The sequence below is a fragment of the Lonchura striata genome, chromosome 1A (assembly GCF_050655825.1).
Source record: "Lonchura striata isolate lonStrDom1 chromosome 1A, ASM5065582v1, whole genome shotgun sequence".
NCBI classification, from domain to species: domain Eukaryota; kingdom Metazoa; phylum Chordata; class Aves; order Passeriformes; family Estrildidae; genus Lonchura; species Lonchura striata.
In genome coordinates, this window is record NC_140741.1 from 41,343,096 (window position 1) to 41,592,472 (window position 249,377).

The following is a 249,377-nucleotide window of genomic DNA, read 5'->3' on the forward strand; positions in this document are numbered from 1 at the left end:
TATTTAATCTAAAGGTTATTTAGCTAAATGGACAATCAAATAAGTCACACTCTCCATTTAGAAATGCAGTTCATTGTTAATGGACCTAATATCTGGGTGCACAGTTTTTATGTCATCCAGCTGCATTTGGAGCCTCACGCTGCATTAAAACCTCTGAGCTGAGAAAACACCGCTTTATGTTTTGGATAGTCAAACCACAAGTGGCAGACTACAGGCATGAATGTTATCAGCTTCAAAATTAGTAACTTCCTGTGGGTAATAACCTTAAGGGTAAATTGAAATTTATATGGTAGTGAAGATAATGGAAATAAGATCAGATTTTCATTGTTCATACCATAGACTTTTCCAGTGGGTTCAGCTTGCTGTTGAGCTGCCCTGACCACCATGTGCCCTTCTGGTAGTGAAAGAGAACAGAGTTGCTCCTCAGTCCTGCTCCCACTGAGTAGGACTGAACAGGCTGGAAACAGACAGGTTTTTCTTTATGAAAATTAAAAACTGGAACTGTCAGAATTCAGGCAGCATGGAACAGAGATCTCAATTAATTAAGTCTCTTTTTTCTACTCTTATGTCTGTGATTTTCCTCCATGAGATCAGATCCATCACCAGAAGGAATCACTTATGGTTGTTATTACTTATGTTACAAAAGCACAGTGAAGCTTTTAGAGATCCCAATATGTTAAGTGATACTAAAAATGTGGTTGGGCCCTTTGTATCCAATTTAAGTTGCTTAAAAAAACAAATTAACTTTTGACTTTAAATTCATCTTTATCCTTTCACAAGATACACTGATAAGATACTCCTCTATTTTGCAAATTCTCTTAAATAGCAGCCAATTTAAGTCTCAAGCCCATGTCTTAAATCTTACTGCTAGGAGTAAAAATGCACATTATGGACTGGGAGAGAAAATGGAGACACAGCAGGACACTCGGGATTTGCCATTATCCACTTCTCTAAGATGTTTATTTGGATCAGTCCCTCCTAGCAGAAGGAACCAACTTAACTTTTTTCTTCCCCAAGAACTGAAAGGGTGTTGCTTAAGGGAATGATTGTTATAAAAAAATATTCTCACCTCCTGCTAAAAGCAGAAGTTTAAGTACACAGATTTATTCAGTAATATTGTTTAGAGATTCCTGAGCAAGCTGACATACAATGTAGTTGTCACTGCAGGAACTGTGTGAGGGCTGGTGGAGAAGGGGAATGATGGGGGTGGGGGGTAGACTGGTGGTTAAGGGAAAGGCTCCTGCTTTCTTCTGTCACCATCCTCAGATCTATTCTCCTTCCCAAAACCCAGGGGAGCCCTGTTGTAGGCATTCCATTCGATGTGAAAGCTGAAAGCTTTTTGAATAGAAGTTCATTGTTGCAGATTTTCTGCCTAAACTCAATGGAATTCAATTTGTTAATTTAGAAATGGGAGTGTCCCTTCAATGTATCTTGAGGATACAACCACAGCATTACCTTGGTGAAGGCTGGGTATGATATGGATTTTTCCTGTGACTGCTCATAAGGTCTTAGCCCTAGACCTTACTCTGTACAATCAATAAAGTTTGGGAATCTGAATATTAGATTTAAAAGTAAGCAGATGATTTAGCAATTCAGGTTAGCAAACTAAAATGTTACAGTCTGGAAAATTAATGCAGGAAAACAGGAACAACAAATTCTGGGTAATTCACATTTTGAATAGGGACAGAAATAATGGAACTTACAGGTTGTAAATCTTTATAGAGTCTTGCTGTAGGTGCAATTAATTATCAATTTGGAATCAGAAAACTCAAAATATGGATAAGTTCATTAAAACAGGAGGATAAATGGGGAACTGTGCAAAAAAACCACTTAAATCACAGATTCTATAGGAAATCAAATCTCTGCCCTTGAAGAGATATTTCAGTCTGTTAAATCCTGGCATGGGTGATTTGAATCCATCATGTCAGAAGTATAGTCCTCCTGCTGGAAGAACTCCAGAAATGAGATTAGCAGTTGTTCAAGCAGGAAGTAATAAAAGCAATTCAGCCTCCTCTGGGGAAAGGTAATACCACAACAAAGTGATTTTCCTTGGATAATGCAGCATTAGGCCAGTGAATGAGTTGGTGTCATTGATAAAAGGTAGATTGGAAACCATGATTACTCCAGTGAAAAAAAGTTTCACTCTAAGAGAAAGGGCATAAATCATGATATGTACCTGAAAAATAGTCTGACATAATGCCCAAGAAGATAAAATAGCTACAAAAACACATGGGTATCATACAAAAACTTTTGAGATTATACTGATGGCAATAATCCGTCACCCAGCATTTTAGTTATCAAGTGTGAATGTCTAGATGCCATCCAAAACCCAAAAATGTACAAAATAATACTTCATGAAGCTTCTAGTTTTGCCTACACAGATGCAGAAAGAAAAGCTGAGCCCTGATTGTTTGGAGCCCTTGGAGCCCAGTTCTGTTTTGAATTGACATGGCCAAGAGGTGAGGTCCCACAGCCCTCTCCTGTGGTGGGTTCACAGCTATCAGTGAGGTGATTTCACAGTTCTGTACTGCGGTGAATGGCTGTAGGAGGTGTGCAAGCCAGAACCCTAGCCTGCAGCTGGAGAAAATACCTTTTCTCAGCTGCTGAGAAAAGGTATTATTTCAAACAAATGCATGGTATCTTTTTAAATTATCATTCCTGAAAGAACACAGAACACAAAAAGAAGCTGAGCCAGTGGGACAGGAAGATACATACAAACTAAAAGCACTGATGGCAATTTGGCAGCCTTAGTACTACTAGAGGGATGATAATGAATAGGAACTGTTTTTTCAGGCACTGAATACAGCTACTGTGATTCAGATTTGGAAGCTGCATAAAGGTCTGTAAAGAGTAGGAAAAAATCATTATTGAGACTCCAGTTCTGAGCTGATCCTATGTAACCCCAGGGGTCAGAGCTTGGTGCTATGATAACACATCTGACTGCTTAACTGGAATGTTTTCATAGCTATATAAAAAATGGTTTCTGGGAAGACAGACCTGCAGCTGAACCATTTATCATTGTTTATGGGCTGGCTGGCTTCAGACCATGTCTCAGGAGCAAAGATGCTTCCTGTGGCTCTACCTTAAGTGTACATATCAGAGTAGACATCCTTTACTCCATGACTGGCACTCCTTCTCCACATTGGAAACTAAACAAATCTGGACTCTGCAGTGTCAAAGGAGCCCTTAAACGCTTTTACTGGTCCAAAATAATCCCTTTCCCATTTCATGAGCTGTACATTACCAAGTGCAGAAAATGTGTGGGCCTCAAAAAGACTCCCTTTCTACTGTAACAAAGACCACTTTCCAAGAGACAATGAGATGGACAGAGATTTGACAGAACCACTTATATTTGGAGAGAGAAAAAAAATAGGAGGCAGATAAGTGCAGTGTTACTCTGACTCAGACAAGGAAACAAGATGAGACCCAAGTCTGAACAGAAACAAGCATAAAAACTCACATAGGATGGGATACCAAGAAAATATATAACGGTTGATGTGCTGAAAGCAAAGAGAAATTGAGTTGGATGACACAATATTTCTTCTTCCATAAATGGTATAAAATCTCTGTGCGGAGAAGTTTCACAAAGCAAGCCCCTCTGTGGGCAGGGGGGCTTTTAGAAGCAGTCACAGGCAACTGACTTGGTAGAAATGCAGAGGTAAGGATGAAAAGGGGAGCTACATGGAACAAGCTGAGAACTCTCTTTTGGAAAGGAGACATTAGATACCAAAATGGTAAGTTGACCTTGATATTTCCATTGCATACATACACAATGAAAATTTTTTATGAGTTTATGTGATAAGACTGGTAAAACCCCATTTATTTCTGAATTATTCACTTATTAGGAGTTTCTGCATTTTGCCAGTATGAAAATGGCAATGTAATTAAATGGGTGTATAAACTGAGCTATCATGGTCAAGCAGACATAATCTATTGCAGGGAAATGCCATTGAACTTGCCCCATATAATTAACAAACAATCATCAGCTTGATCAGGCCCTGCAGAGATGTGCTTTCGTTAGCCTGAGCTGGCTATTGATAGCTTCATGCATTTCTATCACCCCCTGGAGCATGAGCCAGCACTTCACATGTATCTGTATTCAGGACTGGTTGGTCAGACATGGGGAAAGACTGCTTGGGGCCAGCTGGGATAATGATTTTTAACAGCTGAACTACAAAATCCTAGGCAATTATATAAAGTTAATTCAGTTTGTAAATCCCATTAAAAATAAGTTTTAGCACCATGAAAAGCAAAGATTTTTACTGTAATTATAGAAGTATGTCTACCGTAATTATTTTTTTTACCAGAATGCAAAATAATGTTTGATGAATATATTTCTGTATTATCAGCAGTTTACAAATATCACAGAAATTGTGCAGGTTTGAAAGCTCGGCTCTGGTTAAGAGACAAATGAAGCAAATCTAAGCAAGTTCCCACACAGAATCAGGAATTGTGTCAGGCTTTTGATTTAGTGGCATTAGAAGTTTCCGAAGGTCTGCAGCCAGCGAGATTCTCACAACTGAAGAAGCAGCTCCTTGTTTGATAATTTTAGGCTGCCCAAGTACACTGGCTCACAGCCACAAGTTTTAAAGTAAATGAGTGCAGCTTTTGTGGGAGTGCAGGAGTAGCTCCTAGTGACTGTATGATTACTAAGTTTTGGCATTCATCTGATATACATGATCATGTATTCTAATGAGCATGTTAATGTTATAAAAATGCGATAAAATAAGCCTTTAGTAGGCCACCAGTGTAATAACTGTTTCTGTTATTGTATGTGATAGTGCATATCTTTCAGTTTATTAACATGGCAGCAAAAATAAAATAAATTAAAAATCTTTAAAATATTATAATACAAAAGTGCTATGGAACATCCCATTTCCTAAATTCTACAAGAATAAATACAAATTTATCATCCAAATCCACAGAAAATCTTGGCAATCTCAGTTTAGAGATCTTTTTCTTCAAGTGTAAGGTTAAGGATTTCAAAAAGAGGGATTTTCCTGAAATAGGATATATTTTATTTTCAGGTAGCATGAGCAATATGCACTGACACTCTCCTGCCTTTCTTGAGGTTAACAGTGATCTCTCTACCTAGATAGAAAAGTTATAATAAATTAATTACAAATGTGAACTTTTCAGTGTTGTGACTACATGATAAATACATTTAAAATACATTGAAAAGATCCAGGTACTCTCTCTGGCATTTAATTCCCCATCTTTATTCATCTGGGGAGATTTATGGCTCATTCTGCCTTACTCAACATGGCCACAGTTGCTATACTCAAGACACCAGTCAGGTGGAAGACCCCAATAGCCTTGGCTCCTCATCTTCACTGACTTTTTTCTTCTTTTAGATGTCTTTTTATTATTGGCCTTTCCCACAATCACTAAAAATTTTGTATAACTTCCCATTATCTTGCAAGTGTTTTTCACTCTGTCTTCACAGTCCTTACTAACCTTCACAGCCTTGTCCCAGTACTTAACCTACAAGACTCAGCTGCTTCTAACCAAGCAAATACAGGAATTGTTTGACAATACAGAAAAATTGTTGCCAACCACTTGGCCACTGAAAAACTGTAAGGACTCATAGGAGGGTTTGAGGAATGAGATACCTCTTGGGAGGATCATTGCATAGGTTTTGTGCTAATTCTGAAAACTGAAGTAGTCAAACCCATGTTATTTTTTTATGGAGCTGTCTAAAATGGAATTTGAGGTCAGCAGAGGGACATATTTTTCTCTTGAGTGTTTTCAGAGCTCATTGTTCCCTCTTGTGCCAGGAACCATTTGGGACTTTTGCCTCTGGGACTCCTGGAGGGACAGAGTCAATGGAAAGACTCTAACATCTGCACGTGGGCTGCCTTCAGCGTTCTTAAGATTTGCTGAAAATGGTGGTGGCATCTCAACCTTTCCAGATCTGGCCAATTTGAGCCCTACTCTTCTTTCAGTGTGCTGCAGTAATTATCGGATGATGAGAAACTCTCCCCAGCCTGCCTCCCCTGGCAGCAAGGCTGCCAGCTTCAGACAAGTCTTGGCTGTCTCCCAGTGCAGGGCTGTGAGCCCAGACACCAATGAATGACCCTCTTCTGCCATATAGACACAGGACACACATTCCTTTTGAAGGAAACTGCTGTGAGGTGAGTTGTTCAGCTGTCCTTGCATTTAGTATGCTAAAATAATGCCCTTGTGTTTTAAGGAGGATGTGTTACAGAGATAGTAGGCTTGTTCAAGATAGGTTCAAAGAAGCCAGGCATTTTGGGAACTCAAGGAAAGCAGGGCTGTGTATCTTTCTCATCTAAAGTGAGCTGATAAAAACCCCAAAACTTGCAGTTGTTTCACTTTTCTACCTATTTACTGTTAAAAACACTTTGCAGCTCCTTGACAGGCATTGTGTAAATGAGAACAAGGTGTCTATGAAGCATAAGAGATGCCCGAATAGTTCTGAAATATCTCCTTCCAAATTGTGGACAATATTCTTGTTACTCCATTAATTTAAATCACACTGAACTCACAGTAGAGGTAACTGAGGGAAAGATAATTGTATGCAAAGAAATAATTTGCTTGGTTTGCATTTTCTAACCCTCTTCCCTCTAAATGGAATACATATGTATATTGATATATGTTTGAAATATTAAACATATAGCCATCCATGGCTTTTACTTTTGTTGACAGAGGGGGAAGTGCCAATTTCTTTTAATCTTGGTATGGAGCCTTACTCATGTTTGGATGGTACTTTGTGAGCATCCAATACTGTCAGTTCTGACTCTGGATCCTGGCATCTAAGGACTGTAGCTCTGCTTGCCACTGTGTCCTCCTCTGACTTTATTAAATGTAAGGCTAGGACTAGGTCAGCCTGCTGAGATGAGGGAATACCTAGTTTTATGTATCACTGACATTTATGGGTTACTGAGATGGCAAAGAAGCTCATTTATGTAATACAGCCTGCACATTTCTATGTGCCCCAAGGGGAGATATTTGCTGCAAAGCACTGCCAAAAATACATGCTTAAAAATTAGTAGCTTTGAGGGATAAAAATTGAACTTGAGCACTATAAGGATGATTAGCTCCTTAAATCTCTTCTGTGAATCCCATTAAATTCAGCTTCTACTGCCTGAAGAGCTTTTGTCCTCCCCCCCTGCCAGCTCCCTAGATAAAGGGAATATGTAATGCTGGACAAAATAGTATTGTAATAGAAGGCTTCCCTTATAATTAAAAATTAAGAAACACTCACCAGTTCCCAAATTACATGGGATTTATCTCTATGTAGAGACACCATTTCTGACCATTTCTGACCAGTTTTGTGTTCTCTTTACTGACCTGCAGAGTTGTTCATGAGTACGTGAAAGCTATAAACTTCCTAAACAACCTCAGAAGCAACCAAGGAGAATATTTAGAACCACTGCATTTCCAGTGAGTGCTTTGTTGTTGTCTTCTGTAGAAACAAGGAAAAGTAGAGACTAAAATTATTCCCTTTTATGGGCTTTTGCAGTACTGTATAATGGTGCAGCAGGTGAGAAAAAGGGCCTGCTGCTGAGAATCTCTGCTCCCTTTCATAAAAGTTTGAATTCACTGTGACCTCATTATCCCTTCTATGTTTAGCTGAGCTATCTGGAACCTGGACAGAACCTGGAATCTGGACTGCCTCCAAGGTGCTCCCATGCACACTCAGCTTGTCCTTGTACACAACCTGAAATCTAAGATGCAGTTTCTCCCCATGTCATTCACAACCCTGAACACACAGTGAATATCAACACTCTGACCTCCCACTGGCACCTGTGGAGGCTTTCCACTTTCATTTTGATAAAAAGAATAGACACCTAAGTGTTTAAAGCCCAGATTTTAAGAGGAACAGAAATCCTTTCTGATGCACATAAATAGCTGTGTGGGGTTCAGACTGTATATAAGATGACAAGAAGTTGGGATACAAAGCTGGTAAAAAGGACCTGGATAAGAGCCTTGTGGAGTTGAAAAATGATTCCTGGGGAAAAAAAAGGCAAACACATGAGAAAAAAGAAAGCTCTAGTTTTAATGTGGGACAGATATTTTGAAAAAAATGTTTGAATGGCTATCAGTTGTATTGCTAATCTCTGGTATTTATTGGGAGCATTTCTCACAAATACAGTCCTGCAAAACCATGCAGTTTGTCTAATTGCTCCCTTCATGAGCATGTGGTCAAAATTAATTTGAATTTTAATCTTTACTGTGACCATTTTTTCCCAGACTTGAATCCAGTGTGCTTCCCCAAGCCCTGTACTGGCACTGCATGTACCTCAGGAACACAGGCTGTTTGACTGCCAGCCAAACCCTCATTAACCCGCTGACTATTCCAATCACATACGGACCAACGTGTCCAAAAGGGTCAAGGAAAATAAAGGTCAGGAGAGGGTGGTGATGTCTGTTGGTGATGTAAACCTGTGTCTTCACAGTGGTGCTGCAATTTCATCACTGCACCTGATTCAAAAATACACCAACAGGTATGTGGAATCTTGGAGAATCTACAGTGTGTTCCTGGGAGATAAGGGAACATTTTTTAATATGAGGAGAGAGTCTGGTTTGCCTCATGTTATGTGTATAGATAATCCATTTCTTATGGAATTGGTCTCTTGCATTGTAAGACACTGAAATAATCACCAAATGCCAGATGTGACAAAAAATGTAATCACCCTGTTTTGACCCCATTTTTAATCTTGTGATAGCTTTTTGTTTCATACACACACTTACAAATGAGCCCAAACAATAAGGATGTGTTATGCCATCGTGACAGAATGAGCACATATTGTGCCTCCAAATCTCATAATTCCAATAAGGGATGAATAAATCAAAGTTAATGTAAGCTCTGTATTAAAAGGTTGCCTTCTTTTAAGTCTCTTTCTCTGACCTATTATCTCAATTATATTCTATGTTGCTACTGCAAAGCAAAGGCTCGATTATATTCATTAGTTTATAGAGCATCTGATGTAATATTTTAAAGCAATCCAAATCTCATTTGTATTTTCTTAGGTCATAACTTTTATTTCCATGTCTAAAGCTCAGTGAAGTTTCAAAATAGTTTGACACAGCTTCCCTATGAGAAAGCAGGAAAGGCTGCGGGACCATGGTCTTTGTGGATAAAACCAACACTGAATTCCTCAGGTTTGATTTTGCACAGATCCTGGTACAAAACACAAGAGTTCAACTAGTCTATCTGAAGGCAATTCTATACAACTCTAAGCACCCCAGAGAGTAAATGATTTCTTAATTTTACCATCAGACAGACAGTGGTCAAATTCCTTGACTATGTCTTGTACCAAATATTGAATATCTGCACTCATTACTACTGAAGAAGTAGTAATGTACATGTGAGTATTGAGTGTGTTTGTAATTAACTACAGACTTTGTTCTAAACTCATTTTTCCAATATTAAAGCAAGATGCTCTACAGCAACTTATTACTACAGCTTTAAGTTGGTAATATTTGCAGGGACAAGCAGAACACTGCAACTATACCTGTGCCATCCTTCCTGAGTTCAGCCTGAAGGATGGCTTATTTTGTTTGAAACAAACCAGTAAAAATACTTAAAAGTATTTAAACAAAAATATTGTTACCTATATTTTCAATTTCTAATTGCATTTCCTAGGGTGTTTTGACTTAGCTATAGTACCAGGATGTTCATAGCATCTCTGTAGAAAAAAGATGAATACATATTCATGCTTTTATCTTAAATGTTAAGTCAGAAAATATGTTTTAAAATCACATTATTGAACTTGGAAAGACAAACATTAAAAAGATACAAAGTGCTAAAAAACATTTTCTGCTCAAGCTTAATTTGATTTTTTAATGCATGGATTATAGTAATTTTTTTACAAAATAGGTATAGACTATTTTCTCCACCAAAATGTTGTCTCAGTGAGCATATGCTAAGTAGTATGCAAAGTAGTACTGTGAATATACCCTGGAAATGGCTTGGCATTATTTAACAGGAAATGTTACTCACAGAGCTTCAACCACCAAGTTTTGTCCACCTGATGCTGTTTCCCCTGTCCAGACATTCCTTGTTTCTCCAGTAGCTCTAACTGATAGCTCTCTAATGCTCCCCTTTGACCTGTCTGGTCCAGTACTACTTTGGTCAGCACATCAAACCTAGTAGGTATTGAGTCAGGCTATTTCTAGCACAATACCAGAACGCCAAAGAGAGGAAAAGGGTGTCCTAAAGTTAGGCAAAAAAAACAGTTTTAAGGAAAGTTTGGCTTACTACAGGTAATTCTGAGCAAGCACAGATTCCCTCTGTTCCTCATGCAACTCAAGCTTGTTACAGAACAGGGAGTATGAAGCATGTTTGTATGTGAGGAGGACACATAGGAGCTCTGAGTCCTAGTAAATTAAACAGTCTTGGGGTACTGACACCCACCTGTCTGCACTCTTAAGTGATGGCACAGTTGTGATCTGGACCAACGAGCTCTCTGACAGTTTACTGGCACCATTTGGAAAATAGCACAGCCAGGGACCTTTCCCAGCAGGCAGCTGCAACGAGGCCCCCCTGCTGCACAGAGAGAGATTATAATGATGCCATAGGCAGTGTCAGGCCAGCTGGTCTCTGTACCCAACATGGCACATTTAACTTTTTTGCCTGAATATATTTTGACTCAGTTGTGCTTATTGTGCCCTGACACATTACACCTTTCACCTGTAAAACAGAAGCAGTCTTTACTCACTTAGGCAGACGTTTGCCTGAGTTTGACCAAAATTACAGAAGTAACAGCACAAAAACTACACCCCATCTAATGACAAGACCATTTCCAAAGGATAAAGTTCTAGGATTTCCTGAAGAGAAACATCAGCATTTTAGGGATTTGTTAAAGACTGTATTTGGGCATGGAAAATTATAAAAACATCCTAGTTTGGCAATAACAAAGGTAAGTTGAACAAAATTTCCTAATGCAAATATAAGCTGATAGTACAGTTACTCCAATAATGACACCTGTAGAAAGTCTTTAGCAATAGGAACAGTAGGGCTGTAGAGATTACACTTATCTTACTTTCACCAGAACAGCAGCAGAGAACTTATCAGCCTCAGGAGTGTTGAACCTGTAGTGTGGTGTGAGCAGCCCCTCTGTTCTTGTCAGCACACTGCTGGCTAGTAATTTATATCTGGGATACATTAAATCCTTAATTTTCAGTAACTTTACCTTCCTTTTGGTCAGGTAGAAAACACTGTATTCCTTCCCAGAATCTCTCTAAAAGTTTAGCTCACCAAGGGGGGCCTTTGGAAAGCTGCAGGAATAGCATGTGGACTGCCACATAAGGCGCATGCAGCTGGTGTTCAGCAGCTGTGAACTGAAAACCAGCATAGAGCTCCAAAAAGACAGGCTGCTATTTTCTTGGATTTTGTGTTTGGAATTTCTTTTTTTTTTATTTTGCTACCTAACAGTAACTTTCTTGCCTTGACTTTTTGCTTTCTGTATACATGCTTTAAAATTCTTGTTTGCTATGGGATCATTACTGGCAATTCCATCTTTTATGATTTACGGATGTCAGATTTGTACACAGAAGGAGCCTTTCTGGCATGTGGCTGCAGCATTTTGTGGAGATGACTGGGTCTGTTGGAAAGTATCACCTAACAGCATGATAGCATCACTGCTGATGCCTGAAATGTGCCCTCACATTTCTAAAAGTCCTTAATGCAGCTGGACTTAACTGGACTCAGCTGATTTTCAGATTCTGCTTTAAAAACATAAATGGATTAGAAAAATAACATATGATTTCCTACCACACATGACCCAGGATCCATGGGTGCTTTGGGGCCCATTTCATGGAGTCTCAGCACTCTCCACCACTGGCACTGCAGACTAAGACCAGATCACAAGCAGCCTGGCCACAGCCCAAGTGTTCATCTGCATTTGCTTCCAAGGCAGTCCTTGCTTACCCACACAGGAACATTCTGCATCTTGCTTCAACCTAAGCCAAACACCAGGGGAATAAGCAGACACTTTTGCACTCCCTTCTGATTTTGCACTCAGTCTGTTCTCTTATCTTTTGTTTGTTTTGTATTCCTATGGAATATCTCACAGTTATTTGGGTATCTTGCTTGGAGCACCTGCTTCTTTTGAGGACACAATTTAAATCACAGTAAGGGAATATATTGTTCTCAGTGTTAACTCCAGAGAGCAATAACCCTGTGGCATTCTGGGATCTGCTCATTTACCTGCCTGTGCATTTGGCTTTTTGTGTCTATATTGTTTATTTATAAAAAAATTTCAGTGACTGCAGGCTGGAACATGTCAGTTACTTGGAGGTCACTGGAAAATAAGTAAATATGCACATTAAATATTGATGAATTATTTTTCCTACTGTATTTAAATGCTAAACTGGAAATTAGGATCTTGATCCAGCAAATTTCACCATGTAGGTTGTTTCATTAACCTCATCAAAAGTGGGAAGCCTTTGTGTGTAAGGGTCTTTTCAATCTTTGCATGAGACAGTGACAAGAAAGTCAATAAATTTCTCTAACAATGTCTGAATTTCAGTGCTTAGCAGTTTAGAGGAATACAACAGCTTTATCTGTGATACATTTTAGCAAAGCCAAATTCAGTGTATTACTTTTTAAAAATATGCTGACATTTAGGAAATACAGGTATGTGCTGGCTGAGTAGTTAAAATGCAAGTGTGCTGCACACCAAATTTACAAATACTCCACACTTCAAAAATGTTGAATATTTTTACAAGGTATCTTTATTTTCCCCCCCTTTAGAAAGGTTATGGGGTTTTGCCTTGGAAAATCCATGGAAATTTGTTGGGGAGTCAAAATTTCATAGTAAAAACAGGAAAGCAATGTAGCTGTTACCAAAGGAGTGGAATTAACTAGTATCTCTTTAGACACATAGTCTTTTTACATCTCAACATGAGTTCCAAGTAGCTATCTAAAAATATGTTTATAATGAAGCTCCAGGGACTGCTGCATAACACCTTCTTGTACAGAGAAAGGCTCTTCAACCTGCTATTTCAGAACTCTAATGCATCTGGGTAATATATATTGTACTCTCAGAAATCTACAGATCCCTAGTTATTCCATTAACTGGACTTATTCTGTGTTATATACAAAATAATTATTTCCTGTCAAACTTGATTATGTTTTCAAAATGGCAAAAAGAAATACAGTCTGATGCTGCGTATATATTCAGGGGTCTGTGTGTAGGGCAAATTTCTCTAGGATGATCTTTGTTCTTCTTGACTGTCTTCTGTATTCCAGATCCGCAAGCAATATAAAAACTCAAAAATGTATGCACTTGAGGAAATATTGTCTCTAGTAGCCCCAGAGCTAAGAGTTTTCTTCTGTTTTTCTCCTGCAAGTAACTGACTGAGAATGATTCCAGCACTGTGCAAGGTAGTATTCAGAGCAGAACCTGGTAAACTAAATGCTTCTGCTAAGTGGGTACATATACTGCAACCATTAGCATGGAATCTGGCTGTCACAGGCAATCCCAGAACAGAACATTGTAATAAAAAGAGAGAAATATACTGGGGGGAAATGCTGAAGAAGGAGAAGGTGAGAAGAACAAAGAAGGATGAGATGGAACAACCAGGAATCATGAAACCAGTCAAGATGCCTGACCTTCAAGAGAAGTTCTGGTAAAAACCTGTATATCTGTAAAGTTTCAATGCTATATTGTTTAATTTAACACAGTTGTTGAGTCCAGAGCAAAAGAAAACTATGTGATCTTGTAGGAAGAAATTTGATTTTGTAGACGAAGGCAGGGTTAAATATTCAAACACTGAGGCTAAAGCGTGCAATCTATTCTTTTCTCAATTAAAAGTAGTGTTGTATGGAAAATTCTAACATAGGAAAGAGAGACATTTTCAAGAAAAGAAAAAAATCTTAGGCTAGAAGTGACATTCTATTTCCTTTTAGATTATTTTTAATGAATGAAAATACCATAATCTGATAATGAATATGTAACTCTAGACATAGCATGAACCTAACCTTCACACTTCATCTGGAGAGCCCAAGTGAAGGAATATTATGCTTTTCAATCTACACAATCATTCTAATTCAAAATAAACATCAGTACACGGCAGTTTGAATCAACAGGCTCGCAAGCTGAAAGATATTTGCCCTGATTTTACATATTAATTCGCTGGTTTTAGCATCTTTTACATGATACTTCCTTCTTACAGGGTCAGTCATTTCAACTTCATAATATCTACCTCCTAGTTTTACCTGCAGCTGACTGTAAGAGTTAATTGACAGCTGGAGTGAGGTCTCCCTTCTCTTTCAAACAGCTGCTGGTCATTAGAGTCATTTATCTAATACTGCTAGGAGACTCTGAATACAGACACACCAGATACATTTTTTTTCTTAGAGAATGAGGATATTTACCATGGAGAATTCACCATCTGAGCTATATGTCAAGTCTCCCTCTAGTCAATGGAGAATAATAAGCATTTCTGTTCATCACACCCTGATATGGACATCTACAATAAGTTAAATGAATTACATCATAAAATTGCCTAGTTTCTCTGTTCACCATGAACAGAGATCAGCATGATTTGTGTGGTTGTAGGCAGTTATACAGTAGACACAGAAAGGTAGGTGAGATTAATCCAGGCACTGCCTTGGCATTTCCAGCAGATTCTCTCTTTTGAAATTGACAGGTTATGGTATGCCTGAGCAGGTTTCAGACAAGGTAATAAATGAAGTAACCACTGTTTGTGTTACACTATCTTCTTATAGAAAGTAGCAGGTGTTTCCATCATCATTCAGTTAATGCAAAGTAATACAGGCAAAATGAACTTTTACAGCTTCAGAATACAATATTGCTATGGTGTGGATAAACTCAAATTGGCACTGAAGATACCCAGGAATTGGTTTTGCTATTGTCTGTGGCTCTAGAGACACAAAAACAGTCTAGTTGAGATTTAGACATCAATAAGACAATCAATCACAAGGCTGAAGGAGCTTTAAAGAGATCACCTGCTACAAACAAACTCCTGAGGCAAGGTCATCTTTGGTGAGATTATTTTTGTCTTTACAAAGCTCCCAAATTGGAGACTTCAAACCACTAGTATTTAAACTGATGCTTCCTAGTTTTAATTTATAGCCACTACTTCTTCTCTTCTATGGGCTTGAACAACAGTTGAACCTTTTCCACCTTTTCTGTAACAGACCGCTGTCATGTCACCAGCTAGTTCTCTGTTCTCTAAGCTAAATAATCCCATTCTGTCTGATTTTCTCATACAACATAGTGACTCATCCCAGCTCTGTCCAACTGCTTCACACCCATTTGTTGTCATGTCCAAAAATAAACATGGTACTGGTATAAAACCTTGCCAGACCTGTGGTGGGTGGAAGGACTGCCTTACAAATTGTGTACGTTGCTGTTTCTAAGTCCAAGTACAATGTGTGATTTTTTCTTGCAGCACTATGACATTGTTTGCCTCTGCTTGGGAATAATCTCAGATAACCCATGGATCCTCTCCCACAGTACACTTGTTTTCCGCAGATGGACTCTCCATTTGCCCACTCTACTTTGAAGTAACCTGTCCCCTGTGAGGCTAAGTCACTGCCATGTTTGAATTTAGTAAGTGTGATGGGTCTTTTCATGCATTGTTCTCCTGGCCCCCCACTCCTCTTCATTTCTGAAGGCCAATGTGGTTTGTCCAAAGAATGAAAACACCAGGTGGGAATTGCAGGAGGAATCATCTAGGTTCTTGCATAATTAATGTGCTCCAGTGATGGGGGAGATGAAGAGTTTGCCATTTGCTTTGGAGCTCATCAGCCTGCATATATAAATAAATGCTGCTGGAGATTGGGCCAGTTGGGCAAACTGGTCTCCTAAGGTTACAGGCAGCTTCTATGTGGACTGCTACCTCTACACACATCCCAGCAGGGACTCCTGTAGGGTGTGTTCAGCCCAAAGACAGGAAGCATTCCCTGTTGTATGCATGAAAAGCACTAAGATCCAGTCAATCAGGGAGATAAAATCCTAAAGTAGCTACATAGATGTTTTGTGGCTTTTAATTGTTAATTCTAAAAGGCCAAAGACTTTGAATCTGTATGTTTCTAGCTGAACCAGCTTATATTATAACCCTTTGGAAACAAACTGTTGAGCAAATTTGAGCCTAAGTGGACTGAGCCACAGCTGGAAGTTTAGAAAGCAACTGGAAAGCAACTAGAAAGCAACTTGCTGAAGTGCTTCACTCAAAAGGAAGGATCACAACCTGAGTGCACTATGATCCATGTAATAGATGATGGAATTGTTATTTACATGCTGCACTGGCAATATTTACATACTGTATTAGCAATAAATCTAATCACAATCATCCATATAATCACTGTGGCCTACTTCTTGTGTCTGGCCAAGAACTGTTCAGCCACTGTAAGCCATGCTGTATTCTCTATTGCTCAACAATGCAAGTATACGATTCCATGGCAAGCCCTTGTCACATCTCTCAGACACCTTCCCATTTTGCCTATCAGTTATTGCTAATTACTCTCAGTATTCTTTTCCGACTGCTTTTGTAGGCAGGCAACGGCATTTTTATCTAAATAATCCTCCCCAGTTTTCTCAGTATCTATTATGAGAAACCTTAAAAAACTCCAGTATTTAACATCAGTTGCCTTTTATCTTTCCTCAATAGAGATTAGGCTGCTGTATGAGGTTAGACCAGTCTGTTACAACTTGGTCTTGACATATCTGCAGAGCAGCAGACAGGCAAGTTAACAAAAGGACCTAAGTGCCACCTAACTGTCATTTCAGAGCTCTAAGACTTGTATCATACAAACTTATAGCTTCTAATAACTTAAATTCCCTGGATATTATGTTTTCTTGTAGGAAGTGTGTATTTTCTCAAATATAGTCTGCACCCCAGTAACACTTAGCTCCTAAATCCCAGCAGGATTAAGAGTGTCCAACTGAAGCTTTGTGGAAAATAAATGAAGATTTAATGTGAGAGACATGAAGAAGAAGAAATTATTGCATTTATCCAGGATAGAGACCTTCAAGTTCCGATTGCTGTTCAGAACAGTTTCTACATGTTCCATTAGAATGTCACTGGATGAAAAAAACCCAAAACAGATGGATAATAGGCTGAATTAAAAATTTTCTTTCCTAAGTACCCTTTGAACAGAGGAATTGTGTGCATTGCAGTGTAAGGATGCAGTTTGTTGTGATTAGTCACAAAAATGTTAGGAACTAGAGAGGCATTAATTGTCAACTGTGATTGTGGGGAGTTTTTGTCCCCTGAAGTATTTTAACTGCTAAGCACAAATCTGACCAAACCACCAAGGAACTTCACTGGAGCCTTTTATTACCTCTCCGCTTATTTCTCTACTTTTGTGTCCTTTTAGAAGAAAAATACCTTGCTTGAAAAAACATGAGTGAAAAAAGTATAATCTTTTGACGTGGAAGTTTCTGGTTGAGTTTAAAGATTAGTCTTTTATTAGAATATCTCAACTACTGAGCAACCAATTTGCATCAGTCCCATGAGAATTCTTTACATTAAGTTTAGTCATTTTTAGTTGAGAAGATTAAAGACTTTTTTGGAGTTCAAAAAAAAAGATTTTATTGGATGAAAATTAGGACATAGTCCTTTTTATTATTTTCTTCCAGGTGAAAATTGTTCTAAATCCATTTGTACACAGGAACATGCATACATGCCTCTATCTATCTCAATATCATCTCTCTCTATATCATCTATCTGTATCTGTATCTGTATCTGTATCTGTATCTGTATCTGTATCTGTATCTGTATCTGTATCTATCTGTATCTGTATCTGTTTCAGGTTGTAGCCTTTTCATTAGCACTAGCAGGCATGTGACAGATTTCTGTGTCCCTCATGTTGTAGCTGTAGGGCTAAAGCATTCTTTTCAGCATCTACATTGTCACATAAAGGCTCACCATGGCATCCACACAATGCCTAATCTTATCAGGACACAAGGAAAGAACAGCTGTAGTACAACTTTTGAAGCCAATAAAGATGAGGTTAGGCTACCTAAAACAGGATATTAAGAAAACAAAGATACAGAGAAAATGTGATATTTAAGCAGGGCTGTTCTGCTTAATAAGAATTAAAACTAAGTGAAGATGGTGGTAGTCTTTGGTGATAAATTTTGATGCTGTTCCAATACATCATTTTGATACACCTTATCTCCTGTACTGGTGATCAACGGGCAAATGTGTCAGCAAGCAGTAAGCTTGGCTGTGTCTTTATTGCTGAGCTAATATATTGGTTATTTTAGACACTTGAACAGCAAGATCTTCTCAGAATAGTTTTCCAAGCACTGCAGCATTCCAGCCTTGACACAGACATGCCGATATGCCCCAGCTGAAGACAATGGCAGTGACAAAGAAGCCACCCGCTACTAACCTTGATGGTAACTAACAGCAGAGATAACAGTGGACATACAATTTTTAGCACTAATCTTTCTCCTGTTTCCTCCCACAATCAGGCAGGGCTGTATCGGCTTCTGTATCTTGTCCTGTCAGGCAGATTTCAGATAAGATTTAGGAAAAGGAGGTTAAATCCCACATTGCTAATAAGCAATGACTAGCAGGCTAGTGCAAATACAATTGTACTAGAAGTCCAAGGCATCTGCCACACCTTAGGGGAAAGCATCTGGTATTAGTGCTAAGTATATAATACACAGGCACCTCCTTTGACTAAGTCTTCCATCAGAAATTCTCCTTCTAGAAGAGCTTCTTAAAATATCATCAAAGAATTGTTTAATACTGTTCAGAAAACTGGAGCATGCTGTAGCCTCTAAGATATTCTGAACCCTGCTGTAAAGAAATTCCTTTTCTTTGAAGTAAATTATTTCTTTATTTTTGTATGGCTGATGAATATTTTATTTTAAAAAGCAAATAAAAAGTGACATAGAAATATGCATTATATATAACCCACACTAAATGATGCTGAAAGAACACAAAAAATTGAGTCCAAAGTAAAGATGTTATGTTTGTATTGTTACTGAATTTTGAATGAAGTGACTTTCTTTGAAATAGGTGTATTTTCTTTTGAAAACCTTACACTGCAGCATGATTTCAATAGCAGAAAGTGCTTAAAAGAAGTTATCAAGACAGATACTAAGCTTCATATCTCTCACAGTCCATGTGTAACTGTGCAAGCCACGTCAGTCATTTTTATTTTCAACAACAGTAGATGTGCTCTTTATTCTCCATTCAACCAGCTTGAAGTGCCAGTTTCAGGCCTGACTTTAGGTAATCTTATCTACCTTCTCCCTTGCCTATAAATAATATGGAAAATGTTTAGCATTTCTGAAAAAAACAGGGCATCTAGCCTCTGAGATATTTGCAATTTATTTAGTAATTTCCCTATGTCATTTTGTATCTTAAATGCATATACTGAAATGAAGATACTAAAATCTTGTCATACCTGTATTTTTGGAAGAAAGGTTTTGAAGATGGGAACCTTGGAGAACATCAGGAAATGCACTCATGGTCACAATGAAAAAAGAAGAGGAATTCTAACTTAGCACCACTTAGCTGCAAATTATTCCTGAATCAGTTGATTGTTTCAGACACAAAGAAGTATTACAGAGATGCTGTATTACATATATTCACTTTTTATAGTGAATGAGACATGAATTCTTAGAAGAAAACCACCAAAGCCCTTGCAAAATTCTAATGCATAAGATTAGGGTGAGAAAAAAGATTAGGTTGAGAAAATGATGGTAACACAATACCTCTTAAAGACTTGTAACAGCAATAAGTACTAGTACTCTTTTTCCATAATATTTATGCAAATATTCACATATAAAACTGAAATATCTCCCCTGTATATGAAACGGTCAGTAAAGTGCAGAATTTTATGCTCATGAGATGATGGTCTATCACCTGGGTTAAGTGCACAACTATGGGCATCAACAGTAATCAATAGAATCAACATCATGTGTGAGAAATGGCTGATACAGGGCCACAAAATCTACTTTGTAAAAATGTTTGGTTTGGTTTTGTCCTTTGCTTTGCAGTGAGAAGCCTGTGTCTATGCATCTTGCTATATGCATCCATGGAATATGGACTGGACTGGTGAGAGATTGTACTTTTGACTCTGCAGAGAATCTGAGCAATTTCTGCTTCTCTGAAGTTGCGCATGAGTTGCCTGTGCTGTGGTATCCTGGTAATAGCTCATAAAGAAAAGTATTTAAAGCAAAAGCTAATATTTTCATTTGTGGGTAGATTGACAGATCTGCCTGCTGAGAGGAAAATCTAATTTTATATTCACCCAACCCATGACACAGGTGACTGCTTCTTAAACAAACTCCAGTGCATCTTACAACAGCAACCTAATGACCAAAGTTGGACTGGTATTCAGAGCATATGGTACCAGTCAGTGATCAACAGATTGTAAATATATTATCACGATGTCATCCTCTTAATTTCTCTCCTGCTCCAGTTCTTTGTCAGATATTAATGTTTTTGTTTGTACAGAAAAACCTGTCTGAGCTCTAAGCTACTTTTTTTTTTTTGCCAGACCTCAAGTTCTTAATCTCTTCTGAGAAGGGATATAGGGACAGTATTCCCATTACAAGAATGGCTAAAAAAGTTGTTTCCCATTTCAAGTATTGAATTTTATCCTTTAGCATCCTCGAAAATGTCTGAATCATTTTCCAGACACATTTGATTCATGAAAGAGATCAGGCATAGGAAATAATAGCCTCAATGATTAAACTTCAAGGTATTGAGAATAAACTCATATGATACAGAATCTAATTTCAACCTTAAGTCTTTGCCGTATGTTCTATTTTAAGCTCTATAATTAAAATTACCTTCCTGATATGTTTCATTCACTCTGAAAAGCTTTGAATTCAACAAAAATAGTGTTCAGCTCAGTTAAGTCTGACTCTAAAACTTCCTTTCATGTGAAAATATTTAATATCATGGGAAATATTTTGCAACATTTGGAAGCAATGAAAAGGAACTTGCATGTGTCAATTTCATGGATGACAGGCTTGGGTATAGCCAGAGTTCAAATTATCTCTTCAAATATACATGTGGAATTCAAATAACCATGGATTTTAAAGTGGATTGTTAGCCTTCTTTCAGCAGCATAAGCTACAGCAAGATTCTTCAAAGGAATAGTCTTAATCTATTTTAATACATTGCCCTCAACCAGGTAAGACTCCATAGACAAAGAGTTGAAGAGCAAATTAATTGTTTTTTGTAAAATTTGCAGTTGGAACATGATATTCATTCTCTTTTTTTTTTTTTTAGTAGTATCCCAAGGCAGCACTGGAGTATGGAGTAACATATGGCCATTCCTGTATGTTTACAAGAAAAGTAATTTTTCAAATAAACAGCCATTAGCAAAAGAATAGAGGCTTCTAATCTCATTAATCCTCTGAAAGATTGCTGGGACTGGGTAGGGGTATATAAAGCTTATGCTGGCCTCTGTCTCCATTTTATTACAATAACAGAAAGCTGTTGTCCCTGTTTCATTTTCCCTTCCCCCTCCCTCTTCCTCCCATGGTGGATGCTAGGAGTGTTGTAAAAATATTAAGTGAGGTCAGTGGTTGCTGTCCCTCCATAAGTGCTGCAGGCTGAAGCTATGTCTATTTCATCCTTATGTTTGGATCCAAATGACTTTTGACTCTTTCTAGGGAGCAAATTCCTCACTGGAATCAAGTACCCAGGGATGTAGGTATGTATATGAACTAAAATATACATTGATTGTAGGGAAAGTGTTACGGAATAACGAGCAGCTGATGATTATAAATGCACAGGGTGATGAAAGCACTCTGTTTCTGCTTTTAGCATGTCTTCTGTTCCTGTTTTGCTTTACTGACTCCCTGACTCTGGCAAAGGACATTTGAATCAAGCAAAGGGAGAGACAGAGATGTTCTGTGCAGTGCAGAGACACCCACTGGTATATTTAAGTAAAAAAATACCCTGCTTCAAAATGTGTGAGACAGCCATCTTAACTTCTGGCAATAAAATCATTAACTGAAATTACTGAATATTAGGGAGGAACATCCTTCAGAGAGTACTGCAAGTGTTAAATGCACAGTGGCAGATATATAGCAGCCCGTGCTGTACATCAGAGGGGACAGGCCACAGCACTTCTTCACCAACTCGTCCTAGAGCTTTGTGTTTTACAGCTTCTAGCAGCAAATGCAGCCTGAGGCAATGAACAACCAACGCTATTCAGAGCAGTTGTAAGGCTGCTCTAAATCCTAGCAAGGGCTGAAACTATTTTATAGTCCTCACCACAAGAAAGCAGTTAAGGTCTAAAAACTGACGTTTGTGTGAGGTCTGTGCCAGAGATTCAAAGCTCACTAATACTTCAAATGCCTTCTGTTTCATGACTATATACTGTGCCAATATGCATAATCTATCCTGTTTAGCTAAATACACTGTCCAGTCTTTAGTTCCCATTTTTTTCCTGCAGTTTTCCTACCACCCAATTTTCTTGCATATTATCTCTGTCCCTGTTTCTTAGAGAGCACACCAACAGTGCCAGCTCTTCTCCTCTTCTGAATGTTTGTGTATACACACAATTGTCAGTATTGGATTAAGACACAGGAATTAAAGACCCATATCTAAACCTCCAATTCTGGAATGATTAAATGAAAATCTATTGGGTTGGGGTTTTTATGAACCATCTTTCTTATTCTTGAGCAAGCTTCTGATCCATACAGTTGTGAGAGGATGAGCTCACTGAAATTGACATAACCGTATTTGGTGCAATCAGCAAACAGTAAAGCTGCAAAGTCAGTGCTCTCTTGCGTTTTAGAGTTCAAATCCTCTCAGACATGTGAGAACTACCCAAGATGACAGCTGTAAGTGAAGCAGTCCTCCCCTCCTTATTTCACGTGTTGGGGGAAGAAAGGAACTGCAGAAACCTGATTTTTCAATAGGGGGAAATGCATGTTGCTTTGGTGTTACTCCATAAGGATTGATCATGAAGAATCAAGGAGTCTCAAGGTCTTGGACTTGCTGAAGTTTTTCACTCTCTGGTCGTTACTGTCATGCAGGTAGTGCAACCTAGTCATGTGTTATTTCTGCTGTGCCTGCTAGTAACTGTCTGATCTGTCACTCTCTGTAAATATAAAGTGTCATGGTTGCAGCTCCTGCTGCCATCAAAAATTGCATTTCATATACAGGGTGAACTCGTGTCTCAAAATATTTAGGTTCCATCTTCTGTCCCTCATGAGCCCTTCCTGCAGCAGTCTTCACAAATTTGGCAGCTCATGAATCTTCTATCCACCGTCGTGTCTCCACTTTTCTGGACCTGTTTGCTTTCTACAAGGGGGTATGCAGCAAGCCCCAGATTTATCCTTTTTTTTCCCTCTGGGAGTTTTGATTTCTGCAACTTATAATGTGGAAAACACCATAAGACTTGGGCTCAAGGGACAAATAGATGCTTCAAAAATAAACAGCTAGTCTTTGTGGTAATGAAAAAGAATTAAGAAATACGTTCCTACATAGAAGATGAAAAGTTCAGAAAATAAATTGAGGCTGAAGACAAATCGTGTCATTTCAAAATCATTCTCCTAGTTTGTGAGGGGGGTATGGATTGAAAGCACATCCCTCGGGGGTTCCGAGCATCACGACTCCTGCCCAGCTGCACCCTTGCGGTCTATCCCGCCTCTTTGACGGGGTCCGTGGATGCTGGCGGTTGAGAGCCACGCTCGGGAGTAGGGGCAGCAGCTTAACTCGGGCTTCACCGCCCTTTGGGCATGTGCAGCGCGCACGCGGGTGCCCGCGCGGCTGTGCCTGCATCAGTCGGCGCCTGTGTCTGGGTGTCTGTGAGTCCGTGTGTCTCTGCGAGCGCAGCAGCCGGTGCCGCGCAGGCTGCCTGGACAGCGCGGGCAGCCGTTCCACCTGCAGGCACGTGTCACGGCCCGCGGGACGGGCGCGGACGGAGGGATGCCGAGCCCCCTTCGCCCCCGGCCCATCACCTCCGCGCCTCCCGCTCTGCAGGGGTCCCTCTCATCCCGGCTGCCGGCCGGGGCGCGCCCCGGCCGCGGGGCACCCCTCGCGCCGCTGTCGCCGCGCGGTTCCACCGCGCTCTCCGCCCGCGCCCCGGGGACGGGGCTCACGAGCACCCGCTCCCGCTCGCGCCCGCTCCGCCTCACCGCCCCGCTCGCGCGCGCTCCCGCCCGCTCGCGCGCGCACGAGTGACATCACCCCCGTCCAATCAGCCGCCGCCGCTCCCGCGCCCCGCTCGGCCCCGCTCGGCCCCGGCGGCCCCGCGCGCGGCCGGGGCGGGGGCGCGCGGGCGGCTGTCAGCGCTGCCGAGCCGGGCAAGGACGCGCCGAGCCGAGCCGAGCCAGCCGCGCCGGCCGGGCAGCGCCGGCCCAGACGTGCCCGGTGCGCGGCGGAGGTGCGGACGGCGCGGGGTGACAGCCCGGCCGTGCGGCAGGTAGGGCAGGGATCGCTCGGCCCGCGCAGCGCAGCGCGGTCCCGCGTTCGAGCGGCACGGACGCAGCGGCGCGCGGCCACCGGCACCGCGCGGTCCTAGGGACGGGGACCGCCCGGGAGGGTCCCCTCAGCGGCGGGGGTCGCTACTCCGGCGGTGCGGCCCGGGGAACGCGGGGAGCTGGGGCAGGTGCGGGGCGGCGGGGCAGCCCAGAGCCCGCCACGGCCCCGGGTGGGAGCGCTGCTTTGCGGCGGCCGGGGGCGGCGGCCCTTTCCCGGCCCGGGAAGCGGGGCGGGCACGGGGAAGCCGCCCTCTCCCGGGGCGCCTGCCCGCTGGCAGGGGATTACTCGGCACCCCGGGCTGCCGAAAGCGGGCCGCCCGCCCCGGGTAATCCCCGGCGAGTGCTGTCCCCGCCGGTCGTGGGCTCGGGGGGGGATGCTGGCTGGCGAGGGAGCGGGATGCTGCCGCAGGGGAAGCCTCGTGCGCGGTTTCCCCTCCGTTTCCTACGGCACACGTATGGATTTTGGCAGCGCGTGTGAAAACGCGTCCCTGCCGTGGTCTTCCAGCGCATCATTTCAGCACCACGGTCTGTGTGCCGGAGCAGCCGCAGCCTTTCGCCGTACGCCGATTTATCTGCGTGTTGGGTGTGTTTAGTGGTGTCGGCCTGAAAAGGGTGTTGGTTTTTGGTTTGGCTTTTTTTTTTTTTCCTCTTTTCAGTGCACCTTCTTGCAGTAAAAATGATAGCGTTTCACTTTGTTGTCTCCTTGTAAAATGCTAATAATGCCTTTTTTTCAGTGCGGCGTTTCCGTAAATGTCAGTAATTCGGAGCGGCTGCAGTAACCTGCTGGCGAGGGCAGAGATGCCATTGCTGGGCTCCGCTAAAGGCACCTGGAAGGGCTGAGCCTGCCCCGGGGTGCCGCGCCCGAGCTGCACCTCGGCTCTTTCGGAATTGCAGCTGCTCTATGAAGCGCTGTTTAATTCTGTTTATGAAATCTACGGGAGATTATCTATTAAATTAATCAACTATGCTCCATTTAGTAATGAAAGTAAAGTGTGACCTCTGAGCTGGGAATGTTTTCGAGTGTTACATTCTAGCATAGTCATAGTTACATAACAGTATTATAATACAGTTATGTTAAAGCACATTAAAAAGGGTTTGTTAACGTTTAAAAAATAAGCCATTATGTAATTATTAGGCTGCACAATTTAGGGAAAAATACGCCTTTAAAATTCAGCCACCTGTGCAGCGGTAGCTGTATCAAAGAAGTTACTAACAAATATATTACTTAGTTTCACTCTTTTATATAGTATTACTTGTAAACCACTAAAAGTCATGAGCACAGGCCTTGAAATTACGTAAAACAGGGGAAGCTTTCTGAAATAACTTGAAGTTATAAAAATTCGCAGTTTTTTTTAATCTATGATTAGTTACTTCTGAATGTCCTTGTAGTGCAAATACTGTAAAGATCTCTGTGAAAGGATGATCTTTGGTCCATGTTCTTCTATAAATGATGATGCACCAAAATTTCTTTAATAAGAACTCACCTTAATGTTTCTGAAAACTGTTGGTAGTATTAATCTTTTGTTTGGTCGTTTGCATTCAAATGTATGTTATATGCTATCAGTTGCTTAGTTTTTGTCTTTAGCAATAGTTAACATTATAAAAAAATAGATCTTTACTATCTCTAAATTTTGCAAAAAGTAAAAATAGCCTAGGTAAAACACTTCTGTCCTGGTCTATATTTGTACTATCCACAATGCTGTTCTAAACCAGCAAGAGATTTCCAGTTTCACTTTTAAGTGGTGCTAAAAAGTAATGCAACCTCAACACAACTTCATGGTAAAGCAAGAACCTACTTGAATTTATAGAATTTTAAATTGAGTGTCTGTCTTAAACACCTTTTGTAGAGAAATCCCATGTTATTAAGGTTATGGAAAAGAGGTTTTAAAGTGCCTTTTGAGCATGTACTTCTTATACAGTCTTAATTACATGATCACATACTATTTTTTTTTCCACTGGAATCCTGTCTTTCACTGCATGGGATAGGTGGAGCTCACTTAAGAGAATTCAGTATTTTTCATTGATCATTGTGTGAGCCCATGATTTATTTATTCAGTGTTACTCAGCTCTGCTTTGAAGACAGAACTGATAACATCTGTGTGATCTTTGCTAAAGGGCTTATCAGTATGTGATCAGAATGCCCTACAAAGTACTAGTAGTTTATCAAACACTACCTAAGGTGAGAGGACACTTCTACAGATGGTGAAGAAAAGCACAAAGAGGGTTAGGTGAAAAATATTCACTCATTTTTGGTGTCCAGTTTGAAATTTCTATAATTATTTTAAATATGTTTCCTGAAGTTATACCTGCTACTGCTTTTTGTAACAGTCCTGACTGCTCCACTTCTGTGAGTGTATCTGCACAGTAAATGGGGAAAAAGAGGAATTTACAGTTAATTACAAACTATGGAAGTTTTAGGTTAAATGGTTTGCTGGGTGACAGTAAGGGGAACGAGTAAAACTATGATCGAGAGAATGTTAGCCATTAAAGTCTTTGTGGCATATTATACAGCCCCTGTCCCTTTTTCTTTCTGCAAGCTCAGTTCTTCAGTAGATAAAACAAGAGATCCTACCTGCTTTAAGTTCTGTATCATCTTCAGTGGCAAGGTAACTTTGAATAAGAGGCACATGCCTATTTAAGTATATTGTAAAAAACCAAACAAACTCAAGGGAAGTTAATTATGGTTGCACAGACAACAATTTGTCATTTTACACCTTTTGAGTGCTTGATTTAGTAACCATAATAATGTTCTTTTGTGTTGTTTGTGAAGTAAAATATGCATACATGTCCCATAAATGTTCTTAAAACCTAGAAAATTAAATTATAGGGAATTAAAAAAAACGCAAAACAAAGAAGCCTACAAACAACAAATCAAGAAAAAGATGAAACATTTCAATTTTTTAAGTAAATTTCTTATTTTTTTACTGTATTGGACCTACAGTGGTTACAAAAAGAATCAGAAAAGTTTAATCCTTTGCAAAAAACTCCTGAACTTTTACCATCATGAGTGATATTATAAGAGTGCAGTCCCTTTTATTTACAGCAGTGATAAAACAGAATAGTGTAACTTGTAGTGCATTTGCTTGGGTAGTGGGAAAGTGGTGCAAGACTGAAGTCCTTTGCACTGTAGGCACCACTGTGTTGTGGTGCATGAGGGCTCTTTTGCTAGACTTCTGCAAGCACAGTCCTTTTCACTTCATCATTTATATGTATCCTAATGACAGCACCTTTGTCATCTTGTAGCTGGTCTCAGTGTTTTAAGTATCTCTGGTCTTGACCATTCCAGATTTTGGTTTCATATCTCATCCAGTCCTGTATCCTTGCTTTTTTCCTGTCAGGTTTCCTTCCATTACCTTTCCCTTATTCCTTGGAGCCTCCTCATCCTGATTTGCTATGTCAGCCCAGTCTAGTCTCTTTTCAGCAGTCTCCAGTCATTTTTTCTGTGCTTTTAGCAGACATTGGTCTCAATTTTTATTCTTCAGAGACTGTAAGGTGGCTTTTGTTCTTTTCCACTGAAACAACACAGTACTTCTTCTTAAAAGTTTGTTGGTCTTTGTTATATTTTCAGAGAAAATGAAAGAGTATAGCATTAACTCAAAGCCTGTCTATGTTGATGGCTTCAAGCCATTGCAGTTTGTGACTACAAACATTTTTTGAAGAAAAATTTTTTGGCTTTTCTTCATTGTTTCTTTTTAAAAATTGAAATCTTAAATTTTTCTATGTGGCTCATGTGTGTTTGATATGCATTGGCAGAAAGCAAGGACACACAGGACACTTTGACAAAGTTGCAAGTAGTAGTAAACTACAGAAATACCAAGCAACCTCAGTAATCCTATTTATGCAGAGAAATCAGCAAATCTGACTGTAGCATCCTGTGTTTTTGCTTAACTCAGCTAAGTTTTGAAGGGCTCTGTGCTGGCAAATAAAATAGCAGATTATTTTGGTTTTGTTTGTATTCATACTAATTTCTTTCATTTTTTCTCAAGGATTTGCTACAACCTCTTGAGACAAATACTTACAAAAGGATGATGTAAACATCTCACTGAATTGAGATCTGGATAAAACTGGTGGAGTTTCCACTGCACCATAGTAGTTTTGTTTACATAAGGTAGTATTTTGGATGTGGTAAAATCATATTTGCAATAACTTAGTAGCTCTTGTGTCTGAAATATGGGATGATCGAGCTATGGTTAGTGCTACAGACAGAATAATTAATGTGATAGAGTGTTTTAAAATGAAGATATAGAAAGATACATATTTGACAAGTCCTGTGCTTTTATTTATGTAATGTTTTTATAATTGACACATAGCAGATAGATTATATGTTGGTCCCATGCAAATGAGTTAGCTTGGAGACAGAGATCAGGATTAGTCATCAGATAAGTGATCTTTTTATAGCTTTATTGGAAACATCCTATTTTACTATAGACAGTTAAATTTTCTCCAGTTCATCAAGAGCTGAACAGAAGTGTTACTATTAGTCATTCCTAGTTAAGCCAGTAGTCGAGTTGTTAGACATGGACTTGAATTTACTGCTGCATTAGAGTCACATGAAATTGGTTTTCTTTTCCATAAAATATAAGTAATGCACTTCAGCTTACCAGGTGCTAAATTAAATTTGTTTGTAAAAATCAAAGAGGGATGTTTATATGTTCAGTCAAGCATTGGAACTGGTTACTTAGAGAAGTTGTGCACTTTCTCTCCTTGAAATCTTTAAAGACTGAAAAAATAAAGCCCCCAGTAACCTGACCAAATGTCTTAGCTTACAGCAGGAGGTTGGGCTGTAAACCTCCTGATATCCCTTACAATATGAATTATCCTGTGACATCCCTTATTCTGACTTCTCTTACAGCATGAAATATCCTACGAGGTTATTCTGTAATTCTCAGGGAGTGGTGGGAGAAAGTCAAAATACAGTCTGAACAGTACTTTTTGCAAGGGAAAGGAAAGTTGTGCCAAAAGACAAAATACTCAATGTGTGAACAAAATAATGCTACAGACTGAATTCCCTTTATAGTTTTTATTGGTAATTGTATTTAAATGCACTACTAGATTTGCTGTAGATTAGTTAGGCTTGGTGTTTCATTATAGGTCTGTTTTCAGGGAGATTATAATAGGATTCAGTAGCTTTGTCAATTAACACTTATGTTAGCAAGTTGTAGTTCTTCATCTTTAAATTCATAGGAAAAACGAATCGGGTCTATTAATACAATTGTTCTTTATGAAAATTATATTTTTCATACAAATCTCATACTCAAAATCTGAATGTAAATATTTAAAACAAACACTGATGCGGCTAAGTGGAACAGGCTGTTCATGTTGTATCAATGTTGTTCCTAGTTACAGTGCTAATCTTTCTGGGAAGGATGGGTGCTTACTGATTGGGGAGATAACTAGGTGTCTTGTCTTAACCACAGGGACGGGACAGCAGAAGAGTGACTGGTTCTAACACATCATCTTCTGTGAGATGAGAAATTTTGTGTTTTCCACCATCAGGACAGAAATCCATGTAACTTTAAATTTTTGTGTACTGTAAAAATACTGGTTTTTTTTCTTTTTTAGGGCCTACTTATAGTTCAATTAATATGTGATGCAGTGATGAATATGAAACTTTTTGAAAGCTGTCGTTATTTTATGAATACCACAAATTAACCTTTCACATATCGTTTTGTTTTTCACTGTGTCTTTTCTTGAGATTTTCATGTTTAAGATTCATCAGATCTTAGGATAAATACGCCAAGTTTTTTTTTCTTCTGTGAGAAGAGAGAAGCAGTCATATACCTCAGATATTTCTTGATAAAGACTTCCTTCTAGATATCTGTATTTCCAAGTAGAATGCTTTCTTTGAAACTCGGAATAAAGCTGACTTTGTTTTGATAAAGACAATCAGGTGTCCTGATAAGATCTTAAAGTTAAAAATAGATTAAATGTGTCTATGTTGTAGAGCAAGACTATTTTCCTGTACCATGTATTATTAGCAAACTTGTAAAAGTGCCTAGAAGTATAACGTACCTGTTGATAAGGCTTCCTTTGTCAGAAGTGTGAACTCTCTGCTGTTACTGGTAGTATTTTAGAGAAAGCATTGCATTTTTTCACTAGGATTGTTTTTGAGCAAAGCAAAAAGAAAATAATTAAAATAAATGAGAAAGAGCAGCTAGAAATAATACTTTTTTTTTTTGTTTTCTGAATGTCTTTTTCTGAAGATTAAGGTCATCTCTCTTTTGTATATTGCCAGAAGCCCAGCTTCCCTTTCATCAGCAGTTTACAGTTTACTTATTTTATAAAAATGAACTTTGGAATATTGAACAGTTTCCACTTCAGATTTTCATTATAAAAAAGCTCCCAGGGAGACCAGCTGCTGTTGAAATAGATCTTGGGAAGCCAGGCATTCTGAAATGCTCCTTTTTTTGCCTTCTTGTCACTTCCTAAACTCTCTTTGCTCTGTACTTTTATTATATGTTGTCCTTCTGACTTTTTCTAACCCTGAAATTTTTCAAAAATTTTTAACATGTTTTGAAGAAGTCTCAGTTCTGCCACTTAGACTAGGTGCAGCCATGATATCCCTGAAAAATGCATAAACAGGCCATCACAATGGCAGAATTAGTCTACAACTTGACTGTAATAGGTTGTTTTTGAAATAAAGGTGAAAGTTCAGCACTTAGTGCACTTAAAAATTATGCATGATTTTTGTTTTGATTGCTTTAATTTCTTTCTTGACATAAGTACTCTGCAAGTATTCTAAAACAAGCATACAAAACCCAGACAAAACCATTGAAGGATAATTATTGGAAGGGTGCCAATGCTGACTTCCATTCTAAACATCTGGGGTGATATTTACACTGTGTTGTTTAAACATTTTCTGTTTCAGTTTTGCATTAGGCCTTGTTAGGTGGATTCTTTGGCTCCTTTGGTTCTTTATTTAGTTGGGGTTTCTTTCTAGTCAGTGTAAGAGTAAAGGTTTATTGTCAGTGTTTTAAGAGAATACTGAATAAGATCTTAATTCCTTTGCCTCATCATAATAGTTTATTGCCTGTTTCATTTCTTGGTGTTGATCTGCCCCATTCAAAAGTAGAGTTTTCCAAACTTTATTAATGCATTAGCTGAAAAATGCATGTATGGGGGAATTTCTGTAACAACCAATTTACCTTATAATTCTTGTCTTTTTATGAAGAGATTATATGTGTGAGCACATAGGTGTTTAGATAAAGAATGAATTTCCTTCTAAGTATCTGGTATTTATAAAATAAGAGTCTAGAACACACTGGCAAAACCTAATTAAAATAATTTAAAAAATATTAATGGAAAAATACTTAACTGTCTTATTTGACACATTGACCTCATCCAGTCCCTATTACATTAATTTATATTCATATACTCAAACATTCTGTATACAAGGTCTTTCCCCTCATGCACTTGAAGATAGTGAACTGAAGAAGAAAGTTAAATACTCTAATATTAATATATTATTAAAGACAAAAAAAACCAAAAGGGAAGAGAAGTGGATAATCTCAAGTAGGGTGATTTTGAAGAACTGAGTTTAGAAATTACTAATTCCATTATTAAAATGTCAGTGTAAAACTACTTTGACTTAATTTTATTGTATTACTGAAATGAACAAATACATTTACTTGCTAGAGGATACTTTTTATTCTTTTGGGGATCTTCTTTCAATATGTGCAAAAAATTAGTCATTACTTCAGGAATTTCTTGGACTGAAGTATTTCTCCCTGTTTCTTCTCGGAAATTTCGTATTGACTGTGAAACAGGAGCAAGAGCAATATAAATTCTCCCTCTGGGACAGTAGAGTGGATAATTGTTTTAAAATATTAAGTAGCTTTTTGTTTTTAATGTGATGATCTGTGTTTCATTAGCTAAGAATACTTGAGGTAACTAAAGGGGTTTGAGTGAAAAAGACATGATTGCATATTTATTACCAGCAATTTTTGGGTTCGTTTATTATTAGGCTAGGTGATTCCAAAATATGATTTTGGGGCATAAAGAAAAGTGGTAAATATGAGAAATAGGGTTAATTTACACTTAACTGTGTAGGTGAAACACAGAAAAAGGCATATTTGATTAAACCAAGTAAAAATGGGAGTTTACTTGTAGATAAGTAATCTACTGCTCAGAATGGCAGAGAATGCTACAGAAACCTAAAGGCATAAAGAAAGTTTTGTAGCTAAAACAGCCTCAGGTTTGTAATAAAGCACAGCTGTTGCCACTTCCGCTCACATTCTTTTATAGAAATACATTCTGTGGATTCTCTACAGACCAGCTGACCCAGTCTTAAATGTGGCTGAACCATAAAACCTGTTTTGTCTCATTTCTATGAGATCTTATTTGAAGCATTCAAAAGAGAAAAAGGCACCTTTTTTTTTTTTTTTTTTTTTTTTTTCCCCTGGAAGGTTTAACTGCAGTCAAATATGATGTTTGCATCTGAAGTTACAGCATCTTCATATAATCCAGACTTTGCCTATGCATGTACTGGAAGGAAGCACTGAGTAGCTGCATAGGATTTAATTTTTAATTCTTTTTTTTTTTAACTAGGACAACTCTGAGAGAAATATACTTCAGTGCATTACTATATACTTACGTATCACCTCAGTCTTATTTACATTCATGTAGAAGGCTTTTGTGACCTACTAAATATTTTTAGCTGATCTTATCCTTGACAGTGTTGCTAACATAGTATTTAAACTGACAGTGATTAGATAAAGCCTGCAAAGAGTCACTAAGGTTTCCCATGTGTGTGTTGTGTGTTTTTTTGTTTTTAAAAAGCATCAATAAGCCAGTCCCCCCAGACCCAACAATTATAAAGCCCTCTGGTATGGTACAAGTGCCAAGAGAAGAAAGGAGAGTGTGGGAGGAATGTATGTGGTTTTTTGGCCACTGTCAAAAAAATTCTAGTATACCACATAAACCAGTGAAAACAGAATTTACTGTTCTGTGAATATGTAATACTACCAAAGCACCTACATATTTTATGTAACAGAACTAATCAGCTTTCAGATAATCTTTCCAGACCAGCTTGAAGGAAAACTGAAGTTTTCCTTCAAGTGAAGGCTATAGAGTCCTTTGCAATGCAATTTCTATTCCACCAGTTTAGTACCTGTCTCTAGACAGCCATTGTTAAGGTTAGCAGGCTTCTGGGTAGAACAGTTTTCATTGTTTGTGACTGTCTAAACTAAAGCACTCCAAACATTTGGGATATTATTGACCTATGTTTCAAGGACTGTCATGTTTACTAAGGTATTAAACTTTTCTATAAGTACTAAGTGCCATTCTAAAACACACTTATTTATCTAAAAGCACTTATTTATTGTGTGGGTACTGGCTAGATACTGTGCTATTTAATGGGGTGTGCAAGCAGCCAAAGGGCAGTTACTTGGCATTTGTCTTGGATTGATTGTAATCTAAGATAATAAGATAATTAAAAAGGGTATATGGTTATATGTGTAGCTACTAAATTACATTTTTGAAATTTTGGTGTAACAGCAAGGAGATTTCAATTCAGCTTCATTAAACATGGGCAATCATTCCACAGAGTCCAGGGGCTTATTCTTGCCTGTTCTAGGAGAACCAGTTGTTAAATACACTTTTTCAGTATTTTTTTGCTTTCAGTTGATCTTTCTCACCTGAAAGTTTTGTCAGAATACAAAATTCAGAGTTAAAAATAGGTGAATTTAAATGAGAGGACTTTTTGTTAGCTGGTAACATTAGTCTGTTAACCTTTATCATCCAGATGCAAGTTTGGGATTGGATTGAACTCTCTGTTGAAGATGTTTACCATAGTATAGAATATCAATATTTAGGTGTTGGGAGTAACTTCACAGAACAAAGACACTTGTGCTGCTTCTAAGCAATCCTTCAGGATGTTGCTAAGCACTTACGTAAAAAAATGTATTTATTTTTGTGGGTTTATGCTCTTAATCTACAGGGTAATTATATTGATTGTGACTTCATTATTCATTATCTCTCAGGGATCTTTACCTGGGAGTTTGTTTAGAACATATGAAAAAATGCCAGTGTGTGCATTTGGGTGACATTTTAAAACTCGCTCTTCCTGAAAAATAACAATTTTCTGTTGCTGGATATATAAATTTGATGCATTGTTTGTACTCATGCTTGTCTTCAAATTCGAAGCTCATTAAAACTTGAAAACCAGGCTTTCATCCTGGATAGTTCTTTCATCTTCCCTGGGAGTTCTCTTGATGGCCTGAAACTTTGGTAGCTGTAATTCATGTATCAGGATAGGGAGTAGATAGAAGCTGGGTCAGAGGAAGCAGTAGCTAACAAGGGAAAACACACATTTCTTAATTTGCCTAGCTTGTTCTGTTCTTCAGTCTGAGGTTGTTTGCATGAGTTTAAATTCGCATCAACAGTTTAAAACAAATAGTCTGATTTTGCCCTATTCTGGATTAGGACTGCTCATTAATTTGCTGACTGTGTTTTCTCAGTGAGATATAAAAGCAGAAATATTTGTTGCAGACTTTTAGAAATACTCTCTTACCTTTTTACAGACATTTGCAAGTACTGTTTTGGTTAGATTTTTAAACATTATTTTATTTTGTTAATTCTGACTGCAGAAGTGTGTGAAAATATTACTGTGTCTCTTTTGGTCTAGTGACAGTTGGCTCTCACTGGCTGGCTCCCAGTGAGAGCTGTAATTTGCACAGTTTGGTAACTGGCATTGAATTTGAGTAAGGAAATTGCCTCCTTCTCTTATGCTGCAATACAGGCTTTCTAAGACGAGTTCTTTCTCTTTTCCTTTTCCTGAGAAAATCAGCCATTATTAAATTTTCTCAAAGGAAAAGGACAGCATGAGGAAGAAGTACTTGCTCTCTGAATGACTTGTGTCACTAAGAGCCAGCAGTTCAGTCTCACCTGTATCTCTGAAAACCAGTCTAAGAATGTTTGGAAATTGAAGAAGATGCTGGTTGGGAAAAACTTCAGGGGTACTTGTGTGAAATGATTGGCAAAAGATATTGCTGTACAAGGAAGAAAGAAGTCAGTCTGCAGTTACACAAAAATGTCTCCTTTCCCTTTGTGTAAAAATCAGGTTTCTATACTGTGCATGTGAAAATATGATTATTTTTTTTTGTTTGGATTTTGTTTTCTTTGTGTTACTTTATTTTTTTAATGGAGCAACAGTGAGGTTAACAGTGAGTTGTTTTGTGGGATATTACTGTTGAGAAATACTTAAAAGTGTATTTTGCCTTGAACAATTATTGGAGATTTTGGCAATATGTATGGGTACAAATCACAGTATACTTAAAGCTAGAATTTCAGAATTGAGAGAATTCTGTCCTTCTGTGGGGCTAGTGGAGTCTCTTCATGCATCAGATGTGACATCTGAGCTGATTATGTCTTGGAGCTTGTAGTACCTTTTCTTCGTAATGAAAGTGTAAAAAACCCATTTATTTGAGTACATTTTCAGAGACAAGTTGTATAAAGAACAGAATTACATGTTGACAAAATACTCTGTTCTTCAGGTGTTGCAATGCATGTCAGGGTATGCAGGGGATTAAGTACAGATCTCATTTAGAGCATACAAACATGCTTGTAAATTCTCTTTTCCCTGATAAGGGAGTGAGTCAGAGAGAGACAAATTCCAGTGAAAGTATATTGGAACAACTTTTATCAATTAGGCTTTTTCTATGGTTAGAGTAAGGCTATTATTAAAAACAGATATGCGCATGGTACATTTGTTTGTCTTGTGCTGCTGCTCCCACCCCTGCAGGTGCACCTTGTCACACACACATTGTCACACAGATGCTGTCACGCACAGATGCATTCACACACATACACAGAGCCACACACACATTGTCACACAGACACTGTTACACACACACAGGCTGTCACACACACCCCGTCACACACACATGCTGTGTCACACACACAGGCTGTCACACACCCCGTCACACACACGCTGTGTCACACACTGTCACACAGGCCGTCCCTCCCGGTGACCCGTGTGCAGCCCAGCCGTGTCGGCTGCCAGGGGAGCTGTGCTGGTGTGACAGTGGCCCTGGGCAGGCGTGCACAGGGTCCCTCAGTCCCCGGCAGCACACTCAGAGCTGTGCTGGTGTGACAGTGGCTCTGTGCAGGCGTGCACAGGGTCCCTCAGTCCCCGGCAGCACACCCAGAGCTGTGCTGGTGTGACAGTGGCTCTGTGCAGGCGTGCACAGGGTCCCTCAGTCCCCGGCAGCACACCCAGAGCTGTGCTGGTGTGACAGTGGCTCTGTGCAGGCGTGCACAGGGTCCCTCAGTCCCCGGCAGCACACCCAGAGCTGTGCTGGTGTGACAGTGGCCCTGGGCAGGTGTGCACAGGGTCCCTCAGTCCCCGGCAGCACACTCAGAGCTGTGCTGGTGTGACAGTGGCTCTGTGCAGGTGTGCACAGGGTCCCTCAGTCCCTGGCAGCACACTCAGAGCTGTGCTGGTGTGACAGTGGCCCTGGGCAGGCGTGCACAGGGTCCCTCAGTCCCCGGCAGCACATCCAGAGCCGGTGTCTCTGCGGGTGCGCAGCCGCCACGGGCCCCTGGGATGGGGACTGAGCGGCAGAGCCCTCGCTGGCACTGCCACGGCCTGGGGGCCTTACACCTGCCACAGGCTCTGGGACTTCTTTCATGTCTTGAGGAGGCAACAGGACAACAAATCTCCATAGCCTGTTAGTGTTTGGTAGACACCTTCTCAGCACATACAGTTCTCTTTCTGGTTTGCTCTTTTCTACTGAGTCAATTCAGAGACATTCCCAGCAATGGGATTTTTATGAAGACACAATCCTTGTACAACTGCTACTGAATTGAAAAACTGCAACAGGATGTCTCTGACCTGTGAAAGACTTTTCTCAATTTTCTTTCAATCTTCTTATTATATTTGGAATTCAACTGGAACCAGTTTGAATTTTTAATTTCCCTTTTGTATTCTAATTTACTTCTGTGGAGGTTTTGTTATTTGTTCCACTGAAACCAAGTTCGGTTCCATTTTCCAATTGTTATAAAAATACTAACAAAAAATGTGTAATGACATGACAATTTTATCTAACCTTTTAATGAAATTCCAACACAAATATATTTATTATAAGTCAGTGAACTATTTTTGCAGAAGCAGACATCTTTATTTTAAGATTGTTCTATGTAAATGTACTGATCATGTCACTTTCAGTATTGAGATTCAGTGTATTTGTTGGCCAAGCATACAGTCTGCATTTGTAATGAGAGCAACATCCCCAGCCATAAGGAAAAAGGAATGGCCCCCTTTTGATCTGCATGGACCACATCTTTATTTTCAGCACAGTCTGAGACACTGCATCAAGCATCCTTAATATTCTCCAGCTCAAATTTCAAATTGAATTTCTTGTGAGTATGGAGAGGAGATATCAAGCTAGTTTTATCATTATATAAGAGAAGTATGTTATGTCTGTGCTTTTTGGTGTTCCTGAGTACTTAGTATTTAATATATCCTAAGATACAGACTGAAACATTGTGCAATATTTTAATTTAATTTCTAGATTTTTAATTACATTAATATTTCAAATATGTCCCTTTGAGCATATTGGCTGCAGAGTGTTCACTTGATGGTTTCACTATATGGGGTTGTCAATTTAATGTGATTAATAGCTCTAATTCTGGAATCATGCCATACTTCGTAATTTTACAGTGAAATGGGAATCCCATTAATTCGTAAAAAAAATCTAGTTCAGGTTCTTTTAGAATCACTAAAACGTATTTTTAAATGGCATATTAATATCGCTGAATCTAGCATTAATTTTTAAGCACCTGCAAGTAAATTAGACAACTAGATTTAATGAAAATAAAATAAAAGCTGCATTCTCTCAGGGACATAATATTTGTGGGTTTTTTTTTGCTCTGAGTGATTATGTTAACGTAACTAAACAATTTGAATTTGCCACCACTGTAAATATGGACATGTTATGAATACATATTTGAATACTTTGGGAAGAACACACTGATCCTGAACAGTGCAAATCTCAATGGTCCTTTAATAGCAAGTTCCCTTAAACTATATGCCAGTGTAATTTATCTCCTTTCAGCTGCCTCTGTAGCTCAGTTTAGCTCATGGACATGCAGAGTCTCATGACATAATCCCCTAAAGACAGTGCTTGTATTTGTTATCTTTCTAGGCACAATGTTTTATCTCCTGTGAACCCATTTGATACGGCTTTCTGGTCCTTATATGAGCGATATACCAAGTAATGCCCTTGTAGATGTTTGCATGGAGGATTGTGAGCATGATGTTTTGTTGGTGTCCTGTATTTTAGACCAATTTTTTCCCTTTTTTCCCCAGTACATAAAGCTATCAAAAAGGTGTAAGCACAGCAAAAAGTAGAACAAAGTTTGCATAATTATCATAGATGCAAAGGAGGAGGAAATATACTGAATTTCATTGCCTGATGACAGGAAGATCTATTTCAGTTTAAATTAATAAATAATGCTGCAGGGGATTTTTGTTTTGTTTTGGGATGGGTTTGGTGGTTTTTTTTGGTTTTTTTTTTTGTTTTTTTTTTTTTTTTTTTTTTGTTTTTTTTTGGTTTTTTGTTTGTTTGTTTGTTTTTGCATAGTGGTAGTTTTAGAATGCTTACTATATTTAATTTTGAGCAAGTTTTAAGTTCTGTTTGGGGATTTTGGTAGCTGTTCAGACAAAAATATTCTCTGTCAATGTATTCAGACAGATGGTTGTCCCGTACAGTATGTGCAAGGATATTCTTTTCACAGGGACTAAACTTCAGCTTTGACTGTTTGGGATTATGTTAATTTTCGCTCTCAGATTCAGATACTCATGTAACCCCTGGAGAGCAGTCTTCTAGTTATCACTAGAGGCAGTGAAAGAAATCTGTAAAATGGAAGAAGTAGCTCATGGTTTATCTTCTGGTTTTGGGTTTATCACCAAGTGGAGCCATAGGAAAGTCAATGCATATTGAAACCTCAGGGCATCATTTTTTGATACTGATACTGTCATGAGGAGGAGTTTGACAGGTCACTGATTAAGTATTTGCATTATTGGATTTCATGAGAAAAGAGATGATGATGTTTCAACTTGAATTTGTAGTCAAATAGAAGTGAGGACTGCCTTTGACTTTTCTCCCACTATGCAGACATGAAATTGATTTCAATTTATTTTTCTGTGAAGAATTTTCTTTTTAATAGAGATCACATTTTTAATGACTTGGTAAATTCTAGGAAAAATACATTAGCAATCACTTAAGAAAACTGTAATTTTTTTACAACTTATTACAGCTTAAGAGATCTTATTTAGTGGTCTCTTACAAAAGAGAAAAAACATCCCCAGACTGCTAAAATGATCCTCTGGCAGGGATTTGTTGTTTATATGTTAATACAAATAAATATGAGGGAGCCATCTGAACAACCAGCAGTTTAGAAGTCCTGAGGCACTAAACATGTCCCATTGAGTCAAAATGGATTCATTGTAGAGTTATTAAAATATTTTACTAAATTTTACATTCCTTTTAAGTATCTGTGTGGCAGATATGGAAATGTTTTCAACCTTTGTTTTTTTAATAAATGGGAAGGTTATAGTTTTGTTGTTTCATCTCCCTAGAAATATATTTCTGTCCTACTGAGAAATAAATTCTGTTTACAGACTGTGTTTGTGAGTTCCTGTAGAACATAGCAAGAAGTACTATAAAATTATCTAGAAAAGAAGTAATAAAAACTAGTTGACTAAAAAAAATTAATAATAAGTGATTCCCATCTTTGTCGTAGTGAAAGTTTGATGTTTCTCTTTCATTTAGTAAGACAAATGTGTAAGGAAAAGATGATCAGAGGAGTATTTTACAAATATGCTCTCACATACTAAATGTTTAGGTATACAAAAGATAGTAGTCATACATTTGCTCATTTTAGATAAACGTGAATATATATTATTAATGAGTCTAAAATTTAAGTAATTCCAGGTAGTTTAATTTAGAACCTTTAAATATTTTGACTTGGCGTTCTCCACCTGCTAGTGCAGGTAGCAGTCATACATAAAGAGATGTATTTTCAACAGATTACATTTTCATTGAGCAATGAGAGAATTTACTAATATGTACTGGGTTTACATGGCCAGGTTTTAGTAGTGGGGAGCCACAGGGGTGGTTTCTGTGAGAAGCTGCCAAAAACTTCCTCTGTGTCTAACACAGCCAGTGCCAACTGGCTCCAAGATAGACCTGCCACTAGACATGACCAAACCCATCAGTAACGCTTCAATATCCACGTCTGGTTTGACTCGTAATAAATTAAGCTGATTACCCTAAGCTGAGGAAGCCCCCTAAGCTATCACTGGTTTTTCTGTGATAGTGATTGGTGAATGATCCCTCCCTGATGTTTTCCATGTGTGTTGCATTCTATTTTCTCACCTCTGTCCAGCTGAGGAGGGGACAGGGTCAACGCACCACATAAACTAACTTCAACCAGCTAATTTTCTGTCTAATCACCCAAAGTGATTTTAGAATTAAAAGGAAATAAAGGAAGCTTGTTTGAGTTGGGAAAAAAAATTGTGTTTGGTTTTTGTGGGAAGATGTGTGGATATTTTTTGGTTTTTGTTTTGGAGATTTGTTTGATTTTGTTGCATTGAGTTTTATAGTGTTTCTGGTTTTTTCGTTATGGTGTTGTGGTGTTTGTTTGTTTTTAAAAAGACTTCTGCATGCTTCTTATCCTGTATTCCAGCATAGATAAGCAAAGCAAAGCAAACTAACTTAACTACTGTGTTCTGAACCATAAGATAGTGGGTTTGTTTTCTTGTGGTTGGTTTTCTTTATTTACATTTTTTGGATATGTGAGTTACCACTTTATGTTTGTTATGAAAGTATTATTTTGGCATTCTTTTAAGGTAGAAGTTATTTCAGTTGTTAGAATTCACATATTGCAGTATTATAGTACTGGTTACAGTAGACAAATGTACAGAAATTTGGTATTTTTCGTAGACATAAATGGCAAGAGTTCAAAATACACATGCTTCCTAATAGAACTCTTAGCATATCAGTATGATAGCATGCTTTGCTTTGAGCTGACCTGCTGTTTTGAATAGTTGGGCAAAATTATCCCTTAATATTGTTTGTTTTTTTGAAAATAAATAATTGGATTATGGGGTAAAATCTCATGTTACTGACATTTTCATTTCCTCTTCAGTTTGAGAGTATTTATGATTTGTAGTTACATTTCTGTTTCATAATGTAAGCCGTTGATCTTCCTCATAAAATGGAAGCGTGCAGACTCTGAATAAGTTTGTTAAATGCTGTTCTGCCACAGAAACTATCACAACTGGCTTTAAAATGTTGCCCTGTTTTCTGGCCTTCCTCGTAGAGTATTTGATGAATCAGTTTCATGTTTTCTTCAGGAAACTTTTAACCTGAGATTCAGCCTGTCTTTTTTGATCTCATGTAAGGCACCAATAAATAGGTTGGACCTACCTCTTGCCCCACTGGTAATTCAGGCTATGGGAGGCTGTGAGAAAGCTTTCAAGAGATGAGATGAAATCTGGGAGGTGTTTCAGGAGAGGGCACTCCTGGGGCTTTGTTCTTAAGGAAGATGCCTGTGGGATCTACATTTTGCTATAGTAGAACATAGGGCATATTCCTGGGAAGCTGCTTTAACATTAAATGACAGTTTTTTGTCTTCAAAGCACAGTTATTTAATATTTGTGTAAATCTTAACTCCTTCAAATGTGCCATAAAACATGTCCTTACAAAAATGGTTGTATTTTTTTGTTTGTTTGTTTGTTTTTTAATACCCTACGTTGTTTTTTTTTTTTTTAATACCCTATGTGATCATAGCATGCTATTTGATCAATTTCTGAGTTGTGATGTGTAAGTTTTATGCCTTGGCTCCTTCCAGCTGTTCCGTCTGCATGCAGGCTGGCTGGCTGGATTGTCGGGGAAGAGGCACCTGAACAGGGTGGCCAGGAGTCCCCATGGGGTGGGTGGCCAGGCTGCCAGAGCAACACAGTCTGGAGGAGGGGCTGGACTCTGCTCGTTTGTGAGCAATCATAAGATCATAACAGCATAGCATATCAATCATAACAGCAGAGAATTGTTTCTTACATGGAATTGCTTCTATTCTTTCAAATTTGTTTCCCTTTCATTATGATAATCTTGTTCAAGTGAAATGAATCTTAACTTGTGTGCACCTATTTCCAGTTGAGGGGTTTTGGGGGAAAACTGAGTGAAAGGGGGTGCAAAGTTAGATACTCCAGATACTCCAAATGTGGATTTGCCTGACTTTTCCCCTCTGGTCTCAGTGGGCTCAGCCTTTCTCAAGGTTAGAGTGTACACATCCTTGAATTTCTTGTGCTGTGAGCAACAGATAACCAACAGTGTTCCAATGGCAGCTTTCCAGAAGTACCATGAAAGAAAAATCCTTCAGGGTGAAAACTCTTCTCTAATGGTTGCCATGGAAACAGAGAACTGCATGATTATATGGATTAATGTCTCAGCTACATGTAGATGTTCTGCAACCTTCTCTGCCTTATCATTTAGGGGAAACATTGGTCCTCTAACCATTAGTGCTTTCACCTCCATTATAGCTTTGATTTGGGCTAAACCTTTAATGCAGAAAAGTAGCTATCTATTTAAATAAATGGTTTGATGTTAGTCCTGCTGGTTGTTCATTAATTTAGCAGGCAACATTGTTTTTTTGTTGTTGTTGCATAAGGTGCATTTTGTAGTTTAATTTAATCTAATCAATGTTTCAAATACTAATATCCAGGGGATATCACTACTTTTTTCCCCTGTGACATTTCTGGTAAAAAAGATTCCTTAAGAATATTCCAGAGGACCTGTAAGACAGGAGTTACAGTCAAATTGATCATAATTGCCTCAATATGCTGCTTGTTATTACTGGAGGCAAATTATTCCAGTGTATTCTGGTCAGGTAGATGAGTCACCATGCAGTGTTGGAATGTCAAATTCTTCTATCCAAGCAAGATTTTTTTTTTTTTTAATGTCATGTTAAACTTGACTTAATGACAAATGTTTTACCTTTAATAAAAGTAAATATTACACAAAATTTATTTTTTAAAAATGTTCTATAACTTCATGACTACTAGCAGCATAATTACTGATCTTTTAAATGTCTTCATTTTTGTGGAGTCACTAACATTAAATGTAACCTTCTAAAGATAATTTTAATAATAATTTCTGTGTGGAACAAGATTTCAACATTATATTTTTATTTGATTCTACTTGAAGAATTTTCACTTTGTGAAGGTACTCTTATCCTGAAAGAAAAAAATGCATTAAAAGATCACCTCTATTCTTATTTGTCATATCTAAGTTTTGCTTTATAATTGTATTTATTCATTTAAGTGCTGTCTGGATTTACACTGAAGACTGCAGTGTTTCCATTGGCTATGCCAGCTCCTGGCCTGTACACCTTTCTCCAACAAGAGCACACTGAGTGAGTCTTCGTGGTTTGGTACATAAATTGGGCTAAATTTGAAAGAAGTTACTTAAAGAATCATATCAAGATATTAGTTTATTTTGCTTTGCTGGTAACTGAAAATATATCTTAAGTCCTGTTATACTTATTGGTTCTAATATGCATCCTGTTTTTGGGTTTTACAGTGGAAAGACCAAAAGGACTGTCTGTGTGTTTGAAGTGACATTTTTTAATTAAAAAATATATTATTTTGTAACGATATGACTGTGGATGGAAGTTAATGTTTACAGATAAGTTAGTCTGGCCCAGACAGCAAGCTCTGTTTTATCATGAGAATAATACATATGGAAATGGAGCGTACCCAGAGCACAATGACTTCAGTGTGTGGGTCCAGATATGTAGATATATCTTTACATAGCTCTATACATCTGGATATGAACTATAGATATGTAGTTCTTAGTTGACAACATTCATTATTTGTAATGACATTGTAGTTAGTAATTCAAATGTTAGCTGCTTTTTCATATGAGCTAAGAATTCATGTTGCCACTCATATGTGTGTATTTGTGTATGCATGTTGTATAAAAATTGGAGGCTTATTATTTCCAGATGCTGTATAGCTTTAAGGCAGTCTCAGCATTGTCAGCCAGAGCATCTCCATCTTCAAGAGGTGTAACTCTACTGAGGCAAGGTGGATGCCAAACAAGTCAGCATCAGTATGCTGAGACCTCATTGAGATAATGTTCAAAATTTTCATGGGCTTTATAGGTAAAGAAGAACGTCTTAAATTCTGCGTGGTTAGACTTGCTGCAAATCTGAAATTGTGTGTGAAGCTCCTCTAATGAACACAAAAAGATGAGCATTTGAATATTATCAATGAGATTAGACAAAAGTCTGAGGCCAAAGAAAAAGATGAGTTTTAAATGAAAGAAAAATTAAGTTTCACAAATAATATCTAGACATTTAGACTCTAGGTGCTACCAATGCAGTTAGAATCACAAACTGTTAACTGCAGGGTTTTTGGAATACTGGTTCTGCCTAATATGTAAATATGTAGGAGTAATATTCAGTCTTCATACCTCTTGCTGGAAATAATCTTAGGAACAGTTGCCTTGTACTGTACTATGTTAGTCAAGAGAGTTATGTTCAGCTGCTTTTCCTGCTAACTTGTTCAAAGAGTTTCTTGCTGGGACATGCAGAAACAATCCTGAGCACAGTTCGGGAATTAATATAGTCCCAAACCATTTCCCAGGAGAGAGAGTTTGTGTCTGTTTGGCTCTGTCATATAAGATTGCAGTAGTGTGGATATAGCAGTGCAACTCTATGTCAGGTAGTATGGTTCAGAGCATCTGTAATTTCTAGAGTAGACACAGCTGTATAATACAGATTAACTTGAAGAACATACCACATTTTAAAAAATTCCAAGTATTGCATGCATTGGCCAGAAATGTAGCAGAAGTGACATATTGATGAAGGTCTTTAAAATCTGATTTTGTCACTATTTTTTCCCCATCCCTCAGAACTGTATGTTTAATTTTCTCTTCTTTCAGTCTGAAAAACTTCTGTTGGTAACTAGGCTTTATATTATTCTACAGAAGGCTTTTCTTTGGGTTTGTTGGCTTATAAATGTGTGTGTAATATAATGGGCCATCTGTGATTGCTTCAAGTTAATGGCTGAGACAGAGAAATATTTTCTCTATTTCCAGACAAAATGCCTGAGCCTGGGTGAGTGTGGATTCATCTGTGCCAACAACCTGCTAATCACATTTTTCTTTGGGAATTTGTTCTGAAGGTGAAGTAAGTTGTAGTGACTTGCTGTGGATTGACAGATGACACTAGAAGTTAAATTTTCCCGAGGCAGACCTTCCTGTGAATAGGAGAACTTGTTTTCTGATTCAAGAGAAAGAATTGGTTTTGAGAAAGAAAGTTTCTGAGTTGTGCTTCTGACCTAATCACCTCCATAATTAGTCAGTGACAGTGCTGAAGTGATTTAGAGGCTCATGGCAAATAATGGAGTGTGGTATCAAAGGATGCAACAAACTCAAATCTATATCACACAAACAATCATGTCGAAAAATTGAGCTGAGTAGTAGAGCTCCAGTACCAGGGGAACTGCAGTACATACAAGGAATCACTTCAAGAGAAGTCCTTCATGAAAAGAAGCTGTGATAGTTGATTTAAGACACCCTATCCAAGGATGAACAGGGGAGCATAGTAGATCTAACTATATGGATCATGTCACTTTCAGTATTTAGTTTCAGTGTGTTTGTTGTCAAAGCATTGACTCTGCCTTTGTAATGAGAGCAACATGGCACATCCCCAGCCATAACGAAAAAGGAGTGGCCCCCTTCTGATTTGCATGGACCAAACCTCTATTTTCAGCACAGTCTGAGAGACTGCATCAAGCATCCTTAATAGTCTCCAGCTCGAGTGGAGTGTAATTCACTGAACACATGCTGGTCGTAAGATTTGTTTGTGGATAAAATAGGATTGATCTTAGTAGTTTAATTCCTCTTCAATTTCTTGTTCTTCCCTCCACCTCCACTGCCCCCTCCCCACTTCCCTCAGTTCTCTAATTCAGTAATTCAGTTATTTATTTCAAGGTTTGTTATTCATTCTGCTTACTATGTATGTCTCGTAGAGAACTACAGGTGGTGAGCCTTCTGATTTAGGAAGTTGTCATCCTGTTTTGGGGAAAATATTCAGTACAAACTCAATCCCATGGAAACTCAGGACAATATAGGTGCATAACAACAGGTGCATTTTCCACCGTCAGAAACTGTTAGCAGTCATAAACCTACATGACCTAAGTTTAAATTCACTTAATTGGGTTAATTGCTAAGGAGACAGTCAAGGAGAATGGGGCTCAACAATAGCTGCAAAATATGCCTGTGCTTCTGAAAAAATTCTTGAGCAATTAACCAACAATTTCTTCCATGCTACCGCACTGATGTCAACAATGCACCTAGATAGTGTACATATGCGGCAGTTATAATTTTTCCTAGATCATGTAAATAGTTTTATAAATGCTACCATAAAATTAAAACATTAGTTTGTTATGAAAGGATGTCTTTTAGCCAAAGCAGATTGGCACTGGTTTTGCCATGAGCTAACACTTCTGTTTTTTCTTAATCTCCAGCATAGTAACTGCAATAACTGGGACAGAGCCACACAGAGGTCTTGGTGGCATACTCTAGTATTGAGGAGGAGACAAGTACTGTTAAGTCGGCACAATTTTGCCTAAGAAAAATTATGGGGAAGCTACAAATGAATATTTTCAGATAACAAAGTTCCAGGCTTTGTTGTCAGTTCATGCAAGCCTCACCCACTAACAGACACCTCTCCTTCATGTACCTTTGGAATGATTTATTCTTTTTTCCTGTTCAGTTCAGGGTGAATAATTCCCATAACCCATTATACTGTTCACCTGTGTCCTTAATCGTACAAATTAGATGTTCATTTGGAAGCAGTGTCAGCATACAAGTATCATAAAGTAGGTCACACTAACTTTTTAAAGTTGAAATTATATTCTAAAGCAATGGCCTTGAAGCACATGTTTGAGCAAAAACTACTAGAAAGGCCTAATGTAACTGGTACTAAAGAAAAAAAAGTATTTTTTGGTCTTGGGGAAATTGTTCCAGAATGTAACAGTTATTTTAAGTGAAAGCACTATAATTTAAAACAGATGAAAGACTAGGTGCACTCATAGAGAATCCTTCAAGGTCCTTAAAATAAGCTGTTTGCTGACAACAGATAGTGGATGAAGAATGAAAAAGGGTGGGAAAGGCAAGGAGGATAAAAAATAACACAGGCAGCAATGATGGATGTTCTTAGTGTATTAGTTTCTGTTAATTTAATCACTAATTGTACTAGATACCCTCTTTATTGGTGAAGTGTTAATATTTGATTATTTTGTGAACTGGTTGATGTTTATTGTGCCTTCTGAGTTGGGAAAAGGTGTCATAAAAAATCATAGCCTTGCTATGTATTTAATTTGTGTACCATTTATTGATGTTGCTGCAGAGCTAAATGTCGTAGTAAAGTGGAACATTAGATTACCTAATTAAGTATTTCAAAGGGATATGTGATAAAAGTGAGACTTATAAGTGGCAGCAGTTGGCTTTTCTTAGTAGTTCTAAATGTGTAAAATATAGAAGACAACTTCAGCCTATTCTTGATTAGGATTTATTTTAGTAGTGTTACTTACAGTCTGCATCATCAGGGGGACTCTTTCAGTTATTTCTTTCAGAACTGGATCAAACCCAATAATGACTGAACCACTTACAATCTCCCAACACTTTAATTGTCAATTATCTCTTTTTTTATGTGGCCTTCAGTCTTTACTGGCAAGGGAGTAGTGGTTAATCCTTCCAGAAATAGGATTTTCTAGTGTGTTTCATGCAGCAGTCATGGCACAGCATGGCTCTCACAGGACTCTGTGACATTTGTTTTCCAGCAGTGATAAAACTGTCCATTGTAGTTTTGCTGGCAATCAGCAGTGTGATTATGGATTTATCTGGTACTGTAGAAATGTGTGGCACATTGACAGCTGAAAAAATGATTTAATTTTGGTTCCATACAAGTATACAGCTAAGTGCTTACTAATAAAGCAACATTTATAAAGTAAATATTATGATGACTTAATACACCCACAAAAGTGTAATTCATCTTTCTGGGAAATGAATGATGAAGAATTCTATCACATGAGAAAAAACATTAGAAACTTATAAGATACAGGTAGATAAGTATGACTAATGTTTTTCTTGATTGAATACAATTTGAAGTTTGCTAATCCTGTGAAAATGTGATAGTTTCCTTCAACTAAATAAAGCTTCATTAATTGCATTTAATACTCCATAAATCCATTAAATGAAAGAGCCTTAGGATTTCCTTAAGAGAGGAAATATGATATGTTGTGTGTTTAAATGTTACTACTAATTTAATAGCAGTAATCCTGAAATTATTGTGAAACTAAGTAGTTGAATCAGCACAGTTAAACACGAAGAGCGTGTGTACATGTACAGGAGTATGTTCATGTGAACATGTGAAATCATGAATTAGAAAAACGAGACCTTTTAGCTGCACAGAATCACAGAATATTCTGAGTTGGAAGGGAATCAGAAGGATCATCGAGTCCAGCTCTCTCTACAGCTGTGTGAAAGCCTATATAGCCATATGAAGAGTCTCCAAATTAATTTATCGATCATATGAAATAATAAATGCTAATTTTATTAAGAAATTATGTTAGTGCTTTGTTTAGTTTTTGCACATACATTCCAAAGCAAAAGAAAGTTTTTCATTACTGTGAAAGATCTGAAGACATATAGCTCATACAAAAATACTTTGTGGTCTAGGTCTAGCAAAAAGACCTTGCAGTGACTGACTTAAGCTCAATTTATTTGCTTTATAAAGAGGAGTTCAGCATTGACTTGATAAAAGTTTGTGAGTGCCTGCACTGGGAAGAGAAAGCTACTGTTAGAGAGCCTTTAATTTGACAATTATGCAGCAGGGCTGTAAAGCTGGAATTTGAAAATGCAAGAAACACCAGTAAAGTGCTGTAAAATGTATTGTTTTTAAGAGAAGAGTTATTTACTCTTAGATTAACCTTAACCAAGATGGACTATTTCATAAAAGCTGTGTGTTAGTGTTTTCAGAAGTTATGATACCTTGATGCAAGAATTACTGTTGATGGTTGGTAGTAGGATTATATATGCATATACTAAATTGTTACTATGGCCATTTTGTTCATAGAGTATTTTTCAAGTGCATGTCCTAGTGGTCCTGTCATTGCTCAGTTTTGCTGTTATAGAAAGCTAAAAGTATAATTTGTGGTTTAGTGTCCTTAAGTGTTAACTACATCAACAGGAATCCCTTTCTCTGGCATATATGGCTTTTCATAATATATTATGGGAGCATATTGGCAAAGAAAATTACAGTAATAGTATGTTGCTTTGTATCTGAGACATACAGGCAAAAGAACTAAACTTGGATTTGTGATAATGTTAGTCCAAACAGAAAACCAGTTTTGGAAAACCTAATTTTTCAGAAGCATAAGCTGTATATAAAAGATTTAATATAATCTATGTAATTAATTTAATCTATACTATGTGAAAGCAAACCTAATACCTAACAGCCTAGATTTTTTTAAGTGAAATATTTTCAAATCCATTTTAATGTTCTCTTACTTTGCAACATTTTCACTGTTTATTTATCATAAAGTGTTATGATCAGTTTCTTTCCGTATAAGATTGCTGTGAAGTGTAATAAATATTGGCAAAACTCTAAGATCTTTAGAAGACAGAGATACAGAAGTATGGAGATGAAGAATGAGATAGAGGTATGGCTCAAAAATTATATGAAGAGAGACTTTTCATCCAAGATTTGTCAGGAAACCACTTAATTAAAACGACTTCTCAATTTTCTTTATATTGGCAATTTTCCAGTAGTTAAACAATCAGTGACAGAGTATGCAACATCCTCAGCATAGTACAATTTGTGTTACACAGCAAATACCAGAATAAAAGTAGTTTCTTTCAGAGTACCCAGACAAAACCTCTAACCCATATTATTTTGTGTTGTTCTTGACATGATGTTACAGTTAACAGTGAGTTGTAGCAGCTCTATTTTCAAAATAGAATTAGGTGAATTAATGAATTTCACCCAAGTTCTTGCAATAACATTAGAGTTCAACCATCTAATTCAGTAATCTAATAAGCAAGGAAAAGCTTTTATACTGTAAAAATTACTAAGCTACATGAATTCCAATCAAATTACTCTTATGTTGCAGTTATGAATTTACTTGACTGAATAAAAATGCCTTCTCCAGTGTTCATTTATCTCCTGCTTTTCATGCCTATTAAATATTTTCTTATGCTTGATTGCATGAAAGTTGCAGTAAAGTACCTTCAGATGTGTATTCCCTTTCTTTTTAGACATACCCTTGTTCATTAAATTTGATCTCTTGAGAATAATACTCCATAAACAGGTTGGAAACAAATTATGTTAACTCCTTGGAAATGTTCTGAAGTATTTTTATCCCGCCTAACTGGGGAAGCGAGAAAAGATTACTTCCATAGTTATACAGAGATTCCTTTCCATAATTAGTTCCCTTAGATGATTTTATCTTCCTCTTAAAGGCAAAAGAGTGGTGTCAGCTGAGCCTAAAAGGCAAAGAATTTTCTTTTAGGTAGAAGCTGAGAAAATCTGGACAGTGTCCACAGTATGGAGCCATAGCTGCTGTCTTTCTGTTGCTTGTGGTAGCCCTGCTCCTCTGCAATTCTGTGCTCAGGCCTTGGGAAGTGTGGGGAAGTCTGGGATGTTTTCATGATCCCTCAGAATGCTTCCTTAAATAATTTGCTGGTACTCATGTAACCCAGCTGAGGTATCTAAAAGGTAGATATTTATGTCTGAGTTAATCACTCAGGCAGAGTAGACATATTTCCATAATGATTCACTTCTCTGAACATGAAGTGAATGTAAGTGCCTGAGACCCATGTATTTAAAAAAAAAAAATGAAAGACTAGGTCAGAGGAATTCAAACCTTTTTTCGCCATTCTGTTTTGAAATAATCCTCTGAAACTACCCAGTGTGGAGATGCCTAATAACAACATGCATACTACCCAAGTTTAGCCCACGTTTGCCATAAAAGTGGGCTGGGTGATACTCTTCACTTCTCACTCACGATGAAAGGGAGAGGGACTATGCCAGAGTGTGATTCAGGACAACAAACTGAATAGGAAGCACTCTTTTTCCAGAAGAAGGGTTCTGAAGGAAATAGGTTGGTGATAGGGGGTGATAAATGGGCTTGAATAGTCCAGTTTCTTAAATCATTCAGCTTATTCAGACAGTTCATCAGACTGAAAGTATGCAGAAAGTCCTGTGGAGTGACAATTCTGCAATGCTAAGTGAAGTCTGAACCAAGTATGCCTGGAAAGCTGAAAACACACTTTTGCTGATATTTGAGTGCATCTCTACATATCTGAAAGACCATTCCATAATTGTGGTGGTCTTGAAGGAACTTCTAGATGGATTTGGTTGTGCTTTTAATTCTGGAAGTGGAATGTAGTAGATTTTCACTCAAAAAAGAATTGCTCCATTTTCCCCCCAATCTCACTAAAAAAACCCAACCAACCAAGCACTTTAATTTTTTTAAATGCCTGCTGCAGTACAATGAAATTTACAATTGTAAGTCCATGAAAATGAACTAGAAAAAGAAATATGTTTAATACACTCTGAACATTCAGGAACTATTCAGTTTGAATGTTCATCAAATGAAGAACAGATTAATATGGCTATTTGAAAAAAATGTTTCTATAATGGCGTGCTGAAAGTAAACACAAATAGACTAGGTATTTGTGCATACTGATCTCGTATAGCAGATATGTTTCAGCATTAAAAAAATTAATGTAGGCTCTCTTTTTTGTTTTTCCCCAGTTAAAATTATGTTAATTCTTTTGAAAATAATAAAATTCAATTCCTAGGGCATAAACAGGATGCGAAATGTTCTGCAGGTAAAACACAGGTATTAGATGCACACTCTTTATCTTTAATATTTAAAACTTTCTATTCTGAATAATGTATCTGAGACTAATTTTATAACAATCGGACATAAAAACCAAAGATCATACACTCAAATGTCTTCAGTTTTTATTTGACACAAAACACTATGTTGGCAGAAATATTTTTAGAAATTTCTGAGAGCATAAGGGACAGAAAGAGATCTCAGGAGAGACTATATTTCCCACTCATTTTTTTGTATTATTATTAATGTTGGTTCTCTTTTAGGACAGCTTACTTATTTGATCAGCATTACAGAATATATGTCAATCTGTGTAGCCTGATCCTACTACTTGATCTACTCTTAAGACTTAATCACGATCAGTAAGTAGATGTGGAAAACCTGGGCTCACCTTTCATCACATACAAGAACGATCTTAGCAGGTCAATTGCAGAACTGTTTCTGTAGGCAGTGATGTAACTATGTCATGTTCCACACTCCAAAGGCTGGAGGAGGAGGGCTTCATTGGGATTCTCTCTTCTGCTTCTGGATGTGTGAAGAACAGCTTCCACCAGATCACTGAAGTACTTCTGAAATAAGGAGCTGAGCTACAGATGGTTATGCCTGCTTTGTAGGTGAGAATTGCAAATTAATGAACAGGAGAGTGATCTAATGTTTTGATACTGTGATGTCATAAATTAGCTTTTGCTGATACTTTAATTTCCCATTTTAAACTGATTTTCCAAATAAAAGCTAGTGTTTAAACTTTCTTTCTGAAATACTTAACTTCGTAATGGTTTAAGTGTGCAGCCACAGTTTTTCTATTTCCTAAATAGATATTGTTATAAAGGCAAGTAAATGTATAATTCTAGTTTAAACCTTTCAAAGCAAGTTCATTATCATTCTGTGAACTCACAACAATTAAGCAGTTTGAACTTTATTTTTTTTATTAAGTTCCTAAATGAGAAACTCATCTTTGAAGCCTGTGTTCAGCTAAATCCCGTGAAGAGCTTCCTACTTGCACATGCCTTTATGTCAGTTTTCCACATTGAGTCTTCTTTGATAATTGCTTCAGAATGAGAACAAAGATCTCCCTATGTTTATGTTAGTCACATGTTTGTAAATGATGAGCTGCCGCTGCCAGTGATGGCTTTATTCCATGTTGATTGGGCCATGCCGCCGTGCTGTGCAGCTTGTCCTGAATGTGCTTCAGTGGTTCAGAGAACGCGGTGTGAAGGGAGGCTCTCCCACCCCGTGAACCTCATGCTGCCTGTGGCTTGCTGTGCAGAGAGCTCTGCAGGAAAACGCAGCTTTGATCTTTAAGCCTGAGCGTGCTAAATGTTTGATTTTTAGCCTGCTTTGCATGGTGTTTCCAATCACTTTGCTGTGCTATTTCAGGACTGTTCACCAACTCAGTCTGGAAGAGTGGGGTGTTGGGAGTCTGGAATGTTCTTCCACCACAGTCTTCAGTTTCACTGCTGTTCCTCTCTTCTCACTGTCTTTCCTTCTCTGTTTTTTTGATTGAAGATTTCAGTTAATGCAAAAGGACATATGACTAATGGTGTTAACAGTAAGAAGTACTTCCACTCTACCAATCTTTGTTGGCTGGCTTTCTTTCTACATTGTGTGGTTATTGAGGTTTAAAATGGGATTTGTCTAAGAAAGATGATCGGAATTTTTTCTGTGTGACCTGGTAAAATATTTTCTTACCTGCTTTTCTGCTTCTGTAAAAGTAAAAGGTTGCTGTACTTGCACTGAAGTTACCATTTTGGATGTACTCTTCTTCTTTTTTTTTTTTTTTAATTTCAAGTATAAGGTGGTCAGCGATCACCTACATTATGATTTCTTCTAGTAATTTTTAACATAGCACGAAAGTTTTTATGTGAGAGGTTTAAACTATTTTTGAAGTGCTTTGAAATTGTACTGAGAATGCAGTAATGTAATGTAAGCATGCTTATATATTACAAAAAATACTGTGTGCATGAAAATACTGTTTTATTAGAGATACTTTGTCAGCAAATTAACTGGCATTTTAGAGGAAAAAATTTAGAAGAAATAGCTATGAAACACTGAGTCTTTTCAGAGCTCTTGCAGTCTTCTTTTTATCTGGATGTTTTTATGTGATTTTATTAGCATGTAAATTCTAGTCTTAGAACATTGATGATCCAGAGTTTCAGGACAATGAAGAGCCACTTTTAAAATAAACTCAGTTAATTCACAGAATTTAAAGTTCTTTGAAATTTCAATTGAATTTTGATTGATATAGAGCAATGTTTTGCTATGAAAAGCGAAAAGTTAAAATGTTATTTTTGTGGAAGTATTTTCTGGTATTTTTTTCCTTACTGTGCTTTTTTGAGTTTTTCTCTTGAAATCTGAAATAAAATAATTCAATAGCAATGGTTGAGAGTTTATTTAGCTAAGAAAGTAAATATTGTGTGCTGTTAAAATTGTTCAAGAGTAGGAGTTTAAAAAAGATATGCAATACTGTAAAAAATTTCTTATAACAGAGTAATGCATTTTTCCTCATCAGCAGTTTCTTGAGTAGAATGAAAAAAACTCTTCCATTTTACCAAGATAACTGTCAGTTGACTTCAGATTAAATATTTTGTACAAATGTACATAATAAATACTTTAAAACTTTATTAGCATTTCTGTTTACTAACAGAAGATAAAACACTGTGCTAACAATTAGAGCATCTGGTTTTGCTCTTTTTGCTCATGAGCTGCTATTATCTACTTTTGCTCATATAATAAAAATTAATGGTAGAATAATGTTCTCTCTGGTATGTGTTGTCTTTGCTCAAAGAATTTATTAGGTAGCTTCAATTCAGTTTGTGCTCTCAAGGGATAATGTAACTACTTATGTTCAATAAGGCTGTTGGGTTTTATATAGAACTAATTGCTGTCTAAAACCAGCCTAGTATAATTTTAAAATATGTCATCACCAAGTATGAAGTCATAATAAATTGAAAAATAAATGAATGAAAATAATTAACCCTGGTTATATTTAGTATGTGCCTCAGGGATTGGTAAGGGATATGAAAAGGATGCAAACTTTCCTGGACTGCATTTACTGTCTTTTTGGGTGGCATGCACAGTATGCACATTACTGGAAAAAATAATTCATATTTATCTTATCTCTTCTGAAAGTGCTAAAACTTACCATTTAACTAATTAAACTTCCAGCTGGCAGTTAGGGAAACATACCCCATTGCTATTTTTAAAGTATGATAGTTGCTGCAGAGATTGTGTACTCAATCACATTGAAACATCCTTGTAATTAATCAATTGCTATGAAAATCAGTCATTTTTAAAAATACATTATCAACTGAATGAAATTTAAATATTACTAAATGAAGCAAACAAATTACCATTTTTTTAGTGGTACAAGGGCTTGGTACAATGATTTTTCTCCCCAGGAAGTAGATTATGTACAACCACATTCTTTGCTACACATTTGCCCACTCATGGTGCCATGAAAAGTAGCATAGTCTGTGAATTTAAAGAAACCATAAAGGGGAACTTCAGAATGAAGTTGAGAAAGTTAAATTCACTGATGGGAATAAAAGGTAACATCTTCTCTGTGGGATGATCAACCCTGCATGTACGATTGCTTGCTAAGACAGGAGATGTGGATGTGATGAGTCTTCTGCCTGGGCATTCCTGGTTACCCCTTGGCATTCTGGAATAGGGTAAATATAGTCTTTAACTGTTGATGCAGAAAGCTAACAAATCCTTTTATGGATTTGAACAGGTAAACTCAGACACTAACAATGGAATGTGGTATGGGGTTTATGTGGCAGGGCTGACACATGACTTTTTTGGTTACTGAAGTTAAGGTCCTTAGTTGTGTTTCTGTGTGAATGGTACTGAGAGTGTAGAAACTACACTCATGGGAAGAGGGGAAATTGTTGTCTTTGGTCTCTCATCTGGGAAGCTTTTGAATCAAATGGAGATAAAAAATGGCAGATTTACATACAGTAACTAAGAAGCTGGAGGTTTGTGCTGATGGCAAAATACATGCTTGTTTCATTGAGCTTTCTCATCAGGCTGAGGAAAACATCCTGTCGCTTGCTAAAGGGTTAAAATACTGAGACTAGAATATCTTTTTTGGGATCTTCCTTGAAGAGAGTGTAATTCCTTGAAGAAATTGTCTTGCTGTCCAGTGTATTATGTAGAATACCATTCCCCCACTGGTACTTGTTCTGTAGGCACTCAATATTTTAAAATGTGAATTAGGTGTAATTGATGCCATTAGGCTTGCTAAGCATCTCAAGCTAAATCTGCAAAGCTGCCTTGACAGCTGTTCTGCAACATTGACTCCAATGCTGGTTTTGTAATTCTTTCTGTTTTCCTGCTTCTCAAAGTGTTTATTGTGCAGATCCAGCAAAGTGTTCGTCATCTGTTCCCTCATTTTACTTCTCGGAGTGTGCGGATTTTGGATGGAGCTATGTTTCCCAAATTTTAAATACTAACAATGGAGTCTGCCTGAACTGTTCCAGAGGGAGTCAGCTGTGTCTACCATCTACAGCTGGCATCTCATTTTGGCAATGGCCATCGTTGGAGATGAGCTTGTTTGCAGAGTTTAGAGTACTCTTGTTCTGTCTTCCTGTGTCTGTACTTCCAGGTGGTCCTGCTGGCCCCTGTGCTGCTTTCCACTGTTGGTGCTCTGGTCTGCTATGAGTTTACTAGGTGCAATCAGAAGGTCCTTGCTTTGTGTGTAGTCCTCTGTCTTCCTGTGACCAGATGCATTCAGTTTTGGCTGGAAATTGTTCTAGGATTTGTCACTAAAATGTCTTTCTCTGAGACAGGTTGATAGCTGAATACTGTGTCCTCCAGCTGAAGAGCTGCTCTGTGGGGTCTAGCTGCCTAGACCTGAGCTACATTTCTCCTCTATGTATGTTTGGATCGGTTTTTATTTTCCAGGTCATGCACTACCTACCAGCTGGTGTCCTGAGTACTGTGCTTTTACAACTGGCTAACTGCTTCTCCCAAAAAATAGAGATGTAGGTTTTTTACTGCCTTGAAAAATTTGAACTGTACAGCTTCTTCATAGCATTGCTTGACCTGCTGCCAGTTTCCCCTGCCACCTCTCCTTTCTCCACTCCCTATGAAGTGGGATGACTTGGGATGCTGGTAGAAGCCCTGTCTCAGAGCAGAAAGAGGAATTGCACTTCCAGCTGTTTAACACATATATGGGATGTTGCCACTTCCTGGTCAGCGGCACGTTGTGAGCAATCTTATGGTTGCCACCTTTCCTATCTGCTGGGCTACTGTTAGTCCTGTGCCAGTTATTGTTTTGATCACTAGTTATAACTTGTGTTGCTATTCACAAGCACATCAGATTTTGTAATTTCCTTAGCTTATAGTTAAATATTTAAAATCATACGTTTATTTCTGAAACTAGAAAGACAACCTTGCAGAATTTTGTTATACATGTAGTAACTGGTAGATTGTAACTCTAGGCTGTGTATTCACCAAAACAATTTCTTCAGTGACCTAAATGCCTTTCCATTCCGTAGTGTCATTTTAGTCCATTCACCTGCTTAAAGCTCCAAGATCTAGCTTCCCATATCTGATAGTGCTGATTCCTGTATCTGATATTGATGCTTTTTAAAACTGTCAAAGTTGTTTTCTAGAACTGTACAGCTGAGATAATTTTCTTTTGTCTGTGAAATAGTGATAAAGAGTGTAATTATTTATAGATCACTGATCACAGTCAAGTAAAATCATGGGATTTAGTTGACTATAATTTTGGCATCAAATATTATTTCATAATATTAGTTAATTAGCTAAAATAAACATCAGAAAAATTAATTATTAGGAATCACTAAAAAACAGAATTTTCTACTTATAAGAGGAAACTACTACTCAGTGAATTCTCTGCTTGTGCAGGCAGAAAAAATTTCTGCTCCAAAAACACTGAGAAAATAGTGGCATTCTTTGTACTGTGAAAAACAATTTTCTTTATTCTTCTCTGCCACCAATAGAGAAGGTCTGGCATCCTCCTTGGTTTAAGCTGGATCTTCTTGTCCTCTGGCTTATATTGGTGTTAGTACTTGGAAGCCTTCACAATGATCTGGGTCATTGAACTGTTGCAGTTAAAAAGAAAAATGCTTTAGAACACTAAACACTGGTGGCAACCAGTGACTCATCTAGACATTTAAGCAAGTCTTAGTCATCTGAAGGTGTGTGTCCAGTTCAACTACTGTTCTGTGCTTTCTCTGTAGTCAGCAGTGAGAAGGAGGTTCCTTCAAAGAATAGCACTTCCTCCAGATGTTCAGCAGTGCAGATGAATAACTTAGATGATGAACCAGACATCATCTTCAGCATTTTTAGGCAGCAGCACTTAGAGGAGAGCCTTGCTTTGTATTCAGACTGTCAGCCCTGAACCTTGCATGGTTTTAATACTTTCCTGAGTAATTCTCATTTTGACATTGCAAATCTGTAACCCTGATACGTAATGATTTGTCTAAAGAAATTTGACAAGTTCAGGGAAGATGCAGGTAGCCAGAAAACAATTATTTTATTATTTGAATTTCTACCTGATTTGTTGTTAAAGTTTTACTGTTTTGTGCATTTATACTCTGAAACACAGTCATTTTACCTTAATGGCTTCCGACCATAAGTTATTAGTCCATTTTGTGCCTGTCATTATTCATAACTCCTAAAGACAATTTAAATGAGTGGTTGTATTTTGCAGCTATTTTGTGCAATAATAAATATTAATTTAGCAGTAAAGAGACGACATAGGCAGAATAAGATGTTCCAGTGTTGATAGCTGCCCTCAGAACTTTAAAGGCTTAACACACTGTTATGAATTAAGTCAAACACAGGGTACTTACTGCATATTTTTCTGCAAATCTAGGTAATAAACTGGTTAATTCCAATGTTACTTTATTTCTTAAACTTTTGATTTGCTTTAAGAAATTGGCAAAAGAACAGATCTAAATGAGAGCTCTGCCTAATAATGGGCTTGTTGCCCAAATCCCAATCCCCACTTTAATAGGAGGTTTCTAATATAGTGGATATCTTCTCTGACTGATAATTCCCCAGGTTCCTACACTGATTTTGTTCCATCTTCAAACATTGCTATTCTTTGCAGCCAGTACATACCCAACACATGAATCACAGCCTGAATGTGCCTGTCTCTCTCTACTCATTACACAATGAGCCTACACTGCATGGTGGCTTTTGTAACTTGGACTTCTCTGTGAAGTCCTGTAATAAGATGGGATGAATCTTGATTTAAGTACTGCTTTACCTAAATCCTCTGAAGAGGTCAGTGTCTCGTATGTGTTCAAAGAAAGAATATCTCATGCTTTCATGTCAGAGCAGAATCCAGTATGGTCTCAGCTGTTGAGTTTTTTTGTTTTTTTGTTTTTTTTTTTTAATAGAAATAACCTTTTACAATAAGGATGGGTTAGCTGTCTTTTTCTGGAGCACTGACCAAGAACTGGAAGACCTGACTTTCAGCCCAGTTCAGCTGAGGTTTTTCTGCCTCAGATGAATTCCTTACATGCTAAGCTAATTTGTGGGAATGTGCCTGTGGGGTGACTCCCAGTTTTGAAGACAGGTTACTGTGTCCAAAATAGTCCTTTGAAAAGAATATGTAAGATTCTGCTCTGTCTTCTCCAATGATGTGTGTATGCATTTCTTGTCTGGCAATATGCAGTGCTGAAACATGGTAGCACAAGTGAATTTCCATTCTCTCATGTGTAGTTACCCAAATGTCCACTAGACAGGAAAGCTATTGCTTTTGCCTCACCTCTGCTTCTTAAAAATAGGTCCAAGTATTTTTGGTCTGTTTCTGTACACCTTAGTAATTTTTTTTGCTGCTTTATGCAGAAAAAAATATTTTCTCAGGAGCACAGCGACAGCATTACCCTCCTGTTATGTGTTTGAAGGTGCTAGTTCACAGCAGAGTCAAGGTCTTTTTGAATAAGAAGAAAAACAGGTGAGTTTTACTGTCACTGAAAGTGTCAGAGGGGAAGTGACCTCCTTATGACAGTGCTGCTGTAGTGTTTCCTCATATAAAATAAGTAATTAAGAAAGATCACTGCCTATTTTACCATCCCTTAAGACAGAAGCAATTATCAACTTCTAATCTTAAAGAAATGAGAAGGTGTATGAGGAGGAAACAGTGTGGGATGGGTCTTTGTAGACTGATGTCTTTTGTTAGTAATTTCTGAAAGATGTAGATGGCTTGAAGGAAAGGGATTGTTTACATGACCCATGTTCCAGTCTGTTGTGTGAATGAACTTGGAGGACATTTTAAGATCTTGTTCAGGTGATGAAATCTCGTTCAATGCCAAATGGCATTTTCCTCAAGGTCTTACTTTACTTTCAGATGAAAACAGGTCTCTCCAGTCCACTGCATCTGCCCTTTATGTTACTGTAAAATCGACCAAGCCAGAGAGTTTCATCCAAATGCAGCTCACGGTGGGGAGGGGTGGGGGAAGAAGGCCAGCAGCAGCTCCAGGGGTGGTGTTCCAGATCATCCTAGAAACATGTTAAACATCCATCTTGATGCATGCAAAATGTAAATCTTCTACTCAGAAAACAGTTTTCACCTACCTATTGTGCAGTGTGTCTTGTTTTTCACATGCAGAAAGGTTTACTGATTATTGATGTTTTGTCAGTTTCTCATGAATAATGTAAAAAGAGCATTTAGTGAATATCAAAGCCCTTTATTCAATACCTCTTCAGACCATTTAGGCAAGACAGAGGTAATATAAAACTGATGTAAAGTTATGAAGATAACAAATGACAGCAGAAGGGCAGTGCTTTTACCTTTTCCTGCTTATAACTGTAATGAAAGAAAATGTAATAGGAAACTACAAATCATACAACTAAACATGATGATTAAAAATTACCACCTTTGAAGTTAATGCACAGTAAGTTGGTGGAATCAAGTGGCACAAATACCACTGAGGGAGAAAATAATGAGAGATAAATAATGATGAGTAATGCTGCCTTGACATTTACGATCATCAGACTGAAGATAAGGAGGTTGGATTTGTTGAAGAGCTCTGCCATCAGTTAGGTAGTAATAATCTTGGATTGGAAAGTAGTTCCTGGGAATCGGGAAACAGTTGTCCACTTCAGAGGTTTTAAAGGCTTGCTTTATCAACTGAACTTTGTAATACAGAATCTGAACTTGAACCACAGTCCATTCACATATGGTTGTCATTTGTAGAATGACAGAGCATCAGAATAGTTTGGAGAAACACCTTCTAGAAATGTACAGGAGCAGACCTGTACCATGTGACATGGCAGGATGCCTCAAGGTTAGGGAATCTATCCTGGGAAATCACAAGTGAAGCATTATGTTCTCTCTCTGTCAGAGGAGCATTTTGGGGGACAACTAAAAGCTGTTGCTGGATGAGTTGTTTCAATATTTTTCTAATAGCTATAGCAGCTCCAAGGGCTATGTGCCCTGAGGAGAGGATGCAAAGTACAACTGAGCTCTGGAGTTCACCACCTGTATCTGGCTATTAGAGGGGTTGACAGACTCCTAAACAGTATTATACACCTTATTTCTGAGACTTTAAGAAGAACTGTGTATTTTCTGGATTTTATTTAATGCATTTAAAAATAATGTGAACTATGCAAGTGTTCCAAGTTCTTTGCTATAGGTAGTAAGACTTAATTTGTGTTTTTCTTATTTGAACTGCTGTATCTACATAATATATATAATTTTCAGTTCTGCCCTTTAAATATGTCTTATGTGAGGCTGGCAACCTGGATTTTTTGTGTCAGATACTTAAATTACTTCAGCAATTTTAGATATTAAAAACTTGTGCCTTCTAATAGAATTGTTACAGTAGTGTCCTGTTTTAAGATTCAGTTCTCAGGAGGGCTGTGCACTGTAAGTTTAAAATTCATTAAGAATACTGATCAGGAGGAAAAAAACAACATTAGTACTAATGATTAGGTGCATTCATGGTAGTATGAACTACTTACTTATATATCACTCTGGTTTTCTGAAGGTAGAAGTTTAAAAATCTTAGATGATTTTTCCACTTGTACATTTTGTCATCTTAAGGTTTTCGTTACTCTTAGTATTTTGATTAATTTGCAGACTTTGGTTCATTCATGCATCTTTGATAGATTGGGACTGAGCCTGTTTTTTTCATTTGAGTTGTCTTCATGCTTTTGGGTGTTTGATACTTAAATTCTATAAACACCTCCACCTGATTGATAGCAAGTTCACAGCTTCAGTGCATGTAGTTTTTGTATGCAAGACTGTAGCTTAAATCTCTTTTCCAGACATTTTCTTAGACATTTGCTAGATCTCAGTAACAGGTAGTTAAAAAAAAAAACCAACACATCAGGTTCTTATTGCTTATTTTTGACATATTTTTCCTTAATGTGGATAAATTATGCTGATTTAATAATTTTAAAAATCTACAGTAAAAACCCTGTCAGTGAAAGTTACTGAATAAGCACTAAATAAAGTCACTTCGTTCACTGCTAATAGTAAACATTAAGGGTAAGACTGACTGCTTTTTTTAGTTCACCTTTTTGTTAAAACAGATAAAGGTTATTTTAATCTCTAGCATTTGCTGGCTGGTCACTGTGTTCCATGTCAGAGGGAGCCTTGAATAATCTCTTTGAAGGCAGTATTGAGGCAGAGAATTAGCATTCTCTCCAGCCAGACTCCACTGCACACAGGTTGGTTTCTCATTTGTCATGGCAGTGTTTTCATTAGGTCAGCTGAAAAACTGCTCTTCACTTCTTCAGAATGCAAAATGAGCAGGGCATGCAGCAAAATTGAATTACAGAAATAAATGTTAGATAATGTATGTCAATTAACCATGAAAGAATTGACATTTAATCTCACACAAATTCTAGTCATTTTCTTGAGCATACAGAAAGCAAACCCACAGATGTTTTGTGCTGGAGTTAGAGTTTGCCTTATTTTTGTGAACTGTAGAAAACAAGGTTGAGTTCTCTATCTGCAGTGAGATTGAACAGTGAATTAGATGAGCAAGTCGATTTATCACCTCTCTTGACTTCCAAAGTTGCTACTAACACTCAAATTTGGAAACAGGTTCAAATTTGGAAACAGGGGGGATTGACAGAAACTTGATAGGATCATTCAGTAAACTAAATAATAAAGCTGAAGTAATTCCTGACACAACAGTATTTGAAATTTTCATTGCAAAAAAACTGACTTCCCTCTTAAATTTTCTATAAAACAGCAATGGTACAATTCTGGGGTTTTGTTTGTTTGTTTGTTTGTTTGTTTGTTTTTTGTAATAAAAAACCCTCAGTAAAAGATGGTGAAGGTTGCAAAAGTGTGTCACTCTTCTAATATCCTTATTTAGCCAAACTACACTTAAAAAGTTCAGTTAAAATATGCTGTTTCATTTATTTTGTTAAGAATATTTTAGTTTGAAGATAAATACTGTACACACAGGAAAAAAGTACACAAAAACATTATGGAATAAAAGAATAAGAATAGAATATATAGAATATAAGAATAAAAGATAGCCAAGGAAGATCAGATAAAATATGAAATTAGCAGCATGTTCCAATTCACATAGGAAGAATTCTCTTAAATTTGATTTGTCTTAGTAGAAAACTGATCCTTCCAATACTACCTGAGTTGCTATTTTAAATAAAACAATTGCTATTTAGAAATTCAATAAAGTAATGTTTTTCCATTTTGTCAGAAAAAAAAATCATCTTAGTATAGTCTGTGCCTTGGACCTATTCAGACAAAACCAGATCTCTACCACATTCTGGATTTTAATAATATAAATACTCCAGACTTCTAAATTACATAAATAGAGCAGGCAGTTGTCAGCCTTGAATATAACTCTTACATTCAGCTGGTGAATAGGAAGATGTTTATTTTGGGTTCTACAATTCCCATAATGGAGAAGAAATTACTGTTTTGCTGTCCTATTTTTATATGGCTGATCAGTTCTCTTTGCTAGTAAAGATATAGTTCTGATTCAGATTTATGATGGGATTTGATTGGTCTCTTAAAGAACAAAGAGAAAATTCTTCTACTTTACTATTTCATTCTTGGGAGTCAGCTGCATGGTTTAATATTCTTTCCCTTTATTTGGCCACAGATTTTGGTTTGGTATCAAAACCAAACAGATGCCCCAGAAGTGTAAGAGTAAGTGTTTGAGACTGGAAATACACCTGGCTGCAAAACACTTGGCCATTGCTGCCAGCTACATCTGTCCCAGCTGTGATAGCAGCATTGGAAATGGGGGCCTGGAGCGCCTGGGGAAACTTCAAACCCTACCTTCTTCCCTGCCTTGTAAGAGAAACAACACTAGCAGAGATAGTCCACTTTTATTTGGAAAAAGCTGCCTCAGGGAGCTGTAGAAGCCGCTGGTGTGGTGTTGCTCTGGGGTAAAACTCAAGCATGCTCTGCTCTCCTTGGCAAGGCTCTGTGTGTGCTTAAGTCGAAGTATCTGCTTGCCTTATTTCTGCTCTCTGGGGAAGTAATCTGCCCCCTGTGTACAAAAGTGTGAAGAATTCATAATTTTATAATAATATGTCTGCTCCTATGTTTTAAATACAGTGCTCCTAAGATACCAGGGGCTTTGCATTTAAGAACGGTGTATTTTAAAGCCTGCTGGCTTCCCCAGATCATTTCTCAGGCAAGAAGTGCCAGCCCTAGATGTGGGGGAAGCAGACTCCAAGGCTTGCCATCAGCAGCTGATTTTGACACTGTTACATACAGCTTGGTAATTCCAGCACTGGTTGCATGCAGCTCAGTTGTCACCAAAGAAATTATTGCACCCTCATTTAAAAGGGAAAGCCTCTTGAATGAAAGGCTCTTGCTATCTGGAAAAACAAAAATTTCTGGTCATGGTACCTCTTCATCAGAAATTACTAATTGCACCTTGCTGAGGTCTCCAGTGGATGGGTTATTGTGAAGAACTGTTGAACCATATTAATACTGAAAAGGATATTTTTTTTCTAAGCCAAGTCATTGAGCTTTATGCTTACAGGTGTTGTCAAAGAGTATGTTTGGCTGCAAGTCATGTTCCAGACTCTGCTAAGAGCAGTAAACAATCAAATACTCCAGCCACATAGGGAAGATTGAAACAGGACTGAAAAAAGGTGTGAGATATGAATTCCCAAAGAACTTAAGGAATGCTTCACTTGTTTTTCTTCTGGCAGCCAATAACCAAATACTTCTTTTAAGGCCTCATATAAAAAAATACCATCTTCTGTTTGTTATGTAGACTATGGAAATACGATGTGAATGCTGTGTGAAATTCAAACATGTCAGCACTCCATTCACAAGATTCATACAACTCTTTGAGCTGCTATGTATAATTCAACTATTTTTTTTCTAATTTCTTATATTTTTCTTTTCATTTTTGTTTCATATGTTAAAGTCTTGTGAAATAGCATGGTGTCATTTATATTTGCAGTCTGCATAGTCCAATTTTTTCTTGCCTGTTTTGAATCTTTGTGTGTTAGCCTTATTCAAGGACCCAACATCTAGTTGCTTTCAAAGGAAGAGGATAGTTTACAGAAATGCACAATATGTTTGTGTGCCCTTTTTTTGGTTGCTCATGCTTCCAAAACATTCTCCAGTGCACTCAGGCAGAGTGAAACACCCAGTAAAGGCCAAAGTTTCTCTATGGAAAATGTAGCCTTACAGAGAAAGTCCAGTGGATTTCATTTTTATGCATGCATTCATTTGCAGTGACAAGGAGGTGAGCATTATTTTCATCATATAATTTTAAAGTATTTTATATCAATGGGGGAAATATAAGTCTTGTTTGTGTTTTCATTCCTGCAGGCTCTGGTGTAGTTGTGTTGTAATAGAACTGTCATACAACTGCCAGAACCAGCCCTGCAATTCTGCCTATTGGTGTGTATAATGTATATTTTGTCAGGGCTAATTTGAACAATGTTGTCAATAGCATGCTATAAAAAAGCTTGTGGTACCTGAAGTACAGGATAACTGTAGGAGGGCTGGAGTAGCATTTGCTGCTCTGAAGAGCAATCAGAAATAGTTCAGAAACCAAAGAATTTGACCCCACTTTGCTGTGAAAAGGAAGTGGAGAAAGAAGGACTTTAATCCCTGAAGTGTGACTCAGCATCCCTGTGTCTATGTTTAGCATAATTTGGGACTTGGCACCCTGTATGTGTCTCTCTCTGTTGCAGAACTGGCTGGCTGCCCATGTCAGCAAAAGTCAGGGTAATCCTCCCACTGAGGAGGCACCTGCAGGCTGGGCCAGAGGGTCCTGTACCGCTTCTGCTGCACCTCCTGGTGTCATCCACCCTTCTTCCTCTCCACATGCTAGAAAGGATTTAGAAATGTGGAAACTGCCCAGGGGCTTTATAAGTCGTTCCTGCCATGTCCTAAGTTCACTTGTATTAGTTCATTTACTTCATAGTCAAGTTTTTATTGAATTATTTAGCTTCTATGTGAATAAAAGTCTGTATATGAAGGGAGATACTGTGCTGTCAACATCTGCTGAAAGCTGATATTTGTGATGTATGCCAGAGTCCTGGGAGTTCTTCAACTGGGGATGGTTTGGAAAAGCAGCAGTTGAACAAAATACAAAATGAAACTTCAGCATTTGTCAACTCTTGTCTGTCAGAATTCAGGGATGGAAAGTGCATTATTATTTAGAGCATTGAGAGTTCCTTTTAGCAATTAATATTGTTCTGTGCTGACTGTATTCTTGTTACTATTTATTCCCTGCATTCATGGGGGTTTTTTGCAAGGTAGTATGTGGCCTAAAAATAGGAAGCTTTTCTTCAGCAGTCTGCAAACTGATGAAGCAGTCAAGGAAGATGTAGAGCAATCAGTTTTGTAGAAAATACATTTTCTGTCTCTAGTGACAAGTAAACATCTGTTTTTTCCTTTGCATTAAAAGATGTTACAAGGTGATCGGAGACATTACTGCTCCTTTAATAAAAATGCTGTTGAAAAGTACTGATGAGCATCCTCCTAGGATCTGCTTTCTCCACTTGATATTCAGGGATGCTACACCAACCAGTTTATTTCAAAGGCCTGCACAACACAAAACACACAGCCAAACATACCACAAATTGGTATGAAAGTGAGGATCTGTTGAGTAGAAGTTATAGTTACAGGCAATTTTTGCTGATTTTATATTGGCATTGTTTCTGCTTTAACTCTGGAAAGAAATATCTTCTCATAATTTCTGGACAGTATTTAGGGAAAGGTGCAGGGTTAGAAACTGAGAAAAATATAATTGTGTTCTGTCCTTCAGTTGGAAGATACAGTAAAAGATTTTTGTTGCCTGTAGTGGAAAATTTTTCTTCCAAAGTAAATAGCAGAAGTAAAACAAAAACACATAGATGTTTTCCCAATAGGTTTTCAGGGTGAAAAATAGAAATAAATACTGAAATATTTCTAAGACTTATCTGCCTTACCTTCTGATTCTCTTTTCACTGAGGAAAAGTAGGTTTTCTTTTTTATTTAACTCATATTCTGAGAACTGCAATTAAAATTCTTTAAGCAGAAACAGTTCTACATCTGTATATTTAAACTGTGAGAGGAGTTAAAATGTAGACTGTTAGGACTGTTAGGCATCTCTTGGATGGCCAAAAAATTGCAATTAAAAGGTATGAGAAATAATTTAGCATGTATTGGGGAAGTAAGAGCAATTTTTAAAAATTCCTATAAAACACGGGAGACTTTATATGCAATTTTATAAAGGTTCAAATTGACAGCTAAACTGGTTAAATACTCTGCATTTAGAGCATCCAAAAAGACACTGCTACAAAGCTTTATATTATTCCTCAGTGTTTGTGAATGCCTTCAGATATTTGGTTGGATCTGTCAGAAATACAGTACAGGTCAGCTCCCATCTACAGTTATAATCTCAAGGGAGATTTTCAAGACAGTCCTTGGTATAAGCAGTGAGATGAAGGAATAAAAAGATTTTTTTTCAGAGTAAAGCTACATTAGAAGAATCTTTAGATATTTTCCTTTATCAATTTGAAATCACTCATGATAAACATAAGAAATTCTCATTTGTGGTAGAACTTCGGTAGAGTTCTGGGTCAAAAAGCCCAAGGTGATGGCTTGAGTCAAGAGCTGAGTTTAACTATACAAAAGCAGCTCTGTTTTACAGTTTTAAGCAGTTGACTGCCTGGAATATCTTGTCTTCTTGAGCTCACCTAATATCAAACCAAAGCTAAAATATCTAAGTTTGGAGTATCGGTTTCCTTCCCAGGTACAGGCTACTTAGCATATTTCCTTATCTGAAAGTAAACCATCATGTTGAAATATCTTTGGTTTTGAAAAATTAAATTTAAGGATGCTGAAGTTGCAGGGCCAGTGACAAGAGGATTCTAACTGTAAGAGAGTGAGAGTTCATGAAATGCTGATACTTTTCTTGGGTGACCCTGCATATACAGAACTGAGCTCCAGATTTTGTGATATGTCAGTTAAACTGAATGTAGTATTTTAATCCCTAGCCATATCTTTTGCTGGTTCCGAGCTGTCCTAAAACTTTATTTATTTGAATAGATTTAACTAGGGAAAAAAAAAAAAAAAAACATCTAATAAAAGCTGTCCCGGTTTGATTATGCCATACCTTTAGCAATGAATCTGTCACTGGGTCTGTGTGAATTGTGGCAAGATTTTTCTCCTATTTGTTTTCTGCTAGACATAGCTTTTTCAGCTTTATGTGAATTTCAGAAAAGTAGTTTGCTTGCTACAGGACACTGTGGGCTACCAAACAATTTTCTGGTCAGGATTCTCTTGAAACCATACTGGATAGACATAGGACTTGGGCAGTTATTTCCCTCCCTCATTCTCCAAGCTATGAAAAAGAAAAAGCACAGTTGAAATTAGATTTGAGCAAAACACAGTCTACTTAGTTTGATTGTTAAGGCTTCCTTAATAAAATTTTAAAAAGCAATAAAAGAGTAAGTGATTGGACCACTCAGGCAAATGGAAACAAGATTTTTTTGGGTGTTTTAAATCAAAAATATATAATTATGGGAGGTAGACTAGGAAAGAAAACGAAAAGCATTTCTTAAATAACTAGTCTTAAAAATAAGTAAGCAAAGAATGTTCACCATCTGTACAGATTTTGCAGTGTTTTTCCTGTAGCAGGAACTTCCTTAATATTTTGTAAACCATTTTGATCTTCCAGAAATTCTCATCCACATAAAGTCCTCATTATCTTAATATTTGGCTTATCCTCCTCTACCCCCTTCCACTTTCCTCCTCGTGCATGTATAATATACAGGATAAATCTCCTTCAAAAAGCTCTCATTTACTGACTCAAAAAGTTTTTACATCCAAAAACTCATTCTCCAGCTGGAAAAAAATTCAAAATTTGTGCCTTTTTTTTTCCCCCATCATGTGAGGTTTTTTTTGATAATTACAATATAAACAAATCATGATAAATTAATTTCTAGCCTAGTAATGAGAGATCTGAAATAGAATGGAAGAACCAGTTCCCACTTGCAGTAAAAAATGCTGTCTTGTAAAAGATTTCTTCCAGCATATCAATTGTGTTAAGCAGTACGAATGTGAATAATGTTTCATAACACATTGAAGAAATCCAGTTAGTTTTTTGGGGAAAAAAAACATGTTTTGGAGTCCATTATTCACTGGAACACAGGACCTTTATAATATTTTTTTTCTAATGCTGTTTTTGGCTTTTATCCTTCTAACTGGTGCAGTATAGCCAGATTTCATAAGCCATCCAGTCAGACTGGGCCAAGGCTTATGGGAGGCATGGAAGTCCATCAGGTATGGTTCAGACAGTTGTGAGGCACAACTCAGCATTGACATAAACAGAATTTAAGTTTTATAGGGGTGTAAACAGAGATAATTTTGTATTTTGGTAGTGTTTAAAGGCATATTGTAGCTTCCTTTAAAGTTGTTTTGTTTTATATAACCTTTGATTTTGAATCTTAGCCTTGAAACATAAATATACATCTAATGTATGTGTGCTCCTGAAAGGAAAAAAGCAAACAATAAATCAAATCTTGATTTTGCACATCATATAATCCATCATCTTTGGTTTATAGGAACATATACTCCCTGCTTGCAAGGAACCATGTTGAGGAGGGCAAAGTTCAAAGCACCATGCTTGAGAGATTGAGAGTTTCCTAAGCAGTGCACATCTGTTCTTGAAGTACTTTTGTAATATGCAACCATGAATGACCTTCTCTAAGTTCATATTTCAAAGGGAAACCTATAGCAATGTGGACACAGTTAAGATCATGCATTTATTATATAGTATTGTATCCAGTTTGATCAGTGAAATTTTAACAGTGATTTCAGTCAGAAGAGAATTTGGCTATTATTTTACAAAGTCATATCTAAGCTCAGCTGGAAGAATTGATTTATTTTTTGGCAAAGGCTTTCTAGAAATAACTATAAAAGTAAGAGAGAATCTTGTAAAATAAACATAGCATCACATAATGAAATCAACATTTATTTTTTCCTAATTCTTACTCTTTATGACATATAAGCACTAGAAAATTTTTCGGGACTTGTTAGAGCCATAGAATATCTGTAGTAAAGGCTGGAATAGGGGCAAAGGATTTCGTTTTCTCTTTTTCAAGAAGAATCAGTAAGATCCGATCTTGTGAGAGGTAGGAGGGAGTTGGTGCAATGAAAGGAATTGCCTTAATGGTCTTTTCCTCTATTAAATGTTGACAAGTCCACTGTTGACTTGTCTGTTTCCCCTCCTTTCTTCTGACATAAGGGTAAAGTATTTTTGGGATGTGTGTCCTTTTTTTATAAGAAAGTAATACTCAGTAGTGATTTATTTCTTGTCCCTTGTATTTTTTAATTCCCTTATCATTACGAAGAGAAGACGGGATGGAAGACAAAGCAAAGGTAAATATTATTTTCTTAACCTGGTAAAGATGAGGGATTTCTCTGCAGTTCAAAGAGGATTTCTTCCCTCAGGTGGGCACTCATGGTACTGTGAGCAAGGTAATTGCTGTCAATGGCTGTCAACAAAACAGATGAGACAGAGGACAAAAACAGACTGCTAATTAATTGTGCTTAATTGGTATAATTCATTGTTTCTGAAAGCTTGTCTCTGAAAGCAGTCACAGAATATCTCCCTTGTGAGGGATGAAAGCAAACTAGAAGCTAAATATTCTTTCATTGTAATTATTTGTAAGAATTTTCTTAATGTTTTATAAGAACATGAAAATATCCACTTACAATCAGAATAGCAGACATTTAATGTGTACACACACAAAAAAGTTACTGCACTACTCTGTCTTCATTCCATCCCATGTGTCATTTGCCTGACTTGTTTCCTCTGACTATGAAATCTGGGGGGTCTGAATGCTGCACTTTGAAATGGCTCAGGCTGTGCTGGATCCAAGTTTCATGACTCACTGGCAGCTGCAGCAATGGAGTTTTAGCAGTCCATGTGTGGATAGGAGGAAACATCTCACCTCATCATGCACTGGCAGAGTGCACAGCAGCCACGAAGTGTGGCCCCATTTACAAGCACAGGAGAAGCATGACTCTTGGAGCTGTGTTTACTCTTCAAACAGCTGATCTGCATCTTCTGGTTCAGGTAAAAAACCCCATAAGCATCCCAGAGGCTGAGCTGTGTTGTGCTGTGTGGTATGATACAGATAACAGCCCCAGTCTCTCTGGACTCTGTGATCTGACATAATATACATAATGGTAATCAGGAAAGCTCTCGTAGTACCTTCCGAACAATCCTAATCTCATTTTTCATTACATGGGCCCATTTATATCCCTGAGATCTTATCTTAGTTTTCTTCCCTGTCAGTGATGTCATCCAAAATCCTAAAATTCATTGCTTTATTTATCTTTGCCAGTGGAGAAATCTGTTTTCTATGAATTGTAGAAATGGAAACCAGATGATCAGAACTTCAGCATAGTCATTCTCTCACATTAACTGTCCTGTATTTAAGGTAATAGTGTTGTCATCCTTCTCACTCTCTTCCAGTCTGGGGAAATTGTAACTGTGGTTGAAAGCTCTGCAGGAAAAAGATAGTGGATGTGCCATCCACTTTTCCTTTCCACCTATACTCACTCAAACATTGTCTTCCTTTGAGGTAGTCAGCTGTAAAACTGTATAGTTCTGTCCAGTTTGTCTTGGGGCACAGGTCAGTCTCTTCAACAGATACTTATTAAAGATCTTACATTTTTATTATGAAGCTAATCATAACTCCAAATCTATATACCATTACATTAAGATGCATGCTTGGATGTTTTTACTGTATTGGTTCAGAAGGGAGATTACGTTCTCTAATGGGTTCAGGAAGTCCTGTGAGGCTCTGATCTGGCTGCATCCCTAATAGTTAGGTTTCTAACTTTCAACTTCTAAGCCCAGCAGGCTGGCTTAATAGAAAAATTAGTAGATGAACTTCTAGGCATGATGTGGTAAACAGCATTAGCATTTTCTGTGTCTAGAATGCCAATTCTGCCAAGCCATGAAATTATTCATACTGATTTTACAGAAGAGACTTTGGTTAACTGGGCACCAAGATAAAATCATTAAAACATTCAATATATAATATGAGCTGACATTTCAGAAATTGGGCAGTAAGGAAAGAAAACATATATTTACTACTGATGACATTTTTAGACTTAAAGGAAACATTTTCTGTTTTATGTTTATTTTTAACATCAAAAAATGCTTCTATGAGAAGCTAGTTTGATCAGGGAGCATATGATAGAAGAGAAATTATTTAAATTTTAATTCAGATTGAATCCAATCCAAGTGATCAGTATCTCATTAAAAGGAATATCTGACATTTAGAGATGGTAGTTCATGTGACAGGAATTGATGATATAGTTAATTTTTTCAGTGAAGTAATTTTACATAAAGTAATATTTTGATTAATTGATTAATTTCAGAAAAGTTATAAACAGGGAAAAATTTTTGCTTGTTAGCCCAAGAGAATCTTATTTTCCCTGATTTATATAAAAAACATGAGGTTTACATCCATGGAATGGCAGAAAAGCCCATGATATGCTAAGGGTTCATCAGTATTTAGTTTTCCAGAGAAGCATTTAATGAAATACAAGAGCCTGCATATTGTTTAACCTGTTTTTAAGGAAATGAGACATAGATGACTGTACTGTGCACTTGCTGGTGTTTCTCTGGTAACTTTTGTATTTGTTGTGCAATTTCTAGTTCAAGTTTGAGAAGGAATGCAATTTCCCAAAATAACTGTAACTGACCCCAGTGAAGAGTGGTGTTACCTCAGTTACCTGTTGAGCTGGAAGAACACACACTTGCAGAACTGGCTGCACCTTGTTGAGTTCTTAAGCAAGATATATGGCAGGTTGTGGGGACACCTGGAGGGCGATTTACAGTGTGAACATCAGTCGTAGGTGCCATGGGCTAGTGGATAATTCTGAAGGGCAAGAGAAGGATCTGGAATTCTTGCTGAGGCAAGGCAGACAGGAGAAACTGCAGGATTCATGTATTTAAGGCTTCTTCAGTTATCTGCTCATGCTGCAACTTACATTGCTCTATGAGTAAATAAATGCAAGGAAAACTTGCTAAGTATTTTCTGGTTTAGTATGCATAGGTGAATTAAGCAAGATAGAAGCAAGTTAAGCAAGATAGAAGCACAAGTCAGATATAAAAGAGGATTTTTGCTTGCTTGTACAGCTAGAAGTATATATTCTTGTGCCTTGTAAACAGGTACTTTGTCTTACTGAAAATGAACAGTATTTAACAAATAAAAGTGTAGTGCTTTTAATATATCATGCTTGCAGCAGCTCTGTTCAGTTTCATGTGCAAAAAAAAGAAAAAAAACCAAAACAAAGCCCATATACTTAATTTCCTGGTTTTAGGTTATTTTATTGCATACCATTTAAGCACTAGTATGTTTATTCCTCAGGCTTGATACTTGTGGTATTAGTATTTTGAATATTGCATCTGATTTTGCCAGAGAACATATTAGTAAGGATTCTGCAAACCTTAAGGATTGCAGAATTATTAGTACTTTAGTTTTTTAATTGGAGTTCTTGAATTGTTATTTAGTATCCTGCTACCTGACAGAAATTTTAAGGCAATCCTCCAACTCCTACTAAAACTTTTTGGTTATTCTTCCGAAGGAGCTGATACAATGTCCTTTCTCTTTTCATAAGTAAAGCTAAATCCAGATCTCTTTTTAGTTCTTGCTCGTGCATTCACCAGCTGAAAAGTCTGTAATGAAGAATTGGATCATTTATTTAATAGGTGTTCACCATGATAGAAACAAGGGCAGACGCAGCTCCTTGCTCTTCCCAGTAAATCCAGGCCTGTGGAACACACTTTGAGTGGTGACAGTTTTATGTTCTTTGGAGTAGAAATTACTCTTTCTAAACCAGATGAATTAGAGTTTAGAAGGTAATGCAGGCTACCTCTGAAGCCCAGAAGTTTGGAATCAGAAAATCTAAATGATGTAGAACATGTAATTTTCTGCAATATTTCATTCTATTGATTCCAGTGGTAATTAAATATAAATCTTGTGGCAGTTTCCGGAACATTTTTATCAAATATTACAGTGATGGATTGAAGGTCTCCATGTCCAGAGGTGAAGAGGGTTGTTAGCATAACTCAGCCCGAGCTGGTTGAATGCACTTTGCTAACATCATTCTAGACAATAAAAAATGATTTTCCTTTTGTGTACTAGGAGAAATATATTACAGGTCTTTGAAAACTCTAAATTTGGAGGCCCTTGATAAATCATTTGAGCTTGGTTCACTCTGGCAAACCTTTGGTTTCAGTAAATGCTTCTATTGCAGCTATTTTTTCAAACTGTCCCATTATCTTTCAGAGCAAATATAGTAGTGATACAATATATGAAAATGAGGGAGTCAGTAAACATGTGATTTTTTCCACTTCCTAATAAATTTTGTGTGAAATAGGAAAGCACTTTTCAAATCTAGCCTTAACTGGGCTGATAACTGCTCTGGTCAATGGTGAAGAACATCCTTGGTATTAAACACTGGATATACCACTCTAAGCTGAAAAAGCCTCATTTAAATACCTAATTCTTTATAGATGTACACTTAAAATGACCTAGTGTACAGAGTGATCTCACTTGTGTGGCTGTTACTGCTTCTATGGGAATGAAACTTGTTCACAGGAGGGATTCTGAGTCATTTGCATTTGTGAACAAACCCAGATAAGATCTATATTGTGGTTTAACCCCTACAGGCCACTAAGCACCAGCAGCCTGGTAGAGTGGGGCTTAGAATCAGAAGAGTAAAAGTGAGAAAACTAGCTGGCTGAGATCAAAGCAGTTAATAGGTAAAGCAGAAGCTGTGCATGAAAGCAAAGCAATGCAAGGGATTAATTGACCCCTTCCCATGGGCAGGCAGGTGTTCAGTCATCCCCAGGAAAGCAGAGTTCCATCACGGGTAACAGTGACAGGAGTGGGCAAACACCATCACTCCAAACATCCCCCTCCTCCTTCCCCCAGCTCTGTGTGCTGAGCACAACACCACATGGTCTGTGATATCCCTGTGGTCAGCTGGGGTCAGCTGTCCTGGCTGTGTCCCCTCCATGTGCACCCCCAGCCTCCTCACTGGTGGGGAGGGGTGAGAGGCAGAAGAGGTCTTGACTCGGGGTAAACTCTGCTCAGCAACAGCTCAAACATCCCTGTGTTATCAGTACTGTTTTTATCACAAATCCAAAACACATCTCCATACCAAATTAACTATCCCAGCCATAATCAGCACATGCTAGAAACAGGGACACCTCATAAAATCTTATGCATCTAATGCTCAAAGTATAATGTATAAGCAAAATCTGTGGCTGTTCAAAAATTCTCACTGGATCACTGAAATCCAATAACTAATAATCTAGTTTTGCCCTTCAATGAACTGGCAATTTAAAGGTACATGCATGTCACCAAAGTCAGAGCTTAAGTGGTATTTACCACTTAACAATAAATAGCACAAAGTGAATTTCTTTATGCTGAGTATAGAATAAAATTTACTAATTCCTGCAACATATTGGCTCTCTTTTAAATATCCCCATATTTTTAGAAAAAAATTATTTGATTGCCCAAATCTCAATAAATGGCATATAGGTGGTGAGGGTAGCTACGAAATAGAGGATTTTCTTGGTTTTCTGCTGTTTCTTTGGCATTAAAATAGTATCGAAATGAACAGGCTTGCAGTTTAGAGTGATTCTAAGTTGTTACCAGCTAAGACATTTGGAATACTACATCTCACATCCAGAGGATGTTACAAAGAGACTTTTAATGTTTTCTAGTGCTTTAGCATGTGGTAGGATGGTAACGCACATAACTAAAGTTTATGTTATCACATGGTTTCTGGAACAATAGTAACAAAACAAGCTTGAAGATTCTCTAGAACAAAAGGTAGTTTAATCAAAAAGTTTCTACTTTGTGTCTGTCAAAAAGCAAGTACCTTTGGTTTTTGGTTTGTTTTTGGTTTTTTAACCTAACTTTGTTTTCATAGCAGTATAAATTCATACTTACACTTAGCTTGCCTCAGGAAGATTTTTTTGCTTTGCCAGAAGCCATTTGTGTCTTGCATAAAGTATGGTTTATGAAGGAGGTTTTGAACAGAATTTCATATTCTAAAAATTGGTAACATCATTGCCTTAAAGTGATTAGTTAGAGATTTCTTAATATGTGGAGGGGATCTCCTGCCATATTGTTTGGAATAGACAATATACTCTTCAAATGCAAATAGTTATATTATTTCAATATACTTTAATATGTTGGAAATCCTCTTAGCAACACTACAGCTAAATTACTGGTAGAATGATAATATGAAATGAAGGATTTGCTATTGAACATGTAGGCAGCATCCATGTGCTGTTTCTATAGGCTCAGTTTCTGAAGAAAGATTAAATGTTCCTGGTCCTGCATGATTACTTATGTGAATAAAGTTCCTGATATGTAAATTTTTTCAGGATAAGAGCCTTTTTAATTTCCCAGGCAGGAGCTGCATCTGTCTCTTTGCTTTGTGATACACCTCCAGTATCAATGAACTTATAATACTCAATTTTAATTCCTTGTGAAAGCAGCGACTTAAGCTTTGGCCCTAAGTTAAAATCAGAATAAACAGGGAACAAGCATTGCAGAGTTGTTCTCTTTTGCACTGTTGTGTTGACTTGTTTATAGCCTGGGTTTGCAATGAGCTCATCTGTCGAAGGGTGAGACCTTGGATCTCCACTGCTTACAGACCTAGTTGCCCATTTGCAGACCTCAATAGCTAATGGAACAGCCTGCAGCCAGTAAAAAATTATGAGATGTTGCTGTGATTAACCAAAGCAATTTTTAAAACTGCTTAATCTCATTATAACTTGATAGTGGCAGCTGGAAGTGTGGGGTTTTTTTTGATGCCTTTGGCAACAGCTCTGCTGAAGGCAGGCAGGGCTCTGGTGCTTAGCCTGGGACTGCAAGGGGCTGTGCCTCTGTTAGAGACAGAGGAATGCTGAGTGTTGTGAGGAGCTACAGTTTAGCTATAGTCTTCACTTTCTCATCAAAATACAGCTGTTATTTCAGTCCAGCTCCTTACAGCTATTGATAGTTAATACACAGAATTTCTAGTATGTGTTCCATTGTGTACATTCAAGCTTTCCGTATCCTTTGAGTCTGCAGCCTGGTGGTGTCAATACTTCTCAAGGACAATTGGAGGGGCAGATGGGTGAGGTTACGATGATTCAGTAGCACATTGGTGCAAGAACAAGTGGCATGCTAATGGTGAGGGTCCCTTACTGCCTTCTCGTAAATCCACTGAGACATTTTTATTTGTTTTCTAGCAAGGTTTGCTTACTTGCGCTTTGTAGGCACACAGTTTATGGTAACTGGGAGTGGGGCTGTGGCTGAGCCTCATCCCCAATGGGTACAGCTGTGAAAAGCAGGTGAGCAGCATTGAAGGTAATGGGCCATGGAGTGCCCAGGGGCACTGACCAGTTAGTCCTGACCAATCAGGAATGGGAACAGAGGGCACACAGGTGCAAGGCATGAACATGAGGGGTATAAAAAGTTGGGGTAAAGAACAAGGGTAGATGGTTGCAGCCTTCTGATGGGGTCTGTTGTTACTCTGTAAGGGTGAATGCTTAAAGCCTTCTGAAATTGTGCTGTAATAATCTGTATTGTGGCCATCTCAACAGTGGCATGTGCTGTGGTTTATGCTGCAATAATGCTTTCTCAATTGATTCCTGGTTCCATAGCATACTTTTTCTTTTGTTTACTGCTGTCAAAACTGATTTTACCTCACTCACTCCTATATACTGTGATTTATGTTTTCTGGCTCATGCCTTTTGTATTTTCCTGCGTCAGTGCTGCACTACAGTTTGGGTTTTTTCCTAGGGTTGTAGATAATTCTGTGATTTTTTTTTTTTTCCTGATAGTACAGTTAATAGTCTATGAGGGAGCTGTCTCAATATTTGGCTTCTGATGATTGGACTTTTTTTATAGATGTGCGTACCTTCCTGTGAATGTGCCTGTTTTTCAGCTGACTCTAAGCCTGGAATTCAGCATGTGAAGTGAGTTAAGTTAATGTCTGAGCTTAAGGAAGACTGGTATGACTTCTATGCTATAGTCCCAGAAAGAGCTGAGCTACATAATCTTTTTTTACAGTTTTCAAGCTGTTTTGGTTTTTTTTTTCCTGTATGAAGGATGTGTAGGAAGGGCCATATGTATGGGGTGAAGAAAAAAGATACTTAATGTGATTAGGTGGAAATGCAAAGGAGGGCATGGAAGGGTGGGAAATTATTGCTAGCAGTTTGTCTAAAGCTACTAGAGAAACATCTGAAGTCCTTACTATTCAGAGTCAGAACCAAAATTTTAATGCAATTTATACCTTTAGAAATGTTTTGTCTAATGGCTTGTAACATTTTTTTTGTGTGACAAACTAATATATCGATTTTTCAATTGAACCTTAATATCTCTAAGAAGGTAACAGCTTTGTGTATCTTTGAAACTTAGAACATCTAAGCTCCTGACATGCACAAAAAACAATGCATGTTTTCTATTAATGCAGGATTCTGTATACTGTATTCCTAGCCAGAAGCCATTCCTAAGTAGGTCAGGGAGATACAAATATCTTTCTGATACAAACCAAGTAATTATCTTTGAGCTTGGTAAAGTTCTTACTTCCCCTGTGTTTCTTGTCCATGGGTGATTTTTGCATGACATACTGCTCCTATAGTGTCATCCACAATGTATTCATATATGTGACAAGTACTACAAAAGGGCTCTTCTCTGAGTGGAGGTTAATTTATAATGGCCTTTTCTTACTATTGCTCTGCACAGCCAGTGCCTGGTGCTGAATTGATGGTTCTTCTGATTAGCAGAGTCTGAAAGTGGTGTTTTCAAGGTCTCCTTATGATTGCTTTGGTATTGCTGAGTTCAGCAGTAAACTTTATCCATCACATCTCTCTCTTGCTTCATAATGTGATTAAGGCTGAAGAAGTGAAGATGTTCTAAAATTCTGTGTGTTTTTTCTATGAATTTTCATCTATGGAGATTCACACAAATAACTTCATTATCTTTTACAGCCCCCTGTAAATTGAAAAAGTGGGGTGAAACTGATAAAAAAAGTATTCTTCATTATGTTACGGGCTAAAATTATCAAATCCTATTTTCATGACACCTGATGCAGTGTTGTGAATCCTTGTAAAATGAATAGGATTGCTTTCCCAGCTAACTCAGTGGCTTGATTCTGGTACCAGTAGATAGAAATACTTTGAGTTCACTGCTGTTTCTCAAATATGAAAGAGGAATATGGTTTTATGGCTCCCAGAGTTGTCTGTGGAAGATGCTTATTTAGTTACCAGGAGTGAATTTTGCTGGAGCATCTCCTTTCCTTGATGTGCCCTGGTATGTGGGCAGGGGAGCTGCTGAGCTGTGAGGACTACATTTGATTTCTTTAACTTTTTTTTCTTCTTACATTGCACAGCAGTCATAAGCTTTAGTTGAAATAAATAAATAAATGCTAATCTTTTAACAACAAGTGCAAAATTTGGTGTACAATAAAAGGTAGATAATATGGAGAAAGTTATAGAAAGACTATTGTTTAGTAGAGTTAGGGCGTTTCATTGAATATGGTAGTAAATAGTTCTCATGCCTTTGCTTTAGAAAAACACGTGATTAGACTAGAGAGCTCTAATAAACAATTGACATTCTTAAAGTGCTTGCCATTTCAGAAAACCCTTCAGAACCCTGATGCTGGTTTTTTTCTGTTTTAATTTATTTTCCAACCCAGGTAATCAATTTTGAAGCAAGCATGTAAACCTTTCTATTTAGAGCTGAAAGAATGCCAGAATATATTGCATTATTCTGATAGTGTACTCAATAACTTGTTATTTCAAGAACTTCATATGAAAGATAAATGTTTTTTTCTTGAAATCCAGTCTTTAGAGTTACTAAGACTTCTGACCTTGCAAACATACTCGGGAAGGAAGTGAATGGAGAATAAATCTTAGGCATGGCAAAGTGTGTCTTTTTGTATCTGTGGCTCCATAAATGTAGTTAAAACTATTAAAATTAGTTTTAGCCACATATTCTCAGTAGTAGTTTACAAGGAGGTAGATGTAATAAAGTTTTATAGATGGGAAATACCATGATATTCTGTCCATGTCAGCAGCAGAAGGATGAAGCCCAGATGTCTTAACATGTACGCTAACAAACCTATAAACAGGGGGAAGGGATGAGCCTGAAAGTACAGTCAGTCTTCTCTTAGCACAGTGAAAGCTAGTACAGTAATAGCACAAGAGTAACAAGCATGTCTTTACTAAGCTACCTACTGAGTAATAAATACAGCTTTGGAGCCCGAGTGCCTGGATTATTATGGCACTCGTAGAAGTAGCAATTACACTTCATATATCTAAAATAATTCCACATCTCACATATTTAAATCATTGAGCTTTTGCCTATGAATACAAACTAAAAATCATATATATGTAATATGAATGAACTACAGTTACAAAAGGAAATACAGAGATAGGAGTGAGCTGAAATATTTTCCTTTTATGTAGCAAGCTTCTGAAGTGAGTTCTCTTTATTATGCAATGGTTGGGGTTGCTGTAGATCTTTGAAGCATTTGAAAGTTGCAAGTAGTGCCACTATAATGTAGTTTCCACCTTGTTCCAATGATCAAGGTATATAGTGGATATTACTCCCAAACTCCTAAGGGAGGCAATTGAGATTTGGAGGTATTTTGACAGCATCTACAGCTGTGAATCAGAAAAGAGTTGGGACAAAGAAGTAACACCCAAAGTTGTGTGCTTTTTTTTTTTCCTGGAAGGGCATTCCAAAATTTGATGGATGGAGACAAATAGAAGAAGGGGTCAGAAGAGATGCCACAGAGGGAAGAATTGTGTTAAGAGAAAGCAGGAGTTTTGTGATAATGTGTCTAAGCAGGCATCTCAGTGTAATTTATTTCAGGATGGAGTTGCAGGATCAAGTGTTTCTGATCAGGTGTTAATAACTTGAAAAAGTTGCTATATCTTCACCCAAGCCAATTTGTAAAGGAAGCTTATAATAGCTTGTGGTGAAGTAGTCAGGAAAAATAAAACCACACAGGTTTACTCTGCTTTTAATTTTAGTACAATGTTATGGGTATGTCCTGTTTTTATACAAAAAAGTGACTAACTGGAAACCCACATATTTATGAATGCTGGAAACATCTGAGAAACGTCTTGTATGACAAAGTTATGAAAATATGCATAACAAATTCTGACAGATTGTAACTGAAAAATTGAGGATTGAGCAAACAACTGAACCCTGTTTTTATTCATTTCTAGATAGTGGCTCTGGATCTGCAGAGAAACAGTCTACCTTATTAGAGGTTGGTGACTTTTATTTTTTCAGCTCTTGTATACAATTTTAAAGTAAACTTTCTGAGAGGCTCAATCTCAGTGTCTTTGGCTGATATATTAATGAGCTGTTTTGTTGAATGTTTTTGTAGGACTGGACCCAAGGGATCTGTGTAATATAAAATCAAGTTAGAGTAATTCTTCATATTCATTGTGGTTTGGGTTTTTTTGTGAAATTCCTCCTTGCATTTCTGTTTCATATGCTGCTTAAGTTGTCACTTAACAAACAAATCAGTGTAGCTCAGACTTAAATTTTTAGCTAACCTGTCTGACAAATAGCTCCAAACCCCCCAGTTTTACAGTTTAATTCATTCTTAGAGAGTCAAATATTTGTCTGGATCTTTCATCCATTTCCAAAGTACTAAGACATGACTTTTTGTGTATATGACAGTATGTGGATTATATGCTGGTTCATTAATGTATATGTATTGTATAGTATGATATGACTGTTCAAAGCTAATGAGATGCCATGCATTTTAGGAATTATTTCAGTCTTTGGACCTTGATTTATCATATAATTTCTGGAGAGAGCTAGCTCATCTGTGAAGGGGCTTTTTTTACATTCTAGAAAACTTGTTTCTTCACTAACAAAGATGTAAGTGCAGCTTATTAATAATTATTTTTTATTCTTGTTGTCTCATCAGAGTTCTGGAAGTTTGGTAATGTTTTTCTGTTTGGATTATGAGTATTATATCATGCCTCACTGTATTTCAGTCCTTACACAGCTATGCTTAGGCTTCTAGTAGAATCATATATAAAATGAAGCTTCTTATCAGCCAGATCTATTGGAACCATTAGCATTTCTCAAACTTGCAGCAAATGCACACTGCTGCAAGTAGATGTTCATAGGGCTTCTGCCCTCTGTGCTTACAAGGGCATAATTTTTTCTATGGGACAAGTATTTGAGACAGATCTTTCATTTCTGAAACCTGTTGCCTGTCTGAGATGAGATCTATGAAATTGTTCGCATGCTCCTTTTCTGTCTGAGAAAGTTTATCCACCCTTGTTGCATTGTTCCGCACACTCTGTTTTCCAAGTACACGTTATACTTTCCTTACCAATAAGCCCATAACCAGCATGACACTTGCTGTTGCTCTCTTATTAAAGAACTGCTTATTTTTCTGTATAAATGAGCACGTGATCCCAGGAGCAGCCTGGACATAACCTGATGCTTTTTGTCTTCATTCAAAATGGCCACAATCTCCTACTGTTTCTAATTTATGTCATCAGTAAAGATGAATATTACTTTTATTCTTTGCCTGGAAAAAAGGGAAAATGAAGAACAAAGGTCCTTACAGAGGTATGGGAGGTGTAAGTGCAGGAGTGTGCACTTTCCTGCAGTGGCAGAGAGCAATACTTAATCTCTCCTGGGAGAGGGCACCTGCCTGCAAGCTCATCAGGTAGTGCTATGGATCTGTGCAGCTGCACTGAGCTGCAGGTCAGGTGTAATGTAATTCAGTACTTTTCCCCAGGGAAGGAAGCAGCTGGGAGTATGCCACTTGTGTCCTGCATCACTCTCTCCTGGGCTCCTAGAATGCAGAGATGGAGCAGGTCATATGCTAAGCATGTAGCTCTGATCACCATCTTTAGACAGTGTCTTTCATGTAAAAATGGCAGAGACTGGGGGTAGGGCATTGCAGCTGGAATGCAACTCTGCAGCCTCCCTGTTACTCTCTGACCTTATGGGATTAGCCAGTGTTTGTAGGATCTGCCAGTCATTGCTTGTTAAGGTCTGGGAGAGATGCTGAACCATGCTTAGCTGCCATAGAGGAGCACTCTCTGGCAGAACTCAGCACTGGGGCCAAGGCTGCAGGAAAGTGGCACAAAGTGCCTGTTGTGTGCCTCTCTTGGTGTCTGACTTGGAGACCTGGTTCTGTGATAAGATCAAGCACAATGTCTCTCATGTATTTGAAGAGAAGGTTGAGATGCAAGTATATCACTCTTCAGGTATTTAGCAGTAGTAATGCTGGTGGGTTTAATTATTGCATAAACTGTAGCATCTCATCTAGAAATATCTTTGAGGTATGCTATGAGCTAATTAAATATCCAGACATTCAAAACTAGTGGTTTTGATATATAGTTGTATTTCTGTGCAGCAATGGAGTCTGCCTCACTGGAATACCTCTAAGCATAAAAAATTCTGTCTGCATATAACTGTTACTTCAGGCTGGGTACTTGTCAGCAGTCTTGCAGAATTCCTTTTGGATATTTTTAAATGACCAGAAATAGATCCAATAAACATTTATCTAGAATAGCCCTCATAGGATAGATTCTGCTTATACATTAATTTCTATAATTATGCATCTGCCTTTTGTATTGGAGGCATTATTTTCAAATTACTGAAGTGTTATAAGATGCTCTTGATAAAGGCCTAAGCAAAGTATAAAGGCCAATCTGTTTTCCACATAGTAGATTGTTGTTCAAGAGTTTGTGCCAGCCAGTACAGAGTGCAATCATTCCTCTCAAGAGAGATGAATTACTCAACTGCCTCAGCTTCTGCTGCTCCACATTCTTATCCTTGTACTGTTGGAGTGGTCTGCTCCTCTTGTGGAGCAGACTGGCAGAAATGTAAATATCTTGCGTTGTCTTCTTGATAAAAGATCTCTACCTGTGAGCTGTTTTGGATATGCACCAGTTTTCCCAACAGTGCGGTTAATTGTGCTTTTGAGATTTTTATGTTTAAAAGAAAGCCAACAGATTTTTTTTTTAACAGCATTGTGCACAGCTGTATCTTGCAAAAACTGTTGCAAACTTGCAGAAATTGAGTTATTGACTGATACCCTGATACATTGCAACAGGCCAGGTAATGTATCTTTGCCATTTTTCTGTTGAGAAAATTGTTTACGATTATAATTTACTCAGGTGTTTGACACAGTAGGGACTGTAAAAGATAAAATATTTTCATCTAAGATTGCCTGAATCAACTGTATTTGTCTTTGACTAATTTTCTTGTGAAACAGAGGACTGTGTGCCTTCAACATTTAATTTTAAAGTTTGTATTTGCTACATGCATACTTCAGTATAGTTACTGCTGCAGTTTCCTAACATGTCTGAGAATTTTTCCACCCTACTTGGGGTTAAAATGTGACCAGTATGTTATTGAAAGGCACCTCCCAAATGCTACTGCCACTGGCAGAAAAATCCTTTGACTTTGGCAGGACAGTATGGAAGCACATATGTAGCTCTTGCAAAACAGTGAGTACAGTCATTATCAAACCAGCAGCAAATACTGAGTGTCGAGCATAGATATTTATACTTAGGGGCATCCAGAGAAGTCTTGGCTAGAGTGGACTGCAGAAGCCAGTAGCCCTGGAGGAAACACAGTAACTGAAGTAACAGAGATGGTGTATACAAGTTTCCAAAATAATCCACAAGCCCTTCATTTGCAAAAGAAAATTAAACTATATTTTGCTCAGAAGAAGCACTGTTTGCGTAAACAACATAATTTATTGTAGATTAGGAGCAGAATACTTGCAGATGCTGAAAACATTTCCTTTGTTCATGTGTCAACACTGCACTCCCTAGGCAGAGCCAATGTGAAGATGATTATAGAGATTTGTCTACTCAGCTTCTGGAATTGATTCTGGGGTCAAACACCACCTCCTTTTCTTGAGAAAGGAAGCATCTGTGTCAGGCACTTAGATCACAGGTGTGGTGAAATCTATTTGAATCAGGGCAAGACATTCATGCACTTTTATGTGTTGCCAGTTTTCCCAAGTAAATATGAAGTCATATGGATGAGAATAGTGTACCAAATGGCCTTGCAGGACTCTGACATCTTTGATATGTAAGCTTTTGCTTTGCTTCAAGAAGAGTCTGTGTTTTTAATTGTAAAGAGACTAAGTCTACAAAACAGTGCTTACTGGACCTTCCAATAAATATGCAAAGCCATTGTTACTTGTAGATTCTAAGATCTAAAAGCAATTACTGGATAGTTGCAGACCATGCAGCCTTTCCTTGATATGGACATTAATTTGAAATGCATGGGGTTTTTTTAAAAGATGTCTCAGTAAGATGTTCCATTTTTTGATGGTTGCATTATTAAAAATGCTTATTCACTAAAAAGCAACTCAAGAGATCACAGATTAATGTTTGCATTACAGACTTCTTTAACAATAGGCTGTATGATTGCCACCCAAAACCATTGCAGATAGTATGAAATCTGTTGGTATCTGTGGAATGTACAATTTCATCTTGGCTTTCTTTTGAATAACCTGATAGGTTAAAGTTCTTTAGGTTGTGCTTGAGGCAAGTTTGACAACTGTGACTAACAGAAACTTTTCATTTGGTCTTCAGTATTCTTTTAAGGTGTTGATTCAAGGACTAAGTGCAGAATACCAGTAATGACTTCAGTAATATCATGCACTGTCTTAATTATGCTAAATACAAAAGCAGAAATTGCATATTCATTCTAAGAATATTTATATATTGGTGTATAAGTCTCTTGTTTATCACTTCAAGGATGACTAAAACTGCACACTATAAGTGCACCTTCAGCTAGTTTCCTGGTCCTTGCTGAGTTTGCTTGAGAGCCTTTTGGGATATAGCTCTCCATTTTAAAGATAAGATTTCATGCTTATTCTTCAAAGTAATACCATTCTAAAATTGAAAATAGCAGAAGCATAGTACTTTGTAACTCAGAGCTGGACAACAATCTGATCCAAACATGAATTATAAATTACTGAATAGCGCATACCTGATTTTGCAGATGAGGTATAACAAATTGCTGAATTACATGTGTTCTGCTAATTCTGCATCATGGCAATTTAAACAGCAGTGCTGCTAATAGTTCCTTATCTCTTTTTAATGTCACCTGCATACACTTGTATATGTATACACACATAAATACATACACACAAACAGGAGAGGTTTAAATGGAATTGTTCTCTCCTGGATGATACCTGTTTTAGTCACTCCCATGGATGCATTAGGATGGGAGTTTTGCTGTCACAGAATAAGCTTCAGAGAATCTGAGTAATCTTCTTTGAAGTATTTGGTTAATACAGAGTGTATCTAGGCTGCTGTTTTAACCTTTGAGAGTTTCTCCAAAACTTAACAGCATCTCCCTTGAAAACCGGAGCATTGAAAATGCCAGAACAACATCAAAATTTAAGCAATTGCTTCTGCAAATTGGATTAGATCACTCACTGTGATACTGCTGAGGTAACATAGAAAATATATTAGTTGAAATAATGGTGTGAAGAGTTCCGTTTTTGGATGTGCATCACATGTGGTGAGGAGAGAGACCATCTGCTGTCTATTCTGTGCTGTTCTGATGAGAAGAGCTGTGTGGGGAGCTGATGGCAAAGCAGTGAGTCTGTTTTGGCAGCAGCCAGGTGGGCTGTTCTCCCAGGAGATAAGCTATAGAATAACTAATGGATGAGAAAAGTGGCTTCCACAGCTGGAGGTGATACTGGTGTTAGGTGGATTGGCTGATGTTCTTGGCAGACTTGAGTCTGCCATCACCAGAGTTTGCATCACTGAAGAGCACTTCTGGAGAGGCAGTCACATTTTTCATCTGAGTAGTGGCAAAGGAAATCTGCTTTGCCAAAAAAATATTGCTAGAGGTGATCTTCTCTCCAGAAGCAAGAGGGGTGGTGGCCTACAGGGACTTCTTATTTTTTACAAGGGACAACTTCATTTTGAAACTTGAGTTTGTTTCTAGAGCTCTGTCTAAAATAGGTATTCAAAGCATGAAGTTGTACAAGGTGATGTATGTATACTGCTGAGGTATACAAACTGATCTAGATGGCCCAGGTTCTTCCTACCTCTAATTTTCTGTTGAGGTTTTGTTTCCTTCTCCTCCTTTCTGTTTTACCCCATTTTTCTTAGCTCAGTTTTCTTTCTGTCACTGTTTCAGTCCTTTTGGAGTAACTGCTTCCAGTGAAATCCAGTCCTCAACTATCTGACATTAGAAAAAAAAAAAATTTAGGCCACTAAACTCCTACAAGCTATTATTCTCTTCACTTAGGCTTGCCTAAAGAAGGCAAAGAAGACTGAAAGTAAGGGCTCTTTAACCACATCTATCCCTTACAGATTCCTACCAGCCTTATTATAACCATAGCAAAAAATTATCTAATGCAATAATCTGTGAGTAGTTTTTTTTTCCATAAAAAATTACAGGTGTGGAGCACTGAGGGTGACAAACCCATCAGTTACCATCTCTCTACCAGGTCTGCACAGGGAAAAACAAAAATGGCCAGCACATTGCTTTATGGCCACAGACTTGATTGCATCTTGAGAATGTTCCTTCTTCTGTTTCACAACAGCGTTTAAGCATGAAAATATTCTTCTTAATTAAAGTGTTCTTCTATATCCACAACATTCATTGGATTTATTAAAGGATTTAAATGAAACTGCAATAGAAACCAAGAACAAAGATGGTCTATGTTGCATTTCATGGTGGATAAGGAAAGTCAGTGTTATCTCTATTTCATTTATATTTTGAAGTTCAAACTCAGGTGAAAGCTGTGGCTTATGATTGAAGTCTCCCTCTTGCTTAGGCTGTTGAGCCCTGCTCACTGTTGTGGCCGCATGCAGATCTTGGGTATGTTCCAGTTTTGTCTGTCTGTGTGCTTTTTTTGTGCCTGCAATATTACTTTACAAAATTCCCATTATTGGTTTTTGCATTGAAATTCAGTTGAGCAATACTGAACCAACTGGTCACATTCTTGTGTGAAGTCGCATTTATGTGACTTCTCCACACAAGAATGTGAAGAGTGAAATTTATGGTATTGATATTTCAGGCCTGTTGTTTAGGAAGCTCAAGCATTAAATTAGGTGCTTCAGTAGACCATGTGTGAGTTATTAGAGTACATTCCTGAGCTACATTAATTTGCTGTTAGTTACTTGCATCCTGATAACCAATTCTTTAAGAAATTGTCTTGAAGATAATATTTAAGGTGGGAGATGTAACCTGTGTATTTCTGATCTCTCTTCCCCTTGTTTTATAGAAAATGAAAAACAATACTTTTCAAAGTGAGTGATGTTTGTGCAGGCTGGGAATATGTCTGTGTGAATTTGGTGTTGGTTCTGCAAGCAACATCTTTATCACAATCTCTGTTTTGACATGAGGCTTTCATTTAGCTTTTTATAGTCATTTTATAAGAGGCATTTGCATGTAATAGCCAAACTGCATCTGGGAAATTTTGACAGGTGCAATCAGACTGGATGTTTTTACAGGTGAAATGCTGGTTGCCAGCAACATGGCTCAGCCTCAGAGTAGGACTGTGAAGTGGAACCTGGAATTCATCTTGAGAAGTGCAGAAACCAGGAGGTGTTAGAGGGTTTTTCAGAGGCTTTCCCTTAATGGAAAGCACCTGAAGCAAACAAGGAGTGTTATAGTGCTCAAACCAAACTTGAGCTAGCTGTTTCTCAGGATGTAATTAAGACGGGAATGAGCAGTCATGTAGGTTGTAGGAAGGAAATATTTAGGCAGCTCTAGATCTTAATGAGCAGAATTTCAGAGACTTGAGATTCTGGTGAAAGCCAGTCATTCTGTGGTATTCCATGCCTTCCTTGGGGAAGGCATGGAGAAGACAGCAGTAGAATGGGCAAGACATGTATCCTGTTTGACATTTACTTTCAATACAGAGTAAAACTAATGCTTCTTTATATTCATCATAAAACTTAAACAAGAAGTAGAAGCTGTGAATACTCATGAGTGAGCTGACAGAACAGCTCTTGGAGCTGGATCATGAACCACTCCAGCTGCTTGCTCTGACTGGTTTAGGCACAGTCCTGGGGCTGTAGTACCAACCACTATCAGTTTGTACTCTAGCTCTTCAGCCTTGCAGGTGCGCAAGGATCAGAGTGTCTCTTCACCATTTAGATTGGTTTCCATTTTGAGGAGAACCTACAGCTGAAAAAAATAGCATGAAAACAATTAAAATACTTCTGGAGACTTACTTCGCACAAGGACACATCATATATATAAATTATTGTGTGCAGGGTACATATAAAATTCAAAATAAATATTTTAGGATATACTTTTAATGCATATTTAACTACATTATGACTGTCTTGTTACATAACTCAAATTTAATAAGCTGATTAAATTTTAATAGAGCTTGTGCTGCCAGTGCTGCTAATGTAATGGACCTTTAATTTGGTGTAACATTTTACTGTTTCCAAAAGAAACAAGGATTGTGCAACTGCTTTTTGCCTGTCAATCCTCTACATAAAGTTTTGAATTGTTGTACTAACTCCTGCTAGTAGGACTGAGGTTTTATGCAAGTGTTGAAGAGAATTAAGTTCTTAAAGTTTCATGGTGTCCATGGCTCAGTAAAGAAGAAAAAACCCAAATCGGTGCCCTCCTGAGTGGAAATCTGTTACATATTTTCCTTGGCAGCAATCAACATGTGCATACTCTGGGCTAGGCACAGCAGGTGGTGTCTCCTTCCCAGAAGAGATGTCAGGATGTGCTGGGAGAGAAGCTGAAATAATTTTGTTTAAGGAGCATGAGAGAAGGACTTCAGTTTGTAGGAAGTCTTGTTTCATTAAACCTGTTGACCACAGAACAAATTACATGTTTTTTTATTTCACCATTCATGTTTCAGTTTTAATTTCTTTACTGAATTCACCAACCATGCAGTTTTAGATCCAAGATGCCTCAGAGATGAGAACAAGTGGAAAATTGAGTCTTTGGACATTTATGCTTAATGCAGCTAGAGCTATTTTGCTTCATATTTTATCTTTAGAATTATTAGGTGTGAATGATTTTTTTTTGTTCTCTGACTGTAATCTGAGATACAACTCAGCTGTCTGATGTACAGCTTCAGAAATACTTTTGTCTGGTCTTTCAAAAGATTAATGCTAGCCCTCATTAAGTGTTACTCCAGAAGACATTTTAAAAAAATATACTTCTTTGTGGAGTCACAATGAATTCAAATACTTCACCACTGGTGTTATTTTGAGAGCTAGTAATTTATGGTCTTATTTTCACTATCAGTATATTTACTTTTATGGTACTGTGACAAAAGGATTTGATCCTATGAATAATTCCTAAAAGCAAAGCTTAGTTCAGAAGTTTTGCTTTTATAAAAGCTGGAATGGCCTTTGGCATCAAGCCAGAACAAAGAAAAGGAAATCAAATAATGTACTTTATCCAGTGAAGAAAAAACCTTAATGAGTGCTGTAAAGTTTGTTAAATTTGACAGCTGATTGACAGTCAGATTTATATTCCCAGATTGGGGAGATGTGGCTACCACTGACCTGCCCTTGTCCTTCTTGAGTCACCAGTGTGCCAGACAGCTCATCAGAGAGGTTGTGGTAAGACAAGGGACACAGAAAAACTTGTACTGTACCTAGAGGAGATCAGTTTTAATAAAAATAGGAATATTTTGAATGAACTGTAAAGGAATAGTGCAAAGAAGAGGGCCTAGGATTAAAACCAAGGGTAAATGATCTGTCAGCATAGAAGCATCTGGAAAAGGTTAGACGATACCTTAAAAAATATGAAGAGGTATAAATTTTAGACAAATATTTTGATGCATGGGTGAACTATTTTGCAAAGTAATTGTTTAGGACAGTTCATTTTGCAGATGAAAAACTTCCAGTGAGGGTCTAATTGGAGAACTACAATTAGAGCAACAGAAGTTGACCATCTATATATTAAGTACCACCTAATTTTTCAAATAATATTAATAAAGAAGTAACATAGTAATCAATTATTTCAAGAGTATTTTACAATTAATAAAAGGAAACATTTTGCAAAATTATGTATTGGTATTGTCATGGCAGTTTATTATCTGTAAAGAGGTTAACAAAATTCCAAAGAACTGCCAAACATTATTGATAGTTCTGATCGAGGGTAAGAGAAATAGATTTCTTTGTCTTTAAGGCTATAAGATTAGAAAATGTTAAGGACAAAGGTGTTAACTGAGGAAATGCAAGGACTTTTCTCTTTAGGCTCCTAGTTGCTGCTCTTAGAAAGTTGGAGTGGATTAAGCTAAGCTTTGGATACCTGCAGCATTTATGCCATCTGTGATATGCTCTGAAATCGTGATCTTGGGACATATGCACACTCCAGCAGTATTTACCCATCATACTTCTAATTTAGAGGATCTGCTTAGATACAACATGGCTTCTTTCCAGCCTTGATATATTAGGAAAGCGATGCACCTCGAGAGGAGGGGGAGAAGAAAAGGCGGTAAAGTGGAGTTATCATCTCAAATTAGAACACAGCTGGAGTATGGCATATAATGTCAACACAGTCACAAAATAGGGAATACTGTTTGTTTTGTATGAGCCAGCCTAAGCAATACCATGTCATGTTCAAGGTGTTTAAGTTTGTGCCATCAGTGCAGATGTGGGAAGGACTGTTACGTAAACTCATAGGGTAACAACTACATCAGGTGCTGGGCTCTACCTGTCCTGGGGACAGGTCACCTGCTGCTGCTGCCAGATAGCTGAGTACATGGCATGCAGATAAACTTCATAGCCTCGGCTGTCACCCTGTTTTTCTTCATGAAGCATTTATGTCAAGTCTGGGGGCTGTATAGAAGTGCATGTAACTAGTGAAATCTCCTTCACTCGTTGTGTGTGGGTTTTTTGCTTCCATTTGGTTTCTGAAACATCTAGGATTAACCTTCAACCTGAATGAGTCAGGCAATCCACTTATGTTCCACTAGCAGTGCACTGTTTTCAGCAACTCAAATATCATTTGTTTTAGTACAGTTAATGATATATGTAATCAAATTTTCTGGTACTGAGCTATATTTAATAGAGTTGAAACATCATGCAACATGTAAACCTTAAAATGGCCTTTACATCTTCTAGTTTCCTGCCTCCTCAATATGATGTCCTTTTGTTCTGGTTGTTTTATATGCTCCAGGTAGGCAGAGGGAGGTGGTATGATTTGAAATAAAAAGGTTATAAGTATGTAATGTTTGAAACCCATCAACATTACTTTAGGAACATCAGTAATCTAAGTGTAAAGGTAGGTGTGAGGGCTAATTGAAAATGTGTGTTATATACATGGGAGGTGGATAGATGGGAGATGGGTGTCTCCAAATGCTGGACACTGAGATGGAACCTGCACTTAAAATTTGGTAGGTTACAATATAAAATTGTCTGGAACATGGACAGAGCATGTGAATTGAGATTTTATGTGAAACTTGTCATTGTGTATCATTCCTAATTATGCTACGTTAATTTAGAAGGAGAAATCTGTCTAGTATAGCACAAGAGCCAAAAGGCATTGGCAGGGGTTTTACTATCAGATACTGCTGATAAATTCACTGGACTCTATACATAAAATTAAATGTTTAAATCTATAACTAGATAATATAATAGGTCTGAAATAGGAGCAAAAGGAAAAAGGAGAGCATGATCAAATGTTGTAGAATAAAAAGGCAGCAAATTGCTCATGTTATCAAAAACTCATGACAATTGGTTTCTTCAGAATTTAGTCTGCTGCAGCTAAATGCAGCTTAAATTTTATTACAGAAATTCAGATACTCTTCCTTGACCACTACTGCTTTCCTGGTTGGTGGAAAAAAAAAAGGAAGGTATGTGCTTCCAAAAAGCCTCATCTCAATTTAAGGCTGAACACTATGACTGGGAATATTTTGTAAATTGTTAGTGTACTGAAGAAAGTCTTTTGTCAAAAGAGAATATATTTCCATAGGGGACTCAGAGGTGCACTGCTTCTTTTAAGCAGATAGATTAGATAGCTTTTGGGAGTCTTGACATGCTGTGACAAGCTCACAGCCTTAGTGTCAGGCATTCTGCATCAGGTAAGATAAAAGTGGATGGATCCCATCATAGAATCACAAAATGGTTTGTGGGGGGGACTTCAAAGATCATTTTGTTCCAACTCCCCTTTCTCCAACAGGGATATCTTCCCCTAGAACAAGTTACTCAGAGCCTTATACAATCTGACATAGAACATCTCCAGGGATGGCGAAGTGCTTTCTCTGCCCAATTTCTCTGGGCAATCTGTGTCAGTGTCTCACATCCTCACAGTAAATTACTTCTTCCTAGTATCCAATCTAAACCTACCCTCCTTCAATTAAAGACCATTCTCCCTTGTTCTGTCACTACATGCCTTTGTGAAAAGTCCCCTTCTTGCTTGCTGGAAAGTGCCTTTAGATACTGGAAGGCACTGTAAGGTCTCCCCAGAGTCTTCTTTCCAGGCTTAACAGCCCCAACTCTCACAGCCTATTGTCATAAGGAGAGGTGCTCCAGCCCTGTAATCAACTTTGTGGCCCTCCTCTGGACTTCTTCCAACTGGTCCGTGTCCTTCTTGTGTTGGGGATCCCAGAGCTGGACAGTGTTCCAGGTGGGGTCTTAGCAGAGTAGAGGGGCAGAATCATGGCACGTGGCTGCTATCATGCCTGTTTTTGATGCAGCCCAGGATATGTTTCACTTTCTGGGCTGCAGGTACACATTGCTCTGGGTTATATTGAAATTTTTGTACAAAAACATTCCTAAGTCTTTCTCCCCAGGGCTAGTCTTGATCTATTCTCCAGAAAGATTGCCGAGGCTTGGCAGTTTGTCCATAACTACTGTGATCAGCTCTTATCCAGTCCAAATGTCACCAAGATGTTAAATAAAATGTGTTTCAGTGTTTCTTCCTTTTCTTCCACAAATTGCAACTGAACATCCAGCTACACACCCCAAGTCTTTGTTTCTGAAGGAGTTTTTGTAACTGCTTATTGGAGAATGTGAGTAAAGAAAAAGAAAACACATTTCAAAATCAGATATGGAAAATCTTGTTCAGGATTTGGCTTCAGGTCAATCACTTAAATCTTGGCCTTGAGTACCAGATATGGATTCTGTGATCATCTGGCTCTTTGCTGTATGTTTGTTTTAAGAGTCCTTGTCTCCATAATGGATCTTTTTCTTCTAAATTAGTTCCTATAAAAGTTTTTCATTTTACTTGGTAGGCTCTTAGCGGAAAGCAGCTCCTTGGAGAATGTATGATAATGGTGTAATATTGAGGCAAAGTTCTGGCAGGATTTCATGGACTACTTTTATAATGTTTCTACTTGATTTTCCCATTATAGGCTTAACAAAGCCAAGATTATCTTAAGTGTGTCAGTCCTGTTTTAATCCAGTTGGTTATTTTTATTACAGATATTAACATTTTAAAGTGCTTTGCTGGATTGGGGCCCAGATGATTGTTACATCTTCCAAATTAAAGCTTCCTTGATCATCATAATAAGGGAATTATAGCAATAATTATTAATGAGTAGTATTACTGTGTAAATTTCCCTGTGAGTCTAACTGCATGTAGGAATTAGAGCATTGGTTGCAATAGTTTATAAATGTGCCTTAGCAATCTTACTGCAGTTTATTTACTTTCTTGCTTACCATTAATTATTTCTATTAAAAATAAATCCTTTGTGACTTGGAGGTGGATTGTTTCGATCATATGGGAGTAGATAAAAAAATCTTCAAAATTCTCTTTGTTGAGGAAAGCAAGAAAGTCAAAGCAGTCTGACTTCACCTTTAAAAGGTAAAAATCTTTCTTTCCAAATCTAGGAAGAAAGGCAGCAGAGAAGTTAGGAATCTTCAAATGTATCTTGGATCAAGATCTTTGTGTTAGTGAAAAGGAGAATTTGTGAATAAAAATGAATTTACATAGTAACAAAACCAAGGCTGGATAATTTTGACAAGCTGATCCTACTTTTTGGTGCGCATTTCCTTGGCTCATTGAGGTGAACCTAGAAGAGAAGTGGTAGCACTAACACACTTGGTCTTTCCTGGTGGTTTATGCATCATTGACTCTTGAATTTCCATTGTGATAAACATGCAGAAAAGAGTCTTTACTGCAAGTGTGCATTGCTGTCAGTGGCCGTTTTGAATGCTGAAGCAGTCCAGTGCAGATCTCATTTTGCTTGCATGGAGTGCTATGTAGGAGTCTTTAATAAACTTTTATTTTTAATAAGATAGGATAATTGCAAGGAAACTTCTGGATGTCAGCAGCTAGGAGAACTCCTATATTTTCTTCATCCAGTTGGATGATGGAGAGCTGATGCTCTTTCTCCTAGCAGCAGATTCTGATAAAGTCCAATGCATGGGTACCAAAGTTATGATCACAAGTCCTAAACCTCAGCTCCCCATGCCAGCAGTGCTCTCAGTCTGGGGATGATATAGAAGCAGGTGAGAAATCAAGAACCACAAAAGCTGGAGATGTAACTAGGTTTTAGTTGGGTTTTTGTTTGTTTGGTGTGTGTTGTGTTGTTGGTTTAGGTTTTTTTTTTTTTCCTTTTTAAAAATGGTTGGAGTCTGAATCTTTAAAGGAGAACCCAGAAAAGTGAGCTGGTTTGGTAAGAAGGTCAAAGGCTATCACAGGGCAATGTTACAACTACTTGTACTGTCCTATGTCTAGACATGTTTTTTGAGGAATTTTTTGATGAACACTGTAGATACTTCCCAGACACATTGCAGAACTACAGAGAGAGTGATATGAGACGTTTTCTCCAGTTTATCTCTGATGGGTTTGTTGTCTGATATTAATGTCATACTAAAGTCTTGTATGTTTCCTTTTAAAGCAACATGGTGTTCATTGATATCTCAGCTTTTTATGGAGATAGCAGATAAACACAACTAACTACTTTTGTGATAAGCATAACTAAGTACTATGAAACAAACATTTCCCACACTACAACAACCCTGCAGTCTTCCTGAAATTTATAGAAACTGCCAGTATCTCTATGGCAAAATTGGAGCCTGTAGGTTAGAAAACAATTTTTCAAAACCTGGCCACAGTTTTAAGCTTGTTTAGTCACTTAAATGTCACTAATTTGTGCTCCATATTTTTTGCAGTACAGCAGCAATTTTGTCTTATGTTAGGAAATAAGAGACATCTATCAGATTCAGTGCTTCTCTTACAAAAGGTTACTAGCTTTTTAAGATGTGATAACATATCAGTAGTCTGGAAATACACTGGTAAGATCAAAATTGAATTGGTTAGAGGATTCCTGTCCTTCGTTGTCAAGTTATCTTAGAATATTACTCAGTCTGATAGGACCAAAATCTTTTACATGCTTCTTGGCAGAAAGTACACTGAAAACAAGGGGAAGAGGTGGAATATGGCCAATATCACATTTAAGCTCAAGACTAACTTAATTTGCTCTTTATAGTCAATGATTATATTTATATTTAATCCTCTAATGGATAAATTCTGTTATTTACTTTTAAAGTTGTATGCCTGCAGTTGTTTTATTTTAGACCATTCTCATGCTGGGAAAAAATGAATAAATTCTGTGAGAAATTGGGTGAAACTTCAGTATAGTGAAACTTCAGTGTAATCAAACTTCTCAGAACAGGTGGGCTGTATCAGTGACATTTATTTAAATCTTAAGTGCCAGATGGTATATTTGCAATTTATTTCAGGATTTGGCCATAGATTCATTGTTTGTCAGTACCCATATACTGCTGTTATAAATAAAAGCTTCATATACAGAATGGAGTCCATAATATTCTGTAAATCCTAAAAATTACAGCCCCCAAATGCTCAATTAAGCTAACACATGATAGTACCTTTTGATATTCTTCAGAAGTTAGTTTTCATGTGGGGTAGCTAGAAGACCTGCATATTTGTACTTTTTATTTATATTCCTACTTTCTTTCATAGATGCTTAACGTAGATTTCAGTACATGTCCATTAAGCTGTTCACTGCAGTTTCCTTTCCTTTGAAACATTCTGTGCATTTTTCTCTCAAGAAAAACAGACTGTATGCCTGTTAATGTCTCATTGAAAAATAACTAAAGAACTAACAGGCAACTTATGTCAACTCAGAGGCCCAAATAGTTACATTTCAATTATCTCACTAATTGGATGGAGAATTATAAGATGGACAACTACAAAAAAGCAGTAATTTAACTGTTTTAGATTTTTTTTTTTTTTTTTTTTTTTTTTTTTTTTGAGGGAGGGCTGGGCAGGAGGTTGACTGTTTTCATATCTTCTGCAGCCCATAAGGTGCAGTGTCTAGTCTTATAGTGATTCAACTCCTATGAAACATTTGCTGTTTTTGTCAAGGAGCTGCTGTTAGTTTTTGCAGACCTCAGTAACTGAAAGACTATTTGGGAAATTTTCTTTAATTTATCTTCATTGGACCATCCACACTTCAGTGCAGATATTTTTCTCTGCAAACAGCAGGAGAATGTTGCAGTCCTTCAACCATCCCATCATTGGCCATATGCATAAAAATGTTTGGTCTTGGAACTATATTGTGTGTATTTAAAAAAATGGTGAGCAATTTAATGTGTGCAAAAGAGGTATTTCTGATACTGTGTCATCATTTTTCATTTTGATTTTTGCTGCTAAAATCAGGTAAACTACAATCTACAGTAACTGGACCAAAAAGTATTATTCTTTCAGCAATAGACCACACCCATTCAGAAGTATCCTTTATTTGTTTTTTACATGTTTACTGTTTACTTGTTCAAAACCAATATTTCTACAGTGTATCCTATGGTAGCATTTCACTTTGGGACTAGAAATTGAACTCATGCTTCCTCAAAGAAGGCATTCCCAATTGGGAATTAGGTTTTAATAGCATTGCTTTAGCTTCTTCTAAAATGAGCAAAAGAGTTTGCATACCCTGTGTAGTGGTTGTGCCCCCTTATATTTTATAGTTTGTATCATATGTTGTGCTTCTCATAAAGTGACGTCTGGTATTCCTTTGTCTGTTCAGACAAAGTTTCAGACATTAGTCTCTTCATTCAGATTTCAGCATCACCCCATGGAACTAGCCTATTCTGTATGTGCTGGTGAAATCTGCTTTTTGTTAAAAAAAATCACATAAGACCCCCAAAAGTATTACAGTTCAGGGAGAAGAAAGTAAAAAGTCACATAAACCAGTTGCATTGATATAGATTAGAAAATATGGCTTAAAGGAAAGAACTTCTCATTCCCATTTTTCATAGATTTTATAATCCTGGTCTGGCATAATTTTGTGTTTTCCCCCAAAGGTGAAAATTTACATATTTAATTGATTTTTCCACTAAGTTCTCACTGATAACAGTTTTCTGCATCTATTAATTGCTAGGCTCTTCCCCCTGCAATCTGTGATGCTTTTTTAGAACTCCTGATTTCATATTATCTCTTCATTTGCAGTTAGCAATTTCTCACAGTGCATTTCTAAAGTGGAAGATTAAAACATGATTGTTCTTGATTTGGGAATACATATTATTGTAGGGATCCTTCCTAGGAGAACCTAAATGTCTGATTCAGTTTTTATTTGGAGAAACACAGTTCCCAATCTGAAAAGACATTATTTTCTCAATTTTTATTTTTATTTTCTCTCTGGTCAGGCAGAGCTAATGCTGTGTGTTGTGTGATGGAGCTGTTGATTCAGAGAACTGTGAACAAGTATAGATGAGAAAGTAAAAAGCCGTGCTCTGGCAAAGAGGAGAAAGGGCTGGTGGTGAATAGCAGAGGATGATTGTCACTGACAATACAGGCTGTTGGTAGCACAGAAGTGGGAGGCTTTCTGCCTATTTTGTGTGACTTTTTGCTTCTTTACTGGCAAGCTACTGATGTAGATTTATCTGCATTTGAAAACACTTGGTGGTACTGACTGAGAAGTATGTTTGACATGAGGATAAAGATTAAATACTGGCCTCCCATTTCAGTTTTCCTGGATTTTCATGCACCTAAATGCTGTCTTATGCTGCTTATTAGGAATCCCAGTCAAATTTTTTTCATTCAGAAGTGTAGTATGATGTGCAAAACTAATAAAGAACCAAATAAAATTAAGTGAGCAAATAATGTATTTCTTCTAGTGGCTTGTTGTGAGAAAAGGCATGCTTATTTCCTCCATCATTAGAACGGCAAGAACAGCAGTCCACTCTGAAAAGCAGCTGTAATATGCTTTCCCTGAGTTTGCAGACTGAGTAGAAAACAGATAAAAATCCAAATGTGCATATTCCAAAGTGAGCAGGAGAAAATGTCTTCTATCATGTACGTTTTCATAAGTATTAATTTGTAGAGAGAATATTAGTTGGTATTTCAGTAGTTTGGCATCTGAAACACTTTTTCAGGGCACCAGATTCCTGTGGCCGCAAGATCTCTGAATTGGGAGCATGCTGTTCCCCGGATTTCTGGAGCTGGCAGGGTGTGTTCAGCAGAGCACTCTGCAACAGCAGAGGCACAGTGAGCACAATGGGCACTGTCATGATTTCAGTCTCACCCTTCTGACACGTGCTGTGCTCTGGGGAGGACCTCAGGCCTGCCGCGTTGCAATGGTCTTATCCAGTGATCCAGATCCACGCTGCCCTGGCTGCCGTCAGCCCAGCCCCAAACTGCTTGTTCAGGGGCCATGGACTTGCCTCTCTCTCAAAGGCGAGAGCTGCCTGTGGCCCTGGCTGTCTGTGCCCCTGCCCTTACCCAGTGGCCCCCTCCCACCCAACCCCAGCAAGATATTTGGATGCAGCAGTTTTTCTCTTGTTTGTATGCTAAAAGGCTTGTCATTAAAGCATTTCAGTCGGCTGGAAACATTTATTGGCTTGAGCTTCATGCTTAAAAAGACCTGGCAGCCCTGTACTTGTTGCTATGCTCTGCACAGGCAGTGGCCCTGAATTTTCACATTAATGGATACTTGGCTTTTTCTACATTTCAGCAAAACACATAATTCAGTTGATTCCTGTGGTGTATCCTAAATTTTTGTAAGTCTTTGGATGAGTATGTGGAAAGGAGTCTGGTTTTAATGCCAGGCGGCCCAACACCAAATTGCTGCCGGGTCAAGCAGCGGCTTGCTTTGTTTATCCTATGATGTAAGTTGTTTCTGTGATTACAAATAAAGCAAAAGAATGGAGTTCTTTTGCTAGAACAATCAATCCCGAGGTCAGGAACATCATAGAAGAAGCATGCATAGTAGAGTGCAAAACCAGCAGTATTGAAGATACAGGAAAAAAACATACCAGATTGTTTCCTGTGGGAATCCAGGGCATCCCTCTGGCTGCCCTGGAAGGTCGGGACCCTGGCAGGGGGTCAGAAACCTTCCTGTATAGAGTCCCAAGAGACACTGTCTCTATCTGTCCATGGAAAAGAGTTTTCAATCTTACAGGATGAATTACATCTGAGTGTTTGATATAAGTAATAATTAGTGTGGCACGGGTGCAAAAGTAGAATTTTAGGATTCTAGATAAGAAGGAGGCAAGATGGAGGAAATTGGGTGTGCCTTGTCCTTTTTCTTTGTGTTTTCCATGTTTTACTGTGGTTTTGGCATTTTTCTATTGGTTTAGACTGGGGACACACTGTTCAATGTAGTTGATAGATATTGGCACTTTATTTTAAATATAGCACACGTAGTTTTTGGTACATAATATTTGTAACATCCCACTGAGGGCAGAGCCCCACACATTGTGCTGCAGGACAGACCTGTGGCAGGGCAGCAGAACATGTTAGAGATAAGCAAGGATAAACAACCTCGAAAAGACAATTTATGACTTCTTCTTTGGCAGCAGGGCTGCAAAACAGAGACTTTCTTCAATCTTGGAATCATTTAAATACCACAGATTCCATCAGTTTCCCAAGCTCAAAATGTATGAAGAGGTTCAGTTGCTCTGAAAGTTGGTTAGCTGGCCTGAGGACAAGGATGTGACCAAAAAACCACGTGAAGAGACCTGAAGAAGAGAATTTTCACATCAGTATTACAGACACTCTGTGGAAGCATACACTGCAGCAAGTCATGCTGCAGTTGATGTTAGCTTTGAATCGGCAGTGATTTGAAGTAAATCACTCTGTAAACGTTGTAAACCATTTGGAGGGAAGTTTTGTGTGTTGTATTGGATAGAGCCTTTGTTGCTGTTTGAGTGCAAAGGCCTAGGAGAACATGAAAGTAGTACTCTATATAGCTCTATATCTGTAACTGGCTGTTGGAGCTCTCAGGATATTTGTAGTGGCGTTTTTCTCAGTATATATGGAATCTCTTTTACACTTTAAATATGGCTAATAAGTATAGTAGTCTGTTGTACTAATAGCTATGGTTACTATCTTAGTTATAAAACAAATGAAGACTAAACTATAAAGAAATAGTGTGATTTTAATTCTGTACTATATTACAGAATACAGCATATTATATGTAGTAGGGACAATCATGTTGGCATGCAATTTATATAATTGCATTAAATGTCATGATTGTTTTTGAATAATATTTAAAGAAAGCATTTTCATATAATTAGTAGCATTGACATCTTGGAACACTAACAAACAGTAAAGCAAAACAAGCAGTGGTCTTGTTGTTGTATGTGTTTAGGTATTGGTAGCAATGTGGTCCACAGAAGATCAAGGTCACATTTTCAGCTTAAATGACTGATCTGCAGTCTTGATTTTGTTCAGCCTCATATGACTTCTCAGTAGGAATTGGGAGCAAGCTCAAATTCTACACCTGACTCCATACGTTCTATTGCTCTGTGGCTTCCAGTACTTTCCATTACTGTAGTGCTGAAAAGTCAGAGTCATCAAACAGAGATCCCTTTGAACAAACAAGAAGTCTGTCCCTCTCTCAGTAAGAATTACTCACAGTAGTTATGAGTGGAAGTATAATATAGAAGGCAGAGACAGATGGGGAATTACAAAGAAACAACAGTAAAAGAAAATCAACCATTGAGGATGGTGGTCTTAGCTTTTCAGAGCAGCCTACATGCTGTCAATTTAATTTGAAATTATTATAGCAAACAAGATTTAAGGAAGGATTTGAAGGATTTTGAAGGAGGGCTATGCAGTAATTGCAGGTGTTGCAGAGTTCTTCCAAAGTGTGAAATGTAATGGGAGGAAGTATAGAAGTGGTTCACTGAGAATTTAACAAGGACATAATGAAAAATAACTTGCAGACTAACTATAAGTTGGCTGTTCAGTGCCAAGTGAAAATAATAATGAGAGTGGTTCATGGAACCAATGTGAACTTGCTTTTATTTGACATACCAAAGAAAGAAGTGGCGGCAAGGAGAGAAATCACACATTGAGAGCAGCAGCGCTCTGATAGGGTGCTGTGTTTGTCCAGGACAGAGGACAAGATTTTGGATTAATATTTTTTTCTGAGATTATGAGAATCTGGACAAGGGTATTAATTAAGTGCATATCATATTTATATGAGCAATATTATGCAGAAAGATTTTGCAAGTCTGAATTTAATGATCTAAGGATGATTTGGGTTAGAGATAAGATTCAGACTGTACACAGTGATTCAGAAAGGATCTGGCAGAATGAATTTGTGGGGGTGGGTAATGAAAACCCTAATTTGTCTATGTGGAGCATAAGTTGATGCTTGAATTTACAGTATCAGAAATACTGCCTGAAATACAAATTTGAACAAAAATGAGGTAGTATTGAAGTAGAGGTACAGCATCTAAAGAGGAGATAGTAGTCGACACTGTGTCTACCGATGAGATTGTACTACAGTAAAATTTTAGAAGGAAAGAAGATGAAAAAATTCTCCAGAACGCATAGAAGAAATGATGAAGTTATTCCTTTGAATGACATCCAAAGCAGCAGTTAGGGATATCAGGATAAGACTGTGCCAAGGCAGCCAAAACATCAGAAGTAAAAACTCCTAAACATGAAAAATTATTGGCATGTCAGGAAGAATGAACGTGAGCCCACTTCCTGAGGCCTGGATTACTGCAAATGATAGAGATGTAAAGAGTTCCATTTGCACATTTTTAGTGCAAAAGGTGAAAGCCATCAAGATAGAACATCAGGATTCAAAAGTGCTAGTTTAATGGTTGGACTTGAGAATCTCAAGGATCTTTTCAGCCTAAATGTGTGCATGATCTATGCATCAAGGCTGAGGTTAGACCATAGTAAGAGAGAATAGCGAATGAAAAACAGAGGTGAAAAAACTAATTACAGGAATAAAATTAACAGTTGTAAGATGTTTATAAGAAATGGCAGCATTAAATGGTTTTTTGGTCTCAGAATATACTTGACTAAAAATGGGATCCTGTGATTGAGAGTATGTGACTGTCTACAGCATAGACTGTCTTTAAACCGTATATGCAATGAGTACTTTCTCTGTTGCAGATTGAAGAAAAAGTTCCCAATTCTGGAATTTCTACTTTGAAAGGGTAATTTTCCAGGAGGGCTTGGGAGGTTGTGTATTGTACCAGAACTGGTTTTCATGATGAACGATAAATCTCTGTATTTTTTCTTGTGGGTTTCTGATACCTATCTAGGCATAGTGAAAATGAGAATGTCTCGTTTACACGAGAAGTGTGGAATAGGAAGAGCAAAGCAAGGAGAACAGGGCATTTTCATTATCTCCTTTTCATCATTAGCAAATCAGGGAATGGTAAAATTACAATTAAATTCACAGAGAAGGCAATCAGCATGGATTGTCATACTGTCACAGCTTCTGTCAGCATGGATTGTCAGATATTTTTGGGGTGCCTAACACAGTGAAATACCTGGGCAGTACTTCAGTGTAATGATACCTAAAACATTCCTATTTATGTTTGCGGATGCCAGTACCTTCAAGAAAACACTAGTTTGTCCAGTTTCTAGCTCTTACCCTTCTAAATTGTAAAACCCTTCTTATCTTTATTTTCCAAAGAAAGTGTGCTAGTTTCTATTTGTATTGTTCATGCATCTTAGGAAATTCTCTGATAGATGAAATTCTCTTATTCTCCAGAGCTTCTAAGTCTTCCTTTGAGGAACCCACTATATTACATACAAATTCTAAAATACCAGGCAAATGCTGCAGACATTCTAATAATGTCTTTTTCCGCACAAATATTTAACTGATGTATTACAGTACCAATACAATCACATGGAGACACTTTTCATTTCAAACTTCTGATTTCAATGAGTAATTTAACTTTATCTCATAATAAAATGCAGAGAGTTAGTGTCTTTCTTTCAGTGATCATATTCTGGACAGAACTGTCCAATTTGGCACTTGTGTTGTGGCATTTACATATGAAATCAGGTTTAAGCAGTTGCTCATTTTCTTTAAGGAATCCCAAACATAGCTTGAATAGGGAGAGTGATCCTGTTCCCAAAAGTGCTGTGTCTCCTACCCTGTGTCTAGGAAATCCTCTTGTTAAACCATGTGAAGGGGAGATACAGTGATAGAATGAAATGTGTAAATTGAGTGCTCTTCATGTTAGTAGCTACATGTGATTGACATGCTCTCTGCTATTAGGCAGAAGTCTAAACAACAAAGTCCACAAACATAAGAATGGTTCAACTTGCCCTTAAATAGACCACAAGAGTTGAACAGGTTCTGTCAGATTTCTGACAGAGAATGGGCATCTTACTCTTGCATGGGCATGTGCTGCTATCTGTTCAAATTTAGACGTCTGGAGAACGCTCCCAACATAGCAATCAATGGGAGATGCCCACTGTAATGGTAAGTGCAGGATGAACTAGTCTGCAGTGCCTACACAAGCATTCTTTTCCCAGTAAACTTCTTGCTTAGAATTGATAGAGTAAGACCAGAGTGAACTCATAGGGATTGCATGACCTGGGACATGAATCTCATATTTGTGAGATTTATTTCCATTCTAATCTGTTTAATTAAGGAATCAGGTGCACAACATCACAGTTTCTGATATGACTTGTAACTTGAAGCTTAATGCTTGTCAGAGATTATTGTGATCCAGCACTCAGTATTGTAATGGGTGAAGAATTTGACAAACTAAACTTCTTATCTTGATGTATCCCAAAGTAGCGATTAACTGCTATTATATTATAGCTTTGGTAGCTGTTGAGAAAGGATGTACCAGAGGGACACAGGGAATTTCTGGGAGATATGTTTGCTAGCCCACTGAAATGTAAGGGCATGCCTTAGCATAAAGGAAAGCAGTTGGCACTGGATGTACTAAAAGGTGATTGCTTTGGTGAGAGGCAAACAATGAAAAACTTCTTCCCGAATTTCTGCTGAAAAAGCCTCTATTCATTCAAGTTTCCAGACTGTATGCCAAATCCTGTTCACTCCAGACAATTTTTCATTAACTTACTTGGGACGACTCTGAATGTGTACAATTGCAGGACAATTGATACTTTAGCCCAGATTCAGGTTTTCATCAATATGCGTCTCTGTGCTTCAGTTCCATCAAGATTTTTTGTTTTGCCAGGAATAAATTATTATTGTTATCTGAATAACCTCTTGAATATATTTTAACAAACCTCAGTAAGAGTTCTTTATTTTAGTGATGATGATGTATTTTAGTAATTAAGGAGCAGGCCCAAACTGTCAAGGGTAAGGAATAATTCCATGGCTTTCATGAAACTACAGGTCTATGTGGTTCACACACCAGTGTTCACACACACAGTGCTGTTTGGCAACACCAGGGTAATCAAAGATCCTTGTTATTTTATTTAAATACTGTTTTGGAGTTTCACCTCAGTCATGACTTTGTTTTCCTTTTGTCCATCTTTTTCTTATGAAACAGTGGCACTTTTGATTTTTGTGTGTATGGGAGGAGAAGCAGGTGGCAGTCAGAGATGGGGTATGCCCAGAGGCTGAAGACAGGGTTGATATACTCTTAATGAAGCTTATTTAAATGGCAGGGGTGCAGGAGAAAGGAGTGTGCTGAAAAGGCTGGAAGATGGTCAGATCTATGGGAGGTAGAAACTCTGGAATATGTTTTAATTGATCTGGCAGATACAAATTATGTGCTTTGTGCTAGATAAAAATTATGTATCTATGTAGGTCTATGCAGATAGAATATAATATATGCACTCTAATAAAAGGATTCAAGGGAGAACGGTCTTGTTTTCTGGTAGAAACATGGTTCAAGTGTGTATAGGATAAAGAATATGTCATGGGGTAGAAAACTTTTACATCTGCCCTTTACTTTCAGAAGTTCACTGTGCTTTGAACATTGGGTTAGGAAAACATACTTGCTTTTAATGCTGCACAGTGTCAAAGGAGTCTGCAGAGAATAGAGACTTCAAATAAAAGGCTCGGATAACAGCATTTTTTGGAGGTCAAAGAAACGCAAAGTCCAGATTAAGCACTCTGCAATATGTTAATGCCATGTCATGTATGTTGGAGTTATATCTGAGTGCTGCAGGGGGAAGCCTGTGTCTGCATCCTGTTTTGGATAGAATATTGTTTGTTGCAGCACAGCAATTGCCCAGCCCCAATTGTTTTAGCGATGAGCTGATCAATACCCCATTACTGGATGTAACAGTTGCTGCAGGAAGTGCACAGAAAATTTTAATGCATGAATTATGCATGCTGTCCTCATTCTTTAGTCTCAGAGCATAGTGACAGAAATTGTAAAGATGACTTGGGTAGTTTCTTGCATAAAGTGACTGCAGTGAAATGCTTCATATTTTCATGCACACAAGCAGCATTGAGTGGGACGGCCTATTTAAGAAGATATAAATCCCTGAGCTTACAGCACAGAATGCTTGATTTGAAAGCATTGCAGCCATATACAGAGCCAGTTTTTGTGCTGTCTAAACCTGCTTTCTACTGAAGGTTGGCTGAGGGATGCTAAGGGCTGTGCTCTGCTCTGAGGTCACAGTTTGAAGTGTGTTTTTTTTTTTTTTTTTTTTTTGTGTTTTTTTTTTTTTTTTTCCCTGTAATTTGCTTTCTGCCGCAGGAGAGGATCTGCAAAGTTTATTGGTTTAACCATCCTTGTATTTTTTCAAATATGCAAACCTGGAATAGTTACTATGCACAAAAGGACAAGAAGGAATTTGCCATCTAAGGTAAAAAGGGATATTTTTTATTTGTGGATTTGAGTGCAGTAGAGGGAATATGCTGAGACAGGATTATGATGATGCAGTGTGGTTACATTGACTTGGATACCTGGGCTGGAATGCAGAGTCAGGACTCTCAGATGGATATAACTGCAGAGATCCTACTTGTCTGAATATTTTGAAATGGTTGTTTAAATGTTGCTGAGACTAAATACTGTGTTTGAATACTGCAGTTTGAGAATGTACATTTCTGATCAATTTTTGTCTGCTATAGATGACTGTGTTGTGGGGAGGGGCAGGACAGTCTCCGAGGTGATCAATATAATAACATGATCTGTTTCATTAGAGATCCTAACTGAATAATGATAATGAAATTTCATTGACCATTTTTCCTCTTTCTGTACATTTTCTGTAATATTTGCAAGCTACAGTAAAATGTGTGCCTGGAAAATGCATTCCAGAATCTATTGCTTGTCTGTCTTGTAAATAATGAAGATGATAATACCATTATATTTTGGATAAAAATCTGGGCTTTCATTCAGTGAATAGACAAGCCTGTCCTTACTGTCCTTCAGAAGACTATGTACTTTTAGACATTTTACATATAAGTACAGCTATTTCTAATTATGGAACTTGCTGGAAAGTAAAAAAAAATTAAAAGCAGTCTACCTTTCTTTAATTTGACAATTTTAGATATATTCAAGAAAATTGTCTAACTAATAGACATGTACAGTAAAGATATCACATTTTAAAAGAAGGTAAGTTAAATTCATTATTAAATTAAAATTATTTACCACAGTAAGTGCTGAAAAATTCTAGATCATATTTTTTGCACTTGTAGATTTTAATATTTTGAAAAAAGAAGTACAAATGCTGTAGCTTTTGTCTGCAGTAACTTGAAGATGTACTCATATTTCAAAGAGGTATATTGTCAGGGAGTATTGAGAAACAGCTTTTTTAATAAACCTGAAACCTGTTTTCTATGTGATCTCAAAGACCGAGGTATTGCCAGTAAGCATTACAGGCATTCACAACAGGATTCTACTCTTCCTTGGGTAAATGCCTTTTTATCTTGAGTCGACATTGTAATTTTACATTTGCATCAAATAACACCTGATGGGCCAGTTTTGGATCCCTGAGCCCTTATGCCACTTTTCCACAGAAACACATACGGAGCCCTGTCTCACTGAACAGTGTATGTGTGTTTGTGAATTACCAAATAATCAGCTGGAGGAACGCTGTACCAGAGATCAGGCATTGTTGGTATTGCCCGAGTGAAACCAAGCGATCATCGGGCGGTTTGGAACCCGCCGTGCTGTTTGGGAGCGCATTCCTTGTGCGGGGATGCGCCCACCTGCTGACGCCCGGGGTTGCCGTTTCCCCTCCCGCCGTGCCGGGCCGTGCCGGGCCGTGCCGGGCCGTGCCGGGCCGTGCCGGGCCGTGCCGGGCCGTGCCGGGCCGTGCCGCGCCGTGCCGCGCCGTGCCGCGCCGCGCCGGGCCGCGCCGCGCCGTGCCGCGCCGTGCCGCGGGCAGGCCCGGCTGGCGGCAGGGCGGTGCGCGGCCCGGGGCGCCCGCGGGCTGCTGAGTCACAGCCGGGCTGGGAGGGGCTCGCCCGCCTCCCGGAGCAGCCACGGCTGGAGGTCAGCCTGGGGAAGGAGAACACGCCTAGAGGGGAGAGAGAGGGTTAAAAATCCCGCCTGGCAAAGCCTGGCTCTGGTGCGTGCCGAATGCCGGCACGCCGCTAGGCATGCGAGCGCTGGGCCGGGAACACGGCGGGGACAGCAGGGAGGAGCTCTCATGGTGCTTACAAGGAAGATGTGTACGATAGCAGGCTGCTCGCAAAGGTGCTCGTCAGTCTTCATTTGCCATGGAGAATTTACTCTATTTCCCCTGCTTCTGTCATGAAATATTACCTGAAATGCGTAATTTGAAGATTAAGCAGGCTTTCGACTGTGAAAACAGATGTAAAAATGAGAATAACAGCAGAAAAAAAACTTCCTAAATTCCTTTCATTCCATTAATTAGGTAATACCTAACTTCAGTTTTCATGGAAACTAAGTAAATTAATGGAAATGTATTTCTGTGAGAGAGAATTTCACATGTGTGCTTTTAAGGGTTGTACATTCAAATACTGGATTTGGAACAGATGTGATTTACTGAATATGGCTCTGCTGTTGCAGTGCTTTGCTACTGTATTGAGATGTATCAGTGAATGAACATTGCGTTCTTTGACTGCCATAAATAAAAAACATCACAGCCATAATCACGGTGACATGGATCTTACAACAACATTCTCCTTTTTTCCCCATTTAAGGTGAAGTACCTGAATTACCTGTTTAATGAGGAAACAAATATATTAATTAAAGGTAAAAAATTGGGAATATGAATATTCTCTAAAAAATAATGGCTGGGTTTCCAACACATTTGAGAGAGGTATCCAGGGCCCATTGAAATTGCCTGGGGACCATGATTGTTAGTCGCTTTGGCTGAGATTTTCAGAGGAGCATACATAAATATTTTAGTCACTACAGAGCAAACTGTCTGAATGAAGAGAGAGGAAAGCAAAGGCAGCCCAGCAACTATTTGCTGTTAATGTAGGTAATTTGAGGAAGAACAGGTTTTTGGTGGTGGTGTTGTTTTTGTCTACAATCTCCTCAGATAACTAGGTAATTACATAATTTAAAATAACAATAAGTAATCCATGGTGCTGTTCAGAGGAAAGGGTCAAGAACAGACAATATTGCAAGCATCTTATTAGTAAGGGATATTGTTAGGAAAAAGAAAAGCAGAAAAGTAGATGAAGTGTCCATTAATAACGTGTTGGAATATTGTTTTTCTCATTATAAAGCCAAAGATTCAGTTATAGTGCATGGGTTTCTCAGACTGCATCTAAGCAAATTTTAACTGACTTAGACTTAATTCTGGAAAATTGTCTTTTGATAAATACATTTACAATCAGAGAATTGATGCATGCTACCAAATGTAATTGATTTTGTTCTTGCTCTGAGCTGTAGAGCAGATCCATTCAGTTAGTAACGGAAGGGGTGACCCGTAGAAAAATCAGGAGCTTTAAGAGCTGATGCTTAAGCATCATGTGAACTCTAATGAACATAGATCATTCTCACTCCCTGTTGCAGTAAAGTAGCATTGTATACTGCTGAGTTATGGCCTTGTGATAAGTAAAAGGAAAGTTTTTTCTTCTGCTTAATATTGGTTTTCATTTGTTCCTATAAAGAGAAATTAATGCATATTAGTAAGAGAAATTAATAGCAGGAATTAATGCATATTAAATTATCATGCAGTTGGTATTATTCCAAAAGTGGCAAAATACTAGATGAGCTGTAAAGAAATGTTTCAGCATGTATCTTTGTAAGCAGAAGCATGCTTCTAAATTATTCATAACACATTGAATTTTTTTTCCTGTAATTCACTGCATTGTATACTGTTATTAGTCATTTATGTATTTTTCCATTTTATCCCATGGTTGAGAAGTAATCACTGAGAATATGAGCTTGCTTTTGAATGATTAAATAGGTCTTCAGACCCTTAACAATTAGCAATTGCATAAAACAATTTAAAGTGCATAACATATGGATACTTTACCAGTGCTTATCAGCAGAAAAATACGTCTGTATATAATACCTGCTTGTTCAAGAAGTCTGTTCCCTAAGTACTAATTTTTCAGCAGTAAATGAGAATAGGCAAATTTTCCTTCTGTTAACATTTTCCTGTAGATAAAATTAAATGGTTGATGGAGTTGAGTTAAACTTACTCACCTGTAGCGCCAAAAACTCATTTGATTTAGCTGAGCAGGAAGAGAACCAAAACATTTCTATCTCATTTGCTGAAGACATTGTTCACAGTATAGTAATATTTTAGTATATTGAAAAATAAGGTCTTTAGTCTCTTAGGATAAAGTGGTAAGAGAAGCCTGTGTCATATGATTTCTACTGGTAGCATTTTTACTAAAAAAAAAATCTGGCACAATAAATAATTACTCAGCTGCCTGTTGGGCTGGAGGCTATAAGTTCATTGATTAATGTAGGTCAGTGAAATTAGAATTTTTCAGCTGAGATTCTTGAGCTACATTGTTCTTTTTATTTTAAAAACGGGTTTAGTATTTGAAAACTTGGTCTTTTATGGGTACAGCAAAGTGCAAAGGACTGGAGGAACAGTACAGCAGAAAATAAAGTAGTTGTAGACAGCAAAATTTGTTCCTCAAGGTTTGATGTTGGAAGCAGGTATACTACATAATATAATGGCAGCAAAATTTGCAGACCTTTCAGCATAGGGAGTTCAAACAGAGGCCATTCTTCTGGGTGCAGGAATATGACTTAACCACAGTGTTTGTTCCTGTTCAGTAACCAATCTCCCATCCTGAGTCCTTCTTCAAAGGCATGGGAGCAAGGATCTTATTCATTAGATGTGAGGCTATTCCCACTGCACCCTGTTACAGGATGAAATAGATTACCCTTGGGCTGTTTGTTTGCTTCTGTGTGGAGAAACCCAGCAGACTGTAAAAGCGTTATTGCTGGTCTTGACATCAGATAAATGCCACCAGTTTGACATTTTTGTGTCACAAGACTTCATACTTGTTACTGACCAGAAAATAGTGTTAGAAATAAAATATAAAATTTCATTGGATTAATTGATGGAAATGAAAAACTATGTTATTAAACATACCTACATAGGTCTGGTAATGAAGTTCGCTTTGATATCCCAGCAGACACTTAGGCAAAGTTTAGGCCATATTTTCTCATAAGAAAACACCGACATCTGAAAAAAAAATGGAGTCTTTTAACTCATTAGACAGGCAAAATAATGGGCTTACATGTTAGACATCATCATCAGAAGGTGCTTGGAAATTTCAGGACCTTGTATTCAGCCTGTGACAGATTCTAGTTTATGCTCTGCAGGGAAGGTGGAACTGTTTTATGGACCAAAATATGCATCCAACAGTAGGGCTGGAACCAGACTCTTCCTAAATTTGCTCTTGATTTAAGTTTCCAGGTTTGGAAGACTGGGCTGTTTTGAAAATGCTGTTAGTTGGGGATGAGTGGGATTTCACAGCTGCAGGGAATGATTGCAGAGTGGTCACAAAATTGGCTAGTCTTTGTCTTCCTCCTGGGGCAGAGCATGCTGTTCCCTTGTGCTATTTGATGAAAATATTTCAGGGACATCCTTAGGGAGAAGTCTCAGCTTTTACTTTTTTTTTTTTTTTACTTCTTTTAGAAAACCTTTATCTTAGAGTAACTTGAGTCCTTTCTGCTATATTCACATGTAGTTTAATGGGAATGAAATCAGTAGAAGGTTCCATTACTGCTGCTTCTGCAGTCTTTCAGTGTGATGCAGAAGGAAGAGGGTTTTAGAATAGGAAAGGGGAAGCCATGCAAGGAAAAGCAGGACCTCCAGATTCCCTCACTTATCAAGGTGGTCTTTTTGGAGTGATTGGAAGATAATTTAGATTGACCTAGTGTTTGAAGCTCTCATAATGAGCAGTTTTTTTCTGTGAATACAGTGATGGCTGTTTAGTCACAGTTTTGCCAACTTCCCATAATGATTTAGTGTAGGGTGTTCTCCAACTTAAATGATTCTATGAATCTAATATCACAAATGAGGAGTACATGAATTACTGATAGCATTGATTGGTATTGATCAGATATTTCATTATGCAGAATTACATTTGCACAAATTTTGATTTTTCCAGGCAACAAAATCATCTCCTTTATGATTATTACAACTTGTGTCAATCAGACACTTCAAAACAAAGCTCAATATGAATGGAAGCAATAGCATAAAAATGTAAGCTCCTCTGCTTCCCTGCACTGGGATTCATGGGGCTTAATATCAGCTGACAGTGGCAGCCTCAACACAACACAGTGCTGGTTTCTTACCACAGCTAAGGTTTCAGGCAACCACATTGTCCATGGAGGCTGTAAGCCAAGCCTAGGAGCTGCATCTGAACTTGTTATGAATTACATGTAGCTCAGGATCTTCACATTGGCTACTACTGCCAACACTGATCTTCTGATCTCTTGCCTACAGCATCATACTTTGTGACTTACACAGTTTTTGGTTGTTTTTTTTTTTCATGGAAAGGAAGAAAATTTGGGATGTTAACCTGCACAAATAAGTGCTTTTTTTATCTTAAGACAGAAAGAAATCCCAAACTGGCATTACTACATTTGTGACGGTAATGTAGCATTGTATTGATCATAGCTGCATTTATAGAATTAGTTCTGCACTTCTTTTCATTACTGATTTTTACTCCACTTGAAATGGTGGAAACTACTGGAAAATAGTTATATAGTTGTTCTACTATTGCAGAAAAAAAAAATAATAGTTTTGCTATTTACTGGGTTCAAATGCTTTGTCTTTACCAGAACTGAACATTGCAGTGGAAATAGAAGTGTTCCACCATTTATTTTTCGGAACTACTGGCCTGATTTTTCCTTTTTCCCCTCACTGATTTGAAGCATCCTGGGGTTTGAAATGCATATCTAGGGATGGAAAGGGGGCATTTGTGCTGCTAGAGTTAGAGAAATACTTGTCAGTTACTAGTCTTCTTACAGGCTAAATAATAAGGTGCTATACAAGCCAAAGGTGTGTGAGTTCCAGTGGTAGCAGGTGGGTTTTTTTCCTTTTATACCACCCTAACTAGAGGAGCACTTGATGCTTCCCAGCACACTACGTGTGTGTGGAGTCCCTTTAATCTGCTGAGACAGCCTGCTGTAGGCATTGAAACATGTTCAGCAGAGCCAACATGCCAGGAGAAAAACCAGTACATCAGTTCCTGCTGAGTTTCTCTCCTTCCTTTCTCCTCCTCTCTCAACTCCCCATCCTAGAGCTAACACCTCTTTCTGTTCTGTGTACTCTCCTCCCTTTTTCCAGGGGTCTTGCAGTGGGAACACCACAGACCCCAAAGCAGCCCAAGCAACTGTGCTGGGGCACATCATCCTCCCTTTTGATCCTTAAGCATAAGCTCTTCATCCTCTTACTAGGCAGCTTCAACACACGGGGTAAGTGTGTTACCCCTCCTCTCTCTCTGTCCTCCTAGCCGGCACAGCTGCTCTGAAATCTACAGGCAGCTTTCCCATTGGAAAACTTAGACTTTGCTAATTAATAATTTGACATCAGTGATGTATGATACTCTCCTGTGCATTTGCTCTTCATGGTTTTAGTAGTAAGAAGATGAAAAAATCCAAAAAGAGAAATTTATCATTTGATCTATTTTTAGCATCCCAAGAGTTCCACATGTGCTGTATGAAATTGTATTTTATTGATTAATTCACTAAGTAGGCAAGAAGAGTTCTCATCCTGATGGCAGTGCACAAGCAGCTGCAGCCCACAACACAGCTTCAGAATTGAGACAAGCTGCCATGTGCTGTGCTATAGAGGTTCTGGGCAGTAGAGCTGTCCATATGCAGCTGATCACAGGCACTGGGATGCTGCCAAACTCCTCAGGACCTTCTGCGTTATGCCATGAGCCAAAACTACAGGCCAAAATCAGGAGGTTACTATCCCTGGTATTGGTGATAGTTTCTTCAGAGGATGTGTACCTTCTGTTACTTATTGGTACATTTACAGAGCAGGGTTGTCTTTGACTTTGAGGTTAGCATTTTGGATTTTTTGGTTTTTTTTTTTTTAATGCTTTGTTTGCTATAATCTTACGGAGTAACCAATGAAAAATCCTTCTAGACATTGTATTTTCTATAAAACAAAGGCATGTAAGGCATGTTCACACATGGAGTCAGATAAGTAAACCAGTCCAAATCAAAATAGACACAGACACATTTGGGTGTGAAAGTACTGCTTACATATACTGCAGGAGCTATAGTGAAGCTATATCTAGGATCACATAGTAAGAAGACAGAAACATTCTTCTCCTCTTCCCCTCAACATCTCCTTTGAATCTCCACTTGAGGCACATTCAAAAATAAAACAGACTACCTTAATTTTCACCTGGAATCTAGTCATTTATGAGGTAACACTTTAAAGAAGGAGATGCCAAACAGTTGAGTACATCTGGCATAAAATATAGACCCTCTCATCTGTTTTTTCTGTTAGAAAGATCTGCCTGGGCTACAGCAACCAGAAATCCATTGGTAGCCTGGTAACAATCCAGACCCTGAATATTTTTTTAAATGGGCTTTTGCTGAGAAAAAAGAGAACCATTATTTTCCAGAGTCTGGTAAAGAACCTTTGCCAAGGGCTTCATCCAAGTAAGCATTTAGTAGTATTCAGAAAACTAGTAGTGTTGGTTATTTTGCTGCCATTGTTCCTACAGAGCATCTTTACTTGTCTGAGACACCCAGGACTAGCTTGTCACACAGGATGTTTTGGGTGAGAGTGGATACAGTTCAGATTTTTTGGTGAACATGATGCAAGACCGTGAGGAGGGCTGTACTGGACCAGACATAATCCAGCATCCTAGCTTGAACAGTCACTAACAATAAATGCTTCCCTTGTTTTACCTGCCAGCTTCCAGCCTTCAGCTACTCAGTGAATCCCTGATCCAGAGCCAGCTGGTGGTTGTTCAGTAGTCTCTGATTAACCTGTCCACCAGGAATTTGTTTAATCTCTTTTTGAACTGGTTGTTCTGTTCAAATGCGCAGAAAAGCGTTCTCACGCCGCCTGTCTTGCACTCATAATATGTTCTTGTTTTCAGTCCAATGGGAGTTTAGGATACTTTGTCGAAACTACCTCAAACAGGGAAAGTATGAAGATAAAAGATTTTAAAACCAGAAATATGTGCTTTCTCAGAGAAACTTCATTCTCCTAAGTACTGCAATGTGTTTTGGATGCTATCACGTGCTTCCTCTTTGTTCCCCACAGTGCAGATGTGTTCTGTGCCTTAGTACTTTTCAAGGTGACTAGTTTTTTCTTTTTACTGTATCTCTGCTGTGCCTGCAGAAGTTTTGCAGGTGACTTTGTTTTCCTAGTTCTGGCATGCATCTTACCATGAATTATAGAATTCCTTATATTGTCAGTTATTTTTAATAGAGACTGGAGGAGAAGAAAAAGAGAAGCAAATGTGTGTTGCTCATTTCTATACTTTCCATGTTTGTTTTCTCTCTTAGCCTGAAAGAAGTATGGATAACTGAGCCCTATATAAATGTTACTATTTTGCATTAATCATTTGTTTGTGAAATTAGGTTAAGAAGTGAAAGTTATGATGAGACTTAGAAAAAAAAACTCCAGGCATTTTCTTCAGGGGTGAAAGGAAACATCTAATGCTACACTTTCCATTTGTAGTGGCCTTCTGTGCTTAGCTTTATTTTTGTGCACATCCAAAACTTTTCATGTGTATTAAATGAAATTTCAGCCACAACTTCTGATGAAAGAAGCACTTCAAATGATTGACACCAGTGATTCTCAAATCAAATGATCAAATGGTAAAATGAGACTAGTCACTAGAAGTTGCCAGTTGTGGAATGAGACCCATTTCTCCCCAGTGGTCTGATGCTGTGAATTGAGTCATGTAGGTGCCATGTAGCTGTGCAGTGCAATCCTTCCTCCTTCCTGAGGGAGGATTTGTCATGGGGAGTAAATACAAGGACTGGGCTCTGCTCTTGGTTGCAGTTGAAGGACGAATCAAAATGCTAAGCTCTTGTTTTATTCAAGTTCATCAAATTTAATGTGATAACAGCAATGCTTAATTATTTCCACGTTTATTAAACTTACTTATTTGGAATAAAATGCTTGAGAAACTTTATTATAATGCTTGAGAAATCCTATTTGTTACATGCAGAACCGCAGCTTTTGAAGCCTTCACTGGAAGTCTTATGACTTTACTGTACAGATGATAGCTGTGTCCTTGATTTTAGTTACTTTGTCCAGCACTGGAAGATGTCAGAACTCTTTCTGTGACTCTTCTATACATCTTTGTCAGTATTTCTTTCCGTGTGGAGCTCAGCTGGCACTGGTTTCATATAACCCACTCACTGTACCTAATTATTCAGAGACATTTCTTTAGTAGTGTCTATGCTGGAACATACTAGATGGAGTATATAAACCAAAGGCTTTGGTGTGTATGTTCATGGAAGCCAAAAGAACAATAAACAAAATTTTCATTTATTCACAATAATTTATAGTAATGACTTCGTAAAATAAGGGGAAGAAGTGATGTTTTTGGGGCAGCAGACTGAGGTGAGGGATTTCTAAGATGAATTGCAAGTTTGAAAGTGATGGTTAATTTCATGGTGTGGTTATTACACTGACTTGATCCAATTCTTGTCCTCTCATTAACGAATACTGAGTAGTTGAGTTTAAAAAAACTTCTACTCAGTCACTTAATTTTTTTTTCAGCCACAGGACAAATACCCAATTTTGCAGGTTGCAAAGTCAGATGTGCTGTAGGGCCACAGCCCTGAGGCCTGCTGGTGGGCAGCTGTGGCCCATGGTGTGCTCTGTCAGTGAAGTGAGAGACTCTGGGAATGCCACCAGGGTCTGCAATAGACAGAGGACCTGAAAGACGATAAGGTCAATGCCTTCTTCATTATCAAACCACATTACATGCTTGTTTATGACTTTTGAGTTAATAAAACCAAAATTCATCTTCAGATTGATCTAACATCGAAAATGTAACCAGAAATTCTCAATAGCTGAGGTGGAGAGTGGTGTGGTGTAGAGTCACAGCCATTTTTAAAGTGAATATCTTAAAAGCAAACTCTGTGACAAAGTGTGAAGCTAATTGCTTCATCTAAATTCTTCCCTGTATTCCAGTAAGAATTTCTTACTGATTCAACCGTATTATAAAAGGTAAAAGCAACCTAAAAATATAAATGGATGAATGTTTTTTTCTTTGATAGTTCAGAAACAGCTCAAATTAGATAACAATTGGTTTTACTCATATTTTGATAACCTGGAATAAATTTAAACTTTAAGAGTAGCTTTAAGGTTTATCCTGCTAATTTCTATGGGTAATATTCTTAATATATATATATAGCATTCTTGCAGTGTAGATCTCCTTAAAATGCACTCAGCTGATTTTTATAAATTATTTATGATGAAGCTGCGTGACGTTCCCCCCCTCGCACAGCCCCCTGAATATCAGGCTAGCTCAGAGGTCCTAGGCTGTGAGGGGAGGAATATCAGGAGATGGCAAAGATTTCCAAAAGGGGCTCTTACCCCGATATATGTTGGTTCAGCTTTCTTTATTCTGTGATGTACATGTGGAGAGTGGGGCAAAAGAGAACGAACAGGAAATGTCAGGGGTCTATACAGACTTTGGACAGGGAGGGCTTCCCTGGCTCTCCACCAACCCCGCTGGGGCAGGACGGAGGGGTCCAGGGTTATCTTGATCAGAGTCACAGGGTGCCGGGGAAGGGGAAATAGAGTGCCCATGAGCACAATGTAACAGCTGAGAACTTAATCCTGAACCTATTTAGGGCTTTATACCATGAGAATCACAATTTTTGTTTTTTTAATTTCTTTTGATGTATAGTTAATAGAACTTGGACTGATTTCATATTCAGCAAGCAGTGCTCTTCTTTCTCTCCCCAGAAAGAGTGCAGGATGTGATTTATGCACTATACTTAAACATTGCCTTCTCCAGCACTTCATTTTAAAATGATGTTTAGATTGTAAAGTATCTGGATTTAATTTTTAAAAAGTGAAGGCGTTGAAATTAAAATTAAGTATTTTGTCTAAAGGGATCAGCAGTAAAACCACTGAAAAACTTTTTTTTGTCTCATCCAAGAAATTGTTAACTGCAAATATTATTTTCTTAGCCCAAAATTTGCTACTAATGGAAGAATAGCTGTAAACCAATTAATTAACAATTCATACTCATGACCCATCACTTAACTACTTTGCCATGGCCTATTATATCATCTGGATAAATTTTCTAATGTTTTGTTGTCCTGCATGCTTGCTATAATTAAGATAAGTTAGTTCCTTAGATGTTCCACCAGATTGACTCTGTCCTTACACTTACATTGCACAACTATATTGAGAAAGCAACCCAAAATATTCAGCTGAAAGTAAAGATGTTTGTACCACTCTATTTTTTTAACCAACAGTTAATCTTAATTATTCTAAATTCTGTAGGAATTTTTTTCTGAGATATTATTTCTTGCTTTCTGCCCCTTATTGACATATGCCCGAAGTGTGTCCTATTGCTGGCTGTGGGCTGTGCAGCCAGGATGTAGAACATTTCTCCACCCATTTGCTTGCTTCCTGGACTGATCCCTCCACACCACAGTTCTCTACAAAAGGATCCAGAGGTGAAGCTTGCAGGTTTGCCGGAGTCCTCTTGTGCCCCATCTGCCACTTTTACTGCAGGAAGGCACAGGGTTCTCATGGTTAATCTTTAATTGTGATTATTTCAAGGATGGTGGTATTACTTTTCACCATGACATGAATAATTCCTTTAGGCCTCTCAAACCTTTGATGCATGGCAAGCTGATCTTAAAATTAAAAACTCCATGTACTCAACTGAATAGGAGGTGAGGATGGAGCTTGACACAGTGATCTGGAAAACTGCAGGTACTTAAGAGCTTATGGTAATCAAAGTCCAGAAACATAAAACATTACTGTACTCAAATTGTTCCCTGTTTACTTCTGAATTAATTTTTTGAACGTGGTTTTTGCTAGTGCTTTATTAATAATAATTTTATTTTAAAATGCATGATTGTAAAATAAGGAAAGCATTCTGTTCTTTAACTTCTTTCAAAAAGTTCCAAATTTTTAAGAACAGTTGTTGGCTCCTTCTTTGGAAGGTTGTTCCAGAATCCCCCTCCTTTGATATGGGTATATATTTCATTCTATGAAAAGCCAATTAATTTTTGTAAATCTAAACCCAGGATTAAATACTTTTCTGAAGAGTTATATGTGAAGTCTGGTTTCTAGACGCCATCCCTGTTCTCCGTTCTGATGTGTTTGTGCACATTAAGTTACCTTGTATCATATGCCCAGGAGTGGAACTTCTGCTGCTTCACTTGTGCTTTTTTTACTAACACTATAGATTAAATCAGAAACATGGAAAGAAAGTGTGCTTAGGCATGAAACCAAGCCTTTGCTTCTGCCTTGTCTCTCAGATGTAGCATCCCCTCCCTCCGGCTTTGCTGTGCTGAGATGCAGTACCCACACAGTTCCAATGTGTTCCTTCAGATGATTTGTTTTAGTGCAGCACAGCAAGTTTTGTGATTAAGACTTTTTTAAAAGTTCTCTGATTGTCCTTCTGTTCCAGCTATTCTATAGGTGCAGGGGAGCTACAACAGAATTGTTAGGGACAGCATATGTTTAAAGATTTGAATTAAGAGAAGTTGTAAAGAATCTTTCACTCCCACTTCTATTTCCCAGACAAGAAGTAATTCTGCTGAAGTCCTTAACATTATATCATTATGAAACTAGCACCTCTTCTTGCCCTTGCATTTCATTCTTACAGTTCTCAGTCCTTGTGAAGTCATTCATTCTAAAGCACAAGCAGGGACAAGTCTAGGTTTTTTTCATTGCTCTTCTAATACAAGGTTGTTGGGAGAGCATCTGCTGTTATGCATTATCCATGATAGAGAACAACAAAATGTCTTCAAGACAGTAGTGTCAACTGGAATATTTTTCAGGTTTAATCTGATTAGAAATCATTAAGCTACCTCATAGGACACAGGTTGTCCAGGTTTCTCTATCCAGGTTCACTGGTGACGTTAGATGTGTACAAATGAAGAGGCATGTGTGAACCTACTTGATGTTATTGGGGCTCTGAGAGATCATCAAGCACTTTTATTGATGAGCAGGCAAAAACCCCTGCTGGTGGAGTCCACTCTGTGGTATTTTTGCTTTGCCACAGTTCTGGAGTCCAGAGCAGATGGTACCAGAAAGTGCACTCTGAGCCAGAAAATAATTAAACCCCTGTTGGCTGAAAATTCCTCTGGAGGCTGAGCTCTTAAAGTAGCTCCTGTCTCAGTCATTCAGAACTGAGCAACTTAGGTCATCTTGTTTGTACTGAAATGGCATAGTGCTGGCTTTTTTTTTTTTTTTTTACCCCATTTCAATTTGCTGGACCTTTTTCAAACTTTTGAAGATTTCTGTCCAACATGAATACAATGGTGTTCTTTCCTGGTATCCAGCTTATTCAAACACTACTGTAGTTGAGTCATTAATCTCAAAGTCATCCTTTGATTGGACTGTTTGTTCAGTGAGGCTAACCATTTTCTTATAAAAATCCATATTTTGCTGCTCAGCATTTTCAGTATATAAATGAGTACCAAATTTATATAGAGTTGAATCCAGTGTAATGGCCTCCTTAGCTGGAGAGGCATAAATGAGTGTGGGGCAGGAAACCAGACAACAGGAAACCTCTTGACTGTGTTTCTGTCAAGTTTCTGAATCTGCTCATCATCCAAGTCCTTTGGCACTGAGATGAGCAATCAAGATTTTGTAAGCTATCAAGACTGCTGGTGTAGCTAAACACAGCAGTTATGCACTGTGCCATGGCTGCAGTGGAGATCCTATTTGGTACAAGCAGATGAAGCCTGTCAAAGGGTAATAAAAAATAAATTCAATTCCTTTTCAGCTTTGAGTTACTTGTTATTAACATTTACTTAGAATAGAAAGTTAAGGAGGAGAAGGTGGTCCAACTTGATTTTTTTAATCAGAAAAAGAAATAGCTGGACTAGAGGGAGTTGTAATGGACATTAAGAAGTAAGTAATAATATACAGATGAATCTTAGTCTGGATTTCAGTTTAAAATAATACCTTAGAGAAAAAAATTAAATGAAAACTAAAAAAGTGAAAATTAATTTCAGTACTTCAGTGGCATGCAATTCTCTTTAAAGAATTTCATTTTAATATTAGTTCTAGCAACCATAAATTGCAGTGGTCAGAAGGGCTTTTTCATGGTAACTTTTATGTATTATTAAACGTTAATAAAGTACTCATTTATGATATTGAATCAAACTAATATATTTATCAGATTTAAATAATAAATGGGTGATTAATCATAAGAGAATAGGTGTCAGTCTTTATTTTACATCATCTAAATCTCTTATACTTCAACCTAAGTGTATTCACAAGTTCTTACATGTATGTGTAACACATAACTTGAGTCTTTAAAAGACTTTGCCTTCATTTTCTGTCTTACTTTTAAATGAAATGTTTTCTGATTTTAATGAAATGTGCTCAAATTGATTAGACTTCTAAAAAAGGAGCTCCAAGAGCTACACAATTCTCATAAGGTGTAAGAACACAATTATTAGGGGTTGAATTATTTTGTTACACAAACTGGAGCAGTTTGCAGAAGTGTTTTTAATCTCATCAGCTACATTCAGAGGTCATATTAAAAGAAAAACCTCTTTATTTTAAACCATGGTTGAAAAAATTTTTAAAGACCTCTAAGAGGATTTCTATGTCAAGCTGTAGTGTAGAACAAGGTAACAGATTAATCTAGTGTTAAAAGTGCTGCTTAAAAAAATCTCCCTGGACCTGCAGGTGAATATTGTAATAAGCCAAGCTCAGGCTGCCCTCCTTAGTCAAGCAGATTCATAATTAAAACAGACACAGGGAGAGTCAGAAGCAGAGTATGAAAAAAGAAAAGGACAAGAGCAGAGAGAAGTTTAATTCAAAACAAATGAAAACATTAGAGTACAGCTGCCAGATACTCTATGCAGGAGCAGGATGAGGACAAAAAAGAGCTTCAGGCATTTGGAATCTCCTCCATCCCATCTGTTTTCTATGAATATTAGTGCTTAGACATTAAGTATTTAGGCCATTCCTACACCACACATCACAACCAGGCACAGCAGTATACCACAGGTTATACCACAGTATGCCACTGGTAGTGCAGTGATGCCTGACCCTGGGCCTGTCTGTGTGTGTTCTGAGTGCTTCAGGCTTTTGGAGGTCTGCCATACTTTAGACTGTATCAGTTCCCTAGGCTGGAGTCCAGCTAGGGCTACCTCCCCAGACTGCAGAATCTCAAGTGATTGTCTGCAGGTAGGAGCTTGGATGATGGTATTTTCCTCTCTGATCTCAAGTTATAAAATGTATCAGTATATTTTTCCCAAGATTGCAGCCTGGATGGGTTAGAAATTGCTATAAGAGTTATCTATGCAGATGCTTGAAATGAAAACTTGATGGAATTAAAAAAAAGCTACAGAACTTAAATTGTCCAATTGTCCCTGCACAGTTGACCAAGGGAACACAGTTGATGTAATCTTTTTGAATTTCAGTAAAGCTTTCAATAATGTCTCTCACAGGATCCTTCTGGAGAAAATGTCCACCACTCATCTGAATAAACACAGCATGTGGTAGGTGAGCAACTGGCTCATTGCAGTCTGCAACTTCCTTGTGAAGGGAAGAGGAGGGGCAGACACTGATCTCTGTCTGTGGTGATGAGTGGCAGATCTAGAAGGGAATAGACTGAAGCTGTGTCAGGGGAGGTTTAGGTTAAATATTAGAAAAATATTCTTTACCCAGAGGGTAGTTGGGCACTGGAATAGGCTCCCCAGGGTAGTGAGCCGAGCACCAATCCTTGACAGTGTGCAAGAAGTATTTGGACAATGAGCTCAGGCACATTTTGTGACTCTTAGGGATGGTCCTGTGCTGGACCACAAGCTGGATTTGATGATTTTTAGGGGATCCTTTCAAATCAGGTTATTCTATTATTCTATTTTTAAAATTAGAAGTTAAACATTCATTTTTTTTGTTACACATAAATCTAATGATATTGGTAAAAGCACACAATAAAGTATGAGATCAGTAAAACTATAAAATCGATATATTGGAAGTGTTATATATCAAATGGAAGCCTTCCAATAATGGCTATTTTAAAGATAAATGCCGGTGGATTTGCTTTGTCACCTTTGGACCTTTAGAGGTTGGAGAACTGCCCCTGAGATGGTATTTATATCATTTGCAGCTTCAAGAAGTAAGAAACATTTCTGAGCCTTTAAAGTCAGCTTCTCAAATGCTTATGTAAACATGATTTAGCTTTCAAAAATGCTGACACACTAATTCCATTCAACTGCAAATGGGTATGTAGATTCATGATGTTAAAATGCAAGTAATTTTTATTTAAAATACCATATTTGAATTTTTAACCTACTTTTAAGACCCCAGGTTTACTAAAGCAGGAGCTACGAGTTATACCTGACACTGGATCACATATGAGCTCTCCTGTTAGGACAGTGCAGGCACTCCCACTTTGCTAGATCCCAATCAGTCAGGTAGGCTGGGAGAGACCTGAGATCATCCAGTTAACCTGTGACCAAACACCACCATGTCAACATGACCGTGGCACTGAGTGCCACGTCCAGTCTTTCCTTAAATACCTGCAGGAATGGTGATTCCACCACCTTGTTGCACAGCCAGCATTTGGTCACAATGCTGGAAGTTTAAGCTTATAGTGAATACAAAAGTGTGGATTGAGTTCAGTTTATTTTGTCATTTTAGTACAGAGTGAACAGGGGAGAGTACAAAAATACTCATGTCTTGAAATGAAATTGTCTGCGTTAGGTAGTTCTTTGAGTTTGCAGGGAAGAGACATATTCCAGTGTGATTGTGCCTAAACCAAGAGGCCTGGTTATCCTGGCTTTCCTTGATACTGACATTTGAGTGTTTTACTGTGTATAAAGAGGTTTTATAGCATAAATATGTATAAAATAATAATAAAATAACTTCTGTGTAGTACTTGAGCAAAGTCATTTATCTGGCTGACGGAGCAGTTTGATGTGACGAGCAAAGTCAAAGAAGCCATCTCTGACAAAGCTTGTATTTTATAATTGAAAAATGAAAGGAACAAAAAAAACTACTGCATATTTGTTTTGGGTGCAAAGGGACATGTATATAAGATTTACTGGTTTATATACAGAGTACATATTATCAAAATTGTGTGGAAACAGGAATTATGTAAGATTCTAAAATAGTTTATCTGGTCTAGTTTCTCCAGGACTTTGAAATAACATATAAAGAAGGAATAATATTCAAAAAATGGAAAAGTTTTCATAATGTACTCCTACAATATTTTATCTATCCCCAGAAGTTTGTTACTATGGGAATTCCCGAATCACAGCTGCCATCTTTGGGCTTAATTTTGTTTTAGAGATTTCTGTATTGCTTGATTGTGTAATTGCTTTTGAATTAATTCAAAGAAACTTGACATTCTTACATAATCAGTAGTGAGATCCAGAGTACATGTGCCTACTGTGGAGTGAGCTTTGATTAATCGCCAGATTATCCTTTTTTTCCTGTAAAGGCATGGGCAATACACAAATTGAATTTCTTCTGAGGAAACTGATGTAAAACTTGTGCATCTTTATTTTAGGCACATATTTTTGTTCAATTAATACTCTCTGGGACTCATTGCATGCATCTGTTTCTCAAGAGACTCTGCAAGTGGGATATAAGCAGTTTGGGAATTCAAATTTATTACTTAATGTATGCAACAGATAGAACTAAAAAGCTATTAAACACCACTCTCAAAAAGATGTTTCATGAGTCCTGATGTTCCACAGTGGGCATCAGCCATGTGGGGAAATAATGATTTAGTATCTTCAGTGTTCCTGAGTTGCCATCTTCTGAGTCCCGTTTTTTTACTCTTGGGGCTTTAAACCTTAAAAACCTAATAGTTCTAAATGATTAAGTTTTTCTTATGAACTGCTGTACTGTTGTATTTTACCATCTCAACTATAACACCGCTTTCTGTAGGTTTCTTACCTCATTAACTGTAGATCACATCGTGTTTTATACTTTCCTATCACTCTTTATGGATAAACTGGATCAGTGGCAAGCTCAGTGTGGCGCCACAGGCAGCTGAGGGTACACGGCCAGGGTTGAGCTGTGCCACCCCGCTGGAGCTGGCCAGCAGTGGAACATCTGAGGTGCAGGTGGTGTGAGTGTGGGACGAGGTCCCTGATGCCGGCTCCTCCTCACTGCTCTGGGGTCAGTGCAGGGCCTGTCACTGGTACCCTTCCACCTACAGTGTATTGGAGTGGGGGAGAATGAAAATCCCAGAACTGTTTGAAGCACCTAAGCTGGGGATATCAGCATCTATAGGATGGCATCATGACATTTTCTGGTGAGGTTTCTTGTTTCTTTCCTCGTAACGCTTAATCCGCTTTGAGGTTTTCTCACTGCTAATGAGTGTTAAGTTGATTATGTTGTTGGCTCCCTCAAAGAACTTTAGCATAAATGGGAGGGATGATTTAATGATCACAACTAATCTTCCCTGGTATATCAAATTTAACAAATGAATTTATATGCAGTTTTGAGTTACCATTCCATTGAAGATTTAATTTTTAAAAGAATATTTCTGCTTTATCTTATACATAAATAATTTCTTTGCCATTTTTTTTCCTCTACAAAAACCAATACCATTACATACTATGTTCAATTCTTAGTAATTAACTTACTCTTACTGCACATGCGACATCAATGATTGCAAAAGAAAATAGCATATATAAGAAATGTAAAAATGCTATGTTTTTTTAGTCTGTACACAAAGAATTATTACAGAGGAATACCTTGTAGTAAGTAAATTTCAGTTGTGTCTTAACTACTAAACATATATGGTGCATTTTCATTAATTACAGTGGTAAATTTCTCAGACATAATACATATGTATGAAATAAGGTCTATCAAACCAATTACTATGCTTAACCATGAGCCTCAAGTTATTTATTCTGAGCCCACAAGCAATGCAGTAGATTTTGAGAAGCTTTTATAAAGTGACAGTATTTTGTGGCCTAAGTTTACAAAACACTGTTTTTAAAAAAAGAAAATATGTTTTAAATTATTAATTGTAACATTATTTAATTTAAAGCATAAAACTTAAGTGGAAAGCAATAAAACCAAATTATTATAATTTATTTTACTTCCCCTACTTCCTTCTGGGGACATCAGAGCAGCTGTAATTACTGTATGCAAGCATTTATGCTTGCCAGGGAAGAGCTAAATACATGTAATTGATAGCAACAGCTCAGTTTCTCAAGTGAGGAGATTGAGTGCTTGTGCTTACATTCAGTAATTGCAGCCAGTTTTCTCTTTGCAGTTTGCAGCAAGTGACCTTGCCATGATTGCAAGGAAAGATGCCTGTTTTCTTCATGAGCTGAAGGGGGTGGAAAGCAGATAAATCCAAAAGAACATGAAGCCTATGAAAATTGAAGTGACCGTTTTCTAAATGAGAAAGCAGAAGCTAATGTGTCACTGTAGTCTGAATACTTGTATGTGCATGCTGAATTTCACTTAAATCATAGCCTGTTGTCCATCTGAAAGATAGAGAATTAAAAGAACGTGTACTAGATGTAGGGAGAAAACGACTGCATGTAGTATGGCATGTTTTCTCGAGTCCCTTGGAATAGCAAGGCACTAATATATGTTCTCCTTAAAATATTTTTTTCACATTGCAGATGAGCAAGAATGCTCATATTGGTTTAGCTCTGCTGATTTGAGAAGGAAAATTGTTTGTTCTTGCCAAAATGGTTGTTCAGTGTTAGTCACATAGGCACCTGAGATAAGGGCATTTGGTATCAAATGTTTGGGTGGCCGTGCAGATGCAGGAGTTGGGGTGGTTCTTGTCAGAGCAGCACTTTTGTTAGCACATTGTGAAGATAGTCACTAAGTCTTGCATTAGCTGCCCCAGCATGAGCTGGTTCCATGAGGGATTGCTTCAGTAGTAGAAAGTGATGAAAAATACATGAAGTAGAATCATTTTTCCATGTGGATTACTATTCTTAAATGATTATTCTCTATGGCTTCTCCTGAGACACTGTATGTGACATCTGTGGATATATGACAATGTGAGGCTTCTTTTACCATCAAAGCAATTTCACTCGGGGTGTTTGCAGAGCTCATTTAAAGCTGTCCACTAGAGTTAGCATACTTAACACCCCCTTTCTGCTCAACGTGGTATAACTGCATGACATAGTTAAGTTGAACTCAAAATTATTGTTCTTGGTTTGTAGCAAGCTTGGAAGGCTGCTGCTACTGCTAAGAGCCAGAGAAGAGGCAGAAAGTCTGAAGGCTTTTTAGTTTTTTCCACCCATATGAGATACCATTGGTTGTGAAACTACAATTACCTTTATTTAGAACTCATCATAGCTACAACTGGACCAGTAGTGCTGCTGAGAACTAGATTTATATTTTTGGAGACTTGTGCTAAAATGTGGAGGAGACTGAGGGGCAATGGCTGATTTAGACCCTGTTTTTTTGTATGTGCTGTTACTTTTTTTAATATTCATCACTTGCTAATATCAGAACTTAATTTCATCTGCTATTTTACCATTTTACCTTCAGTAACTTCGTATCATGATCTCCTGTAATTCTTCACAGATAGCTTAGATCTTGCTATCTTACTGCCTTAAAGAGTGTTGTATCTTCACCAGTCTTTATCATCTCAGTGTTGTGCTCCCTTTATTCACCCTTATGGATGTGCTGGACAGCAAAATATCTCCCTCTGGCACCCTTCTTCCATTGTCAAAACCAACCCATTATGTCTACACTTTCCCCCATCTTTTCTGCTTATTAATCTACAAAAAGAGATTCTTAAAGGAAACAGTATTTTCCAGGGAATTGCCCTGTTAGCTGTGGATAGTGGCTGCGTGTAGGTCTCCAGTATCATTTGCTTTGTGGGTTTCTGGGTTTGCTTCCTTCACAGAGCCAATCAGCAGAGGAGGATGCCTTTAGTACAACACCTATATAATTAGGCTGGCTTTTTCCTTCTTTCTAGATTTGCCAGTGGACTACAATAGATAATCAGAGGAGTAAAAATGCTAGTTTCATTATAGCTATATCATTTTAGGTGAAATGAATGAATGAAATGAATATCATTGTTGAATTTTAAAGAAAGATAACAGTAGATGCATAAAGTTTGGTGGTTTCCAGCTTTAGCTGTTGGGATCCCACTATTGCAAAAAATCTGCTGTTTAGATTTGTGGTAAGTGTGTATCACATTTTACCTGGCCAGTAAAATTCATGCTGTGAGAGAACATGAAGATGCTAGCACACAGTAAGGAATTTTTAATTCTGTGTTGAGTAGACAGAAGATAAAGTACAATAGATTACATTCCAGAAGGCCTGCTATCCCTACTTTAAAGGAAAACAAAACATGATGTTAGGGTTAGGATAATTGCAGCAGTATGGTTGCTAGCTATAAAATTATATTTTCTTTGTTCACTTCTTCAAGTATTTTTGAGGCTTACCTAGTAATTTCAGCTTCTGATGTTAATTGGAGAAATTGTAAAAGTGAAAAGCATCTGAAAGAAAAGTGTTAACATGACACTGTTTTGAACTCCCAGTACTGCCATTTCCAAGCTGTGCAGCCTGATAAATATGTATTCAGTGACTTGTTGTGGAAGCACCAGTGACATCCGGTGGTGGCATCTAGTTAGACAACTCCCAATCTGCTGACTTGTAAATTACCCGAAGATCTTTAATGCTCAGCCATTTGAAGGTGGCAGTTTGGGATTGCTTTACATCCTGAGCCAATTCATCTTATCTTTGTTTTATGCTTTTTATTTTGGTAGAACAAGATTTCTTTTACTGCTGCATTGACAATGAGATTAAATGACTGCCTCCAGCTGGTGTTGCCTTTTTTGTTGCTCTGCATGATATCCTAATTGTTTTAGAACTGTAGAATCTGCTTGAGATTACGAACTGTATACTTTAGCAGAAGAGCCTAGAATCATTAAGATTGCATAGCTGACTTCCTGCAGTGTCTATTAGGGATGAATTAATGTTTATTTGTAGTGTTGGCAATAGAAGCTGAAACCATGTATCCTACTTTATGTAAGAGAAATTGTAAATCTCAGCTGGCTGCAAACTGTTACTCCTATATTAAATTTCTCTTCAGGTTTTTCACAGGTTGTGCTCAATTTGGTCTCTTGATACTCAGCATTAGCATGAGACAAATGCAGTTAGGATTTTAATTGTCACACTTACTAGATGAAAATTTCACGGCAGTGACAACTGTCTGGCATTCAACTGTCCTCTAGATGTATTATATTAATTAGAAGGAGTGACTAGTTTTTAAATGTATACATTTTCAAAAATAATTTCAGCAGTTCATGAGGTTGCTCTTTTCTGTTGGAGATGTAAATGAGAGCAGTTAATAGTCAGATTCTTTTTTCAGTAACTTAGTGTTGTTGGGTCTTTGTACTATCAGCAGAACTGGGAGTATTGGATTATAGTAGGACTTTGCATATTAAAAAAACCTGAAACAGACATGCTGTATATCAGAGAAGATAAAACTGGAAAGCAGACCCTGCCACTAAATCAGAAGTGGTTTCAAAACCAGTCTCTTTTTAAGCACTTTGTCTGACTCTTTGCAGATTTGCTCCTAAAAGGAATAGCAGATACAGTCATTTTTTAATATGTCAAAATGTTAGGAGCCAGGGACCAAGCTTGTCGCACCTCACTTTATCCATCCAAGTGAGGTACGAGAGCTAGGTGCATAGTCTGCTGTGCCACCTTTAGGAGGGGTAAGTGAAAGAAGACAAGCGAGCATCCACTGAGACACTTAGATCTTTGGTAGGCTGAGCTGGTTTTGCAGTCAGGAGATCTCTATCTTCCAACTATAGACAGTCTTGAATGACTCTGCTCTTAAGTTTGTAATAACAGGGCTTCAGGATGTGCTTCAGAGTACTTAGCCTTTGCTTCTAGATTATACAACTGTAAAAGAACTGCATTTGAAAAATCACCAATTAAAATGTGATTTCCCAAACATTAACTTGATTAGTTGTTGTGGTTTTTTTTAAAGAAACATGTTTAAAATCATTAGCGGTTTTTAATTAAATTTCCAAACCATGAATGCTTTTCTAGAATAGATATTTTGACACAGTGCTGCTTTTCTTCACTGAATCTGTATGCCATGCAAATAGGTTCTATAAACTATATGATATTACAATTTCTGTAGAAAATCTTGGGGCATGTGCTGATTTTTTATAAAACAATTATAGTGATAACCAGTGTCCTGTACATCTTCTAATGAAGCAAAACAGACGTTCCCTGTTTATTCCTGTTAGTTCCCTGACTAAGAGAACTTTAGGTCTAAGTTTCACAAATTAGAACCCTGTAGCAATGTAGGTAAGTTCCTTAATTATTTATCAAACCTTTAGTGTGATTATATCTGTCAGTGCTGTTAGACTAAATCTTAGCACTAATAATTTATTGGAAAGATCTGTTGACAAAAAGAATCGAAGCAAAATATAACCTAAATGTCATTACCGGTAAAAGTGTTACTTTTAACAACACTCAAGTCCACTCATATTCCCAATTCCAGCATGGCAGAAAAGGATATTCCAGCACTAATCCTAGGGAAAAATCATCAGGGACAAATTTTTAAAACGTGTTTGTCTTCAAATATACTAATTTATGTTTATTGCCTAATTATATTAGATGTATGACTACATTACCGATTAGAGAACCAAAACACCTTTGTTTTAATGATGTTTAGTTTGTATTTCTATCTCAATTTCATGAAATAGTTTATTTCATTAGATATGAAAGATATGTAACTTAAAATGTATTAAATTGGGGAAAACAAACAGAGTGAGTTTTGTTAGGAAATCTTACCAAGTTTTCATCTACATAAAACATTCCAGATCTGAACAGGTTGGTGTATTGCAAGCTTTAGTACTGTAATATCTGAGAGAATACAACCATTCTCCACACCAAGGACAAAAAAATCTTCTGCATATTCACTGTTGAATTTTCTGTCAGTCTTCTTTTCAGTCGCACATTTTTCTGTTCATTTCAAGCAAATTTCTGAACTTTAGCACCTTTCCTGGATGCAGCTTCTCTGCAATGCAAAGGCAAGATGGCTTAACTTTCTTAGCAATAAATGGGTTTTGTCTCACTGGTACCAGAATAATGCTGTTGTCTACAAACAGAAGAGTAGCAGAAGAAAAATGCTGGGTTTCTAAGCACATGATGGAGATTAAGCGTTTATTCATTCTTTATGAAGATTGGTAGATTTTTTAAAAATTTGCATGTAAATTTTAATTTTAAGGAATAATTAAAACACCAGTCTTACCAGCAAAGGTAACCTCTTTAAAATTGTCTTACCCTTTAATCTCTTAGGCGAGTTTAATGTGTTCCTTACAAGTATAATTTTTATATCATTTCCTATGTATTTTCATTAATTGATTAAAATCTCACATTATGGCCAGATACAGGATAGAATTAAACCAAACAATTACCTTAGAGTGGCAAAAAACTCTGATAGGTGGTGAACATCTGTAACAACTACTGAAATTCACTGGAATGAAATGTCCAGTTATGAGCATGCCTGGAATTTGCCATTTGGTGGAAATAAGGACTTTAGCAGCTCTCTGGTGGCTTAATTAGTGTCAAGAAAATTGCATTCTATATTGCATTATAAAAAATTCAGGCTGTCTTCAGTAGTAGTGCATATCCTTCCAGAGCATTAGGAGAAGCCACGAGATTTGCAGTTTGTCCCTTTAAGCTTCTTCAGCGAAAGTAAAAAGGGTTAAATAGAGAGCCTATGCCACTTAAATAATGTTCTGTGCTCTACAGTTTGTTCTTATAGTGTATGTTACTTTTCTTTCACACAGACTCTTAAGGAAATTTCTGTTTTAGAATGGTTAATTACTGAAATACTTATTGCTAGTCTTCAATCCCATTTCTCTCAAATGTTTGGTAACGTCTTTCCATAAAAGAGGTATTTTCCCAACAATTACACTCTACTGAAATTACTGTTTGTACCAAAATTATTTACAGAAACACATGAAGGTGCTATTGGATACTGCTAAGAAATTACAGCAATACAGTAACTGAAAATCATAGTAATCAAAGAAGTGGACTCCATGCTCCACTTCTGGAACTGTTCATCCTCCAGCTTAAATGAACAAAGCTCTATTCAAATCAATTTTTAGCCATGATTCAGTCTCCAAATTCAGTCTAAATGATTATGTGTAAGGATCACTGAAAGGTGCCAATTTTGTGTAACTGGGCCAATAATAATAAAATGCAATAAACGTCCAAATATGAATAGCTGTAGGATAATAAAGCTGAGGCAATTAAGGATTTGAGGTACTTTCAGCTAGATACATAGTTAAATTTGATACCATTTACAATAAAACCTTAGTCTATATCATGTAAATGGATAAGAGTCACATCCTAGGAAACTCCATTGCAATTATCTGACTGCAGCAGATGAGATGCTTTGCCAATTGTCTTCTTCAGAAGACAGTAGAAGGGGATTATGGTGCAATTGCCATCAGTGTTTCCTCTACTGTTTTTAACCTACTCAGGACTTCTGTTTCTAGTACTGTCTAGCACATTTCAGAATTATTCCCTTAATGCTTGCAGCGTATTTAAAAGCAAAATCTGCTCGTGGAAAGTGTTGCTAAGGTGGCCTGCAGGCCTACCAAACCACAGAAGATGGGCATGGGCAGACTTTTGCCATCACTGAACAACTCAGTGTACTGGGAATTGTGAACTTTGCTGGAAATACCTGAAAATCTTAACCTTACAATCCAGCAAAAACACTATCACCATCATGTCTGATGTACTTTCACAGCAAAGAAGTGAACTGCAGAGGCACTGCAACTGCTTTCACTGTGACAAGAAGCTGGTTATACTGCAACAGGTGTTACAAGGCATTTTCTGTCCCCGCTTGGAGATGGGCAGCCTCCTGGATTTTCTTCCTGTAGAAGATGTCCTTTCATGACATGACCCTTCATTGGCTCTGAATTGCTGCAGTCAGTTTCTGGCAGAACACTGAGAACTGTCTCCTGGAAGTTAAGTATTTGAGGAGGGCACAGACCAGTCAGGTCTTGGCAGCTGTGACAGAGTAAGTCCAGTTACTTCACCCTGAGCTTGTAGGCTATGAAATATTTCTTCTTTCTGATTGCCAGAGACTAGAACAAAACAGATTGTAGGATCTAGCTTTCATCACTAGTGTCTCCTTCTTTAGTTTGGGTTTGTTTTGGCATTTGTAATGCAGATGATCCTTCTGAAAGGAATATTAATTTATTGCAGCAAAAACTATAGTTTTGAGAGAGAATTTGTGCATTTGTGTGAGTCTTTTCTTGCACTGACAAAAGATATATTTGTCCCAAGGCAATTTTTCTTTGGGAGTTACATTACTTTGTACACATCATGAAGTGGATAAGAGTTCAATTTTAATCCCATAATAGAATTTTATTTTAAATTGTAGAGACAGACCTTTTTATTGTGCTTTTTTAAAATAAGCAGTTGCTTTTCTGTGACATTTTAAAAGGAAGAATGTGTGGAAAATCCTTCATTACAGACTGAATGACAAGAAAAAGAGGCTCAGGAGGGAACTAAAAGGCTGTGTACCAGTTATCTATACAAAAATAGGTTGGGGTTTTTTTACTGCCTTACCCCTAATTAAAAGTTTGTGTTGATGTGGTTACTTTCCTTGGAAATCAGTTGTCCACATCTTCAGGCCTGATTTGGTGTCAAATAAGGAACATAATGATGGTGGTGATACATAGGATGATAATACAGAGAACACTGAGATAAAGAACTGTGACTGCTGAGCTTTAAGGTATTCCTGGAAAGATAAGAACTACAGCAGGATTCTTAAAGTGACATAACACTTGAAAGTAAAGTACAGCATGTGTGAAGATTTTTGTTCAGTCTAAGCCACATAGAATACTTACGCTTTGGGAGCAATAAGGAGCAGGACTATTGAATGAATCTGCACCTGAATGAATGTCTCTGTGATACCTTTTTTTTTTTTTTTTAACTAAGTACTACAACTGTTTCTAAATGGTTTATAATTATTTATTAAGTAAAAGTATTATTCTAATTCCTCAATGTATGAAAACCATAAGATTAGTTGGTAGATCAGTGTATGCAGAATAATGTCAATTAAGTGTTGGCAGAAGATCAGCTAAAAGAGGACTTTTCTCACCACTATTAGTTTCCCTTACTTTTTTAAAACTTGTAAAAAAAGAATAATTCTCTGTGTTACAAAGAGTAAAGGCAGAATGCTTTTAACACTTTCAAGGTCAAATAAAATGATGGAATTTTTACAAGAAAGATCGGCATTAAACAAGAAAAAACCAATTATTTTGATTTAGCTTTTATTGTACATATGTGTTTTCCATTTTTATTTTATATGTACTTTTACAAGCAGTTCAACAGCAGAGATGTCATCAAATGTCTTACATACTAGCATAGACACCATCAGTTAATGGATCTCTGCAAAATTAACTTTTGAACAAGTACTTTTGTGATAAAAATAATCTTCACTTATTAAGGATTGGTAGTTCAAAACAGGCTAATAAAGATGAAAGTTTCAGAAAACTAGAAAGAAAATGTCCAAATTTGCTTTGTTTTGCCATAACATTCTAAAACTGGGACAAACAAACTTGGCATTGGAACGTTTGGAAGTAAGCATTCTCCAGCTGCTTTCATGACTTAGGAAACTTGCCACCAGATTACAAAAGCATGCATAATGCTTCAGTGATCGTCCTGAAGTTCTTCTCTGGCTCTACAAAGGGAACTTGAAGTTTGGCTGGTAATGAACATTAATAATCATTTGGATGTTTACAGAGAGCATGGGAAAGTTTTAACTCCTAAATTCATTTTATTTCCTGCAGACGTGCAGAGTATGGAAGTGTCTCAATGATAGGAAAGCTAACCAGTTGTCTTCATCTTAACTTAAATGTAATAAGCTATTTAAGTGTTGGATACAAAAAATTCAAAATATCTTTCTGTCACCTCATAATGTCTGATGCAAATTACCTTCTATAAAAGTTACCTATTCTGTGTCTCTTTCCCCTTGTGTACAAGCTCAGCTCTTTGTGTGCTTTCAGAAGCAGATGATGCAATTTCTCAGGGCCCGGAAGAGCAGGTTGCTTGGCAGGGCATGGCACTGCACGAGCCAAGGCAGGGCCAGTGTCCTCAATGACACCAGTACCATTTGTGCTGCCCACACACATCACCTTGTTACAGTCCCCATTTACATACTCAGCCTGCTGCACCAGCCTTCACCTTTCATACACACAGACACATGCAAACATGCAGGTCCTTCCATTTCTTATGGCTGAAACCATACTCAGGTACATGTATGTAGACATACACCTCACTATTTATAACTGAGGAGATTCAGTAATGGAAATCAGGAATCGGGCAAGAGTCTGGATTGCCAATCTGGATTGCCAGTCTGGACTGAAGTCAGCAAGGCAAGGTCAGGTCTGGGTTTAGGTGTCTGCACCATTTCTCTGGCAAGAGCCCAAGTACAACAAAAGCCCCCAACCCAAGGGTCAGCACATACCTGAGTGGCAGCCTCGGGGAGGCTTCTCACAGCCCATTCTCCTAACTGGGTTAGGGACCTATGGAGTGCATTCAAATAGGTGTGCAAAATACAAAGATACAGTTCAAGAACAGCAGAAGTTGCTTCTATCAAGGACATTCACAGAATCTGTGGTAAGCATTTTTTTCAGCATGGCATGGAATCCATGACCAGCTCTTTCTTTTTGAGCAGTTCGCCCAACTCTTCTAAATGGCAAACTTAGCACAGTCGAGATGTTCAAGCACCCAGTCAACATTTTATAAACATAAACATTATCAGTCAAATGAGTTTTGCAGTTCAAGAGAGGATACAATTTATTTTATATTAATACAATCTTTGTTACTTTGATATACATTGATAAAACAGAATCTCATATCATATCTGAAAACATGTGAATTTGAACAACTTTCCAATTTGTACCAAATACTTCGTAGATTCTAGTTATAAAAACAATATACCATCTCTTTATTATCAATTCTAATAATAATTTCCCTCACAGCAGTTCTGAAGGGAGACAGAAGCACACCTTTGGACATTGTCATTTCCCCCATTTTGTGACAATGACTGAGTGCCAGCCCTCTGTTTCTGTGCTAGAGAATAAGAGTACTGATACAACCTTGTGTTTTTACCTGAAATTAAGTTTTAGGGGAAGCTTCTGAAAAGTGTTTTCAGATCTGATAGGGAGCAATTTTTTTTTCTAATAAAACATTTTGAAAAAAGCCAGTAGGTTTCTTTGTGGTGGAAAGCAGGATACCAGACATGCCAGGAGCTGCAAACAGTTAAAGTTCTCTGAGAACCTGCTTCTGTATAATCTGGATAATAAAAGCCACTCCCTCCTGATAGAAGCTGCCTGTGTATGAATGCACAAATCTGCTATTATTTACTGTTGGCTCCAAAGGCAGGAATCTCAGTGGGATGCCAGGGGGTGAAGACCAGGACCCTGAGCAGCTGATGAGTACGTTGTCTGAGCTTTTATCATCTGACCCTTGTGGAGGCAGGCCTCTAGTGGCACCACTCATTTCATTTCCCAAAGGGCTCATAGTTTATACCCATTCAAACATGAAGCAAATTGGTGATTAGCAATTATTAATTATTAATATGATTATTCATTTTTACATATAAATTAAACAAAAATCTTTACAGTGTGAATTAAGAAACCAGTAACACCCTATGTACTGGCATGCTTTCTGGAAAGTCTGAAGGGAAGAAAAATGTAGGTCTTACATTAGGAGTTCCACTCATTAAACAGTCTAAATTGGTTTGCTCTAAGCTTTTGCATGTAGTAAAATTGCATCTTTGAGAAAGATCTTTGTCATCTACCCTGGGTGTAATTGTTTACCAGCTGAGGTACTGTGGGACAATTTAGGAGCTAAGCTTTAGAGTAGGAGGTGTCACATGCTGACACACCATCAGGACCATGCAGCACCCAGCTTCGTACTACAGTTGTATCCTTCTACTAAACCCACGTTTATGGGATAACAGGAAACAACTCTCTAGTTTGGCACAAGGCAATGTAAAATAAAGCTTGGGAAACCTTTGCAGGAAATGAACTGTATCTAATCCAGTTTGATATAGTAGGCAGTATATTATTAAGCCAAATCACCATGTTTATCCCTTTTTTCTTTGCACCCTTGTCCCTGAGGCCAGTATTCTTCCCTCCTCTAGGCAAGCTGTGGAGTATATTACAATTGGAGGGATGAGAAAGCCTTCCCTTTGTCTCTTCCTCTTCTCCCACCCATGCTGTTTCTCAAGTTCATGCCAGTACTTAATACTAAATAAGATGCAGTACCCTATTAAAGCCTAAAACACTGAAATAATGAACTGTAAAAACTTGCCAGAAGCAAAGTGTGTTTTGTTAAGATACCAGAAAAGATCCACAGGGGCCTGGTCTTTGCATTTACTCCCATCAAATGAAAAAGAAAGCAAGGAAAACAGCACAACTACTAGGAGGATATCCTAATTTTATTTTGAGACTGCTCATATTTTCAGCATTGAATCCATTTTTCCTTTTTGCCCAGTTCTGTTGTTTTTTTTCCTGTCATTTTTCTGTCATCTTCTGTCATGTTTCTTCTTCCTTGCTTTTGTTTTTGAGTGATTCTGGTCAGCTGAAATGGTAATTGGCTCCCTGACAGGCCAACTCAAGGACTTGCAATTTATTTTTGCTTGTCACCTGTTGAAAAAGGACAGGAGATACCTTCTCTGCCAAGAGAGGAATCCATTAGTGACACAAAAGCAGCAGCTGCATCACGGCAGGGATGCACAATAGTTATATACATCACTTACTCTTTATCTGCTATGAGACATTTGGACAGATTGTTGCCTGTAATTCTCTTCCTAGAAAAAAAAAAGAGTACATACAGTACTTAAAATAATCTGCTTTCTATTTTAACTCTTGAAATGACATTTCTTATCCCACAAAGACGTCTAGAGAATTATTTAAACACAAACAGAAAATTGCGCAGCTAAAACATACTTCTAGTACAGTGCTGTTTCTATTTTTATTTTGTATAACCTTATCCAGAAGGCATAGTAGCACAGTGGTGAATCAGGTGGCTTCTCAGGACACTTTCAAAATCTGTGATTCACTTAGATTGGCTTGTCTGAGAATTCAGATTATATATATAAAGCCATAATGGCCTAATTCATGCAGCCAATATAGTCAATGTATTCATCATTTCTTTCCTAATTCTCCATGTGTAATATTGAAATATTGAAGCTAGAAACATTGCAAATATAAATGGTTGTGTTGTATTTCAGTTTTCATTAAAAAGAGGGAAAACTACTAAAAACTTTAAAATTCATAAGTGGATTACAGCCAAGGAATCTGAAGAATGCTGTGGTGACTTTTAAAGCCTCCTTTATTCTGCTCTTTTATGTACCATCACACTGAGCTTTGGTAGGATGCTCCCTATGGAGATAGGTGATTTTTAATTTGCTAGTCTTCTTTAGTCTTTGCCAAGGGGTGGTAGTGATGGGGTTTCAAACATCTTTTCCAATGATGGAATTTCATATACCCTTTTTCTTTGCTTTTACTCCTTTCTGAAAAAATACTTTCTGTCTGGGTAACGTGGTAACATTAGCAGTGCATGTGGTGCAGTGTGTTGAACTAATTGCTGGCTAAATAATAGGGAAGGCCAAGATCTAACAGAGAGTCATTGTGCACAGTTCATTAACTGCATTTCACAGAACCAAAAGCATGCCACGTGATTTTTAAAAACAGGTTTAAGGATTGAACCGTTTCTTCCTTAGTACTGAGTAGCTGCAATGCAGAACAGAATGAAAGATAGACAGACAAACAGTTCCTGGGGTTTTCAGTTCCTCCCCCTCCCTGAGGTAGATATCTGTACAGTTCAGACATTTTTGTGGATTAGTTTATCATCTCCATGAAGTGAATGGATTTAAAAAAGACATAGGGGGTCTTGGAGGTGATCAGTATCTTAGTGTTACATGTAAATATTTTTCTCTGATGTTCAATTACAGTAAAATAGGAAATATCCAGTAAGATTGCGGAAAGCACTGCAGATGCCTTTCAGGCAGATTTTCAAATATATGAGTGGCTTCATAGAAAAATCATGAGTATAATAGAAGTATTTGAAAGCATGCCTTATTGTAAGGGGTGAATGCCATAGAGAACTTACAAAGACTCAGCTAATACCTACAAGCAATGGTAAAGTACTATAGGAGGAAGCTTTTGGTTCGTAAGTGTGGTAGTGCGTTTTCTTTATATATTTTATGTACGGTTTTATATAATTGTATTTTCCTAATGGTTCATCCCTGTTTCCCCCTATCATTAGGTTGGTACATCCTTTTGTTCTGTTTTCCCGCCTGGTCCTCCCTTCCCGCCTTTCCAGTACCCATCCATCAACCTGGAAAGTGCTGAGTCACTCCCCTATCCCCTCCCAGGTGCCTTGTCCGTCACTCGGTGTTCCTTCCCCTCTATCCAGAAACTTCTCCTTAGGGCACCGAGTGATTGGGCGAGGGCCTGGGGCCACTCCCATGCCCCTTCCCCATTGGACCAGGTCGGATCACCCCATCCCGGAGCCACTCCCTTCCCTGTTCCCCATTGGTTCCCCCCTCATGATCCACCCCGCCCATAACCCATAAAAGGTTCATGTTAAGCCCAGCCCAGGGTTCCAGTTGGCTGGCACCCCTTCTGTGCGTTTGGCCCCGTTGGCCTTTAATAAAGAAGATTCAGCCCCCAACTGGATCCGCCTTTCCTTCTAACTGACGAGGCTTGCCAGCGCCTTCCCGTGAACCCACAAGGCACCCTCCAAACCCTACTACGGAGCAGCGGAGGGTGCCTCCACTGCCCACTCTCGCCCCAAGGAGAGCTAGCCGGGGCTAGAGAGATCGAGGGTCTGGGGCGGGAGCGCGGCAGTTGGCGCCCAACGTGGGGCCCCGTTTTTAGGCGCTGGACCCCTCGTCAGAGGATTTTAGGGTCCTCGGGACCTGAAGATTTTGTCCTCGTGGCCGTCAGCTACCCCCGGTGGGAGCAGACCCGCGTTTTAGTGGGTAGCGCTCCCGGGGGACGGATCCGGCAGCTCCAGACAGCACCGCTGGAGTCGGCTCCCCCTCGTTGGTGAGATACAGTGGGATTTTTCGTTTCTGTCCTTCCCTTGGGGATCCCTTGGTTTTTCTTTATTGGGGCTCCCCCGGCACTCCCCTATCCTTCCCGGTTGAGGGTTTATTCCCTCTGTGGTTGGGTTTTCTTTTTCCCCTGGGGTGGGGAAAGAATCCCTTTTCTTTGGTGCCTCCCTTCCCGGGCGGGAGGTTGAAGGCTTAGGGAGAGAGCGGGAGGGACAGTCTTCTCCTTTTAGTTGCTAATTTTCCCCACTGTACGCTCTGAGGCACATTTTCCATCAGACGGTATGGGTGCTAAACTGTCCGTGCCCCAGAAAGGCTTATATACCCAAGTTGTGGGCATCCTGCTAATGGGGGGGGTTAAAGTTAAAAAATCTGAAATTAAAAAGTTTGTCCGGTGGCTGTCGCAGGCTTTTCCCAACGTTTCGGCAGCTAAATTATATCAAATCCCCTTTTGGGATCAGGTAGGGAGGGAGATCTTGCGACAGCACGATCTTTCTCTCTCCAAATTTACTCTATTGGCTTTGCAAATTAGAGATATTATTAAAAATCACTATGAAAGCCTGCCACAGCCAGCCGAAGACAAACCTGTCCCCAGTTCTGCGCTTAGCGCGAAAAATCCTACTCCTCTTTCCTCTCCCTCTTCCCTAAAGTCGGGCATTCTCAGACAGTCATCCCGGCGTCGTCCGCAGGCAGAATCTGGGCTCTCTGAGAATGTCCTAGACTCCCCGCAGGGCAGTGCAGGCACTGCCCATGCTTCTACCCCTTCCCCTTCTTCCCTGAAATGTACAGTCCCGTCCCGTAAGAGTTCTGTTCGTTTTAAGGTACCCCAAAACCCTGAAAATCCCTCATCTCCCCCTTCACCCCGAGTCCCACAAAATGGCTCCCCTTCTCCCTTTCTCCCCAGGGCACAAGATGGCGGTGACCGCATGTCTTCTTTTCCCGCCACTTGTGCCTCTTCTTCTTCCCACAATCCCTTTCTTCCCGCCTCCCGAAGCTCCGCCCCTTCCCCGGACCTCCCCGCCCACGTCCCTCCTCCACCCTACCCTAACCACTCCCCCTGTGACGCGGGGTTCACCCCGCCCCTCAGCTCCACCCCCGGGGAGGGTAACTCCCATCAGGCCACTCCCTCTGCCCCTTGCCACGCCTCTTCCGCTCCGCCCCCCGGTTCCCACGACCTCACTTCCGGTTCCCACGCCATCGGTTCCGGAAGGGGGGAGCGTGGGAACCCTGATCCATCCCAACCCCTACCTGCCTTCTCAGCCGCGCCAGTCACCTATACCCCGCGGCGGGGGGGCAGGCCCCTAGCACAATGGTCCCCCATCTCTCAACAAACGATCAAGGAGCTCTGCAAGGCCCAGAAGGAGTTCGGCAGAGAGAGCGAGTATTTCAGGGGTTTGCTAAAAGCAACCCTCTCCTCTGCCGAACATGTCCCCGCTGACATTCGGACTCTCTTCTCCTGCTTGATAACCCATGGAGAGTTTCTCATCTGGGAGTCCGAATGGAAGCGGGAGATTCGGGAAGTTTTACCCGACCTCTGGGCCAGTGCAGACAGCTCCAGAGATGAGGATGGGGCGGTGATATCTTTGGACCATCTGTGCGGGGAGGGGGATTGGCAACAGGGGGGGAAGCAAGCGGAGAAAATCCCGCGGGAGGCGTTGCAAATTAGCACCAGGGCGGCAGAAAAGGCGTTGCTAAAATTAAGACCTAGTGGAACAGCGATTGACTTTTTATCTATTAAACAGGGACCGTGTGAGCCATTTGTCACCTTTGTCGATAGGCTCCACCGCGCAATGGAGGCTCAGGTCCCGGATGAGAGGCTGAGGGAAGGCATGCTTGCCACGGTGGCGAAGCAAAACGCCAATGAGGCATGCCGACAGGCGATCCTCAGCCTCCCCTTGGAACCTGAGCCGACCTTGCAGAATATGTTACAGGTCTGCGCCAAGAAGGTGACGGTTCCTGCCCCGGACACGCAAAGGGCCCCCCGAACACCAGCCAGGAGGGTAGCCTTTGCAGAAGCCGTGACGCCTCCAGCCACGCCTTCCACGGACCGCCGCCCCCCAGGGGCACCCCCGAGGGGATTCCAACCGCAGCAGGCCTGCAACCTATGCAGGCAGAGGGGTCATTGGGCTTCTCGATGCCCAATGAGGGAGGAATTTATCAAATTCCAGCAGCAACAGGGGAGGAGCGCCCCCAACCTTGGGGGGAAACAAAAAAACTAGGAGGTCAGCGCAGTCCCTCCCTGCGCCAAGACACAAATGTGGTGGGTTCCATAACAACTGAGGAGGGGAGGGACAATTGTGATCAAAGCCCACCTGAGGACAATCTACCGGACGCGACACATCGGACTACGGCTGGCGAACCAACCTATATGCGGGAAGATGTTGATTTTATCCCTGCCGCTTGGCTTGGCCGGGACCCCGACCATCCCAAGCCGGTCCTTAACACCTCTTCCGGCTTCTCCCCATATAGGTTGGCCCTGACCGAAGCTCTGTATCTGAAGGACGACGACTGGCATTTCATCACAGTCGACACAAGGGACCCAGGAACCTGGAGAAACATCCGCAGTAAGTATATCGTTCTTGGGGACACAAAATTCACGCCACTCGACATTACCATCGCACCCTGTCTAACATCTAGAGACCCTGAACAACTGGTTTTGTGGCTGCATTGCTCCCATCCTCCGGTCTTCCTTCCCAAGGGCCAAATCATCGCCCAAGCCATCCCGATCTCTGGGCCTCCGGTACACCCTGAGGATTTGTGGAAGAAATCAGCAAAACAAGATTACCAGGTGTGCCAGGCCCAGGTCATTGGGAAGGAAAGACCCAAATTATCCTGTTACATGAAGAAGGATGGGGAGTTCAAACATCTTAACGGACTCCTAGACACAGGGGCAGACGTGACAGTCATCCCCGAGCGGGATTGGCCGTCACGATGGGAATTGCAAAACGTGGCGGGAAAAATTCAAGGTGTAGGGGGTTCTCAATTGGCCAAACAGTCCAAAAACATCGTAAAATTCGAGGGGCCGAACGGGCAATCGGCTTATTTACGCCCGTTCGTTTTAGATTATACGGAACCCTTGTGGGGGAGAGACCTGATGGCCCAATGGGGGGTCACAATTGACATCCCGACCCCTCAGGTTTTTCGGGCAGCGGTCACTGAGGAGCGTCCTACCCAAAAACTAAATTGGCTCACAGATACACCAGTGTGGGTAGAGCAGTGGCCGCTCAATAAGCAGAAATTGAAAGCGCTCCGGGAGCTCGTGAAGGAGCAGCTCGCCAAAGGGAACATCCAGGAAACAACATCTCCCTGGAATTCCCCCGTCTTTGTCTTAAAAAAACCAGGCAAAGACGAGTGGCGCCTCCTCCACGACCTCCGTGCTATAAACAATGTCATCGAAGATATGGGTTCTCTCCAACCAGGGATGCCGTCCCCTACGATGTTGCCCGAAAATTGGGAATTGGCGGTAATTGACATAAAGAACTGTTTCTTCCAAATTCCCCTGCACCCTGATGACGCGCCACGGTTCGCCTTCTCGGTTCCCTCCATCAACCGAGAAGCCCCAATGGAGAGATACCACTGGAAAGTACTTCCTCAGGGCATGAAAAACAGCCCAAGTATTTGCCAGTGGTACGTCTCTTCATTGCTGTCCCCTGTGCGTGCAGCCACCGAGGGCGTGATCATCCAACATTATATGGATGATATCCTTATTTGTGCCCCCAACAGCGATTTACTTACACACGCGCTTGAACTGACAACCAACGCGTTGGTTGCTGTAGGGTTCGAGCTGAGAGAAGATAAGATTCAAAAGATGCCACCCTGGAAGTACCTGGGCTTGGAAATAAACAAGCGGACCATTGTTCCGCAAAAATTGGCTATCAAGAATTCAATTCGAAACCTAGCAGACGTGCAGCAGCTGTGTGGGTCTTTAAACTGGGTGAGACCCTGGTTAGGTATTAACAACGAAGACCTAGCCCCCCTTTTCGATTTATTGAAAGGGGGAGACGAGCCTAGTTCTCCCAGGGAACTCACCCCAGAGGCCAGAGCTGCTTTGCAGAGGGTCCAGGAGGCGATGTCTGCCAGGCAGGCCCACAGGTGTGATCCGGGCCTGCCCTTCAAATTCATCATACTGGGCAGACTGCCACACCTCCATGGAGTCATTTTCCAGTGGACAGACACCCTGGAGAAGGGCAAGGATCATGACAAAAGGGACCCACTCTCCATCATAGAGTGGGTATTCCTGAGTCGCTCTAGATCCAAAAGAATGACGCAGCCACAAGAGCTGGTGGCAGAATTAATCCGCAAAGCCAGAATGCGGATTCGGGAGTTGGCAGGGTGTGACTTCGAATGCATTCACATTCCTTTACAATTAGAATCGGGCCACTTTACAAAGGCAATGTTGGAACACCTACTGCAATCAAACGAATCGTTGCAGTTTGCACTAGACAGCTACACCGGGAAAATTTCCGTTTTGAGACCGGCCCACAAAATTTTCAATTCGGATGTTCAATTCGCACTATCAACAAAACAAATTCAGAGTAAAAAACCCTTAAAGGCTCTGACAGTTTTTACGGACGCGTCCGGAGGGTCCCACAAGTCAGTAGTGACTTGGAAAGATCCTCAAACTCAGCGGTGGGAGGCAGATGTTGTTGAGGTGGAAGGATCCCCTCAGGTAGCTGAGTTGGCCGCAGTCGTCAGAGCTTTTGAGCGGTTCTCTGAACCTTTTAATTTGGTTACTGATTCGGCCTACGTAGCAGGTGTAGTGTCTAGGGCACAGGATGCCATCCTGCAGGGTGTTTCCAACGATGCCCTCAATCAGTTGCTCTCCAAGCTGATAAAGCTAGTCTCCCACCGAGAGCAACCATTTTATGTGATGCATATCAGGTCACACACCGACCTGCCGGGGTTCTTGGCCGAGGGCAATCGGCGTGCCGATTCCCTCGCTGCCGCCCCCGCACAGCTGACGCCACTCCCAGACAAATTCCAACAAGCTAAGATCAGCCACCAGCTCTACCATCAAAATGCGCCTGGTCTGGTCCGGCAGTTCCACCTAACCCGGGACCAGGCCAAGGCCATAGTGGCCACCTGCCCATCCTGTAAGTCGCTCCCACTACCATCAGTGAGCGCAGGGGCTAATCCCAGGGGTCTGAGGTCCTGTGAGGTGTGGCAAATGGACGTTACTCACATCCCTTCCTTCGGGAAGATGAAGTACGTCCACGTCTCCGTGGATACCTTCTCCGGAGCAGTTTTCGCCTCTGCCCACACAGGAGAGAAGGCCAAAGATGTAGAGAAACACCTAATACAAGCCTTCTCTATGCTGGGCGTCCCAAAACAAATCAAAACTGATAACGCCCCCGGGTACACCTCCAGGGAGCTCGCAGGCTTCCTGCAGCAATGGGGAATAGAACATAAAACCGGCATCGCCTATTCCCCATCAGGTCAGGCCGTGGTGGAGAGGACTCATCAGAACATCAAAAAGATGCTAAAACAACAGCACTCAGCATCAAAAAACGAGTCCCCCCAGGTTCAACTATCGCGGGCCCTTTTTACCTTAAATTTCCTTAATTGTTCTTTTGAATGCCTCAACCCTCCCATCGTGAGGCATTTCAACTCCTCAGAACAGAGCCAGGTCAGGGAAAGGCCGCCAGTTCTTATTAAAGATCCTGAGACCTGGCGGCAGGAGGGACCCTATGACTTAGTCACCTGGGGACGGGGATACGCTTGCGTATCCACGCCCTCAGGCCTGAGATGGGTCCCTTCTAAGTTCGTCCGGCCGTATGTCCCCAAGGTTCAGAAACGCGAACCAGATGGTCCTCAAGTTGGGCACGCCGCCCTCCGACGGCGGAGGAGGTCCCTCTCACCCGGTCCCCAGTTCCCTTTGCCCAATTCCTCCTCTCCTTCCCGCGGCTCCTGGGAATCTCTGTTCCTTTCCCACCTAAACCTCCCCGATTTCGAGTATTAATTTATATTTCAGTTACTTCCCAGACACGCACTCCTCCGTGAAACAGCCCGGAATGATGTCATCTCTGAGCCTTGTCCTTCTCGGCCTTACCATCGCCTTGAGACCCCTGCAAGCCTGGATTGTACCGCAGCCGCCAGCAAATGTTTGGACCACCCTAGCTAAATCCCTTAATCAAGACCATTTATGTTTGTCAACCACTTCCGCTGCCAACCCCTTCCTGTCCTGTCTCGTGGGGATCCCATACCCTATAGTTAAGTTTCCCTTCACCCTTCCCTTAAACACCTCCGCCCTCCGCATAAAAAATGACACCAATCCCTTTATCTCCCAACCCTTAAACCCACCAGATGCATGGAGAGCGTGGGTCAGAACCTTCCCGGTTATGGCTAAAGAGCCCGAGGAACTTGAACTACTCGGCTCTTCCCTTGCATATACCTGCTTCCGTTTCCTTGATTATAACCCATATGCCCATCCCAAAAGAATAATCAAACAAACAATCACAGAATACCAGGATAAAAATTGGTGCAAAAAAGTGATCTATATTTCAGACTTTTCAACCCCTGACAACAAGCCCCATTCCCTTCCTAAGGGGGTGTTTTTAATTTGTGGAAATCGGGCTTGGGCAGGCATCCCCCCTCACCTAGTCGGAGGGCCATGCGCATTCGGGCAGTTGAGCTTGTTTACTCCCAATAAAACCCATATAGCGCATTGGAAACAGCTAAATCAAACAGGTCAATTGGCTCGCCAAAAAAGAGATACTGGGCTCACAGATTGGGACGAAAATTGTAATGATGAAGTCACCCATTGGGCTAAAGCAAAGAGCGTTGCTACCATTGCATTTTTACCATGGATAGGAATCGCTCAAGCATTCAATGAATTGGCCGGCCTTGAATGCTGGGTAGCTAAGCAAGCCAACCTTACATCAACTGCCTTAAGCAACCTCCTAACAGATGAGGAAGTCACGAGACAAGCAACCCTTCAAAACCGAGCCGCAATTGATTTCCTTTTGTTATTACATAATCATAAATGTGAAGAATTTGCTGGCCTGTGTTGTATGAACTTGAGTTCCAGAGCCGAAGATGTCCGCACCTCCATCACTAAAATGCAGGACATGATCCATCATCTAAAGAAGGAAACTGCAGGATGGCTGGACTCTCTTCTAGAAGGATGGGGACTTTCCGGGTGGATCAAATCTATCATGCAGACTGGTCTAATGCTGTTGTTGGGACTCGTTGCCTTTGTCATCGGCTTTAACGTGATTAAAAGACTATTAATGAAAGCCATCAACACTACAATCAGTGTTAATCACGCTACACTGGCTGAACCACACGAACTTGATCCCCTCAATGCTGCAGAGCCAAATGAAGAAAAACTCTCCGACGGAGAAAGTGTATGGTTCGAAGACGAGACCATGGACTGTAACTCCCCAGTTTAAAGACTTATTCTTACTCTCCTCCCGTTCTTTTCTTTTTAAACAAAAAAGGGGGAGATGTGGTAGTGCGTTTTCTTTATATATTTTATGTACGGTTTTATATAATTGTATTTTCCTAATGGTTCATCCCTGTTTCCCCCTATCATTAGGTTGGTACATCCTTTTGTTCTGTTTTCCCGCCTGGTCCTCCCTTCCCGCCTTTCCAGTACCCATCCATCAACCTGGAAAGTGCTGAGTCACTCCCCTATCCCCTCCCAGGTGCCTTGTCCGTCACTCGGTGTTCCTTCCCCTCTATCCAGAAACTTCTCCTTAGGGCACCGAGTGATTGGGCGAGGGCCTGGGGCCACTCCCATGCCCCTTCCCCATTGGACCAGGTCGGATCACCCCATCCCGGAGCCACTCCCTTCCCTGTTCCCCATTGGTTCCCCCCTCATGATCCACCCCGCCCATAACCCATAAAAGGTTCATGTTAAGCCCAGCCCAGGGTTCCAGTTGGCTGGCACCCCTTCTGTGCGTTTGGCCCCGTTGGCCTTTAATAAAGAAGATTCAGCCCCCAACTGGATCCGCCTTTCCTTCTAACTGACGAGGCTTGCCAGCGCCTTCCCGTGAACCCACAAGGCACCCTCCAAACCCTACTACGGAGCAGCGGAGGGTGCCTCCACTGCCCACTCTCGCCCCAAGGAGAGCTAGCCGGGGCTAGAGAGATCGAGGGTCTGGGGCGGGAGCGCGGCAGTAAGGATTGGTGGCATCAAGGCTGGTTCTTGATGCCACTGGTTCCTGGCATTAGACAGAGGCAGACAAGAAATGGAATTGAGGTACATGTGTTTATCTGAATGTGCTTGAAATTAAGCAAAAATGGCCAAAACTAAATTGCCAAACACAGCACTTACAGGATAGCTAGGGTATCAAGCCCAGTCAGCATCGGTTTGGGAGGAGTAGGTTATGCTTGACCAACCTGGTCTCCTGTTATGACCAGGTGATACACCTGGTGGAAGCAGGAAATCTGTGGATGTTGTGTACCTGGACTTCAGCAAGGCCTTTGACACAGCACACTCCTGGTAAAGCTGCAGCCCATGGCTTGGACAGGAGCACCCTTTGCTGGGTTAGGAACTGGCTGATGGCCGGGCCCAGAGAGTGGTGGTGAACAGTGCTGCACCCAGCTGGGGACAGTCACCAGTGGTGTCTGTGCTGGGGCCAGTTCTGCTCAATATCTTTATTGATGACATGGATGAGGGGATTGAGTCTTTTATTAGTGAATTTGCAGATGACACTAAGCTGGGATTGTGTGTCAATCTATTGGAAGGGAGAAGGGCTCTGCAGAGAGACCTGGAATGGTTGGATGGATGGGCAAAGCCCAGGGATGGAGTTTAATAAGTCCAAGTGCCGAGTCCTGCATTTTGGCCACAATAACCCCCCGCAGCATTACAGGCTGGGGACGGTGTGGCTGGGCAGTGCCCAGGCAGAAAGGGACCTGGGGGTGCTGGTGACAGCTGGCTGAACATGAGCCAGCAGTGTGTCCTGGTGGCCAAGAAGGCCAAGGGCATCCTGGCCTGGATCAGGAATGGTGTGGCCAGCAGGAGCAGGGAGGTCATCCTTCCCTTGTACCTGGCACTGCTGAGGCTGCACCTTGAGTGCTGTGTCCAGTTCTGGGCCCTCATTTTAGGAAGGACATTGAAATGCTTGAGCGCATCCAGAGGAGGCAACAAGGCTGGTGAGGGGCTTGGAACACAAACCCTGTGAGGAATGGCTGAGGGAACTGGGGGTGTTTAGCCTGGAGAAAAGGAGACTCGGGGGTGGCCTTGTCACTCTACAACTCCCTGAAAGGTGGCTGTATTCAGGTAGGTGTTGGTCTCTTTCTCCAGGCAGCAAATGACAGAACAAGAGGACACAGTCTGAAGCTGTGCCAAGGGAAATATAGGTTGGATATTAGAAAAAAGTTTTTACAGAAAGAATGATAAAGTACTGGAATAGCCTGCCCAGGTAGCTGGTGGAGTCACCATCCCTGGATGTGTTTAAAAAAAGATTGGATGTGGCACTCAATGGTATGGTTTAGTTGAGGTGTCAAGGCATGGGTTGGACTCAATGATCTTGAGCCCTCTTTCAACCTAGTGATTCTGTGAAAAACAAAAAATGAGAGATAAGAAGTGAATTATGTTGGGGGAAAGAGTGGCAGTGTAGATATTAGAGTGAGCAACATCTTATCTTAAGTAATGCAATTTAAAGTGTCAGTGTTAAATTAATTGGTGAAAATGAGTTAAATGCTTAGGAAACAAAAAAGGAGAGAGCACCCAAAAATATTTGAAAATTATATTTTTAATAATAAATATAGAAGTCTTGAAAATCTTTGCCTGTAGCATTTGAAGTATCAAATTTAAAGTTTCTCAATACTCTGACATACAGCCTATTGCATAAATTTAAAATGTGCTCTGAAGCCTTTTTTTTTAGAGAGAAATAGTGAGATATATCCATAATACATGGAGGTCTGTTTCATTATCTTGCTGATGATGAAATTATGAGTGTACTGGTTATAATTTTTTTTTTTCTTGCAGGTAATTTATTTCTATGTAAGTGAAACATCTTTCACCATAATTCATAACCCAATATCATTTATTTTTGTAATTGGTGTAGCTATTATCAAGTAGTTTTTCTTTTACAATCACTTCTTTCTATATTTTTGATCTCTTGATTGCAGCTTTGTTTGTAGCTTCCACAGCTGTTTGTAGTATTCAGAAAAGATGTCGTTGGAGTATTTTTAATTTTTAGGAGTAATAAAATTTGCTCCTCACTAAAAAAGAATCTACTTTGAACCTCACTGGAGCATGTCACTTTATTTTCTGGAATCAGAGTGTCCTTTGTGGAAAACACTGAAAGGAGGTCCTATAAAATGGTGTTGGTAACAGGGAACAAGGCTTGTCAGTCTGAAAGGATCTTGCTCTACGGAAACACCATTCCTGAACATCATCATCTGCCTTCTGTCTGCAGCTCGAGGTCTTGAAAGGCAGTGAGAGTTCTGAGGTAGGTCACACTGTGGTCAGCTGCCTCAGTGCTGGGACTTTCTACCTTGCAAAATGTGTTCAGTAATTACTGAAGACCTAAAGTACTGGGAATGTTGCTGTATGCCTTGCTAAAATTTTACCATGCATCCCATCTAAGTAATTCCAGTGTCAAATTCCAGATTTTTGGTTCTATTATGTTTTTCTCCAGAAGATGGTACCCTTTTGTCTCCTATATTTTCAAGCCATACTTATGTCCTGTAACCGGGATATTCCTCAGTCATCTCCTTGGTATGCCAAACAGGATGAACAAGCAATTTTTCTTGCCATAAGGAATATGTATATTTTATATCTGTCCATACTCTTTTTTTTTTCAGTCTCTTTAAATAAATACCTTTCATCATCTCAATTATTGATAGTGTTCACAAATGAGTTGTACTAGTTCCAAGCAAATTTGCTTATTTCTAACAAGCAAATTCACATGATAATTGTGCTTCATAATAATTTTATCCCTAAGGGTCACACAATTCTTTTAGCTATAGCATTGTCCTGGAAACCCCAGTAAAATTGCTTGTCCACTGTATCCCTTAGATGTTTGTCAGAGTTGCTGCTGTCCAGAGAGCACCAATTCTGGTTTATAACCTACATAATTTATTCCTTTTTGCACTGAATGCCTTGGTTTTCTAAGCATGGAAGAACACTGTGGATGCTTTGTACTTACTGTTAATTGTGGGTTTTTTTGAAAAGCAGACTTTTTTCATTTGAAGTTATACCAGGGGTGAATTAACATTTATTTCCAAATGACAAGTATTACCAAGCTGAACAGGTCAAAAACCTCCTCTTGTAATTTCTTTTTCCATGTCCTTCCTTTGGCACTATTACATGGGAAAGACCCAAGACTTCAGAGTTCTGTTTGTATCTTGCAGTTGTGTGCCTGCCTGGCAGCACAACCATCAATACAGTTCTGAAAGGGAAGACATCAGAAAGGAAGTTTCCTGTGTCAAAGTGACCCTGAAACATAGACTCAAAGATACATACTTCAAAGTCTCTTCTTGAATTGAAGGAAACTTTTACAATGCCTGCTGTAAGAGCTGTTAACAAGGGCTGTCAGACTTCTTCCACCTAAATGTTATTGTAACATCTAACCTGTGTCTGTTGGGAATTAGGAAGAGAAGTGGGTTGTACATCACATAAGAAATGAAAAATAAAATGTGCAAATCAATAACAAAAAGTTGGTGATTGAAACACAAAAAACCCATTTAGAACCATCTTCAAGGTACATATTCAGCTTTAAATACAAAGTTATTCAAAATATTTACAGATTTTAGTCAAATTCATTAAATTGTTTCACAGCAGCAGATGATCACTTTCAGATAACCCTCCTAAGAATTAATTTATGATTATGTTTTTTCATTTTACTTTAGCTAGATGGTTTCAATAAGATTTATGAGACGCTGGATGAGTTGCTTTTGTTGGTTTTCCCAGCTTTAACAGAGACGGGGGACTGCGAGGCATTTTAAAAGATTTTATTCCATTATCAGTCTTGATGAATAGTGAGACACAAGAGATGTAAAAATGAATGCCAGTCCATCAGAAGGCAACCTATTTCCTGGTTACAATATCTTATAAATATTTTTCAGCATATTAACTTTTGCCACACAATGCTGTTATTACTTCTAACACCAATCACCTATATTTTTACCTACACAGTCCTGCTACAATGCATCTTTCACCATTCTAATTCTTAAAATATCTAGTCTTTTTGTAAGGTCATATTTTTAAACTCGTTGAAACTTGTTTCTAGTTCAGTCTCCCTCTCAACAATGTCACCTCTATTCCATGGCCTTCCTCAATCAGCACACCTTATCTCAGTGTTTGCATACAGATGTACAAGACTGTGTGAGCTTTCTGTCAGGTTTTGAGATTCCTTTACAAACCCATTTCTCACACAATTTATTTTAAAACATAATGGAGTCCAAAAGCTCTTGATACTGGTCACTTAGAACCATCATCTGACCATTTCTCTCTGTATTTGATTCAGATGCATTTGGTGTTCATTGTAGGTTCACACTCTTTGCAAGATAAATTCAAATTGCCAACTACAAACATTAAAAAAATATATTAATGATGTCTTAGAAGAAATACTGTTTAGATATGCCATAAAGCATAAAATAGTGGTGTTAACAGGAGCACTTAATGAAAAAAATCTGACACGATATGTTATAGGCACAGCACTATAATATTTTGTGAATAGTAAACTTGTCCAATAGTGACTGTTTTCTTCAAACTGTGTACTGGAAAACAAACATCAAGACAGAGGAAGAATGATGGTAAGCAAAGGAATTAAATTATCCTTTGTTTTTTCTCAATTGCTTTTCTTCTGATAAGACATGGAGATAAGTCTGAAGTCACACAATTTACTGAAGAATATAGCAAAGTGTCTGAAATAATCTCCTCAACTGTAGTCTCAGGTGTCAAATATGAGAGTAGAGATGAAGAGAATTTTTCTTTTTGTCTGTATCAAAAAATCTGTTCTTGACCATATTATAGTAGTCATAGACAAAGGGGAGTTTCCCCATGTAAACCAGGAAAAATCTTTTATTCAATTCTCATGTACAAGAAAGGGATATATTAATGTACATTATTTCTCAATTCTTTGGTACATGCTCTATTAGGGGATCTTGTGCCTCCTGCAGTGAATTTTGCTGCATATCTTCCGAAACTCATCTTTTCATGATAATCTGAATCACCTTATTCCCATAGAAACCCTATCCTTGGTCCTGAGGTCCTAAACCATCATACTATTTCCTTTGCTCCACTGTGTTTCTCCTTAAATCCTTCAGTGCCAGTATGCCATATGACAAAGGACTGTATGCTCCTGTCGTTGTCATGTTTCTGCTGAAGAGTCCAAAGAATGATCTGCAAAAACTTGGACTTGAGATCATGTGTTGGATCACAAATACTGAAATCTTAGCTCCTCAAAATTGCCTTTGTAATTCTGTGTTTGCTATAACAGGAAAGTCAGATTACAACATTAAAATAAATTACCAAAGCAAATAGTAATATAAGATGAGATATCTAAGATAATATTGACTTATTGTCAAATTTCAATGTCTTATAAAAGGATTTTGTTATACCACCAGCACAGAAGCTATCTGTGCTGTGACCTAGAGCTACTCTGTAGCTACTCTCTTATAAGAAGAAAAAGGCGATTGTAAAACTGTGATGCAAAATGTCTGTTTAGTTTAATTGTGTATATTGAATATTTTATAGTCATTTTCTCCACTAGAAGATTTTTTTCATACTGTTCATACTGTAATGGAAATTGTAAATTTTTTTTTACCAAAAGAAGGCAAATACCCTGAAAGAATGTTACAGAAACACACATTGTACATTGTACATTTAAAAGGTGATTTATTGTAATATTTTGTGAAATGGAAATTCTAAATTGCTACATTTGTGTTGCTATAATGATTCGTTCAATAGATGCATTAGCAGACCACAGAATGTGATATACAGCAGTTCTGAATCACTACAAATAGCATCATCCTTCACATAGCCTTTTAAAATATTTTACACATGCTAAACTGTGTTCTCATCTCTCCATCCCTATGCAAGCACAGAGATTCCAAATAAGGTAATGATGCTATTTAATTTCTAGTATTGGTTACTGTGAGTAACACTTTGTCTGTTCTCTTGTAATTTCAACTGTACATCTGGGGGTAATTTTATCAAGTTTTTTTTACAAATAAATTGAACATGAAAAGTACCTTACATGCCTATCCATTTGTATTAAATCAATTAAGAAAAGTTGAGCACTTTGGGGAAAAGGTCAAGGAAGAAGGACAAAGGCAGGCATGATAGAAAGTATTTGTAAAAGTTAATGGATTAAAGCATAATTTGTAGAACCTCTAGCATATCACCAGAGATATTAGAATATATGCTGATTACTTTGCTTTTACTGGATAGAACAATGTCTGCAGGTGATTGTATGATTTTTCTTAGGTAATGGGTTTCTTGCGCTTCAATTGTGGTACCAGACATTGAAAAATCAGAACATTAATATTGTGTTAGTACTTAACAGTACAGTTTAAATGACCAACCTTGCTTGTTGAACATTTTTGGTTATATAAAACCCCCAAATAAACCTAAATAATTGGAAAAATTAAAATATACCAATACTACTACTACTACTACTACTACTACTACTACTAATAATAATAATAATAATAATAATAATAATAGTTGTTTATCCAGAAGGTGGAAATCAAGAATTAGGAAGAATTTTTCTTTGGCCAGAGATTATGACCTACTTTAGGTCAAAATAGGGAAAATGAATAAAATTTCAGTGTGTTTTCAATGTGTAAGTTTTAAGCAGACATGATACGTTTGAAGTCTATTCAATGCCAAAAAACAGGAGTAGTAAGCACAGAACCCTAACACTGCTACATACTTTCCCATACTTTCAAGTCAGAGCTTTTATTCAAAACTGGTAGAATTCCTTTTTTGAAAGAATTATCTTTTTCAGGTATAATTTACTTCCATTTTCATTATACCTGTTTTGTGAGAAACTCCTAAACAGGGAAAGCCTCCGTGTTGGAGGCCATGTCAGGTCCATGTCAGAAATGCAGTAAATACAGATTAGCTGTGCAGGACCTGTAGGCAGTTGTTTAACTGAGTCGGTGGGACTCCATTGCATGGAAAAACATAGTGTAGCTGCAAGATGTGACAGCATGACTTTAAAATCAGCAGCTTTTGAGTGAGGTTGTTTTGATTTCTTGGCTTATCACCTTAGTGAAATAGCATCTGTGAGAGAATACACTCGTATGTTATGTTCAATAGAATAATTATCAACTAAAATATTTTTAATATTTGACATTACTTGATTGAAGTGGACTTCCTAGTGAAACCTTGTTAACTAAAGAGAAATGTCTTTTTTTGTGGCTGACATGCCTAAGCTGTATTTATTTACATACTGAAATATATCTTTTGACACTAAAATATGAAACTTGGAACATGATCCCTAAAATGAAGTTTTCTAGGCTTCATTCCTGCAAATTGGTGACTGCCTCTTGTGATTTTGCTGTATATTTTCATTCTATATTTTAATATTTTCATGCATGTCAATAGATAGGCTTTTGGCTTTCATATTACCTGCTTACGTTTGGAGTTTTGTGTGTGTTTTTTTTTTTTGTTTGGTTGGTTTTTTGGGGTTTTTTGTTTGCTTGTTTTTGTTTTTGTCTTGATATTCAAGTATAAAAAGTAAAGTAGAATGTTTTGCATGTATAAAATCAAACTATTCTCTTTTGGTTATATTTATAGACCTGCTATTACTTAGAAGTGATCTTAAAGAGTTCTCTGCATTCAGTCATTAAACTGATTAGTCATACTTTTTATAATATTCTCATACTTCATATACATATATTATTGTATTTCAAAGGTAAAATATTGGCATTTTCAAAAATATTGCATTACAAATATAAAACACAATCTCATGGAGCTTATCTTTCACATCATTGTAGGAATTCAGCATCAGATGCATTTCAGTGAACTTTTTGGTTGTTTTTTGGGGGGGATTGCCAGATCTGTTTGCCTGGGCAAGGTGAGCCTGCAGCAGCTCCCCGTGCCTGTGAGAACCTGCAGTGATGCTCAGCAGCTCCTGGTGCATGCACAGCTGTGTGTGGCTGGCCACCTACAGCCACAGAGTCACCAGCAGAAGCAGCCCCAAGAGCCCCAGGCTGTCTGGCTGATCCGGGTGGATCCCTTAGTGGAAGCACACGTGCATACACACCCGGACCCCTCCCTGCCATAGCTGCCTTAGGCACCCAGCCTGCCCAGGACCTGGCCCTGGATGCCCTGTTGTCCCCAGCTGCTGACAGCAGCACCAGTACCTGCTCCCAAGGCTCTTGCTGTACTTGCTGGCTATTTTATGACTGCTGGCAATCCCACATTGGCATTCACACCCACACCAACATATCCAATCAGCTTCCATAGCTGCTGGCATATATGGATACATGGATTCCTGTAGTCTGTGGCCCCTTGTCCAGTTGCCACCATTCAGACCTCTGACACAAGATTCTGAGTATCACTGGGAAAGTATGATTTCTTATGTGGTTTTGGCACTGGGATTTCCAAAGGCTTATCTGTTGGTCTATGTCCTCATGTCCCTCCTTGTTGACTAAGTGTTAAGAGAGATTTCGGTACATGCTGTGTGTTTCTGAGGCTCTCCTGGCTTTGATAGGTAACTCATGTATGAAAAATATCAACTGACAATTAGGAGGCAAGAAACTAAGCTTTCAAAAAAAATTAGTTTTATTCTTTTTTTTTTCTTCCCAAAAATCTGAAGACTACAAAAACAGTGCTTTAGTTGTAGGTCATGAAACCAATAGAATGAAACCATTACTTGTCTGCTAAAATCTCCGGAGTACAGCTAAGCCTACCTCATGAGTATGTATCCTTGAAAAGTAGTCTTTAAAACACAGAGGATCTTTGAAATGGTGATGGCAGCTCAAACCTATAAAAACCACCAATGGGTCTCACCAACATCTGTTCTGAAATGTGTAAGCTTAAAACCAAAAGGCACAAATAATGTATTGTTCCAAAATCCACCAGCAAGTTCTAGTAAACATTGAATTGATTTTCCTATTCCTCCTTTTTGCAGCTGCTAGTCTGATTCAAACTGTTTATTCATAGGATGAAAGAGATGTTTTTAAGTATTCTCAACAGTTCCAAGTGATTGATGTAAATTTAAAAAATGCTACTCTGATTTCAAGAGAGTTGCTAGGAAACATGCATTTTGAAGATGAAATTTCCCACTGAGCTTGTCTTTGACTTTATAATAAGTAGTATGTTATAGGGTGCCCTGAGTTGCAGATTATATGGATAAACTGTTATTTTTTTTATTATAAATACATCTGCTGTGAACTTATTGAATATACATGATTCATTCCAGTATCTCCATTTACTGATGAATAACAATGTATTACTAAGTTCAAGAAAATGTAAAAATCAAATGAAAATGCCAAGGGCATGATAAAGATTTTTAAACAGTCTTAGTTTCATTTTTCTGAAACAAAGTGATTGTTTTTACTTAGAAATGGATCTCTTTAAGATTTAATTTCAATATGATGTTCTGATCAGTATTTTTTTATAAACTTTAATAAAATTTAAAGCTCAAAAAAAATCAATTATATACTTCATTTTTCTCAAGAAGTTAATGTGTTTTGTCCCTTAAATGTAACTGGTCAAAGTAGCTTAAAAATCTGTGTTACCGTGAGGGAATACCCAGTTTTAGTAGTGGATATTTGTTTGGATTTGTGGCTGATGTTTTTTCATGCTGATTTTATATACTTGGCTATGTTTGGTTAACTTGGAGTCAAATTTAAACTGCTTGGTCTTTAAGACACAATTGGAAGCTACTTGTACGTATGGGAAAAGAGTAGTACGCTGTTCTGCGGGATGCTTGGGAAGGAGGTTTATTGCTGAAATATTTTACCAGGCAGTCTTTAAGCAGCAAAGCCCTTACAGCAAGCTTTCAGAAAAGTGAGTAATGCCTGTGAGTTATAACAGTAGTAAGTGATCTTTTTCTTATTTATTACCTTAGAAAAAAGAGCAACCAGTTGCTGATAGAGCAAACAGTGTGGATAGGGACTGTCTGACCCTCTGTGACTGATGTGAGAATTAAAGACAGTGTGTAAATACCACTAAGGAAGACTTCATGATCTGAAAGTATTTCAAAACTATGTTTTTGCACCTGCCTAAAGAAAAGTAACTGAACTATATTAATGATTAATAGTAAAGATGAGTTTTTGAGCTTATCAAAAATTAGAAGATACCTAAGGTTCCTGAAAATATGTTTGTAATAGTATTACCAGATGACCCTTTGTTACAGAGGTTTTGATTAGCTGAGCTGTGAGGCTCTTATAGGGCAGAAAATTAATGTTGATTCATAATGAATCAGTGGATGCAAATAAGAAAAATAAGACATATTATTAGTTGTGTGAACTATGAGGACAAAATAACAAAAAGACAAAACAGAGAGAAATAATGAAAATGGGAAGGATGATGCAGCCTGTGCTGGTGCATTCTTCCTCAAGTGCATGACCTGCATTTGTCTTCATTGAATTTCAGACAATTCTTCTCTGTCTGTCTCCAACCTGTCACAGCACTCTGGGGCATCAGCCCTTCTGTCAGGTTTGTGTTGTCAGTGAGCTTACTGAGGATGCATCTTCATCCAAGTCATTGATTAATACATTAAACCATACTGGGTGCAGTACTAGTGACAGGACTCCAGCTAAACCCTGTGCCACTTGTTATGATACTGTGGGATCTGCTGTTCAGTCAGTTCTCAATCTACTTCGCTGTCCACTGATCCAGCCTGCACTTCTGGAGTTTTACTATGAAGATATTGTGCAAGACAGTGTTGAAAACCTTGCTGAAGTCGAGCCAGAAAATACCCACTGCTCACCCCGCATTCATCCAAGTAGTTGTTTTATTGTAGAAGTCTATGAGGTTGGTCAAGCGTGATTTTCCTTTAAGGAATCTTCATTGCCTACTCTTGATTGCTTTCTTATCATCTGTGTGGATAGAGATGGCCTCCAGCATAAGGCACTACATAGCTTTCTGAGGATTGAGGTGAGGCTGACTTTTTTGAAGACCAGGGTGGCCTTTGATTTCTGCCAGTCCTCAGGGACCTCTTCTGATCACCACAACCTTTCAAAGACAATTCCTAGCAGCATTGATAAGGGTGTCCATCAGCTCTCTTTTGAGCTTCCTCATGTAACCAGCATTCCCACTCCATTTAGCAATGGACTCACATTATATCCTTTGTTTTCCTTTTGTTACTGGTGCAGTTGAAAAATCCTTTCTTCTCTACCTTGTCATTTGTCCAGATTTAATTCCAGATGGTATTAGATTCCAGATTACCTCCAAGATACTGGTTCTTTGTATTTCCAAGTCAATGTTTATTCAGCAAAACCACAGAGCTGATTGAGTTATCCAGTAGTGATAGAATCACTTGCTAATTTAGACTGTTAAAATATATTAATAAACTGATTCTATGTTTGGGGTTTTTTTTATTATTTTTGGTTACTTGTCACTTTAAGCAGTTAAAAAACATTGAGTTATTGGAGGGGAAGAATTAGACTGCATGTTGCTCCAACTTTGTGCTTTTTTGTTATGTTGTTGCATATTGTCCTTGAAATTGTAAATTCTGTTCAAGAAGAGTATCTTACTTATGCTATCAAATTGATGTGCTTTTTAGCTGGATTTCATTCATGTGAAAGGGAGAGTGTTCTTTATATAAGATGAAGTGGAAAATATTAGAAACACGACTGTTGGTGATGGACTGTTTGGGCCAGTGGGCAGTACTGTGAGTGGTGGATTTGAGATTCCATTTCCACTTGAACAAACCTGTCAAAAAGAAGGATTAAAATTATAGAAATCTTAAGGAAATTAAGTATGTCTACAAGCCTTTATGAAGGGAACTAAAGTCACATTTGGACTTCTAAGTGAGAGCCAGCTAACACCTAAAATCTTCGGCAGATGCAGCAGTGCTGTAAGAGCACTGGAACTTTGCTTACAGCAATCCCAGACCACTGGAATGAGACAAATTTGTGCAGTGGCAAGGAACTTGACTGTCATCACTTTTCCAGTAATAGAGAAAGCTATAAATGCTAGTGGCTAAAGTATTGGCTTCAGAAGTAAATTTGATTGTATGTGGGTGATGGTTGAGAAGCCAGACTTATGAGCAAGATTCAGTGCCCTTTTTGATGGCACATTTTACCCAGCTTGTCAGAACTCGTTCATTAATCACAAAATTAATTTGCAAAGGCCAAAATAGCAGAAAAGGACAAAAAAGTGATACAAGAAATAATTTGCAATGTATATGATTATATTTTTTAAATTAAACATTTTGTGGTGTTTCTACATACTGAGCAAACTAATAAGATTTCTGAGGAGTTACTTATCATAGAAGAAAATTCCAACTGTTAAGAAAATAAAGACGATGAGCAATTACATGCTTACAAAAAACACTGAAAGAATCTGAAGTAAAAACAAATACAAAACACTGATTAGGCTGAAGTATTGTGTGACTCCTAAAAGACTGATTATAACTTGCCACTGTGTTAATTTGTGAGTGAATTATTGCAATTATATATATTCATTTTTTGAAAAAGAGTAGAGAACCACATATTTCTTTGAGATTGTTGTATCTATTTACAGTCTAATCTGGACAGAATCTCTACCAATTCTAAAACTTGAATGTCTATAATTATCATAATATACCAGGAAATGAGGATAATAACAAGCATCTTGATGTACCTCTTCTAGCTAACTGTACCATGCCAGAGCTCCTAAACACTTTCTTCTGCCCCCTCTCTTCTCCTTCAGCACCTGGGGTTCCTGACTGGAGCCTGGAGTGGATGTCGGGGGTGATGCAGTAATCACTCTGCTCCCACACTGAAAGCCTTGGCAAGCAAGGTTCAGGAAAGCGCTTCCATGGTAAATGTTGAGATTTACTGACAGAGGCAACTGGTAATTCTCATACATTTTTATCTACCTATATCTACTTCGCTTTCCCTCTCCATCTTTTCTACTGGACCTTTTGGGTTGGTTTGTTGCTTCCATCTTCCATAGATCCTACATGTCCCACATTGCATTCCTTCCCTCTGTATTGTTGAGATCTTTTCTTTGTCTCTTCTTCACCCCTACAATAATCCCCTACTGTTGCCCTGCTGTCTCTTGTCTACCCCTATCCCTTCTTGATTTCAAATCTGATAGATTATGTATCTGTACTGCCTTTGATCTTGAAAATTTTTATTCAACTGATTTCAGTTACCTGCTGTTTGTAATTTCTTTTTGTATCTACCTTATAAATGCTTTATGTCCTTGCAAAACGATGATGTCATCTGCATGTTTGGATTTAGCAGGGAGGTTATGGAAAACACTGTCTGCTTCCATAGCCCAAAAATAGGTGTCTTTTTTTCTTTAATAAATGACAGAGGGCACTGAAGATACGAAGAAAGCCTCACACAATATGGCAGAAAATGTAGACATTTTCCTAAAGTGCATTTTGAGAGATAAAGAATCCTTACAATTGGATACTATAGAAAGACAGCTTTACCCTTGTGTCCTGGGAACACCTCTCATCCTAATGAAGCATCATGAGACACTGCAAGCCTCCAGAAGCACTCTGGCAGGTCCCTGTGTTCAAAATTAAACATGTTTTTCATTCAGCAGCCAATGCCCCAGTTTTTTCCACCTCCTTTGGGGATTGCACTCCAGACAGCTCACCAGAACTTTTTTTTTTTTTTTTTTTTTAATCTAGCAAGGGCTCTGTAGAGGTGACTGGCTCTTTTGGGAAGCGGTAGAGTTGAAAGGGACCTAAGTGTGTTAATGAGCATTAGTTGGTAATTAAACATGGCATGGTTGCAGTTAAATGCCTTCTCATTTTAATACATATTTTTTAAATGTCTTATGTGTTTGCTAAAGTTGTGATGCTTTGTTTGGAAGAAGAAGGAAGTATGTCGAGGTATGTAGTCATTCTCTGCTTTTTCAGACGAGAAAAGTGACTCGGCTGTTCATTTGTTCAGGAATGATTTTTAATTAGGCAGCAAGATCCCTCTCACTCTGCAAAGTAAAAAGGTTTGAGAGCTGTAGAGCAAAAGTAGATTGTGCTGCCTGAGCACTGCAGCCCACAGTGCTGCCTCCAGCACAAGTGCTGCTACCTCAGATACGCCAGAACAACTCCTTGGGCAACTGGGTGGTAACATTGCACAGTTCTACCACCTGACACACACAGCAATAACCTGTGTGCTGTCTCATCTCATAGCAGCCAGTTCTGCCAAAATTCAGCAGAGCGATGTGAAACAGCTTCTCACCCACAAGCTGAGATGAATCAGGAGGGATGGCTGTGCTATATATACAGAACCCACTCAACCGAAATAAGTGAGAGTAGGGAAAGGATTTAAATCCTGGCAGGGTGGATATTTTTGTCTCTGAATAAAATGAAGTATTTATAGCATTTACTGACACAATTCTTATTTACTGCAATTGGAGCTATTGTTCAAAGTATTTTTTTTTCTGAGCCAACAAAAAGGGATTTTTGGAGAACTAGAGGACATTGTATCTTTCCAAAATCGAACCTAAATTCTGCTGAAGAGAGGGAGGAGGGATTTTCCATCCCTGACTATAATGTCAGAGAACACAGTGCTTTTAACAGTCTCCTCTGTCAATACACTTGAACACAGTTATTATCATCATGAGTTGCTGTGTAATTACCGTTGTTCCCTAAAGAGTTCCTGTTTCTTTGCTATTTAATTATATGCATTATTTCAGCATAACTGTGCAATTTACTCATGTCATTTGGAAGCAAATGTTTTGGGCAAGGCAGTGTTATATCACAAAGATGTCACAGTCTGGGCATGGCTGCTGGAAAAGTATACAAAGTCATTTCTTGATCAAACGTACCACTGTCTTCTGGATGAATCATACAGTCACAGTAGTTCATACGTTGGTCAAGATAGATGCCTGAAATAGTTGTAGATGTCCTTTGTGTGACAGAATCTGAAGAAACTTTAGTGCCAACAGAAGTGGGAAGGTAAAGGCATTTAGTAAATCTTTCTTCCTGGATCCAGCTATAGTAAGCATATGTGTTTGTTGGCAATCTAAGAGCCTTTTTCTAGGGAATATTTCTAAATATCACTTTTCGGGAATCAGTGTTTAACTGTTGTCTGTCTTTTGCTGAGCACAGTTTTCATGTAACAGCCATAATTGTAGGGTGATATAGCCTTTAACTTTTTATTAAGGATTTATTCTGCTTTGAAAATGGGAAAAATGTGACATGCAACAGTTCCTGTAATTTCTGAGCCAGAAGATATTCTTGTGATGTTTCTTGTCATTTTCTTGCATTATGAGTTTATCAAAACACTCTTGAAACTCTGTTCTAAGGAGAGTTCACCGTTTGAGGTGTGTTCTTAAATGAACATCTTGGCAGTATTCTGAGAAAGAGGGGACAAGTAAAAGGCCCCAGTGGCCACGACACATTCCTAGCCATCTCAAGGGGAGGCGTGAGAAACATACACTGCAGCAGGCAGTCAGGCAGTGCTTACTTACAGCAGCTCAGATGAGAGGCTCTTTGTAGTAAGGGCAGGATTTATCCTGACCATACTTAGGGAGTCCAGTGTATTTGTACTTGTGCTTTATAATTTAAAATTGCCCCTTTCTTGGTGTTGGAAGTGGGAAATGGGACAGTTTCAAAGCAATATTTAAAATATGTGCATTTTGGAAATGAACAATTTAGTAAAAATTTTGATGTGGAAAGGACACTATCATGGTAAAAGGTGGATGTAACTGTCAGAGTCATCAATTCCTGGCATGAGAGGCTGGAAAGCAGAAGCATTGAGACTACACTTTGCAAATAATGACAGTGCAATATTAGAATCATAGAATCATTTCAGTTAGAAAAGATCTCTTGAGATCATTGAGTCCAGCTTCTAACCCAGAACTGCTCAAGTCTACCACTAAATAATGTCCCTCATCTACAGGTCTTTTTTTAGCATGCACCATGTCCTGGGATGCATATTACTGAAGGGTGTTTAAGTATGTATAAGCATACTTTATAATGAAATAGTAATAAAATTAACATACTGAGGGGACTGGATGATACCAGCATGTGCCTGCAGCATTCTGCCAGTGATAAGCTGGAAGCCTTGCTTTGTGTGACGTTCTTAATGAGTGCTAGAGCAGAACCGATCAAGAAGCAAGAACAAGGTGTGATGGATGGAAAGGATGTATTTATGTATTCATGAAGAAATCCATCAAAAAAACCTAGAGAATTGCACACTGCAAACATGATGACACATTTCCCTGAAGAGATAGATAATAGTCTCCAGCAGGAAGAAAAAAGCTAGCAAAATATTCTGATTGGAAGTAGTAACAAATCTTACAGAAGTGTCTGAAAAATCATTTATAAAATCTTAGAATATTCAAAAGAAGCTGCATGCTTTTTTAGCTTAGTTTTAGTATATATACAGACAGAGTTTCTAAGGAAACTCATAAAAAGTATAACCACCTTTATGAAGGACCAGTAATTCTATATTAAAAGTTTAAAATAGTGATATACTAGACAAAATAGATCTGAAAGAGATGCATGTATTTTAGTTTCACAGTAGTCTTCTTTTTACAGACTTTGAAGTCATGAATTGAAATGTAGTATTTACTGAGATGGAGGATAGAATCCAGAAGAGAAGTGTAAAAAAGGATATTCGCTTTTAACATTTACCATATTATACTATCACCAGAACATCTGAGTACTCTGAAACAGAGTGCTCTCTGAATAATAGATATAATTAATTTGATCCAGAAATTCTGATGATGCATTTATTATTCAAAAGATTCACTCTTATATTAACTCTTAAGTATCCAGTTTAGTCACATCATCTGCCAGGCCAAATGTGATATGAGATAAAGCCTTATGTCAGAGTTATTGACTCTCTCTTCTTTCTCTGTTACAGGCATTTTTAGTTCTCTGAATGATGGTATTGCAGTGCACAATTCCTTTTGAGATAATGGCTGAACAGAAAATAACCATTTGGTTTTTCATCTGTCATCTTATTACACCTTGTTTTGTCTACTCCCTGGCAGCAGGTAAGATGATCTCCTGTGTTAATTCCTTAAAGTGATTGCTAGTTTTAAGTGTTTGAAGGATACTTAGAATGTGTGTATGGCTTTAATTTATTTGTGCTGATACAACAAATTACTACATGTGAACAATGAAACTGGCAGGAAGCATATTTATTAGAATGGCTGCCATAATAAAAAGTTTGAAAAAAGACAGATCTGGACTTTAAATTTGGCAGTGTCTAATTTGATACACAGAGTGAAATCTTTCTCTAGATTATAAAATTATATCAGTTGTCTATTGTGCACAGATGATCAACATGTTTAGAATAATGAAAAACAAAATTCTGTATTATTGATACCATCTAAAATTCATAATTTTTCAGAAGCCCACTGTAGTGGTAGTTTTTTCTTAAGACAGTGGGGTAGTTCTGCATAATCTGATTTCAGTTTTTTATTAAAAATTACAAGGTTTTTTCATGAATAGAGGTGGCACCATAAATAATAAAACATCATGGAATCATACTTCTAGCATCTGCATTTAGAGAAATGTTCGCAATTGAAATTTTAGTTCCATTTTAAGAGATAGAGGGAGGTCTGTGAAAAGGCAAAATTCCAATTGTTCCAAACAACTTTGAGATTTGTAAAGCTTGTTTCAGATTTCCATGCTAATTTAAATGAATTCTGGGTTGTAGTTGCTGGGATGAATTTTTCTGTTAGCATAAACACAGCATGCACAAAATATTGACCAATATTTGAAAAGTGCAAACTATACACTACATTGTGTAGTAATGTTATGGTTATTTTCAAGGTAGGCTTTAGATCCTTCTCAACTTTGAGCACCACAAACTTGCTTAATCTGGGATATCATTTCAGGCATTGCCTCAATTTCACTACCATGAGTCCATATTCCTCATTACCGAGTAAAAAAATCTGACTTGTACTGTGATGTAAGCTCATTGCCTTTAAGAAATTAGTCCAGAGCTCACAGGAATTATTTCTGGTTTAGCAAGAACATTATATTATTCTATGGTTTTGAATGGTGTTCTTTAGTCCATGTCTTTAGTCCATGTCTGAGTTTGATGGAGGATTTACTGGTGCCTAATAAAAATCCATATGTTCAATATATTTGCTGTGTGTTTCAAGAGTTTTTCCCTTTATTAAGATATGAAGCTTGCTGATAGCACCAAAATTAAAACTTTAAACTCACCACCTTAATTCAATACTGGGCTTTTCCTGAAAGAATAAAAATAATAATTCAAAAAAGACTTTGAAGTGTTGTCAGTAACGTTACACACATGATTTTGTTATGGACCTGTTGACATCAAACAAAACAAGCAGCTGCAGTAGCCAAACAAGTGCTGGACACTGGTAAAAGAGGTGAGTCAATCAAGGAGAACAAAGGTTCAGGTAATTTCTTGACAGACAGGATCAAAGCATTAATGTTATTGTGTATTCTGCACATCACAATTGTGCCCATTGGCAAAAAAAACCTTGGCAGCAGAATGTAGGTGCTGGCAAGTTCCAAGAATGGCATTGGAAGATGGTGTGCTGTGAGGGTAACAACTGAGTGACATAGGAAGAACAGAGTGGGCTATCATGACGCTGTGTGCAGCATGAGTACACACTGACACTGTCATAGCAAGGCTTGTTTGATCTCTCACTGGACTGTTGTTCTTGGCACTCTTGGATTCCCACAAACTAGATAGGAGCCATTGGTGTGAGGGATTGTGAATTCAGGGCAGGTTCTCATAGTGCTGTTACCATACAAACACATTTCCTAACTTACCTCCTGCTACGGAATAAGTACTTGATTGCATTTTGCATGAAAAGTCAAAGGTAAGATATGTGACCATCTCTAAAGGCATGGCACCACCTTCCAAAGTGGAAGATTTCTAGTTTTACATTATCAGAGGGTGTTTGTTTCTGCCAGTGTACTACTGCGAGGCTGAGCAGTGCACATACTCTCTGCTACTGGACCTGCTCTAATTTGCATAAATCATTAAATAACCTTTTGAGTGAAGAGAAAATCTACTTCTATCATCTAGGATTTATGGCATCCATCTAGATTATATAAATCTGGTGTTGCAGTCTTTGCTTAGCCCTAGCATTTGAATCTTGCTGGAGGGTTTCTCATTTCAAATGGGTTTGAGAGCTGCTGGCAGTTAGTCTTAATTGTCTTGAATGTGTTTATTGGCAATGAAAATGCCATTGTATACAGAAAATATGTACCTGCAGTAACCAAGATAAAATATAATGGGTTGCTTGGAACTGTTCTCAGTGTGGTTAAAAATTGAAACCTACTGAAGAGAAAGAAGGAGCACAAGTAGAGTGATAAAGTTCTAGGAGGTGTTCTTCCACACAGGATGTTATCAAGGGGAATGCTGGCAGTGTCAACAGTAATGGAGGAAGTGTAAACTGGGGACAGTTTTTGAGAAAGATCATGAGTTCTCGTTAAGATAGCAATACAGACCAATTTCCAGAGTGAAGAGGCAAGGTAACTTTTTCTCACTGCAGGAAATTCTAAAAGCAAATTCCCAAAGTGAAATACATGTTTTTAGAATTTTAACGTTTGCTTTGGAGCAAACACCTTGATTTTTTTAGCCACTTCTGTTTTATGGTAATTAAAGGCAGAAATTGAGAACTGTTGCATTGACTGGCCATTTCTCATCAGTGGTGAATGTGCACTTACTTAACTGAAGGGAAGCAAAGATTTTTGTGAATTAGTGCATCAGAGATATAGACAGAGATCATCTTCTGCAATGAGACAGGAGCAGTATTTATTTTCCAGGTAAATTAGGGCTTGAAATGCAGTCTTGCAGATATAAACTGGTGAAAAAGCCATAAATAATTCGGTCTTCCACTTACTGATAGAACAGACAGTTGTTACAAGAGTTGCTTTTCAGAGTTCATTTTAAGTAGTGCAAGGCAAATGAGAGCGGCAAATCACTCCTCAGGGAGCATGTGATTGTCAGTTCACTGCCAAAAAAGTTATTTCATGCCTATTACTGATAATATTTGACTCTTCTCCACTTCTCCCTGACATTTCTCCAATGCGCTTCCAAGTTGACTTTGACTCCCCTTTAGATTCATGTCCTGTTGCTGAGTCTGAATTTCAAACTCTTCTGTCATCCTCTACTTCCCATGTAAATCAGTGAACTAAAGTATGTCTTCAGTTGGGATACTAATCTATCACCAAAATAATTAAGACTGTTCTTCAGCTACAGCTTGTTTTGTTCTTCCAAAAGACTAATGAAAATCTGCAAAGACCCTGTATTTTATTGTGCTTAATGAATAGTAAATTATATTTGGCTATTGAAGGAATCAGTGGTGAAAAATGTCCTTCTGATAATATGTTTCTCATAAAATGTTTTACTTTTTACCTTGGGATTTGACAGTGCAGAGCTAGACATTATCTGAGTTTGGGCCAGATCATGCCTTAGAAGGCAGCTTGTCACTCTAGTGAATTATTCTGAATTGTGCAAAATGAGGCAATAGTCCAGGGGTAAAAATGTTAAAACTCTAATGCTTTTTTGGCAACCAAATTTCCAAAAATCACTAGGAACTGAAACTTCAGAGAAGGCAGGGAAAGCAAGAAAGCCAGTAAGATGCAGAGCCTCTCAGTGCAAGACAGTTGTTTTGAGGAGTACATGGGGGTGCTGTTAGACAGCATGCTGAATTTCTGAGTGCGTCGCTGATATTTCATATGTACCAGGAAGGCTTGTGGGGGGAGATTGTGCAGAATAACTACTACACTTTAGCTTCATCCCTAATTTGCTGGTCACTGGCTTTCCCATGGGATCAACTCAGTCACTTCTGAACTAACACTTAGATTTTTAAGGAAGAATCACCTAAAAATTTAAATATTGAATAGGCAAGTGGAATGTGTTTAAAATACAATAATTGGTATTGGCTGACATTCCTCTTGGCAGCATAAAAAGACAAGAAAACTGTACCCTGCTATATACAAGTGGAGAAACTTGCTCTGTCAGGGGCTGGAGGTTTTCATACTTTAAACTTATTGTAAAGGAGAAACTATGTCAATTAACTCAATGTCCTCACTGGTACATAGGAAATAGAATTAATTCTCCTGCTCCTTTGGGTCCAGAAAAATAGAGGCAGCCTTCCCAAAGACAATCTTATTATTTTATATAATATGAAGTGGGAGTCCTGGAGTGGTTACCATTTCTGTTTGAGTGCTGTCTGGCTCTTGGAAAATTATTTGCCTTTAGCATCTTGATGACTTACACTGATGATGTAACACACTCTTCTCCATCACGGTGATGCTACGTTGTGAATTTTTTCAACATGAACACATTACTGCTCCAGCAAATAAGCGTCCCAGGAATGCCAAGTGCAACTTTTCCCACATGATTTAGAGAAGTAAAAAGCCAATCAAGCCCCCAAACCTTAAATTATTCATGCTTGGACATTTTCCAGAACAGTAGGTTCAAAAAGGCATTTCTGAACTGGGAGTTAGAATCTACATTATTTAAAGCTTTTTATCACAACATACAGAACTATTCACATTTTCTAAAGAGAGATAATAATTTTCTCCCAAAGAAAGGAGTGGATGAATTTACTTAATGCCCATTTACCTTGTCTGTCTTGTCCCTGCTTGGATCTTAGAAGGCCATTTCATGCTACTGCTGAGTGTCTGACATTTGTAAATAAATAATCATAATATGTTTGGTGATCACAGTGCTCAGAAATGTGGAAGTGCCATTTTATGTTCCTGCATGCCTGGTAGAGATACTTTAGCTCATTCCCAGACTATCTTGTTTTTGAGCATGAGCTTCTCAGACATGGGTGGGTCCTCATTTCTCTGACATACTGAAAACAGTAGAGGATCTGCTTCTACATATCTAATAGTTTCTGGTCTTGCAAGGCTAATGTGGAGCCTAAGAACTTAGTTAAACTGATAATGAATGACTCCAAGGCTCTTACTGCAGCATCCTTTAGCACTCAAGGTTAATCTAGCCATGCGCCATGTCAGCAGATCTTTGTCCCTCTCTCATGTTAAAATATGTAACTGAATACAACACTTTCAGGTAGATCAATGCTCACACCCAACGACTGTCTCAGGCAGCTGCTTTTGGCAATGTTAAGCACCAGGGAAATAGATAGGTGTACAGGAAACAGAAAGAGAAGGAGGCGACTCATTAGAAAATGTCACTTGGAGAATGAATGATATGACCACCTCCCAGAGGGAAAGATTGTAGTACAGGATCCGTAATCTCATCCATTAAGGAAAGATTTTCTTGGCCTTTGCACAGACTTCCTAATACATTTTAGTAATATTGGAAGGCCTGAGTCTTGTTTTCAGAATTCACTGAAGAATGCCTCTAATAGTCAGGTGATAGCTCCTGCTCCAATTTAAAATAAAAATCACAAGAAATTTACCCAAAACACTGTTTGAGAGGTCAGATAATCCATCCTCTTGTCTAAAGCAGGACCCAAAAATAGGAAATGTGCTCTTCATGACATCTTCAGTTTTCCTAATATATCCATTTTCTTCTTCTTTCTCTACTTCTCTTTTTCATGTAGGCACAACTTCAGTGAGCTGATGCTTTACTTGTACTCTTAGTCTTCCCTTTGTCACTCTGCAAACTTTGTCACACAGTCATGGTACTTCACTTAAAGTTGGAACATTTCTTGCAGATCTTTTCACAATCCCTTTCTCTTTTCTCCCATGTGCTGTTTCATATTACTGGTCCACACATGGTCTTGTGCCTGAGAATGAAAGGTTTATTGTTTGCCATACCTGAAATTCAGTGTGCACATTTTATTCTGTGCAGACAGACACCTGAAACCAGATTCATAATAGATTGCAGCAGAAGTGCCTTTCTAAAGTACATTTGATAGGTGTGAGAAGCAGGCATTCAATCAGTATAATTAATAGGCTTGCAGCATTAAAAATGCATGTCGTGAAATGCCTTAGTCTTCTGTAACATCATTTGAGTCCTAAAGTGAAGAGTCAGCTGCATGTGATATGGCTATTTGCTGCTGGAGACTGTTGTTATTCTGTACTCATATTTAAGAACTGCACAGAACATGCCATCAGGGTTCTGACTTAGTCATTCCAGTCTCTGAGCATGTACGTGAATCTTGTCTTTTCAGTCTGAAATTAGTTCTTCTTTTGGTCTAGCAATATGTAGATTTTTATAATGTGTTGTGCTTTAAAATATGAACAAAAGCAGACTGTAGTTCAAAAGCTCTGCCTTTCTAGCTGCTCTTCTTTGCTTCTTTGAAGGAATTCTCATTACATTAATTAGTTTTAAAAATTAAGTTGCCTGACCATGTATTTCACATTGTAAAAGTGTCTTCTGTACCTGCTCCAGTCCTCAAGGGAAATGGTGAATTTTTAACCCTAGATTTGAAGTTCAAAGGGAACTTGCTTTTTTATCTGCAAACAGTCTTCTTCTAGTGCTGAAATTCAGTGTTCATCTCTGATTAGGGAATTTAGAAACAATAAAAAAGATACCTGTAGAAAGAGTGTTTTATGTATATGTGGTATTTTTACACTGGTATAGTTCACATTCCTTAGGTATATAGAGAGACTCTTCTTTTACACCATTCCTAAAAATTGTCTAATTTAGTCTAAAATGTTTTAGGACCAAACACAGGACTTTTTGTATGAGTACATCAAATTATTTAAGAACATTCATCTTTTGCATTGCCAGTTTATTTACTGATCTCAGATTTTTTAAATTACAAGATGTAGCAAATTTTCACAGACAGCACAGATACTACTGAAAAATGTTAGGATTTTTCTATCATTAACCATTGCTTTTGAAAGTCATTTCTATCCTTAACCATTGCTTTTGAGTTATTAAAAATTATCCATCCGTCTCTGAAGATCTTAGTTAAAGCTGTGTTTGTTTTCTTTGTTGTGTTTCCCTTGTATTACAAGGTTCTTGGAGTCATTTTACAAGTATCTGGCATCTCTAGGATTTGAAGCAAGGTTCTGAACTTGAATGGCAAGTGAACCTGTTAGCAATCATGTATTCCTTTGTTCTGTGAATTTGGTTACAAGTGCCCATACTATTATTTCAGTCTCAGTACAGACCTGTAAGAATTACACAACTGTGTTGTCTCAAAATTTTATCTATATGGAGCATCCACAGCCTCCTCACAGAGTCATTCTGTACCTAGAATACATATTTGACATTTTCACATGAAAAAAAAAACGCTGTTACATCCTGGATTTACTGAGAAGAATTTTCCCAATACATTGCACCTTTACTCTTAGTCTTGCTTCTTAGACCCCAAAGAGCAACCTTGTGTGCTTGGAGGAGATAAAGGAGAAGGGAGTGCAGTAGAAGTGGGCAGACCCTACCAACTTTAAAACAGCATCCACAAATGAAGGATGAAGATTAAAAAATACAATTTGTGTTCAAACCTGTTTTACATTTATTTACTTTTAAATGCTTGACTTTCCAAACTGAAATTATTTTCAGTGTAGGACCTTTTTAAAAATGTGTATTGGAGTGTAGAAACTAATACTTACCTCAGTTTCAAAGGAGGGACAGGTGTGATCTGGAAACAATGTAGTTTTTGGCTTTGATACCAAACATAAGGGGTTTTTTGTCTGATGTAGTAAAGATGGTTTCTAAATACATAAAATCATTGTAGATGATTAGGCTATAAGATAGAAATAATTATGGGTAGTTGTTTTGGATGTAGACCCTTTTGATCAGAATTTGTTGGTGTCTGTGAAGTATGTTGGTCTCACTGTATTTCTAAGGGACACATCTTCAGTTCCGAATTATCTCCACATCTGGCCTAAACAGTGACAAATAATTAATTTCATCAGAGAAGGCACAAGGTAGTATTAGAAGAAATAATACTATATAATAACACTCACAAAGTGTGAGTTACTTTTGTTCTCAGAAGGCAGGAGTCAGTGAATGACAGACAGCACTTCTGTTACCTGTACTGCTCCAGTTTTGCTGAAGAACATAGAATTTAACTTTAGATTACTCATTATTTTACCTTCACATTTTGATTCTTGAATGTGTGATGTGAATTCGTCTTCAGTTTGACTGCTAGTTAAAAAGTGATTAATTTGAAACTCTATTCTGTTTTCAGAGGAAGGAAACAAAGGCTATGGACCTGTTTTTGAGGAGCAACCTATTGATACTATCTATCCAGAAGAATCTTCAGATGGACAAGTTTCAATGAACTGCAGAGCTCGAGCAGTTCCTTTTCCAACTTACAGGTAACATCTATTTTGATTTTCAAATCTTGCATATTTTATGCAGCAGCTATTTCACATTGTTTTATTAAATGATTGACTGTCTTAAAAGGTTGGAGCGAGGTTTTCAAGGTGGGGAAAAATGTGGAGGTATGCAATTTTTGGGTAAGACCCGAACTTGATTCAATTTGCCGAAATGTCTAATCAGCATTGAAACCAATATATTGTGTTTTCAGATTTTGAAATACTGATCCATATGTAAATTTAGAAAAGAAAAAATGACCTTTAAAAAATATTGAGAGGCTATCTTTCCAACTTAGGCTGAGGTTGGCGGACATTTGAATCTTCAGGTGTTTTTTGATTCAGAATGGCTTTTTTTATTCTATTTTGCTTTGAAAGGAGAAGTACTAATTGTTGAACCTGGATGTTCTACAACCTGTGTTGGTTTTGCATCCTCTGTGTAGCAGGGCAGTGATCAAGAATGTGTCAGCTATACTACTGAAGACATGAAGAACTTCATTCTGAGAAAACATTTCAGCTAGTTTTAATACAGATTCCCACATTACTTCTTTCACAATAATTATATGATTGTAGAAAGCAATGTTTTGTTGTGCATTCATATGAGTTTGTCAGTCATTATCTGCTCATAGTGTGAAAGGAAATGTACTTAAGATTATCAGTATTAAGACTGCGACTAAATTACAACCTGATCAGGCAGAAAACTGCTGTCATTGTACTAAAGACAGACACAATATCTTGCCAGCAAAAGAGATTAATTTCAGTAAATTACCCTATGACCTGGCCCCAGTACTCACTTATGTGTGTTCCCAGACTGGTTTCTAGAATGGAAAAACCAATCAAGTCTGCTAGCTATTATTTTAAATCTATTACAGTGTTGTGGTGAACTATGGTATTCCTCCATCTTACTTCATCATCATTGCCAGTTTTAAAAATTTGCAGGTTATCTACCTGTACAGAACCACCATTTGAATATGACATTTTGTTGCACTTACTTCTTCTTGCCATGCTTGGCAGGTGTGGAGAGATTACGTATGCTAAGATTTTATACCCTTTGCTGTACTTCCCCATCCCTTCCAGATGGTCCAGAGACTCCCCCAACACTGTCTGCAAGACTGTAAACTCACCATTTATAGATGATTACAGGTTTTGAATAAATTTTGGCATTCTTCTTTATCTATTTTGGGCTCAGCAAAATCTGAACTAGTAAAAACACTGTCAAAGAATTGCATTGCACCTCCAGAACTTCTCTGTCTATGGGAGATCTTACAATTAGCACGGATAGGTGATGAGATGATAATTGCAGTACAGAATAAGTCCACTTTTCTTATTTCCTGACATGTTAGTTTTAGTATACCTCAATATGTTATCTTCATCTCAGCCCTCTACCAGTTATTGAGTCAAAATTCTTCTATCTCAGAGGTAAATAAGTCCTTCCTGCCGTTTTCATTGCAGAATGAGATGTCCTCAGAACATTTGTACCTAGATATTTCTGAACAGAGGATATATTTATTTTTTCTAACACTGACATATAGTATGTCTCACAGGACTGAAGTTATATCTCTAGAACTCCATTAGATCAAAATGGTATTTGCTGCATCTTTAAAATTCTTCTATTTCATTAGTTCTTTTATTTATTTTTTTTTTGTTTCATTCTATGACAATAGCGAGTTCTACTTCCAGATGAGAACTCTGCATATTTTGGTACTTCAATAGTGATTGAAAAGGTGGTTGTGTGTATTATCATTGTCAAATACTAATGGCTAACCTTACCTTAGGAAAAAGAGAAAATATTTATGCAGGAATAATTTTATGATATTTAAACGTAATTAAGTTGCATCTCTGCTATTTGTGCAAAGGAACCAGGCAGTTCCTTTCTAAGGTAACAGGCTCCCTCTTGTGGACCCAGTGATAGACACAAACATTAATCATGAGTTCTGATACCCACTCTGTGTTTTTTAACATTTCTTAAAACAAGTAGAAGTTGGTCAGAGCAGGGCTGCCGGCTTCTGTCTTAATCCCTCAAGTGAAATTTGTGGTAATTCAGTGAATTGGCTCTGGGGTTTAACCATAACTAAGGGAAGAGAGTCCAGCAATTTACTAAAGCAATAGTAAGTAGGTCTTTTATGAAGGATGCAACAATTTTTGCACTGACTTTACTGGCACGTTATGTTTTATGAAGTGTTTTCATTAACTGCAGCAGGTTTAAAAAAATTTCTCATTACCCCAAACTTTAAAAGTGCAGAGGGAGTATATTGTTATCCAGTCTGGCCTTAGATATTTATTTGAGATATGTTTAAAATACATGTGTTTGGTGACTGGCTAGCTCATTCACAGCCAGCTCAAACATCTCTTACTGCTTGGCCAGCAACTATATTTTAACAAACTATGTCATGTCTCCAAGAAGGAAGAACTGACACTGTTATGTTTAAAAGACTTCTGGAGTTCAAATCTGTGCCTCTTTTTGAAGGATAACTTAAAACTTGTATAGAAGTATATTAATAACTTCCTGCAGAGTTTGTCAGAATTTATGAGTTATTTTTCACATCATTTTTCTTATCAGGTTTGCTTTTTGGGACCAATCTTACATCTTGCTTTTCTTTTTTAATAGATGGAAACTCAACAACTGGGATATTGATTTAACAAAGGAGCGCTACAGTATGGTGGGAGGCAGACTTGTTATCAACAATCCAGAGAAATCAAGGGATGCTGGAAAATATGTCTGTGTAGTGTCGAATATCTTTGGAACTGTCAGAAGCAGTGAAGCCACTCTGAGTTTTGGATGTAAGCTGTTGGTTATGTCAGAATATAGAAAAATTTTGGTTAGCTGTGAATGCTCAATATTTTACACTGAGGTGTATTCTGCTAACATGTGCTGTATCTGTACTACTGTAAAAACAGTATCTTAAGTGCTGTAGTCTGCAGAGATCAACACAAAATAAGTTTGTAAGCATTTTATATTCTGAATGCTAATGCTGAATGCTAATTCAGCTGATATAACAGCCTTCCTGGTGAGTTATTGTTAAATTATTAATTGAAGAGACTCATGGAGCCAGATCTGGAGATAATAATGTCCAGACTCTTTTAGAATCATGGTAGGACTTGAGGGGAAATAGTCACAGAAGAAAGACTCGAGTGAGGGCACATGGTAATGAGGTGGAGTGCAAGCAAGATGTGCAGGAGGAAGGCACAGCACTTGCTAGTAAAGTATGCCCCGACTCTAGGCTACAGTGAAAAAACCCTTCTGGGGGAAATTTCTCTCAGCTTCATGTCAATTTCTGTCAACAGCCGTGAGCTAGGCTTGTGAAGACATGTACATGTACGGACCTGCATATCACCAAATGAATTGAAAAAATTGGAGTACTAAATGAAGACTAATGTAAAACTTTATGGACTTAAGACAGTGTTTGGGATTTTGGGTTTTTTTTTTGCTTAGGTTGCCAGATATATTTTATCATCAGAGGGCAAAGAAAGGAATCCTAGAAAAAAGGAATCCATTCTAATTTCACAAAGCTCTAGGTGCCCTGACACTAAGGGTTTGGTGCCCCTCTTGTCTTTAAACAGGTTCTGTAAGTAGAATTCACTCCTTCCTGTAGACGATCAGACATCAGTTTTTGGATAGTATTTGTGAGACTGTGGGACTACAAATATTAGGGAAAGTTAGGCGCTATATGAGCTGATGAATCATATCATCGTTACACAGTCTGTATTTACCCAGTGTATCTTCTAGAAAAAAAAAAATTTGAAGGTCAGGTTCTTACTTCCTTTTAATGGAGAAAACATCAACATTCCATTTATGGAATATTTATTTATACATGAAGCAACCAGTCAGTTCTGATATTCAATAGGATAAAGAAAATAAACCAATAAACCTAATAGATTAAAAAAAAAAAAATGGAACCAAAACAGTATAAGGCATGTTTTCTGCCTACCAGGTCACTGGCTGCATGAGCTGAATGTTGATAGTATACTGAAAAATTATGCTGAACAGAACCCTAATATACAGTGTTTTAATATGTAAACTAAAATAGGATAAAGAAGTAAGGAATAGTGAAAATATAGCTGGAAACTGATAAATATCTGTTTTAAAAAGCCTGCTTTTATTCTTTATTATACTGTTGTATTTCTTTCTTTCTCCTTTTTAGTGATCACCCATAAACAAAATTATTTCTACAATCACTGTTTCTAAAGAACTGAATAGAGTTGCTAAAATTAATATAGAAAATGCCTGATATAGTGTAAGCTTTTTCTTTAGTGTAAGCTTTTTCTCTTTTGCTTATGCATAAACTGATTGAAAAATGTCAACAACCATTTAGAAGATTTCAGAATTCTTGACCAGCTTTAATTTTGTTTTGCTGTTGAATTTACTCAAACTGTGGAACAAAACCCACATTCTCTCATATACTTCATCAATTAGTCCATCTGAGAATACTGTACATGCTTTTTAGATCCAGTGCCTTAACACTCATTAAAATATTTTAAACCAAACTACTTTTAGAAATAAAGTCTGCATTGCTTTTTTCTTTCCCCTGGCATTTACAATTATGATGATAAAAATAACAAAGCAAAAATTCATTTGATAGTGACAAATAAGCAAAACATGTATTAGGTGTCAACAAGTTTCTAGCTGCCATGTATTGATGTATTTCTATACTAATTCCTACAGGACAGAAAATAATGATTATAGTAAAAAGTTACTCTAGTTAAAATCACTATTCTCCTCCCCTTGCCTTTTTAAAAACTAGATCTGGATCCCTTTCCACCTGAGGAACGTTATGAGGTTAAAGTGCGAGAAGGTGTTGGAGCAGTGCTTCTTTGTGAGCCCCCTTACCACTACCCAGGTAATTCAGCTAAAAGTGCTTCATTTTCAGTGTCTTAAGAGTAAAAGATGAAGTAATATTTATTTTTGCAAGTTTCCTTTATATTCACTTAAACAGTAACTTTTGTGCAGCTTGAGAATCACCATTTAGGTTAGGTTTCTGTTTTGAATGTTTGTTGTTGACCATATGTTGACTGTTCATTCTATGTAGTAAAGTCACCTCAAATGGGCTTCTGTTAAAATCATGGAACAGCAGAAGAGCCCCAGAAGGTCAGAGGTGAGGTTATTTATTCTCTGGAAGGGACTTTTTCTCATCATTAACTGCTGAAGAGCCCTGCAGAGATTATACCCATAATCTCAAGCATCTGGAGTTCCATCATGAGGGACGAAATTGGCTGTTAGCATCTCTTTTACCTTGTAAAATGGAATAATGATTTAGTTTTCTTGCTCAGTTCAAGCATTGTAAAGAACTGAAGAATGGATACATGTTACTAGTTAAAAGTCTAAGGTTTTGTCCAAATCACAAGACTGGTGAGAAGTTCCCAGCTTCTCTGTTGCATAAGGTCAAGACCCAGCTGCCTCTCTCATCCCATCCCATCCCACTCAGTTCCTGTTGGGATGGTTGTGCCCAGGGAAAGGTGTGCACAGTGTACCCAGGTCCCCAGTCACCTGCACTGACAGCAGCAGTGCCCAGTGGCTGCTGAGACAGGTATAAATCTCTCTCACATAGCTGCCTCTCCAAAAAAAAATATCTGTAACCTAGAAATTAGATTCAAGTCATTTGTATGCAGACAGTATTCTGTGGTTTAAATAGCTGATAGTGTTGGGGTTTAATATTGACTAAAATATTTTCCTTCAGATGACCTCAGTTATCGCTGGCTTCTAAATGAGTTCCCAGTGTTCATTGCTTTGGACAAACGACGATTTGTGTCACAGACAAATGGCAATCTTTACATTGCAAATGTGGAAGCATCAGATAAGGGCAATTATTCATGTTTTGTGTCCAGCCCTTCAATAACAAAGAGTGTATTCAGTAAATTTATTCCACTTATTCCGCAATCTGATCGTAAGTATTTATTGGAAATATTATGCACAGCATTTTAATTATATTAATTATATATATTTGTATTATAATTTTGTTAATTCATAACTACTTTCATTTCTGTAAGGAGAATTATATGGCAAGTTATAATGGCTACTGCTCAATGTTACTTGGTGTTTCAGATGCAGAGGTACAAATCATTCCCATCCACCATGAAATCTTTGTGAAAGAAATCTCCATTGATTAATTCACAAATTTCCTTTCAAATAATTGAGAAAAGAGTTCTTATCCCTAGAATCCCCATTTCTTTTATGTGATAAGCCCCTGATCCTAAAATCTTCAGTATCTTGGCATTGGTTCAAAGGAATATGATTGTAAAGTAGAAACTTCATGTAAATGTTGATGAACAGCTTCAGGATTTACTTTTTTTCCCTCAGAAAATCCCCTATGAAAGAGGAAAATCCTTTTCCCCTGATGAAATTTCCTATCCAGTGGTGGCCTGAGTGCTTTGTGTCTCACGGTCAATCTCCTAAAACACCTCTGTGGCTTTGTGTTATTGGATTATTTGCCACCATTTCTTCAGGAGAACTGCATGTTTTCCAAATAGGAACCAAAGTCCCTTTTGACACTTCAGATTTTCCATCACTAGATCATCATAAACTGATCATCAATTTTTCAGTGACCCTTTTCTCTCTACTATTTTCCATATTACTGATTTAATTAATATAATTTCAAATTAACGATCTTTGACCAAATATTCCAGTATTCACACTGCCATTTTCATCTAGAACTGCAAGAGGCTTTCTACAGGGATTGCTAGCAGAGAGATTTGATTACATTTACATCTCTGTAAGCTCATTAAACTGTAGATGTGCTTGCTTCCTTCATACCCTTACTGAGGTAAAATTGAGCTTAAATTCAAAATAATTCAAAATATTCTATCCAGTAAAAAACTTGTGGAAAACAGACTCAGGTTTTTGTCTACTCACAAACAGAGTATGTATTCATGCTTCAAATTCTGTAAAAAGTCTTAGGATTTATCATCCAGAGAAAGATAACTAGTCGCTGAGTAAAACCATTATGCCTTACTAGTAAAAGTTCAGTGCTTCATCAGACTTTACAAATTGACAGGCTGTTTATTTAGTGTAAAGAATATTTTTTTCTGGAATTTTAAGAAAAGTTTTAATCAACTGTGAAAATTTTAATAGCTGTATAACTTTCTGACATGCATTTTCTTAGAATATTTTTTTTCATATTAGGAGCAAAAGTATATCCTGCTGATATCAAGGTGAAGTTCAAGGACACCTATGCTCTCCTGGGACAAAATGTGACACTGGAGTGTTTTGCGCTTGGAAAGTAAGTGTGTTTTAAAGTTATTGTACAGCACAAATTGCTTTCATATTTCGTGGAATGAAAATACATATTTCATGATCAAATGCTCTTTTTGTAGTCTGCAATTTAACCGCCAGTTCTTGAACATGCTCATTTGTACTTTGCTGTACCTTTTCAAGTCCCGTTCCTGAACTCAGGTGGAGTAAATACCTTGAACCCTTGCCAGCCTCTGCTGAGATAAGCATGTCTGGTGCAGTTCTTAAGATCTTCAATATTCAATATGAAGATGAAGGACTTTATGAGTGTGAAGCTGAAAACTATAAAGGAAAAGATAAACACCAAGCAAGAGTTTATGTACAAGGTAGGAAGAACAATTTTATTCTTGATGATCTGTGTTGCTTTTACTTAGGTTGGAAGTGTCTGTGTTTTCACAGTTGTCGTGTTGTTTTGTACCATTATCCTCACACACTGCTGTTCAAGTTAATAGAACAGCATCAAATTCTTGCATTAAATGCCAGACATGATATTTATGTATAAATTAAAAGACTACTCAATTTGTCTGGTTAGATAGCTGGTATATACACTTTAACAGTTCTGTGTTTATATATATATGCATAATGTAAATTAAATCAATTTATAGTACTCAAAGTGAAAGAATTTCTAAGAAAAAGAGACCATTAGGTTTGTTAGGATTTTTTGTTTCCTCCTATTGCTTGTATTTTCTGTCTTAGCTCTCTGTCTTATTAGCTATGCACAGTTCTTTTTTTCTCCACCCTCTGTTACTTCTATTGATGCATTTGCTTAAATTAGATAACCAAAAATTGTATCTTACTGCTCATAGTGAAATAATCCAAAGTAACTTGGTTTCTTGTCTGAGGTTTATGCCACAAGACCATGACATGACAATGTCACATGTAACATCTGAACCACCCTCAGAAGATTTATGTTTCTTTCACTGTCTGTACAGAAGACTTTCTGAGTTAAGATCTTCAGTTAGGTGCTAGAACTTCATTATGTCAAACTCAGAATTAGTGTGGGAAGGTTATTACTGCTTATAATAACTAAAGCTAATAAATTGGTTTGTTTGCTTAGCAAAAGCAAATATGCTGGACTGTTTTCAATATTAATTTCTTACATATACTGTTTAGACCAAGAGCTAATTTCTTGGAGATCATTTTAGTACATCCATAGTTTGGCACAATTTCATGTCATTTAACGATCATTTTCACTTCTGAGTAATTTCCACACAGAATAATCTACAGATCAATTTAAGTGGTGATATCTTGTCTTCTGTCTTTCAGGAACTATTATTTAAATTCCATGTTTTCTTCTCATAAAAAATAGTTGGAAGCTTTTTTGAATCTCTGTTGTAAGACAAAAAACGTTTTTGTGCTGGTGCATTGCTGAGTTATCTTTACTTTGAGTGGCCTGTTTAAGTATAATGGAAAAAGCAGTGGAATTAATACAATATAATGCTAATTAAATATGTATGTGCTATATTTACAATGCATCATGTATTTTATTCTGCAGCTGCTCCTGAGTGGGTAGAACATATCAATGACACAGAAAGAGACATAGGCAGTGACCTGTACTGGCCTTGTGTAGCTACGGGCAAGCCTATTCCAACAATTAGGTGGCTGAAGAATGGTGCCTCGGTGAGTGTATTGCTGTAGGTAACACAGGCTTGAATGGTTACCTCATTAAAACAGTTTTTTGAAGCATGCATTATTAAAAGGTTAAAGGAAAGTTAATTATAACGATCCAAATATTTGCTGATGTCACTTGCATGAGGCATTAAAATCTATTTTTAAAAGTTTCATCTCAATCTTTTATTTCTTCAGGCTATTTAGTATTCAGCTTTGAATTATGAACTTAAATTTGACCATATGTTTAGGAGGTAGATGCTCCTTTTTCTCCAGGTCTGTTTGAGTAAATGCTCTTCACTCTGGATAAAAAATGTCAGCTTTTCTTTAAAATTAATCCATTTTGCCACATTAAACATGAATATATCTTTAAAAATATAAGACAAAATAGTCAGTGGAGCTATGGCAATAAAGATTATTCTTTAAAGAATCAGTCGTCTTTCTATGTCCTGTATTTTTTCCTTTTTTTTCTAGACACAGAGTGTTGCAAATGTTTAGGTGATGTTTAAAAGAGTTTAAAGAAGTACTGTTTGATAATTTAATTCTATTACATTGGATATTTGGTTTAAACAAAGTAGATTTTCTCTCCTAATATCCTGGAATCACAGAATGGTTTGTGTTGGAGGGTGCCTTAAAGATTGTTTAGTTCCAACCCCCTAGTCATGGGCAGGGGCACCTTTCACTAGCCCTGGTTGCTCAGAACTCCATCCAGCCTGCCCTTGAACAATTCCAGGCATGGGACATCCACAGCTTCTCTGGGAAAAGCCTGTTCAGGCATTTCAACAGTGTATTCAAAGTCTAGTGCTTAAACTACATGAAAAGCCATTTAAAAAAACAAGAGAATACAAGGGCACAATGAAGCTCTGCATCTGTTGAGCTGTAGTGACTCTTGGCAAACAAACAAAAAAGACAATGAGACAGCTTGGTTTCTTACTGTGTATCTTAAAAAAATGTATGGTGTTGGAGAGAGAACAGGGATATCACCATCTGCTATATGGAGGTGGCGTAAACCAGGAAAAATAATGCTGTTGTCTAGCTTTGGTAATTATTGCAAACAAATAATTTAACAAGTGAGTTACTTGCTGGTCCCCACTGAATTTGGCTTTCATGAACAAAATCCACATACTGGATTGCAGAACACAGTGTGCAATTCTCCAGTAGTACACCAGAAGATTATGCTGTGTGTTACTGTGATGATAAGATGATTTCCAAATGGCAGATAGCAGAAATATGTTAATTGCCTTGAAAATATAATTTGTTTCTAAATCAGATAACTTGTAATTAGGCCTTTAATTTAGAGCACAACAAAGATTCCTTGTAGAAAATCTGATTAAAACATTTTCACATAAAGTAGTCAGAAAATATGTTTCCTTTAATCTGTTCTCTTTTCAGCTAAGTACTATTCTCTTAATCTTCCACTGCTCCATGCACTCCAATGTACTTAGATACAAGAGTTGAAGCTTTCAGCTTGATTTTCACATGATAACAGAATACATTAACATAATCTTTCAAAAACTGATTGACATCTACATTTACAAAATACCCCGCCTTAGCTACCTTATTTTGATTTGCTGTTATTTTCCTTTTTACATTAAAAAAAAAAAGTAATAGAAAATAGTTTGTACTATCTCCCAGAGTAATCATCTGAAAAACTCCTACCTCACTGGGACTTGCTCTGACTTTTTCTTGTTGTAAAATTATGTAACAACAGAAAGCACTGACCACTGAGCATGGCATAACAATGCATAAAATTAATTTAATTCTTTGTTTCTTATTTCTGAATCAGTAGTGTTTGCACTGACATGATAGTAGGGGACTGGACAGTAAATTCCTCTACTGACATTCAACCAGAACTTTCCAAGAAACTTAAATACTTAATGACAATGACTCTTTCTTTAGAAAAGGGTGAACCCTATGTCACTGAAAAAGATTAAAAAAAAAAAAAAAAAAAAAAGAAAGAATGTGGATGGGTGTGGATTATTCAGTTTATGTAATTTATGTTAATTTGTTGTTATTTTATTGATTCTGTGTTTTAGTTCCGGAAAGGTGAACTAAGAATGCAAAGTCTGACCTTTGACGATGCCGGCATGTACCAGTGTATAGCAGAAAACATGCACGGAATTATTTATGCAAATGCTGAACTGAAGATTGTGGGTCAGTGGGATTATTTCTCTATTTACTATTTCAGGCTTGAGTAAGATAGCAGTTATATTTGCAAGTACTGTTTGGTAGCAGATTCCTGTGAGGATGAAGCTAAGAACTCTCACTCTGTCTAGGTGAGATGGGGTTTATTTGAGCTCTCTAGCTGGTTTTTTTACAACAACTTGAGGAATAAATTTACCAACTTGTGGGGCATGTTTTCTGTTTGTATTTATGATGCTTGTTTCCTGCTGATCCCCCTCAGAGGAACTGATAGTGCTGAAGTTATATGAAACACATAGAATTGCAGCCTAAACATTTAAGCTTGCAAAACTGGTTAAGAAGTATTTTAACTTTTGCTCACATATGATCACTCACTCCTCTTTGAGTGCTTTTTAAGAAACCATATTGTCACTTGCTTGGCCTTTGAAGCTCTTTATCTTTGCTCTTCCCTTTGGTTTTGCTTTCTGCAACCCCTTACATGGAAGTCACAATGTCTGTATGCAATATAGCTGTGCCATTTGATGTAGTTATGAATCCATTGTGTTTTCCCAAGGAGCATCCTGTTGAAAGTTTGACTCTCAGATCCAAAGTTCTCAGCCTTAAAACAATTTCTGATGTTTTTACTGATTTCATTAGAGCAGACACACTGGCTGTATGACATATTTTTCTAGATTTCCCTGTGGTAATTGCTCTTCTTTTCATTTCACACTTGCCTTCAGACTTTCCTAAGAACTAAATTATTCTTGGTTTTCCCAACCCAATGCACAACAATGCTTCATTCTACACTGTTCTTCCATTACTATGTACTCACTACCAGCTTGGTTAACACAAAATAAACACCTTTTATATGTGCATTTTCAAAAGTCAGTGTTGGTAATATGTGGATATTGGTCAGAGTTTTGCTCTGTACTTCTCTAATTAAATAATAGCCTTATTTCCTCAGGCTGTGCACACACTTGCTGGCATGATTAACTTTCTGGTATGCCAAGATGCAAAATAATTAAAAGCTTTCTTTCTTTTCTTTAGTTTAAAATAAAGAAAAAACTAGTAAGCAAAGATCTGACCTCAGAGACATAAATGTGGTGCTTAGGACTGTCACGTCTCAATACTCTTGTACATCTGAGAATACACCTACAGCCAGCTGGCCAAACAGAAAACTATAGAGAATAAGAAGGACACAGTTTTAATTTGTAGAGAGGGTTAAAACCACTGAAAAGTAGACCTAACTATTCTCTGGAATTATGATTGATTGAGCAACTTGTTAAAGAAATTTATCTCCAGGAATCTGAATTTTATTAGGACTGATCAAAAGGCCTTTTGAAAGGGAGGAACTTTCAGTGGACTTTGATCTTGTTAGATTAAACTCAGATGAAAGTTCAGAAATCAATAGAGAGAAACGACTAGTGTAGCACAGCACAGAACTGCATAATGATTTTTCCTGTTTTTTGTAGATCACTACAAACTTCAAGTGCATCTCTGTATCATTAATATTTTTCTCACTCATCTGAATAATGAACATTTGTAAACAATTCAATAGTTCTGTAATTTAATTTATGTTGGAAACAAATTCTATTTTGCAGTAAAATCACTAACAGCAGAATTTGTGTTAATTTTTGCTTTCAGCTTCACCTCCTACTTTTGAACTGAACCCTATGAAGAAGAAAATCTTAGCAGCTAAAGGAGGGCGTGTAATCATTGAATGCAAGCCTAAAGCTGCTCCTAAGCCAAAATTCTCCTGGAGCAAAGGAACAGAATTGCTTGTAAATGGGAGCCGGTTAGTATTGACTGTCAGTAAACACTTTGAACCATAAAAATGTAACCTTTTGTATCTGTCTGCCTATTGCATGGGATGATTCTCCATTTTGCAGATTTCAGGGATGGGAGAATGTGTAACTTCATGAAAAGAGTATGCCAAAATGTTGCTGCCAGTATGGATTCAAAGAGTTATCAGGGTATCCAACTTTACCCAGTCTGGTTTAAGAATTGAATTGCACCATATAACTCTAAGAAAAATACTTGAACAAGTGAAAAGAAGTACATTCTCTTGCTCCAGCAATCTGAGACATCTAACCATACCACAGTCTTTTTAAATATTTTTTGCTGTAGGCATGTTTATAAATCCAGTAGTTAGATGTGAGCTTTCAAATGTTTGTGGTTTGTTCTTTTATTTACTGCAGTTCTACAGGAAGCAGTGCTTTCTAATATAGAACTTAATTTCTCTTAGTTATTTTTTGCACTTTCCATAGCATACGTATCTGGGATGATGGGAGCCTGGAAATTATCAATGTCACAAAGCTGGATGAAGGTCGCTATACCTGTTTTGCAGAAAATAACCGAGGAAAAGCCAATAGCACTGGTGTTCTAGAAATGACAGGTAAACCTCAGAATTGCATTTATTTGTTTTGGGCACAATCCCTTAGTTCCAAATGACTAATTTTTGTTCAGCTTTGCACTACTTTTTCAAGCTGCTCCACATCTTTCTAATTTAGTTGCTCATTAACACTGAATTGATGCTTTTAAAGCACATTGCTCAGTTGAAATTTGGTATGTTTGCATCAGTTCTTACACTGTATCTCTGTTTTCAGGGTTGATTATTCCATAAGAGATACATTAAATTGACATATTTTAATGCATTCCCTTTATTTGGTAGCCTAGTACTCATGGTAAGGTGTGATTCTGGGGCCATGACTCAGAAAAATGGAACTCCTGATGACCTACCTTAATGTGGTGGCTTTTTGTTTTGTAGGGAGTTTGTTTTGTTTTGTTGGTGTGTTTATTTGTTTGTTTTGGTGATTGTTTTGGTGTTGTGGTGGTATAAGCATGTTAGAGAGAGCATTGCTGTTACAGAAACGCATATGAAATTTTTGAGATAAAGGCATATATTCATATGATTGCACTCCTAAATTACCTTCCGTTATCAGTATATTTATTTACTGATTGAATACTAATATCTGCAATTGTGTATTTTAAATCTGATGTCAAATAATAACTGTAATAACTAAATAACTGTAGACTACAGACAGGAAGGACAGCATTCTGTAAGACCTGTGTCTATCAAGTACCGCTGACAGTGGAAGAGTCATTTGTCAAATAAGTTTTTAATCTCTGTTCCAGAAATCATGCTGGATGTGACAGCTCAATGCTGATGTGCTTTCGTCCTTTTCTTGTATTGTTTTCTCTTCTTTTTCACAAAGAGAGGGAATCTACACAATTTGTTATGCATTATATTGTTTCTCAATAGATAAATTAAGATCACAATCCTTACAATGCTCTAATGAAAATCTGAGTTAGCCTAACCAAGTAGAACTTCTAATTCATTAAATGGACAAGTTTTAAAACATAGGAAATATTATAATTGAAACAAGAAATGCAACACAAGTCACGTAAGATTCATCATATGTCTTTTTTCTACTTGAGATATAGTCAATGAATAAGAATAGTTATATTGTGATTCAGAGATTTAAACAACTAAACAGAAGTTTGGTCCTTTGAAATGTAGTTGTATGAATAACATGTAAATTAGACTTTGAGGGAGTGGTTTAATGTATGATTAAACAGTTATGGAGCTGAGTTATTTATATTTGAATAAATATTAATTTATTGGAATTTTCCATGTTTGCCATTAACTTTACAGAAGCTACAAGGATTACTTTAGCTCCGTTGAATGTTGATGTCACCGTTGGAGAGAATGCTACCATGCAATGCATTGCATCTCATGATCCCACATTAGACCTGACATTTATTTGGTCTCTAAATGGCTTTGTAATAGATTTTGAGAAAGAACATGAACATTATGAACGGAATGTTATGGTAAGATGCTGTAGATCCTTATTTAATATGTGAAAGCCAAGTTTTCTTTTTTGTGAATAGTTGTCTTTTCTGTGTCAGTTCAGGTCCAATAGGCCAAGAACATAAAACAGAATTACAATTCAGACACCTTACAGACACAAAGACACTTGCAGACAGATACCTAAAAACAGATATCTAAATTGATGTAAGTGTTTTGATACCTCAGGTAAATCCCACTCTGATTATTAGTGAAAATAGCTGGTAACTAGACAGTCTGATTGTAAACAGGGTGCAAATTACCTCAAAAAAGTTTGCATATGCATTCATTTTTACTTACCCATGTTTTTATCATCAAAATTTCTGGAATTTGGCACAAAACTGGGCCAGATGGTGGGTAGGAGTCAAACAGTCTGTAAACACTGAGGAAGAACAGTTTATGAGAAGGCTAAACAAGTTAATACAAAGACACTCATTTTGGCATATAGAACAATCATAGTTCCTTTGTATTAACGTGTATGGTTATATTTTTAGAGTCTTCTATCAGGTTTATTTAAAATTAATATCTCTATTAGAAATCCCTTCTTGTTATGTCTAATCACATGCTGATTTGCCCAATATTCAGCAACCTCCAAGTGGTTGCCTACTTGTGTAAATACTTATTCTTTAAATTTGAATTATACAAAAATCCTCATATTTAGATACCTTTTTTTTTTTGTGGCGAGTGTGAAGATAAAAGGTTGCTAATGGTAATTGTAGTGTCTGAGAACACCAGAGACCACATTTAGTTTTAGCTCTGTGTTCAAAATGATGTACCAGTGCCCCTTGAAGAGTACTTCTCCTAGGCTGGCAATATTATCTGATTTTCCATGGACCAAGAGATTTCTTTTTTTGCTTTCAGTATCTGTTTATTTCCATGTGAAAAATGTTTAAAGTGTCACTATTTTAGTCTGATTTGGAACAAAACAGCCCTTTGAGGAGTCAAGAGTTGCCTCAGCCTGCTCATTTGCTGAGTTGTAGGACATAGTTAAGAAGCCACACTGCTCTCTTTCAGTGAGAGAACATGTCCTTGTCCAACAGGCCAGTAGAAGATAGCTGATAAATGTTCAAACCAAAGTCGTACACTCCTTTCTGCAATAAATCTCCTGAAAGGCTATGGCTACACTCAGTAGCAGGGTAGCAAGTAGCCTGCAGCATATTTTGTGTTGCCTCAGGAACTAATAAGTATGTAGTTATTTTCCAGTACACTGGCATCTTTCAAAACATTTCCTGCAGGTGGCTATTAAGTCACAATTTTGATAGGTCTATATTTACACTCTGGTAGAATAATTAATACATAGGAATACCTTGAAAAAGCTTGAATTGCCTCGAAATTGCATTAGTTTGTCCTTAGATAAAGACTGGAATGAGTCTGAGTGTCAGGCAAAATAAGAGCTTAAAGAGTAGAGCCCCAGTAAAGTTACTTCTTGTAAAAGACCAAATAAAATCACTCTGTGTTATATTTTATTTAATTGATTGCCTTTAGCTACCTGACAGATGTCACACAAAGAAATTTGTTCCATAGAACAGAAATGCAGACTGAAAGTGTTGATGAATCTGTTACTTTGATGTGGAAGGACAGTAAAAATGGCTTTATCAGAACAGTTTGCTGTGCAAGAGAAAAGAATCTGAGCTTTCTCCATCTGTAGGTTGTGTGTTGAACATGTTAAACAAAAAGTTTTATTTCACTGATACATTTGGGCTTTCCACTAAATAAATAGAAGTAAACTGGATTTTTTTTTTTTTTCTTTTAGGGGAAATTAATTCTGAAATTTACTCCTGCTTTTAGGGCACTTTCTAGCAAAGCATTTCAAGTTGACAAATATGGGACAAAATAAGGCCCTCAGAAAATGTGTAATTCTCTTAGAAGATTGACACTATTTAGTTCCCAGCTACCTGTTTCATCTTCAAGAGAGCCAGTGGTCCTGGACTCCTGATCTCAATTTCAGATTATCTCCGCAGTATTTTAGACCCTTTATTGAAGTGCTTAATTCCAAAACCAAATTGCCCTAACTTTCCTAGATTACCTTGCTCTCTGCAAACTTTCTGTGGTCTGCAGAGGGAGAGAAAGAGGTGCTTCTCTTCAGGTGTGTGTTGAATCTTGTGCTGGAATGTTTCCTTTTTCAATAGCTATAGGGATGGCTACTTGACAGGATTCAAAAGAAGATGAAGAACTCTTAATTCAGTTAGACCTTTAAGTAGTTTAGATCTAAATATCAATAAATTTACTTCAGGATACCCTGAAGGATATCCTTCCTCCTGAAGAATATTTCTTAGTTTGTTTTGCATTTGATCTGTCAAAACTGATAGACATTCTTTTAGCAGAGGCATCTTCTTGTTTTGCATTCCTTAAAGCCTTAATTCTGGGCTTTCAAATGCAAAGCAAGTGCAAATAGTCTTTTTTACTCTTCCACAGATACCTTGGTCTTTATCTGGGGCAGAGGAGACAGTAGGATTGAATTTGAAGTCTTCATTTGTGGGTATTAGGTGGTTCAGTGCATAAGTAATAACAAATGCAGAAATGTTTAACAAATTCAGAAAATCCAATGGTTTATGTAGGATGCAGTGAAGACGAATATGCAGTTTTTATATTTCTCATCCATTCATTTGTTATTGCATTGTTGCATTAAGGGTTTTTCTCCTTCCTGGGCAAGTAAAGGGATTTTCTCTTTTCTCCTGCCAGATTCCTCTCCCTGGCAATTCTGAGCTGAAGTCACTGGGTGGCAGGTTTGCTCAGGCTCTCTTGGATGTAAAGGGTGAGCTGGTTGACACATGACAGCAGCAGCCCGAGCTGCTGAGCTTGAAACATGCTCACCAGCACTTCACAAACACAAAAGAAAAATATATTCCACTGTGAATATTAAGATTTCTGGGTATATGAAGCGTGTGTATAATTTCCTGTTGATGAAGGATCCTCATCTGTCCCTCTGATAATATTGCTATTCATTTATGAAACTGCAGATCAAGTTGCTGAAACTTGATAGATCCACATTATTTGAGTTATCAAAATAATACTATTATTATTGTCATATAGACATAGTGAAATGCTAATTAAATACAGGCAAACACCTGCATAATTCTTATAAATGCAAGCTTTGGTCTCTCCATCATTGCTGAAGGCAAAGCTAATTTGCATTACATTAATTCTAAAATTAATTTCTCAAAAGGACATTTCTCAGTTCTGTTTTCATTTCCTATGACAGCAGTATGTAAAGGGCAGGGTGGGGAGAAAGAAAAAAAAAAGAATTGGTTAGCTTCCAAAGAGTCAAATGGAATCTTCAAATCAGTGACCCTGAAACGCTGATATTTTTATCACCATTTTATCTTTAATAAGTTAAATTGAATTGCTGTACAAGTGTTCAGGAAGTTGACCTGCTTGCTAATAGCTTTTTTCTTTAAGTATTCAAAGAAAGAGTAAGTTATGGAAAGCCAGGTGATTAATTTTGTCACAGAGACAACTGACTTGCTACCTCCTCACATTTGCTCATATGAAGGGGCATTTCTCAAGATGATGCTGACACACCTCAGTGTCATGAGTACTACAGAGCAGGAAGCAAAACCTGCTGAATCCACATTGACTCTGAAGTGTGAATTCTGAGTTTGAAGCGTTCTCCCTAGTGTTCATATGTGCAGGGACATTGCACAAAGGCAGAAAAACACATTCAGCATAGAACTTGCAGGACCCATAGCTTGGGCTCTATTCAGCTTTGAAGAAGCTTCTGAATCCAAGGTGTCTGTGCATAACCATCTCTCTATCTCTGCAGGTCTCTTGTGGTTAACCTGTAGTAGTGTAGCTCTGAATACTGAAAAGCTTGCTTTTTTCTTATGTAAATATTATTTCTCTGACTTTATCTCTCTTTGAAGTACAGAAAGCTTTACAGTGTTCTAGGATGATACTTATAATATTCTGGACATACACAGCCAGATGGGTATTTTTCATTTAAGTGCAACACAAATGGAAGAACCTGTTTCTTTATTTATTTTTAAAAGTCCAGATACCAAAATTCACACTTCAGATTTCTGAAAGTGGTGAGATGAATTATAGATTGGAGAAAGTGTTTATCAAAGCACTTTGTTTCTTCTCCAAAACTGATGGTTTTATAAACAAAGAACAAATTGAATTATAAAAGTCATATTAGAGGAGTAAAGATTTACAGCTTCCTGGTTTTCGTACATTATTTTAAATTGCCATTTGTTGGCTAACATGGATAGACAAAGTTTTTCTACTGCATGCTCCTACTTCCATAAATTGCTATTAAATCTGTATTCCAACCCAAACTATTCTATGAGTCCATTATTCCACTGTTACCTGCAGCAGAAAATGTCCAAGGATTTTAATTTCCATTTTTCTTCATTGCTTTCTCTGGTAATCCTCCTTGCAGAGTGTTAAGATTAGCTCCAGGTGTAGACCAGAAAATTAATAAAAAGTTCAAAAGAACTAAAGAATTGAAGTAAAATATTTAGGTAAAATTATAGAATCATAGAACAGTTTAGGATGAAAAAGACCTTTAAGAACATCAAGTCTAACTATTAACCCAGCACTGTGAAGTCCACCTCTAAACCATATCTCTAAGTGCCACATCTACACATCTAAATACCTCCAGGGTTGATAATTCAACCACTTCCCAGCCTAGCCTGTTCCAACACCTAAAACCTATTCAATGGAGAATTTTTTCCCTTGTTATTTGGGAGAAGAGACCAATCCCCACCTCACTACTTTAGGTAGTTGTAAAGAGTGATAAGGTCCCACCTCTGCCTCTGTTCCAGGCTGAGCAGCCCCAGTTCCTTCAGCTGCTCCTCATCATGCATATGCTCCTGCCCCTTCACCAGCCTCATTGCCCTTCTCTGGACTTGCTCCAGCACCTCAGTGGCTTTCTTGCTGTGAGGAACCCAAAACTGAACACAGTACTTGAAGTGCCTTCTCACCAGAGTGTCACCAGAGTGACAATTACTGCCCTGGTCCTGCTGGCCACAGTTTTTCAGATACCAGCCAGGATGCCATTGGCCTTCTTGGTCACCTGGGCACACACTGGCTCATCTTCATCTGCTGTGAACCAGCACCTCCAGGTTCTTTTCCACCAGACCACTTTCCTGCCACTCTTCCCACATCCTGTAGCAATGCCTGGGGTTCTTGTGACCAAAGTGTAGGACCCGCACCTGGTCCTAACTTCATACAAGGCATTGACCTGCCCTTGGCTTATTGATCCAGCCTGTAGAGCCTTCCTGCCCTCCAGCAGATCAACACTCCTGCCCAACTTGATGTCATCTGCAAACTCACTGAGCATGCACTTGATCCCCTCATTCAGATTGTGAGTAAAGACATTAAACAGAACTGTCTCCAGTACTGAGCCCTGGAGAACCCCACTGATGCCCAGCTGCCAGCTGGATGCAGTTTCATTCACCACTACTTTCTGGGCCTGGCCATCCAGCTAGTTTTTTTCCTAGCAAACAGTCCACCCATCCAAGTCGTAGGATACTAATTTCTCCAGGATAATGCTGTGGAAAATGGTGTCAAAGGCTTTCCTAAAATCCAGCAGACAACATCCACAGCCTTTCCCTCACCCAATAACAAGTCACTTTATTGTTGAAATCAAAATAGGGAAGCTCAGTTATGCACTGATTAGGAAGAAGTGGTTATTTTTGGACTAGAACAGAGCCAGAGTTGTAGTGAGCTCATTTAGTACAGTGTTTGAACATACTAAGGTGGCATCTGATTGTTAATGAAGCATGACCAACCAAATCAACTGCTTACTGTTTTTTTATAGAAGAGAGTGCCAGGTCTCTCTCAAGGTACTGTCTCAATACACTGCTTTCAGTGTCTTGATATTGTTTTAGACATGAGTGACCTGAAAGTCACTCTAAATATTATTCCAAAGCTACCCAATTTTGGGTAGGTTTGGAGTAATATTTAGAGGCAATGGCCTAATAAAAACCTACTGAGCATGGAATGTGATGGATGGAGTCAGTGGTTAAGAGCAAGGAGGGGAAGGAAAGCAGGAGATATAATGCTGAGGGTGAAACCAACAAGCAGTTTGCTCTGGCAGAAGCCTTTGAGGAAATTTATTCTACTTACAGCACAAAGAATAGTTTAGAAGATCTTCCAACTTCTCCACAATATATACTCCATAAAAGCAGTTGACTCTACCATTTATGTGCTTGTAAGGCTTACCAAGCTACCAAAATTCATGTACCATCTGTAGTTAGATAGCAGAAGCTAGGAAAGCCAGGTGTGAACACTACTCAGAGAAATGTAGTTTGTAGTGTGTTGTGAATTTTTGTCATCAGCCATAAAGCTGTAAGCCATGAGCATAAGTGAGCAAGTGCCTAGGCTTTTTATGCTGTTATAAGTGAAATAACAAGGCCATTACCAAAGGGATGCTGGTACAAAGCACAGTGTCCTCAGGAATTTTCAGTGGTATGCTGAACAGAGAAGAATAATAATACATTTGTTGGAAATACTTCCTGGTCCACATCTGAAGCATAGAATTAACCTTGTATATTCTTTACATATAAATGTAGCTCACTGAAGGAAAAGATTCTTTAGTGGCAATGACTGTCATCATTATCCTGCTGAGTTTTTTATTTGTCTGTAACTATGGCTTGTAAGACAAAATAAAGTCTCAGGTGAATAGGATTAAGACAGTAGTGTTGCACTGGTGGTGCTGTCCCTATGTCTCTGATGTCAATAGCAAGAAAATATCTATAATCAATTTATATTAACATACCTCAACAGCTGTTGTATTATCTGTTCTGGTTTTAGCAACCACTCTGCTAATTCTGGCAGGATCAAACCAATTCACATGAGCTCATTTAGAGTTAATAATTCTAGATACAGGTAGTAGAGAAAGACTTTTAATGTTATTTCTAGCTTTGGACAAACTGATCTCATCACCAAGAATCCTATCTCTTCTGGATTACTTCTTATTGATTCTCTTACCATTTTACATCTACTGTGTATTAAACAATGCTGAAGCTCAGATGTCTAATTTTAGGACCTGAATTTTAAAAAAAATACTGTCTCTGCTTACCAGGTTCTTCTATTTCTGCCAAGTTAACTTTTGTATTACAAAGTGCATGTAAGTTTTATATTAACAGAAGTTCCATTATTGTCTCCGAGGGCCCAACAAAAGTAGATAGACACTGTCTTCAGTCAAAACACTAGATTCCTATAAATGATACTTAATTGTACAGGGGCACATTCTGATGGCTTTCAGCAATTTAGTGCCCTGGCAAAGGTGATGGTCAAAAAAACCAGTGACTATCAGAAATAGGTCATAGAATGTTATTTTTGACATCACTATTAAATCATAAATATAGGGCTTATATGATGCAAGTATTTACTTGAAACTTGGTAAATACTGAGTGGTGAACCACAGATACCCTTGGAATATCTGTGAGTATTGCTATCACTATTTCCAGTCTATGATTCAGTCTTCTCTGAGTTAAGGAAGGCATTTTTAAACATAGCCAAGCTGAGGTTTTTGGATGAAAACATTCAGTACATTCATATCTAATTTGTGGACAGAATTCGCTGATGCCTGTGTTCTTAATTTGCTTGGTAAGCTCTTCTTTTACCACCAAGAACTTAGGCTTCTTCTGAGGTATGGAAAGCTTCATTACCAACTGCATAAAGCCTTGCTCCAGTACAGCTTCTGAAGAAACAAGATACAGCACCATATCTATGATTTTTTTATTATTCTTAAAATTATGTTACATTTTCCCATCTGTTTTTCATCATTTAGGCTGTACGACCCAAGTTCCCATAAAGGAAATTATTGTTAGAGCAAGTATATGGGCACATCATTATTAAATACAATAAATTATTTTAATTAAAGCGCTAACACAGAAATGAATACTAGCCCCAGTACGAATTTGCAATTTGCTATTGAAGTAATAATATGATTATGAGAATTCTAGTCTGCTTCTAAACCTTATTGCTTTGCTCAGCATTTGCTTAATTTTATTTGCAGATAAAAATGCAAGTAATTATCAGAGAATCACAGGCACTGTGGTTCTTTCTAGGATGATATTTAGTGTTAATGAACCAATACACAGCAGTCAAATAGGGAACTGTTTGTCTTTTTTATTAAAACCAAAACAAATAAGAGCAGAATTTTAAAAACAAACAAACAAGCAAACAAACACACACCAAAAAACCAACAACCAAATGAAAAACAGGAGCTGAAATATCAAAGTGTGTGATTTTTTTACAGCTTCCTATTGTAATTTTTTGGAGGACAGAGGAGCAACTAGCTGCCTTCTGTGTTCCCATAGAGCTACTGACACTCTGACTGATTTTTCTCCCTGGAAGCTGTTGCCAGAATTGCTCAGCCTGCTGTAGGGCTCACATGTGATTAGTCAGGTGTTCAGCCAGACAATGTTCACTTATGCAGTAATTCCAGCAGATTTTCAAAGGATGTTGTCTGTGACAGCAGTCTTCTTGGAGTTCTCATGAGTAAACTGAGGAGGCATGAGCACGGGAATGACACTATCCCAGACTCTCCTCATCTCTGTAGGATGCATGCATTTTGAAAAATCAAATTAAAAGCCATGTTTGTCTTGAGTGAAAAGTGTGAAAAAATATATATCCACATGGAAATAGTTTAATAATAACTAAGAGAAAAATTATCTGGAATATATCAGCAATACTGGATTGTTCACTGCTCCAGCAGATCTGTTTGATCCTTGCTAGCAGCATTTTTTCACTCAAAAAGAGAGAAGACAGTGTAACCTGCCATTCTTGCTAACCCTGTAAGGCAGTCAGCTGAAGTATTGCTAGCCAGAGTCAAGCACTCTTTCTTTCATGTGTGCTTGATTCTTCTTTCATCCAATTATTTACCACAGTAAGTTCTTAAATATGTGAATTCTTATGTTGGACCTAAAAAAATTGTTGCTAACAGATTTCAGTTTGTGCTGAAATTTTATGCCAAAAGAAATTGAAGCTGGCAACCAAAATCCTCACTGGAGTCTGGAAGGGAAAAGGGTAGTGTTATCTGGGTATTTTAATCTCCCCTAAATATAGACTATGTAAGCTCTCATTCTAGTTTCAGAGCATTTGGAAAATATTTACCCTTACTTTCTCCTCTCATCCTTTTCAATCAGGAAACATAAACTGGATGGCATTAGCTTTATTTCATTTCTTCTGAATACAGAGAAGCAGCCCATAGTATTCAAGATTGTCTCAAAGGTCTTTTTTGTTACCCAGCATCTATGATGGTGATAGCACTAGTTCTTACCTAAATATTTTTGCAGTTTCTTTTTGTACATACCATTTTTGCTTCTGTATTGCTTGCATTCCTGCATGTAAAAGTCTATGGATTGCAGTGAATTATCTCAATATTTGATTTTTTTTTTTTTTTGGGGGGGGAGAGTGTGTTTCAGTTATATTTTTGAACAATTCTCAGTGAATTAGGAAATCTGAATGTTGCCCCTGTTGATACAGTGTGCTATAAATCCATGTATTAATTTTTTGTAGCCCTTTTACTCCCATGGAAGTTCAGATGTTTTTTGGTGAGAACATTTGGGTTTTTAGTGAAATCCCTTTAAGATTAGCACATTGATTTAGCCTAGTAATCTTTTTCTGTAATAAAATGCAGGATGTATAAGCAAAATATCTCAAGTGAGTTATTTTTTAACACTTAAGTTACAATCTTCACATAAAACGTGTTTTTCATTAAGAAATAGCTGTGGTGCACATAGTGGTCTCTGTTCCATTCGTTGTTTCACAGGTGCACATCTGGTTGCTCAGAAGTGTCATAGGATGAAAATACTATATTCTGTTTGTCTCTCTGTACAGGCAAAGGGAGCCAGTGGCCCACATACCCATCTGAAAACATGGCTGTGTATTTCCCAGTAGTCTGACATTGGTAAAGAGTGTTAAGGAGGGATTAGGGTCTGGGATGATGAGTGTATGAGCCTTGTTGAAAGGTCAATTGCTTCCCTGGGGTCCTGCTGTTTGCCAAGGAGCAGTGAGAGTTGAGCATGTCCAGCCTGACACGGGTCTCAGTAGCAAGGGATGATAGAGGAGTACAGGACAGGTCTCGGTGCACCTTTGTTTAGGCTGTGCTTGTAGCCTTTCTGAGGTAAAAGCTCAGGTACTGCCATAGGATTAAACAGGAAGAGCCAAACAGCATTCCTGTTCTGTTAGTAGGACTCCATGACATGCTATCCTGCCAATGTGTTTAAAAAAAGCAACTAATGGTGCAGAAAAATCATATAACTGTGGTTTATGGACAAATTCTTGGCTCAATTTAGTTTTCAGACATGGGCCTCAAAGAGGGAAATGTTGACTAGTTAATAACAATTCACTAAGGTGTCTAATTGTTTCATGTCCAGTAAAGAGCAGCAGCTCCTCAGGAAACGGGATACTTTGATCAGCTGTTCTATAAATCAGATCTAGGTTTGAGGGTGACCCATCCTCTAAGTAAGAAGTTTCCTTTTCGAAATAACAACCTCTGTAAGTCAGTTGGGAGGGATGTGTAGACAAGCATCACATAGCTGCACAGGGATGTTTACCCGTTTCACTAAGTGTTGTTTTTGTGACAGATTAAATCCAATGGTGAGCTGCTGATTAAAAATGTTCAGCTGCGGCATGCAGGGAGGTACATGTGCACTGCTCAGACAATTGTGGACAACTCCTCAGCTTCAGCTGACCTTGTGGTAAGAGGTAAGCTTCTCCAGGTAATACAGAAATGTGTCTAGTTTTCACCTAGACAAGACACCAAGATAGGAGTGTTTGTGATTGTTTAGGATATGTAATTTCTCGTCAACAGATGGCAGAAATTAAAATGAGAAGTGCATAAATAAGCAAAGTCATAAAAGTCTACTCAGGGTACTGATTTGGTTGCAGACATTTAGAGATCTAACTGAGTATGTGTTTTCCTGAAAAGAAATAAGGATTTTTTGATTATGGGTGTTTTCCTTATGTGAAAGCAATTTTGGATAGTTTAATTTAGTGTTCATTTTTAAAAATAGATTTCCAGGATCATTTCAATGTATCTCGTGGATGCATTTCTAAGTCACTTCTCATTTTTCATAAAGCTGTATGGATTAAATTATTGTATATAATATTAGGCCTACATTAAAAGGATTCTGTCAAATTACAGAAACCAAAACATCTGAGGTTATGTTTGTCACTCAGTTTTTATCTGATTTGTGTCTGTTAAGTGTTACTCCAGTCTCAAAATGCTGTTCTTGCTCATACAGTATGCATCCTACAAGATCTGTTGCAATGTGAAGTTCTAATAGCATGAGTTAATGTCCTTTGGGCATTTTGCTCTCTTTTATGCCTGTGGGCATAACACGTTCTTAGGTGCTAATGCTCTGTTTTGCTGACAATTCAGAACTGATACAGCTTGAACATTCAGTTGCCTTGCTGTTGTGTTTTGCCCCAGATTTGAGTCACACCACAGATGTGTGTAGCAGCTGAAGTATAGCTAGTGTCGTGGTTATGAACTTCTGTTATCTCAGGTTGTTGTGCAGCTGAATATTTCTGCATTTAATTTTTTGCTGGGTATTAGCAGCCCATGAAATATCATCAGTTTTGGATAATATGTCAAAGCAAATATGGTAAGTGATAAAACTACAGAATAGATCTGCAAAGGATCTTTTCAATGCCTTAGTATTATGTAAGCAATTCCTTTTAAAAATTAAACTACAAGGTGCTTTATCAAACTTTTGATTCCCCTTCCAACCCAGTAATTAGTGTTTCTCAGAGACTATTTTTTAGAAGAAATTAGCACTCATTTTGTTCTCAAAATTCAGATTTAAATATAATGAACACAGTTCTACTTATGACTGCCTTTTTTGTAAGTATGAGACTAAGCATCTTACCAGGCCAAGAGTATGAAATATGACAAATGTGGGATGGTAGTTTCACTGCTTTGGTAAGGAAGAGGCAAAAGCAGAGTATGAAAACAAAGAGCTCTGTTCCAGAGCATCTCATCAGTGGAGTGGTAAAGGATAGCCACTGTCACTGCTGGCACACGAACATGTTTTGTCAGTCCACACAACAATTTAACAGTTCATATGGATTGTTCTATGTGATCTTGTTTAAATTGCTAGTGATGTTAGCCCACTGAAGACTGCAGCCCCTGCGTGCACCCACAGACCTTAGTGGCCCTGTGTCGGCCCCACTGGGGCAGTATTACCGATGTGCCGGCTTCCAGCTCTGGAATGTGGGATGCCTCCTGGATGTGCTTCAGGCCTTTGCTGTGGGTAGCTGCCTCCTGGATGGACTGCTTGGATATATGCAGCAGTTTGTCACCTGGATGCACCCAGCTGACTGTCCCTGGTACTACCATATCAGCACCTGGCTCTGCCCACTATACTTGGACCCAGTGGAACCGTGCCCCATTGCTAAAGCAACTACCAACCTTGGGGTTAGTTGTGGGTCCAGTATCAGCTTTCCTATGGAGCCTTTTATTTTTCCTGTGGCCCTTGGTGTTTCCTGAGACATGCCATTTTCAGAAGCTGATGGTGAGGTGAGAAGCTGTAAGAGGTATCTTTTGAAGAAAGAAGGAAAGTTGTTGGGACTGATGAACCTTTCTATACCTTTCAGCCTGAGTGCTTCTGAAGTAAACAGTCTTGCAGGAGAAGGGGTCTCTCATCAGACCTTACCTGTGTGTTTCCTTTGATCTGGGATAGGAAATACGCATGTTACCAAGGTGGGAAGTTAACCAACAACCCTCATCTTAAAAGTCAGCTCTTAACAATTTCTACTTCCTGCATCCTTGTGAAGACTAAGAAGCTGTTTCCATGTGCAGTGAGGTATTTAGTCCTTACCTTGAAAGGGAGATCCAAGGAATGAAATTGCTTGCTTGAAGGTTATATTCATTGAAACCAAGGAACAGCAACGTATGTTAATATATGTTTTTGTTTCAGTTAATTTCATTTGAGTCTTTTGGCTCAACTGTATGGAGAAAGTAAAGGGCTTAAGAGAAGCTGAAAATGCATTTGGCATGTTGTGTGTTTAGATTTGATGTAGAAATCTCCTTCCATTTTTTTATGTTGTTTTGTTTTGATTCTCTGTGGTTTCTCTGTAAATAGTACAGAGAAATATATTATGGTATTGTTGGGGTTTTTAATATTCTCTGGGACATGTTCAATCAGGTTGTTGGATAATTATCTGAATCATGTTGGCATTTTATTATCTCTGAATGTTGAAGCAGAAAATACATCTCAGTAGTCCTAATGTATCTGTTTTTACACAACAGTTAATATGTATCAGATAACTGTGTATCATATAAAAGAGAAGCACAATAACAAAACCAGAATTTTGTGAGCTTGGAACCTGATGAGGGGCTTACCACATTGGGGTAATATGAAGGCCAACAAAAATGGGAAGAGATCTATAGAAATCTCTTACGGTATGATTTTTCTCCAAAATAAGTCACAGGGTTTTCCACATAACTTGCAGCCAGGGCCTATACAGCACAAGCAGAAGTGTAGGTTAAAGGTGGGCCCCCAATAAGGTCAGTGTTAGGTGGAATTTGAGAAGGAGAAGATTTTCGGATTTTTCCTGAGTTCAGTTTGTTTGGTAAAAAGAGCAGCAACATTTTCAAAGTATTATCTTTTCACTTAAAATTATCTCAATATTGATTAGGCAGGAATCATGGAAGTTTTGGTATTTATAAAATGCAAGAGCCTCTGTCCTCTGAATCATTCCATAGAGTATTAAAAGTTGATGAACTTTAATATTTTCAGCCTATTTAATTTGTTAATTGTACTATCTTTTTTTTTTTTTTTTTTTTTTTTTTCTCTTTTCCCAGGTCCTCCAGGCCCCCCTGGAGGTATAAGAGTAGAAGAAATCAGAGACACCGCTGTAGCACTTACCTGGAGTCGTGGAACAGACAATCATAGTCCTATTTCCAAATACACTATCCAGTCAAAAACCTTTCTATCTGAAGAGTGGAAAGATGCCAAAACAGGTAAGAGTAATGCCAGAAGAAATAAAGACAGTAAGTTTTAAAGTATGATTGTTAGAAAGTTTGACTAATCAGAAAGTCATCACAGTAGAAGGAAACCAGGGATGCTATTGATGATGGCTGCAGGTTTACTGTCCTGTCAGCAGTTCTGTTCCCAGCATTTAGAGAGCCTGAACTGAATCTCAAGAAATACAGAAAAGAACCAGCCAGAGTTGATACCTGCTTTTTTGCCTCTTTCCTTGTTGCCTAAAACATTCAACATCAACTACTGGAGTCATAAAAATGTATTTATAGGTTAATTTAGATGAAAAGTGGATGTCATTGTTTCTGTATTTGTTATGGAGAAAGCTGGTTAAAATTGTTTGCTTTTCCCTGGGAGCAGACTAAATTCCAGTTGCATTAAAACTGGCACCCCTAGAGAAAACATAGCTAAAATTATCCTCCTAACCACTGGATGTCATCATAGTGCCACAAAATTTGAGTTATAGAAGAACCTACCTGAGCACAAGACATACTAATGTATTTTTTTTTGCAGCATTTAACATAAAAAGCATACATTTTAAAATATTTTTAAGCTACTAGTATATCTGAATGCTTTATGAAGGATAGCATTGTCACAAGCTATACAGAATTTTCCTATCAATGTTTCATTATCCCAACCTTATAAATTATAACTTAAGTGCTTTCCTGAGGAATTAAGTTATTACATACTCAGCATTTCTAAATACTAAGAATAGTAAGTAATAGTTTCTGTGATTGTCTTCCATTTAAATTTCCACTTGAAACTACAGACATGTAAGAAACAGACTGACATATTGAACTGAAAATTTATTACTTTTTTAGAGTAAAAAGTTAGATATAATAGACCTTCTGCCTTAGATAATATTTTTCTTTCAGACTATATGGTATATGAAGTTCACTTGAATATGATTGCCTCCATCAGCCAGCACTGATATTTTTTATGTCAAAGAGCTTGGAAAATAAACCCAGAATTTTCTCCAGCCCCTTCTTATCTCTTATATCTTGCTTAATGGCTTCTGTAGAATAGATTTCTTTGAACTTTAAAAAAAAAATTAATGTAGAAGTTAGAGATGTTCAAATAACTGATTATTTGTTTCAGTAAAAATACATGCAGGAGGGAGGATCCTTTTAGACTAGCCTCTGCTTTTCTCTGGATAAGTAAATTTTATTTCTTATTCATTCTGTACTTTTCAATTAAAGAAAATAAGGAAATGTGAACAATTTCAGGTGGCAATTGATCCTGTTTTGTTTGTGCTGTGCATTACTGGAACTGGAAATAGAGGTGTAAGAGTTAACATAAGTGTAGGTTTCAGAGCTTCATTCTGTCTGACTGAGAGCAGGGCCTTGAAACCACTCTTCTCACTTCTCGGGAAGATTCCATACTTGCAGGGTTATAGGCATGGTGGGATGAACTTCTCTGCACCTCTGAAGTTCTCTGCTTCTCAGAATTACTGAGATAGTCTTTGAGACATGCAGTCAGACTTTTGAATCTTACCCTAAAGAATAGTAAGTGGGATTTACATCTTGGGTGGAATAGGGAGAAATCTAGATTGTTGAATTCCTTTTTAAAGATGCTAACACAAAAGATATACATTATTAATTTCTGAAAAGTTGAAAGCAATTATTCTGGTGTTTTCAAAATCATTACTTTTCCATTTGAACCACACTTAGGAATTTTGTTAAATAGATAATTCCCTCAAAATAGGTAAAATCATCCTAGTAACCATCACTGGCATCACTGCAAGCTTTTACCTAATTGCTCAGCTGCTCCCATTTTGATTCAGCATTAACTTTCAGATTAATGAAGCATAATGAACAGTCCAAATTGATCTGTCACCATCAGTTAATGCTGCTAATTTTCAAAGTGTGAAACAAGAAACTTTGGCATTGCCTTTTGGAAATACTGTTATTATTACTACTAACATTATTTCCCCAACCAAATCATTCATAATACTGAGTGTGTTTTGTGAAAGTGTATTCTACTTCACAGAATGGAAATATGTCTGAATGGGTTATGTAATAAGTTGTTTACATTTATGTTGCTCTTTCCAGTTAAGGGGATCAGTTTCTCATTGTGCCAAGTGTTCATAATAGTTCTGGGAATCTGTGGGACAGTAAAATTAAATTAAGAGATCAGATAGCCCAGGAAAGACATTGAGAGAATGTTAAATTTATACCAAAACTTGGATGACATGAGAGGTTTGCATTAGCTTTCCTGACAAGATAGAAAAATAATTTGAGTAAGGATGAGGGAGGGTGGTGGTGAGGTGGAAAGAAAAATGGAAAGTGTGTTCCTTTCTCCTTCAAGACCTCACTTTGGAATGACATATAATGATCATTAGGAAGAGGGAAGTGGTGTCACCAGCTAGTGCTTACACTGTTGTTGCCTGTGTTTTTGTAGGCATTGCATTTATATTTCAATTCCAAATCAGCTGCCTTTCCAGTGCAGAATATCGCAGTTCTCATCTTCCTCTGAACACAAGACTCTAATTTGACAAACAACTCTTGTTTATATATGAATGAAAATCCTCTGTCTTTACATAGCTGCAGACAGCTATAGAAGCAACACCTATTGTCTGTGAATTGTAGACAGTCATGAGTTACTCATTTTATTTATGATAAACAAGCTCATCCTTAAGACAACTGCAAGTCTTTTTGCATGAATTGCAATAATATTTACATTTCTTGATTGGAACCACATAGTAAATTATAACATGCTCACTAATTAGGTGCCCCAAATTAGGACCACATTTTATAAACCACTCTTCATCAATTGATTGAACCCTACATGTCTAGCCCTTGTCTGTCCATGTGATGAATTTTTATTTTACTGTTTATGAATTATGAATTTATCATTTGTCTGTAGGTAAAATGAAATTCCTCAGCTACAATATGTAATTAGTAAGGAAATATCATAACTACATGTACTGGTTCACACCCAGTTAAAACTTGCATGTCAGTATGGGTTTATTCAATATAGGGTCATAGTTTCCAAATTCCCAGTCACTGCTGTGGGTACTCCTTGTAAAATGTGATATTCCCAATGTACAGTGTCAAATTTGCTTTAGTTTTCTATGTGTGGTTGCAGAATAGTGCAAGTTTTGTCACAATCAGCAAAACTGTTGCTGACCTAAGTGTAAAATGCTGTTTTCTAAAGCATTTAATCTTTTTTCTTAGACCCATCAGATATTGAAGGAAATATGGAATCTGCTACAGTGATCGATTTAATTCCATGGATGGAATATGAATTTCGGATAATAGCAACAAACACTCTGGGGACAGGAGAACCCAGCATGCCATCACCAAGGATTAGAACCGAAGGCGCTCGTACGTAAACTGAACATGTCAGGGTTTTTTAAAATGTGTTTCTTAATTTTTGCATTTTTGTTCACCTGTTTGGTAATTTTAGGTTTTACTTTAAAAAAATGCAATTTATAAGATCCAGTATGCAGAGAATAAATTTTCAGGCACCCACTACTACAGATTGTAGTAAGCAAGTACCAAACTACAAAGATGTGATAGCATCAAAGTAGACCGAAAAAAAAAAACTTAGCAATATGGCAAATCTGTCTGCATTGCTGAAACAGAATCATACTGCATCTTTCAGAGATCTCCCACTGTATCTGTCAGCCAGGCTGTGTATGAGTGCATGCACGTTTGGGACTGTGGTTCAGGACTTTGGAAAAAACATGCATGTATTTAACAAGGAAAATGGCCATTTACTATTTGGTTTGTATTCTAACTAAAACATGCATGACAAGGGTATGTGTTCTACTGGATAATGCCAGTTTTCTGTGACTGCAAGTTTGGTTTGGTGTCTTCTTATGTCATGTCACATATGTGACATTTTCCAACACAAATTACTCTCTAATCAGTCTGGTTGCTCAGTGTTAATAGCTCAGAACTTATTTAAGGATATTCTTCAGGCTCAGGCACATTCTTTTTATAATGAATTCTTCAAAATGAGGACTTAGGTGCTACTGTTTCAGAGAATACATTCTAGTTTGACTGTACAGAGGAGATAACATCAGTGTTCTAGGGGGTAATGGATCACTGCACAAAGACTGTGTCCAACAAAGCCTGTATACCACTGAGTAGTATCCACTTGCAGTCTTTTTTACAATTTCTTTACAATTGTTTCCCATATCTTGAGTTTTGAAACTAAAAATAAAAAACCGAATTGTGGAAAACAACTTCTGCAATTACACCTGCTAGGTCATAATTTTCATTAGATAATATTTTAAAACTAAAATGTATTTGCATTGTAAATTTCAAAACATTCATTAAAGACAAATTTGGTCCATTAAAATTTTGTTGCTTGGGGAGAAAGAAAAGAAATCGGTTAAATTATTTTGGATAGGGAAGGAAAAGCCACAGAACTTTAATACTAAAGTAAAAGATAATCCCAGCCCAAAAAGTTGACTACTAGCATCATATGTTTTATGACTTTGAAGGACCAAGAATGTACAGGAGAAATCTGGTGTGCAATAGACATTTTAAAAATGTTAGAAAAGACACAGATAAGGAGAGAAATCATGGAATAGGGATAGTAGGGAATGGGGAATAGGGGTAGTGTCCTGCAGTTTGCAGTGGGCCACGTTCATGGCATTTTGTAGCCTCCCCAAAAATGCCATACTTTCCAGTTTTGTAGTTGGATGTGCCTCTTTTGCAAGAAGTGGTCTATTTAGTCTGTTGTCTGATTCCCCAGGCACAGCCCCATGCTCTGGCAGACCGTGCAACAGTTTTTGGCAAATTGTGCAAAATGGTAGTATAGTCTTTTAGGTATCAGTCAGAACTTCTTGTCATGGCAAAATAGGGTATAAATAATTTATAGTTTACAGATTAACTTCTGCAACCAAGTGTGTTTTCTGCCAGGAGCTGGAATTTTTTATAAGAAACAGTAGGATTTAGGTTGCACTGTCAATGTCAAGGGTACTATAGAAGCTATATATGTTCACATATTGTAGTTATTAACATTTTCTGTGTTAAACAGCAACAAACAGTGCTGTCTCTTTGTTGTACTATGTGAGTGACAAATAATGTCTGTTACATTTAAAAGTTGTCAGCATATTTTTCAATTTTAAAGTGTCTCTTCAGGTAGATAACTAATTTCAGTAACTTATTAGCATGCTAAGACTGTGTGTATTTTTTTTAATTTTATTTTTAATGAAACAGTTTGCTTCATCGATAATATTTCACAGCGATTTCTTGAAATTCAATAGATCAAGGTCTGGTTTGATATATTTTAGCTTCTGGGTGCATTAGAGTAATTGTCTAAGTATAGTTGTCTAAGTTAGTTACCTGGTCTTAACAAAGAGAGAAGCCTGGGTTTAGTGGTTGAGAGAATGAGGAAGATACTTTTGAAAATAATGACTTGTTAGACTTTAAACGGTCAAGTTTCTTCAGTTCTTTGGCAGCCCGTCTATCTATTTTCTTTGACTAATTAAACATTCTAGCAAACCTCTGCTTCTAACATAGCTCTAAAGCTATATATAATAGATAGTGTGACTACAAGGTCAAGTAACAAACTCTAGCCTTCTCTCAAATTGTCATATGTATGTTTAGTTTTGATCTCCATTAATTTGTTTTCAGAAAGGACAGAAATAAATAATGCAAACTATGCACTGAATGCTGATTTCAATTTCAAATATTTTTTTACATATTTTTATCCTGTCTGAAAACATTAGTTCTGCTCTGCTTTGTGTTCCTTTTCAGCTGACCCTCAGAGAAGGCCTCAGCAAACATCTTACTTATATTGTGCTTGAGCACTATGACTTATGGCTTTCACTGAGTAGTGGAGAAAATGCCTGATCCTATCAGAATTTTTTTACACAAAGATCACATTAATTTAGGTAGAGCATGTAGCTCATGCATGCACATCTGAGGCATAATTAATGCCCTGTAGGAAAGCTATCATATCCTAAATTTTCAGTGGTACATTGTATGTCCATATTGAGTGACAGCAGATAAATACACAAACACCATAGAGGATAACAACAGAATCATTGCACTCAGTGCAAAGAGCCTGAGAGAAGTGACAATATAGGAATGATTTATAATGGAGTCCTTGAAAGTATCCTGCTTTACCACCCAGCTGTGCACTAATGACAGATCAACAGATCATATTTCATTACAGAGAATATCAGTGTAAAATGCAATTAGTAAATGATAATGCTATGCCAGTTTTGCTTAGGTGCATCTACCCATCCTGGTCAGGACTATCAAGAAGACATGTGCCACTAATCTAGAACACAATTAGGCTGCCAGGGCTTCAAAGATAGACCTATAGATTTAACCTTACACATGGCAAGTAAATCCATTGAAGCAGGAGTAACTGATCACAGTGTGTTGAGGTAATTACACGTGCCAAGTCCATGGTGCTTGAGTCCTTGGCATACCAGCACCTGAGAAAGCACAAGAGCAATACACAATGTATGTCTCTTAAGACTTAGAAGAAATTTTCCATTCCTGAATATTCAATTAAATATTTGTAGATAATACAGGGAGAAGGAAGAATGATTGCTGGCTATGGTTACAGCTGGCACATTTCCTGAAGCAGTAGATGTACATTAGTCTTGGCAGATTGCACACCATCATTACTTTAATTGTGCGTGCCACGTGTACTCATTGGCCTTGCAGCTTTCTGCTGCATGCTTTGTAGTAATTTTTCTTGTCTCTTCTGTTTCTCTAGCTCCTAATGTGGCTCCTTCTGATGTTGGAGGAGGGGGTGGAAGCAATCGAGAGCTGACAATAACATGGATGGTAAATATTGTGCATGCAAGGTGACATGAAACCTGTACTATTTTGTATCTGATCTTGCTCCTCTTGAGACCTGTGAATGGTTTGTCTCTGGGTCTTGTGAGAACAGGATTTGTATATAATATATATTTTTTCAGACTTTTCTCATGAAGAAGTACTTGAAAAGGAATGAGGATGAGTGTAACTTAGAGGTTTATGTGTTGGATGTTTCTAAAATATCATCTAAAACATTCTGAAACAAAGAGATTGAAACGCATACTGACTATGATAATGCATCGTTAAAAGCAGTCTTCATTCTTCTATTGAAGCAATGGTTTTGAAAACTTGTCTAAACTGTGGATATAGGTAAAGCAAGAAGTGAAAAGATACACCAAAGTAAGAGGAAAGCAAATCACAACACAGGAGAGAATAAGGATTTATAAACAAAGTTGCACAGAGAAAAGTAGCATGAAAGAGAGAACTGAAATCTACTGCAGGGTATTTGGGGAAGCTAGCGAGAAGAAATTAAAAAAAAAAAAGTTTGTTGGATTCATGTCAGAGCCTATCAGTATCCTGGAAAAAGAGTTACAGAAGCATTACCTGTGGCAAAGAAAGATGGTTGTGTTATGCTTGAAAAAATTACCAAGTTTGTTTTCTGTTGACCTCTCTGTTCACTGTTGTAGGGCTATGAGATATATAAGGCACATTATGCCATTTGTGTCTTTTGCGAAATAGCTGTTTCATATGTAGCAGCTGAATTGCCCCTGGGGAGAGTGCTTTTTCTTGAGAGAAGTAATGAAAATATGTCATAATTCCAATTGCATTTACTATTGTATAGGGAGTCTCCTTATGAATACACAGATTTTAATCCATATACATATTTCCTTCTTTTTGTACTTAGGACTGATCATATATCTGTGGATGTTCTCAAGTATGATAGAAGTAGCCAGCCATATCTTTGAGTTATCAGATTTGTGCTTTCCTGTCTGGATTTTGTTTTGGGGTTTTCAGATTTTTTTGTTTCTTAACTGAGTACAAAATATTTATTCTGTTTTCTTAAGGATTTTAACTGTTAAGTGAAGATAAGTTTCTGAAAAAGCAGGTCCACAGTTTTTCTACAATATATTGGAAAGGCTATATCTTAGTTCCCCTAATAATATGTTAGGAAGTAAATATGTCCTTATTGGCTTAATTCTGGTCTGTTTATTTTTTAAGAGCAAAAGAACACATGGAATGAACAGCTGCAGAAGACTTAGATTATTTTACTTCACAAGCTTTTCTTCTAAAAGCTCTAACAAACTACTGAATGCTTCTCGCATTGTATGTAAAGACTGGTACTCATGGCATTTCCAATACAGTGATGACTTAGCTGTGACCAAACTAAACAAAGAAAATATAATCAGGAGAATAGTGACTAATGCAAGACCAGAAGTACAAGACTGCTTTAGTATTTCCTATGCACCAAGGCAGATTTATATTCTCATTATTTCTCTTACCTAATGTTATGCTACAGTAGAGACTGTAGGTTCACGGAGTCTGACAGACAACAATATATCTATCTGTAAGGCTAAGATAAAAATATATATTGATTCCCCCAAATGTGCTGACATTTGCATATGCTACTCTAAATAGTCCTTAATTAAGAAGAGAAGAACAAAATGTATGGCAGGTTCACATGTTGCTGCCAACCCCTTTTCAGCTTATTCTATGATTCATAAGCCCAGGTTGAATGAGCCAGCCAGAGATGCAATCAAAGCTCTTCTAAGACTTGTTTTGAAAGAGGGACTGAGAAGGAGAGCTAGGAGTGGCATGCCCATTCTTCCTCATTTTTCCCCATTTGTGTTTCCCTCTCCAATTTTCTTCTTTAAAGTTTTCGGTGGATTCTACAAACTATTCAGCTACTTATACCTACTTATTATGTGCAACCATTGGAGGGAAAGCTGCTTTCACATTTCATATAAAACCTTTCAGAATATAATTTTTATGTGCCATTCCTGGCTTTCTAAAGTTTGCTCTGGCTGAAAATCATTCTGAGGCTAGGGCCTCATCCAGTCTGCTTACTTTGGCATATGAGATCAAATTCTAGTTTATTTTAAGCAGCTAGTTACAGTGATAGATTCAGAAGACCAGCTACACAGAAGTTTCAGAAAACCTTGCTCAGAATATCTCCACACATGTTGGTTGAAGTGCTGTAGTAGTGGGCAAACACCTAAAGAAAATAATTACTCTCTGTGTCACTGCTCCAAGACCTTTGCCTCAAGATAAGCTATTTCATCTCTCTGAGGTTTCCATTAGGGAAAAAGGTAATGCAAAAAGCTTATTTTCAAAGGACGCTTCTGGTCAACTTCGTGATGCACAGATGAATGGTGTGATTTTGGCTGGTTGGGTGCAGCATCTAATAGTTGTGGTAAAAGCTCCACGGACAGAGAAGGGAATCACTGAATGTAGAGCATTGGTAAAAGAAGAAAAGTCCATTATGGAAGATTTTCTTCCTTAATTTTGTATTTTCCAGTATTCCTAGGTATAGGAGATTAGCTATAGTTTTAAGAAATACTTTGGATAGGTACCTTAAATGCCTGTACTCAAAGTGGGAGTCATTTCATTAAAAGATTTACTTGTTAGAAGCTAGGTAGTCTAAAGCAGCATCTTAATCCCTTCCATCATCAGTGGAAATTGGTAGGATGAGTCATTCTTTGAATGTGTCCATTTTTTGTTATCAGCTCTGCCAGCTTCCTAGGTGACAAACTTTCAGTTAATGAATACAGTTTGGGCCAACCATATAGTATTTCTCTTCACTGTGGTTCTTTTGCAAGAATATCTATCTACACATATACATACTGGTATAATATGTCTGTATTACATATCTGCTGTGCCTCATTCCTTAGGTCTTTTTTTGCTAACTACAGCTATTTTATTACACAATTATTCTTGGTTTCTTGCTGTGGGAGGTAACATGCTGTGTGTTGCACTGAGTTCAAATGAGGGAAAAAGTTCTTAAAATGTTTTCCTAGCAAATATACTAATACTGCAGATCTAAGAGGGCCTATTTTAAAGGGGGTGGAAGCAAGCCTTTGAAGGAAACCAGGATGAAATGGAGTTCAGTGTTTTTACAATATACGTATCGATGCTTTCTGCATTATTTGTATTTCATTCTAGACCTAGCTGTTTACCAAAAAAATTAATGTGTTTTTTTTCTACAGCCTTTGTCAAGAGAATACCACTATGGCAATAACTTTGGTTATATAGTGGCATTCAAGCCATTTGGTGAGAAAGAATGGAGAAGAGTTACAGTTACTAATCCTGAGATTGGCCGATATGTCCACAAGGATGAATCAATGCCACCTTCAACTCAGTATCAAGTAAAAGTGAAAGCTTTTAACAACAAAGGGGATGGGCCATTCAGTCTCACTGCTGTCATTTATTCAGCGCAAGATGGTGAGTAAATGTTCCAAATGAGTTTTACACTGTGGGTCCAGATCAGCACTACCAACAGCAGTAGAACTTGGTCCTTGACACTGATTTGTATAGCAGGATACATCTTCAGCAGGAAGGGCGTGTATTTATTGCACACAACTTCCACTTTCTGCCTTCTGTGTGATGCAGAGCACTTGGCTGTGCTTGCTGATGATAAGCAATACACAGCAAAATGCAAGGTTCTTCATACAGCCTGTTAAAAAATTTTAAAATATATTAAAAAAAATCTTCCCTACACAGCAGTTGCCTCAAACATTTAGATCTTTATTCAGCAATGTCTCTGTGATCTTAATACATGTATTTGACATAGGCTTAATTTTTTTCTTCTTTACAGACCACACTAAAGCCTAGTATTTTAGTAAATCAGTATCAGAATTAAGCCCAAAATTGTGAAGGAATGATAGTTCAATTGTATCTAGTTACATTTCCAGCATGTTTAGAGTTTCATTTAAATTATCCCTCATGCATTCTTTATTCTGGTTTGCATGTTAGAGCTATTAAGTGAGTAATTTAATAGAAACATCCTTCACATTCTATTAAAATATTTTTTCTTAATTCTTACTGTAATTGTTTCACATGCTGTGATCTTTAGGATTTAAGTTTAAATGACATAAACTTAGCAGAAGAGAGAAAGTACTGGAAGAAAGTTTACCTTAAATCACAAGAAATATATACAACTTCTTTAATTGCATTATCATCACTCAAGCCTTTTCTTAAATATGCAGTTTATTAATTTCTGCCAGAAACCCTAAGAACTGCTAGTATTTTTCTTTCCATAGAGTAAAATCTCCACAAAGTCAACAGATGTAGACCAAAGAGCCAGGAGGAGGAATATGATAACAGGGCCACATTCTCACACTTCCGATTCTGTTCTGTACTCTGTGTACTTTATGGAAGATTTATGTTCATGGTTCCCATTAGCACTAATGGGAACTTTGCTCACAAATCGGCCACACACAGAGAAAAGACTGAAGAGCCCTCAATACCAAGCTGGCTGATGAGGAGAATACTAATCTTTTTTCTCAGGAAAGCACACCTTAGCAAATCATCTTCAACAGCCACTGCAACAACACAGAGGGGGCTTTTGTGCAATTGTATAAATGCATTAGTAAATAGTTATGCTGTCATGAAAGCAGTATCAGTCAAATTAAACTTAGTATCCATCCTTCCTCAGAGACTTTATCGACAACTGACTGATAAGCTCCCACGTGTTTATGTTAAGATTATCCAGACCATGCCAGGAGTGGCAAGTGTTTGTATGGTCTCCAAGTTCAGGGACATGGTAGAGCCTAGTAGCTCAAAAAGACAGAGGAAAAGCAAATATGCAGTAGTTCCAGCTTCCAGATAAAGGGGTCACTTGAGTGGCTGCTGAATTTCTGACACAGACTTTAATGAAGTCCAGATACCCGATAAAAAACATTTGTGGATAAATTATCCCAGATACAGACTGCAAAAGAAATAGAAGCTCAGTGAACATACTTTTTTGATTTCAAGCACAAGACTACAGACCTTACCAGTAGGGCTCACAGTTCCTGTGACCGTTACTACTGCCTATGTCCATATCCTATGCCCATATCCTATATCACTACTACAGCAGAGGTGTGACCGTTTCTACTGCTATATCCAATTCAGGAACTTCAGGGCAGGTTAGAAGGAATTTTTCCAGATGTAATGAAAGTTACTCTGAAGGAGTAACTTGAGGAGAGAGTTGTGTCCTGGCATCAGAACATGAACAAAATCACTTCCATACCTTGTAGTATGCTTACTGGCTGCCAGCCTGAACTTTGTATAGTTTTTCTTAGAAGGTAATTGTGTGATGACCACTAGATTTTTAGTGAAGAGAATATATTGTGATGATCACATGATTTCTCCTTTTATTGGTAGAAATAGTGAATTAGCAGGCTGGGGGATAGCAACTGATGCCATCTTTCTGGCTCAGGACAGGCTGCAAAATATTTATAGAACATAAATGACAAATAGGCATGTAAATTATTCACAGCTCATAAACAAGCATGAGCAGATGAAGTATTGTTAGAGTATTGTATCAGAAAAAGCCCTGCCAGCTGAAACATTTCAGAATGACATTTTTTGGGAAGTTCTGTAATGGATACAGTAGAATCTGGTAGTGATTTGGGAATAGATTAGATGCTCACAACTATTCCACCTGTACTTCTGTACCTTTGAGTCAGCAAGTGATGTTATTACTGTTAAACAACACAACTTCTCAAAGGTATTAGGGAAATCTTAAAGCAATATGGTCATGCAATATTCCATACAGATAGGTATAAATATGCATATATACATAAATATAGTGGCAGCTTTTCCACCAAGTTGTGTATTCTATAATAGATCTGTTTCTCTAGTTGTAGCTGTGGGCATTGTTATTCCCTTCAGTGACTAGGGAATTTCTGTGTTCCCACAGAATAAGCCAAGTTCCATGTCTGACAACTGCTAGTCATATCTGCCATTGCTAGTAGTGACTAATGATTGCTAGTAATGAGTGCACAGGCCTCTTGCTTATCTAAATTCCTGTCATTGTGAAAACAATTTTGCAATAATGTATAATTTTTAATTAGACATTTGCATTATTAACAGCCATTGAAAGACAATTACAAAAGGTAACTTTGCATATAAGATTATTTTGTTACCTAGGATACTTTTCATGAGAGATGTTAGTGATTTTTTTTCTTAACAGTGGCTGTTTTGATGCATAGTTGACTGGATGCCCAGTTGGAAGATTAGGTATATGAAAGCTTTCCTCAGCTAGGGCTGCCATCCCTGTCTGTTGCAACTTGTTTCAAAAGGTTCAAGACAGAGAACTGTTGTTAACTTGGAAAACTTTATCTTTTACAGACATTGCTAAGTTTATGCCTTTCTTTATTCCTTACCTCATTTAAAATTCAAGCAGCAGTGAAATGAAAGTAGACTGTAATATTCTAAGCCCTGGATAAAAGTCAGCATATTATGATGGTCTGTACTCTATGTTGTCTGCTGTTCAGAACTAAGAATGCAAACAAAATCAAGCTTATGATGTATGCCTTCCTGAAAGGTGCTTTAGATTATTTCACACCTATATTTAAGTTTGTATGTGCCACTGGACAGCTGTGTATATAATATCTGCTCTCACAGAAAAATTGTATTATTAGGGCTAAGCGACATACACGAGTATTTGTGTGTAACTAACTTAAAAAATGTCATGTATATAATATATGGGCTGCTGTCCCATTTAGTAAAAGATCACTGGATGCTTCAAAGGCTTTATCAAAGGTTTTTTCAGTTTACATAAATTTCAACTTTAAATCTGTTGAAGTGTAAAAATATATAGTCTGAGCCAAGTAACAGGATCATTGCTTTGTTTTTACAGAGTCATTTTCCTTAAGATCATAACTGGACTTGAAGTTTACTCAAGGGGAACCAGATTAAACAGTAATACTTAGCTCAGTGATGTCAGGAAAACGATATAAAATACTGAAGATAATATAAAATACTGAAGTGAGAGAATCCCTGTAAACAAATATAATACAGGATCATACTGAATGTTTAACATATGTTTCATCTTCCAGCACCAACTGAAATACCTACAGATGTGAGCGTAAAGGTTTTGTCATCTTCTGAAATGTCTGTTTCTTGGCACCATGTTTCTGATAAATCTGTGGAGGGATATCAGGTGAGTTTAGTAGTGACAATGTCAATCCATTTATTAATTTACTGTTAGTAGTTATAGCCCACAATAATTCCTACTCTGGCTTTCCATCTGTTAGAGTTCACTTCTCTTTAGTTAGCATGTTCTGTGCAGATTTTGCATCTTGAGAAATAGATTATTTTTGGTGTTATGTACTTCATTACTAAAATAGATTAAGAAATGTATTTTGCACTTTTCAACTAACAAAAGGCACCATTATTTCATGAAAGAATATTGTGTCTTTTATGTAATTGAATGCCAATCTATAGCTTAAAACATATTGAAATTAAATTTTGAAATTAAATTTTAAAATTCCAATACATATGCAAAATTGTAACTAACTCTGGCCCACCTAATTTACCAGCAGTTATTACTATATTTCACCCACAAACCCTGTAGTAAGTGGGACTACTTGACAAAATGTTAAATCCAGTCTAACAGAGACACTGCTATTGTGCAACACAGTGATGTTTTCTTGATGGATTCTATTCTCTACATGAAAAAGAGCCTTGAGGCATGTTCCATCTCATCCATCTCAATGGTATTACTGGTGAAAATTGTTATTGTCCTTCTGCAGAGGTGACAACAGCCACAGGCTGGGTGCAAGGAGAAGTGGCCATGTAGTACTCTAGCAGGGGAAGTCTTAACATCATCCCTGCACAGTATATGCTGGCAAACGGCAGTGTACAGTCTGCTTACTTCGGCTGCAACCCAAAATAGGGGTTTGGGTCTTTATTTTGTTAGTGACTTACCTTGGGATTTAAGTTTTCAACTACTTGAAAATTTCCTCTATGTTACAAAATAAGGACATACAAATGAATAGTAATCTCATTGAATGTGTTTTTTAAATTAAATCTATGAATAAATAAGTAATACTTGGGTTTTTTAAATTTCCTGATCTCTGTTTCTGTCTCCATGAGATTTATGTAAAACTTTTGTAATACCATAATGAGAATAGTGTCCCGTGTAAAGGTTGACGGTACCGATATAAAGTATTAAAGTTACAGAGGGCACTTAATTTCAAACAGGACTTTGAAATTAAGACACTAATATCAGTGGCAACTCCTAATTTACTAAGGCAGTCCATTGGTTTGGTGTCTCATAAGTTAGAATAGGATGGACAAATTGATGGTCATAGATGAGATCTGTGAGCTGAGCGTGGACAGTGCTGTAGCAGCATTGCACTCCCAGGCTGGACAGTCTGCCCAGAAACTTCAGAAGTCTTCCCATGCAGGACACACACTTGGCAGGCACACACCAGGGGATTTCTGGGAATGTGGAGCGTGACAGCTCGTCAAGAGTGGCAGCTGCTCTCTCTGGTGGATAGAACAGCAACAAGGAGTGCTGATAGAAGCTGAGATTACAATTCTGATAGATCATGAAGATGGATGTTCAGAGTTGTAGTAGGGAATAGGGTAGTAAAGCAGGAGGGGCAAAGATAAATGTGGAAATAACATGGCAGGAGGACATGCCTATAGGCAACCCATGTTTGGCCATTTTTTAAAATTATACCGTATTTGACATAAAGACATCTGAGTTGTATCAGGGATCATCAGGGGAAGAAAGAAGGAGAGAGGATTTGGCAGGAAAGCTCAGGATGAATGGAACAGTCAATAGAAAAAAAAAAAAAAAAGAAAGAAATTTAGGGGATCTTTGGGCTGAAAAGAGAATAACTGTTAGAAAGGTGAGATATCCTGGGAATGGACCATCTGCTACGTAGACTATGGATGTTTGGGGTGTGGCCTGGTTTTGCTAGCTGTAGTGTAATTTTATCCACCTATTTGTGGAGAAATACACTTTCAGAAATTCAGCATGAACTGACTGGCTTGTAGATACACAGTGAGGAGCTACATTAGAATATAAATTTCTTCTTTTTTACTTCTCTTTTTCTAAGACATTCTTCTGATTATCAGGACTATGTAAAAAATTCCATCTGGCTAGATGATAAACAGACCAGTAGTCCCAAACTACTGTCCCAAAATGCTCAATAAGGTGTTAATTCTGAGATATTTTTCCACAGGGCAATCACCAGTCTCAGACTAGTAGAGGGATAGGCAGCAAAAGGAAACCCCTTGCTTCTTCACTGAGAATAAAAAGAAAAACTTGTGTTCCTGAAGATCAGAGAACCCCTATGAGTCCTGAAGGAGCCATAGGACGGCAAAAATAGGGAGGGCTGTTCTGGAAGGTTAAGGCCACAGATAGCATTTGTGAAGTTGCAATAAAAGTTGTGGTGGAAGGAGTATTCAAAGTGCATTATGAAATTCTAGTGACTATCTCTGGAAGGCTATTTGCACTGATAAATAGTTACCTTTAAATTACTGCTCAGGTGTAACACAGGTTAATAGAAAACATTATACACCAGAGCACCCTCTCAGTTTCCTTTTGGTCTGTATTATTACTTGAAAATTGCAGAATTGGCTTTTGAATGCTAGAGTTTAAGAGGTGGGAGTGCCCTGAGCAGAGAACCTGAGGTATTTCACCTGTGACACAATGCTTCTCGCACCAGGAGGAGTCAGATTTTCCTGACACTAATGCATACTGTCAGGATGACTGCCCCCATGGTGATGAGTGTGAGCTGATACATTTTGCCATTACAGAGGAGTATCCTCAGCTCACACTTAAAGAGATAAGGTATGAAAACTATCACCATCCATACAGAGAATTTAAGATTGATGATTCTTACAATAGACTGCTAACAGCCACATCTCTGCAGTGCATGCAGCACCAGTGACGCTATCTGTATTTCACGCTGCTTCTATGCAATAGATGTAGGTTTATTCTATTAAACAAATTTATTACTACTCACCATCATTGTCTCTTCTAGACTGAAATATGCTATTAGCATTCTTTCTCAATATGAGTGTATTTTTGTGTAGAACTTTCAAGAATATGGAAGCTTTTGTTTCACAACACCTACAGAAAGAGTTTCAATATATTAAAGTTTGAATAGAGGAGAAGACCATGAAAGACAGGTTTTTCCCTGAGTTTAGCACACAGGTCTGCACTAATTCATGATGGCTAAGGCATTCCTTTGCACAATTGGCTGATTTCCTACAAAAACTCCAGAGCTTGGTTGAAATCCCCTTCTATGTCCTCTGGGGATTCATTGCCTATGGATTACCCTAACAAGGTAAATGCAGAGCACCAGGAATAAGAAGGCTGTCTGGGGCTACTATATAAGCTCTTTAAAAAAAAGAGAGAGAGAGGCTACTCAGTAGAGTGGGGAAATGTGAAGCAATGTGGCATTTAATTCCAAATGCAAGAAAGAAATTTCCAAATTATTCAAGAAAGTTTGAAATTATTTAAAAACAAAATGAGAAATGTAGAAATAGTATAAAGAAGATAGTAATTTTCTTAGCTCTCAGGGAAGTAATTTTTTTTTCTTTTTCAGGAGTTGTTACAATGTTCCAAATATATAATTATGGCTGTGTATTAGAGAAGAACTTTCTGTGTTCATGACATATAGCTTGTGCAGTATAGGAGTAAAATCCACAGCATTGCAGCCAAGAACTATTGTATTTGGGATGTACATTTTATTTAATTTTTAAATTGTATTACTTCTGTCTGAAATGTAATATGTTCTCTGTGAAGAAATTTGCATTTTTATTCATTGTTCTCGCTTGTCTTGATTGATGCTCTGTGTTACTCCTGCATTACACCATTAGCCTTCCTGTACCTTTTCGATCTTTAGGTAAAGCTGTTAATTAACATAATAGAGCATACTAAAAAGAAATTAATTATTTTCCAATGGCCAGCTAAAATCAACAAAGCTACTACTGGTCCTATCGCAGTTAATAAACTTTTGGCCACCTAGAACTTTACAGACACTCTTTTGCTTTAGGCTAGAAACTTGTTTGAACTTCGAGATAGACATGATGTTCTCTAGCTCTTGATGTACATGCCTTCTCTCACCTGAGTCAGCCACTTGCAGTTAACACCTTATGGTGTACAGCTGGTTGCATTCAACAAGACCTGCATATCTACAACAGTAGGTTAATTATAATCATATAAAAGAAACTCTGACTTGAAGATCACTATCAGACCTTCAGATGAAATGGCTGTCACAGTTTCAGATCCATGCCAGTTTGAAACCATTAATCTGGTGGATTGCCACACTATTGCTGAAGCCTGCAGAATGGACTGGGTGCAGAGTCCTCATTTTAGGGTAAAGGCTGTTTACTTGGGAAAATAGGCACCTTTGTAGTATGAATTTTATGAGTGTGATTGCCTAAATTACAGCAAACTGATGTTTAGGATGCTAGTGGATGATACTTTCTGAATAAAATGCAGAACATATATTTATAGAACTGAAGATTATCTTTTCTTGCCTGTTGGAAATCAGGTATGCATGCTGAACTTAAAAAGCAAATCCAGTTTGGTCTGCAGGGACAGTGTGATTTTCCCTGCAGCAGGAAGCATGATGAAGACCACTAAGATTTCAGATTTATAGTAATCAGTGTGAGTAACCTGTAACACTGGTGGGAAGGACTGTGGCAAAAAAAAACATTGAAAAGAGACAAGCTCCAAGAATTATTTAGTTGACAGTAATCTCTGTGTAGTGATACTGTTCTCATGTCCAAAGACATTTGAAGTAAGTAAAGAGAAATCCCCTGCTAAATTAAATATTGTAATTTAAATTTAAATGGGAGAAAATAAAGCCTTACCAAACAAGAGTTGAACCCACAACTTGTAAAGAAGAGAACTTGTAATATTAACACTTTGACTTCATAGACAATTAATGTCAGAAGAACAGAAGGTTAAAGCAGTTACTATTTAAAAGACAAGATGATAGGATACCAATAATGTCTTACAAAGTAAGATTTTTCCTTGAGCCCAAATTTACCAAACAGTATTAACTTCTTCCTAAAAAATTTAAAATGTGTTCATGTAGCATACACAAAATTCATTATGAAATCAGGCAGAAGCTGAGGGTGAAAACATTCAGAACCAAAATGCAATGAGCATGGCTTTCTGCTCTTTCAGGTTTGTGCAGTAATTTAGTTTTATGCAAATGGTTATGCACCAGACAAAACCCAGAGCCTGACAGTGTTTCACTCTCATTTGCATCTCACAAGGCCATGCAGAATAGGACCCTATGGGATGGCATCACTCCATAGGAATTACACTGTTTTCACCTGGTGCTTTGTAATGCATAATGAACAAAAGTAGGATGGAACAAGTTCTTCAGGGGAAAAATAAAAAAAAAAACCTAATGGAATTTCTGTGTACTCTTAATTGGCTTTGGTTTTTAAGGTGTTACAAGCTTACAGTCATGTTTTTCACATATTTTAAATATTTTCATGTACTTCATCTACTTTGACAAATGCCATATTGTGCTATGAAACCTGATTGGGTTTAACTGAAAAACATTAGAAAATTGTTATGTACACCTATCCAGACCTACACATGCAGCTAACATGATTGAATACTTTGCTTTCCATAGATAGAATTACAAAAGGCCTAAATTTGTAAGACATTCAAAACAAAACACACCAAAAACATTCTCAGAGTTTAGTCTCTACTACTGTAAGAAAATAATACTAAAATTCAGAGTAGAATGCAAAAACAAAAGAGCAAGAAGAAAAGAGTCTTGTTCTTTGAAGGCATTATCCAGCTCACAGGCTTCTGGTGACTTAGCTGGGAACAAGTAAAACCACTGTGTGAAAAGTTTAATAATACATTCTACATTTATTTCTGCTTTTTTATGCCTATACACAACTTGGTTAAAATTACAACCTGTAGAACGAATTCTATGCTACTGCTATTAGATTTCTTTTAGCTGGCTTGTATCTGAATATACAGTATAGAAATACATCCATTTTTTTTTAACATTTATTTATGATTAAATATCTTAAGTTTAACCCTCCAATTGCCATGCTTACAGATTCGTTACTGGGCTGCTCATGATAAAGAAGCAGCTGCACAGCGGGTACAGGTGAGTAATCAAGAGTATTCGACCAAACTGGAAAACCTGAAGCCTAACACCCGCTACCATGTGGATGTGTCTGCCTTCAATAGTGCAGGCTATGGACCTCCCAGCAGCACCCTTGATGTTGTTACAAGGAAAGCACGTAAGTAAATGGAACATTGGGATGAGTATAATCATGTCCATCATGTTTTCAAACATGGCTTCTCATTCATATACCAAATGTTCTCTCCTCATGTGATATTGCTTCTTAGTCTGAAAATTTCTGCTAAAATTCTCCTTCCTCTGTTTTGTTGCCATGTATAATGGGGATATCTTACAAAAGGCAGTAAAGAGGCTATGCTGATAGGCTCAAAAGAGGGTCACCTGAAAGCACACATCAGGTTTCTTAGGGCTTTGTCCAGCTGGATCTTGAAAACCTAAAGGGATAGAAACTGCACGACCTCTCTGAGAAACCTGTTCCAGTCCCTGACTTATTCTGAACATCTAGTCTGAGACTCTTAATCAATATTGTGCGTTTTTGTTACTCATCCTCCTGCCATGCCATCCAAGAGCTTGGATCGTTTTTGATAAACCCCCTACTAGGACAGGGCATTCTTGGGTCCCCTCCAAAACTGTCTCACCTCCAGGGTGAGCAAGTGCAGCTCTTTCACCCTTCACAAATCAAGTGTTCCAGATCCCCATCAGGTTGGTATTGCTCTGTTGAACTCACTCCAGATTACTAGTGTCTTTCAAGCATTGGGAATCCCAAAGCAGGACATAATATTCTAAATGATGAGCAGCTGAGACCAGCTATTACTTAGGCATTGCTTTTTTGTTTAGTCAATGGTGACTGAAATGTGACCAGCTGCCATTTTCATCAGCAGCAAAGCAGCACATTCAGCCTTGAGAAGTGGGTGATCTGAATCTCACCCTAGAATTAACATACCATAACAGGTTTTTGAATATTGCTCCTGACTCAGTGACGATACCTAGCACTAACATTGACTGAGCAATGTAAGAAAAACATCTTGTGTATTTAAGAAACCATTTTCTGGGCTAATTTGAGGATTTCTGTCAGTAAAGTAGTGTATTCTGCAACTTGCACCTGCAGGATTCATTAATAAGAGTCCATTTCATAAACTTACTGTGTAAGTTATAATGAATTTCTGCAGTGGGGTACTGTTATTTCTGCTGATCTGAGTTAAATGATGTAGAAACGGCTGTAAATAGTTGATTGAATATTTGATCTCAATGAATAAATATGATTTACACCACATTTCTGGGAGGTTCTGAAGGTAGTTGCATGCCAGCAAACACTGGTGGTCAGCAAGACAGTGAAGAGTGATGTTGGCCACTTCCCTTCTGGCAACACAGAAAGGCAGACCCACAATGCAGCCACTGCACAAAGCCATCCAAAATTGCCTGGCTGGAGCTGTAGCAGTTCATTCCAGGAAGGAGACTCTCTCTTGCTTATATGTATGGCAGCCTAATTTCCATATTCATATCTTTAAATTTTTCCATGTCTTAATAAAAGCATCATTGACCATTAATGAAATCTTATTTATGTGTACATTATACATATGTTGCTTTTCAGCTCCAAGCCAACGCCCAAGAATTATCAGTTCTGTAAGATCTGGTTCAAGGTACATCATTACCTGGGATCACGTGAAGGCAATGTCAAACGAGTCTGCCGTCGAAGGATATAAAGTATAATCTCTGAAAATATTTTTTATCTTTATGTATGGTTTGTGTAGTGCATTTTATAGACAGTGTTGAATATTTGTACATAATCAGACTTACACATACTTGAATGTTGAAGAGAATGGTATCATGCTCAGCAATTGCAACCATCCAGTAGGCGTAGGGCAAAGCCAGTAGGCTTAGTCAATATGATGAGAAAATATTTGGGCACTGAAATTCATTTGGGTGGTAAACCATATAAAAAAGTTCATAGCAGTGACTGCAACAACCTCATTTCCCACATGATCACAATTATACTCTGTTGGCTTAAAATAATGCATAGAAAAGTTATAAAAACTTCATAGTTTTTTCTTTTATCTCTATACATTGTTCCAGTTTTCCTTTCCCATCTCCATGGGGGTTACAGTTCCTGAACCATGAGTTTTTCAAGTCTGGGAATGTAGATGAAGGGAAGGGACCTCTACCATCATTAGATGCAGTTACTCTGTAACCACAGCGAGTGTATATACCGACTATAGGACATATAGAAAACTTCAGCTATCAATTCCTGTCTAATGTTGCTGCTTGCTTGGCAGTAAGAAAATTAGTATCATATTCTTCATTTGCAAATTTGAATGAGGAGTGAATTCCTTCCTGGGAATTGCTAATAGTATTTCACAGAGGTTATTTCAGAAAGAAATGGGATTTTTTTCTAAAGGTCCCACAAGACATGTACTATCCCATTTGCAATAGTTTAGCATTGATAGTTAATAATAAAATTTATAATTGTCGTATTTATGGAAATGTTTGTAAATTTTATGTCAGAAAACCCAGCTGAGCTCTCAGATTTTTATTCTCAATAACAATGCCATTCTGTATTGTTATTCTCCATCACTTAATTATTTATTTTGAATGTAAGTGCTAAGATTATTTTTCAAAAGGTGGCAAAATTTTGTAACAGAAAATGAGAAGACATCCTGTCTAAATTCACCTTGCGTAAATATGGAAAAAAGTTGTAATGTATGTGTGTGTATGTCTGTATATATAATGTTTCATATGAATAAAAACCTAATACATTTTTATTGACACACTGTACATACAGAAATAGATCTTCATGGAAATGTAACATTTTGATAACTATATTTACCATTACTTTCCTAGGTACTTTATAGGCCAGATGGACAGCATGAAGGCAAGTTGTTTTCCACTGGAAAGCACACGATAGAGGTCCCCGTCCCCAGCGATGGTGAATATGTTGTTGAAGTGCGAGCACACAGTGAAGGAGGAGATGGAGAAGTAGCCCAAATAAAAATTTCAGGTGAGCAGATAACTTCCCTTTTTCTTCACCACACTTCTTGGAAATTTTTACTGAGTGTTTTCCTCTTACATGCTATTGAGAGATGGGCACGTCCAAAATGGGAAAGGTAGCCCTTCATGAGTGACTGCACTGAGAATAAGAGTATATCTTAAAACATTTTTGAGGGCTCATAGTACACACAGGACACTTCTGTAGCAGTGTAGCTCAATCCTGGAAGCACTGCCAATCTTCCAAATACCAGAGTGCTTTTACTGGTGTCTCCAGTTAGGCTGCTGCTTCGATTAGTGTCCTACAAGCATAACCACATTGTGGAGACCTCAGAATCTAGGTATCAGCTTGAAATAACCCCATAGTTTCTAGCACCTTTTGCCTCTATCTCATTCCTCTGTCAACTGTCACTAAAAGGAAAATAATAGAGAAAAGGAGTGGTCCACAGTGATCCCCAGACCACTTGCCAGGGAAGTTCCACTACTCAGTGAAAAGGGGATCTGTGGCATAAAAGTGATAAATAAGTAATAAGAAACTCCACATACTCTAATTCAGAGTGGTCTGGATGATTGATAAAGGAGGGATCATGGCTTAGGATAGTTCAAATTGGGCTCAATGTTTTCTCTAATTACAAGTCCAGACATGGTCTGTGCATCTCCTTCCTGTTAGTTTTTTATCTTAAGTAGTTCCTTGGCACTATTCGGTTTGAAAGAGAACATATGAATAGACATCAAATAATTGGATAGTGTCTTTGCAAGGTTATAATTCAATCACTTTCATTGTATTCTTGACTTTTTAATTTAAAAAATTAACTTGGGTTTTAGAAAGGATTAAATGTCAACAATACTCTTGTCACAGAAGCAATGCAATCATTATTATGGCTTTTTAAAAAGAACAATGCTTGTGCATATTATCTGTACTGTGAGGGAAGCTGCCCATGCCTGAAGGAGTGGACGTCCCATCTGCAGGTTTTTAATAATATATACGGCTTATATCATCTGAGCTCATGAGTATTGCCATTTTTGTTTGTATGAAGTTCGTATTTTTTGTCTACTTTGTTCTAATGAACACCTGCACAGTTGATATTATTTGCATTTTTTTTAATCTGTGTTTTTCTGGCTTTAGTGTCTGAGCATTGTTTCCTTTGGTAGCTGTTGTTAAAGAGTCTTTTTGTGTCTAATACATTGTTTCCATTAGGAAATGTATCTATACTAGCAAAGTGACTAATCAAATGTTTAAAACACTGTGTGCCTTGAATTTCTCCTCAGTTACATTGCCATCAGGTCTTAAATAATTTCATCAACTCTTTTCTTCACCTCTCCAGCTTCTGATACTTCCTTTAAGACTCTAGATACTATATATGCCCTGTGTTCAACTCAGCTGTCTGCAGAGATATTCTTGCCTCCCTACACTTAGCTACTTCCAGCATTATTCATAAAAGGCTTTCTTTAGACATTTATTACCTTTCATGGGGCTATGAAATTATGTTCATCTTGTTTATCCAACACCATCTCTAAATCCTTCCTGGAATCCTTGCTTTCCAGGATACAGTATCTCATTATTTTCAGAGTATCACTACAGTATCAGGTCTCTTTTTAACTATAAGTTTTATTTTGCCTGTGACTATGACAAAGCACAGTTGTTTTGAATGGTTCAAGTCCCTATGCTGCCTGAATTTTTATATTAATATGTTGTCTCTATTTGCCATTTTGGTTCCATAGGTGCTTACTTCTGCTGCTTTTGATATAAATATATGGATTGCTTTCAGTCTACAGCTGTTCAGTGTGGAATTGCACTAGAAATTCAGTGCCCATTCTTCAATAATTGTGGTTTGAAATCTGCTGGTGACTGAATTCTTAATCCATTTAGCATATGTGTTAATTGTGTGTACCATATTCTATGAGAGTTATTTGGGGATAGTAAGTCAACCACTTAAAAAAAATCTGAAATGTATTGTTGTATTATCATACACCAGGACAATCACTTTTAATGTATTTTATAAGCTGCAAAAAAGTTGAGGCAACTGCTGTCTTCAGGACATGTCCTAAGTATCTTTGTATCAAACATGCATTGCAACCTGCCACTGGTGTGGTGCAAAGAGCCTTTAAGTAATCACAGCTCGCAGATTACTTCCCAGTCCAAAAGCATCATGTCAATGCAATATCAAGCACAAGCTGATCACTCTTGCCAACACTATGACCTCTCCCAAATGTGCCTGTACAGAATGAGCACCACTGGGAGAGTTAGCACCCTGCAAATGCTGGTTTGCAGAGTTTTGTATTAAACTGCTTTCCACGCTGCAGACAAGTTCTCATCCATAAATTCTACCATACACCAGCTAGACAGACAGGGACTGTGCCTCTAGTGACCTAGACAGAGGCAGCATTCCCTGGACTTAAAGAAAATTTGAGAGACAAAAGGCAAGGTAATCTCTTTGGAACATATAATATACAGCCAATCAGGAAAAAATTGCAGGTTATTTCTAGGCTGCTTTTTCAAAAAGCAGAACAAAGTATATCTTTAATGCCTACACATAGCAAATTATGTCTGCTAATTTTTATTCTTAAGGAAATCTTCCAGTAATGCATTAGGGTTTAGAATAATTATCCCAAAAGAAGGATAGAGTAATGAAATTTCTTTTAAATTACAGTTTTTCTCAGAGAATTACAAAGAGAAGATGTAGCTTGATAGGAATGCATGTTTTGGTGCTTGACTGACCAAAATGGAAGTTACATATTTACACAGAGATGTAAACAATAGCTAAAGCAAAGCATAGGAATGGCAGGATCTTAAACAAGGGATGTCTATAACACCAGTGTGTCATCCAGATGAGTTTTTTTTCCTGCTGTTCACTGGGTATCAAATCCAAAGTAATCTATATAATATGGCTGAGTTAGGTATCTAAGCTCCCATTACAAACAGTTCTCATGTAGGGTGTAATTCAGATTGTTAAACAAAACCTGCCCCAGGATGTTCCTGCTAAACTGGGGCATCTCAAATGTCACATCCAGGGACACAATTCTGACAGGAATGATATGAAATACAGGGGACCCGAGGCCTTCTAGGTAGGCAGGTTGTCTTGGTTTGGGACAAATTTGGAAGGGAACTTCCAAAGGGATGATTCCTTAAAGGGCAAAATTCAATGGTCCATTCTTCCACCTGTTCAGGTGATAAAATTCCTTCAAGAAAAGTGGAAAAAACTGTTTCTCTAACAAGCAAAATATTTATAAGCATAAAAAAAATGAAGAATGTTAAACATTAAAACCTTTTGCTGTTTTGAAGAGTTTTTTTCAGAGTTTTTTCTGGGTTTTTGATCCAGAGCAAGTTTGCACAGTTCCAAGGAAAAAAAAAAGCCACAGTCTGGGGAAATTCTCTGCCTCACCTATCTAAAAACTAACTAAAAGCAAAGGAGAGCTCTGTCTTGCTCCCTGTCTGTGCTGCAGACGATGCTCACTGAGAGAGAGCTGCAGCTCTTGTCTCTTTGGTTTTGAATACAGCTGTGAAAAAATTCCACCGCTTTTCCATCTCCCCCCACTTCTCTCTCATATCTATTTTAAAGGGCACAAAACTTCTTTCTGGGCTAAACAGATGAATAGGAATACAATTCAGCATCATAAAGTCATCCCAGAACAGAGGTGGAGGCCAGACAGGACACCAGGACACATCTTTCATCCTATATTTTGGGTTCAGGAGCACTAACTGGCCCTGAGGTCCTAACATAGGAATTAAAATTATAACATGTTTTAACTAAGATAGTTACATTTGAAAGTCAAATGAAAAACAAACTAGATTTTATTTCATTTCTGTCTCAATTCCTTGTTCAAGGGAAAAACCTCCTTTTTGTTTTCCTCATCCTCTTCCATGCCACACAAAACCCAGTCACCTGCGAAAAGGGAGGCAAATATCCGGCAGCTACTTTGCTCTCATGTAACTGGTCAGCTTCCAACAGGTTACACTGTTTTAGTTGAGAATGAGACAAATTAAATTTACCAATCACTATCTAAAGCTATCTTGCATGCCTTTCTTTTTAGTGAACCTCTTGAAATAAAATTTCTTATAATAAAATAACTCTTTGTATATGTGCATTCCAGCATATAGCTATAATCAGTAAAATACAGCCATGATATTTTGTATTTTACTGGCCAGTGCCTGTTGTAGAGTAAGGAGTTTGGAGATGTTTTTTAAGCCCATTATAGTAAATTAATGAGCTACACAATTTAAAATTCATTCTTGAGTTACCACAACCAGATGAAGACTGGAATGACTTGTTTAACCAATGGAGTCTTTTTCAAGAGTTAATAATAGGCTTATCTGTTTCCTTTGAAATATAGTAAAGGCGGAGAATTTTTTTTGTCTCTTTCATGATTTTTGGACTGCAATGTTTTGTCATATTACTAATATTAGCGTAATCAAAACAATCTTGCAATCAGTAGGAACTACAACCATATGGTGCTTGGTTCTTTTTTCACTTCACTTGTGTAACTGCACTGGCCTCAGTGCAGTTGCTTTATGCCAGAGTATGGAAAAATAGTTTTAAAATTTTCAAGTTTTAAAATTTCATCCAGGGTGGGAAAAAGGGGAGGGTTACTCTTCTTATTTTGATAAATATTGGGGAAGAAAGGGAAATACCATACACCTTCAGCTTCACATGTGAAATCAGGTTGATGTCTCAGTTTTAATAGTGTCATGGACAAAGAATAATTTATGTATTGTATATGTTTATAGCAATAGAACAAAATTACTGTTTCTCTGTGTTCAGTGCACACACACATCAATATACACATATGAATTCTATTTGCCAGAGGCATATTTTAGGATCCTGAAATAGTATTTACTTTGAAGTACAGATCTTTTAAAGGAAAATCCATACATTTTGCCTGTACTAGTTTACAAAATCTTTTTAATTATTTATCTTTTAATTTTTTCAATTACTGTTTGAAAGGGGACAAATGTTTATTGTATACATTATTATCAAGTAAATCAGGTGATCAATCACTTCTCATGTGTTATAATCAAGTTTTTCATTGTGATTTGAAAATGCCCATCTGTTGCAAAGATTGTTGTAGTAATAAGAGGAGGTGAACACGGGTAAAAATCTTAAGCAATACTGAAGAAAACAGACTCAGCCTAGCTGGGGCATGAAGGTTCTTTGTTCCTTGCCTTCAAACTTCTTATGTATCTGAAAGCTTCTACTAAACTGAAAGTAAATTTCCAAAAGAGCTCTCCTCTAAAAGAAAAGTAATTTCCAAAATGCATTTACTGTTGTCTCATGACTAAAAATTAAGTAGAAAATACTCAGAATGCCCTCTAACCTGGAACATATGTATACTTAAATCAACATATTTTGTTCTCTGGTTTTTTTTCTTGATTTTTCTTCATCATCACATTTTGTTTCATCACAATTCTAATTTATTGGTTTTGCCTCCTTCCAAGATTTAATTTGATTGAATAAGGTGACAATTCCTTGCATTACAACATACTCAGTGATAGAACAAGTGTTTTCTTGAAAAGCCATATTTTCATTAATTTCATTTTTCCTCTTATGATTCTATTCAAACTCAAAGATTAGACAGATAGTGGAAATATTTTAATATCATATCATATATTTTCATTTCATATCATATTTTATTAATATCATATTTTTATTTCATAATAGTTATGTTTTCGTAGTCTACATTATCCTCTGATAATTGTTTCCTTTCTTTCCTTCTGCAGTGACTTTAATGCCTGATTTAAGATTTTTTTTCTGCCTTGCTGAAGACCAAGGCCAAGTTGAAGCTTATCTGTCCTGTTGGACAAATTTATTTTCTTTGCTGCTTCTCAGTCCATCATTTTCGTTGGCTGCATATTTTTCCAGGCACTCCAGCCCTGGGTGCTGCTTGTTCCCATTGATCATTCCTTGTGGTGCTGCAGTACTCAGGGAGCAGAGGGAGGGAGTCTGTGCCACCATTTTGCACCTGAAGAGTTTCTGCTTTTTACCCATTGCACCCTGTGGCTTTTTAAATGTGGACTATTTGCAAGTCAAAAAGAGTGACACAGCTGGTATATAGTTGGGCTGAATTTATTTGTAAGAAAAATTCACAAATCCTCAGACATGCCAGCTGGCCAAAGATCCTCTGCCTAGATCACAGAAGAATCTGCTCATGCTATTATTTGTTGTGTGCACAACTTTAAGAGTATATTTTATAAAAAAATATTACCAGTTCTTTTCTACTTTACTCTCCATGCAAAAGAATACGTAATGAATATTACTATATGTGAGGGGGAAGAGGTATTTGAGAAATAACCTATGTTTATTGACAGCTATTTAATAATCCAATGACTGAAAATTTTCTGGTTTTTCTTGAAGTCCAGGTCATCTTTTCATGTTGGCAGCCCAGGTCTGTGGCAGTGCTAGAGTCAATGAAAAAGAAATCCCAGCTGCTGACAATGCCAAGGTTCCAGGTGCTATTGCCAGAACAAAACAAAATGTTTCCTTGACAGAATTTTCAAGTAGGAGACTAACATCATGGGGTGGAAAAAACACAGAGACCATCAGCAGCAGTTCAAATATGTTTTTCTTAGAACTGTTGAAGCTGTTCCCCAGATGCACATCAAACCTCAGCACAGCACAAAGCATGGGCAGATGGACAGACAGCTTTGTTTCCATCCCATGCATCTACTCTGCTGCAAAAACAGTAAATCACAGAGTTGTGAATCACTCCATAGTGCCTTTCTTGAAAGGTTTGTGGCACAGGCAAGAGGAAAATTTCCTTGTGCACAAACAAAGGTTTCCTAGACAAGGGAAAGTTGGACACGTGATTTAATAATGATGCCAGTGATGCAAGATAGGTATATTATAATTAGTTCTGTTATTTTCCATTTTCCATGAGTAGTGATAACAGAATTTAAATCATGTCAGCTGATACTACCTATTTCTTTTGCAGCAGTCTTCCATGGAGACAGTGTTTCCATCTAGGACAAGAGCAATTTCTTCTCAATAGCCAGTTGAAAGAACAATAAACCCATCTTTTACTTTTATGCAGTTCAAAGAAATTATATTTCACCCCATTTCTGTTTTTCTGTTCTACCTGAGCAAATATGAAAATACTTGAGAAAACAGATACAAATGAAGCCTAATAGTTGATAAAGAAACTAATGACTGGAACAGGCAAAAATCCCTTCATTTTTGTCAGATGACCTATTTTTTTCATACAGAAATGGACAAACCTTAGACTCAAGGAGAAACAGAATATGAGAAGGCTTTGCAATTAACCTTCTTATAGCAAAAAAGAGAGTTAAAAACCAGATAGCCCTAATGGTCCTTGGATCCTGGACCAAAAGGAGAGTATTATTTACAGGAAAATGAGTAGGAGTTTGGTCATTCTTTCAGAAAAAAAGGAATCTGTTCTGCAAAACAGTCACAAAGGCAGACTGTCACAAATAAGTTTCTAGGTTGTTTGAAGAATCAGCAGCAAAGGAACAGCAGATTTAATGTAAAAATGAAAGTACAACAAAGTCTGTTGGCAAGGTTCACTCTTCTACTTACTAGGTGGACAAAACACACAGAGAAAAATCAGAATAAAATCTAAAATCAATCAGTCTGAAACTAAAATCAACCTAAAATTATCTACATGGAGGTGGGGAATGGAAAAAGATATGGAAGGGGAAGGGTAAAGATAAAAAGGAATAAGGGAGACTGTCCAGTTGTGTCAAAATGTTTCAAGGGGACCCCCTTTACCAAACTTTGTCTTCAGCTTGACCAATGGTTTAGGCCTAGAGGTTTTAGCAGCACTTAAACTTAACAGCACTTAATCAATGGCCTAACTCTAACAATTTAAGAAATGATTCTGTAGAATTTACTGTAAGCACATCAGTAACTCTCTTATAGGCCTGACTTATGAATGTAACATACTTGCAAATCTACAAGCAACGTTCACAGTACATTTGTTGTGGCATATTCACACTCACGTGCACACAGACCTAAAGGAGTATGTGAATAATTCCCTTGAGTTCAGTGAAGAGCTCATGTTGAATGAATTTGCATCTTCTCCACAGGCAAAGGGTTGAGCCTCAAGGAGTGTGGAATTATCAGCCCAGGCTGTATCCTTGGCATTTATCTGCAGTCCTCTGAGCATAGCAAAATTGAGAGTTTGCTGGCTCTGAGGGGCCCCATTCAGAGGGAGGTTGCAACTTGCTGTGGTCTGGGAGAGATCAAAAAGGTCCTTTTTTTCCACAATGAAAAGACACTGATGTTGGGAAGAGGGCCAAAAATATCATATATAAATATAAGTAACGTTTTTTATTTAAAGAAAATAATGATGTAACAAATTGTCACAAAGCCTTAAGAAATACATCAAAATCTGAACTGGTTTAATCATTTAGGCATTGATTTTATTTCTTTTGGGTATGTTTGGAAGACTGTTGCATACTGTTCAAGATGGCAGTAATATTTAGGATCTCCTTTCAGAGGTGTGAAAGTTTCATCCTGAATGTTATGTGATTGAAATGGCAACAAGGAATTTATAATACTAATAGAAAGCTGTGGATTACTGGGACTTTAGAAGGAGTTCCTGTGATACATAAAGATCTTGCTGAAGGTAAAGCCATCCAGCAGTTCTTCTTTTCATTTACTCAGACAGATGAACAACCACTTGTGTGAGAAAGGCTCCTGAGAATAGGAGACAGAAAAAAAGTTAGGTTAACTGCATGCATCCCATAGAGATTTATTTGATGTTAAGCTACATTGTGGCTATGCATTTCTATAGATAGATTAGTCCTAAACTTAAAAATATCTACTACAGTAATTCTGTACCAGACAGTAGTAAAGCCTGTGCAAGATTTTACTATTTTGCTTGGGACTGTTGGGGAAAAAAAAAAAAGAAAAAAAAAAAAAAAAACAAAAAAAAAAAAAAAAAAACCCTCCACCAAAAAAAACCCAAAAACTAAACCAGACCAATCAAAAAAACCAAAAGTACCCAAAACAAAACAAAACCAAAAACAAAACCAAAAAAACCCAAACCAAAATCATTAAAAAAACCAAACAAAACAAAACCAGCCAAATTTAAGGGCAGATGTTTTGTTTACTTAAAATAAATGAGGACTCTCAATATTAAGTTCACACATGGTGCATTAGAATGGTAGTTGGGTCATGTAATGCTGATTTGGTTTTGACACTGATTTTGATGGCTTTAGTTTGCAATTGCTTGCACACTGGACCCATAAAATGCTGGTTGAAAGGAGAGATCACATATTTTAACACAGAGGAGAGAAAGAATCATTAGGCACTACATACATCCAGCTCAGACCTGGCCAGACTTCAGAGGGAGCTTAATAATCCTTCTCTTTTAATTTACATCTATGTGTTTATTTGTCCACATCCATTAAGTCTTTATCTGGCATTTCTCTAGCTTTTAGAGGTTGCTGAAACTGACAAATCACAATTGCATTACTGCACAGAATTAAATCCTGTAGTCTGTTCTTAGGCAAAACTTTTCTTAACTTTCATTGATGAGCCGCAGAAGTGTACTAGATGTCATGCCATGGCAAATAGTGTTTCCAGTAAAGTATGGATCCTTACATGTACGTTAGTAATCTAACAAGAAAGAAAAAGATTATCTGTTCAATGTGCATTTATCCTGCTAATGTTCTGTTAATGTGCTGTCCAAGGATAAGACTTCTTTATTTAAGAAAACTGGTAAATATAGCTCTGCAACAGTGCCTAAACCTTGTAAGGAACCACTATTATAGATGAATTGCTAATTATTCTGGAGCCAGTAAGCACATCTCAGAGGAAGATTTATTACTCCTTTTTCTTTGTAGAATAACAACATGCAAACAGATGTTTCCTCATACTTACACATCATTCAACTTTACTCAGCAAACTTTTTGTCTTATTTTTCTCCATTTGAAGCATTCAGAATATTTATTTGTCTTCTAACTGCACTATCCTGGTCTGACAAAAGCAGAATACATTTTCTGTGGATATTCTTAAACACAAAACCTGTTTTTTTTCCCCCTAAGGCTTCATTCATTAAGAACTTCTACTCTGATATTTAAGAATAAAATTGAAATTTTAATATGCCTCATAAATCTTTAAAAATAAGATAAATATACCCTTGTACTTTCACAGTTTGTCATGCTGAGCTTGGTTTTATGCCTGCTGAAATCTCTGCTGCTCAGTTTGTGCATTACCTTCTGAGTATGGTGTTTCTTCATTTAACAATTTCTGAAGAGCTGTCCAGTGGGCCTGTTCCAGCAGTGCCTCAGGACCGTCAGCACCAGCTGCAAGCATTCTCTGCTAAGCGTTCAACAGCAGTAAGCTGGGTTCTGCACTGCCCATCTACCATCCTGATATAGGCAAGCCCTCCCTGGGATAAAAGAATAGCCAGTTCTTAGGCTCCATTGGCCCATCTCCAGGACTGGCAGCCAGGCACAGTTTGGCTGAGTTGTTTTCTCATATAGTTGCTTCTTAACAGGGAGCTGGACCATCACAACACAAAACAATAGCAATTCCTTTTTCTGTTTGCCAGGGCGAGTCATGTAAAGTTCGCAAGATTAATATTTTATGTCTCAAAATATTTGTTTAAGAAATACCCTTGTGACTTTTAACAGACATAAATGCCACACTGCTAGAAGTTGGCCATCTGGACTTTGTAGTCTGGCAGGTAAACAAACGGACCAGGCTCTTTGACATCTCTCAGATTATTGCTGTTCATATGAACATTAACATTTCCAAAGGTGTCTCTTTGCTTTGTCATATTTCAAAGACTCCATTAATTTTGTTTTTACATACTTAAATATTTATTTTGACCTATTGCCTCCTGGTATAATAACCTCCTGGCTTGTCAGACTGGCCAAATCCAAATACACTGATGTGTCCTAAATGGCCTTGTTTCTTGTATAAACATGCTGCATAAACATGCAACTCTTGCAGAACAAAAGAGTGTGTCCTCCACCCTACTGTAACAAGTCACTTTTTCCATTTCAGATTATTCATATAGGTAGGGGCCATGTTGAGCTATACAAGCTGGCTTCCAGCCTCCATACTCTGGACTTCAGGATCTTTCCCCCACTGCAAGTAGTGCTGAAGTAAGACTGAGTAAGACCAATGCTGTGTTGTTTCTGTTTGATGCACAGGTGCCGCTGTTGGAGTACCAACTCTGCTCCTGGTCCTGGTGGTGCCTGCCCTGGGTGTCCTTGCCTGTGCAGGATTCTGAATGTAGCTGGATTCACCTTGTCCTCCACATAACACAAAGGACTCCCTTTGATGATGAGGACCACGATTCTTTTTGATTCCTGTGTCACCATCCTAAGCCAAATAAATTACACTTTAAAAAGAATTACCCTACCAATTTCCTATGAACTTTAAGAGGACTGAGGCATCCAGGAACTCCTTCATAAAGTAAATCAACTTTTGAATGGCTAAGAAATATTTTTAACTTGTTCCAATATGCCTTATAAAACACTTATGCTGATCTGTGACAGTTGCATGATTCGGTCCAATGGGGCAAGTTACAGTGTTAAAACCCAATAACATAGGCTGTACAGTGAAAGTAAAATCACCATACGTAGGTGCTTTAACTTGAATAACAAATTGTGAAATTAATAATAGAGATTGAAATGTTGATTGTATGTGATAAATGTAAGAGTACTACGTCTGTCTGTACTATCCTATATGTTTTGTGTACTGCATATTTTTGAATAGCCCCATCACCATTTATTGGGATTACTGGTTTTTAGGGAGACAGTCAAAGCAAAAACATTTAATTATTTAGAGCTAGATTTCTTGACGTTATTGGATAGAATTTGAAGGAATTGATATAAAAGTCAGTGATAAAGATTTTTTTGTTTTAAATATGTTCAGAACACCTGAGACATGGATATCATGCTCAGCTTAAAGGAATTTACCTGTGTTTCACTGACCCAAGATTATTATTCTCTTTTCTTAAAAGAATTCTGTTAAAAATTCTGTTATGGTACTTGTTGCTGGTTTTGGGAGTCAAATGTCAGCTTTCAGGGAAGCAGCGTAATGTATTGGTTTTGAGTTAGTCTTATTCCTATTGTTGTTATTAAGGTAGCAATATAACACTTAGGAGTTTGGAGATGAAGTCCATGCTAAGATCAGCCAAGTGGACCATGAAATGGTAGGAAACGTATGTTATTTTTTAAAGTGAAAAGATTTAAAATATAAAAAAAAGATATACAATAAATGGCAAAAGCAGAGTAGCACAGTAAAAAAATTATTATATTTACATTTTTATGCTGCAGACACCAGGTGTTACCTTCCTGTATTGAAGGCGTACATTTGGGCGAACTATATGCTTTTTCAAGAACTTGATATTATTCTAATGTTCATAGTGTTGTAAATAAGAGTTTTAAAGTTATGACACCATTTCTCTATTTGACAGAGTACTGGGTGATCCAACTGTGTGTTAGTACGTGAAAGTCAGATCCCAACTGTTAGTCAAAGCTACATGTTTACTATGGCCTTTTCAAAATGGGAATCTATTAGAGATAGAGAATGTTTTTGTTCTGACTGTGTCTAGAGTGTTTCAGTGCTAGGTTTCTTTGTTGGTTTGTTTGGGGTTTTTTAAGTTGTTAAGGAAATGCACATTCCTTTCATTTTCCATGGTATGCTGGGAATAGTTTGAGTGTGAATGATGAAGAAACACAGTGATGTTGAATCAGCTGGCTTAAGTAATAGTGCAATGTCTGATGCTTCAAGAATTATAAGCTTTGAATCATATTTTATTAGCACAACCTTGCTAGCTACTTAGAAATAGATTTTATCTTTTTAGAACTGATACTGTAGAGTTCCATAATAATATTTACATGAAGCAAGGTTAGGTCTATTAATAATTTACACCCCTTTCTTTTATTTGTATAATTTTGTACTATATATTTACATGTAAAAGTGTAGAGTCTTCATTAATAAATATCAATAATATGGTTTTAGTTTAATTTTAACTATTTGTTACGAGATTAAAATTTTTTAAATAGGCAAAAGTGATACTCCCCTATAGAGGAATGTCAAAGTGTCAAACACAACTGAGTTTCATAAATTGTATAATTATTTGAAAGAGCAATGAGCTGTCTTCATACATAAGAGACTTATATGCTGTAAGCCTTCTGTACAAAAAAATGTGTTTTATTGTGCTTCATTTGGTTTTGTTCTTTTGCAGTATGACTCATTTTTATATAATATACAACCACAAGTACATCTTTTGCCAAATGCATGATTGCCTTTTACTTTTCTAATACATGGTGTAAGCAAAACTCTCATTTTTGCATGGAAACTATCTGGGAAGGAAAGCCACTTCTCTTTTTTTAAATCAGCAACATGGATGAGGTAGGTGTCACACACTGATCTGATAGTTGGAGACTTTTCTGTTTCACATAATTGTGTAAATTTGACTGGGACCTTTAGCTTCAAATTGTTGTCAAGAAAAACTAACTAATGTATCATCTGCTTTAAAATGCAAGGTTCTTAATTAAAGTTTATATAGATAGACATATTTGTTGTTTCCTTATATTTCAGGAAAATTGATATTGCTATTATTTGATACTGATGAATATTGAACTGGTTTTTTAGTTACTTTTTATCTTTTCTTTTCAAATGAGTAGAACAGGACTGTGCTTTGTCCTTTTTATGAATGAAAAGTAAATGACAATTAAATAAATGTATTAATGTTAATCAAAGTATTATAATTGTCTTTTGAATTGGAGCTTTCTAATTTCATAACAGAATTGTGGTCATTTGTGATAGTAAAGATGTGGATAGAATGAAGTCCTGTGTATCCCTGCCCTGCCTTCCTGTGACTATTGCTGGATTTTAAGAGCTTTTCTGCATTATTTGCTTTGATTATAGGTGATACAGGTAGAAAGACTTTCCTAAAATCAGTAAGAGAGAGCATTCTGAGGGCTTTTCAGCACTTTTGGAAGCAAGAGATAACTAAAAAGAGTATTTTTTCAGGTAACATTTTCTATTCTAGTAGATATATGTCATGATTTAACCCCAGCCACCAACTGTGCCCCACAAAGCTGTCACTATTCATTCACTATCTGATCATGAGGGGAGAGAAAATCAGAAGAGTAAAAGTGAGAAAGCTCATGGATTGAGATAAAGACAGTTTAGTAGGAAAAACAAAAGCCATGCACAGATGCAAAGCAAAACGAAGGATTCATTCACCACTTTCCATGGGCAGGCAGGTGTTCAGCCATCCCCAGGAAAACAGGGATACAGCATGGGTAAGTGACTGGGGAGACAAATGCCATCACTTCTAATGTTCCCCACTCCCTTCATCTTCCCTCAGCTCTATATGCTGAGGGTGGTATCATATGGTCTGAGATATCCCTTTGGGGTTAGCTGTCACAGCTGTGCCTTCCCAACTCCTTCTGCACCCTTCTCCATTTCTTCCAGAGATGATCCACTTTTTTTTTTTTTTTTATTTTTCTACCACCAATTCCTTTTGTTTGGCCATTTAAAAATTCTTCTTGTTTTCAAAAACAGAAGAAAGGAGAGAATGCACAAAAGTCCTCATGAATGGAAGGTAAACAATGGTGTTCACATCTCTAAGAGAAGTGGCACTGTCTTTATTTTCTTGTCAGGCTAACATGTTTGTCTTTTACTTTCATGCCAATTAACCAAGTCTAAAGAACATAATGAAAAGACACTTGAAAAGTACCTCCTTCATCTTAGTTGGCCTTAACTCTGATTTATTCTCTTGATTCATGAATGACACTGGAAGTTATGCCAATTTTTATTCTCCAGAATGCTTTAAAAGCTTATGATTTAGGTGGTGACTTCAACAGGAAACCTCTGCTGGGCACTGATGATTGGATTCTTCTGGTCTACATTTAAATAATCTAATAGTATCTTTAACACCTGATGCTTTTGGTCTTTTACTGTGTTGTCACAGCCACCGTCTGCTTCACAAAAAGGTATGACGTAATTTATTTCTCTCACAGCAGGCAGCAGACGTGACAGTATGTAATATCATCTGCTGGCAAAAAGACAAATCCAAACAGAGAATACAAAGATACTGACTGGGCATCATCCCCTCCTCGTGGCTGTCATTGTACAGCTATTTACCTGTGTCACCTCTGTCCTTCAGTTATTTGATGCCTGCAGAAAGCAGCACATAGAGAAATGTTTCCACTGTGCTGAGATAGTCCAGCTCCAGCCAAATTTAGATCTTTTTTTGTGGCACGCAGTTCCAAGTGGGCACACACTGTAGGGGTGAATGGCACCAGCAGCCATTGCCTGACTGTGGGTTGATCTTAAATCCTTCAAGAAATACCCAGATGGTGTGGCCCAGGGCAGTGGAGAGCACACAGGCAAGAGCTGTTGTCCTCAGAGCAGAAAGCCTCTCTCCAGACATGGAAATAGCACCCTGGCCTCAGAAAATATACAGCCAGCACAAACCACTGAATTCTCAATGGGAGGAGAGAAGCAAATATCTTCCAGCATAAAGGTCCATATTATGTGAACAGGGAGGATTTCAACATCCAGTGAGACCTGAAGTGAAAGCCTTTGGGAGTGTACAGCAACTTGGACCCACGTGCCAAGAACTGTGCTAGCTGCATATTGACATTCATTTCTTATTCTCACGGGGAGAAACACATTAAAAAAATACCAAATTCCCTGAGGCACTAAACTCAGGGAATTCCTCCCATCCAGATAGGTCTCTATGAAGGGCTGCCCTGCAGTGTGGTAGCACTCATGGGACATGATAGGTGAATTGGACTGGTGGAATCAAATGGTGTTTCCAAGCTGCTCAAATCTTGTACTACCCACACCATTCATGAGACACTGCTCATGGCCAGCGCTCCTCCCAGGACTGATTTTCAGATAGCACAGTCCTGAGCCATGCCAGAGCCCCTGGCAACCACTTAGCAGTGGAGGAGTCTGTGTCCCAGGACTGGCACTACCAGTTGCATGTTGGGTTTGTTATTTCAGTTTAAAATCTTCAGGGTTACTGTAGATTCCTCAAAAGCTTAGTCCTTACTAATTTATCTCTATCTGCAATTTAAAAGGGAGTGGAGACATGCCACAGGGCTTTAGGGAAAGGTTCTCTGGTGAGGCTTTTGCAGAGCCATCTTTTATGCTTCAACATTAAACTACTACTATTTGTCTTGTGAGTCTATGATAAGCCAATAATATTCATTAAGTCATATATTGTTTTCTCTGCCCAGAAGGTAGATCTTGAGAAATAAGCATCTGTCAAATCTCTGTGACAGGGCTGAAGCAGTTAATATGGATCCTTATTTAACTGTACTCTGACAGAACAATGCATATCAGACTCCCTGTGGATCTACCTGCAGCTCAAGGAGCTGCTGAAAATCAGACAGTTCTCCACTGTGCTCCTCTGACCTTCCTCTGACAGAGCAACAGAGCACCAAAGCACCCCTGCATGCCTCTGATGTGCGTGCCAAAGCCAAGATGATGTCTCCTCTGTCATCAAATCACAAGACTCTTCAGCCAGCTTCAGCACCTGATTTATCCCCAGTAAAGAGCTCGTGATGGAATGATACAAAAGGGTCTACAGAGGGTGAGTGTATTTATATATGTGAGTCTTGTGCAAGTAGGTTAAAGCATGCACTGGCATTGTAACATAATCTGACAAAAATTAACACCTCAAGCAAAAATCCCCTAAAACAATAGAGAGTAGCTCTGCAGTTTTTTTGTGGCAGCTTTTATACAGACAGGTTAAACTTTGTGCTCTGAGAGCCAAGGAAGTGCACACTGAATTACTCCACTGGGTTCTGCTCAGCAAAGGTTTCTATCATCAGCCTACAGCTCTGACTTGTGTGATGCTGCAGAAGTGATGACTTAGACAGCAGTACAGGAGAAGAGAGTATAACAGTTCTGTGTAAGTAAGGAAGGAATCAACAATTTAAACACTCAAGACTGAGCCAAAGGTGCTAATACAAATGACTTAGAAAATAGCATTAATTTTCACTGTTAGTAACTGTGTGTTGGCATACAACAGAAGAACCTGTTCCTTAGGGGGTTATTGATTCCAGGAGGCAGGAAAACAGGATTTTTTAAATGTAGAAACAGCATAATCACTGGCTTGGTCTTTTTCTAATCAGTACTGAGCAAGCTAGAAGCCTTCACACTGTCAGGAACACTGGGTACAGGGGGCATGAACTTAGTTAACACAGTTTATTTCCTAACTTGGCATCTTCCAGGATGTCCTTGCTGCAATTTGATAACCTGGTGGCTTCTGGCCAGTGCTCTCCCAGCACTCAGCCTTTCAGCAAAAATAAACAAAAATGGATATTTGCATGACCAAAGTACTTAGCCAGTCTTTCTTTCTTTCTTTCTCTTTTATCTTGTTTCATAATTAACATGATAGATATTTGGATGCCAGCATTTATTCTAACATACAGCATAGCAGAATGGGGAGGAATATACTTAAGTTTGGCTTTGTGTGAAAACAAGGTGTTTTCATCAGTAAAGGATTTACATGCCATGGACAACTTACTCTACCCCAACTCAGGTGCCCTCTATGACCAGCACTATGTCTGAGGAGCCAGCCAGGCAGGCTTCAGTGAGCCTTTTAGCCCTGAGACAGGCTGATGACCCTCACCTTTTCTTGTGGCAAGCAGAGCTCCCCTCAGCTGTGCTTGTTGCTGAAGCTAGGTGGGAACACCTGGGTGGCTGGCAACCTTCTAGGGCTATAAAGGAAACTGCGGGAGACTGTGTGCTCCAAGGAAGGTTGTCAACATATGTGATTTCGGTTTTTTTTAACCAGCATTCAGGACCTTGGAATGCTGGAAAATTTTGATTATCAGTTAAATACTTGAACCTTATTATACCAAAAGTAAAATCCTGTGGAATGTCTGCTCAAGAGAGAATGAATTTGTGCCATCCTAGCACAGAGGAACCTCAGGGCAGCTGAAAGGAAGGAGTTACAACTGTGGAGTACGCCACTGGAGAAATAACAAACTGATAAGTAAAAAGATTATTTCTAATGATAGCATTCAAAAAGCAAAGTCTTGTTGACAGTATTAGCTTCTCAGAAATTAATGAACTAGAACCTACTGTGAGAATAACTGCATATAAACTACAATAATGTTGATGTTATGCCAAAAGCTGTGATGTCTATTGAGAATTAGTATACAAAATCAAACTCCAGGGAAGTTAACTCTGTTTCTGACCTTTAAAATGCAAGTACACATGGAATGAAAAAAATCTCACGAGAAAGAACATTTGTAAAATGGCAATGGGAGATCTTGCATCTAGTAGATCCGTTTCTAAAATGATAAATATATATATGATCATTATTTTAAGCTTTTCCCTTTTCATGTTTATTTGTAGAAAGTCATGGCATCTTTTCTGATTTCCATATTCCTGATTTACTTAATAATAGTTTTTCACTGGCCTAGTGTTCTCTGATGATTTCTTAGGATAAATATGAAAAAAATAATTATGTCTTGCAGCTCTTCATCCCATGAGTAGATACTGACAGGACCTGTAAGTGTATCCAAACCACTGAAAGAACTATGCAAAGGGACTAAATTGTAGCAATACTGAATATAAAATTCCCCTGCTTCTCTCTGGTATAACTGCAAGCAAAATCTAGATAAATCAAATGTACGTTTCATTAAGGACACATGAAAAAGCATTATGTGATTTTTTGACAATACCTATTTAAAATATCTTTGATTATTTTTTACTTCATTTGGCTCATACCAGGAAGCCTCTGTTATTTTTACTGTGCAAAGTGTGTGCTCAACCACAAAGAAAAAGTAACTCACTTATAAAAAAAATAAGGAAAATATTTAGAATGAAGATGTTGAAAAAATCTTTAAATTATGGATGCTAATGTTTCTGTCCATTAAGCATCAAAAAGTAATAATCTGTAATGGAGATATTAAAATTAACTCTCATTACAAGCTGATGACTGCCAGATGTTAATAAACTATTTCTAAGTGCTTATCATTAGGTGGAATAATGATTAATCTCACAAAGTGTTTCATGCTTATGTGCCTGTAAAACACAGCACAAAGAGCAGTGGCGATATACTCTTTAAACAATAAAGTATGATCATAGAATCATAGGATGTCTTGGGTTGGAAGTGACCTTAAAGATCACCTAGTTCCAACCCTGCTTTGTGAGCAGAGACACTTTCCACTAGACCTGGTGGCTCAGGGTCATAAGAAAACAGTTGATTTCTAGCAGTCACTAAGAAGAAAAACCTTCACTTTGGCTCAGGGTAGTGTAAGAGTTGTCATGGAAGCCTTTCCACATTTTGTGACCAGTGTTCCACCTACAAGTACAAGACTAATTTCTTGGCTAAGCCTCCATCCAGTACTAATTTAGTTAATGCCTGTATGTTGTATCAACTGTCAAAAAAGTCAACCTTTATAATGACTGGGATGAAGGGGAAAGAGTTAACTAGCACATTTTTTACTTTATTCATCACATCATCCATTAAAAAAACCTTCCCAGAAGGACAACACAAGACCTGATCCTGCCTGAAGGCATCTGTGGCAGTTGCTGACTATAATGACAGCAGACTGGGACTGAGATTGCTTCTGTAGAATGCATACAGCAAAGGTATAAAAGCATTGCTTTCCTCTAAAATATTTATTTTCTAAATTTTGTACTATTTTTATGAATCTCCTGCCTTTTTGTTTGTTTGTTTGTCATTGTAATGTCCCAGTCTGTTCACCCCAAGCCCTTTCTGGTTAACTTTAAAAGTCACAAAAGAGTTTCTAAATTTTCATTTTTGCCATGCTGCATGCCTTGACAACATGGAGGCACAGGAGAAGCCTTGAACCTAACTTCTCTCCTGTAATGTGTATCAGGGGAGTTCATTATGTCAAACCCGGGTCTATTTATTTTTGCAATGAACTTGGTAAAGCTGGCTTTCATTCCAGCTTGATTGAATCTACCCAAGAGCCAGGGAAGTTGTGATCCCAGAGCCTCCTGCAAGGTTGGGGAAGCCTTTGCTCTCCTGGCCACAGCTGAGATTTGTTGTGTAATTCTTCTGTACCCTCCTGGATACGCTTCTGTAGGAAGGGATAAGCTATAACTGCACAAAACAAGACTGAAGCATCAAGTTGCTATCGTTAGTGGGAGAGAATGGGGTTTGTTTGGCATTTGTTAAGGGAATGACAGGCAAAGGTTTCCTGGGAAAGTTTGTCATTCCCCATGCTGGGAGCTTTTCCTTGTGGGCAACAGCTGCAAACAGGCTCACTCCATTGGGCTGTGCCAGTAAATGAGACAAAAAGAGAGCTCTGTGTTTTCAGCAATAGGAGAAATAGGGCCTGCTTTTTCCTCCAGTGAAGCTGCTACCCCCACAGCCTATGCACTAGACACAGCTCTGCACAGCCACAAGTACACTGACCTCAGGAAATGGCTTTCATCAGCTTGAAATCTCCTTACCTTGGTATCTCAGTGCCTTTGAGTTGTGCTCAGAGATCTATGATTTTCTCATGTATGGTTAATGAAGTTTAGCAGCTACACATTCTTATGGAAACCATTAAAGCATATATTGAAAATCTAATTTTCTTTATCATTTTGATTGGTTTGCAATATCTTAAAAGAGCTAAAAGAGTAAGTGAGCATTTAGCTGGAATAATTTCTTAAACCACTAAATTAATTTCAGTGCTGTATTTTCTGTTTACTCCTTTCCTCCATGTAAAATTTCTCTCCTTAGTCTTTTTTTGGATCAAGTATAACTGGCTGAGCTTAGAAGGTATGCTAAAGACTTAAGCAACATGACTGACTTGTTTAAATCCAGTCCTCAAAGTCTAAAAGCATCATTCTTCTACTTGGGGCTGCTCAGGTTTCCAGGTCCTTCTGGAAAGATGGACAGGGGCCAGTGAATGTCAAGAAGTCTCACAGACCCACCCTCAGACAACAGCTGGAAAGTGGAGGAATGCATGATTTTTCCTGTCACTGCATTGGTCAATGTCCCCCCAGTCTGTCATAAGGGTAAATACATTTGTTGGATTCTTTTTTTTTAATTGCTCTAAGTTTCACATCACAACTTCAGCTCCCCAGGGGACTCAGCAGAGTGCTGACCATTGCTAGTGTTGCGAGGACTTGCAGTAGTGATGAGCATCAGCTTTCCCTCTTGGGAAGTCTAGAGGGGCCTTGGAGAAAGGGAAAGGGAGGACAGTGAATGCTCACAGCAGAGTAGACAGTGAGTCAAGAGACATGGCTTTCAGGCACTGCTGGGCTGCTGTGGGCAGGCTGACATTGCCCAGACATGGCCTCCATGAGGCACAGAGGGTGCATTGCCCTGGCCCAGGCTAAAACCTCTGTCCTTCCTAAAGTGTCCCCTAAACTGAGATTACTTGCTACCTAACTGAATGTGCAGGGGTCCAGACATGGGATGGATCGGAAATAGCCTTCCTAGCTGAGAAAGGACTTCTAGCAGCCAAAGTCCTTGCAAAAAAGCAGTGCTTTCCCCAGCCAAAATTGCTTACTTTCTCCAGCTAGGAGAGGTGCATGTCCTCTGCACCTCTATGCAGGGTCCCATGAGCTGAAAGCCAGCTTTTCCAGCTGTGACACAGTGGGGACCTAGGACTTTGAACTGAGCCACTCAAAGTGGCTCATTAGTTTGTAGGATGATGTCAGCAAACCCTGTTTATGCCTACTGAGAGAAATCAGACACCTACCAACTCAAGGAACAGCTAGAACAGCTAAGCAATGCTTTTTTGAAGATAGCAGTGGCGCCTAACTGGTGGGATCAGGCACCTACATACCTTTGAGGTACTTGGCCAAGGAGATTAAGTGACTTGCCCACGGTCACACAGGAAATCTATGGCAGAGCCAAGAACTGATCCAACTTTCAAATTACTTAACCACAAGATTATCATTCTTCCATGTATTAAATTATTAATTCTGATGCTTGTCAGGAAGCCTGAGGCATAGGACGGGTGCTTATTAATTGGAGCCAGACACATAAACATGCACATTGATTTATGTATTCATATATTTAAAACTGGATGAAAGAACTATCTGGTATCTCATTTTGGATCTTTCTTTAGTTGCTCACCTCCTGGTTTACATAGAGTTGAGGATGCACTGGAAAACAACCAGTTTCCTCCCATATATGGAGCACTTGCTTATGGGCCTATACATGCTGTAGAATTCATTGGAAGTTGGGAAGTTTGTCTTTACTGTGTATCATCCATGTATCATCCCAGTCTGTCTTTCAGATTTAGACATTGCTGTCACACATTCCTGGCCAGGGCTTGTTTCTCCATTAAGCCAGTGTGGCAACATTCTATGTCCTCTAGTCTGGGTTTAGTTCTAGTGCTTGTAAATACCTGCAGTTCTTTCACTATTTTTTATTCCCTTAAGAAACGAAAATAGAAAATATCCAGGGAAGATGGAGAGCAGTAACACTGACAAGGCTTATGCACTGAACTGGGATGCCTACATAGAGAAATAAGTCTCCTTCTCCTCCTTCAGAGTCAGGGCATGAGGGTAACACCTCTGGGGGTGACTCAGAGAGGAGCCTTAGATATAGGCTCTGACTTGCCCGCTGGGGGAGACACTCTGTCTGCACTGACTATCAAGGGAGGCCAGGGAAGCAAGGCTGGCATATGCAGGCATTTATGCATTCAAATATATATGCTTTTAATACATTCCTCACACCCTGCACACCTCCTGCTTATGCTTGAGGTACCGTGCTGAGGACTGTGGAAATACTGGATTTCCATTAGATGTTGTACTCTCAGCTGACACACAGAGGGGGATAAGCCAGCAAGATTAAATTTACCTGTAATTATGTTCTTGTGAGCAGCTAGAGGTACATTCCAGTTCTGGTCTCAAGAAAAGAGGACAGTCAGGGCCTTTGTAATCTAACCAAAGCCTCCCCCATAGACTCCCAGCAGGAGAGCAGAACACCGGCCACGTTCTAGGTAGGGAAGGGTGGTGGCAGTGGGAACACTCCTGAGAAGGTTTTAAGGAAAGCAAAGCTCAGGTAGTTATATCTTAGACTACAGCGACTGTAAACCTCTGCCAGCAGTAATTCACTGTGTCACAGCACATCCTAACAAGCAACCAGGAGTTGTATGTGGTCTCTAGGTGACATCAGTCACTGATCTTAAAATATCCAGAGGCAACATATTTTGGGGTTAAATTTTATTTT

At 38.0% G+C, this 249,377-nt stretch overlaps 2 protein-coding genes across 3 annotated transcripts; both read left to right on the forward strand.

The window, feature by feature from the left end:
• The first annotated feature begins 24,198 nt into the window (after positions 1 to 24,198).
• Positions 24,199 to 239,958, forward strand: CNTN1 (contactin 1). Of its 2 annotated transcripts, XM_021545291.4 has the most exons (25): positions 24,199 to 24,355; positions 82,029 to 82,072; positions 162,294 to 162,437; positions 166,418 to 166,550; positions 174,615 to 174,744; positions 177,350 to 177,522; positions 179,484 to 179,579; positions 180,417 to 180,623; positions 181,859 to 181,955; positions 182,111 to 182,292; positions 183,462 to 183,586; positions 185,611 to 185,728; positions 187,340 to 187,490; positions 187,963 to 188,090; positions 189,351 to 189,526; positions 200,087 to 200,207; positions 203,311 to 203,469; positions 206,665 to 206,814; positions 210,179 to 210,249; positions 213,426 to 213,660; positions 217,263 to 217,366; positions 223,266 to 223,452; positions 224,884 to 224,996; positions 226,131 to 226,287; positions 237,394 to 239,958. In XM_021545291.4, exons 4-25 carry the CDS (start codon positions 166,436 to 166,438, stop codon positions 237,471 to 237,473), a joined length of 3,075 nt encoding a protein of 1,024 aa, XP_021400966.1. In that variant the 5' UTR covers positions 24,199 to 24,355; positions 82,029 to 82,072; positions 162,294 to 162,437; positions 166,418 to 166,435; the 3' UTR covers positions 237,474 to 239,958. The 2 variants fall into 2 exon arrangements, with proteins under 2 accessions (XP_021400966.1, XP_085425565.1); XM_085569439.1 differs by lacking the exons at positions 82,029 to 82,072; positions 162,294 to 162,437 and having other exon boundaries at positions 24,210 to 24,355.
• Positions 109,292 to 149,465, forward strand: LOC146763460 (uncharacterized). The gene is made up of 2 exons (XM_085569440.1): positions 109,292 to 144,084; positions 147,492 to 149,465. The coding sequence occupies exon 1, from the start codon at positions 141,805 to 141,807 to the stop codon at positions 143,737 to 143,739; it is 1,935 nt and encodes a 644-aa protein (XP_085425566.1). The 5' UTR covers positions 109,292 to 141,804; the 3' UTR covers positions 143,740 to 144,084; positions 147,492 to 149,465.
• Positions 239,959 to 249,377: the final 9,419 nt, after the last annotated feature.

Excerpts from the sequence above, each read along its gene's own strand:
- LOC146763460 (XM_085569440.1), top strand. The coding sequence starts at position 141,805 with ATGGGTGCTAAACTGTCCGTGCCCCAGAAAGGCTTATATACCCAAGTT.
- CNTN1 (XM_021545291.4), top strand. The coding sequence starts at position 166,436 with ATGATGGTATTGCAGTGCACAATTCCTTTTGAGATAATGGCTGAACAG. Across the intron at positions 187,491-187,962 it reads TTGCTTGTAAATGGGAGCCG|CATACGTATCTGGGATGATG; the intron begins GTTAGTATTGAC and ends CACTTTCCATAG. Across the intron at positions 189,527-200,086 it reads ATTATGAACGGAATGTTATG|ATTAAATCCAATGGTGAGCT; the intron begins GTAAGATGCTGT and ends TTTTTGTGACAG.